The sequence below is a fragment of the Myxocyprinus asiaticus genome, chromosome 49 (assembly GCF_019703515.2).
Source record: "Myxocyprinus asiaticus isolate MX2 ecotype Aquarium Trade chromosome 49, UBuf_Myxa_2, whole genome shotgun sequence".
Classification (NCBI taxonomy): Eukaryota; Metazoa; Chordata; class Actinopteri; order Cypriniformes; family Catostomidae; genus Myxocyprinus; species Myxocyprinus asiaticus.
The window spans coordinates 12,816,385-13,079,439 of NC_059392.1; the positions used below are offsets into that span (position 1 = coordinate 12,816,385).

General features: G+C 38.9%; 4 protein-coding genes and 1 non-coding gene across 15 annotated transcripts; 3 read left to right on the plus strand and 2 right to left on the minus strand.

Annotated features, from left to right (window-relative positions):
* Positions 1 to 1,106: 1,106 nt before the first annotated feature.
* Positions 1,107 to 27,413, plus strand: LOC127438428 (mesoderm induction early response protein 2-like). Its single transcript, XM_051694011.1, has 13 exons — positions 1,107 to 1,120; positions 6,612 to 6,784; positions 6,885 to 7,010; positions 11,531 to 11,651; positions 13,252 to 13,331; positions 13,635 to 13,704; positions 13,834 to 13,985; positions 15,545 to 15,626; positions 15,761 to 15,855; positions 17,349 to 17,479; positions 20,030 to 20,151; positions 20,449 to 20,569; positions 25,675 to 27,413. Exons 2-12 carry the CDS (start codon positions 6,620 to 6,622, stop codon positions 20,526 to 20,528), a joined length of 1,224 nt encoding a protein of 407 aa, XP_051549971.1. The 5' UTR covers positions 1,107 to 1,120; positions 6,612 to 6,619; the 3' UTR covers positions 20,529 to 20,569; positions 25,675 to 27,413.
* A 1,773-nt stretch (positions 27,414 to 29,186) lies between these two features.
* Positions 29,187 to 60,352, plus strand: LOC127438576 (phospholipid phosphatase 2-like). Its single transcript, XM_051694260.1, has 6 exons — positions 29,187 to 29,675; positions 53,648 to 53,799; positions 54,485 to 54,747; positions 54,848 to 54,905; positions 57,962 to 58,138; positions 58,463 to 60,352. Exons 1-6 carry the CDS (start codon positions 29,615 to 29,617, stop codon positions 58,613 to 58,615), a joined length of 864 nt encoding a protein of 287 aa, XP_051550220.1. The 5' UTR covers positions 29,187 to 29,614; the 3' UTR covers positions 58,616 to 60,352.
* A 20,943-nt stretch (positions 60,353 to 81,295) lies between these two features.
* Positions 81,296 to 81,367, minus strand: trnaq-uug (transfer RNA glutamine (anticodon UUG)). Its single transcript has one exon. It is a non-coding gene; the product is annotated as a tRNA-Gln (tRNA).
* A 5,474-nt stretch (positions 81,368 to 86,841) lies between these two features.
* Positions 86,842 to 147,313, plus strand: LOC127438570 (transducin-like enhancer protein 1). Of its 5 annotated transcripts, none has more exons than XM_051694241.1 (20): positions 86,842 to 87,298; positions 100,301 to 100,455; positions 126,356 to 126,419; positions 127,771 to 127,815; positions 131,361 to 131,423; positions 131,960 to 132,034; positions 135,695 to 135,914; positions 137,351 to 137,367; positions 137,648 to 137,743; positions 137,887 to 137,931; positions 139,178 to 139,339; positions 140,928 to 141,054; positions 141,416 to 141,624; positions 141,709 to 141,788; positions 144,024 to 144,273; positions 144,384 to 144,631; positions 144,709 to 144,856; positions 145,202 to 145,352; positions 145,452 to 145,528; positions 146,492 to 147,313. In XM_051694241.1, exons 1-20 carry the CDS (start codon positions 87,275 to 87,277, stop codon positions 146,597 to 146,599), a joined length of 2,364 nt encoding a protein of 787 aa, XP_051550201.1. In that variant the 5' UTR covers positions 86,842 to 87,274; the 3' UTR covers positions 146,600 to 147,313. The 5 variants fall into 5 exon arrangements, with proteins under 5 accessions (XP_051550201.1, XP_051550198.1, XP_051550199.1 ...); XM_051694238.1 differs by having other exon boundaries at positions 135,695 to 135,913; positions 137,305 to 137,367; XM_051694239.1 differs by having other exon boundaries at positions 131,960 to 132,001; positions 135,695 to 135,913; positions 137,305 to 137,367.
* A 1,008-nt stretch (positions 147,314 to 148,321) lies between these two features.
* LOC127438571 (transducin-like enhancer protein 4) lies at positions 148,322 to 231,065 on the minus strand. Of its 7 annotated transcripts, none has more exons than XM_051694244.1 (20): positions 230,439 to 231,065; positions 219,148 to 219,245; positions 215,302 to 215,365; positions 191,075 to 191,119; positions 181,479 to 181,541; positions 178,317 to 178,391; positions 167,363 to 167,537; positions 166,977 to 166,993; positions 160,577 to 160,711; positions 156,094 to 156,147; positions 155,111 to 155,269; positions 154,292 to 154,433; positions 154,030 to 154,199; positions 153,745 to 153,821; positions 152,161 to 152,410; positions 151,823 to 152,070; positions 151,576 to 151,723; positions 151,333 to 151,483; positions 151,117 to 151,193; positions 148,322 to 150,750 (listed from the first exon to the last, which is right to left on the minus strand). In XM_051694244.1, exons 1-20 carry the CDS (start codon positions 230,460 to 230,462, stop codon positions 150,643 to 150,645), a joined length of 2,280 nt encoding a protein of 759 aa, XP_051550204.1. In that variant the 5' UTR covers positions 230,463 to 231,065; the 3' UTR covers positions 148,322 to 150,642. The 7 variants fall into 7 exon arrangements, with proteins under 7 accessions (XP_051550204.1, XP_051550203.1, XP_051550205.1 ...); XM_051694243.1 differs by having other exon boundaries at positions 167,363 to 167,540; XM_051694245.1 differs by lacking the exon at positions 215,302 to 215,365 and having other exon boundaries at positions 167,363 to 167,540; positions 230,439 to 230,454.
* Positions 231,066 to 263,055: the final 31,990 nt, after the last annotated feature.

Genomic DNA, 263,055 nt, shown 5'->3' on the forward strand with positions numbered 1-263,055 from the left:
TCACACGTCCGACCCCTGCATGGTGCCACGTGACTCTCCTGGAAAAGGTATTAATAATTCTGTGGAGGCAAGGCATAGATCTAGTGGGTTCGGAGACAAATAATAAAATATTATCAGTGTAAAGCAAAAGCTTATGCGCCACACCTCCCGCCACCACCCCTGGAAAATCGACTGTTTAAATCAACTGGCAAGCAGTGAAACTATGCAAGCTCATTAATTATTCAAGCCTGCTACATACTGGGAACACCAGCTTCAAAAGTTAAGTAAAATTTACTAATTTAATTTACCTGTAAAATTTACTCAAATTAGCAAATAAATGTGACAAGGTTTTCTTCTTTAACACTGTTGACACATTGTGAAGATAACAAACAATCATACATTTTTACATGTTTGAATTAAGTATAAATGTAGAATTGACTTAATATTTTCAAGTTCAAACTAAGTTATTCAGTGTAGAAAGTACTTCATCTTTTCTGCTATATTTATTTCACCACAAAATCCTTTTTTTTTTTCTTTTTTTTTTTTTTCAGTGGTGAATTATGCTCAGAAATATTACATTTTTTAATTAAATTTTTTTTTCTTTTAATCCTTTGTTATATGAGTGAAAGAGAAGATGTTCGGCAGAATGTTAGCATCATTCACAATTGCATTTCATTGTATCTTTTTCCAAAGAATGAAAGTGGATGGTGACTGAGATTGCCATTCTGTAAAATGTCTCCTTTTTTGTTCCACAGAACCATTTTTGAATATTTGGTTACATCCTAATGCATAATAAAGGGAGTTTAAATATTCAATGGCAAATATAAATTTGTATAATAATATATAGAAAGTATAATTATAAACAATGGGCACCTGGTTTGATTATCAGGAGACTTTGTAACATTTTCATCAGTTATGAAAATACTTTTAAACCCGACCTAATTAAATTTACAATTTCTATTTAGTACAGATATATACATTGCACATGTAAAACCTACATGTTTACTTGACTAGCCGATATTACATGGTTTAGTCACTATTATCAATGTTAGTTTATTAGAATGTAAGTTCAGTAGGAGTTCGAATCGTCCTACACAACATCCGGGCATTCCTCCGCTTGCGCAGAATCGGAATGGCGGAGGTAAGTAAGCTGCGGGGCTCGAGGGGAAGAACAACACAACGATTAAATTATCCGACCGTTCCGTAACACTTTAACTGCGAGTCGCGTGTTAACGGGCACCTTAAGACCCCCGCCGTCTTATAGACCGACACAGAAAACGGCAAAGATGAACGGTCCTTAATAAGGAGGAAGTTAAAAATGGGTGCGCTTCTCACCTCGCGCTATCTTTCTAGACGCGTTCACGAGCGTTGCGTTTAATTCGCCAGCTCGTGCGCCACACGAAACAATAGGGGACCGGCGTGAACGGTGGTGCTGAACTGCGTCCCAGGTGTACTCGGAGCGGGACGGGTGGCAGGTCTAAAGTTTCAAAAGTGACTAAATACTTGAGAGACTGTCATTGCCTCCTCGACTTCCCTAAAACTGTTTCCTTCTCGCATCGCTTCAGAGTCACTGTGCAAATGTTCAGCACCGACTTGCAGGAAAGCGCCCTGTGCGAGTAAACGCTGCGGCTTTATTCAATATAAACTTAAGTAACGTCCTACACAGATGCGTTCTAACTGTAAGAAAAAACTTTGTGCATGTTTAAATACTTTTAATTGCCTTTGAGAACAGACTAAGGATGTTAAACGCGGAGCACATGGTTTTTCAAGCTCAAAAATATATTAAAAAGTCGTTTTTCCAAGATAAGTAAAATATAAGATTTATAGGTGTTGTTATATAATTTTAACAGTTATGAAGAAGTGGAACATCTAGAGAAAGCATATCTAGAACAAGTTTCCTAGTAATGGTATAACAATAATGTACCATGGTAAACAGTTTTAACTGCAAACTTCAGTAAAGCTCAGAATAGTACTATACAGATGCGTTTTAACTGATATAAAGAAGTAAAAAATAAACTTTATGCATGCTTAAATGCTCTTGATTGCATTTTAGACCACAATTAGAAATGTTTATTATGGTGAACATGGTGGATTACACTCAAAAATATGTTATAAAGCCATTTTTTTTAAGTCAAAAGAGATAAAAGAGAAGATTTATATGTGTTATTATAGCATTTCAACAGTTATGAAGAAGTGAAACATCTAGAGAAAGCATATCTAGACCTTTCCTAGTAATAGTATTGCTATAAATCTAGTAACTTTCATAGATTACTCCATACAAACTGGTAAGCTTAGTTTCACCTGCAAACTTAAGTAAAGCTCTGTATAGTCCTATACAAACTGTTATAAATAAGTAGAAATACACGTTTGTGGTGTTTACATAATCTTGAGTGCCTTTTATACCAGATTTAGAAATGTTTAAGATAGTGAACGTGGTATGTTATGCTCAACATTTGTTATGAAGTCATTTTTTTCCAAGAGACCCTTGTTATGAGTGAAAGAGAACATGTCTAGATGTTACTAGAACATATTTCATATTATTGGTATTGTCATAATTCTAGTAACTTTCAGCATAACACCCCATACAGAAATGTACAAGGTAACATTGGTTTCAACTGCAAACTTCAGTAAAGCTCTATAAAGTCCTATGTAGATGTGTTTTAGCAGTTATGACAAAGAAAAAAGAAACCTTATGCATGTTTGTTGTGTTTAAATAATCTTGACTGGCATTTAGACCAGATTTAGATATGTTTCATATGGTGAACGGGGTGAATTCTATTAAATATGTTAAATATAAGTCATTATAAGTCAGACTTGTTGTATAAGTGAAATAAGAGATATGTAGATAAACATTTCTAATTGTAATGGTTAGAGGTCGACCATTAGTGGATTTTGCCGATACCGATAACTTATGTAGTGGAAAAAGCCGATAACCGATTAAATAGCCGATAATTTTAAAAATGTTACAACATATTCTAAGTCGGCACAGACATAGAGGCCAGAGTCTAAAATGAATAAAATCCCAGATTTAGTACCATTTTTCAACCAAAATCCCAATAATAATCAGAAATTTTTTTTTTTATTGGGTGCATAATGTGGGACTTTTAACACTAAGACTGAAACACACCAGGGACTCTTATTTTTAAAAGAATGACTTAGATTTGGCTCCGTTACAATGCTCTATATTTAATATTTACCAAATTAAGCTTTTTATAGCCTATATTATTATTATTATTATTCACAATATGAAGTTGGAGACACGATTTATGTGCTGACAAGGAACGTTTCTATATAGTCGCTTTTTTCTTTGCATGCCCTCGCTTCAATTATAAAAAACTTAATTTTCAGAGGAACACAGAGGAATAATATTAGCAAACTATAGTTTTGGCAAGTCATTTAGGACATCTACTTTGTGAATGACATGAGTAAATATTCAAACAATTGTTTACAGACAGACTGTTACACTTTTAATTGACTATATCACAATTCCAGTGGGTCAGAAGTTTACATACACTAAGTTAACTGTGCCTTTAAGCATCTTGGAAAATTTCAGAAATGATGTCAAGCCTTTAGACAGTTAGCCAATTATCTTCTGATTGGAGGTGTACTGAATTGAATGTGTACCTGTGGATGTATTTTAAGGCCTACCTTCAAACTCAGTGCCTCTTTACTTGACATCATGGAAAAATCTAAAGAAATCAGCCAAGACCTCAGAAAACAAATTATGGACCTCCACAAGTCTGGTTTGTCCTTGGGAGCAATTTCCAAATGCTTGAAGGTACCATGTTCATCTGTACAAAGAATAGTATGCAAGCATAAACACAATGGGACCACGCAGCCAACATACCCTTTAGGAAGGAGACGTATTTTGTCTCCTAGAGATGAACGTAGTTTGGTGCGAAAAGTGCAAATCAATCCCAGAACAACAGCCAAGAACCTTGTGAAGATGCTGGAGGAAACAGGTAGACAAGTATCTATATCCACAGTAAAACTAATTCTATATCAACAGCAAGGAAGAAGCCACTGCTCCAAAACCACCATAAAAAGCCAGACTACAGTTTGCAAGTGCACATGGGGACAAAGATCTTACTTTTTGGAGAAATGTTCTCTGGTTGTTCTCCGTTTGTACAAATACAAATCTGTTACATACAGATAGTGCAAGGGAATGTAATGGCAGAAGAGGTAGGATGTGTTGGATAAATATAAATAGACTAAGCTGTGTATTTCACATAATTATTGCTCAATGGGGCAGTTTTAACTGTTATGAGATGGATAGCCTGAGGGAAAAAACTGTTCTTGTGCCTGACGGCACTTGTGCTCAGTGCTCTGTAATGTCAGCCAGAAGTCAACAGTTCAAAAAGGTAGTGGGCTGGGTGAGTGGGGTCCAGAGTGATTTTTCCAGCCCTTTTCCTCACTCTGGAAGTGTACAGTTCTTGAAGGAAGGGCAGGGGGCAACCAGTAATCTGCTCAGCAGTCCGAACTGTCCTTTGTAGTCTTCTGATGTCCAGTTACATAGCTGAACCAAACCAGACTTATAGAAGTGCAGAGGACAGACTCAGTGACTGCTGAGTAGAACTATATCAGGGACGTCAGAGCGATGGGTCTGTAGTCATTAAGTCCTGTGATTTTGGGTTTCTTTGGGACAGGGATGATGGTGGAGCATTTGAAGCAGCAGGGAATTTCACACTGCTCCAGTAATCTGTTGAAGATCTGTGTGAAGATGGGGGCCAGCTGGTCAGCACATGATTTTATACAAGTGGGTGAAACGTCATCTGGGCCCTGTGCTTTCCTTGTCTTTTGTTTCCGGAAGACCTGCACACATCCTCTTCACAGATCTTAAGTGCAGGTTGAGTAGCAGGAGTGGGGATGAGGGTGGTTGCAGGAGGTGTTGATGTTTATGTGAAGTGAAGGTCAGAGCGGGTGTGGGGTGTGAGACTGGGCTTTTCAAATCTACAGTAAAACACATTCAGGTCTTCAGCCAGTTGTTGATTCCCTGTGGTGTTGGGGGATGGTGTCTTGTAGTTAGTAATGTCTTTCAGGCCTCTCCACACTGATGCAGGGTCGTTAGCTGAAAACTTGTTTTTCAGCTTCTCAGAGTAGCTTTTTTTAGCCACACTAATCTCTTTTCACAGCATGTTTCTGGCCTGATTGTACAAGATTTTAAACCCACTTCGGTAAGCATCCTCTTTGGCCTAATGAAGCTGCCTGAGTTTTGCTGTAAACCATGGTTTGCCATTGTTGAACATTAAATAAGTCCTAGTAGGAATGCACATATCCTCACAGAAACTGATATATGATGTTACAGTATTTGTGAGCTCATCCACAGAAACACTCCAATCAGTGCAGTCAAAGCAGGCTTGTAGTTCCATCTCTGCTTCATTTGTCCATCTTTTTACAGTTTTTACTACAGGTTTAGCTGATTTAAGTTTCTGCCTGTAGGTCGGAAAAAGATGAACCAGACAGTGATCAGAGAGTCCCAAAGCTGCTCTAGGGACAGAGCGATATGCATCCTTTAATGTTGTGTAGCAGTGATCCAGTATATTTCTGTCTCTGGTGGGGCACGTAATGTGCTGTCTATATTTTGGCAGTTCACGGGTGAGATTGGCTTTGTTAAAATTGCAGAGAATAATAATAAGTGAGTCTGGGTATTTTTGTTCTGTGTCTGTGATCTGATCAGCTAGCTGTTGCAGCGCTGCGCTCACACACGCTTGTGGAGAAATATAAACACTCACCAGAATAAACGAGGAAAACACCCGCGGTGAGTAGAAAGGCTTACAGTTCATAAAGAGCTCTTCCAAATTAGGACAGCACATCTTCTTTAACATTGTTACATCTGTACACCAACTTTCATTGATGTAAAAGCATGTTCCACCACCTTTTGTTTTCCCTGTTAACTCTGCAATAAAAACTACTCTGAACAGCTGAAATCCCGGGCAGATGTAACGCGTTGTCCAGAATGGCTTCACTCAGCCAGGTTTCTGTGAAGCACAAGGTAGCTGTAAGCATCCTTGAAAAGTCCTTATTTGTACGGGTGAGGAGATGTAGTCCGTTTGTTTTGTTAGGAAGAGAGCGTAGATTCGCTAGATGAATACTCGGCAGCGCTGTTCGAAAGCCGCGCTGACGAAGCTTGACCAGCGAGCCGGCTCACTTCCCTCGCTTACATCTCATAGCGCGCTTCAACAACACAGCTGCGCCTCCAACTAAAATGTCCAGCAAAATGTCAGAATAGTCCAAAACTGGGAAGTATCTAGAGAGCAGGTTTGGCGATATAATGCACAGATACATAATACAATTTAAAGACAGCAAATGAGATATACACAAAATTGTTGAAATGGAATGAACACGTATGTTACACAGTATTTACTCAAAATGTACTGAGAAAATCAATTTACAAACACATGATTGTAAACCAATTGCAAAATATCGGCTGCAAAATAGTCACCTGTCCACTTTACCACTATTTGTCACCACTACATCCAAACTCAAGTGATTTAATCAATGTAATTAAATTTTTTAAGAAGCATATCAAATGCCACTGTTTGATTTCATTCTTGAATGTCATCAGACATTACTATCTATTTTGATTGCAAATTCCAATTGAGAATTCCCGATTCTCATCGTCTTCCATGTAGGTGTTCGAATGGGCTCCAAGGGCCAACGCCACAGTCGTGTAGACATTTTCCACCAGGGCTATGCAGCGCCACTGGAGGCCTTTCCCCGGCCAACCACGTTCCTAGAGCAGCAGGACAGGAGCCTTGTGTCCCTGCGGAGGCAGCCGGCAAAGATGGCAACCCAGTCCCACACAGTGAGTGTTGCCTCATTATGAAGACTTGATGGGTCAAAATGTTGTGTCTGTATAAGTTTTCCATTTATAATAAAGAGGTGTTTTGATGACCTGTTCACAGGGTGGTGAGATATCAGTTGAGCAACTGCTGGCACTTTATGGGTACAAGATGCCTGATCCTGTCCTGCAGCAACAACGGGAGCCTAATGAGCTGGCAGCCAGTCTGCCTGAAACAACACTAGATGAGGTGACTCACCTTATTTATAATAAAAAATACACTGAAAAAAATGACTAGTAAGATTGACCTAATTTTTATTTAGCAAGTTTTTGCACACAGTTTCTCTAAGTAAATTTTAATGGTATAAGTAATTATGTCATGAAGTTTTATTTACTTAACTTCATGACATAATATTGATTATAATAGTGAATACATTTTACTGAAACATTTTAGTAAATACAGTAAATATTACTTACAAATGTAATATACATGGTACTTAAGTAAACTTTAAATAAAATTGAAATTCATATATTATTAGTAAATGTCATCTGTTAAACTTTCCTAAAACACGTTTAATCATGTACCATATGGACATATGGAAGTCTCCCACAGGGCAGTTTAATGCATGTTCTGTAGTCTGTTAGACAACATCACCTTGCATAACGGGCAATAGAAACAAGATCCAGAGCTATGCACACAGGTGATGGTAACAATCAACAGATAATTTTATGATCATGAATGGGTAATTTTGTGTACAAAACTACAGACTGCACAAATCAGGAAGTTACCAAACCAAACAACAAAATAAGTATATAAAATGTGTAAATAAACTAGCAAACAGTGAAACCATGCAAGCTCATTTATATTCAAGCCCAGTGCATCCTGGGAACACCAGCTTTGAAAAGTTAAGTAACATTTATATATCTTACTTACCAGTAACATTTTTCTCAAATTAGCTTATAAATATGACAAGATTTTCCACTTTAGGATTGATGCATGATGACACAGTGTAAAAATAACAAACAGTCATTAATAATATTTACTTACAAGCTAGAGCATTAATTTTTACTTGTTTGAATGTAGAATTTACTTAATATTTTCAAGTTCATATTTAAACTAACTTATTCAATGTAGAAAGTACTTAATCCTTTCTTCTGTATTAACATCAACACATAATTTTTTTCATTGTACACTGAAAAAAATGACTAGTAAGATTTACTTATTTACACATTTTTGTAAATTTACAAAGTACATTTTAATGGTATAAAATTAAGGTAAAACTATTTAACTTCATTACATAATATTGATTAAAGTGAGTTAATTTAACTTAAAGGGGTCATGACATACTCTTTTTTTTTTTTTTTTTCAAATAATTGTATTATCTTCCCTGAGGTCCACTTATAATGTTAGTAAAGTTTTTTTTTTTGCACCTAAACAGTCATAATTTACTCATATATAATAATTTTCCACTCTGCCTCTGGCCCTCTGTCTGAAATGCTCAGTTTTAAGCTGTCTGGCCCTGTAAGACTTCAGTGAAAACACCCACTGTTGTGACTGGATAACCATGTGCAGTCCTTCTAATACAGCCATTCTTGAAACACAATCCGAAGAAAATGAACAAACTACACACAACATAATCAAACCACATTTCAGGGTTAAAACATAACGTACACCCAACACATTTCATCTGAATGTATCAAACTGTTCACTCAAGCACAGCATAACCTATCAAACAGTCTTGACATTTCAAACATTTGTGAATGTAATTGTTTACTTATGTTTTTTTGTCCAATAGTCCAATTTAACTGCCCCATCTTTTCAACAGTCCCTTTGTAAAGCTTGAATCAGATTGTGACTGGTTCACAAGCAATACACGCTGACATGAGCTGAAAACACACACAATCCATGCTGAAATGTTCTGAATACACAAGCGTAATACAATTCACGATGATGTTGGGTGCTTCAACAGGCCAAAGCAGAGACGCTGGTCTTCACCAGAGCGACATCTCACATTTTCCCTGTTTGTTTACACAGGGCTGCATGCATTTCTACCAGTCAGTGGCAGCAGCAGAAGTTGTGCTTGTACCGCTCTTAAAACGCGGCGCACATCACCGGTGTTGTGCGGAAACGCATCAGTACGATCAAAGACGTCCATCTAGTCCATGTTTACAAAAGACCAACAATTAAAAATAGCACAGATGGGTGCAAAAACGGCCCAGGACGCCTTTAAAACAGCACAACAGCAAGACAGAAAACAGCAACATGAAACAGAATGAGGGTCTCCTTTTTTGAGTTATAACTTGACATTGCGTCTTTTAAAAGCGGTGCAAGAGGCATGATAACAGTCGAAGCTGGGCACGTTTATATAGAAAAACATTTAAATCCAGAAAGGCACATGAAGGTTTCCTGTATAAGTCTACTTTGGATGAATCTCCCATGATGGGCCCATCTCTCTCCTCTTCACCTGTGTGACTGACTGAGTGCCAGTGGGTGGGGCCAAGGGTGCAATGAAGAAAAATAGGTGTTGAGGTCTTGCTGAAGAGGCAGTCATATGCAGATGTATTTGGTCCTTGTGACATCACAAGTTCCACAAATTCCAAATGAGCCATTTTTCAGGGACTTTTTAGGGGGCCTGGGTAGCCCAGTGGTAAAATACGCTGGCTACCACCCCTGGAGTTCGCTAGCTCGCTAGTTCGAATCCCAGGGCATGCTGAGTGACTCCAGCCAGGTCTCCTAAGCAACCAAATTGGCCCGGTTGCTAGGGAGGGTAGAGTCACATGGGGTAAACTCCTCGTGGTCACTATAATGTGGTTAATTCTCGGTGGGGCACGTGATGAGTTGAGCGTGGATGCCGCGGTGGATGGCATGAAGCCTCCACATGCGCTATGTCTCTCGCTCAACAAGCCATGTGATAAGATGCGTGGGTTGACGGTCTCAGACGCGGAGGCAACTGGGATTCCTCCTCCGCCACCCGGACTGAGGCGAATCACTACGCGACCACAAGGCATTGAGAAAAAAAAAAAGATGGAGTTTTCAGTTTTGAAACTTACAGTATGTTTTTTTATAGTGCAGTGACCCCTTATATGTCAAAAGATCAACGAAAATTTGATTCCTCATGTCATGGCTCCTTTAAACATATCAGTTAATACAATACCTCTTACAAATCTGAAATACATTTAGTAAAATTTAAATGAACATTTTATTGGAACATTTCACACTTTCCTTATAAACATAAGTTTAATAATGAACCACATAATATACAGAAGTCATCCACGGGAAAGCTTAATGCATGCTATGTAGCCTATTGGACAATATCACCTTGCATTACTGGTAATAGAAACAACATTCAGGACTGCGCACGCAGACATCAACACTTGATGTGCAAAATACGATGACTGTAACAACATATCATTTATTTTTTTTATCATGAACAGCTCATTTTGAGAAGAAAATTAACTTCAGGGGCCCTGGGTAGCTCAGCGAGTAAAGACGCTGACTACCACCCTTGGAGTCGTGAGTTCGAATCCAGGGCGTGCTGAATGACTTCAGCCAGGTCTCCTAAGCAACCAAATTGGCCCGGTTGCTAGGGAGGGTTGAGTCACATGGGGTAACCTCCTCGTGGTCGCTATAATGTGGTTGTCGCTCTCGGTGGGCCGTGTGGTTAGTTGTGCGTGGATGCTGTGGAGAATAGCGTGAAGCCTCCACACGTGCGATGCCTCCGCGGTAACGCACTCGACAAGCCATGTGATAAGATGCGTGGATTGACGGTCTCAGACATGGAGGCAACTGAGATTCGTCCTCCGCCACCCGGATTGAGGCGAGTCACTATGCCACCACAATGACCTAAAGCACATTGGGAATTGAGCATTCCAAATTGGGGAGAAAAGAAAATGAACTTCAGACTTCACAAAACAAGAAGTTACCAAATGTAACAACAAAATCAACAATAAAATTGGTGCAAACAGTGAAACCATGCAACCTCACTAATTATTCAAGCCCGGTGCATGCTAGGAACACCATCTTCGAAAAGTAAAATTAAATATTCTTATTTTATTTACCTGTGAAATTTACTCAGATTAGCAAATACATATGACATGGTTTACTTTGAGATTGATACAAGATCACGCATTGTAAAGATAACAAACCATCATAAATAATATTTACTTAAAAGCTAAAGCATTAATTTTTACATTTTGAATTTAAGTACCAATGTAGAATTTACTTAATATTTTCAAGTTCACACTTTAACCTATTCAATGTAGAAAGTACTTAATCTTTCATGCTATTTTACTTAATCGAAAAAAGAAAAAAAAGAAAAAAAAAAATCAGTGTAGACCACGCTTGGATTAAGAAATTAACCACTTTAGAATGAATGTTATAAGGAAAGTTGCATGAAAGTAAATACACTTTATTCTAAGAACTAAATTAGACATGACATGAAGAAAAGTCTCTTACAAAGAAACTAAACATCATTTTAGAAACACATTTCAGAAAAATGAAAAACAGTTGGAACAACATCATGTGTTTCTGGTACTATTCCCAACCTCTGCATTTGAAACAGCTTTCCTTTGCCCCCTTGAAATCCCTTAAATTTCAGAATGACTAAACACATACAGACTCAGTTTGCACTTTAAAATATCTATGGAAATTCTTGCATCATAGATGTTCTTTTTAGCCTTTGTTTTTAAGAGCTCTCAGTAGAAGCAAGTCACTAATTCTATATGTACTTCAGAGTCTCCATTGGGTAATGAAATCGAAGTCTTTTGTAGGTTCAGATAGGCAAAGACCTCTTCTCAGATGAGGTGGATAAAAGCAACCGTTCCTCTGCTGATGACATCGCACTGTCTGTCACGTCTCACACATCTGACCTCTTACAATGTCACTTACGAGGTATGACATCACACACAAATTACAATTATTGTGCTCTCATGTGGATATTCTTGTAAACGTCAGTGCTGGTTGCCTTCTTTTTTTTTTTTGCTTCATGGTTAATTGATATATTTTAAGCAATTAAGACTTCGTTTACACAGCACACAATTCCAAATAGATTCTAATCTGATCTTTAGGATTGACTGTCTACACGGTTAATTGAATCCTTTTGTTCAGGCAGTGTTATATTAATGACATATAATATTACCTGTGTAGTGTCCTAAATAGTGAACGTAGTAAATAGTGAAATAGTAAAGTTACTTGAATTCTGATCTGACAGTTCAGACTAACTCCAAAAATCTTAATATAATTTTAAACCACATAGGAGTGTCTTTCTTTCTTTCTTTCTTTCTTTCTTTTTTTTTTTTTGCTGATCAAACTACAAAAACGAACTTGCGTTGGAAATACTTAAAATTGGATTTGGTGCCAGTGTGCACTAAGTGCTTTAAATTCAGAGTTGGGTTTCACTTTCATGTCCCAGGGATTTTTTTAATGAACAGATTTCAACTTTTTCCTTTTTGTTATATGAAGGTCATTAAAATGACCTGGAAACTTTTTACCAGACCTTCATAATTTATTTTTGGTACTTTTCAAATGCCTTTTTATTTGTAGATTTTACTGTTTTAGCTTTGTGCCCGACCCAGACGTTCAGTATGAAACTATGAAAATCCAATACAAATTATTGAATGTTTAAAACTTTAATAATCTAAACAGAGTGAAATAAACATAAGCTATTTTAATATTCATTGTATGAAAATGATTTTTATCAATTTATCAAAAATTATGACTGAACCACAGTTATGGTTTATTTTGACCAAACAAAACTATTTTGCCCCTAATAATTCTTTCTTCAAAAGTTAGTGTACTCGTTAACCAAGTTGATAAAAGTGTCACTGAAGAGCATGCTTGTGATGAAAAATTAGACAAGTAATATTCTAAGAAAACAAATAAAAATCAATTGTGTGCAGAATAATTTTATTTGTCCTCATTTCCAATCAAGCCTTAATTTTGCCAAATTACACAAAAAATGTGAAAATATTTATTTGTATATTTAGGATACATAAACTGTTATAAAATGCTATGAAATTAGTCTTAGCAAAACAAAGGAGTTGACCATTTTATACGTTAAAAATGTCATTTCTATCAGCGTCATTTCCACCACAGATTTCTTTTAAACACAATACAGAATTTGAGATGTGCTGGAAATTACACTGTGGTGGGAATTTTCATGATTTACAGAAAAAAAAAAAAAAAGACAAAAATCTCCTGTGATGCATGTACCTACACTGTTGGACATTGTTAGTAGACAAATTAAATAAACTAGAGCAAGTGTTACAAATGTTTTAATGGTACTTTACTGTCTAGACATCCAGAGTGCTAAAAGTGTCAGAAGTTGAAGAAACAACCAGTTATATTTGTGGTTTTATCTGGAGCTTAATCGCAATTATTAGTGAATTATTAGTAATTTCACGGTCACCACAATAAAAGATTGTGTTTTGTATTTTGTTTTCAAGTTGTATATTCTTGTATGTTTGTCCAAAATGCTTGGCCTGGCTCTCAGGTGATGACAAAGACACTTCAGTCAGCTCATCAGAAGACGACTCAGAAAGCACCTCGATCCCCTCCAGCGATGGACGCAAGGTAAAACATGAGTCATGTAATGAGCTGCCAATAATTTAAAGGAAAAAAGAGTGTGGTAAACCACACACACTCCAGTACAAAAAAAGAAAGAAATTTATGATGTAATTGAAAAATAATGCTTCTCTAATTAAGCAAAGGTATGAGAGCCTGTGCTACAGAATATAGTGTGGAGAAAGGCACAGCATAAAAGAGATCAATCAGCATCCAAGGCCAGAACTATACATTTTCTTATGTGATTGATTAATGACAGATTCATGAAAATAGATAGTTAAAAATGCTTTTATGCCATGTTTTGGTTATCAGGACATCATGGTGGGCTCTCAATATCAGGCTACAATTCCTTCTCTCTCCTCAAACACTTTTAATGAAAGAGGTGAGTGTATTCTCATGTTGACATCATTTACACTGGCTGCAGTCTTTTGTGGTTTTGCTGATCTGTTTTGCATAACCGAACTACTAAGTCCCCTGCGACCCAAACCTGTTCTCTTACTGTTATCTACAGCCTATGAGAATGAGGACCAGTTGTTGTGGACCCCCGGTGTGCTGTCCATTCCAGCTGTGGAGGAATTTTTGCTTGAGGTCCAGAGAAGAGGGAGTGAAAATGGAGCTATAAACACTTTGACCACAGGAGACACAGTCAAAGATAATGAGCAGGTTAGGCTAAACATTACACATTTAGGACTGTGCTTTCAGCACTAACATAAACCGATGAGCCAAAACATTATGACCACTCACAGGTGAAGAGAACAACGTTGATCTGCTAACAAGGCCACATGTCAAGGTCTGGGTAGATTAGATGGTGTGAACAATCAGTTCTTGTAGTCATTGTTTTGAATTCAGGAGAAATGGGCAGAAGTAAAGACCTGAGTGACTTTGACAAGGACAAAATTGTTATGGCCAGAAGACTGGGTCAGAGCATCTCTGAAACAGCAAGCCTTGTGGGGTGCTCCCGGTCAGCAGTGGTGAGTACCTACCGACAGTGGTCCGAGGAGGGACAAACCACAAACCGGCGATAGGGTGTTGGGCAACTAAGGCTCATCGATGAGCGAGGGCAACGAAGGCTATCCCGTACAGAAAGTCACAGATAATTTTAATGATGGTTACGGGAGGAATATGTTACAAAACACAGTGCATCGCACCCTGCTGCGGATGGGACTGCGTAGCCACAGACCGGTCAGTGTGCCCATGATGACCCGTCCACCGTCAAAAGGGCCTAAAATGAGCATGCGAGCATCAGAACTGGACCTTGGAGCAGTGGAAGGTCGCCTGGTCTGATGAGTCCCGTTTTCTTTTACATCACGTGGACAGCAGTTTACCTGGGGAACAGGATGTACAGTGGGAAGACGACAAGCCGGTGGAGGGAGTGTGATGTTCTGGGCAATGTTCTGCTTGGAAACCCTGGGTCCGGCCATTCATGAAGACGTCAATTTGACACGTGCCACCTACCTAAATATTGTTGCAGACCATGTACACCCCTTCACGGCAATGGTATTCCCTGGTGGCAATGGCCTCTTTCAGCAGAATAATGTGCCCAGCCACACTGCACACATTGTTCAGGAATGGTTTGAGGAACATGTTGAAGAGTTCAAGGTGTTGCCCTGGCATCCAAATTTCCTAGATCTCAATCCAATTGAGCATCTGTGGGATGTGCCAGACCAACAAGTCCAATCCACGGCAGCTCCACCTCGCAACTTACAGGATTTGAAGGATCTGCTGTTAATGTTTTGGTGCCAGGTACCACAGGATGTCTCAGCGGGTTGGCACTGCGTTGGCGGCACGTGGAGGACCAACAGCATATTAGGTTGGTGGTCATAATGTTTTGGCTCATCTGTGTATATTACTTTCTGCGTGAGCCGGAAGTGGCTTACACTTGCTTTAATGTTTGCAATTCCATTTAGTGATGCTGGTGGCACAGAAACTGCACACTTTACCTTACAAATCTCAAACATTTTTCATAATTTGTATGACAATTTACAGTTTAGGATGTGTTTTACAAGCTGCAACTCCTCAAATGTTAATGGTCCTAGAACAGAGCCTTGTGGGACTTCATAGATAACAGGTATCAGAAGACAGTCATGTGCAAATAAAACATGTCAGATGGTTTTTCAAAGACTTTATTATGAAATTACACTTGTTTTTATGGTCTTCTGTGGTTCATGTTTTCATCTTAATTGATCACATTTATTCATTAATTCCCTCTTTGTCTTTTACAGGCTCTTTATGAACTGGTGAAATGCAACTTCAATGCAGAAGAGGCACTTAGAAGATATCGCTTCAATGTGAAAGTTTTCAATGGTAAGGCCTTGGTAATTTTTGTGTATTGTCTCTCTACTTTACTTTTTCTAATCTTCTTTAGGAGGCAGGCATAAAAATATGCATCCATCTCCCAGTTTGTGTAATATGTGTATGTATTTTTTTTAATGTTCCAGAAGAGCTTTGTGCCTGGAGCCAGGAGGAGTGTCGAAACTTTGAGCATGGTTACCGTGTCCATGGGAAGAACTTTCACCTTATACAGGCCAACAAGGTGAGTGACCATTCTGATCCTGAATCAGCACAGATTTTCTCAAAATAAGGTAAAATGTTTACTTTTGGTTACATTTTTCACAGTAATATTTTTTGGGAAAAGAGATCCACCATTTTGTGAAGTGATTAAAAGTTCTGTAGCAATATGTCAACGAACACTCAATTATCGAACTCAGAACGGGCAAAAAATATAATTGTGCAATGCCCCGTTCAGTGCAGATGAATGAGAAACAAGTGTGTAAATAACTATACACTTAAAGAAATGCAATATTATCATTTCGTGATCTATGTGGTTGAGAACCGAGAACTGGTTCTTATTCAGAGCCGGTTCCGTTTTTTTAGAAAACTGAATGAATTTCGTGATGTTTGGTTTTGTTAATGGTTCTCAAAAATGCATTCTTCCACCAATGCGAATTGAACACCGTACTGACTGTGTTTCCTGCACTGCTGTTCAATGAAACAATGCAAAACATACAGCGCAACCAGTGTAGTCTGATTCCTGAACAAATGAGTCAAATGTGCTGGTTCTTTTTAATGTAAAAGTCTTTTGAATCAGTTGAAAATCTTACTGAATTAACTTAGGCTACCAAATATTTTTTTGTTTAGTATTTTTATTTAATACTTAGTTGGGACCAATTTTTGGATTGCATTTATGCCGCATCTAATGGCATAAATAACACAAGTAATGGCAGTTTCCCAAAGCAGCATGAAGATCGTAGAACTTAAGTGCGAAGAGCTTAACTCCTTTTTTTAACAATATTTTAATTATTTATTTAGGCATATTTATTTTTAAACTATTGCAGGGTTACGTATGTCTTCTTTTGAAATCAGTATGATTAATAAGAACATATAATTTCTCTATTGCCATTAGTTGCACTTATCAAAAATGCTAACATAAAGTTACAGTATACTGCATCATCTTTTCAAATTTAGGCCTTTCACGTTGTTTTAAATGCGTTTTTTTCACCCCACTTTTTTTTACCCACGGAAAATAGATTTCCAATGATCAAAATACGTTCATTTAAAGTCCCGTTGTCTCTGATAGACTGAAAGATGCAAGAAAGATACGTTTAAGTTACACGTAAATTACTTAATTTACGAATGGTTTTATGTGCTACTTACTGTAGATAACAATGCTTTTGGGAAATGTGCCGTAAAAGATTAAGTACAACTTACATTAGAGTAACTTTCTAGATAGTGCTTCAGGAATACCAAGCCCTTATCATTTGGCAACAGACTGCTGAGGGCAGTAAATACAAGAATCTTTTTTTCAAATATTTCTTCCTCAGAAATACTAAAAGAATCATTGGAATTGTTGAGGAATCGGAACCAGAATAGTTTCCCATCCCTTGTGATCCAGAAATCAAAATAATACTATATCACCAAGTCCTTGCTTATTCCCACATCTAACATATAGCATTTAACAAATGTTGCTCCTAATTTTTTGACCTCCTATTTGAGACTCAAGTGTGGCTTGTATTTGTCCTTTCTCAGGTCCGCACGCGCTCAGTGGGTGAGTGTGTAGAGTACTACTACATGTGGAAGAAATCTGAACAGCATGAGTATTTCACACAGCAGGCCACCAGGCTGGGGCGGAAAAAGTGCAATTTGCCATCTGGAAACATGTGAGTAAATCTAGTGTTTTTTTGGTTTTGTTTTTTTACTGTAAGGACTCAATAAAGATTGAGAAAGTAATAACTACCCTGTTTAAACCTGGTATTAAGATGCGTTTTGGGTGATCTGATCACAAGTGGACAAGCAAGACACATCACTGTTTACACCTGGTCATAATATGCCTCTCTTTTGACCACTTGTGTTCGAATATTGAGGGGAGGGTCTCAGATTTCATCACAACATTACTGCATGTTAATAAAGCACAAAAAAGTAAGAGAACAAAAATTTCTCCCAATTATACTTGTATTTAATTTAAGCACAAACATGATGTTTAGAGTATATTTTGGTCACATGCGTTTTAACCACATTCGAACACCTCCAAAGGTGGTTGAAGTGGACATTTTTCAAAACATTTTGGACCGTTTACACCTATCTTTAGCATTGTCCCGTTTCAAATTGATCGCCTAAAACGCTTTTTAAAGGAATATTCTGGGTTCAATACAATTTAAGCTCAATCGACAACATTTGTGGCATAATTTTTTTTTTTAAATCAAAAACTCGAGGTTACAGTGAGGCACTTACAGTGGAAGTGAATGGGGCCAATTTTTGGAGGGTTTGAAAGTAGACGTGAAGTTTACAATTTTATAAAAGCACTTACATTAATTCTTCTGTTAAAACTTGTATTTTATTTGAGCTGTAAAGTTGTTTAAATCATAATTTTTACAGTCGTGTTAGAGTTTGTTGACATTACATCGTCATGGCAATGAAGTTGTATAATTGGCTATAACATTACACAGAAAAGATTAGTAAGCAATTTTATCACACTAAAATCATGTTAACACGCATATTGTTTATGTCTTGTGGCTATACTTTTGAAACAGTGAGTATTTTAACGTTTACGAATTTGCCCCATTCACTTCCATTGTAAGTGCCATACTGTAACCCTTTTTTGAGGGGGGGGATTTTCTCCCCCTTTTTTCCCCAATTTGGTATGCCTAATCCCCAATGCGCGCTAAGTCCTCGCGGTGGCGTTGTGACTCGCCTCAGTCCGGGTGGCGGAGCACAAATCTCAGTTGCCTCCGACCGTCAATCCGCGCATCTTATCACGTGGCTTGTTGAGCGCGTTACCACAGAGACATAGCGTGTGTGGAGGCTTCACGCTATTCTCCGCTGGCATCCACACACAACTCACCACGCACCCCACCGAGAGCGAGAACCACATTATAGCGACCACGAGGAGGTTACCCCATGTGACTCTACCCTCCCTAGCAACCGGGCCAATTTGGAAGCTTAGGAGACCTGGCTGGGATCACTCAGCACGCGATTTTTGCCTTTTTTTAAAGAAAAAGGGGCAAGTCAGAATAATTTTTTGTGGTAATCAATATTATGCCACAAATGCTGTTGAATAAGCTTAACTTGTATTGAATATTCCTTTAATAGCAGGTGGAAACCGAGCCAATGAAATGATAAATTAAGGTTGTAAATTAAGAGGTTTACAGAACTTGGATTCTGTTTCTTGACTAAAAAGGATAAGGGTGTATTTGCATTTTGAAGATACCAAAGATTTGATTTTGGGATAGGAGAATACCAGATTTTGGGATGGGAGGATGCCATTCTATAGTGACATCATGTAAAAATATAGGCTTGGCACCACTAGAGGCACTAGACTAGTGGGCAGATTGGGTTGTGTTTGGAGCACATGAAATAAGGCTGCTGGCGCTGCTTGAGCACAATAAAACTCAGGCAATGTTATTGCTGGGAGGGGAGTAGGTACTGCTTTAGTACCAGAAATGGTTCTGGCTTTTAAGCTGTTTTTGTTATAAAGTAACCTTGGTTTTTATTTGCTTTTAAACACTATTTGCACATTTTGCACCTCTGCTATGAAATTAAAAATATTTTTAGAATGCAATTCCTGCTTACTGGTGTGATTCTCCTTGCGACTGTCTTGGTGTCTGTCACACTTGGAAAAGCTCAAACATCACACAACATGAAGTGACACATTGTATGTACAGTAGGGATGCAAGTAATTCAATAAAGAGGGGACTTGATACCAGAAATGGATGAGGCATCTAATGATGCTACATCACTGTTTATTTTCATCATGATAAAAATATGGCCATCTGCTTTATAGAACCAAAGTGAACCTGGAACATATATGAAAGTAGACCTGTGATTTAACACCTTTTACTAGGGCAAGGACAATTCTACGGACAACCCGTGGTTTTCACAGTATCTCCTTAATGTACATGTTTCCAACCTTGTCCTGTTTGGCAATGGACTCTTTAGAGAAAACAAAACCCAACCACTGGTCCAAATAAATGGATGATACCATTTTGAAGAGCAAGTAAAAGTAGAAGCTTATCAATTCTTGTTTTTCTTAGTAAATGTCAGTCAAATGGCCCCATCCTGCCTAAATGGGTGGTTGTTGGAAAGAATAAGCTGCAAATTGTGACTATGCTTTTTTTAACTTCAAGAAAGTAATTTTTCAGGTTAAACAAAAGTTTCTACATTACTTTGATAAAGCTCTGTTGACACCTCATTGATTTCCATTTGTATCTTAGAGAGGATGCTGAGCCAGATGGAGATATTGGTGAGGTGAAAGGTGCCACTCGAGGTTTGCTTAGTAGGTCGTCCATTCAACAAACTCCATTACCTTCTCCAGTCATGCAGCTGAATAAACAAGGTATGTTTGGATTTTGGATATGCTAGTTTGGATATGCCACCTTTCCATTTGCTTCATGGAACCATTCATGGTGGCAAAGTTTCTTAATTTTTGTTTGTGTATTTTGCAACAGCTTCTTAATTTATGTTAATTTGTTCATGTCCTACACAAATGCATTTTTCTTTGTTTTGGTCTGAATGGTCATTTGATTTATTATGGTTTGTTTCATTGTTCTATTCCATCTGCCAGCTTTTATCCCATTGTGTTTGTCCCATTTCTTTTATGTTTCATGATCTTTCATTTGGTTGCGTGATCCAGAGGAGAACCTGAATTGTGCAGCTCAGTTTCAGGGTCGTCCACGACGGAAACGCACGCCACGCTTCCTCTTAAAGCCCTGAGCTTGCTGCGCTTTGACAGCCTAAAACTGACAGGCACACAGGTAAAAATCAGAGATTTAGATAAAAGTCTCAAGAATAAGAGCCGTTCAGTCATGACGTCAATTTGTAGGCCAACCTGCAAGGCTAATTTGCCAAGGGAATGGGATTGAGTTATTTATTTTTTTTTTTTCTCCCCTTTTTCTCCCCAATTTGGAATGCCCAATTCCCAATGCGCTCTAAGTCCTCGTGGTGGCGATTCTCAGTTGCCTCCGTGTCTGAGACCGTAAATCCACGCATCTTATCACGTGGCTTGTTGAGCGCGTTACCGGGGAGACATAGCGCGTGTGGAGGCTTCACGCTATTCTCCGCGGCATCCACGCACAACTCACCACACGCCCCACAGAGAGCGAGAACCACACATTATAGCGACCACAAGGAAGTTACCCCATGTGACTCTACCCTCCCTAGCAACCGGGCCAGTTTGGTTGCTTAGGAGACCTGGCTGGAGTCACTCAGCACGCCCTGGATGCGACTCCAGGGGTGGTAGTCAGCATCTTTACTTGCTGTGCTACCCAGGCCCCCCTAGTGATTGAGTTTTTAGAGTAGAGTGCAACAGTGCCTGCCCACTTTTTCAGCTGTTTTGGTTCTGGAAGTGTTTTTCTCATTCATTTTATCCATAGGGGTTTCATAAAATCAAACAAGTCATGAATCAAATCAACAAGCTCCGAGGTAAATCACCACATTACTTTGATTTGATGACAAAAAGACAAAGGACTGTGTACTTAAAATCTCTCATGAGGGAATGTACTACAGTCCCATGAAAGATTGCAATAAATTAAAAACAATGAAGAAATATAAAACCATTGATTTTAAGTTGTTGATTATAAGTATATAAACAGTATATTTAAAGTATACTGCAAAATATTCACATACAAATAAATATATACCTAGTTTAAGAGTTTTGGGAGGCTGACTAAATTGTGTCATTAACAGTGCGTCATTAACAGCTTAGCAGCTGTTGCAGAGCTCGTTTTGCACAATTTGTTTGCTGTGATTCTCTGATTGGTGGATTTTCCCCCTCAGGATCATGGGTAGTATTTCCTCACCAGAAATTCTGCTATTAAACACAATATTAATTTTTTTTTGTTGAAATATTGTGGACTGATGGCTTTAGCAGAAGCAAATACCATTACATTAATAACCTCGGAGCTTACGGTAGGTCTATCTTTAAGTAGTAAAATGCTCTGTGGTTAAACTTAATGAGACATTGACATTATGTTCTACAGCGTAAATTGCACAGTAATAACTTAAAGGGGTCATGAAATGATCTCTTCTTTTTTTTTTTTAATTATCTTCCCTTAGGTCCACTGATAATGTTAGTAAATAAAATTGCTTTAAAACAGTCCTAATTTAGTAATATATGATCATTTTCCACCCTGTCTCTGGCCTTCTGTCTGAAACGTTCGGTTTTGGCCTAAGCGCCTCCTTAAAACTTCAGTGTAAACGGCCACTGTTTTGATTAGCTAATATTGTGCAGCCATATTTGAAACTTAATCAGAAAAGAATGATCCACAACATTATAAAACTAAATTTCAGGGTTTACACATAATGCACATCCACCACATTGCATCTGAATATATTAAACTGTTCATCTCAAGCACAATTGATCACACTCCAGCACCATAAACTATTAAACAGTCATGACATTTGAAATATTCATGAATGAAACTGTTTACTCACTTTTGCAATCGGGTCCAATAGTGTTTTTAACTGCCTCATCCTCCAATAACAGTTCCTTTGCAAAGCTTGAATCGTATTATGACTGGTTCACAAGCAATCCACTCTGATATGAGCCAGAAAAACATACAATCCACACTGATGTGAGGCGAAAAACTTCGGATTCATAATCCAAAGCACGATGAAGATGCACATATCCAGTATCATCGTGCACTGAAGCCGGGAACGCATCAAAACAGTCAAAGAAGTCCACCCAGTGCAAGTTTACATACACCAACAATTATAATAGCGCAGATGAGCTCGAGAAAGTGTCCAAGGTGCGGTTGTGCTCAAAACAACAAGAGGCAGAAGCTGAATGAAACCGAATGGCTTCTCCTCTTCAGAGTTGTAACTTGACACTGCGTCTTTTAAAAGTGGCCTAAGAGATGTATGAAGCGGTCAAAGACGTCTGTGTAGCACATGTTTTGTTACAAAAATAATTCAAAATAGTCCAGATGGGTCCCCTTTGGTGTTCAGGAATAGTGAGGCCACACTAGGCCTGTTTGTCCTTCTCTCTCTCTGCTTACGAACTGAAGCACCAGTGGCCAGGCCAAGGTGGTCATGATTAAATGTACCCCTAGTGACGTAGGGTAGTCGTGGAAGTAGAGAATGAGGCGTTTTTGCAGCTTGGTTTCAATAAATACTTTTATGGCATTGGGGGTTAAGTTTTGAGTTCTGACATTTACAGTATGTTTGTATAGTAGAAAGACCTCTTATATGTCAAAATATTAAGGAAAATTTGATTCCTCATGACATGACCCCTTTAAGCATGATTTTGGAAGCTGTGCTTTTAAAACGCAAGTCGCTAACATGTTGATACATAAGGACTACAACAGTTGTAAACTCACATGCTTGTAGTAGTTGAAGTCATCATTTAACAACTTGTTGGCAAAAATCACAATGTCTTCAAAATGTACGTTTAAGGTGTATAATTAATAAGGCTGTCAATTTAACTCGTTAATTTAGTACAATTATATTTAAAAAATTCAGATGTACAGGTAACAAACCAACATCTGTTTAAAAAACAGCTGGATGGTGTACTCAAGAATGTAGGGGTCTTGAGATGCATTTTTAAAGTTTCAAACTACATTTAGCTTGACACGGTGTCCTAAAAGATGCTGAAAACCAATGAAACCCAATGCAGCCACAGTGTGATGCTCCAAAAAGCATCCGGCATAAACAAACAAAAATAGCACAGACACAGAAAAACAAACAAAAACAACTTGCAAGACTGCATCCTGTAGAAAAACAGCCATGGCCATGTCCACACTTATAAGTTTTAGTTTGAAAATGCATACATTTTGGGGCCTGGGTAGCTCAGCGAGTATTGACGCTGACTACCACCCCTGGAGTCGCGAGTTCAAATGCAGGGCGTGCTGAGTGACTCCAGCCAGGTCTCCCAAGCAACCAAATTGGCCAGTTTCTAGGGAGGGTAGAGTCACATGGGGTAACCTCCTTGTGGTCGCTATAATGTGGTTCTCGCTCTGTGGGGCGCGTGGCGAGTTGTGCTTGGATGCCGCGGAGAATAGTGTGAAGCCTCCACATGTGCTATGTCTCCCCGGTAACGCCCTCAACAAGCCACGTGATAAGATGCGCGTATTGACGGTGTCAGACACGGAGGCAACTGAGATTCGTTTGCTGCAACCCAGATTGAGACGAGTCACTACACCACCACGAGGACTTAGAGCACATTGGGAATTGGGCATTCCAAATTGGGGAGAAAGAAAAAGAAAATGCATACCTTCTGTCCACACTGAGACAGCGTTTTTGTCCAGCGAAAACTTAACTTCTCGAAAACCCTCTCCCAAGACAGCGGCCCATGTTGTAGCAGCATTGTTGTGCCTGCAATCCACTTTGATAGCATTGTTAAAAATAAATGTTACTTTGTACAACCTTCACATTGCATTCCTTAAAAGGTGACGGGAAGTTTACTCGGAATTGCTGTCCGACGGTGGAACACGAGGACAGTTGCGTTTCAGACTGTACATAGAAATGATGCAGGACCACGGTTCTTACATTTTTTCCACATGCGCAGTAAGGGTATTTATGCATTTTCAGACGTTTCAGTATGGACGAGCAACTTTTGAAAAGGCAATGTGGACCACACTGCAGTCTTGATTGTTTTAGATTGAATGGATCACATGACTAGGTCATATGACAACAAATAGATCATCATTTTCAGATATCTCCGCTTTCCCTGCAACGTAAAGACAGTATTTTCGAATTTGTTCACTTGGGAGAGCGTTTTCAAAAAGCTGTTTTTTTGCTGTCGAAAATGCCATCTCAGTGTGGATGGAAGGCCAAAACGTAGACAAAAAGATGTGTTTTCAAACTAAAACGTATTACTGTGGACGTGGCATGTCTACCTCAGGGACGGATTGACAAACTCAATTGCTAAATGGGTTGCTGTGGACTGTAGGCATATGTTCAATGATATGGGAATAAGACAAACAATATATAGACTTCTAAAGCCACTTTTTGTATTGCCTAATCAATGCTTAACTCATCTGTCACAATAATGTCATATTTTTGAATTATCAGAATTATTAAAAGGTAACACTATACAATAAATGTCTATTTGTTAACACTAATAAATGCATTAGGTATCATGAACTAACAATGAACAATATTTTATTACAGAATGTTTTGATCTTGGTTAATGTTAATTTATGAAAATACAATTTTTTGTGTTAGTTCATATACAAATACAAAGTTTATTATTGGTTCATGTTAGTTCCAGTGCATTAACTAATGTAAACATATACAACTTTTCATTTTAAAAATGTATTAGTATAAATAGATATTAACATTAACCAAGATTAATAAATGCTGTAAATGCTTGTTCATTGTTAGTTCATGTTAATTAATGTAGTGGACTAATGCTTACAAATAGAACCTTATTATCTGATGACCGCGTTATTACATTTAGAATATATTATATTCAAAATAATTTTGATTATTATATATTGAATTCGGGGGCCTTTTTAGCCAGTACTGATTTATGAAATCGTATTAATTGCGATGAATTCAATTTATAAAACATCATATCATCGGTTGACAGCCCTAGTCATTTATGTTCTACAGTAGATAGAACAAAACGTGAAAGTCTTTTTAAGGAATGTTTACGACCTTGTTTTTTTATTCATAAATTGAAAACTGTTCTGAAAGCCCATTGGAAATGGCAAACCCAGGGATGGTTGAAAGTGCTAATTATCTGGGTTTTGGACTACAATATGAACAGCTCTAGAATAAAAGAAAAAATGAATAAATTTATTGCAAAAGTTATTTTCAAAGTTTATTTTGTTCCAGAGGGCATAAGAAACCATGTGGTTTTCATTTGAATACTTTACCACATTCTGTTGATAAATCTTTTTCCTGATTTTACAACCAGGTTCTAAGCGAGACATTGGGGAGATGGAACTATGTGCAGATTCTTGCTCTAGCCCACAGGGGGAGCAAATGTTCAGCCAATTTTCACCACTCCCACCAGCTCTCCAGACTCCTGTCACAGATTGTTCAGACCTGGCCTCCCTGTCCACTCAGCTTTACTTCTCCCCACTGTCCTGTAACCACACCATCCCTTCCTCCCAGCCAGACTCAGGGCTCCCGGAAGCAGGTCTTTATCAGCTGCAGCTGGGCTCTTTTCCTGGTGACGTTGTACCTACCAAGTATGTTGCCTCGAGAAGGCTTCAGCTTGACTTTTCGTTACCTTCCTCACCTGTCCGGTCCCCTGTTACCCCATCCATTGCCGTCCCAGATTTTGGGGTTATCAGCAGCCTCTTCTGCCCATCCTCCACCATCTGCTCCACGCCCATCCAACACTCTCAGTCCCTCGCATAGTGACTCAACAATGGACAACATTCCAGATCTAAACAAATGACTCTACCACATGCAATGAGAGTGTTTTTTAATTTAATAAATCAAATTCATTCTGTTAAACAGGATATTTCAACCACTCATTATTTAATCACCCTGATTTCGTTCCAAACCTGTATGACTTTCTTTCTTCATTGGAACACAAATGAAGGCAGAATCTTTGCCTTAGTCACCCTTCTCTTTCATAGGATCCTTTTTCCATACTATGAAAGTGAATAATGACTGAGGCTAACATCCTGGCTAACAGCACCTTTTGTGTTTTTCCCAGAAGAAAGTAAGTCATATGAGTTTGGAACAGCATGAGGGTGAATCAGTTATGGCAATATTTTAATTTTTAGGTGAACTATCCCCCAAAAGTTTATTTGGAAAGTTGAGAGATTTTGAATCCCTTCAAGTTTGATGGTGGACTTTCAGTAACTGTCATTGCTTTCAGGATTTGTTCATTTCATTGACCCTTTGTGGGATTCTGGCTTTTCTGTTGTAGGTTCTTTTTGTGCAATACAATCTTGAGTTCCTCAGGGGCTTTGATCATTTCCCTCTCGGTCTGGTCCGTCAGTTCATAAGTATGTAGTGTTGAAGAGGGTTTTTGAATGGTTTAAGATTATATGCTCCACAAATGCTTTGCCAACAAATATAATCCTGATTTGCCAGTGTAGTAACACCTAAAGGGATAGTTCACCTAAAAATTTAGATTCAGTCATCATGGCTGACTTTCATACGGGTTTGGAACAACATGAGGGTGAATAAATGATGACAACATTTTCAATTTTAGGTGAACTATCTTTTTAAGTCAAACTCTACTGTGGCTTATTCACTGTATTAAGTTTCTCAGGTTTTGCAGCCAACCTTATTCCCCAGAATTCTTCACTACAGAGAGACTGGGACCATCACATCCACTGTAGTACCTCATTTGTGACTTGTCATTTGCTCAAAGTGCCACCAACCAGGACTTTTGTTATTCACGATAGATAACTGCTTATGTTATCATCCGCATCTCTTTGCATACATCTAGTTTCAGTGTGTATTTTTATATATATATATATATATATATATATATATATATATATATATATATATATATGTGTGTGTATATTCAGGTTCAGAAGATATGAAAAGGAGACAAACACTGTCTTGGCTCATTTGACCTTATGTTTTTTTTTTTTTTTTTTTTTTAGCAATTTATCTATTAATGCTCCTGTTGATTTATTGTCCCTGTTATTATATTTTGTAAATATTAATAATAATAAAAAAGATTCTGCATTCTGTCTACTGTTTTAGCGACAGCCTAATATTGTACAGAAATAGCAACTTTTTTTTCTTTTTTTCTAGTGTCTGTGTGAATATAAAAGAGGTCTTACTCTGCCCTGTGGCACAGGTGATGCAGTTGACAATATAGTACAATGTTCAGTACTCATTCATACAATAAGCACAAATGAATATCACCTATAGGTTACCTATTCTGTGTTTACATCCTCAGTTCAGTGCCTTCAAAATGTAGTTCAGAGGAGTGTAAAAAAAAAAAAAAAACGGTTAATTTTTAATTTAGGTTGTGGATGTGAGTAGACCTGCAATTATAAGCTTGTTTATTAGCATTTATTATATTGTTTGTGTTGACCTCGAGGGTGTGAGAACTAATGTGAGCTATTCTGTTACTGTGGGAATATGGGCCAGAGCTGGAACTGGTTTTCCTCCTAAAACAGACAAACAGGTACAGTAAAGCACTGTGTCCAACGTGTTTTACTAGTGTATTTTTACCTTTTAGGTTCACTGAGATGTAGCTTCATTGTATTTATTAGTAACTTTATTTTTAAATATATAAGTTTCCCATACAGGTCCTAAAATTGTTACATTCTTAAAAAAAAAAAAAAAAAAAAAAAAACATATATATATATATATATATATATATATATATATATATATATATATATATATATATATATATATATATATATATATATACATATTAATATTAAGAAAATGATAAAGTTATAATTCACCTAAAAATAAAGTTTCTCATAATTTACTCGCCCTCATGCCATTCCAGATGTGCATGACTTTCTTAAGCAGAACACATATTTTTAGAAGAGTATCTCAGCTCTGGAGGTCCATACAATGCAACTGAATGGTGACCAGAACTTTGAAGCTCCAAAAAAGCACATAAAAGTAGCATAAAAGTAACTTATAAGATGCCAGTGGTTTAATCCATGTCTTCTAAAGTGATCTTAATTGATTCTAATCTAAGCTTTTTTTTACAGTACATCTTGCCATTGCAGTCTAGGCACGATCATGATTTCAAGCTCGATTACACTTCCTAGGGCTTGATGCATACGCAGAGCGCTAGATGGCGCTAGGAAGTGTTATATAGTTAAGAATTAAAATCAATCTTGAATAAAGAGATACGCTCTTAAATGATCATTTAAAGAGAGCATTTCCATGTGTGTGCAAAATATTATAATAAATACGGTAGTATCAATAGGTGGCGTATATGTAGAAAGTTTAATTGGTTATTTAGTATATTCAGTTATTAATCAAAATTATATGTTTCTGAATTCATATTAATTGTGATTAATGCCTTACATATGCATAATTTTGTTCAATTAATTAAAGATGATTGTTTTGTAAATACTCCTTACACTGTTTACACATGTAATGAGCTGCATTTGTCCACTAGGGGGAAGATTTGCATACTAATGGAAAGAAAGAACGAACGAAAGAAAGAAAATAAATTATCTATCTATCTATCTATCTATCTATGAATATGGTATAGATATATTTATAAATGTAGACATTTTTATTTATTATAGCCTTTATATTTAATAGTTCAATTCACATGGTCACTTTTTTGACTGATTTGTCAGACTATTAAATATATGTAGCAATAAATAATCTTAATCAAAACTATTGAATGATATGCCATAAAAGTGCGAGCTCTCGTGTCCCGTCCCACTTTCATCTGTTGAAGTTATTAATGGTTCAACAGCGTATTGCCCTTCAGTTCAATGCGCAGCCTGTGATTTCGCCACGCAGCGCGTTTGCGCAGAAGCGTCCCGAACTGTCAACTCTCAACGTGTGGAGGTGTTGAGGAAAGGGAGCGGGACATTGTGGAGTGTTTTTTCTTTTTTAAGGAAAAGAGTGGAATCGCCCTCGAAATATCAACGGGAGGGATAAAAACCAGTCCGTTTTCACCCGGGGACACAACAGCAGTATGTGCGCCAATGGGTGATTGTCGTCACTCTTTCAAGTTGTAGATATATGAAGTCGTAAATGTTTCGCGTTCATGTGCTCAAGTTGAAGTTTGCATGCATACAACCAGGGCAGGTAGGAAAAGCGGAGCCGGAAGAACTCGCAATACTTGTTGCGTTGAGTTTGTCTTTGTTCATTTCCAAGTGGATTATCGTTGACGTTGTCAAATAAATGAAGTGACTTTCTAGCTTTGCGTCAGAGTTCAAGAAATTATGACGGATTTGAGGAAAAAGAAGCTTTTCGTCTTGGTGGACGTGCTGTGTGTTGTTGTAGGTAAGCGAGTGCGCATTCAAAACGTTTATATTTAATGTTATGAAATATACACTTATTATTGTTTTCTAAAAGTTCAGTTGTAAACGTATCCCACCCACCACAGTATTTAGTATGTTACTGGGTATTTGACAAATTGACATTAATTAAGAGATTTTAGGTTAAGTATTTGTAACTTTATTAACCATTTGCATTTTTATAAACAGTCCTGCATTGTGTGTGTATGTATGTATGTATGTGTGTATATATATATATATATAGCTCAATTAAAGTAAGATAAAAATTGAATGCATAATAATTGTACAACAGTTTGAATTATAAACTGTTTATAGTAGTTTTCTATTAAGTATAGAATGTTATACTGCAGGACACAACTATCATTGTTTGGCATGTCATATCAACAACCCAGCCACAAATATAAAAGAGACCAAGGAGCTGGTAAATTAGTACTGAAATCAAACCTTTTACTCTCTCTTTTTGTTTTCAGAAATAAGAGAAGGTCTGCAGTCTGAAAATGTCTCTTGAAAAGTCTTTTATTGTTTAGCAGCAGGGGAAAGTAGGATTTTAAATCAGTTTGTTTTCTCCACAATCTTGCAAAACTGTTTTGGCGTTGCACCAAACTTAAATAAATTATTTGGACATGCTTTCTCCAATAATATGTCTGAAGATATTTAGATTTTCAAGACTATATTTTACCATTTTGTGTTTACATTTCTTGCATGTTGTCTTTATATATATGTATATATAAACATACATCACAAAAACAACCCTTCTAAAGGGCACAATCTTGCAAAACAGCTTTGGGTTTACAACAAACTGCAATTAATTTGGACATGCTCTCTCCACAAATATTTCTGAAGATATTTAGATTTTCAAGAGTGTGTTTGACCATGTTGCATTTACATTTCTTGTATATTGTCTTACATATAACAAAAAAAAAGGTTATCACAAAATCAACCCTTCTAAAGGGCACAATCTTTCAAAACTGCTTTGGTTTGTACCAAACTGCAATAAATAATTTGAACATGCTCTCTCCAAAAATATGTCTTAAGATACTTAGATTTTCAAGACTATATTTTACCATTTTGCAATTACATTTCTTGCATATTGTCTTGCATATCACAACAACAAAACAAAAAAACGCTGTGGTCAATAGTGGCCGGGATCAAAGTGTTTGTACTTGCATTGAGTGTGTTTGTGTAATGGTAGGGGTCCTTGGAAGGCTTTCGTGTTTAGTTAATTTATTTAGAGGTGTGTTCATGTGTTTACTCATGTGAAAAAGTGGAAAGGTTTGCATTCATCCTGGCTTCTGTTCCTGTTGCGCTCCCTTATTCGTGCGCACATTCAGGAAGTTGAATATTTGTTTATGGAAATGTGATCCAAGCCTGTCAGTATTTCCCACAGTGTTTGGCAGACTCAGAAATGTTCCTTTTCCTGAATTTATTCGTGGTTTTTGATCCCATGCTTGCAGACCAACTCAATGACTGTAAACATAATAACATAGTCACATCTTGTCATTTACCCATTATGGAAAGATTGGAAATGCCTCGTTGCTAAAGTGATTACAAACCATCTTGACCATTACTTCCTTTGGAAACATTGTGTTTGTGCCTGTTTTTCGTAACAGCATAGGAAACCCCGCAATGACGTTAGATGAGAAGAGGTTTCTTGCTAACTACACCTGCCGTTTGGTTGTCTCTATTTTCTCAAACCTTTGAGCACTGAGTTTAATGAGTGCTAGGACATGCTCTAGGCAAGACCCTTTACCTTCTCAGATTACTTAAATTGTGGTGCAAGGGTCTCCATCTGGAAGCAATGGCTGTCTTGAAGTGCCATGTTGTGGACAGGGACAATTTTGTCTTGCCTAGTAACCAAATGTTCATTCATCAATGGAAACATAATTTGTGGGCATCAATAGGGGATGTATATGACAAATATATATACCTGTGTGTGTGTGTGTGTGTGTGTGTGTGTGTGTATATATATATATATATATATATATATATAATACACACACACAAATATATTTCTAGTTTGACCCCTGGATGTAGGCCTGAGCATAATGGACATTCTCTGATGTACTCCATATGTAGTCTCCTACAAGGAAGTATTTATTGCCTGAATGAATGTTGCTGTGGGAGTGAATTTAGTTTGGACAGATACTGAGGAGGATCTAAAGAGTTTACACACTTTTTATTTCAAGTTCATTTTGTCAGGTAACCTAAAAATGTGCTTTATGTGGTATAAGCTGTAGGCCTAGCTAAGATATATAATAGTAAAAATATATAATACAGTTGATCAACTTCACAACATAGCAGAGAAAGATGGTCAATTACTTCTACAAAATAGCCTATTGTTTTGCCTCACCCATAACCACATTTGTCTGAGTAATAATCTTTCTGATTGGTCTACAAGGAAATTAAAGCAAGGTCAAAGTCTTTGGAGTTTATTGAGGTAACACCAGAAACGTGCAATCACGTTGAGTTATTCATTCAATGTCAAATAAATATCAGCCTCTCAGATTACTTTAGTAACAACGAAAAGGTAAGAAATCCAGTTGAGTTCAGCTACTGTAGAAATTCCGTAAGTGTTTCTGGGCAGTTTTATCCTTTTTCTAGCCCTGTATTTTATATTCAATCCAGGCCCCCACCCTCTCCTCTAATTTTCCTCTGTATAAGTAAACTTTCCCTCCATGCAAACACAGTCTGGCTGTTAGTTTAGCTCACAAGCTAAGAGTTTGTATTTGTATTATTCAGCTACAAGACAAAGTTGCAGTATCAGTGAAATAAGTGAAAATGGTGAGATCTATCCAAGCTTAGGCCTACTCTATGTATTTAATATAAGGCCAAGTATTTATTGGCCAAGGACTGAAGGACTTTTCAGGCCCTTGTACCTCTGATCTCTCTAATGAGTCAGGCATTCTCATGGGTGCCTTGCGGGAAAAGGGCTGTATTTCCATCAGTTTAGCAACCCTCATCATCATGAGATTGCATGTGATTTGTGCCAGACAAAGAAAACGGGATGACCCAAAGTCAGTGTTTCAATGAAGCTTTTTGTTCTGTAAATAACAATAGACAATATTTTTCAATGCATTGAAGGTCAAGCAGTAAGCAACAAAAGGCTGTGCGTTACAGTAATTTTACCACGGATAAAAGACATTTGTTGGCACACCGCAAACGTAACTAACCATAATAAAATGAATGTAACACATCCAAAAGAGTTTACTTTGAAAGGCTAAAGAGCTCGACCATGCAGATAAACTGATCTCAAAAAAGTGATCTCACTTTGAATTTGGCAACAGTTTGTCAGAAGTTTTGCTGTTGAAATCAATCGCTGTTTACCGAAATCTGAACAACTGCTCCCAGTGGCCAAAGCTGGAAGTGTTGTTGAATATATGGGCACATGTGAGTACCATTTTTCAGGTGAAATGTCCACAGAGTGGTGCCAAAAGCGAGTTTTATTTTTAGTTGTAAATGATATTATACATTCAACAGGAATGCATATTATATTAACCCTACTCTCTAACCGAAACCCCAACCCTAAACGTAACTTTCAGTGGGGTAAAAGTGTAATTTTAGAGCAAAAATGCAATATCTTAATCACGCTCCTCTTTAATGGGAGATGGGGCTTTTCAGTAATTCAGCAAAATGGGGTCACTTTTTGGGGTGCCAGAACATTCAGTAGCAACATGTTGATTTCCTGTGTGATCATTTTTGCAAATTTGCACAGCATAGGTTAAGAATTTGTGGAACTATATTACTAAATAATGGTAATTGTGTTAATGAGGATATTCAGTAATTTCGGTCATGACAAAATTGTTGTTTGGCAACATTTTAGCATCATAGCATTGTGCAATTATGCTAAGCTACAAAGACATATTGCCACACATTTTAGGTTCAATCCCTAAAGCTTGTGGCGAAATGTGTGAGGACAGCAAATTCCAGGCTGTAGAAACCAACATTCATTATATTGCAAATCTCAAGTTTAACTTGTTCAGAAACATGTATGTGCGATAGCAGTTGCAACATCTGCAAAATAGTTCACAAATTGTTCACATCATGAGACTATTAAGGTAATGATGCTGTTACCATTACTCACAATTTAAAAAAAAATTTTTTTATGAAAAAACATTTGCTAAAAATGTACTTGAAGAAATCTAGTAGGCATGTTTCTCACACAAAGTTAAATATGTTTATATTTTCTAAAAGTGTAATTCACGTACTAGTATTAGCATGAGGAGGTAGAGGGCTGGGATGTGGAGACTATGGAGCGTGTTGAAAGAAAAGAGGAGGAGAAAGGGTGTTCCTGCATAAAGTAGGATTCCAGACTCTCCTGTCAAGGTTGTAGCTCAGCACAATGCTTTCAAATGAGTCAGGCGGCCTCGTCAAACTCCAACACAGGCAACCAGCAGACAGACTGTCCTCAAAACTCTCACTTACGGGGTGACAGGGTTGGATTTTGCAACACTTATGATGGGCCTTCTACAAAAACCTCAAAGAATCAAGAACATCTAATTTCATGTACACAGTAGGAATGCAGAACTTGAGCATTATGGGTGCTGTCAATATGAATTGCGCTTTAGATGTTTTTGAAATGAAGCCAGTGTGGACTAATCTGGTGTTGAAAGCATAATACATTTGCTGATTTTCCCACAAACAAGTTAGAATGTGGCGAGTACAAGTTGTCAATAAAAACGAAGGGCGTGTTGGATAAGGCGACGAACCACTGAAAAGATAAAGGTCAGTGTTGGCACTAAAGAAACGGGCTACTCCCTTTTAGGCTGTGGTGTAGTTAAAATCAAAAACAAGATAAAAAATCACCAGTGTTGCGTTTTTAAGTAGTCTGTTCTGGGCAGGCTCATGATAGGGTGGGCCCAATAATCTTTTGGTAACTGTACATCATTTGAAGTTAAATAAAGTAGTGCTCCATTCCTGCCCTCTGTGTTTATTGTGTTTGTGATAGAGGGAGAGGATGTGCCAAACATAGAGTAAAAAGTAATGAATGAGATCAAAAGTAGTGAATGAGATCAAGACTATGGGACTGGCAAGCTCATTTTTTGTTTGTGGATGTGGCAAAAGGACAACAAAAGGCTGTTAACATTCCTTCAAAACTTCACTGGAACATTTCATTTGCTATGTTTGCTATGTTTTGGAAAATTTAGTAGATTATCCAAGTAGCTACTCTATGCATAACTTTGCATTCTGTGCATAGTATACATATACTATATACAGCAGAAGTAGTAAGAGCAGTGCGTTAGTATGGTGTTCCGAACATAGTTTAGTCACCAAGCTACCCTGTCGCGATTGTTAAATAATAGTCTGATTGCGGTTATTTGATTTAACCGCGGTTATTTGAGAACTGCTATTATTGTGCACTTTAAATTCCTGTCACATTTTGCTGTCCAAATAAGTGAATTTTAAGTGAATATATAAATGCCATGAGCGTGTGGTGAACCGATTCTGAAGCGATTCATGTCAAACCCCTACAAAAATATGAAGGATTTTGATAGTGAAAGCTAAGCATTCCGGTTTCACTTTAATTTAAAGTTTGTGTAATGTCAAATGTTCTTGTACATGCGCGCTACGACTGCTATGAGACACCGAACTACTTCTCTTCAGAAGTTTAGACCCATAAAGATGTCTTTATATTAATTCAGAATCGAGCTATACAAATGCAGTTATATCCAGACCTCCTCACACACAGGCTCTTTACTTGCACATCCACTGTTGTTGTTTTTATCTTCATGTCCTGTTGTTTAGTGGCGATGACATCTTTTAGCGTTTCTTCGTCAGCAACGGCTCAAATGTGAGTGTTGCAACCTTGTGGACCCACTAATTAGTGTAAATAATTCCAGGCACATGTGCATTCTGCACGTTCAAAGACGCATGGTTTGAAAAATCAGGCTGTGCGCATTCAGTGCTCTAGCACCCTGCTAATGACTAGGTTTGCGTCACGCATCCTGTATGAGGACACTCAGCGTTCACGTCTGACCGAAGTATACTTTGGGCTTATCACAGAGGAGATGCCCGCTCACTCTATTTCTGTGGAGATGATAGAATAAAGAAACAGAATTTTAAAGAACTTGTGAAATAAGGGCTCATGGGTTAAGAGAGAGCATTAAAATAACGTGAAAGTGAAAAAAATTCAGACAGAAATATTTTACAATTGCAAAATACAATGTGATGTGATTATAATTAGAGCTGTCAGAATTAACACGTTAACGTATGCGATTAAAGTTTAACTCTAGTGTTAATTTTTCTTAATCGCGATTAACATATTTACCGCTAATACAGCATAAACCAGCATAAACTCTTGTTGGAAGGGCGGAACCTTTGTAATGTGTCCGCCCTGGCCGCCTGGAGTCATTACACTGACAGACACACCACAAACAAATGCACACGCACACCAGAGCCCTTCGGCCAAGGTGAGCCTATAAGCTTAGCATAACTCGGCGTTACCATAGACATTCTATTGCGGAAGGCTACTCTTGTAACACACATGCTGACCGTTACGCTCTGTCCTATGACAGGGCCGCAGAGGTTGTTATCTCAGTAAATAAAAGCATCTCTGCACACACACACAACAGCGCTACCGTGATAAAATTATGGAGAAAGGATCTCTTAACGCTTTTTAATGTACAACACAAGCCCAGATGGGACTTGTGACAGAAATCATATAAAGCACATTTTAATTAACACAGAAACACTTAAAGTCTTAACTGTCACTAGAACGCAGAATGAGACGTTTTTGTTTGCAAGCACTCTTTATGCCAAGTTCAAAGCGGCTCTGATGCCTTGATATGAATCATGAACGCAGCTTCACTATTGCTGTAGGAACTTCCCACTGAGACTTTGGGAATGTTAGTGCATTTCTATCTCTATACTGTGGAAGGCTTTGTTTGAAAAATGTAAATAAAGCATTTTATTGTTAAATTTTGTTTTGTTTTCTTTCCCAAGATGGAAATAAATGCATTTTGACAGGAAAAGAAGTATTTATAGTGTCAAATTCTTTCAAAATCTGTGATTAATTGCGATTAACTACATAAAATTATGCAATTAATTGTGATTAAAAAAAAAATTGAATCGACTGACAGCACTAAATATAATATAATTAGATCTGTCAGAATTAACGCGTTAATGCATGCGATTAATTAAAGTTTAATGCGTTAATTTTTCTTAATCACGATTAACACATTTACCATTAATACAGCATAAACGTGTGAAGGGAGTCATTACACTGATGCACACTTCACAAACATAGATGCAGCGCCAGAGCCCTTCTGCCAAGATGACCCTACAAGTTTAGCATAAAAATAGCATATTGCGGCGGTCCCTTTGACATTCTATGGGCGATACTGTCATAATACTCTCCTCTGATAGAGCTGCAGAGGTTGTTATCTCGAAAAATAAACAAATCTCTGACAGTACTTCCCTGTGAGTGATAAAATGATGGAGAAAGGAGCTCTTAGCGCTCTATGATGAAACAAATCCAGATGGGACTTGTAATGCGCATTTTAATCACCACAGAAGCAATTCAAGTTTTAACTCTCACCAAAACGCAGAATGAGATGTTTTTGTCTGAAAGCACTTTTAATGGAGAGTCCAAAGATTGACACCTCCGTTGACGTTCTGACACAAATCATGAACGCAGCTTCACGATTGCTGTTACAAAGCAGATAGCCACAGTCTACCGGCAGATTAATATTGTGGTGAGTTTAAGAGATATAATGCGCATTGCAATGAATATGCAACCTATGTGGGGACTAGTTCTTTCAATTAGTTAAACTCACACTTAGACTTTGGGAAACGTTTAATAACTTGAATTGGTGCTATTTTAGTGCATTTCTTGTGGAAGGCTTTGTTTGGAAAATTTTAATAAAGCATTATATTGTCACATATTGTTTTGTTTTCTTTCCTAAGTTGGAAATAAATGCATTTTGACAAGAACATAAGTATATATATATATATATATATATATATATATATATATATATATATATATATATATATATATATATATAGTGTCAAATATTATATGATTCCATGTTAAATATGTGTTAATGATTTAAGCTGTATGAAGCACACACATACCTTAAGACAATTTGTAAGGCAATTAATCATCACAATCGCAATTATTTGTCTGACAATTAATCACCAGCCAAATTCCATAATCGGGACAGCCCTATTTGTAGCTGTTTTCTTGTGTTACAATGACTTTCCATTTGGTTTTCTCCAAAAGGAGTTCGTAGATGGTTAGTCTCTTGACAGCTACAGTACATTGCTTTTACTCACATAGCATGAAGAAAGAAACAGTCCATGGACCCATAAAAAGAACCATACCAAAACAGGGTACCTTAATCTTTTACAGGAAATTTCACTTCCTGTGCTTTCAAATGGAACTAATTTGTTTCAGGGAATGGTTGAAGGGTGACTGCTGGCTGCAGTTGAGACAAGAGTCGTTTTTCCTTAAGAGCAGCCTCAATATTGTGTTGGGTGTGTATTGTGACTTTTATTAAATAAAGTTCCAATCTCAGAGCAAAAGCCCAGTTCATGCTCGAGCCCCTTCGTTATGGACAGCACGCCAAATCAATTTACCTTAATGCACTCCAGAATTATATGAACCAGTGAACTTGTGAAAGGTGTAGTATAATTTCTGTGCCACTAGCATCACTAAACAGAATAGCAAAAATAAAAACAGCTTTCCAGAGCACTCCCCCTGTCTTCCATTAGTTGAAAAACATATAGTCCCACCCCCATTGGTTAAGCCAATGTTGCTTTGTTGGGCTGTTCGAGATTGTCAATTAAAAAGCACCACAAAGACATATTGTTCACACTTTTCAGGGGAATTAACCTACTAATGGCTCTAAATATTGAGTTGGGATAGGACAACGTATTTAAACTTCACCTTTAAAGCATGTCTCGCCTCTGACGCTCTGCATCTCTCCCTACAGTTCTGTTTGTTTGTGCAATTAAATGACAGCTGAGCTTGCACCTGCCAAATGAGGCTTTGAACTCAAGCTGTTTGAAGCTCTTCCACATTGACCATTTTAATGTACAACCCCAATTCTGAAAAAGTTGGGACAGTATGAAAAATGCTAATAAAAACAAAAAGGAGTGATTTGTAAATTATATTCACCCTTTGCTTATACAGAAAGCACTACAACTACACATTATATGATGTTTTTCCTTGTGAATTTCATTGTTTTTTAAAAAAGTACAGTAATTTCAAATAAGATAATTGCAACATGCACCAAAACAGTTGAGACAGAGGCAATTTAAGACTAATAACAATTTGACAAGTTGAAATAGCAAGGCTATGTGAAACAGGAGATGTTAAACAGGCGAGGCAATCGTGTCAGTATATAGGGAGCCTCCAAAAAACAGCCTAGACTTTCAAAAGCAAGGATCTTTCGAGGCTTGTCAATTTGCCAACAGATGCTTCAGCAAATAATCCAGCACTCTGAGAACAATGTTCCACAAAGACAAAATGGAAGGATTTGGGGCATTTCACTCTCTACCATGCACAGTATATTTAAAAGATTCAAGGAATCTGGTCAAATCTCGGGGAGCGCGGGGCACAAACTAACGCAGGGCTAGTTGTAACACGCGTGGTTTAAATGTTTCCAAACACGCTGATAAGATGAAAACTTCATTTGTTTACCTTTTGCCATATCAACACTGTGTAGATAAAAAAAAAATTTGCGGAAAAATTCTAAAAACTTAGAACTTGGAAGATATCACCAAAAGTTCATTTTAAAGTAGCAAAAGTACAAATTCACATGAAAGTACATTTTCATCTCTGTTTTTACTGTTTATTTAAAATGAGGCAAACTTGGTATCATTTTAATCTCCAAGCTAGCATTTAATAATTTAGCTAGCATTTTACATAGTCGTTTAATTCTCAGATAGCCAGCAGAAGTGACCAGCCATATTTAAATCCCAGTTGCGCCAATGACAATGTGCCCCAGTTACAAAAAACGATATGCAATTCCATGCAGTCAGATATGTCATTTACATAATTCCCCTTAATGCGTGCGTGCGTGCTTGTGTGTGTGTTTTGTCATCAGTCCTTGCATTATTTCGGTCAGTGCTGTGGCTTTGTTGTGTATTTATTGTCAAGTGTCAAAATTATTGCTATATAATATATGTCAGGTAATAAAGGGCTTTTATTGACATGAAAATTTAGTTTATCTTCTAGGCTTTTTATTTAGATCAGATACAGTTGTTAGAGGGGGATTTTAAGATGTTATATGGTCTTGTTACAACGTGCCCCGCCAATGGGGCACATTGTAACGTTTCACTTTCTTTTTTTTCGAGGTAGACTGCAAAAAAAAGTATACGCTGTATTCATGAAACAAGACCACATATGTGTAATAGACAAGTGTGAAATTAATGTAAAAAAAGGAAAATACATTGAACCCCAAGTACATTGACACAAACTTAAGAAAACCAAAAAGTGTTAGTTTGTGCCCCACTCTCCCCTAAAGGACAAGACAAAAAACATTTTTGAATGTGTATGATCTCTGATCCCTCAGACATCACTGTCTTAAAAAACATCATTCATCTGTAATGGATATCATGAACATGGGCTTGGGATTACTTTAGCATACTTTTTTTTTGGACTCAAGATGGCGCCGAGTATGGCTGCTGCGTTGCGAGCTCCGACACAACATAGCAATGGTTTGTCTGTTTTGTTTACAATTCTTATGTTTTTTGTCTTGGATGTTGTCTGCCTTATTGTCTACGACAGACAAACACTTTTGGACATTGGCTCAGCGATCTCACACCGTAAACCGGACTTCACATTCCTCAATGCCGACCCGCTGTTTACAAACACGCAAGCGGAGCCCTTTGTCTGGGCAGCACGGCCGCGGAAACGCAGGAGGAAAAGGGGAAACAGAGCCGGCGTTCTCATCAGAGTAAGACGCCGCGCAAATCGACCCCCGCTACCCACTATTCTACTGGCAAATGTTCAGTCTCTGGATAACAAGCTCTGCGAGCTGAAAGCGCGGATCTCTTTCCAACGAGAGACGAGGGACTGCTGCGTTATCTGCCTTACGGAAACTTGGATGTCTGCGGAGATTCCAGACTCAGCCATTGAACCCGCGGGGTTCTCCATGCTCCGAGCGGACAGAGCGAAAGACCTCTCAGGTAAAACTAGAGGAGGTGGTGTATGTTTTATGATCAACAAATCCTGGTGTGATCAGAGGAACGTACATTCCATCAAGTCTTTCTGTTCTCCTGATCTGGAATTTCTTATGCTTCTGTGTCGACCATTCTGGCTACCGAGGGAATTCACAGCGGTCATTATCACTGCTGTGTACATCCCACCACAAGCCGACACAGACCGGGCACTCAAGGAACTGTATGGGAGTATAAGTGAGCAGGAAACCGCGCACCCTGAGGCCGCGTTCATTGTGACCGGGGACTTTAATAAAGCCAGTTTAAAATCAGTCGCACCAAAATATCACCAGCACATTAGTTTCAACACACGAGGGGACCGGGTTTTGGACCATTGCTACTCTCCCTTCCGGGATGGCTACAAATCCCTCCCCCGCCCACCATTTGGCAAATCGGACCACTCTTCCATTCTGCTTCTGCCCGCTTACAGGCAGAAACTGAAACAGGAAGCACCCACCCTCAGAACGATCCAGTGCTGGTCGGACCAATCAGACTCTACGCTACAGGATTGTTTTGATCGCACGGACTGGGAGATGTTCCGGTCCGCCTCTGATGACGACATCGAGCTTTACGCTGATAGCGTAATGTGCTTCATCAGAACGTGTGTAGAGGAAGTGATTCCGACCAGAACTGTGCGAATCTATCCGAATCAGAAGCCGTGGATCAACAGCGATGTTCGCGCGGCACTTAATGTGCGGACCTCCGCTTTTAATTCCGGGAACGCGGAGGAGCATAAACAAGCCAGTTATGCCCTCCGAAAAACTATCAAAACAGCAAAACGCCAGTACAGGAGTAAGATTGAAGGACAGTTTAACACCACCAACTCTAGAAGCATGTGGCAGGGAATTAACATCATCACGGACTTTAAAGGGAATAAAAACTCCGCCATGAACACCGCTGCCTCTCTACCGGATGAGCTAAATACTTTTTATGCTCGTTTCGAGGGAAATAACACCGCCCTCGCGGAGAGAGCTCTCGCGGCCGAAGCTACAGAGGTTAGTTCACTCTCCGTCTCTGTAGCGGATGTAACCCGATCCTTCCGACGGGTGAATATCCGCAAAGCCGCGGGTCCAGACGGCATTCCGGGCCGCGTCATCAGAGCGTGCGCGAACCAGCTGGCTGGTGTTTTTACGGACATTTTCAACCTTTCCCTCTCTTTGTCTGTAGTCCCCACATGCTTTAAAACATCCACCATTGTGCCTGTTCCAAAACAATCGAAAATAACTTGTTTAAATGACTGGCGTCCTGTTGCTCTGACCCCCATCATCAGCAAATGTTTTGAGAGACTAATCAGAGATTACATCTGCTCTGTATTACCACTCAATCTTGACCCGCTGCAGTTTGCTTACCGCAACAACCGCTCCACTGATGATGCCATTGCATCTACAATACACACTGCTCTCTCCCACCTGGAAAAAAAGAACACTTATGTGAGAATGCTGTTTGTAGACTACAGCTCAGCATTCAACACCATAGTGCCCTCCAAGCTAGATGAGAAACTCCGGGCTCTGGGCTTAAACAGCTCGCTGTGCAGCTGGATCCTGGACTTCCTGTCAAGCAGACGCCAGGTGGTTAGAATAGGCAGCAACATCTCCTCATCACTGACCCTCAACACTGGAGCCCCGCAGGGCTGTGTTCTCAGCCCACTACTGTATTCCCTGTACACACATGACTGTGTGGCAACACATAACTCCAATGCCATCATTAAGTTTGCTGATGACACGACGGTGGTAGGTCTGATCACTGACAATGATGAAACAGCCTACAGAGAGGAGGTGCACACTCTGACACACTGGTGTCAGGAGCACAACCTCTCCCTCAACGTCAGTAAGACAAAGGAGCTTGTGTTGGACTTCAGGAGAAAAGACAGAGAACACAGTCCAATCATCATCAATGGAGCACCAGTGGAGAGAGTCAGCAGCTTCAAGTTCCTGGGTGTCCACATCACTGAGGAACTCACATGGTCCGTCCACACTGAAGTCGTTGTGAAGAAGGCTCATCAGCGCCTTTTCTTCCTGAGACGGCTGAGGAAGTTTGGAATGAACCGCCACATCCTCACACGGATCTACACCTGCACTGTGGAGAGCATCCTGACTGGCTGTATCTCCGCCTGGTACGGCAATAGCACTGCCCACAACCGCAAAGCACTGCAAAGGGTGGTGCGAACTGCCAAACACATCATCGGAGGTGAGCTTCCCTCCCTCCAGGAAATATATACAAGGCGGTGTGTGAAAAAAGCTCGGAGGATCATCAGAGACTCCAGCCACCCGAGCCATGGGCTGTTCTCACTGCTACCATCAGGTAGGCGGTATCGCAGCATCAGGACCCGCACCAGCCGACTCCATGATAGCTTCTTCCCCCAAGCAATCAGACTTCTGAACTCTTGATCTCCCACGATCAAAATACATCAGCCCTGCACTTTATTACTCTTTTATCTCACACCGGACTGTCATAAATTATATTACTGTCATTATATTATGTCTCTCTTAACAACTGACTATCAACCGACAGCCTGAATGTCAATACAGTACAATACTGTACATTCTATATATATATACTTTTTTCATATATATTTTAATTTTTATTGAATAATGTGTATCTATATAGTATCTATATAGTAAAAAAAAAAAAAAAAAAAAAAAAAACAGCATATTGTATACTGTACAATGTATGTTATTATTGTATATTGTTGAGTGTAATTGTGTATAACAGATGTTTAAATTGTGTTGTGTTAATCTGATGTTTTAAGTTGTGTAATTATGTATAACAGATGTTTAAATTGTGTTGTGTTAATTTGATGTTTTAAGTTGAGTGTAATTATGTATAACAGATGTTTAAATTGCGTTGTGTTAATTTGATGTTATTGTAAATTGGTATATGTCTCATCACTGTCACGACTGCTATGTTGATCGGAACTGCACCCAAGAATTTCACACACCATTGCACTTGTGTATATGGCTGTGTGACAATAAAGTGATTTGATTTGATTTGATTTGATTTGATTTGTTAGTTAACACCACTCGCCGCTGCATCCACAGATGCAAGTTAAGTTTACTATGCAAAGCAGAAGCCATACATCAACACTGTCCAGAAACGCTGCTGACTTCTCTGGGCTCGGTCTCATCTTAGATGGAAAGTAGAACAGTGGAACTGTGCTTTTTGGTCCAAAGAGTCCACATTTCAAAACATTTTTGAAAAACAAAGCTGTGTGTTATCCAGGCCAAAGAGAAAAGGGGCTATCCAAGCTGTTATCAGCGTCAGGTCCAAAAGCCAATGTCTGTGTGGGCCAGGGGTGTGTCAGTGCCCATGGCATGGGTAACTCACCCATCTGTGAGAACAGCATGAATGCAGACAGATATGTACAAATTTTGGAGCAACATATTCTGCCATCCAGCACCGTCTTTTCCAGGGACGTTCCTGCATTTTCCAGCAGGAAAATTCAAACCACATACTGCCCGGATTTCAAGTGCATGGCTGTGTGAGCAGAGAGTGTGGGAGCTAGATTGGCCTGCCTGCAGTCCTGATCTGTCTCCAATTGAGAATGTGTGGTGCATTATGAAGCACACCATATGGCAACGAAGACCCCATACAGTTGTGCAGCTAAAGACCTACATAATGGATGTTTGGGGGAAAATTCCACTTTCTAAACTTAACAAACTTGTGTCTTCAGTGCCCAAATGCTTAAGTGTTATTAGAAGAAATGGTGATGTTTCACAGTGGTAAACACTCGACTGTCCCAACTTTTTTGGAGCGTGTTGCAATCATCTGATTTGAAATTACTGTACTTTTTTTTTTTTTTTTAAACGATGAAATTCACAAGGAAAAACATCATATGATGTGTAGTTGTAGTGCTTTCAATATAGCAAAGGGTGAATATACAGTAATTTACAAATAAAATTTTTATTAGCATTTTTCATACTGTCCCAAGTTTTTTGGAATTGGGGTTGTAGCTTACACTGCTATTCCTGACTGAATTTCCTGAAAATAGTCTGGAAAGTAATTCAGGAGTAATTTAATACATTTTGATGATGAGTACCAGAATACACTGTTTAACCTTTTTAAATGTAAAGTCTGTGACACATTTTGGATTTGGATTTCTTGTTATTGTTTTTTTGTTTTTATTGTTTTTGTTTTTGTTTCAGTTTAAAATGAAAAGTACTCCCCAGGGGTGGATTATTATCCATTTTCCATTGACTATATAATTGTTTAGTGGTCTCTGTAGCAAAAGACATTTTTCAGTCTTATCTGTCTTTTTGTTTCATTGTAATGTGACTCAAGAGCTCAAAAGTCTGGAGAGGGAAAAGGAAAAATTAGGTACAGTTTTATTTGTTACATTTGTATGGAGTGTATTTAGCTGGAGATCTTACAGAAAATTTCATCGAGTTCCAGATACGCAGTGTGTCTGAAACTCAACTGAGTGCCAAAACTGTAGCTGTTGTTTTGGGGTCTTTCTCAACAGAATGGTCTGTGAAGCCTGAAGGAGAGTTGAGGAGAGCATTTTTCTCAAAAAAATTAATTCCTTAATGGCAAGAAAACTAAGGTTTTCCATTAAGTAAACATTTCTCATCTGGTGGGTCATGAGGCTAGTTAGTTAGTATGCGAAAGACTCAAGGCCATGTTAAAAATGTGTATCTTGTGGGTCACATCTTTTTTAGCTTTGAGGCCTAAGATGCCAGAGTTAATATAAGTTGGTTAGTTATTTAGTTAGTCTGTGACCTAGTTAGTTAGTGACCTAGTTTGTGAAAGGCCATGTATCATGTACCTAGAAAAAATGGAGAAAAAAAATCTGCAGATATTTGAGCCTTGAGGCCTGAGGCGCCAGAGTTAAAGACCCCGTGAAATCCAAATTAAAGTTTTGCAGCTTTTGGTCCATATCTATTAGTTTTAAGGTCATCTGTATGCTAGCATACTTCTAAACGTTGACAAAATTTGTTTTCAGAAGCATTTAAAATCTGAAGTCTCTCTCTTCCAGCTAAAAAAAAGACATCCATGATGTCACATAGAGGTTGAGAAACCCTGTCCAATCAAATGCTTTCTAGAACAAGAACGTACCCTCCCCCTACAACTGTTCAACACGTTTGGCTGTGTGCTAACTGGTGCTGATCATGCCTTCGCAGGGCACTTCAAAGGGATCACAAGCCATGCTGTAAGGTGGTTCCAAACCAATACTTTTCCAATAAGATAAAAAAAACTGACCGACGGTCTGACTGACCGTTATCACCTTTCAGCGTGGAGGATAAGTGTCTTCGAAGGGAATAGGGATAAGGGTTGGTCACTTGTGAATGGGATACGCCAAGGCGGGAGCTGGACACAAGGAAAGTTGCTGGAGATTATTTGTATTTATTGTGCAGCTGGATGTTTCTTTGGATGTACAGCTCGAGTTAGTTTGTCTTAATTCTTTATGCTCAGTGCTTTGTGATTCAAAACATAGATATATTATCTTTTACTCACTTGTTTCCCATCCATCTGCATTGGACTTGCACAACAGCTCCAGCCTTGTCCTAAGGAAAGACAGCAATGTGCTGTGTGTGTTTGTGGGCTGGATATGGATTGATGTTGTCAGTTAGATCATCATTTGGTTGTAAAGTCTTTGGAAAAGCTGGCCGGTATTGAAATCGCTTCAAGTTTTCCCAATAAGCGGCTCTGATATGAGCAGCATGGTGGAAAGGGGTATGTGTGTGTTTGGCTTTAAACTAAAGCCTATTGGCTATTTTAAAAAATGGGAAGAGTTGTTCGACATCCTGCCTCCACTTCCTGTTTCAGAAGGAAATACTATATGTCAAAACACCAAATTGAACTGCACTCGTCAAAGCACTTTAATAGAATTTAGTTAGTTTAGTTAGTTAGTGATACTAATTAGATAGTGAGGTCTAATAAGATCCCTGAATTTTCCACTTCTTAATAAGTGATTGAACAGTACTGACTGGCATTTTCAAGGCTTTGGATATCTTTTTATATCCTTTTCCATCTTTATAAAGTTCCATTACCTTGTTACGCAGGTCTTTTGACAGTTCTTTTCTGCTCCCCATGGCTCAGTATCTAGCCTGCTCAGTGCATCCACATGAGAGCTAACAAACTCATTGACTATTTATACACAGACACTAATTGCAATTTAAAAAGCCACAGGTGTGGGAAATTAACCTTTAATTGCCATTTAAACCTGTGTGTGTCACCTTGTGTGTCTGTAACAAGGCCAAACATTCAAGGGAATGTAAACTTTTGATCAGGGCCATTTGGGTGATTTCTGTTATCATTATGATTTAAAAAGGAGCCAAACAACTGTGTGATAATACATGTCTTCATATGATCACTATCCTTAAATAAAAGATTTTGCATGATCAGTCATGTTTTCAAAATCAGTGCCAAAATTTCACAATTTCTGCCAGAGTATGCAAACTTTTGAGCACAACTGTAGTTAGAGAGGTGGTTTGTGAAAGGCCATGTACCTAGTAAAAAAATTCTGCAGATGGGTCATATTTGTTAGTGAGCTAGTTTGCAACAGGCCATGTACCATGTAGTAAAATATTTCTGCAGATGAGTCATGTCTGATTAAGCCTGATTAGTGAGCAGGGCCTAGGGTGGGGCCTAAAGCGATTTTGAAAGCGCGGGTCCTCTTTCCGTCCATCAGTTGTGCATTGCTGTCCCCGTCGGTAGTGATCCCCTTCCTGGGTCTCTCGTGATAGCGATTGCCTTCCTTTTTGCACTGTAGTGATCGCTCCGTGCTGGGTCTGGTTGCGACCGCACCGGTCACTGCCCTAAGGACTGCCCTGAGTGAGCTAGTTTGAGAAAGGCTATATACCATTAATAAGAGTTAATGTTTCTTAGTGTATGAGTGAGCTTTTTAGTTATTTAGTTAGTTAGTGAGGTAGTTTGTGAAAGGCCATGTACCTAGTAAAACATTTCTGCAGATGGGTCATATCTGTTAGTTAATTTGTTAGTGAGCTAGATTGTGAGCTAGTGTGCGGCAGGCCATTTACCATGTAGTAAAATATTTCTGCAGATGGGTCATGTCTGATTAAGCCTTGAGGCTAGTCACAAGATTGTTAATAGAAGTTAGTTAGTTAATGAGCAGGGCCTAGGGTGGGGCCTATATTGATGTCAGAAGCACGGGTCCTCTTGCCGTCCGACGGTTGTGCTTTGTCCCTGTCAGTAGTGATCGCATTCCGGGGTCTCCCGCGATAGCGATCGCCTTCCTTGGGGCGTTGTAGCGATCACTCCGAAGCACGGGGTCTGGTGCGACCGCACCGGTTGCACCACCTAAGGATGCCCTGAGTGAGCTACTTTGCGAAAGGCTATGTACCATGTACCTAAAGTAAAATTTGTCTGCAGATAGGTCATACCTGTTTCAGCCTTGATGCCTAAGTCACACAGAGTTGATAAAAGTTAGTCAGTTCGTTAGTTAGATTCACTGCCATGAACCATGATCTATTACACATCCACATGCTTCATTGACAATCGTTTTGTAGTTGTTGTTGGTCATGTGTCTGGCCATACTGTAGATAAGTAGATACCCTCCTAAGCAGTGAAATTCATATAGCACTAACAGAAAATGTTTAAATAAAATGAAAAGTGTTCCCTGGTTTAGATTTTGTTTTATAAAAAAAAAGAAAAAAAAAAAGAAAGTTAAAATTTGCCTACCATTGCCAAAATACATGATGCTGATTCTGTGATTGGCATAATATTCTCAGTGGGGACTTGGTTTCTTTGAATCTCACAGCCAAACCGTTGTAAATAATATAAAGCATAACAATTACTGTTTAAATGTCAATGTTACATGAGAACTATGGATTTTGACTGTACCACTGTGGGTGTCTTCTACAAAGTTATCAATGTATGATGTGCTTTAATGCATTGTCACTGTCCAGACCACAGTGTCATGTCAAACACCATTGTTATTTTATTTGGAATATAAATGTCTTTATTAATCTTTGTCACTGTCGTGACAACATAAAACTACATACTCAATTTCTTAGAATACACTGAAACTCAAAATTACTTGGTTTGAGTGTGTGTGATATTGTTTTGTGTGTGTGTGTGTGACTGCATTTCAGGTTCCCTCACAAGGATGCAAAGGTGTAAATATGTAGTGTAAAGGGGTTAAAACAACAACAAAAACCCTGCCTCTAAAACAACAAAAATGAGTGCCAAGTGAAACGTAATTACAGTTATATAATCAGTTACTTTACATAACCGTATGACTTCATTCATCAATTAGCCTGCTGGACTATTCACTAAAAAACTTTGGAACCCATTACTGTGGTTAATTAGACAGTCGAACTCTGTTCACATATTCAAAAACATTTACACCCCTACATTTTCAGTTCAGCTTTCAAAGAACTAAGATAAGTTTCTAATTAAGTTAACTAATTAAGCACTTATTTTTTTATTTTATTTTTTACTTGTTATACTATATGCAACTTTGCAAACATACATATCTTGTATGAAAGGTGCTCAATAAAAAAAATAGTTTTTGCATTCTATTATTATGAACTCGCTGTGACACATTTAGCTCTCTATTATGGAAATATAGATGACCTTGTTGTTTGTACAATTCAATAACCCTTGTAGAATAATATTGAAGAACAAACCACATGCAAACATGAAATCTCCCTTGGTGAGCCCAAAGTTAAATTTGTGATCGACCTGCCTGTTGGTCTCAGAGATCCGTGTCCTCATTTACATTTTAATACCACATTGGTATAACTAAATAGCAATTGAGCAATTCTGGACTTGTGTGAGATGCTGGGCATCCATATTTAGCATTTAGCTTCTTGAGTTGTCCAGATGAGCCCAGTATATTTCACCCTCATGTGTTGCTTGGATCATTTTTTTTACCCATTTTCATATTTTTTCTTTAATAAAAACGGTATCCTTCATCTGAGTGGTCCAAGACTTGGTTACTTTTCCCACATTTGCTATCTGAACACTGACAAAAAAAATAAAAAATTGGACTGGATTCGATGAGTTGAGGATTTGTGACAAAATAAGTAACACTTGTGTTGCTCCAGTCAAAATTGACCCGCCATAGGAAATGAATGGGAAAGACTACAACACAGAGCAATTTTTTTTATTTTATTTTTTGTAAAAAAATATATATATATATATATTTAAATCAATAAACAGACAATGCAGAAAGCAACTGTACATAAATGAAGGCGTGATACTATAAAACATCCACAATGCAGAAAACACACGCACGCACGTGCACGCACACACAACACAGACACACAAACAGGTTTGTTTGACTATATTAATTACATTTTCATGTAATTGTTATTTTTATTCCAGCAGATGTCATCAGAGACCCCCAATGCATGATAAACCGTATTTTGATGTTTTGACACTTTCAAATTACTGAAATGAAGGTTTTTATTGAAGTGAAGATAACATAAAATGTTCATATTTTATATGAAAAGGAATGGTGGAATTTAGTAATTAAGAGCTAAATTAGGTTTAATTCCATAAAATCCATCCCAAATCCCACTAAAAATGCACAACTTTAGTGTTTTTACTTTAGTAAAATTTGTGTTATTACATATCTTTAAGAAAAAAATTAAAATTGTATGTTCAGGTCATTTTTGACCCTCAAACAATTTAAGTGTGACTCACAACCGAACAATGCACAAGGTTTAACATTTTGGCTCGTATGCATGTTATCCTTTGGTTTGCCAGTGTAGCATCTTAGCATCATGTTGCACCCACAATGCCTCAAGTTATGTCACAGGGATACATTTGGAAAAGAGGAGGTACTTAACAGTGTTCATAAAGTATCCACAAAAATGCTACAGATTCCATTCAAGAACTGTGCTGCAAAATTGTGCCTTGATAAGCAGGAAAGAAATACTAACTTTCTAGAACACAATGCTATTATTCGTCCACCTTATCAGCAAAAAGTGGTATTACAGGAAGTAGAAATGCTCTTACAGGTTTCCTATCTTACTGTGGCCTTGGATCACATGGTTGCAATGTGATTTTGTAACGTTTCCGAATGTCCCAAGGAAATTTTCCATTCATTAAAGGATCACACTGTGGCTACATTCAGACATGTGCATTTTTAGCCACATCATTCCATCTACCAAAGCGTTGTGGTGAGGATGTCTGGGCTGGGGGTGTATTACTATGTTTACAATATGGGTTGCAACATGTTTTGGGTTAAAGTAATAGTTTACCCAAAAATGAAAATTCTCTCATCATTTACTGACCCTCATGCCATCCCAGATGTGTATGACTTTCTTCTGCAGAACAAAAACAAAGATTTTTAGAAATATATCTCAGCTTTGAAGGTCCATAAGTGAATGGTGGCCAGAACTTTGAAGCTCCAAAAAGGAGATAACGGTAAGCATAAAAGTAATCCATAAGACTCCAGTGGTTTAATCAATGTCTTCTGAAACAATCCAATCGGTGTAAGGCCCAAATATACTTCATACGAAATTGAAAGAACGAACGGGTGTGACGTCATTTAGAACAAAATCTGGCCAAATATACTGTGTTTTTGAGTTCCTTTCGGTGGTTCATAACAGCTCGCCTGGGCAAACATCTATCCTGCAGCTAAACACCTTCCTGCCATTGGTCCACATCATCTGTAGGTGTGACCTGGAACTCCACCTGCTTTGACGCCGACAGCTTATTCGGTATATCTTGTTCAGGCAGTCAATATCTGTCAATATCAAGAACACACCGGCGTGTAGAGTTATTAGCGAGCCTGTGCAGATTTACCTACATTTGTACGATTGTTCATGTAGAGAAATTTTCCAAGACCATGTCATGCGAATTGTGTTTTTTTATTTATTTATTTATTTATTTTTTTATTAGTCTACAAAAGGAATCAAATCTACTCAAACACTTTCAAGTGCCCATTCACTCATGTGCCATCTGCAGTGAAAGCCATTTACACATCTGCCCATAGTAAGCCTATGATCATTATTTTGTCTTTATTCTGCACATTAAAACTTTTATACACTGATCTTTGCAGCAGAATCAGTGTCATCATAAATTACAATAACAGAGTGTGATCGGCGCATATTATGGCCACGTAGCATGTTAGCGCATTAGCACCATGAATTAAAAATTTTAAGACAAATTAAACATTTTCTACTGCAAAAAAAAGAAACGTCCTCTCACTTTCAACTGCTTTTATTTTCAGCAAACTTAACATGTGTAAATATTTATATGAGCATAAAAAAAAATCAACAAGACATAAACTAAACAGGTTTCACAGACATGTGACTAACAGGAATGGAATAATGTGTCCCTAAACAAAGGGGGGGTCAAAATCAAAAGTAACAGTCAGTATCTGGTGTGGCCACCAGCTGCATTAAGTACTGCAGTGCATCTCCTCCTCATGGACTGCACCAGATTTGCCAGTTCTTGCTGCGAGATGTTACCCCACTCTTCCACCAAGGCACTTGCAAGTTCCCGGACATTTCTGGGGGGGAATGGCCCTAGCCCTCACCCTCCGATCCAACAGGTCCTAGATTGGCTCAATGGGATTGATTTCCGGACTCTTGGCTGGCCATGGCAGAACACTGACATTCCTATCTTGCAGGAAATCAAGTACAGAATGAGCAGTATGGCTGGTGGCATTGTCATGCTGGAGGGTCATATCAGGATGAGCCTGCAGGAAGGGCACCACATGGGGGAGAAGGATGTATTCCCTGTAACGCACAGCGTTGAGATTGCCAGCAATGACAACAAGCTCAGTCCGATGATGCTGTGACACACCAGACCATAACAGACCCTCCACCTCCAAATCAATCCCACTCCAGAGTACAGGCCTCGGTGTAACGCTTATTCCTTCGACGATAAATGCGAGTCCGACCATCACCCCTGGTGAGACAAAACCACGACTCGTCAGTGAAGAGCACTTTTTGCCAGTCCTGTCTGGTCCAGTGAAGGTGGGTTTGTGCCCATAGGTGACGTTGTTGGTGGTGATGTCTGGTAAGGACCTGCCTTACAACAGGCCTACAAGCCCTCAGTCCAGCCTCTCTCAGCCTATTGTGGACAGTCTGAGCACTGATGGAGGGATTGTGCATTCCTGGTGTAACTCGTGCAGTTGTTGTTGCCATTATTCGGATATTCGGATGTACCAGGTGTTGTTACACGTGGTCTGCCACTGCGAGGATGATAAGCTGTCCTTCCTGTCTTCCTGTAGCGGTGTCTTAGGGGTCTCACAGTACGGACATTGCAGTTTATTGCCCTGGCCACATCTGCAGTCCTCATGCCTCCATGCAGCATGCCTAAGGCACATTCATGCAGATGAGCAGGGACCCTGGGCATTTAAGAACTTAAGAAACAGATATTATCACTTTTGTTGTTTTTTTTTTTGTTTTTTTGCTTTTGTTTTTTGTTTTGTTTTTTGGTTTGGTTTGTTTTGTCATTCCAAGTATTTTTAAAGGTGATACTCATTAGATTCTTATTACTGTAATAATGAGTAATACAATTATTATTATTTTTTTATTTATTTAAATCTGTGTAGATTAAAGGGAGTACTACCATTATGTATAAATACTTTACAAATGTATATATTTCACATTGCACAGATTTTTTTGTATTATGATAATAAAATGGGCTTGGAATATTCTTAATTGTCATGAAAATAATGCCAAATAATAGGCTTCATTTTCTTAAACCAAAATGTAATTTTTCTTTAATTTATTTTTGGTTGAAATATTGAATATGTTCTTGATAGGTTCCATGAGATTCACCCAGGTATCCTCAACATTTAACATTACGTCATCATTCAGGCAGCAGATATACCTTTTATTTATTTTTGTTGTCTCTTCCTCTTTCCTGTAGCTTCTCTGCCCTTTGTGATCATGAATATTGCATCCCAGCCATATGAGCGAGGCATCTACTGCCAGGACGAGAGCATTGGTTACCCCATTAGACCAGAAACCATCACACATGTAACACTGGCTGTAGTCACTATCACCTGCACGGTCATCATTGTGAGAGTCTCCTCCATTCATTTCTCTATCTATCCCTCTATCATCCCTCCCATGATCTCATCTCCAGAGTCACGCACAGAACAAAACAAAGTGTTCATTCATGACTTTGCACAGCAGAGGGTTTCATTATGCACAACAACACAGCTGGAGATTGAGGGTCATGTGGTCATGGGCTTGTTTTACATCGTGTTTTTGGTATTTTTAAGGATAATCTAAGACATTTATTAAAGTTCCATGAAACTGTTGTGGCTCTAAAATCTAATTCAATTAATCATTGTCTAAGCTATTGTATAGTAAGCTCTATAAACTGTTGCATGCCTGTGACCGCACATCAATTGAACTCTGTAACTTATTTGTTAAGTAAATGTAATTATTCATCAAACATTGCTGTCCATTAGCATATGCATACATTTATATCAATACTCTCAAGCATACATTAAACAAAAATGTCTTTTTGTCTTGTTTCCAGTAGAAATTTCTCAATGTTATTAAAATTGACTTGAGAAGCAAAGTTGCATGTCATGTTTTAAGCATAAACCTTGCTTACTTTTGTTACATTTATTTATTTACTATATTGTTTAAGGTTATAGTTTTGCATCTCAATCAATAGTTCTTTTCACTCAGTTTGATCTTAGTTGCAAGCTTGTGAAATGTACTAAACAATCAACCTTTTTTTCCCGTTTAGATATCGTCGGGTGAGGCATACCTCGTGTACAGTAAAAAAATTCGCTCCAACTCTACCTTTAATCAGTACGTGTCAACAATATATAAGGTGCTGGGCACCTTCCTATTTGGGGGAGCTGTCAGCCAATCACTGACAGACTTGGCCAAGTACACCATTGGGCGACCACGCCCACATTTCTTAGCAGTGTGTGCTCCCAAAGTCTGCAAAGGTTATATGGCCACAATCAACTGCACTGGCGACCCACGTGATGTCACTGAAGCCAGGTGTGTCTCTGACGAGAAAGGTTAATGCAAGTCTTTCTTTCTTTGTTTTGTGGGAACATCTTTTTAATCTTTGAAATTATATCTGATTTGTATGTTCTAGGTTGTCCTTCTACTCGGGGCACTCCTCCTTTGGGATGTACTGCATGCTGTTCTTAGCGGTGAGTGATATAGTAATCACAGGCTCTATTATTTAACTCTATTAAGGGGCCTTATCATGAGGAATCAAATTCCTTAATTTTTATTGATACTTTGAAATAAGAGTTTATTGTACTATTAAAACTAACTTTTAGAACTAAAAACTTCCTCCTAGTCCACAAAGAGCATTTACTCAAACCAAGCTGAAAAAACAACACTTCTAAAATCTTTGGATTTCTAATGTCAGAAACCCAATTCCATTCATACGAGACCACCCACATTTATTATCAACGATGCCCATTGGGTGTTTAGAAACTTGGCCTGCCCAGTCATGGGGAAGTAAAGAGAAAGCAGGTTAGGATTAATACTATTATTCCTGAATCAGAAATACTGACAAAAAGAATGGGGGAAATCTACCTAACCTTGTGCTGTTCCTAGCTGTGTCATGAGTTTTCAAAATTTTTGATGCCAAGGACCAAATTAAAACCATCAGTTTTAACCATCGATATAAACCGCCAATATCAACCATCGTTTTATAATATTGACGCTTTCATTGCTTTTGATTGCATAAGCATGAAAACGGCAATATAAAAAGCTGATGGTTTAAAATAAAGAAATACCTACCAAAATAATTTAAATCCAAAAAAGTAAAACATAAAACAAATATAAAAATAATAATAATATAAATGTGTAATGTTCTTTTGTTAAAAACTGCAAAAAGTGCTAAATTTTCCCCACAAAAATCATCATGTTATATATATATATCTTTTTATCTTTGATTGTGGCTCTCTAAAAGTTCAAAAAAAGTTAATGTGTTCAATAGATCCAATCCATGTTCAATGGAAATTAATTAATTACTGTTAGAACAATAAGATAGCTTTTGTACCTCTTTGTACATTTTTAAACCATAATTCATAAGCAAAACAGTGATTTGATAAGGTGATAAGGTAAGTGGCAAAATATCTGTATCGGCCTGTAGTTGTTTGTTAAAATCGATATTGCATCGGCCAAAGATCTTCATATCAGTGCCTACATTATTATCTGGAAAATATTTAGCCTAATTTGTAGTATGTTGACATTGTATATTTTGTTCTATCCAATAATTGAGTAATGTTAAATGTATATATTTGAAGAGAAACATTTTGATTAAACTATCAAATTCTGTAAATATAGTTTTTTTTTTGTTGTTGTTTTTTTACTTTTATGAACACTTTCTTTGTCTGGAATTTTCCTTAACAGTTTAAGTGTCACACTTGTCTTAATGTAATGCAGACTTATGAAGAAGACATTTAGTCTTAAGGTCTTGAACACACAGCAGCAAAAACATACCGTTTAATTCTGAGGGTCAAATACAGTTCATCCGGAAAGTATTCACAGCGCTTCACTTTTTCCACATTTTGTTATGTTACAGCCTTATTCCAAAATGGATTAAATTCATTATTTTCCTCAAAATTCTACAAACAATACCCCATAATGACAACGTGAAAGAAGTTTTTTTGCTAACATTTTTAGTGGACCACAGAGGGGGAAACAATTAAAAAAAATTATCACATGACCCTTTTAAAGCATTTGAAGCACATGGATCATTAAATTTCATACAATCAGAAAAGAATGAAGAATAATGAGGGATAGATGATAGATGTACAATTTAATGTAATTTTTTTGTGTGTGTCCTTCATTTCAGGGGTTTGCAAAGCCTGGAACTAATTTTATGAAACTATCAGAGTAAAACAAAACAATGAAAACAACAGGGCACAACTGAATTATATAAAACTCTAAAGAACAGTCAAGATGGGATTTTCATTATTCCTAATACAAAATGATTTCCCGATGAACTAAAAAGAAAGCTTTAATTGTTTAATAATGGACTTAAATTAACATAAACTTAAAAACATACACAAATACAGCCAAAGGCCATTCAAAGAGCCCTCTGATATTGTTATTTTGTTATTTCTCAGAGATGTCGGCAACAGTTTTTTCGAGACAAATATTCAACTCTCTGATCTCCTCAATGTATGAAGTTTCATTAAGATTCATCTAGTAAAAAAATCTGCTTTTCCTTGGCACTCTAAGCAGTTTGTTTTGCAGGCTGTTTCAATGGAGCCCTGATATTCTTTAATGTCCATTAAACTGACTCAACATTGAATACAGTCCAGCATGAATGGGTAGGCATGCATGTATGTACACTCACTGAGCACTTTATTAGGAACACTATGGTCCTAATAAAGTGCCAGACATGGTCTTCTGCTGTTGTAGCCCATCCGCCTCAAGGTTCAACATGTTGTGAGATGCATTCTGAGATGCTATTCTGCTCACTACAATTGTACAGAGTGGTTATCTGAGTTACCATAGCCTTTCTGTCAGCTCGAACCAGTCTGGCCATTCTCCGTCGACCTCTCTCATCAACAAGGCGTTTCTATCCATAGAACTGCCGCTCACTGGATGTTTTTTGTATTTAGAACCATTCTGAGTAAACTCTTGAGACTGTTGTGTGTGAAAATCCCAGGAGATCAGCAGTTACAGGAATACTTAAACCAGCCCGTCTGGCACCAACAATCATGCCATGGTCAAATCACAGAGATCAAATTTTTTTTCTCCATCCTGATGGTTGGTGTGAACATTAACTGAAGCACCTGACCCGCATCTGAATGATTTTATGCATTACACTGCTGCCACACAATTGGCTGATTAGATAATCGCATGAATATGTAGGTGTACAGGTGTTCCTAATAAAGTGCTCAGTGAGTGTATGTATACTTATTAACACGCACTGCCCTCATTGAGACCCTGTAGTGATTCCCAGGTCAGATCAGGTCATTACACTAGTACATCTTTTCCAAAATGGGATGATGGTCCATAAAAGACCAAACTTAATGTAAAAGTCAACTCTTTTTATTCCAACAACAATGTTGTTAGGGACTAAGTATTACATTTTTTGCTTGCAAGCCAATTTTTATCCTAAGCATTTTTTTTCCTTCATGAAATTACACTATAAACCTGCCGCTATTCTCTTCCTAAAAGTTGCATAAAATTCCTATATCATAAGCCTTTAATCTCCCCACTTTCTTTCTCTCCACAGTTCTATGTCCAGGCTAGACTGAATGAGAAATGGGCTCGTCTCCTGAGGCCCACCATCCAGTTTTTCCTGGTGGCCTTTGCCGTGTATGTAGGTTACACTCGCGTGTCCGATTATAAACATCACTGGAGCGACGTGCTGGTAGGACTCCTCCAAGGGGCACTCATTGCAATTCTCACTGTAAGTTACAGTTAATCATGTTGGGGAAGGGTGAATGGAAAGGTTTGGTTTGTTGTGAGGTTTCATGAGTTTGGTAATTGTATATGATATACTGTACATTTTAGAAGCATCAAATCCCCAAAGTTAAAGTGCCAGCAAATATTAGCTGCTTCTTGGCTCTCTTGCTTTTTGTCCTAAACATTACATTAACATTTAGATCTAACCATCTAATATAAGTATTATGGAAGGCTGGAAATTTTCTGCCTCTGTTGCTCCAAAAATAATAGGCCCCTTGGTTTGGTTTTATATGAAGCATTGGAAAGTAATTTGCACTGTCTCTTGCAGGTGCGATACGTGTCGGATTTCTTCAAGGTCCGTCCTTCACATCAATGCTCGATTCCAGAGATGGTGGAAAGTGATGATGCAGAGCGGAAACCAAGCCTACACTTGGGAGAGTCTGAGCACAATAACCATTACAGCTATTCTGGACCTGTGTGAGAAGAATGGAGCCAAATACTCACACTACATCTCCCACAAACCACTGGACTGACGGCAGGGGGCGGGACAATACTACACATGCTCACAATGCTAATGTACCACCAGCCTCCTTGAGAAAAAGCTTTGGTGTCTCTTTCTGTCCTTCGCATGAGAGAGAACTCTATAAATATTTAATGCATTTAATCACAATGATTTGCCGAGGACCTCAAGATATTGAGGGACTGAATCTGTTTTATAAGTCTAAGTTGGTATATTGGACCAGATTTTATCTGAAGTCGTGTATGGCATGTATATTCTATTTCTGAACTGTAAATCTTACCAATCTATAGCTTAAAATGGCACTTTGCTCTGGAGCTGTCACGTTTAAATGTGTTTTTGTTCATGTTTTGTTTTCATGCATTTTATTTTGAAATTAATTTACTTCCTGTCCCTGTTTCTGGTCATGTGTCCTTGTCATGTGATTTCCTGTTCCCCTCATTTGTTCCTTTAATGTGAGTGTCTGGTTTAATGTGTCTTATCTTATTATCAGTTCTGTTTTATTATTGGTTCCCATTTATTAGTCTTATCATGTTTATTAGTTTTGTTTTGTCATTGGTTGTCTGTCATGTGGTTACCCATGTTCATGTATTTTAGCCCTCATGTTTGCCATGGTCTTTTGTCAAGTTTTGTGTTGGTGTAATGTTGTGTCAGACTTCATGCTGTCAAGTCATTGTTTATAGTGCAGTTTATTCAAGTTTAGTTTATATTCTGTTTTCACTTTGGACTCACGTCTTTGGATTTGTAAATAAACTGCACATGGGTTCTCACATCATCGTCCTCATCCGTTCCTGTCTTCACCGTGTCCTGCCTGCTCTGTAACATTACAATGATTTTGTGAGAACCCAAGTGCAGTTTATTTACAAATCCAAAGTCGTGAGTCCAAAGTGAAAACAGAATATACAGTAAACCAGAACATAAACTAAACTTGAATAAATGTCACTATAAACAATGACTTGACAGCATGAAGACTGTCACAACATTACACCAACACAATACTTGACAAAAGACAGTGACAAACATGAGGGTTAAAATACATGGACATGGGTAACCACATGACATAGACAACCAGTGACGAGACTAAACTAACGAACATGATAGCAAGACTAATAAACAGGAACCAGTAATATAACAGAACTAATAAGATAACAAGACACATGAAACCAGACACTCAGATGAAAGGAACAAATGAGGGGAACAGGAAATCACATGACATGACCAGAAACAGGGATAGGAAGTAAACTAATTTCAAAATAAAAGGCATGAAAACAAAACAAGAACAAAAACACATTTAAACGTGATAGAAGCTAAGCTTGCACTTCCAATATAATTTAGAAATGTCTGAAATAATTCAATGCTGCATGAGCAAGCTCTATCCTTTTCATAGTAGTGTCGTTTGAATTTTTCCAATATTTCGCGCCTTAGTCGTTAGTAATCTGGCCTTTTTTCCAAACAGGGTGTCGACACTCGATGTGGACTGCAAATAATAGATAATGTAAAGAAATTGTGATATTATTTTGTTCCCCTATGTTTAAAATTTAAACGTGAGCTACCACTACAGCATCTGCAAGCCTGTTAGCCTGTTATGCTCCAACTGTTTTTTTGTTGTTTTTTTTGCATTTGAAAAAAAGCTGTCTTTATTGAACGTTTTCCTTTGTGAATTGTTGTGTCCCAAATTCTTATTAAATGTTTGTAAGAACAGTTTGATTGTTGGTCACTGACAACAAAACAGACTTTGTTTTAATTAAACAGGAGCAATTTTAAATTTCACTCATTTAAAATTTGACCATTTCAGGTGTTCTATGTTGAGAGTTATAAACATGATCACACGAGAAATTGACATTTCTTCCGAATGTTCAGGTACCCTGAAATCGACGGCATTTTACAGATTTACTGACAAGCGGCATCCCCCTATCAGGCCTTTTTTCATCAATTCAGACGTGATCACCTTTCCAAATACAAATACAACTTGCTTTTGGCACCACTCTGTGGACATTTCACCTGGAAACTTGAGCTCACATGTGCTCTTATGATCCAACAATACTTCCAGCTTCAGCAACTGGAGGTAGTGGTTCTAATTTTGGTATGCACACACTGTTTTTCAGCTGAAGAACTTTCGACCTACTGTCACCAAATTTTCACCCATGATTGCTACAAGAAATTCTAGAATCTCTTTTGATACTATTTGCATTCTGGTAAAAAACATCAGCACAGATTTTTGCATATCCAGTTAGCAAAATTTGTTTGAGTACTATGTCAACAATGTATGACCTTTTGCAGGCATGAACAAACAGTAACTCTGTAACGGGTAAGGATGGGCAAGGAGGAGGCGGGAACCGGCTGAGCAGTCAATGAAACTTTTAATGACATAAATTAACTTAAATTAACACATAGATACACATACATACACAGCGGCCACGTGTGTCTCTCTCTCTCTTGAACTGGCGCCTCCAGCTCATCTTTATCCCCCTCCCGGCTGATTAGGACAATTCAGCGCCGGGCGTGCATCCTAACGGCCCGGCCACGCCCTCCTACTCGTTACACCGCCTGATTCAGGCCGGGAAACCTCTGGCGTGACATCCTATCCTGGAGGGGAGGTGTTGCCCTTCCGGCCGTCCTTTTGCTGGCAGGTCTTCCCTGCCTCTCTGAAGCCCTGGGAGAGATGAGAGGAGGGAGAAGGAAGAAAGAAAGAGCGAGGGGGAGGGACAGATAGAGAGAGAGAAAAACTTGCTCCCTGGACACGCTGTCGCCTGGTCCTCAGCCACTCCTCCGCTCTCTGGCGGACGACAGCCGCTCCTCCCCAGGTGGACGGCAGCGAGTCCTCCGACCACTGGCAGACGGAACAGCTCCTCTGACTCCCAGTGGCTGGCAGCGACTCCTCCATCCCCTGGCGGACGGCAGTGGCGTGGACTCTACGACAGCACACCCCTCCTCCTTCCCGGGTTTCAGCACCAATGTAACGGGTAAGGATGGGCAAGGAGGAGGCGGGAACCGGCTAAGCAGTCAACGAAACTTTTAATGACATAAATCAACTGAACTTAAACACACAGACACACACACACAGCAGCCATGTGTGTGTCTCTCTCTCTCTCTCTAACTGGTGCCTCTGGCTCGTCTTTATCCCCCTCCCAGCTGATTAGGACAATTCAGCTTGAGCCCACATGGCCCAGCCACACCCTCCTCCTCGTCACAAACTCATTCCACATGTAAACTTTACTCAAATAGTTTCATGTACTGAAAATAACATATCGCCAGAAGTGGTTTTCAAACACGTTTGATCTTATTAGGTTTGCAAACTTTGTTTACTTTTGTCATGTTCAATTGGGTGCTTTCCATTCAGACAAGCACTGCAGAAGCCAAGCCTCAAAGGCTGTTAAATTATTCAGTCAAAGCTATGACTTCAAAATGATTTAGTCTTAAGTTTTTGCACTCCAAAATAATTCAGACCCCTTTATAACCTTCCATACTATGAGTATGGTTTGCTTTTAACTTGCAAACAATTTTAAACTACACCCAGAAACTTATCCTTTAGTTTTCTGTCAAAATGAAGGCTGAATACATTCATCATTCTCCACTAAATTACAATAGGAATACATTATACCATCTGACTGTATATTATCGTGCTTACTACACAGCTACTTATTTCACCCAAAAATTAAAGCTCTCATCATTTACTCACACTCATGCCATCCCATATATGTATGACTTTTTGTCTTCTGCTGAACACAAAGATTTTTAGAAGAATATTTTATGCTCTGTGGGTCCATAGGTCAACAGGGTCCAAAACTTTGAAGCTCTAAAAGCATATAAAGGCAGCAAGTCAACAGGGTCCAAAACTTTGAAGCTCTAAAAGCATATAAAGGCAGCACAAAAGTAATCTATATGACTCCAGTGGTTAAATCCATGTCTTCAGAATCTATATGATAAGTTTGGGTGAGAAACACATCAATATTTATGTCCTTCAAGAATCAAGTTTTCCAGAGAGCTTTATGATAATATTTTAATTTTAAATTAGTAATAGTAATAAGATAATAATAAGGAAAAATATTATAGGCCAATTATTGGAAAACAAAATGAATGTAAAGTGGACTAAAATGAGATATGAGCCCACTTTTAGGGCCAGGGAAAGTGGAAATGCAAAGAGAACTGCATGGGTTCTTTTTCACTTGTTTTTTTTAAAAAGAGAACCTGACTGTGAAAACACTAATTTGCTCCTGTACTGTTTAACAGCACTAGAAATGCCCAGCAGCTGCCACATATTTTGTGTCGTCTTTCAAGTTCTTATTGACTCTTTAAAGAAGCAACCTTGTCACTACAAGCTAGAAAATTCAAGTTTGCATAATAATGTCAAAGTTGGGACATTTTCTTATCTTATTTGTGTTTTTCAGAGGCAGGATTTGCTTTTTGGATGGGCTTCCAAAAATGGATGTCTTCACGCAAATTTTAAGTCGGCTTCTCATTTATATTTACATATACAAATGAATGACATTTACAAATTTGTGCTTTGTAATTGGGTGGGTGTGTGTCGACAGGGCGTATCTAGGCAAACCTTGGCCCACCCGTGTTTAAGTGAATGTGCCCAATTCTTTAAATTCTTTAGTAGTCAAAGAGCACATGCTAGTAGGCACTATAACCACTGGCCTTGGTGGTAACAACAGACTGATCACACTGTAAATTCATCAACAGTAGGTAAAACATTTTGCTGCTGAAATCAGTCTGTGCTTACCGAAATTCAAATCAAATTCAAAATGGCCAAAGCTGAAAATGTTGTTGAACGTAGGCACGTGTGAGCTCCAGTTTCCGGGTGAAATGTCCACATAGTGGTGCAAAAAGCAAGTTTGTATTTTTAGTTGTTAATTATGTTATACAGTCAACAGAAATGCATATTGTGTTAACTCTACCTCATAACCCAAACCCCAACCCAAAACCTAACCGTAAATGGAGTAAAAATGTAATTATAGTGCGAATAATGCAATCTTAAAATTTTGCTCACCATTGTTTATGTGAACACGATTACTTCCTGGTTCCTCTAGGGGAAATATGTTCACATTTGAACTGATGCAAAAATGTCTGATGGGGGGTGGTGCATGCCAGTAATTTGACTGAAAAAGGTCAATTTCAGGGAGCATGAACTTTCGAAAGCGACTTGTAGATTCTCGTGTGATCATGTTGGTTAACAAAGCCTCCATCCTACCCTTGTTTTTCCGTCCTTTCTACTCTGCATGGTATTGCATTCTTTTTAACTCAAATGTAAGTTCTTATTTTGTGGGTGAGATGTCTGTCTGTCTATGCAAGGTTGTGCTTTGGTATTTAGATTTCCACTATCTAAATCTAGCAGTATTGTTGGTATTTCACAATAGCTCTCTTTGGGATAATCTTGGGTGATAATCCTTTGGGTTTTAGCCTTGTCGTTTCTTCTTTTTTTTTTCTTTTTTTTTTTTTTTTTAGCTTGTCGCATTCCACAGAATCCCTCCTTCAGTTGTTTTCTACTGTCAATGACAGTAATTTAAACTTCTCACACCCTTAAAATAGGTGCAGAACAAGAATGGATCTTTAAGTCTGGTGCAGAAACTGCATTTCCTCCCTGTTATGCCGGTCACATGTACTTTTGATTTGACAAGGCACATACTGTTTGTCAATGCCAATTTAATCTTTTTTTTTCCTTTTTTTAAAAAATTTTTTATGCAACATATTTGTTCTCCGAACCTGCTTGGTGTTCTCTGAAAGGAATAGTTGTTTTACAGAAGTGTTTTAACTCTATTTTTTTATATTAATTAATTCATAATCAGTCGTGACAACAACATGCCGTTTAAATGCATTAATACTCAAGATGTGATTGATATCTGAACCCTGGTCATGACATTTACACTCACTGAGCACTTTATTAGAAACACCTGTACACCTAATTATTCATGTGATTGTCTAATCAGTCAATTATGTGGCAGCAGTGCAATGCATAAAATCATGCAGATACGGGTCTGGAGCTTGAGTTAATGTTCACATCAACCATCAGAATGGTTACAAAAATGTGATCTCAGTGATTTCGACCGTGGCATGTTTGTTGGTGCCAGACAGGCTGTTTTGAATATTTCTGTAACTGCTGATCTCCTGGGACTTTCACGCACAACAGTCTCTAGAGTGTATAGAGAATGGTGCTAAAAACAACCAGTGAGCGGCAGTTCTGCAGACGGAAACGTCTTGTTGATGAGAGAGGTCAACGGAGAATGGCCAGACTGGTTCAAGCTACAGAAAGGCTACGGTAACTCAGATAACCATTCTGTACAATTGTAATGAGTAGAATAGCGTCCCAGAATGCACAACATGTCGAACCTTGAGGCGGATGACCACGTTGGGCACTTAATGAGGACCATAGTGTTCCTAATAAAGTGCCCAGTGAGTATATATAGCAATAGTATTATTCAACTATTTTTTACCTTATATGAAGAAAACATAGTTGTTGTGGGTGGTTGCCTGGGCTTTGCTTTACAGTTGCTAATGTGTAAGGTGTTCTGAGTGGCTTTTAGCATGTTCATATGTTGTTGCTAGGGTGTTCTGGGTGGTTGCTAGATCGTTGCTTACTGGGCCAACTTAAAAGAGCTAATTCGCAAGTCCCTATGTTATTCTGGTCCCTATGGCTCAGGTCCTTACTTCAATGCAAATAAATGCCTTTTTTTAATCGCCAGGTGAAAATCTTAAAATGTGATGTATCATTTATGTCCTGAACACTAACAGTGCACAATAACTTATACACTGTAAAATCTAATTAGCTGACTTTACGTAGATTTTTAAGGCAATCGGTTTGCATGATTTTTTTAAGTAAACATACTAATTTGGCTCAAGTAAGTTTGGCTGAACTTACATTTTCAAGTAACATTTACTAGTAACAAGTAAATTTAATTAATCTGTGATTAAAGTATTGTTGCTTTTATTTAATTATTTACATTTATTTATAGCATGTCTATACAATATAAGGTAAATTACAACTGGACACTTGGTTAGCCATATGGATTCTCCTCACTTCTTCTTAGTACACATAAATCTGCACTTTTGTAAAGTACAATTGAGTAGAGAAAAATGACTAAAATTTAACAGGCTCCAAGTTCACCAGAGGTAACACTAATCACCCTCATGGTGACTTCACACAAATCACAACTATCAACCAGCTACAACAAATGTAATGAGCGATAGTGAGACAAACAGACTCGAGCAGGGGAACAGTTCATAGGATTTATTAACAACAATACCCGTGACAGTACACCTTGAAAAATAGTGCCCAGCGAGCCTGTCTAGAGTTGAGGTGTTTGGCACTACGAATATACTCTAGGTTCTTATGATCTGTCCAGACCACGAAGGTACCCCCGAACCCTCTAACCAATGACGCCACTCGCCCAAGGCTAACCGGACAGCCAATAGTTCTCAGTTGACGACGTCATAATTCCGTTCAGCCAACACCAAGCTCAGATGCACCCACCTCCACCACAAACTGACTTGCAGGATCGAGAGTAACGGGGAAGGGTGCGGTAGAAATCCTCTCCTTTAATTTAGAAAACGCAGCCTCAGCTTGCGGAGACCAACAAAATTCAGTGCATGTGGAGGTGAGGTCCATCAGAGGTGCAGCGAGCTGACTGTAGTTCCTTATAAATCTCAGATAAAAATTAGCGAACCCCAGAAACCTCTGCAATACCTTGTGAGAATCTGGGGTTGGCCAATCAGAGATGGCTCTAACCTTAGTCGAGTCCATGTGCACTCCCTCAGACGAAACGATGAACCCCAGGTACGGAAACGACTGTGCATGAAAAGTGCACTTCTCCACCTTGACGAAGAACCGATTCTCTAGCAGTCAAAGAAGCACCTGCCTGATGTGCTGCACATGGTCCTAGATATTCTGGGAGAAGATCAGAATATCATCAAGATCGACAAACACAAAACGATCAACCATGTCTCTAAACACGTCATTCACAAGCCCCTGGAAGACGGCAGGGGCACTGACCAATCCAAAAGGCATAACAAAGTATTCAAAGTGAACCCTATGGGTGTTAAAAGCCATTTCTACTCATCCCCCTTCCTAATCTGGACAAGTCAAGGTGATGAGCGTTGCATAAATTCAACTTTGTAGGCTGAGGACATCAATTGCAAAGGATAGCGATTCTTCACCGTGATGTCATTCAGCCCCCGATAATCTATACAGGGTCTAAGCGAGCCATCCTTCTTCTCCATGAAGAAGAACCGCGCCCCTGCCGGCAAAGAGGAAGGGCGGATGAGACCAGCTGCCAGAGAATCATTGATATACCTGTTCATGGCTTCCCTCTCGGGAGCCAAGAGCGAATAGCGAGTGCCCGGAAGCAGTTCAATCGCACAGTCGTATGTGCGATGAGGAGGAAGGGTCGCGCCACGGGACCGGCTGAACACTGCCCTCAAGTCATGGTATGTCAACGGTACTCCGGATAAGTCCGCCAGTTCATCCTGCAATGAAACACAAGACTGGACAGGGGAAACAGCAGAGTTAAGACAGTGCGACAAACAATAAGGACTCCAAGCAAGAACAGTGTTGGTTGACCAGTCTATGTGTGGGTTGTGTGTTACCAACCAAGGATGCCCCAACACTACCGGTGCTGATGGAGATTGGATAAGGTAGAAACACAACTGCTCTGTATGATTCCCAGAGATGAAGGTGACTGGCTTTGTGGATTGAGTGATGACGGACAGCGGCGTGCCACTTAGGGTGTGGGCGGTGATGGGTTTATCCAACTGAACCATAGGAAGTCGCCATTTTGAAGCCAATTTGAAATCCATAAAGTTCCTTTCAGATCTGGAATCAACCAAGGCAGAAACCGCGTGACAGGCAGATCCATACTGCAGCTGGGCCAGGAGAAGTGTCCGAAGTCCAGGGGTTTTGTCCAAAGGTGTTGTGCTCGCCAGTAACCCCTTTCCTACCGACGAGCGATGTCTTGTACCGGACAGGAAGCAGAGAGATAATCAGAACGAGCACAGTAAAAACACAGTCCATTCACGACTCACGAGACGTCACTGTTTCTCCCTGCGTGAGTCTTGAGTTCTAACGACTTGCATCGGCTAAGTGTCAGGCCGTGATACTGGTGAGTTCGCTGAAGAGGCAGAACGGGTAGGAGGATCAGTCGCCAGTGTAGGTGGAAAGCAACGTCGATGGCATAGGGTCAGGTGTTGATCGACTCGGATAGCCAAATCCACCAAGTCATCAAAGCGCGGAGGCAAATCCAAAGAGAAATTCTCATCCAGAATGTCATCGGAAAGACCATGCAGAAATCGATCCCACATAGCATGGTCATTCCACTCACAAGAAGCAGCTAGGGTGCGAAATTCAATCACAAAATCTGAGACTTGTCAATCTCCTTGAGACAGTCAAGATAAGACCCTCGCCGCCTCCCGACCTTGAGCCGAGCAATCAAACACTCGGTGGAGCTCCATAATAAAGGCATAATAGGAAGCGCAGCAGGGATGTCTGTTATCCCACATGGCAGTACTCCATTCTCCAGCCCTTCTAGTGAGAAGCGTAATTACACAAGCCACATTCATAGTATCCGATGCAAAAGTGGAGGGCTGTAATGTGAAGAACAGGGATTATTGTGAAAGGAATGCGCTGCAGGATTTAGCCTGACCTGAATACGGGCTGGAGGGGGAATACGGGCTGGAGGGGGAATACTGGCTTCAAAGCGTCCATGAGCCAGGGGAACCACCGGAGCCGGTAAAGAAGCTTCCTGAGAGGGGCCAGCATCAGGAGATAGGCAGAGCTGCTGAAGAAAAGAGGTGAGCTTGTGAGCTGCAAAGCCATCATCTCTAGAGCCCGTTTCGAAGCAGAGATTTGATCCTACTGACGTCCCAGCAAGACTCCCTGCTGAGAGAGGGCGGAGCGAAGAGTGGATTCCTCCGCTGGGTACATACTTGGCTAGATTGTTCTGTAATGAGCGATAGTGAGACAAACAGACCCAAGAGCAGAGGAACAGTTCAAAGGATTTATTAACAACAAATATGGGCAGTCACTGGGTTGTGGAATGTCGAAGATCCCGGCACCGACTGCAGCAGCGGGAAGTGATCTCTGATAGCGTGCGTGCCATGGCTGTGCAAGGAGCAATCTGTGAAGAGTGTGTTTGTAGGATGAGTGTGTGCTTTGTGGAAGTCAGGAACAGATTCGTAGAATCCTCCGTTGAAGCTTAGTGAAGTGCAGAACAATGCCCAGCAGAGATGGGCGATCTTAACTCCCAACACGAGGGCAGAGACGAGGTATCCTCCGTGGAAGACCAACTGACACGCACCAAAACTGGAAGGCAACCACACACCCGACACGCGGGCATCCAACAGATACACGAGACAGGACCAACTAGGCAGTGAGGTTAGTACTCAACATCAAACAACAATCTAGCAAAGATACTGAGAACATGATGGGCTTAAGAAGGGAGTGAAATAGAGGAGAACAGGTGTTGCTTGGCACGCTAATCAGTGGCATGATCAATGTTCCCCAAGGAACAATCAATGCTCCCATGGAAACGCCGATCATGCATGCCGGCCGTGCCTGTGAGACATGACAAAACAAACAAAATAAACCGGCGAACTCACCAGAGCCATGACAGTAAAACAACAACAATAGTCATTAGAATTATATAAATTTTTAACTAACGATTACAATTTTTCTACATAAATTCCCTTGTTTTGACCAAATATACATAATTTATTCAAACACAATGGCTTATAGGTATCCACACAGCTGCAATTTTGCACTTGATAATTTTGAGTCCAAAGTTTAAAGAACATTTGAGTTATAACAAAATACGACATTTCAAGTACTGTTTAATTAGGACCACTTAAATGTTTTTATTAATTACAACTTTAGGGTTAAGAGAGTAATGTTAACTTAATTAAAACTAGTAAGAACAGTAAAAAATTAAGCTTAAGTTGAGTAAACAATTTGTTTTTTTTTTACAATTTGAGATAACTATTTACAGTGTGTGTGAAATATTTCAAGGTTCGAGGTTTGTTCCTTAACTAAAAATGTAGGTATGGAATTTTTAGCCTTTTACTCTTGGTTTATTGATGTGAAATATTTCTGATTTTCTTCATATAAAAACAAACACCAGTGCTTTAAAAAAGTAATTCTGATTCATATGTGGCATAGACTGGCAAAAATGAATAATCCAGAAGGGATCTGCCCTCTTGCTTGCATTCATTCTGAGTCTGAAGCCCTGAGAGACAATGCTACACTTCTTTAAGTACAGAGGTCAGTGTTGACAGGATCCTGGCTATACCCACCACCAGCTTTATATATTTATACTTGCTCACTGTTGCTGCTGTTCTCTGCGGTGTTATTACACAACAGGCAAAACACATTGATTGGTTGTAAATTTTTCGTGAGTAGTTAGAGAGTGACTTTGCAGGACATGGAGAATTTCTGTTTCTAATGCAGAGGTACAGTCAATTTCAACACCTTGGTCCTGGAATGAGAGGCATTCGTAAAGTGATGATGGACAGTTTCAGATGAGTGGTGATCAAGAATGTAATAGAGGAAGCCGGTGACACCATGCAAGGAGCAGACGTGTGGGCGACGAGCTCTGCGCACTTTGCTGAATTTTCGATTATTCTCGTGTTATAATCTGGTGAAATTTGATACACCCAGTTACACATTTGCCCTTTGCTGCAAAACATGGCAAAGAAGTCAAAATCCTCGGGCTCTGGAGATATTAAAAGACACTTACATGTTCAGGATGAAAGCCCCGACAGGCCTACAGACCGGGGACTCGATTTGGATGGCGCGGCAGGAGAGGTGATCCAGTGTCAGTTGTCCAACATGTCGGTGATGTTGACGAAGGTTGTTGCTGACTTGGAGGGTCTCGCTGTAATACGTTGATCGATTACGGCAATGGAAATAAAATTCTCTGAGTTAGGTACAAGAGTGACTGATGTTGAAAAACAAATCGATTTTCTGGAATCTTTGGAGAGGAAATTAACCGCTTATCCACCCGCGACCAAAGTTGATTTGGAACATCTCCTTGAAAAGCTTGAAGATCTTGAGAATAGAAGCCGCAGAAATAACGTTCGAATTGTTGGAATTCCTAGATAGAGGGGGCAGAGATATGGTGAAATTCCTAGATGAGCTTTTCCCGAGTCTGCTCGACATAACAGACTACAAGCTGGAAATTGAGCGAGCTCACAGAGTCCCAGCTCACAGATTTGCTGAGGGAGACAGGCCCCGACCGATTCTGGCCAGATTTCTGAGATCATCCGATAAAGATCTTGTGTTGTGCCAGGCGAGGAGCAAAGGGAAGCTTTCTTGGAAGAACCATAATGTTTTCTTGTTCCCGGACTTTGCGAGTTCGACAAGAGAGAAACGCGATCGGTTCAAGGAATGTAAGAAACTCTTACATCAGAAAAAGATCTCGTTCGCTCTGATGTTTCCGGCCAAACTGAGAATAGAAATGAAGGTCGGTCACAAAGTATTCACATGTCCAAATCAGGCAATATCTTATATAGAATCAATGTCTGAGTAAACCATTGGATGTTTCTCATGTGAGTGGGCCTGACTCGCTGTATTTACTCTTGAGGAAGCTGGGCGACATTTTAGGTTTTTTGCGTTGGCTCTGCCGAGCGGCTGGAGCTTGTTTTGTGAATAACACTTTTCCTTAAAGAAACTTTTGTATTGATGAAAGATTACTTTTGCATTGAAGATCCCGGACAGATTGATAGTGGACACTAAGGATGACCACAAAATATCTACATGCTTACACAACGGATGTCTTTTATAAAGTTGACGGATTGTGTAAGTCATGGTATATACTTTTATGCAGCCTCCGAGTGAATTGACTCGATCATCCGGGGAACCGGGATGCCGGTTTTGTTTCTTTTTGTATTGGTTCCGCCTAGCGGCTGGAGCTTGTTCTGTTGAATAACACCCTTTGGAACAGCTGTGGATTAATCTGTTCTTTCTTTGTGCTTATTACTTCTGTTGGCTGCAGTTTGTTTTGTTGAGTATTTTTTACGGGACATTGGAATGATTACGTCATCCGCTGAACTCATAACAGCTGGCTCACTGAACATTCGTCTCTCTGTCCGAGGAATCTGAACGGTTTTATATCAGCTGGAATTTGTTTTGTGGAAGATCACATCCTTGAGACAGAGACACATTCTTTGTGTTCATTCTTCCTATTGACAGGGTTTATTTCACAAAGTATTTTCTGTTATGTAATTTTGCCTCAGAAATTTGTGAGGCAAAATTGAGCATTCCAATGGCAAAGTTGTCGTGGGGGCTCGTGGGTGTTCATGGACCTTTTGAGTTTAGAGGGATTGACGGCGGTTGGCGCTTTCGTGTGCGGGGTTAATGCACACGTTTTTCTTTTTTCTGTTTGTTTTGTTCCGGGGGATGTTCAGGGTTTGATTGTTTCACTAATGGGGAATGTGGTCTGTATAATTTTTTTGATTTTTTATTATTATATCAATATGTCAGATGTTAATATAAGTGTACTATCTCTCTCCACATGGAATGTGAATGGGTTGGGGCACCCCGTAAAAAGAAGGAAGGTTATTTCTTTTCTTAAACGTAAGAAATATGATATAGTGTTTCTTCAAGAAACACATCTCTCCCCGCAGGAAGCTGAAAAATTTGGGAAGATATGGGGTGGACATGTTTTCTATAGTGCTGGCTCAAGTAAGAGCAAGGGAGACATTATATTGGTAAATAAACATCTACAATTCAAATGTCTCAAACAGACTAAAAATAAATTAGGAAGAGTAATTATTGTTTTAGCTGAAATTCAAGGGCAAAGTCTGATTTTGGCTAATATTTACGCACCTAACGCTGATGATCAGGGCTTTTTTATAGATCTTGAAGGGATGTTGCAAGCCGCTGGCACCCCTCGTGATATAATATTGGGAGGAGACTTTAATCTTTTGATGGACTCAGTCCTTGATCATAGTGAAGCAAAAGTGTGTAAACCCCCTAGAGCAACACTGACGCTTCACAGGATTTGTAAAAATCTTGGTCTTTCGGATATTTGGAGACTTTTGAACCCATCCGGTAGGGACTATACATTTTTTTCATCAGTCCATAAGATTTATTCTAGAATAGATTTTTTTTATATCCAAATCCCTTATTTCATCTGTTGTTGATTGCTCAATTGGAAACATTTTAGTCTTAGATCACGCCCTGGTGACTTTAGAGGTGATGCCACATATAGAGAAAAATAAATTATATAGTTGGCGCCTTAATGTATCCCTTCTGCAAAATCCTGATTTCCAACAAATGTTAAAGACTGAAATCAATGTTTATATGGAGACCAACTGGTCCTCAGTATCCTCTGTGGGCGTGGCTTGGGAGGCACTTAAGGCGTTTCTTAGGGGCCGGATCATACAGTATGCCGCATTCATCAAAAAATCCAAAGCACGAGAACTTGTGGAGATGAAAGGAAATATTAAAAGTGCCGAGGCAGAGCTGAAGTGCCGTATGTCAGCTGATGGCCTCAGAGAATTGACCCGATTGAAATATACAGTGGTGTGAAAAAGTGTTTGCCCCCTTCCTGATTTCTTATTTTTTTGCATGTTTGTCACACTTAAATGTTTCAGATCATCAAACAAGTTTAAATATTAGTCAGAGATAACACAAGTTAACACAAAATGAGGTTTTTAAATGAAGGTTGTTATTATTAAGGGAAAACAAAATCCAAACCTACATGGCCCTGTGTGAAAAAGTGATTGCCCCCTAAACCTAATAACTGGTTGGGCCACCCTTAGCAGCAACAACTGCAATCAAGCATTTGCGATAACTTGCAATGAGTCATTTACAGCGCTGTGGAGGAATTTTGGCCCACTCATCTTTGCAGAATTGTTGTAATTCAGCCACATTGGAGGGTTTTCGTGCATGAACTGCCTTTTTAAGGTCATCCCACAGCATCTCAATAGGATTCAGGTCAGGACTTTGACTAGGCCACTCCAAAGTCTTCATTTTGTTTTTCTTCAGCCATTCAGAGGTGGACTTGCTGGTGTGTTTTGGATCATTGTCCTGCTGCAGAACCCAAGTTCGCTTCAGCTTGAGGTCACGAACAGATGGCTGGACATTCTCCTTCAGGATTTTTTGGTAGACAGCAGAATTCATGGTTCCATTTATCACAGCAAGTCTTCCAGGTCCTGAAGCAGCAAAACAGCCCCAGACCATCACACTACCACCACCATATTTTACTGTTGGTATGATGTTCTTTTTCTGAAATGCGGTGTTACTTTTACGCCAGATGTAATGGGACACACACCTTCTAAAAAGTTCAACTTTTGTCTCATCAGTCCACAGAGTATTTTCCCAAAAGTCTTGGGGATCATCAAGATGTTTTCTGGCAAAAATGAGACGAGCCTTAATGTTCTTTTTGCTCAGCAGTGGTTTTTGTCTTGGAACTCTGCCATGCAGGCCATTTTTGCCCAGTCTCTTTCTTATGGTGGAGTCATGAACACTGACCTTAACTGAGGCAAGTGAGGCCTGCAGTTCTTTGGATGTTGTTGTGGGGTCTTTTATGACCTCTTGGATGAGTCGTCACTGCGCTCTTTTTGTGGTTCTCTGGAGCCCCAAAGCTTTAGAAATGGCTTTATAACCTTTTCCAGACTGATAGATCTCAATTACTTTCTCATTTGTTCCTGAATTTCTTTGGATCTCGGCATGATGTCTAGCTTTTGAAGATCTTTTGGACTACTTCACTTTGTCAGGCAGGTCCTATTTAAGTGATTTCTTGATTGAGAACAGGTGTGGCAGTAATCAGGCCTGGGTGTGGCTAGAGAAATTGAACTCAGGTGTGATAAACCACAGTTATGTTTTAACAGGTGGGGCAATCACTTTTTCACACAGGGCCATATAGGTTTGGATTTTGTTTTCCCTTAATAATAACAACCTTCATTTAAAAACCTCATTTTGTGTTTACTTGTGTTATCTCTGACTAATATTTAAACTTGTTTGATGATCTGAAACATTTAAGTGTGACAAACATGCAAAAAAATAAGAAATCAGGAAGGGGGCAAACACTTTTTCACACCACTGTAGATATAATACTATTTTGTCGCGGAAAGTGGAGTTTTGGTTATTCAGGGCAAGACAGTCATACTTTGAGTCGGGTGACAAAGCAGGGAAACTTTTGGCTAGATATATAAAGCAGAGAGAGTCTTTTTCTACTATTCCCTCAGTGAAATCTGCTGGTGGTGAAATTTTTACCTCAGCCATTGATATTAATAATGCCTTTAAAGAATTCTATATTGATCTTTATAGTTCCACGCCTTCGTCTACTGATGAAGATATTAGAAACTTTGTTGAACCATTAGATCTTCCTAAACTGATGATTGAGCAAAAAAAAACTCTCTTGATTCTGAGATAACCTTGGAGGAGCTTGACGAGGTAATTAAGTCCCTACCTACTGGCAAGGCTCTGGGGCCAGATGGTTTTACTGCAGAATTTTTTTAGATCCTATGCTACAGAACTGGCTCCACTTTTGTTAGAAGTTTATACTGAATCATTAAAGAAGGGAAAACTTCCTCCAGCCATGACACAAGCCCGGATCAGTCTGATTCTTAAAAAGGACAAAGATCCAAGCAAGTGTAAAAGTTACTGTCCATTTTTCCTGATCCAATTAGATGTAAAAATATTGTCAAAAATTTTGGCTAACCGATTAAGTAAAGTTATGACATCTCTTATACATATAGATCAGGTGGGGTTTATTTGGGGCCGCAGCTCTTCTGATAACATCAGGCGTCTCATCAATATCATGTGGTCAGTGGCGAATGAACAATCTCCAGTCGCTGCCATCTCACTTGACGCCGAAAAGGCTTTAATATGGTAGAATGGGATTATCTTTTTAAGATTTTGGAAAAGTATGGGTTCGAGAGTATATTTATTGGTTGGATTAAGTTACTTTATAGACACCCAGTAGCAGCGGTACAAACAAATGGATTAATTTCAGATTATTTTACTCTGAATAGGGGCACTCGACAGGGTTGCCCACTTTCCCCATTATTGTTCTGTCTTGCCCTGGAACCATTAGCAGCCGCGATAAGAAAGGAGGTGTGGCGCATAAGCTTCTGCTTTACGCAGATGATATTTTATTATTTGTCTCTGAACCTACTAGATCTATGCCTTGCCTCCACAGAATTATTAATTCCTTTTCCAAGTTCTCAGGATACAAAGTCAATTGGTCTAAATCCGAAGCTTTGGCACTGACAGCGTACTGCCCAGAAACGGCTTTCCAGCCGGGCACCTTCCAGTGGCCCAAACAGGACATTAAGTGTTTGGGGATTTTATTCCCAGGAGATTTGTCTGAGTTAATTTTGACCCTTTAATAAAAAGGTTTTCGAGCGATGTGGGCAGGTGGGCTTCATTACATTTATCGATGATTGGGAAGGTTAATGTTATTAAAATGAATTGTATTCCAAAATTCAACTACCTGCTTCAGTCTCTCCCTGTAGATGTCCCCCTCTCTTATTTCAAGCAATTTGATAGCATAGCGAAGTCCTTAATTTGGAATGGTAAGCGCCCCAGGTTAAATTTCAGTAAGTTACATAGGCCAGTTGACAAAGGTGGGCTAGGCCTACCCAAGATTTTGTTTTATTATTATGCGTTCGGTCTTAGACATTTGGCTCATTGGTCGCTTCCACCTGAAAGAGCCCCTCCCTGGTTTTGTATTGAAAAAGAAGTTCTTGCCCCTATCTCGCCACTGCAAAGCCTTTCGATCAAACTAGCCGGAGAGGTTAATTCGCACCCCGTTATTTTGCATTTCCACTTAGACAAATATGGACAAAAGTGTCTAGAGTGTTTAATTCGGATATGTATTTAAACGCAGGCTCGAGCATATGGCTGAACCCTAAACTATGTATTAATAATTCCCCTTTTTGTTGGTCAGATTGGATTGTGAGGGGGGTTAATGCACTTGGTGACCTATATGAGGGTGGAGTATTGAGACCTTTTGAAAATTTGGTTCAACATTTTGGCATTCCCAGATCTCAGTTTTATAAGTATTTACAGCTTCACCACCTACTCTACACCATTTTTGGGAGTGGCACGCACCCCCCTAAAGCGGCAGGTGCTTTGGGAGAGGTGATTACTGCTTTTGGAAAAGGCCATGAAGCATCAGTGTATTACTCCCTACTAATTCAGAGTCTGGGGGATGGAGCCTTGACTTCTCTCAAGAGAGTATGGGAAAAAGATTTGAATTTGGTATTGGAGGATGGAGTGTGGACTAAGATTCTTAAAAATGTCAAGTCTGTATCTAGAGATGCAAGGGTTCGCCTTATGCAATGAAAGATTTTACCTAGATTTTATTGGACCCCCTCTAGATTATATAGGCTTGGTCTTAAAGACTCACCCACTTGCTGGTGATGCCAGTCAGAAGTTGGAGACACTACCCATGTCTTTTGGGGGTGTGTTAAGATCCAGGAGTTTTGGTTGAGGGTTCAGAGGTATTTGTGTGACGTTTTGAACACTCAGGTTTTGCTTTGTCCCAGACTCTGTATTTTGGGTGATGGGGCGGTCATGCATTTAGGGGATAATTATATAAAAAATTGGGTTATGACCAGTCTCATGATTGGCAGGCAAGTAATTTTAAGGGGTTGGAAGTCAAGTGGAGCACCCTCTTTTTCGGAGTGGTGTGTGGAAATGGGGAGGGTAGCTGCATTTGAAGAGGCGGTAAGTAGAAGGCTGGGGTTTAGGGACTTATTTGCTAAAAAATGGGGCAAATATTTAGTTTTTTTGGGGGACTCTCGGGGAGGGAATGTGGTGAGTGTAGTTTAGTTTAATCATGTATGTTTATTATTATTTTATTTATTTATTTGTGTATATATATGTATATATAATATATATATATATATATATATATATATATATATATATATATATATATATATATATATATATATATTATTTTATGTATGTATGTATGTATGTATGTGTGTGTGTGTGTGTGTGTGTGTGTGTGTGTATATATATATATATATATATATATATATATATATATATATATATATATATATATTTGTTTTTATTTATTTTTTATTTTTATTTTTTTATTAATTTTTTTGGATTGTGTGTGTGTTATGTGGGACCACAGGGGTGTTCATTAGGGGTCAGGGTGGGATTGTATTAGTAGGGTTTAAATGTAAAATGTTGATTCTTTATATATGTGTTGAGTTTTTTCCACTGTCATATGCACATGAATCAATAAAAATGTTAATTACAAAAAAAAAAAAAGAAAAAAAAGAAAAGCAGCAGCGGAGATCGGGGTTGCAGTGGGGCACTTGCAGTGGAGGTGAATGGAAGCCAATTTTTGAACATTAAAATATTGATTGTAGTGTGATTATAATCACTTACTAACCTTTTCTGTGTAAATTTATAGCCAATTTTACAATTTAGTTACCATGACGATGTAATGTCAACAAACCCTAAATTATGATTTAAACAGCTTTACAGCTCAAATAATAGACAGGTTTTCACAGAAGAATTAATGCATGTGCTTTTATAAAATTATAAGCTTCACATTTCTGTGTTTAAACCCTCCAAGGGTTGGCTGCGTTCGCTTCCATTGTGGGTGCCTCACTGTGGCCCAGATTTTTGCTTTTTTTTTTTTTTTTTTTAAGAAAGAGGAACGAGCCGGAAAAATAAATAAATAAAAATAAAAGAATGTAATAGAAGCAACAACGTCAACACAACATTACTTGGTGTTTTAAAATGCCGAAATATGTGAACACCTGGCCTACACACTTCAGCCATTTAAAGCTAATTTAAGAAAATTTCACTCATATATATAAAACTGCTTTTATTTTCAGCAAACTTAATGTGTAAATATTTGTATGAACATAAAAAGATTCAACAACTAAGACATAAACTGAACAAGTTTCAAAGACATGTGACTAACAGAAAGGGAATAATGTGTCCCTGAACGGGGGGCGGGGGCCGTTCTTGCTGTGAGATGTTACCCCACTCTTCCACCAAGGCAATTGCAAGTTCCCGGACATTTCTGGGGGAATGGCCCTAGCCCTCACCCTCCGATCCAACAGGTCCCAGACGTGCTCAATGGGATTGAGATCCGGGCTCTTCGCTGGCCATGGCAGAACACTGACATTCCTGTCTTGCAGGAAATCATGCACAGAACGAGCAGTATGGCTGGTGGCATTGACAGGCTGGAGGGTCATTTCAGGATGAGCCTGCAGGAAGGGTACCACATGAGGGAGGAGGATGTCTTCCCTGTAACGCACAGTGTTGAGAATGCCTGCAATGACAACAAGCTCAGTCCGATGATGCTGTGACACACCGCCCCAGACCATAACGGATCACCCCTGGTGAGACAAAACCGTGACTCGTCAGTGAAGAGCACTTTTTGCCAGTCCTGTCTGGTCCAGCGAAGGTGGGTTTATGCCCATAGGTGACGTTGTTGCCAGTGATGTCTGGTAAGGACCTGCCTTTCAACAGGCCTACAAGCCCTCAGTCCAGCCTCTCTCAGCCTATTGTGGACAGTCTGAAAACTGATGGAGGGATTGTGTGTTCCTAGTGTAACTCGGGCAGTTGTTGTTGCCATCCTGTACCTGTCCCGCAGGTGTGATATTCAAATGTACCGATCCTGTGCAGGTGTTGTTACACATGGTCTGCCACTGCGAGGACTATCAGCTGTCCTTCCTGTCTTCCTGTAGCGCTGTCTTAGTGGTCTCACAGTACGAACATTGCAATTTATTGCCCTGGCCACATCTGCAGTCCTCATACCTCCATGCAGCATGCCTAAGGCACGTTCATGCAGATGAGCAGGGACCCTGGGCATCTTTCTTTTGGTGTTTTTCAGAGTCAGTAGAAAGGTCTCTTTAGTGTCCTAAGTTTTTATAACTGTGACCTTAATTGCCTACCGTCTGTAAGCTGTTAGTTTCTTAATGACCGTTCCACAGGTGCATGTTCATTAATTGTTTATGGTTCATTGAACAAGCATGGAAAACATTGTGTAAACCCTTTACAATAAAGATCTGTAAAGTTCTTTGGATTTTTACAAAATTATCTTTAAAATACAGTGTCCTGAAAAAGGGACGTTTCTTTTTTTGCTGAGTTTACAAGAACAACAACAACCCATTGACTATTCATTGAGTTACTCCTATATACAGAAGATGAAGTGCTAGGTGATGAGGTAAAGTGGACCTGTATCCTTAATAAAAAGTAGAGAAGGTATATGCGGATATGTTTTTATCAAGCGGACATCTAGGTTCGATTCCCTCCTTTGTCCCACTTTTTCCCATCCTGTCTCCTCTCTTAGTATTTCCTATAATACTATTTATAATAATAAATATAAATGAATATAAAGGTTTATTTATTTTGGTGGGGAGTTGGACATGGTGGGGAGTTGAGAGAAAGGTTTGATCCGGGTTAAGTTAACCATGCTTTTACTATAGTAATATGGTGATAATAAAGTAACCGTGTTTAATTTTGTAGTTTACTATGCTTTTACTACAAAATATTATGGTAATAATATGGTTCCTGTAGTAAAACCATGATTCATTTTTGAATAGAGTTAAGCTGGTGTAGGGTGTCTGTAGGACTCTAAATAAACACAATAAACATACTGCAGTTATACTGTATGTTATTATTTAATTAGGAGTGCAAATACAGTAGCATCTAACACTTTTTGCAGATGCCTTTTGTTGCTATCTACACTTTTGTTGCTATTTGTCACTTAGTGCAAATAGCAGCTTCCATAAAAATACAGACTTTTACGCCATCAAACAACATTTTCTTAAGTTTTAAAGTGTGACTCACAGTGTGACTGACTCACAGAGGCTGTGTGATTGAATGAGTCATGTTTACAAAATGCTTCTTTGACAAGTCTTGCATTTCTTAATATGTATCACGTCTCCATAATTTAAAAGCAGTAAAATGATTCAGCTTTGTTAAAACTTGCTTTTTCTTTCTTCCTTTCCTTCTTTCTTTTTTATTTATGTAGTATGCGATACTGACTCCTACTGGACATTTGAAGGAAAACACATTTATTGTCACATGACTTAATTCTGATAACTCCAGTTTGGTGAGAGTTTCTGAACCACGTTTCTAATTATGAGCACAACTTTACCTGTGTGCCCACCAAAAGGAACCTGTAAAGCTTTTCAAAAACGAGAAGCTCGTTCAAGAAAAGCTTTCTACCACTAGTACTACTCGCACTATTTTTGTAGTATATAGTATGTACTTTTTCCATGCATACCGATTTTCTGTATGCATGGAATACTCGGACGACTTGCCAAAATGTGCAGTATTCAACAGAGCACACTGTATGAAATACTATCCTACAGCATCCCATGCAGCAACCCTTTTTATTTCTGTTATGATAACTGGATGCAAGAATTATGTATGCGACATAATGAGGTCGTGTGACAATAGTAATAATACTGTTCGAAACGTTTATTGTTATATATGTATACTGTTTCAAATTATATTTTAAGGCAACAAAGTATATTCTGTGTAGTATGTAGTTGGCAGTGTTTTAGTTCCGTTCTGAACATATCAATCAAATTGTCTACCATAAATGCTCTGTTGTCTTGGTCAAGTTCGCATAGAAATTTTGCATGGCACTGACTCTAACTGTTTTCTTTCTATTATAATATTTGCAATAAGACGTCATTTATTACGAAAATAAAATAAGGTTCTACCGAGATTTGAACTCGGATCGCTGGATTCAAAGTCCAGAGTGCTAACCATTACACCATAGAACCACGTGCTCAACTTATGAAATCGTGAGGTTTTACTTTAAGAAACTTAAGAAATCTATGTCATATGATACCAGATAAATATATATATACATCGCACTTTATATAGAGAAAATATTAGTTATTCAACAGAAAACATATGAATACTATGCAGGTGGTATGATAAAATGGCTCCTTGGCTCCTTTCTTGCTGAGTATGAGGAACAATAGTGCAGTTCTTCAAATAAAGATATTCAACATATCTCCAGATAAATGTTTTGTATTACTTTGAACGTTAAACTACATTAATTATGTCGCGAGCAAAGACGCGACACCAGTAAGCTAAGCTAACATAATTAAATATTCTCTTTTTTCTTTCATTTTTTCTCTTCTTCCTTCCTCCCCATTTTCCCCTTCTTTTTCCTTTCTTCCCCCCATCAAACAGACTATTGTTCCCCAGCTCAAACACAAACCAAACTGTGAGGACTGCAATTACTCCCACAGTCTACATGTTTACCGCATTTAACGCCTGTGCGATTCACAGCGATTCAATTGCAATATTTAAGTTGAACTGTAGGGGGCAGTCGGAGCTTGTAACACATATCGTATGTTGTCATTAAAGTGATTGCAGTCTGTATTACTGTAAGAACTAATTAAGACCATTGCACTAATTAAGACATTTTTGATCACATATATATAGATCTTTCTTTAATTGTTTAACAGATTATAGTAAGAATAACTAAATTAAAAATCTATTTAATGAGTCAGCACTATATTGTAAACAACTGGTACTTATGCAATGCAAAATGTATAATTAGACAATTTTAGGGAGGGGGAATTATCATACAGTTGGTACAAAATACAATGGTTAGAAATAGAAATATAATAAGGAATCTGTCTTATCAGCAACCATTTTGTGAATACTTTGCACACAATTCTTTTTAAAGGGCCGATGATGCAGCCCATATTATATATATATATATATATATATATATATATATATATATATATATATATATATATATATATATATATATATACAGGGTTGGGAGTAACGAAATACAAGTAACGGGATTACGTATTTAAAATACAAAATATAAGTAACTGTATTCCACTACAGTTACAATTTAAATCATTGGTATTTAGAATACAGTTACATTCAAAAAGTATTTTGATTACTGAAGAGATTACTTTGCATTTTATTGTCATTTGTTTCATTTAATATTTAGTCCTTTCAGATGGAAAACATTTATACATATAAATGATGCGATCCAAAGTGCATCTGAACAGCGGTGAAACACTTTCTTATGATGTGTTACATTTATACGAGCAGACAGAGAAGTAAGTTTGAAGTAAGTTTGGAGCAGAAGAAATAGAAATAAACCTTGTGTAAATTGTCAGCTTTACGCTAAGCTAAAATGCTATTTCTAGCCATTTTACATGCACGTTACCAGGCACGATCATATTTTTTATCAAGAAAATTCACATTGGATCATAATTTCTTTTTTCTAATAAGATCTTTGATATTAGGGCAAAAATTGTATTCTTGATAATCATTTTTGTACTGTTTTCCTGTAAAAAATATCTAAAAATCCTTAATACAAGATCAGTTTGATTGATCTTGTTTTAGAAACAACACTGCAAAAGATATTTAAGAGTTTTTATAGTCAAAACAAGTGATATATATATATGCAAATAGGCTGACTTGGCTCCAGCTCATTTGAATGAGGTTTTCATTATATTTTTGTATGTGTGAGAATGTAGCATAATTTTTGTCTGTATGACTCATAAACTTTGGGTTGCTATTAATTACGCCCAGAATCAGTTACCCTGTCCTGCCGCCCCAGAGAGCGTTGCCGCCCAAGGCGCCTGCCTATAACACCTATGCCAGGATTCGCTACTGGCTATGTGTTTAAATGTGTGTGTGTGTGTGTGTGTGTGTGTGTGTGTGTGTGTGTGTGTGTGTGTGTGTGTGTGTGTGTGTGTGTGTGTGTGTGTGTGTGTGTGTGTGTGTGTGTGTGTGTGTGTGTGTGTGTGTGTGTGTGGCTGCTGATGTGGGTCATTACCCCTTCTTTTCCCCCTTGGGGAAAGCAGAAAAGAGGAGGAGGGATGGATGGGGGGAGAGGTGGAGGACGGGAGGAGGGGTTCCTAAGGGAGGAGAATCCAATATATCAGCCTGCCGTCTCCGTGCTGACATGGAGCTTGTCTGTGAGGGGTGTGTGTTTGTATGTGTGTGTGTGTGTGTGTGTGTGTGTGTGTGTGTGTGTGTGTGTGTGTGTGTGTGTCGAGAGGTATCACAACAACAGAATAGCCTTGTCTAACTGTCTGTCACCACCGTACTGGCCAAGCAACATGCTCACATGCCTCCATTGGGAGACCACAGATCCTTATTAGCATTCATCCATTATATTTCTATGCAAAATTCTGGCAGGCTGATACAGCAGGCTTGCCTGTAAATGGATGTGCTTTGGATTGTTACTTTGTTGTATCATATTGTTTCGCACAAGCAGAGATATTCCAACACTTTCCTCTAGTCTTTGGGCTGCCGACCATGTCATTAAGTGGACATAAGTTTATTCCACTTATATTTATTCTATTAACAGGTGCTTTCCTAGCAAGGCCATAAATATGACTTTGCTGGGTCATTCATGTCCTTGGAACTCGTAATTATGATATTTCCGATTCCACTTTAAGGGTGCTGTAAGCCGTTCTGGAATCTCCAGAGGATGAGCTGTTGGATTAGCCACGCCAACAAAACGCTGCTCTCCAAAGATACCAAATTAGCTTTATTGAGACCAACACAAGCAGAAACGTTTGTCAAAAACAACAGTAGCATAATAGTGCCCTCAACTGACAACTGTTATGAACAACATGGCATAAAAATGGCATCAAGCCTTAATAATTCACTGCAACTACAAAACTATGAGAACACGTCATTTTTGTTTACTGTTTACAGAGTCTAGATCTGTCACAGAGATCAGTGAGATATCTCACAACACTTAAAAATACTTAATATCTTTCAGGGAGTAGTAAAATTTTTTGCATACATTTCCATGAAAAAATCAGTTACAACACATTTAAGGGCACACGAATAAGGCAACTGGGTCAGTCCCCTACACACTCAAACTACTAATATTGTTGTGTATATCAGAATGTTTTGGAATAAAATTAAAATATATTGTTTCTATACTCATAATCCACAAATTAAAATCAATAGTCATATGTTTTCATCATTTGATTACATCATTCACAATGCTTCATGGGATTGTAGTTAATTTCCTCAAAGACGTTATGTACACAGTATTGTACATTCATCTTTTTTGTCTTATTTAAAGTTTGTAACCTTGTGATTCTCTTCAGAGCTGGTTGGTTTGTTTCATCCCTTAGAACACTTTTATGAAATCCTTATGGAAGAAATGAATGGGAAAAATACTTCCGGAACCAAGACGGCTAAAAAACATTCAGATTGCGCTCATAGTTTCACTGTATGGAAAAGAGCAGTGTGAACATTTTTTGAAATATCTCATTTTGTGTAATTATTTGAGTAAATTAGAGAATTTTCATTTTTGGGTGAACTATTCTTTTAAATGTTGGTTTGTGTAGGGTGTAACGTACTGGTGCATGTGCTGGTCACTTTCTGTTGATTTCAAAATGCATGGTCATCTTTGCTGATGCAATATTGTGTGGGCTGCATTCAGTCGACCATCCGAAAGTGAATTACAAGGGAGGATCTTTGATCAAATGTATTTGCTACTTATAGGGGATAAAAACATCTTTTGTTCTGTTTTCTTGGCTCAAGTGCTCATAGCCTCCAAAGGAACCTTATTTTATAGGCTTCTCTCTTGCCTGATCTGAGAAATTAAGATAAATGGAGAAATTGACAGTTGCTGTAAACTTTAGCGCAATCTGAAACGAAAAAGCCATACTTCCATTTCTCTCTCTTCTCACACACACACACACACACACACACACACACACACACACACACACACACACACACACACACACACACACACACACACACCAAATGTTATACATCAGACATCCTGCAGCATAACACTGTAATATGTGGCTTGCTTATGACTTTTTCCAATACAGTGACTAGAAGGGAGACCTGCTCTGTGCATTAATATTCATGGGAAAAATGGCAATAGTGCCCCCCATCCGCCTACAAACCCCATACATCCTTTAAATCTCTGTCTCTCTTTTAACCAGATCCCTTTACACTCCACCTTCCTTCTATTTTCTCTCCTCCTCCGCATCCCTTCTTTCTATTTCTCAGCCACATTGCTGGTCGGTAGTGATTTCTACAGTGGGAAAATTGCTTTTTCAATATCAGCCCCCCTAATTATGAGCCCAGCTAAAGGGGTAGTGCCACCGGAATACTAATTAATGTCTCCAGCATTTTTGCATTTCTTTACACCAAAATGTTGTTTACATATTATATTTTGCATGTCACATTGATGCTTGAAAATCAGCCACACTGTCTTTCCTGCAATTGTTTTGACTCAAATTCAGCTGATCCCTTGAAATACCTTAGTGCCTTTGTAGGCATATTAAGCTGTATTCCCTGACAGAGTGCAACAGACACTCACTAGAGACTTGATTTAGGTCACACACTGCGCTTATTGTCCCCTGGAGCATGTCATCTTTGTATCAAAGTGATGTTACACGTGAGATCAAAAATCAGAGATAAAAAAAATTATGTATGAATTTTAAGAATCTTCAAAATCAAGACATAAACAGATTGAGAGAATGGGGGTCTAAACACAAAGTAATTTACATAAGAAAAAATACCCCAACCAATAGCCATGGCATTTGATTGTAGGCGTTCAGAAACAATGCAAAGCGCTTTAAAGTAACAACAAAAAAAAGAAGCTATTTTGCATCACAAAGGGAATTTGAATTCAAATGTTCTCGCAGCGCGCACCGAAACAGTTAAATTATTTTCTTGGTCGTTCCATGAGCGCCTGATTGACGTTTGGGGTTCTATTTTTGTGACGCGCACCAATCAGGGAGCGGTCAGCGTGCACCACGTGGGGCGCTCTTGGCGCTGATTGGCTACCTCCGCCAGTGTTGATTGTGGCTGGGTCAAACCCCACGTGGAGATTTCATTCAATCAATGTACAGTTAGCTGCACCTTTATTTTTCAATCGAAATTCTCGACGGCTTATGCATAAAATTAGACACCGTGAAGGTAGTGAGTGTGAACAGCCTACGGAGACTGAGTGGTATATTTAAGGCACATAATTAAATATTTAGCAGTGCACAACAAAACGCCTATTAGCTCTGATTGTCTATTTTTATGAATATATTAGTAAAAGTTTTCGAATTTTGGGGTTGTTTTGCACATGCATAATGAAACACAGCACTGAACACATCAATCCATGTGTCTTGAGCACTATGGATCCATGGTCCCAACAACCTAAAAAGAGAGTAACATGAGAATTTAACTCTTGGTTGCCACAAGCCAAACCCCTTCCCTTTGCACAACTCGAATGTCCCATTGAAAAACAGCTGAGGATCCGAAAGGAAGGGGTTGTGTGAAAGAAGTGGGACAGTGAAGCAGACAAAAGAAGCTGCGGCTGCGTGAATGTCGCACTATTGCTGGCCATCCACTTCGTTTCTTTATTATTTTCATCAGCAAAACACATCCAGAGTGCGGGAGCACTGAAGGCCGAGCGCCTGCATTCTGATATTTCGCGGTGCGTCTTACCGAAGGACTCGATACAACACCGGACTGGGCGCATCGTAATATTGCGCGATAAAGCAGAACAAAGGGAGTCTCGAGCGAGGAATGAGCGAGCCGAGTCTGGCGCCGCTGAAGCAGGACCAAATGTTCTTGTGAGAGCCGTAAAAGGCACAAAAACTCCTCTGAAACAACATTTAACAACACTGGAAGACCTTCGAACCGCAGCAAACTCGCTATTCACAATGTTTCCACAGAATCGACCCCCGGTAAGTTCCTTCAGTACTTCATATGTTTTGTGAGCAATGCGTTTAAATGTGTTTCATCTTTACATTAAAGCGTGTTTGCACCCTTTGTCTTTTAATTTAGGGTAAACAGTCACGTGCAGTGTGAAATTGTAATTGATAGTGCGGCTTATCAAAGCATGATTGCATCAAAACAATAATCACTTTAATGTGTTTGGGTCCGTAATGTTGAAAGTAATGGATTAGTTGATGCAGCTGATCAATCGGTGTGCCGCCCTTTTAAATTGCTTTGAGAAAAGTTCTTATTTATACTGCAGCAAATGTTAGTATTTCCCTTGATGTTGACCCCCTTTCATCAAAGAGCTTGAAGCGATATCTGCATTTCGAGGACTTGCTACAGTATATTGCTTTCTTGCTAATTGCACTCTTTGGAGTTTTAGCCTTTCATCTTTCATATACCTAATTTCATACATTTTCAGATTTAAGTACTGTATGGTCAAACCCACAATGTGAGCACCATTTGATGCAGAATATGCCAACCTTTCCTAAGAATGCTTTGACATTCATTTCCTTAGGGATGGAAATTAGATTCCACCATGGTGTGCAATGTTATCATCTGGATGAGGTGCAGGATACATAGGTGAAGTCAGTGGCATAGCCAAGGGTGGCAGGCCCACCCAAATTAGACCCTGTCCCACCCAGAATATTAGTGGTTTTTCTTTCAATTCAAATATATATTTATAAAATAGTGTAAAAAATGCATAAATTCTGATTTCTGAAAGTGTGAAAGAACTTTTTGAATGCGCCGCTTCTCTGTTAAGTAAAATGTGGTTAAAAATAATTGGGGCGAAAACTTGGCCCATCCATTTTTATTGAGGCCCACCTAAAAGTAATTTCCTGGCTACGCCCTTGGGTGAAGTATTAAGGCATTTACCACTTTTAGTCGAGCACTATAGTGACCATGTTGCTTGGTTCTTTTTTTATTTAGAATGAGCTATTTGTCCAACTTGTTTTCCCAGGACGCTCATTTTAGCTAGTTCGGAACAAGGTCTTGTAATGGTTCTGTTTCCACTTGCACGGAACATCCCGAGACATTAAGAGGTGGATGGGCTACGATGTGAAAGGGCTAAACCACCACAGGTCAGCTGATTTGGAAAAGAGATCTTCATTACAGTCTAAATCACAGTTTTATGTTTGTAGATGTTACCTGTACATCCCAGGATTTTTAAGGTGAAGCGTTATGTACCCATGGTGGTATACTGTATAAGCACCTTATAATTCTATGGGTAATTGGGTATGTAATCCATTTATAGTGTTAAACTTGAAGTGTGATTTGAACTGAGATTTACTATGACCTAGGTTTTTTACTTTGGTGAAATATGAGCAAATATCTCTGGAAATGGCAATAAAACAGCATGCATCAACCCACACATTCCTGTGAAAAAGGTTATTACATCAGACTGTCATGTTGTTTAAAGCAAGCAATTTAATACAAATACCATCCTTTGACTTATGTTGATGGCTTAATAAAAAAAATATCGTTATTTGCCATCTTAACAAAGACGATCATTTTATTATATATAAAAATGCTAATTAGTCCATCAGTTGTAAAAACACTTTTAACTTTGAGAAGAAAGTAAAGGCTCCTTCATTTTTCGTTCCAGCTGGAAAGAAGGTTGAAGCAGCTGAGCAACAGTATACTGTTTGCAAACATTTGGACACCACCCCACGTGCCAGTGTTGCCAACTATTTCTCATGGGAAGTCGCCAAAGGCTCGCTGAAATGTCGCTAAAAGTAGCTAAATCACGTGATGTCATTTATTATGTTAGACGGCAAATTTAGTCCTACATACGTAAATTAATTGTCGTAAAGGCTATGGAAATTCCTTAAATGTGTAGTGTTGAAGAACCATCATATGTTTTTTTTTCTTTTATTGAACTAATCATTTAACAATTAGTATTTATTTACTAATCATTTAGCTATCACTATTTAAACTTGTCAAACATTAAGCAAGTTGTGGTAGGCAGTGGGATAGATGCATTTTTTATTTGTTTGTGTGTTCTTTTTTTTTTTTGCGCATGTTTGTTATAAAACTATTTTAATGAACATTCATGAACAAGCTGGCCAAAATTAACCTATCAAACTCTGCATAGCATGCAGGGGAAGACAGTGGGGGATTTCTATGTATTATTATTATTAATATTATTATTTATGTATTTGTTTATTTTCTTTTGTAATTGAGCTGCATTATTGAACCACGGCAAGGCCAAAATGATCCTAGCAATATCAACCAGGGGTAGGCACGTTGTGGTGTTGGATGTTTTTTTAATTATTTATTTTCAAACATAGATGCCTAAAAATGTCTGGCATGAAGCGTTTTTTTTTTTTTTTTTTTTTTGGGGGGGATTTTTCCCCTTTTTCTCCCAATTTGGAATGCCCAATTCCCAGTGCGCTCTAAGTCCTGGTGGTCGCATAGTGATTTGCCTCAGTCTGGGTGGCGGAGGACGAATCCCAGTTGCGTCTGAGACAGTCAACCCGCGCGTCTTATCACGTGGCTTGTTGAGCGCGTTGCCACGGAGACTTGGCGCGTGTGGAGGCTTCACGCCATCCACCGCGGCATCCGCGCTCAATTCACCATGCGCCCCACCAAGAACAAACCACATTATAGTGATCACGAGGAGGTTACCCCATGTGACCCTAACCTCCTTAGCAACCGGGCCAATTTGGTTGCTTAGGAGACCTGGCTGGAGTCACTCAGCACGCCCTGGGATTCGAACTAGCGAACTCCAGGGATGGTAACCAGCGTAATTTACCACTGAGCTACCCAGGCCCCCCCACATGAAGCGGTTTATTACTTGTGCCAGTGTTACTGTTTCACAATGATTTTTGACAGTGACACCTCATCTGTTCATATCACTTATCTCTATACTTTATTATAGATCAGGGGTTCATTTCCATTCTATCTCTCGCCCCCCTAGATAATTTCTCAATGCTCTTCTATCGCTGTAGGCTGACTTTTCTTTTCTAAATGGAGAGCATGCATGTGAACTGAGGTTGAGATTCTCGCAACAAATACTAACAACACAAAAGCTTGTCAGTCTTTCTATTTATAGAACATCCGTTTGCACATAGGTCCAATTGCTGCTGGCATGCAAGTCAATCATATTACTTGAAATGTAGGGCGAGCGTTAGAACACCCATAAACATGAGACGACATTCCCATTAGAGCTGATGTTTATTTTTTCTGTCACCAGATGTGGAAGAATGTTTCTAAAGCAGACTACAAAATTCGCTAAAATTGTCGCTAGTCGCTAGATGGCTTTTTTACTCGCTAAGGAGGGCAAAAATTTGCTAAATCTAATGACAAAGTTGCTAAATTGGCAACAGTGCCCACGCCCCTCGGAAAGAGATTTTGGTGTAAAAGTGGGTGGAGCACTGGATCACACCCACCTATGACTTGAATCAATGGCAGTTAGAAGGTGTTCAGCCGGTACAAAGTTTTCCTGAAGTTTGTACTGGCATGCTGTTTCAAACCTCCGCAACAAACTAAAAAAAAACAAAATAAAAACACTTTCTTCTAGATTTTGTTCAAAATTACGTCACACCTATTCTTTCTTCGATTTTGCTAGAATCATGGGTGGATTAACCAGCCTGATCTCACAGTGAAATCGGAAAGAGTAGACCGACTTTTCTTTCGGCAAAATAGGTATACGGAGACCGAAATTTCGAAACACTGCCCCCAATGGCCAAAACGGTAAGTGTTGTAGTGCATATGGGCATGTGTGAGCTCCATTTATGTCCAGGAGAGGTCGCCAAAAGCTAGTTTTGAAGCAAGTTATTTTCAGTTTACAGGACGCTATACAATAAAGAGAAAAGCATATATTTATAGATTCTATCCCCAAACCCAAGTCTTATCTTAACCATTAGTGGAGTAAAAAAGTAATGTTAGAGGGAAAAGTGAAACCTCCGAATCATGCTTTTCACTGATTATTCAAATGTGGTTACTGCCTGGCTTTGAACCCTAGTCTCCCACGCAGCTGTTGCAACGTGCTACCAGTTACACCAGGTGGAAAGGTAAACACAGTGAAACCACAGCAAGCATGTCTGATAACAATGCTGCATGTAAGCGCGTCGACATACAGTCGCCGATCCTAGGGTACCAAAACTATTGGAAACATCATGCCAACGTGTGATCACGTGTGATCATGTTGGATTAACCATATGGGCAATCGGGTGAGTGCCCTGAGGCACTCAGGGCTGACTTAAATAGAAATGTTAACTCATAAGTTTAGTTTCTAGCACTTGGAATATCCACAATTGATGCCTATTAAGAGCATTGCAACAAAGAACATGAGTATGATGTTTACTTTGCTATTCTCGAGTGCTCAAACTTTAGCGCATTGCCATGAACATGTTTTCAGGGTCGAGGTAATATTCCACGCTCGAGCCTCGAACCACAATTTTATGCACTGCATACAAAAACACAAGAATAGCTGAAACTGAGAGGCGATCAAATAAAATATTGGATGTTAGTCTGTTTACACACAAGTCTGAGAATATTTGAAACTTTACTTATAGAACAAGCTTAAATATGGTGAACTTTGACTCAGAAACACTGAATTCACTCAATTAATTGTGTGGTTGTGTCCAGGAACACCGTAAAGCCTTAGTACGCCACTGGCTAGAAGTATAATGGCTCATTAAGTGGTTGTTATCCTGTTTGACTTTGGGCGAAAAGGGAGAGTCATACCAAGATTTTATATGATTTACATAAGGTTATTGTATTCAGTTAAAAAGAGAACACACAATTTGCAGCTTTATTTATATTAAAGCTTGAGTAATGCAAACTACAAAGTGGACAGTTGTTCATATTTGTGACCATGATGGTTGTACAATGTCTGAAACCAAGTGAAAAATTTTAATCACCAGACTGAAGCAGTGGGCAGTTTCTCTACAGCTTGCCAACTGATACTTGCTGATTGGTTTTAATACTGGCTTCTGGAGGGATCTGCACCAGCTAAGATGTCTCCCACAGAGGAGCTCAATCATCTTTCCTGTGTGCGGCTTTTCCCAGCATCCCTCCTGTATGGCCTTCCTAACTCAAAGGAGAATCCAAGTGCAGTCAGGGCATGGCCCAATCCGACCATTGCATATGCCTTGGCACCCTCAGCTGTGAACATAACCATTCAGGTTTACAAAAGTCATTGGAGGAAGCATGGAATTCCTTGAAAGCAAGAACAAACAGGCCGTGTGTTACCTAATAAAAGAAGCACCTAGAGCAATTACCACAGCTGACAAGCCAGCGTCGCGCCGCCACTAATGTATCCTGACAGCAGGGAAATTTGAATAACGAGCTTGCGGAGAGGCTAGAGAAAAGATGTGTGATAGTAATAAAACAGGTGCCGGGCACCGTACTACCCTCCCCCCTCTATGTAAGTGATTATTGGGGCATTCTTTAAAGCTCTGTGCTGCCGGAGAGTACAGAATCAATGAAACAAGGATGTGCCAAGGTCAGATTCCTGTGGAGGTTCTTAAAAATGCAAATGGCTGATGGTTGTTGACACTGTAGTCGAAAGATTTCATATTCAATGCCTGAACTTCAAACGTTTATGTAGAAAGCATAGCCTGGTTCTTTGGATTTATGTGTATATCTAAATAGAGGTTCTTCATATGGTTTGGAGATACAGAAAGTCCCATTCTGTTTATTTTTAGCCTCAGTCCTTTTCCTTTTCCATGGCTGGATGTACACATGTGTTGTTTTTAAAGGAAAACATTGCTAGTTCTACAAGGCATCACTTATTAAGGCTACCACAAAAATACACTAATCCAAATATGGTGAAGTAAAGCAAACTGTTTATAAACCCCCAAATTTACACAATGACCATAGCAGAGTAAAAATGTTTGTGTAATTCCAAATTAGGCTCTGTAGTTATTCTCTGTGAATAAAATCATCAAGTGTGTGGTCAGTTATTTCAGAAAGATTTGTGTGTGAAAGGAGAAGCTGCTTTGTCAAAGGTTATGCCACCGTGTTGACAGGTCTTGGGATGTCGGTCATCATGGCTGGCCGCAGAATTTCACAGGCTGTGTAGCATTTCTTGGATGTAGGCCAGGTGGGAGTCATCCACACGTCCCTAGCCAGACCTCTGACAGAATGATAGAAGCTGTGGTTTGGACAACTAAATGGGCATAGAAGCAGTAATTCTGTGTATGATTGTTTGTGGTGTTTACCAGTGCCTTCCTTGTTTTGAGTCTTAGCAAGTGGGTGGGCAGGAGGGTTTGGGAGGTTTGATACAACACAACATGCATTTAGAGAAAAATAAATGAAAACATTGCATGCACACACACACACTTTACAAGACTCGTTGAGTGTGTCAAAAAGATGGATTTGGACATGCCTATAATGTACGCAAACTGGTCTTTTTAATGGCAGCGAGACTGTTCAAGCTGTAATTAATTTTCAACTCCCAACTTTTACCCCAGGCTGTTCCTTACCAAGTATCACATTACGGCTTCTTCTCTGTTTGAAGTCCAGAGGGACATTCTTGCCTGACCAATCAGCTTTGCACAATCATGGATATTTAATCAGTTCAATTGACTAGGGTGTTCCATGCTTTGCTATAATACAGATTAGTGTGACCTTGACTCTTAGACAAGAGTGGCCCACAATGCTGATGGTGCCCTGACAAATCTGTGCCAGGTTAAAATCGTGTTGTGAAATTGTTGTGGTAAAAGTGATCCATTTAATGTGACAAACGTCAAGGAAAGATGCATGGAGGCTTTGCAAATCGATTTAGCCAATAAGCAAATAATAAGAGCATTAAATAAAAATGGCTGCAATCCACAGTTTTCCTGAGCAACCACTGGGTGGCGCCATGATGATTCTAATTGCCTGTTTTTTTGTTTTGTTTTGTTTCTGGCCTCGAGACGCAATCTAAAACTAACCAAAATGAGCGATCCAGACGGAGAACAACAGCCATTTAAGTGTTATTTGGAGTAAAAATGTTTTTCACACTCATCTTGTGCAGTTGTTGGCTGTCATAACTCTGATATCAACGTTACTAATCTCGGACCATCGCTTCATGTCATCGCTTCCTATTCAGCTGAGGCTCTGTCAAAAAAAAAAAAAAAAAAAAAAAAATCATCTTGACTTTGTGAAATATAGGCACTATAGAGCCACATATTTTTTGACAATTTCTACAAGTGTAATACTTTACCGGCTAAGAATAAACGCAGATGCGTGTGAAAACACTGGAAAGCAGAAATGGGAAAACAGGTGAATTATGGAACACTTCCGTGTTCAGAAAAAAGGTGGATACTGTGCTCTGGACTAAAGCCAAGCGCACTACACAACTTGTAGTCTGCGCCCTGTGCACACTTAACGACTCAGTCTTTTGTTTCCAGTCGTGGTGGTGCGCACACTACACGACTGGGTGTACCAACTACATGACCATTCGTCCCTGACTTCTCATCTGTGTCACTACATGTTGATATCAGGCATACGGTCAGATCTGTGAAGTTCTTGTGCATGTAAATGTATTCTCTTTTTTTTATTTTCCAATCGAACAGTTATTTCCTTTAAGTCGGCACGTAACTGGCAACGGACCAAACGAATAGACCAAAACGCATCTTAAAGATACGATCACGAAATTAATTAACACACTCGCGCACATAGCTACGGATGAGTTTATTAGTGATGACGTCAACAAACAACATTAAAAAGGGGCTTGTGCTAGTTTATTGCAATGATTTGCACAGAATGAAAAGAAAAAAACAGCTGAAAATAATGATGAGAACAGGGTAGGGAGATGTTGGTGTTGTATTTTATTTTCTTATTATTTTTTTGTCTACTGCTTCTCAATGCATTTGTTTTCCTCTTGCTCTCTCAATGTATTTCATTGGCTTTTGCTCATTGTCAGTCTCTCATCGGGACAGTGTGCACACCTGACAAGACATCTAGATCGGGGCGGATTAATGCACAGGCTAACCTAGATTGTAGTGTAGGGGCACAAAATTAGCCTATTAATGCTAAAAAAAATATGATGTTATTAAAAGCAAATTCATTTATATATGTTAACGTTTGCCAGCTGTTTCTGATAGTCGCAGGACAATCAATCAGTTTTGTCATATATGTGATGCTTTCTGTTTGACCCTTCACTGTTCATTTCCAGTGGGCCTGAAATGCATCCATTTAACAAGATTTGCCCTCTTTTTCACATTTGCCACACATTTTGTGAAAATATGAAGTCGGTTTTTGTTTTTTTAAATGCAGAGTTACTTTAATTCTTGATTGACTTGGGATAATACACATCTGTTAAACTCATCATGAAAGTCATCTTTCTTTAAAGCTTCAGGTTAGAAGGCACGGACAGCGATTTCAAAATGAATGTATTCTTTAGTGCAAAGAGTGCATGAAAGTAACAAAGAACCCTTAATAATTGATGTTGAAGACATAGCCTAAAAGAAAATAATTTCATGCAGAAATTAATGCAATGAACAAGATAAGTTCTATTTTAAAAACAAATATGAAATACATTTTAGAATGTTATTGAAATACATTTTAAAGACTTTGAAATTCATGGATTTGTTCTATTTATGATCTAAGAAATATTTCTGTTCAAATTATTACACTTTGAATGCTCCCCTTAACAGTTCTAAAAACTTCGATACATTAAGTATTATCCTTTACTCTGCACTTGATGCTTGTATCGTAGGCCTATTGTTTGGTCACAAGTTGGGAGTTTCTGATTGACAACACTTGGCCGTGTAGTTAACTAATACATTGGCAGGCCCAATGTAAATGTATTCTTGTTGATATTATGCATCAGGGCCCTTTGATAAAATCGTGATATTAGCTTGCAATTTCTAAATTGCAGCAATTCTAAGAATTCTGTGATGTTTAATTCGCCTTTCTGATTGGTGCACATCATTTGTACACTGACAAGATCTCGCCAATCAGAATACAATGCACAAAGTAGGTAACAGTGAGAGAACAGAAATTGGGAATTTATGCAAATTGATCTATAATTTATGCAAATACATTTTATTTCCTTCCTGAAATGTGTTTTTGAACACTGAATTGCATTTTTGTTTTAAAATGTTTGAAAAAGGAACAATATTTGTCAAAAATTGCATTTAAACCCACATTCACAATATCTATCAAAAAATTACTAATATTATTGCAGAGCCCTACACTTTGGTGATCTCTGCTGTCGGTTACTTGTGATATTTCATATAAAAAAGCAAGTGTGCACAACAGCATTTTTCCCCTGATAGTCTGCAGTAGTGGTTATGTGCACGTGTTCTTGTGTAAAGATGTGCGAAGGGGGGAGGGGAAGCCTCTGGAAACCTTCAAGCCTAGTGGCCTGTGCAGACCTTAATCCAGCCCTGGTCTAGATATCAAGCTTGTTTAAAATTGTTGCCAAGTCTGCAACTAGTCTGGGCATGTCACAGAAGTGCATATCGACCATCGGTCATGGGATTTCAGGCCTCTCGTTGCGGACCAGTCGCCGGCTCAAAACATCAAAGGAGACGAGGTTGTGATGTGTGTGCTAGATTTAATAGGCTAAATTTGGAATAGCATACTAAAATACTACTCTTCCTATTTTACAGTATGTAGTATGTAAGCTTATTGCTCGGCTTTCTGAATACTCATTTCTTACCTGTCAGTCATGCCATCCAGCAGTCTGATATTTCTGAACAATGACAACACATCCAGGGATAAAGTGAAATCAGACTGGTCATCGGGGCATTGCAAGTCATCTCTCCTACTTTGCATATCACTCTGCGATCTCTACAAGTGAGGTAATAAAATAATTTAAACTCAAATCAATATTTCATGTCCATTTATTTATGTATTTGACCAGTCATGTTATAAGTCAGATAATGAGCTGTCAGATGATCATTTTCACAATATAAACACCTTACAGAACTCTGACGTGAACCAGAAGTTGAATTCGGCTGTTTCTGGAGACTCCAGTCTCTTCTCCCAAAATAACATAATTTCTCCGCTCCACTTCGGGGTCCTGACCATCGTCTGGGTTTATTTTGCAATAATGACCAGCTGACTGTACATTACATTTTTTGCATCGATCATGGTTTGCGACTTGATGCAAGAAATAGCCATATGATCTACTACATTTGCCAAAATGTGCAGTATACAACAGAGCACCCTGTATGGAAAACTGTTTCCCAGTGTGATGCACTTGACCTGACTTTCCATTTCCAGTGTGAGGAATGAGCTGAAAATAATTACAAACACTATTTTTATTTGATCAGACTGCCAAATGTTAAAGACAATTTAATGCAAAATTGATTTACAAATGCAACAACCGTATATTATATCCAGGATGATCATTGGACGCCACTCTCATGCAACGTGATGAGGTCAAATGACAGCACTGTTTGAAACAATTATTTTTGCATAATGGCTACTGTTTCACTAATAGTAGGCAGTATATGGTGTAAAGTAAGTGGTAAGGTAGCATTTCATTCTAAACATAGCCCATAAAAAAAAAGAACATAGACATAGCCCATGGCCCATAATGGAGAGGTGAGAATCAGAGGTGGTTTTGGAAACCAGAATGCCTAGGCTAATTAATGAACATTCAGTCTCCAAGAAGCTCCATGCAACTGGCTCTTTGCTCTTACTCTTTCAGCAAAGGGCCTGCTCTTCTTTGTTGTCTTTTTCCTTTATTCCGGAAGTCTCTTTGCACCTGCACGCAAAATTAAATAAAAAGAGGTAAATATCAGCGTGAGAGGCTGGGTGGGGTTGAGAAAGAGAAGATAAAGAGAAAGAAGGGAATAGAGCCAAGTGTCATTCCCCCTGCTTTCGCCTTCCCCTGTCAAATGGCCTTCCTCCTCTTGTTCTCCAAACTCTTTTCTTTTGGCCTGCGAGGAGAAATTGTGGTGTGTGTGTGTGTGTGTGTGTGTGTGTGTGTGTGTGTGTGTGTGTGTGTGTGTGTGTGTGTGTGTGTGTGTGTGTGTGTGTGTGTGTGTGTGTGTGTGTGTGTGTGTGTGTGTGTGTGTGTGTGTGTGTGTGTGTGTGTGTGTGTGTGTGTGTGTGTGTGTGTGCGCGCTCCCAGCTAGGCTGGAGCTGTGAGAGTCTGGGGATCTGGACAGCAGATTGAAATGCAGGGCTGCAGAGTGGAGCTCGTTAGAGACTCTAACAATGCGCTGTGTCTGCCGTTATTTGATGGCCGAGGGGCTCCATTCTTCCCATGTAGTTGGGTCCAACCCCCCTACTAACATCCCCCGCTGCTCCAACACAGGATGACCCCTTTTGGCCACAGACACCCCCTACCCCCCAGTTGATACTTGAAGCTACATCTGTCCCCATCCCTCCAAGACAAGCTTTAAGCTCCATGTACTATATTTTTATTTTCTCAGTAATTCTTGGTCGGGTCAAGGCTTTTCCTGTGTTAATACAGGTCACACATGCGTATAACACCCTTTGACATTTTGCCAATGGTAAGTCATAAATATTTGGCAGTAAATGTGACTACCGTCAAAACCACATGCTCCATGCTAATTGAAGTAATGGGGTATTATGCAGTTTAACATTTGATCAATCATGCCCTTTTGGCAGGGTTTTCCCTCCTTTTGGCTCATTAAAAGCAGAGATTCCCACGAGAATTGCAAGAACCCCTGCAAGGTGCATTTGCTAACTATAGGACCTTCGTCGGCAGAGGTATATGGAGACAGACAGACAGACAGACAGACAGACAGGCCCTACTGTATGGCACATAGGCTTTTGTCTGTCTGTCTGTCTACATTAACCTGAGGCCAAGCTCCTAATTGGAGGAGCCGACGGGATTCAGTTAGCTTGATGGGGTCTCACTCTAATGGGGTCATCTTTCTTGTAACCTCCTCTAATCCATGCATAATTTAAACAAATGTCTTAATTCTAGCAGTGAGCATGGTCCCCACCCCAGTCCCCCATCATTAGCACACAGTGATATAGACACACATCTGTCTGTAATGCTGTATCCCTTTACAATGGAGCCTATGTCATGGAACTACCCCAACCCCCATCCTCATCTCATTCTTTCATTGCTTTCTCTCATACAGGGGAGCTTGTCTTTCATCAGTGTCCTTCATTTCTGCCTTGTGCACAGTACTCTCTGTCTTGCACACAGACGTAGCCCTCAATTCAATGAACTCCTCATCATGTTCGTGCTAATCATCCCATCAGCTCTTGGAAATGATTTTTGAAGAATGCATAACTTCACAATTTTATGCTGAGATTCACTACATGCATTCACTGAAATTATTGTCATCTCCAGGTTCTTGTGTCAGAAATGTGCTTTACAGGGATAGTTTACCCAAAAATGAAAATGTATCATTTACTCACCCTTGTCATGCCATTCCAAATCTGTATGACTCCTGACTTTTATCTCAGTGACATACTAAAGGAGATGTTTAGCCAAATGTTCATGCTTCCTTCTTCCATTCAGTGAAAGCATACAGTGCTCAAAATGGATGACAGAGCACCATAAATGTTTAAAAAGTGGTCCATCTGACTCAAGCAATATATTCCAAGTTGTGATGAGGAGGAGGGTGGGGCCGGGCCGTGAGTGTGCACGGCCGGTCCCCAATCGGGCTAATCAGCCGAGGAGAGGGTAAAGCCGAGCCGGATGTGGCAGTTCGAGACAGAGAGAGAGAGAGACGCACGCAGCTGCCGTGTGTGTTTGTTTATATCTTTTTACATTTTCATTAAACATTATTTTGACTGTTCAGCCGGTTCCCACCTCCTCCTTGCCCATTTTAAACCCTGTTACATTGGTTCCGAAACCCGGGAGGGAGGAGGGATGCGCTGTCGTGGAGTCCTCACCACTGCCGCATCTGGCTCCGCTTTATCCCTCTCCTCAGCTGATTAGCCTGATTGGGGGCTGGCCATGTGCACTCACAGCCCCGCCCACCTCCTCGTCACACAAGTCTTCTGAAGTCATGACAGAATTTTGATTCTTAGGTTTTCGTCATGCTTTAGAAAAGTTATCTGATGCTAATACTACTCCCTTTTTCCTGCAGGCACCTCTGCAGCCACCACCCGGGGCCTCGGCTTCAGCTGCAGCAGCTGCCGCAGCAGCAGCATCGGGGTCATCCCAATCTCTGAAACTCACCTACCCTGAGACCCTTGACCGCATAAAGGAGGAGTTCCAGTTCCTACAGACCCAGTATCACAGGTACAACCCTTGTGGAAATGCAATCATTCACTAAGATCTAAGATGCCCAATGTCAGTTTTATCGAAATGCATTTTTCTCTAGTCTGTTATTCAGTCGATCCATGGGAGGACTTCGCAGAATTCCTGATGCAGTGTATTTGTATGAAGAGGGCTAAGAAGAAAGGTTCAAAAGTCCGTGTTTATAACTCAGTTGGATCCCTGCTGGAAAAACCAGGTTATATTAGCTTAATGTGGTCAGTTTGGTTTTTGGAACATGGTATCTAATTTCTCGCTGGTCCAAGGTAGTCCAGCTGATCAGACATTAGCACCAGCCAGAAGCCATCTAAAATCAGCTATCATCAGAAGCTGGTTTCAACTGGATTTTCTATTAGGAAGGGCATACAAATTTGTTAGTGTTCAATAGAAATACCTTGCTATAGTTTCAGAGCAGGGAGGGCCACCACTTTTTCAAAACACACACACACACATGCACCTTTGATTCAGTGGGTTTGTTTTTGAGTCCCAGGAATGTGGCCAGACCAGACATGACCCATGTGAGATTTCTGGTAGGTGCTGGCATCCTCTCTGGCAATCTGTGCCCCCTCTGCACACCCGCGCACCCCTCCTTATTCCTGGCATGACTTCACACGGCTCCAGCTTTGATTCCTTGAGCCAGATTTGACAAATCCACCCAGTCCCCACATTCCTATTGTTAGGTCTCTTCTGTTCCCGCCTACAGAGTTCAGTCGCATAAGCTCAGAAATCCTCTGTCCAAACAGTGTTCAGCCATTCTGAAAACTGCTGGCTTTACACTTCTATCTACCTCTAGAGTAATCACATCATTTGCTCAAAATAATTCCCAGAAGCCAGCAGTGAACAGTTATTATGTGTACCTTTCCAAATACATTTCATTGTTAATGCTAAACTCTCATGTGGCTCTTTATCGATCTGCCAGTCAGATTTTAAGTGTGCTTGACGATCTAATGAATCTGACTGAAGCCTGCTGCAAAGGGCAAAACTTGTTTTCATTAGAACAAAAGCCTTTTCTTAGTTTTTGATTTGTTGGATGCATTGTCATTATAGCATTTCAACAAGTTAAAGCACAGTCTCTTAAAGGCAAATCAGGTCACAAGCTAAAGCCATGTTCGAAATGATTCCTGGCAGCCTGCTGGATGCTGTTTTCTATGGATACAAGTAAAGCTCATATATACTTCAATGGGGAAAGACTGAAATCTCAAATGGTTGGTCAATATTATGAGCAAATAAAATATTTCCATCAGCAATAAAATTTGACAACAATTGTATCCTAAATTGTGCTTCTGTAGCTCAGATCGCCTTAAAATACTCTTATTTTTCAGGCTGGTCCAGCTAATGTGTATGCATGTTCTCAATGAAAACTGACGGGTGATGTCTCTATCTAAAAGGTGATTTTAACTGTAAGTCAGGACTTTCATTCCGAGAGCCGCCATATTCGGCGTTATTAATTATCCCATTCTTAAATATACCAGTGACCCATCTTATTCTTTACAGTCTCTGGTTGAAGTTTACTTAGCTACATTTACGATTCCTGACACAATGTGTGATCCAATCACAATTTAGTATGCAAATATTACAATGACATCATCGCTGACAGTTATGATGCCTTCAAGTCCTTCCTTTTTTATGAGTTAGGAAGCCATAATGATGTCCTTTTGTGATTTTGGTTTAAATAAAATTGATGCGGGCATCAGCATTTTTCTTTTTTTACTTCCCAACAAACACAAGCTTTTTAAGCAATATGAAGAACAAACTGTGTGCATCTGTCTATTTGATCAGTCTTGTGCTGACACAGACAATAATGAAAAATAGTTTGGTTGCATAAACCTGTCACCTGTCAAATCGGCTAAATGAGTAGAATTGTATGGCAAGTTTATTGCTATTCTACATCAGCAGTACACAAACAATACAACTTGTTTCACAATTGCAACACAAACAATACAACTTGGCTTCCTCAATGATTCTTTAACTGAATTGTCTTGAGTTTTTCCTTGGTGTTTACAACATTGTGGTAAGTTTAAGTAAATGTGTGGTTTTACACTCTCTCTTTTTTTAATTTTAAATTTGTTTTTACATATTACAAGAACCGTATTAAGGCCGTGTATGGCACTTTTTGTGGCCCTGTGTAAAGCATCACAAAGTGAAGTTTGAAATCTTAAATCTCCTTTTGATCAGACAATCAATTTACCATCGACCTTTGTGAACTTTCAATAACAGCATTTCCCATAAGCATGCTTCTGCCACAGAGCTGGTCATGCTCCAGGTAGAACAACACAGGCAAACACAGGGCACACCAGACAGGCACAGACCGCTCTGAACTATACATGGTGGGGCTGAGATTTTAATTTTAGTTCTCGTAATTTGTGTCTGGATTCTGATTGGTGTTGGATTAAAGGACAGTGAAGAGTCAGAGCTAAAGAGATTTGGCAAGATGAGCCTCGGAGAGGTGTGTTTGGGTGTGTGTGGCCGTTGGCTGCTGGTCTGTGTGAGAAACACACTAAGGTCAAGGTCAAGTTACAGGGCAAGTTCCAGCTGGAAATACGAACTTGGCTGAAACTGTATAACAAATACGATTTTTCATGTGGCGTTGGCATGCTGTGTTGCTCGTAGGGTTCGTAAGGTGATCAGTACTACAAAACTGTACGATGCCAGTCATTCTGCAGTATTGCTAATATGAAATACTGACAACTTTTGGTACATGCACACTGTCTGACTGACTGGTGGCTGCTATGGAGTCAAATTGATGCCTTTATATATTTGCAAAAAAATTAAGTATTGCAAAAGACAGGGGGGCCTGGGTAGCTCAGTGGTAAAAGACGCTGGCTACCACCCCTAGAGTTCGCTAGTTCAAATCCCAGGGCATGCTGAGTGACTCCAGTCAGGTCTCCTAAGCAACCAAATTGGCCCAGTTGTTAGGGAGGGTAGAGTCACATGGGGTAACCTCCTCGTGGTCGCTATAATGTGGTTAGTTTTCGGTGGGGCACGTGGTGAGGTGAGTGTGGATGCCACGGTGGATGACGCTATGTCTCAATGGCAACATGCTCAACAAGCCACGTGATAAGATGCGCGGGTTGACTGTCTCAGACGCAGAGACAGCTGGGATTCGTCCTCTGCCACCCGGATTGAGGCGAATCACTGTGCGACCACGAGGATTTAAAAAGCGCATTGGGAATTGGGCATTCCAATTGGGTGAAAAAAAAAAAAAAAGTATTGCAAAAGACCCGGTTGCTAGGGAGGGTAGAGTCACATGGGGTCACCACCTTGTGGTCATGGTTAGGGGTTCTCGCTCTCAATGGGGCGCGTGGAAAGTTGTGCGTGGATTGTGGTAATGTGTAACATAAGATAACATGAGCCTCCACGTGCTGTGAGTCTCTGCGGTGTCATGCACAGCGAAGCACGTGATAAGATGCGTGGATAGATGTTCTCAGAAGCGGAGGCAACGGAGACTTGTCCTCTGCCACCCGGATTGAGGTGAGTAACCGCCACCACAAGGACCTACTAAGTAGTGGGAATTGGGCATTCCAAATTGGGAGGAAAGGGGAGAAAATTAAGTATTGCAAAAGACAAAGCTGTGTTTAATTGCAAAAAACAATGTATGTTGTAAACGAAACCCAAGAATTGAGATCATTTTTTTAATCTGCAAAAGTCTTTTGGCATAATTTTTTTTGCAACACTTTTCTTTGAGCTTCACTTTGCGGAAAGTATTTTTTCTTTGCGATGCTTCTTTTAATGTTTGCGGTATCTTTTTCCCTTTGCACTTCATTTCTCTTTGTGCTTCACTATGTGGCACTGTTTTGACATGAGGCGGAGTTTAGAGTCTGACAACATCTCCTGGGGTGTGGCTTATTCACGAGGTCAAGCAGCATGCGCAGTTTACATGCACCATGATGCCTGCTAACTTCAAAACAAGTGGACACGATCAGCAGAAAAATTTCACTGTGATTTTAAGGTTTGTCTCATTTTCTATTATTTCTAACCAAGAATAAAATCACTTAATGTTAAAAGCGGAAAAAAGCTAATTTTTAGGGTGAAAGTCCTGGTTACAGTGTGTTTGTGCTTCATGTAGCTTTTTAGCTAATATCACTGGCCTGTGTCGTTTGATGTTACAGTTTGCTATTTTCTCCTTAACTAGGTTTTTAAAAACTCCCATTTACATAATGGGAAGTATGTGTTTGTGTCTTGTTTTTAAATGTTATTAATAAAAAAATAAGGCATTAATGCAGAAGAACAGTGGTATAGCTATAGAAGTGCCTTTATGAAATATCAATCACAATTCCTGAAGAACATATACCATAAATGAATACTCTAAATTATTGTTTGTGCAAGACTTGGGTTTCACATTTGTTAAAGTATTTAATAAAACACATTATCTTTAGATTATATTTATATTTATTATTCTTTTGTTTTTTATGGCAGACCAGTCTTCTATTTCTCTCATAAAATACTATTTCTTGTTCCGTGATGATTGACTTATTGGTTCTTGCTATCTTTTTAAGATGTTTCCACTGTGAACTGCCCATCAACTTTGAGCTACTTTGATGTTTCCATCTCCACTACAGGATACATTTTTTAAATGTGTAACATAAGATCAGTTATTCTTCTCTGTGGTGGTTGTCAGAATTTTTAGTAATATTTCCATGTCTTCAAATGAAAGTGTAATAAAACTTGACAAAATTAGCAACACTGTCTTCTTTTGGCTAAATTAAAGGATTAGTGCACTCAAAACAAACAATTCTGTCATTGTTTACTCACCCTCATGTATGACTTCTGTGGAACATGAAATAATTGTGAATATTGGCGTCGCTGTTTTTCCCATACAATAAAAGTAAATGTTGACTGAGGCTGCCAGTCCCTGACATTCTGCCTAACATCTTTTGGGTTCCACAGAAGAGTGTCATATGGGTTTGAAACTACATAAGGGTGAGTAAATGACAGAATTAAATTTTTTGTTGAACTAATCCCTTTAAAATCATACATCTCTTATTCTGTGTTTTACCAAGGCATTTGAGGTTAGTTTTTAAACAACACAGGTTTGTTTTAAACAAAAGTCTCTTTTGTGAATTATTAAAAACATTCATTATTTTGTAAAATATTATAAATTGTTGTGCATGTTACTACAAAAGACAACAAATTTCGGTACACTTTACACACTGGTATACAACATGACATCTGTAGCTCTGGCATTTTGTGTGTGGTCGTGTCAGTTGTCTGGGACTGATGGCTCTAGTCAGCACGAGCATTCTGGTCAAATACAATTTTTTTTTAAATTATACAAAGTCCACTCTTATATTGAAAGGAAAATATTATACAGAGAAACAAGATTGTGGCCATGAAGCGTTGTAACTCCTCACCAGTAACACAGAAGCCCCACAACTGTTTTCATCATCTTGTGATAAGGAGCAGGGAGCACCATTTCTCCAGTAAACTCTAAATTCTTTGGTGGTCTTGTACCTCACAGCCATATACTTCCTCAGTAAATAACTGGAATACACATTGTTTACAGGGTTCATATACATTAGTATTCCTGATGAGTAACATTGGATTGGCCTGCCACTAAAACAAGTGCTAAAGAAAACAAAATAATGCTGTAAAATTATCCTGCTGTTCTTCTGCATTAGTGCCTTGTTTTTTTTTTATTAATAACATTTAAAAATAAGACAAAGATTATGTTGTGTTATGTTGCACTTAAAGTAACAGCTTCTTACACTGAATCATACGTTTTTGTCAGACAGGTAACAGTAAGAACTATAATCAAGGCTTTGATGACACCAGCACATAACTTCCCATTATGTAAATAGGAGTTTTTAAAAACATAGTTAAGGTGAAAATAGCAGACAGTAACATCAAACGACACAGAAGCTACATGAAGCACAAATGGACTGTAACCAGGACTATCACCCTGAAAATTAGCTTTTTTTTTCTTTCCAGCTTTTAACATTGTGATATTATTCTTGGTTAGAAATTAGAGAAAATGAGACAAACCTTAAATCACAGTGACATTTTTCTGCTGATCGCATCCGCTTGTTTTGAAGTTAGCAAGCATCATGGTGCATGTAAACTGCGCATGCTCCTTGATCTCATGAATAAGCCACACCCCACGTGATGTTATCAGACTCAACTCCTCCCCATGTCAAAACAGTGCCACATAGTGAGGCGCAAAAACAAATGAAGCGCAAAGGGAAAGGGATACCGCGAACATTAAAAGGAGTATCGCAAAGAAAAAATACTTTACACAAAGTGAAGCTCAAAGAAAAAGAAGTGTTGCAAAAAAAATTGATGCCAAAAGTCTGTTGCAGATTAAAAAAAGATCTCAAAACATACATTGTTTTTTACAATTAAACACAGCTTTCTCTTTTGCAATACTTTAAATGCAAATATATAAAGCATCATATTGACTCCATAGGCTGCTTTCTAATTCTCTCACATATTTATGCGTATGATCTGTTAGGATCTTGGTAACGTGCCAGCCTGCAAAATGGTCAAATTAACTTATTGATCACTTATTGATCAAAATGCTTGTCTTGGTGAGATATTAATGTTAACACTGTCGGTTATGTCTATGGTGAATGTAAGGACAAAAACAATCGAATGTGCCAAAATTAGATCTGCGCATTAGGCCGTACAGTATAAATACTGTTTACTTAGGCCATGTCCACACCAATCACGGTACTAGAGTGCGTTTTCGAAAGGCCACGTCCATGCTAATCGCTTTTCGTTTCCTAGCGTGATCTTTTTCCAAAGTATGTGTTAATTGAGAGCATTTTCTAAATGCTCCGTTTTTGGTGGAGAAAAACGCGTTCCAGTGTGGATGCGAGGCATAAAGGTAGAAAAATATGTTTTCAAATAAAATTGTGTTACCGTAGTGTGGATATGGCCTTAGTTCTCAGTAGAGAAAATGTTGTTCCAGTGTGGAAGATTGAAAATGGATTAGTGTTGATGTGGCCTTAATTTGTATCTTATTTTTTTATTATTGTACCTATTGTGTTTTATTTTATTGCTTTTCATTTTTTTCTTTACTTTATTATTGACTGTGTACTTGAAAAATTACTTTAGACTTGAAGTAATATTTACTTTTAGAAATATTTAGACTACAAGCCATTTTTTATGTATTAGTATTTATATTAACTTTTTAAATCAAGTCTCCAGTAGCATGTTAGGTTTTGCTGTGGTATTTAAATTGCTATTGAGAAACATCAGATTTAACTGGTATTGCTGAAATTTTGTATAGTGACAACCCTAGTTGCTCACATTGACGCACGTTTTGTGTATGTCTCGGTGTGTTGTGAGTGTTTAGGTTTGGGGTTTTGTGTGTAAAAGGCCTCTAATAAGCACACAGGATGTCTTTAGACTGGAGGTTCTCATTATAGTGGTTCTTGTTTTGCCCAACCCATTCCAAATACAAACACACGCGCGCACACAGACACACACACACACACACACACACACACAAGCTTGCCTACTTTGCTAATGTTTCCTCTGGGTTTGCAATGGCTTCGACATAAAGAAAGCCAAACCACAGGCAGCCACACACATGCAAACATTGCAGTCGTACCCAGGATGCCTTCTGTGTGTCGTTACATAGTGGACTTTTTAGTGGATTCTAGGCATCTTTATGATGAAGCCTGGGGTTTGTGGTTTAGGTTTAGTGTGGTGGATACACGTCTCTGAATGTGTGTGGTCCGGCATTCCCCCATTTGAGCGTGTATGTTTAAGCGCATGTGTTGGCGGTAGGTGGTTTGATTTGTAATTGTGCTTTAATATTGGTGTGTGTGTCTGACTGTGTGTTTGTCAGTAATGTTGGCTGTGTGTGTTGACTCAGGACTTTTTTTGGTTTGCAACATGTGGAGTGGCCTTGTTTTATGGTGATGTACTTTGTCGAAGACAAAAAACAATTTTGTGTGTGGCAATGTTCGGAATAGCATGCTACCTCCATACTAGTATTTCTGCTGTGTATATAGTATGTATACTGTGCATTGGAGGCAAATTATCTGTATGAACGGAATACCTGGATAACCTACTACATTTTCCAAAATGTAAAACATCAAGACTGTTACGATTATGAAATTTGGATGCCTATTAATTGTCAAACAAATAATTGCGATTATTACGATTAATTGTCTGTTTAGGGCTCAAGATTATGATAATTATTTTGTCTGTTTTAGGGCTTTCACGATTATGATGATTAATTGTCATACAAATTGTCATGCTTTTGTCTTTGGTGTAAGTGTGCTTCATAAACCTTAAGTCATTTATTCATATTAAACATTTACATTATTTCCTTTAACCTTAACTTATGAATGACTTTAAAAACAATATTTTAAATATCAAAATATTTCAAAATACTTAAAATATCTGTTCTCTTTTTGGTCAATTTTAGTCTTGGTCCATTTTGCATTTAGACTTGTTGGTGTTGTTGGAACCCAGCGAACCTGAATAGCTATTATATTATACAAGTATGCGAAAGTAAAATATTTCTTCACTTTCACATGTTACTTTTAAGGCTCTCCTACCCATGAGCCCTTATTTCACATGTAGAAAGGCCTTTGAGAGTCTGTGTTTCTTCATTCTATAATCTCGGTTATGACACAGAGCTCCTCTGTGTCACTGCTTGTCATTTACACTGCCTGTATGAACCCGCAACGACAAAGGGTTCCCACGCATCCTGGACAACCTGGAATTTTGCAGTGCAGTTTTCCAGTCATGGAAAAGTCATGGAAAATTTGAAAAATACCTAAATGTTCTAGAAAATAATTATTTGTCCTGGAAAATATTTTAGTATAATAAGACGGTTTGACTGTGTTGCTAGCAAGGTTTTTGTTCCATGTACAAAAACATGGTAATGACTGGGATTCAGAATAGGAGTCAAATATCTATGATATCTATCATGATGACGCCACGGATGGCTGCCTCAGTGTGGAGTGCTCCTATTGTTTTGTTGTTTTTGTTTGTTTGTCCTGTGTTTAGTAATTTTTTTCCAGTCAGAGACGAACTGCTGAACATTCAACAGCATATACCAGACAATCTTTTCCCGGTTTTTGAATATTCGGACGTTTTGCTGGACATTTTAGTTGGAGGCGCAGCTGTGTTGTTTAGGAGACGCAGGCGAGGGAGATGAGCAGGCGCGCTTGTCAAGCTCCGTCGGCGTGGCTTTCGAACAGTGCTGCCAAGCATTCATCTAGCGAATCTCCGCCTAATAAAATGGATGAACTACATCTCCTCACCCGCACAAACAAGGACTTTTCGACCTCTGCTGCCTTGTGCTTCACAGAAACCTGGCTGAGTGAAGACATTCTGGACAGCACGTTACATTTGCCGGGAATTTTGTACATTTCGGAAACAAAAGATAAGGAAAGCTTCAGGCCCAGATGGTGTTTCACCTGCATGTCTTAGATTCTGTGCTAACAAGCTGGCCCATGTTCACACTGATTTTCAATAGATCACTGGAGCAGTGTGAAGTCCCTTGGTGCTTCAAATGCTCAATCATCATTCCTGTCCCAAAGAAACCCAAAATCACTGGACTTAATGACTACAGACTTGTCGCCCTGACATCTGTGGTCATGAAGTCATTTGAGAGACTGGTGTTGACCCCCCCTGAAGGACATCACTGGACCCTTTCTAGATCCCCTTTCAGGTCTGTGGATGATGCAGTCAACTTGGGATTGCATCATATCCTGCAACATCTGGACAGACCAGGGACATATGTAAGGATCCTTTTTGTTGACTTCAGTTCGGCTTTCAACACCATCATCCCAGCTGTTCTCTGGACTAAATTACACCAACTCTCTGTTGCCATGTCTATCTGTCAGAGGATTACCAGCTTTCTGACGGACAGGCAGCAGCTTGTGTGACAGGAAATTCACTTCCAGCACCTGTACAATCAGCACTGGTGCCCCCCAGGGATGCGTGCTCTCCCCACTACTCGTCTCCCTCTACACCAATGACTGCATCGCCAAGGATCCCTCTGCCAAGCTCCTGAAGTTTGCAGATGACACCACTGTCATCGGCCTCATCCGAGATGACGATGAGTCTGCATACAGAAGGGAGGTTAAACAGCTGGCTGTCTGGTGCAGTCAAAACAACCTTGAGCTGAACACGCTCAAAACGGTGGAGATGAGTGTGGACTTTAGGAGGAACCCCCCCAACACTGTCCCCCCTCACCATTCTAAACAGCACTGTGGCAGCAGTGGAGTCATTCAGGTTCCTGGGCACTACCATCTCACAGGACCTGAAGTGGGAGACCCACATTGACTCCACTGTGAAAAAGGCCCAGCAGAGGTTGTACTTCCTTTGCCAGTTGAGGAAGTTCAACCTGCCACAGTCGCTGCTGATACAGTTCTTCTCAGCAGTCATTGAGTCTGTCGTCTGCACTTCAATATCTGTCCGGTTTTGGTTCAGCTACGAAATCAGATATCAGAAGACTACAAAGGACAGTTCAGACTGCTGAGAGAATTATTGGTTGCCCCCTGCCCTCCCTTCAAGAACTATACACTTCCAGAGTGAGGAAAAAGGCTGGAAAAATCACTCTGGAACCCACTCACTCAGCCCACTACCTTTTTGAACTGTTGCCTTCTGGCCGACGCTTCAGAGCTCTGAGCACCAGAACCGTCAGGCACAGGAACCGTTTTTTTCCCTCAGGCTATCCTTCTCATGAACAGTTAAAACTGCCCCATTGAGCAGTAATTAATGTGCAATACGCAGCTTAGTCTTTTTATATTTATCCAACACATCCTACCTCTTCTGCCATTACATTACATTGCACTGTATATAACTGATTTGTGTTTAGATTTGCACTACGTGTGTATGTGTATATGTGTGTATGTATGTGTGAGTGTGTATGTGTGTGTGTATATATATATATATATTATATATATATGCATGTATGTATGTATGTACAGTTGTGCTCAAAAGTTTGCATACCCTTGGAGAATTGGTAATATATGTACCATTTTTAAAGAAAACATGAGTGAGCAGGCAAAACACATTTCTTTTATTTCTTATGGGATTCATATTCAACTGTAGGTTATAACAGAATGGCACAATCTTAAAACAAAACATGGCAACAAAGAAAAAAATGAAATGACCCCTGTTCAAAAGTCTGCATACCCTTAGTTCTTAATACTGTGTATTGCCCCCTTTAGCATCAATGACAGCGTGCAGTCTTTTGTAATAGTTGTCTATGAGGCCCCAACTTCTTGCAGGTGGTATAGCTGCCCATTCGTCTTGGCAAAATGCCTCCAGGTCATGCAAAGTCTTTGATCGTCTTGCATGAACCGCACGTCTGAGATCTCCCCAGAGTGGCTCTATGATATTAAGGTCAGGAGACTGTGATGGCCACTCCAGATCCTTCACCTTTTTCTGCTGTAACCACTGGAGGGTCAACTTGGCCTTGTGCTTAGGGTCATTGTCGTGCTGGAAAGTCCAAGAGCGTCCCATGTGCAGCTTTCGTGCAGAAGAATGCAAATTGTCTGCCAGTATTTTCTGATAACATGCTGCATTCATCTTGCCATCTTTTATCACAAGATTCCCTGTGCCTTTAGAGCTCACACACCCCCAAAACATCAGTGAGCCACCACCATGCTTCACAGTGGGGATGGTATTCTTTTCACTATAGGCCTTGTTGACCCCTCTCCAAACATAGCGCTTATGGTTGTGACCATAAAGCTCTATTTTGGTCTCATCACTCCAAATTACAGTGTGCCAGAAGCTGTGAGGCATGTCAAGGTGTTGTCATTTGTGGCATTGGCACAGTAAAGGCTTCTTTCTGGCAACTCGACCATGCAGCTCATTTTTGTTCAAGTATCATCGTATTGTGCTCCTTGAAACAACCACACCGTGTTTTTCCAGAGCAGGCTGTATTTCTCCTGAGGTTACCTGTGGGTTTTTCTTTGTATCCCGAACAATTCTTCTGGCAGTTGTGGCTGAAATCTTTCTTGGTCTATCTGACCTTGGCTTGGTATCAAGAGATCCCCAAATTTTCCACTTTTTAATAAGTGATTTAACAGTACTGGCTGACATTTTCAAGGCTTTGGATATCTTTTTATATCCTTTACCATCTTTATAAAGTTCCATTACCTTGTTACGCAGGTCTTTTGACAGTTCTTTTCTGCTCCCCATGGTTCAGTATCTAGCCTGATCAGTGCATCCATGTGAGAGCTAACCAACTCATTGACTATTTATACACAGACACTAATTGCAATTTAAAAAGCCACAGGTGTGGGAAATTAACCTTTAATTGCCATTTAAACCTATGTGTGTCACCTTGTGTGTCTGTAACAAGGCCAAACATTCAAGGGTATGTAAACTTTTGATCAGGGCCATTTGGGTGATTTCTGTTATCATTATGATTTAAAAAGGAGCCAAACAACTATGTGATGATAAATGGCTTCATATGATCACTATCCTTAAATAGTGGATATTCAGTCATATTTTCAAAATCAGTGCCACAATTTCTGCCAGGGTATGCAACAACTGAGCACAACTGTGTGTATGTGTATATATACAGGTGCATCTCAATAAATTAGAATGTCGTGGAAAAGTTCATTTATTTCAGTAATTCAACTCAAATTGTGAAACTCGTGTATTAAATCAATTAAATGCACACAGACTGAAGTATGTTAAGTCTTTGGTTCTTTTAATTGTGATGATTTTGGCTCACATTTAACAAAAACCCACCAATTCACTATCTCAAAAAATTAGAATACATCATAAGACCAATAAAAAAACATTTTTAGTGAATTGTTGGCCTTCTGGAAAGTATGTTCATTTACTGTATATGTACTCAATACTTGGTAGGGGCTCCTTTTGCTTTAATTACTGCCTCAGTTCGGCGTGGCATGGAGGTGATCAGTTTGTGGCACTGCTGAGGTGGTATGGAAGCCCAGGTTTCTTTGACAGTGGCCTTCAGCTCATCTGCATTTTTTGGTCTCTTGTTTCTCATTTTCCTCTTGACAAGACCCCATAGATTCTCTATGGGGTTCAGGTCTGGTGAGTTTGCTGGCCGGTCAAGCACACCAACACCATGGTCATTTAACCAACTTTTGGTGCTTTTGGCAGTGTGGGCAGGTGCCAAATCCTGCTGGAAAATGAAATCAGCATCTTTAAAAAGCTGGACAGCAGAAGGAAGCATGAAGTGCTCAAATGTCTTGGTAAACGGGTGCAGTGACTTTGGTTTTCAAAAAACACAATGGGCCAACACCAGCAGATGACATTGCACCCCAAATCATCACAGACTGTGGAAACTTAACACTGGACTTCAAGCAACTTGGGCTATGAGCTTCTCCACCCTTCCTCCAGACTCTAGGACCTTGGTTTCCAAATGAAATACAAAACTTGCTCTCATCTGAAAAGAGGACTTTGGACCACTGGGCAACAGTCCAGTTCTTCTTCTCCTTAGCCCAGGTAAGACGCCTCTGACGTTGTCTGTGGTTCAGGAGTGGCTTAACAAGAGGAATATGACAACTGTAGCCAAATTCCTTGACACGTCTGTGTGTGGTGGCTCTTGATGCCTTGACCCCAGCCTCAGTCCATTCCTTGTGAAGTTCACCCAAATTCTTGAATTGATTTTGCTTGACAATCCTCATAAGGCTGCGGTTCTCTCGGTTGGTTGTGCATCTTTTTCTTCCACACTTTTTCCTTCCACTCAACTTTCTGTTAACATGCTTGGATACAGCACTCTGTGAACAGCCAGCTTGAATGTTTGTGGCTTACCCTCCTTGAAGGGTGTCAATGATTGTCTTCTGGACAACTGTCAGATCAGCAGTCTTCCCCATGATTGTGTAGCCTAGTGAACCAAACTGAGAGACCATTTTGAAGGCTTGGGAAACCTTTGCAGGTGTTTTGAGTTGATTATCTGATTGGCATGTCACCATATTCTAATTTTTTGAGATAGTGAATTGGTGGGTTTTTGTTAAATGTGAGCCAAAATCATCACAATTAAAAGAACCAAAGACTTAAACTACTTCAGTCTGTGTGCATTGAATTTATTTAATACACGAGTTTCACAATTTGAGTTGAATTACTGAAATAAATGAACTTTTCCATGACATTCTAATTTATTGAGATGCACCTGTATATGTATGTGTGTATATATATATATATATATATATATATATATATATATATATATATATATATATATATATATATATATATGTCTATTGTGTGTTCTGTATATACTTTCTTTTCAATATTTATTCAATTTCTATTAAATTTTTAATTATTTTTTTTAAAAGTCTTATTGTTGTGTACTGGAAGCTCCTGTCACCATGACAAATTCATTGTATGTGTAAGCATACTTGGCAATAAAGCTCATTCTGATTCTGAAATACACATTTGTATCATTTTGTCACTGCCTGCAGCTTCACATTGTGAAACAACGTCAACGGTTAAGGTCACTTACACCCTCGTGATTTATTTCAGCTGCATCCAATCGTGTGCTTTGCAATCGCGGTCCAATGGTTACAGCTACAGCCAGTCGCATGCTTGGTTACAGCAGCACGTGCACAGTGAGAAGCAGCATTCGTGAAACTTTTCATTCATAAACAAACTGAATGACCTGGTACATGTACCGACCGACAGAATGAGAGGGGCATGTTGCTCATTTACTTCAGCATTGGCACGTGAGTCGACCTTGTCCATCACAGAGAGAAAAGGGCGGAAGAGTTATTAATGTGTAAAAGTAACTGATGTTTATACATGTTGAGGGGCTTTCACATACAGTCATGGGAAAAAGAAAGTACACCCTCCTTGAATTCTATGGTTTTACGTATCAGGACATAATAAAAATCATCTGGTCCTTAGCAGGTCTAAAATTAGATAAATACAACCTCAGATGAACAACAACACATGACATATTACACTGTGTAATGATTTATTTAACAAAAATAAAGCCAAAATGGAGAAACTTTGTGAAAAACTAAGTACACCCTTACTGCTTCCATAAGATACTTTTGCAGCTAATTCTGCACAATTGCAGATACTTTTCTATACTTGAATCCTTCAAGTAGTTTAACTTGGTGCTTTTAGCTTATTCTTAAAAAAAAGAAAAAAAAAGAAAAGAAAATATGTTTGTGGATCAGTGATTGTCTCACCTTTTTCGCCCCTCATGAGTTTGCATGAATTATAAACTTTAGACAATGTTGACAGTAGGGATGGGCACGAGTACTCGGGTACTCAGACATGGCAGCAATGATCAATCATGAAAACGATGATCAATAGTGATCACGCATGATGTGACTTTTCACTTAATTTGAAATCCAGTGACAATTACCTGACACATAAACACACAAACAAAGAGGGAGCTTATTTTTAATTTTGAGATTGATTACATTGTGGTTTTGAGAGGTAAATTGATTGTCAGAAACGTCTCATAGCAACCAAACTGATACAAAACTGCAATGCTGGGGGGGCCTGGGTAGCTCAGTGGTAAAAGATGCTGGCTACCACTCCTGGAGTTCGCTAGTTCGAATCCCAGGGCATGCTGCGTGACTCCAGCCAGGTCTCCTAAGCAACCAAATTGGCCCGGTTGCTAGGGAGGGTACAGTCACATGGGGTAACCTCCTCGTGGTCGCTATAATGTGGTTCGTTCTCAGTGGGGCACGTGGTGAGTTGAGCACGGATGCCGTGGTGGATGGCGTGAAGCCTCTACACGTGCTATGTCTCCGTGGCAACGTGCTCAACAAGCAACGTGATAAGATGTGCGGGTTGATGGTCTCAGATGCGGAGGCAACTGGGATTCATCCTCCGCCACCTGGATTGAGGCGAATCACTACGCGACCACGAGGACTTAAAAAGAGCACTGGGAATTGGGCATTCCAAATTGGGTCAAAAAAAAAAAAAAAACACTGCAATGCTACTGTTACGATAATCAAAATAGAGTGTAATTAACTGTGTTTTGAGCACCTGTCTCTGCAAAACGTTTGCTAAACACATCATTTCATGTAAGAACTTTGACTCGTTAATAGATATTATTTAATAAAAGTAAATGTTTGTCACTGACCATAAACCTCCCTGCCCTGCGTGAAGTCACACACCTGCATCTTGACAAAATGGGAGTTGAAGATTTCTGCACGAGTTTCCAAGTTAGATGTCCAATATAAAGTGTCATTCCGTTGCACTTTCCTGTTGAAAGGTGGAAATTCAGACTCTCCGAGTTGAATGGAATGCTTCATGAATCACAGCAACAACAATACAGAGCATCGTGGCTTTCCTCACAAGAGCGAACATTTGGGGACACACACACACACACGCACGCACCAGGCGCGTGTGGCAGTGGACTCAACGCGCTGAAGCAATGCATATACAGCAGGTGAGTGTTTCAAACAGTTAGACAGAGAGCGCAGCTAAATGGAACACAATACAGCGTCTTCAAACTGAACTTCAATTTAACACGCATATTAAAAATGCAATGGTTATGGCGTCTCCTGTTATTTGAAAATAGACGGTTCAGACAGTCACTAAAAAAACTGGTGCATGCTTACTAAGATTACTATGGTAACCTGAAGACGTGCGTTGGGCATATTCTTTCAGAGTTGGACAGTAAATCTTCACATAATGATAAAATATGATGCATTATATTTGGAATCTTTTGTACATTTTGTAACATATTATTTTATAATAGCCTATAATAATGAATAGACGATACACTGGTACAAGGCACAATGCAGCAGCCATAGACGTTTGTCAGACGTTATTATATATATACAGTTATGAACATGTAATCGCCCTTCAAGTACTCGACAAGTACAAAAAAGTCTCTGATTTAATTGAATAAATAAATAATCTGCAAGTGATGCGTGCTTCAAAATGAATGTGTAGAGCCGGCCGCTCATACACTGAAAACACCTCATCATGATCGTCATGCGCACTCTTGTGTGTGTGAGATGACAGAGACATAGAGCGCTCTGAAGTGTGCAGCACATACAGACTTTGTATTTATTTAATTGAATCACAGCTTTACAGGGATTAATAATCACACTGGGCCATGGAGCAGGCTGCTTAATGGAGGTGAGAAACTACCTTCAAAATGAAATAAACACCAAAATAAAAGCTCGATTTAAATGGACACATGTTGTTGATTTAAATATAACACTTGTTGGGCGCATTAAATGTCCTGGAAAATTGCACCTTGAAAAGAGTGGGAACCCTGATAACATTTACCATTACATGGTCATTAAATGAAAGTGAAACCGGAGCGCTTTGCATTCACTAAAATCCTTGCTGATTGTACAGGTGCTGGAAGTGAGTTTCCCCTGTCTCGCAAGCTGTTGCCTGTCTGTCAGAAAGCTGGTAATCCACAGACAGATAGACGTGGGAACAGAGAGTTGGTGTAATTTAGTCCGGAGAATAGCTGGGATGATGGTGTTGAAAGCCGAACTGAAGTCCACAAAAAGGATCCTTGCATATGTCCCTGGTCTGTCCAGATGTTGCAGGATATGATGCAATCCCATGTTGACTGCATCATCCACAGACCTGTTTGCTTGATAAGCAAATTGAAGGGGATCTAGAAAGGGTCCAGTAATGTCCTTCAGGTGGGCCAACACCAGTCTCTCAAATGACTTCATGACCACAGACATCAGGGCGACAGGTCTGTAGTCATTAAATCCTGTGATTTTCGGTTGCTTTGGATGTGCCTTTTAATAAAAATGTCAAAACATATTATACAGTCATGAGGGTTTACTTGACGACAATGTAGCATTCTACAATTTGAAACCTCATTTGTCACATATTGCATACTATTTTACATATTTTTACAAAAATAGTAAGCACTTTAAAGAGTATACTGCGCATTATTTAATTCCAGTATTCTATTCCGAACATAGCAAATTTGCCACAAATGCAAATTTGCTGTGAAGGCAAAGTCTTCATCAATCCTTTCTCAGACAGTAATGGGGTTTAATTTAGCTCTGAGATGGACTATTTCGCTAACTAATCACTGTGTGTGTGTGTGTGTGTGTGTGTGTGTGTGTGTGTGTGTGTGTGTGTGTGTGTGTGTGTGTGTGTGTATACACATTCAGCAGAAAGATGAAAAAGCACTAGGAGAACATGGAGTACACAAGGGCTTTTACTAATGAGGCACAGGCATGGCAAATGAAGATCAGTCTAGTGTCCTTGCTTCTGCTAATTGGACTGATGCTCCTCACCGTCAGGGTGGATATTTGCTTTTTAGTCAAATTTTTCATTCAGACGCGTCCCTTTGAGTCGTCGTTATGAATTCAATGTGTAAGATGATTAAAAGTGCAGTTAGTCAGTGTGTACATATTGAAGTAATGGTGCTTTGCTGACAGAACTGTCATGCAGAATCAGTTGCCTGTTCCGATGATCATCTTATTGACTGTCAAAGGAAGGAGCATCTTTTTTTTTTTTTTTCCTTTCCTCTCATCTCTCTTTCTAATGCTCTCTGCAGTTTATTGAGCTATAGTCATTACAGGCAATTATTGTGATGTCAAATGCTTAATGCATCTCTCTCACTTCCTTCTCACATTTATTCACTGTGCTTTCTAGGCAGCTGGCAACACATATGTGGCCATACTGCACCAGTATACATGCTTAAAGAGACCTATACAAAGATGCATTTGAGTGAGGAAATTTAAAATGTATTATGGTAATCGTAGTTTCTGCCAAAATACAATTGTAACTACACTAAAAAAAGCTCCTAAAGGTACCATGGTAAACCATGATATTATTTGTTATCCTAAAGGACCCTGTAAATATCATGGTTTATAATATTGTAATCATTTAGTTCCATAGTATTACCATCTGATGCCATCCAGTGTACCATAATACCAACACAGTGCTTTTTTTGTAAGGGTACATGTATTCCTACTACTGTAAAATGATAAAGAATTATAAATTTGACGTTTTTTGAAAATGGTTTTATTGTCCACTAGTCATCAGTACATCAGATTGCTTAAAGTAATAGCACACGTCTCAATAATAATAATAGTTATGCTTGCCTTAGCAAATTATTAAAATGTCTCCTACTGACTGTGTTAAACTAGAAACATGCTTTACGCAAGTATGCAAACGCTGACCAGAGTAGGTCCTCGTGGTGGCGCATTGCCTCCGCTTCTGAGGTCGTCAATCCATGTATCTTATCACGTGGCTCGTCGTGCATGACACCGTGGAGACTCCGCATGTGGAGGCTCATTCTACTCTCCAATATCCAAGCACAACTAACCACGCACCCCATTGAGAGTGAGATCCACTAATTGTGAACACGAGGAGGTTACCCCGTGAGACTCTACCCTCCCTAGCAACCGGGCCAATTGGTTTGCTTAGAGGACCTGGCTGGAGTCACTCAGCACACCTTGGATTCGAACCTCCAGGGGTGGTAGTCAGCATTAATACTCGCTGAGCTACCCAGGCCCCCCCTGAGATGCATCTTTTAAAAGTTGAATTTACAGTATTTTAACTTGACTACATCTTACAAATGTGTTGCTTGTGCACTAGATGCTGAAAAATGCAGTTAGAAATGTCAAAAGTCAAAGATATGAATGGTCAAGTCGCAATGGTCAAAGACATCAGTCTGGTGCATGTTTACATTTAAAAACAACTACAAGATGGGTGCAAAAGCGCATTCGGTTAGAACGGCCCTTAAGAAGCTTTCAGGATTGTCGTCTTTTTAAGATCTTTTGTTGTTGGGGGTCTGGGTAGCTCAGCGAGTATTGACGCTGACTACCACCACTGGAGTCGCGAATTCGAAAGGTTCTCGCTCTCAGTGGGGCGCGTGGAAAGTTGTGCGTAGATTGTGGAGAGTAGCATGAGCCTCCACATGCTGGAAGTCTCCGCGGTATCATGCACAACGAGCCACGTGATAAGATGTGTGGATTGACTGTCACGGAAGCTGAGGCAACTGAGACTTGTCCTCCGCCACCCAGATTGAGGTGAGATCTTTTGTTGTTGACAGGGTGGTAACAATGGTTAACATGGTGAAGTTTTGTGAGGACTACAAAAATATGTGGTACAAATAAGTGGTTATTTGGACTTAAAGAACCTTCCAGTCACTGGTGTTCATTGCATGTAACTGAGGTCATGCTTGAATTTTATGGATTTTACATTTTGAAGTTTAATTCCACATTAGCCTTGATTTACCTTTTGTAAATCCACTCCAGCCTCTTAGCACACTGAACTCTGTGCCCTTTGCTGTGTGGGAGATTTAAGAGAATTTAAATTATGTATCATGTAAACGTAGCCAGAAAACTCTGCATCTTTATCCAATGAACAAAACAATTTTTGAAGCTGTCGCAATGTTTTCTACAAATTTCCTCAAAAGATTTTGCACAAGGCTGCACACCGCATCACACCACATCACATAATTGAGGCCAACGCATTCAGGCACGAAGAGAAATAAATAAATTAATCAGCAACAGTCTCAGCGAAATGCACACAGATAGATTTGTCAGTTCTCGGAAATCCTGCAACGGGGGTGACTTTTGCAGTGAGGCAATTCCAGCATAATAAATTCTACCCGGGGAATGAATTTAATCCTCCTCAGCTCCCTCTCTCACTTCCTGCAACACCCCGTGCCCATCATCTTTTTTTCGCCCCTCTGTGGTCTTCCTCACTCGTAGTGATAAATGAGTCAATTATCGACGGTTGTGCGCAGTCAGTGAAGGAGAGCGGATGTGCTGTTATTACCTGTTGCGGTGCCGTAATGTTGCAGTATTAATCATATTCTAATTTTCCCAGGCCTCCTGCGCGCTCACATAAATCTGACGCCTGCAATCAAGTCAGTGTATCGGAAGAGCTGAAATACAGCCAGGAGGTGTGTGTGTGTGTGTGTGTGTGTGTGTGTGTGCTCTTTAAACTATAGAGAACTGATCGTAGTGTAAAGGGATGGATGCAGTCTTGGTTTGTGTATCCTTCTTACTATATATCTGTTTCTTCTTTGTCTATCTTTCTGTCTGTCTTTCTATCTGTCTAGCTTTCTACATATCTTTCGGTCTGTCAAAAAAGTTGCTGTTTGGATTTAAATAAGCAGATACTTAAGAGCCTATGATTGGATCATTATTGCAGTGATTGTTTCAGCTGGCAACAGTTCTTTTAACCTTAACTGATGAAGTGTGTTGCTTCTAATTTTTTATACAACCATGTTGGAAGACGTATCCCGTGGTTGTGGAAAAGATGTTACTGTGGGTAAATTATTGTCCTGCATCGAGAAAAGAAAACAACTAAGGTGATTGCTGAAATCACTGGAATTGGGTTTAGAACTGTCCAGTGCATTATTAAAACCTTGAAGGATAGTGGTGAACCATCAGCTTTGTGGAAGAAATGTGGTCAGAAAAAAATCTTGAATGATCGTTTTCGGCAGGGGTTAAATTGGAATTTGGAAGGTGAGGGAACTCTTGACCTAAAACGGAGGCAGAGGGTCAGCAGCTTACCTCAAAACAGCTCCCAGAGCAGCGCATAGGAAGAGCTTTAGACAGAGTAACTCCTTTCTCTACATGCCAAATAATCAGCAGACTGTCTTTTCAGGATACGTTTTCTTAAAGTAATAATATTGAGAAATGCTCCAACAACCGGGCAAATCATTCTCTGTGGCTTTGGCTACTGTTCTGGACTGTGGCACTATTGCTGCTACTGTTCTGGGCTGTGGCACTGCTGCTGTGACCTGTGGCACTGTTGCTGTTCTGGGCTGTGGCACTGCTGCTCTGACCTGTGGCATTGTTGCTGTTCTGGGCTATGGCACGGCTTATCTGACCTGTGGCACTGCTGCTGTTCTGGGCTGTGGCGCAGCTGCTCTGACCTGTGGCACTGAAGCTGTTCTGGGCTGAAGAACTGCTGCTGCTGCTCTGACCTGTGGCACTGCCCTGACCCTTACTTATCTTTGATTTTGAGCAGCTGTTCATTCTAAAAGCAAATGCAAAGTTTATATTAGATATTAAACAGAACTACAGTAAAAAAAAATAAAAATAATTGCAGTACAGGCCTATACTGTATATTTGATATATTTCTTAAACATATTTTTACATTCTTGGTTTTTATTAATTTATTTAATTGGTGTACACTGTTGTTGTATAGTAAAAATCACAGTGAAATACCCTTGAAAATAATCAGTCAACAAATTCCGCTTGGCTCTTTATCTGTCCATCTGTGTAAGATACAGTAAGTTGGAATGATCAGTTAGTTGGTCTGAATTAGCTAGTGTGGTATTTACATTGTTTGCAAGTTAAAGATTGGATATCATATTTATTATTAAAATGTTCTGTTCAACTGTCTGAATTAAATTCACTAGCTTACGTAGGCTACAGCAATGGACTTAATCACCAAGACACAAGCTAATATTACGCCATGCAAACCAACTAGCCAGCTAGCTCCATTTGAACATAATTTGTAAAAAAAACTTGGAGATTTTTAGGGGGTAAATCGTACATAAGATTATCGCATTTATTATAAAAAGTTTGGTTAGGTGGACAGTTAATTCACCTTGCTAGCGTGGTTAAAATTAACTGAGTAGATTTTAAATTTGTGAGTTTGTGCATTCATTGATGCTCGCGTTTCACACTGAGCTTTCTCCCGGGACGCCCTCTAACAAAGCTGAAACATGATTGGCTCTTAAATATGGTTCAGGCTACAAGTAAAACTAAGCAAAAGATGAGTGGTCAAATCACGTTCTATTTTGTTTTTTTTTCCCTCCTCCGACCTAGATAGTGCCGGAACGCTATTCTGCCCCAGTTTAACCCCTGGTTATCGGAGATCACTAAAATGCTTGGTCACATTGTAAAACACTGCCATTAGAACTCGTGGCTATGTTTAATAGTGAAAGTAAGAGCATTTCCACATGCACAATGCGACGAGAACTTACAGGATTGGGACTAAACAGCTGTGTTTCCACAAGCAAGCCACTTCTTATTGAGGCTAATCGAAATAAACAATGGATCTTTCTACATTTCTTTGTCTATTTTTCTACGTATCTTTGTGTCTTTCAGCAAATCTTTGTCAATCTGTTTCTTTCTGCATATCTTTCTCTTTGTCTTTTTTTCCTTCCTATCTTTTCTGTTTCTTTGTCTTTCTGTCTGTCTTTCTCTCTTTCTGTCTTTCTACATATCTATCTTCATTCTTTCTGTCTATCTTTCTACATATCTTTCTGTCTGTCTGTCTATTTCTACATATCTTTGTCAATCTGTTTCATTCTGAATGTCTTTCTATTTCTTATCTTTCTGTCTATCTACAGCTTTCTGTCTGTCTGTCTTTCTACATTTCTTTCTGTCTGTCTTTCTACATATATTATTGTCTGTCTTTCTATCTTTCTACATTTCTTTCTGTCTGTCTTTCTATCTTTCTACATATCTTTCTGTCTGTCTTTCTATTTATCTTTCTACATTTCGTTCTGTCTGTCTTTCTGTCTCTTTCTTTCTTTCTGTCTGTCTTTCTACATATCTTTGTTTCTTTTTTCCTTCCTGTCTTTTCTGTTTCTTTGTCTGTCTGTCTTTCTGCGTCTCTTTCTTCATTCTTTCTGTCTATCTTTCTACATATCTTTCTCTGTCTTTCTATCTATCTTTTTACATATCATTGTCAATCTGTTTCTTTCTGTCTGTCTATCTACATATCTTTCTGTCTATCTATCTACATTTCTTTCTGTCTGTCTTTCTACATATATTAGTGTCTGTCTTTCTATCTTTCTACATTTCTTTCTGTCTGTCTTTCTTTCTGTCTTTCTTCATACATTTGTGCTCAAAAGTTTGCATACCCTTGGAGAATTGGTAATATATGTACCATTTTTAAAGAAAACATGAGTGAGCAGGCAAAACACATTTCTTTTATTTCTTATGGGATTCATATTCAACTGTAGGTTATAACAGAATGGCACAATCATAAAACAAAACATGGCAACAAAGAATTTGAAACAATGAAATGACCCCTGTTCAAAAGTCTGCATACCCTTAGTTCTTAATACTGTGTATTGCCTCCTTTAGCATCAATGACAGCGTGCAGTCTTTTGTAATAGTTGTCTATGAGGCCCCAAATTCTTGCAGGTGGTATAGCTGCCCATTCGTCTTGGCAAAATGCCTCCAGGTCATGCAAAGTCTTTGGTCGTCTTGCATGAACCGCACATTTGAGATCTCCCCAGAGTGGCTCTATGATATTAAGTTCAGGAGACTGTGATGGCCACTCCAGAACCTTCACCTTTTTCTGCTGTAACCACTGGAGGGTCAACTTGGCCTTGTGCTTAGGGTCATTGTCATGCTGGAAAGTCCAAGAACGTCCCATGCGCAGCTTTCGTGCAGAAGAATGCAAATTGTCTTTCAGTATTTTCTGATAACATGCTGCTTTCATCTTGCCATCAATTTTCACAAGATTCCCAGTGCCTTTAGAGCTCACACACCACCAAAACATCAGTGAGCCACCACCATGCTTCACAGTGGGGATGGTATTCTTTTCACTATAGGCTTTGTTGACCCCTCTCCAAACATAGCGCTTATGGTTGTGACCATAAAGCTCTTTTGGTCTCGTCACTCCAAATTACAGTGTGCCAGAAGCTGTGAGGCGTGTCAAGGTGTTATCGGGCATATTGTAACCGGGCTTTTTTGTGGCATTGGCGCAGTAAAGGCCTCTTTCTGGCAACTCAACCATGCAGCTCATTTTTGTTCAAGTATCGTAGTATTGTGCTCCTTAAAACAACCACACCGTCTTTTTCCAGAGCAGGCTGTATTTCTCCTGAGGTTACCTGTGGGTTTTTCTTTGTATCCCGAACAATTCTTCTGGCAGTTGTGACCGAAATCTTTCTTGGTCTACCTGACCTTGGCTTGGTATCAAGAGATCCCCGAATTTTCCACTTTTTAATAAGTGATTGAACAGCACTGACTGGCATTTTCAAGGCTTTGGATATCTTTTTATATCCTTTTCCATATTTATAAAGTTCCATTACCTTGTTACGCAGATCTTTTGACAGTTCTTTTCTGCTCTCCATGGCTCAGTATCTAGCCTGCTCAGTGCAACCACGTGAGAGCTAACCAACTCATTGACTATTTATACACAGACACTAATTGCAATTTAAAAAGCCACAGGTGTGGGAAATGTACCTTTAATTGCCATTTAAACCTGTGTGTGTCACCTTGTGTGTCTGTAACAAGGCCAAACATTCAAGGGTATGTAAACTTTTGATCAGGGCCATTTGGGTGATTTCTGTTATCATTATGATTTAAAAAGGAGCCAAACAACTATGTGATGATAAATGGCTTCATATGATCACTATCCTTAAATAAAAGACAGTTTTTTTGCATGATCAGTCATATTTTCAAAATCGATGCCAAAATTTCACAATTTCTGCCAGGGTATGCAAACTTTTGAGCACAACTGTATCTTTGTCTGTCTTTCTATTTATCTTTCAACATTTCTTTCTGTCTGTATTTCTGTCTCATTCTTTCTGACTGTCTTTCTACATATCTTTCTGTTTGTCTGTCTGTCCGTCTATCTGTCTATCTTTCTACATTTTTTTTCTTTCTAAATTTTTTCATTTCTTTCTACATTTTCTTTCTTTGTCTGTCTTTCAACATATCTGTCTCTCTGTCTATCTTTCTTTCTACATCTCTTTCTGTATTTCTGTCTGTCTTTCCACATTTATTTCTGTCCCTTTCTATATATGTCAATCTGTCTTTATATATCTGTCTTCACATCATTTTGCAGGGATGGCAGTTTGTCAAAGGCAGAGTGGAGGCAATACATATTATGTTTTAATGTTTGCTATGGAGCATCTAATACAATTTTTGAACAACTTCATTCACCTCTAATTATTTTAACGAAAGGTTTTTTTTTTCACCTTCATTAAAATTGGCTTCAGACAAATAAAACTTGATACAGCATGTTTGAGGAACACCATAGCAAACAACAAAATCTCTCTTCCAAAAAATCCAATAAAACCTCTCTCTCACTCTCTCCTTTGCAGTCTGAAGTTGGAGTGTGAAAAGCTGGCCACAGAGAAGACGGAAATACAGAGACATTATGTCATGGTAAGACAAACACGCACACACATCAACTGTGTTTTGCAGCAGATCCAACACACATCCAAACACTAGACATCTCCCTTCTCTGCTTAATCAGATGTCCTTCAAACGTGGCTCTTTCATCACAGAGTTGCTATCATGTGCCTTAGTGCCCACAGAAATGGCAGCTATGTGTGCCTAGCGTGCTATTTGCTCTTGGCAGACGGCTTAACCCCCTTTTCTCTGTCTGTTTTTTCTCTCTCTCTCTTTTTCTTCTTGGCTCATAATTTTTTTAGTGTGTGAGTTGCCTAGCAACACTGTGAGCTCTTGGCAAGGCGAGTGAATACAACAGGCAGCTGTCAGGATGACTTCTTTTAGTGCCAGGGTCTTTCTATCTCTTTGTCTCTTTCTATATGTTTTACTCTTCTATCTGCCTATCCTCTCATTTTTACTTCTCTCTATCCATTGAAATTACGTACTTTTTCCAGCTCTGTCAGATCAATAATTGGCATCCAGCTGACCAGACTGGTTTAAAACAGTAGTTCATTCAAAAAGCTCACACTCGTGTTGTGCCAATCATCTGTATGATTTTCTTTCCTCTCTGGAATACAAAAGGAGAATGTTTACACTGCACTTTTGCATAAAATGAAAGTGAATGGTGACCAGGGGCTGTTGAACTCCAAACCTGAAAAAAGCACCATAGGTTGTTCTGTACAACTTGTGTGCTATATTCCAATTTTTTTTTTTTTTTTTTAAAGCCTTTTGGTATTGTTGTGTGAGGAAAGGACTGAAGTATATGTAGTTAATCACCATTAATCTTCACTTCCACTGTAGCTCTCAAATATTTCACGTTCATGTATATGCAAATATGCTTTGTAAGGACTTGGCATGCCATTTGTGATGGCAATGGTACCAAATTTGAATATGCACATATTCAATATGGTGCAGATGAATAGATTATTGGTGATTAACAACATTCACTTCAGTCCTTTGCTCACACAACAATACCGATAAGCTTAAAAAAACTTGGAATAAGTCATATGGATTACTGCTATGGTACTTCTAACATTTCCTTTTGTATTACACAGAAGAAAGAAAGCCATACAGGTTTGGAATGTCATGCATGTGAGTAAATGACGGCAGAATTTTCATTTTCGGTGAACTATCCCTTTAAGTATTGAGCTCTTGATCCAAGATGCCCTTTGGTGTTGGATGAAAACTAGCTTTTCAAACCCCAGCCTGATCCTACTAGCACTGAGGGGCCATTTGCGGCAACAAATTCCCTGGCTAATAACATAAATAATTCAACTAATTACTTGATGCATTAATTGGTAGTTTCTGTATATCTAATGATCTCTCTCTCTTTTTTCTTTTTCAGTACTATGAAATGTCCTATGGCCTAAACATAGAGATGCACAAACAGGTAAGATTGCTGTTTGCCACCATTAGAAACCAATATCTTTCGATGAACATGAATCTTCATTGCTAAATCTTATACCAGTTATGCCTACCCTTACAAAAATCGAGAGTTCTGGCTAACTTGTCGCAATTTTGCTGCAAATTCGCCAATCAGTATTTTCAAATGCAAATGAGCTTTGCGGCAAACTTTTAATAATAATAATAGTAATAAAACATACATAATGAAATAATTGTAGAATAATAAAATATAGATTATCTACGATAAAATCTCCAGTGGGCCGCAAGATATTTAGTCTCCCAATCCGACCCTGGTGAGCTGTCAGTTTAAAAATTCATGTTCAGTGTTTTGCTGTAATATGTCCTTTTATTAGTCCCTTTATCTTTTGTATCATTTTGTGGAGTTCTAAATTTAGATTAAATTATGCAGTGATCTTGTTTTATTTTAACATGCTTTTATACTGTTATGTTGCAATCCTCTTAGGTCTGGCCCGTGGCACTTGTTTTAAAATTAATCTGCAAACAAACGAATTAGATCAACAAATAACGTGTCTGCGGCACAAACTCCTGCTCACACACACATACACACAATCATCTAAAAGTAGTTCGCCGTGACTTTCTCGCTCTTCTTCCTCATCAATTGTGTCTTATACTGCATCTGCATTTCTCGACCTTCCTCTCACAGTCTTTCTCTCTGTCTCTCATGCAGATGTCAGGTCAGTTTAAATTAGGTCAGTGCTCTCTGAGCATCTGTTCTCTTCCTCTGTTTCAATTGCACCTCTTTTTGACATGCTCCACAAATTCCCATCTCTAATGTAGCCCCTTGCCCCCTTCCTCTTTCTGCATCTGGGAGAGGGCAATGATGGATGGATGTAGGAGAGGAGGTGCAGGGGGAGGGATGGCGGGCGTCTTCACACAGACAGTAACTCACTTAAGGGAAATTTTATGGCGTGCGACCACGGCACAAATGGGACTCGTATATGCGTACCAGTGTTAGTCCGTACCTGCCGGTGAAATAAACAACCATGGAGGATTGCATGCATGCTAATAGCCAAAGGAGCTGTGGTTAGGGTGGCTGGTAAAAGATTACAATGGACCAGAAATAGATTGGTTGAGCATGGCAACCCTAGATTCAAAACTTTAGAGAAGCTTGATGGGGCAGGACCGCTGACCTCAACACTGGGAGCTCACAGGGGGAGGCGGCATTCCTCTCGCATGGACCAGAGCAGCAGATGCTGGGCATGAATATTTCAGGCACTCCCTCTCCTCAATGCACAACAGTTAGCATGAACCAGATGTGGGGGGCTAAAATATTTACTAGTTGTGTTCGTATGGGGAGGTAGCAGGTTACACTCATGCAGTGTTGTGGTTCAATGGATATGTTTTTAAAAGTATTGTTGTTTTATGGTTGTGGAACCATGTCTTTGACAAAAGAGCTGAATTGTACCTTTATCAAAAGATCACATCACTACAGCCACGTCCACACTAATACGTTTTTATTTGAAAACGCATTGACCTCGCTACGTTTACGCCTCTCATCCACACTTGAACACCGTTTTCCTCCCCTGAAAAACGTACGTTTGAAAAACTTTCTCCATTATCACACCCTTTGGAAAACTGGATGTTACAAAAATGAAAAAGAAAAGGTTTTCAAATGAAAACAGATTAGTGTGGATGTGGTCGATAACATATTAACAGCCTTAAACTACACTCACTGAGCACTTTATTAGGAACACTATGGCCCTAATAAAGTTCCCGACGCGGTCTTCTGCTGTTGTAGCCCATCCACCTCAAGATTCAACATGTTGTGCATTCTGAGATGCTATTCTGCTCACTACAATTGTACAGAGTGGTTATCTGAGGTACCGTAGCCTTTCTGTCAGCTCAAACCAGTCTGGCCATTCTCCTTTGACCTCTCTCATCAACAAGGCATTTCTGTCTGCAGAACTGGCACTAACTGGATGTTTTTTGTGATTGGCACCATTCTGAGTAAAGCCTAAAGTCTGTTGTGCGTGAAAGTCCCAGGAGATCAGCAGTTACAGAAATACTCGTCTGGCACAAACAATCATGCTGTGGTTGAAATCACTGAGATCAAATTTTTTTCCCCATTCTGATGGTTATTGTGAATATTAACTGAAGCTCCTGACCCATATCTGCATGATTTTATGTGTTGCACTGCTGCCACATGATTGGCTGATTAGATAATCGAATTAATAAATAGGTGTATAGGTGTTCCTAATACAGTGCTCGGTGAGTGTATACGTAATAAGCCTCAACATCAAAGCCGTTTATTGATCGTCTCAGTGCATATTGTAAGCAAAAATGACTATGTAATTTACGAGAGTCGGGGTACACAGGTTTTTAATCAGTCAGTTACAAAAAAAGTTGATTTCAAGGTTGCTACAGTGGACGATTCTGCAGAAGCAGTAGTTGATGGATTTTAGCAAATTTGAAAGGTTTATGGCATTGAATATTTGAAAGACAGTACCATTTTTTTGAGGCAGTTGGTAACAAACAAAATATCCTAAAGCATACCTAGTTTATTCCACTTTGTAGGGCTGGGTAAATATATAAATGTTCTGATTAATCGTGATCTTCATTTGAATGATCACAATATCATTTCTATGTACAAACCCTCTACAATGTGAGTAAATCATTCGCATGTGCAACGCTTATGCGCAACATTTTGAGCTATCTGACTAAAAACGTCTGTGATTTAACCACTGGCTGGTAAATTTTCAGATTTCACTTCATCAAAATGGAGAGCTTGTGAATTTCAATTAAAACGAGTCAGGAAATCTGTATCAATACCCAGCCCCAACTTTAAAGTTGACTTCAGTTTTGGTTGTTAAGTTATTGTATCTGTTAAATAGAGCTGTTCAGCCATGACTCCAATTTGTTGGCAAACCACAAAGTCTAATTCACCAGAGGTTCCCACGGGATTTTCCTATGGGTTTTTTTTAATGTTTTTGTTTTTTTACTTATGTGTAAAATAAGGTCTGTGGTAAATATTACTTGACGATATGAGGGAAACAATGGCAAATTCTCTTTTGGGTTTTTGGACTACATCCTGAACAACTCTATAAATGGCAATTGAACTGCATAGTTATTTCTATAATGTACCAAGTTTGAAAGTTCCGAGTATGATTAACCAAATTAGCAGAAAATGGCCTTCATATGTAAGAAAAATTGAAATATATCCAAATAAATCAGAATTCAATCATATCGTATCGAAATCAGTATCAAATCAAATCAGGAGCTATTGAATCAAATTGGAAAATGTGTATCGATACTCAGCCCTAGCACTTTGTTCCCCAATTTTAGATGTACTCGCCCCTAAATGTTACGTAAAAAATTAACTAGTTTGGTCGCTTTACATGTCAATCAGATGGCCCCATTATGGTCTAAGTTGGCGGTTCTTGTCCAGAACTTTTAATAAAAGTGTTTGGTGTTTGTCTTTTGAGTTGGTTACATAAAATGAAATTTATGCCTCTTTATTTCTCTTGCTTTCTTTTTGATTCTGTATCCCTCTCTGTTTCTCTCACTCTGCAGACTGAGATTGCCAAACGGCTAAACGTGATCTGTGCCCAGCTCATTCCATTCCTGTCACAGGAGGTGAGATGAGACCTACACACAAACACACACACTTAGTCCAACAGATACACATCATGAGACTCACACATGCCACATTGTGCTCAGACAGTCTGTGATTGATGTAATTCTCTCACATGTGCCCACACATACTCACAGTATCTCTCCCTTTCTTTTTCGATCTCTCTCTCACACACATACTCATGCAATCACTCATTTTTTTCCTCTCCCTCTCACGTTCTCACATTGTCTTTCGTTTGAATGCCTCTGGGAAACCTATTGTTATTCTTGTAAACCCACTTCCACAAAAACGCTTACAGTTTGCCCAAAGCTTTTCCTGACTGAAGAAAAAACAACTTCCCCCTCCTGTTTTAAGTGTCTATTCATACAAAATTCTGCTGTGTGTGCGCAAGAAGTGTACACACTACAGAAAACGCTATGCCATGAATAGAAATCGTACACTACACAAAGACACACTAGGGTGGCCATCTGCCTTGTTTTGTTGTTTGCTGTTTGTTTATTGTTGACGGCCATTTTTCCTCTTCAACCTCCGTTTGCAGCACCAGCAGCAGGTGGTCCAGGCCATGGAACGCGCCAAACAGGTGACTATGGGGGAGTTGAATGCTTCGATAGGGGTACGTGGACTCCCCCCTCTGCCTCTTCCATGTTTTCATCCTTTTTATTTAACACTTTCCTTTTGAGTTTTCATTGAAATTTTGTGGGCTTTTTTATGTTTGGGATAAATTGTGGATTAACAATCTCATATTGGGAATTCAAAAAAGTTGGAATAAAAATTGTGTCTTTAACTGCGTAATGCGAGTTAAGCATCAAATCGCATATTTTCAGAGTTTTTATCGTAATCTGTCCCACATACAATAAAAAAACTTTGGCGAAGAGCTGGTAAAACATTGTGTTTATCACGTTCAAGCAACTGCGTAAAAAGCAACAGCGTAAAAAGACTAGATTCATGTAGATTTATTGCAAACATGAAAATTTTCAAACATCAAACCGATTTCTGGACAGTGTATATGTGCTATCAAGGTTTTGTCAGTTGCTTCATTTCTATTTGTTATTATGCTGCCTCTCATTAGTCCAAAATCCTGTTTCACATATCTTGATAGCACATGTACATCCCCAAGATCTCTGTTTAAGAGCATTTCATCTGGAAAGCATCACATTCTAATTAACATCTGATAAACATCTTAAAAAGATAAAATTTACAAACCTAAACATCTCAAAGACATCTACTGAAAGAAAAATACGTCTTCCAGATGTAAACACATCAAATAGATGTCTGGGTGATGTACATGTTCTATCAGGGTACCTGTATATTAAACATCAACTATGTTTTGATTAACTCATTTTGTCGCTTCAAGTAGCATTTCACAATGCGAGAGATAGATAAATTGCGTAACACTCGAAAATACAACGTGTCGCTCCTAGTTGATGCGAGGTGCGAGTTAAGACCGAGCAGCTGGGTTTAGGTGTGTTCACAGTCAGTATGTTTACATGCACTTTAAAAGAATATTTCAGTACAATTCGTTTGGTCAAGTTCAAACAACAGCATTTGTGGCATGATGTTGATTTTACCACAAAAAAATATTTCAAATCATCCCTCCTTTAAAAAAACAAAAACAAAACAAATTGATGTTACAGTGAGGCACTTACAATAGAAGTGAATGGGGTCAATTTTTGGAGGGATTAAAGGCAGAATTGTGAAGCTTATAATTTCATAAAAGCACTTGCATAGTTTTTACAGTCGTTTCAGGGTTGAAGTGTTTACAGCATTACATTGTCATGGCAACAAAGTTGTAAAATTGCATATAACTTTAAACAAATCTGGTTAGTAAACAATTTTATCACACTGAAATCATGTGAACATGCATATTGTCTTAATAATAATAATAATTCCTTACATTTATATAGCGCTTTTCTAGGCACTCAGAGCGCTTTACATTGCATAGGAGGAATCTCCTCAACCACCGCTAGTGTGCAGCATCCACTTGACGGCAGCCATTGTGCACCAGTACGCTCACCACACACCAGCTATTGATGGAGAGGAGAGAGTAGAGTTATAGAGCCAAGTAATGGATGGGGATTATTAGGGGGCCATGATAGACAAGGGCCAATGTGGGGATTTTGGCCAGGACACCGGGGTTATACCTCTACTCTTTGATTTTCTCCCCAATTTGGAATGCCCAATTCCCATTACGCTCTAAGTCCTCGTGGTGGCGTAGTGACTCGCCTCAATCCGGGTGGCGGAGGACGAATCTCAGTTGCCTCCGCGTCTGAGACCGTCAATCCGTGCATCTTATCACGTGGCTTGTTGAGCATGTTACCACGGAGGCATAGCACGTGTGGAGGCCCACACTATTCTCCGTGGCATCCACGCACAACTCCCCACGCGCCCTACCGAGAGCGAGAACCACACATTATAGTGACCACGAGGAGGTTATCTCATGTGACTCTACCCTCCCTAGCAACCGGGCCAATTTGGTTGCTTAGGAGACCTGGCTGGAGTCACTTGGCATGCCCTGGATTCGAACCCACGACTCCAGGGGTGGTAGTCAGTGTCAATACTCTCTGAGCTACACAGGACCCCATACCCCTACTCTTTACGAGAAGAGCCCTGGGATTTTTAATGACCACAGATAGTCAGGACCTTGGTTTAACGTCTCATCCGAAGGATGGTGCCTTTTTACAGTATAGTGTCCCTGTCACTATACTGGGGCATTAGGACCCACACAGACCAGAGGATGAGCACCCCCTGCTGGCCTCCCTAATACCTCTTCCAGCAGCAACCTAAGGGTGCTTTCAAACTGGCAGTTTAGTTCGAAACAGAGCACATAGGAGATGACAGTGGCGATAACTTCACCTTGGACACGAGCGTAAGCGTGCAGTGTAAACAAAGATCCAAATGAATTCCTTGCAATTAGCTGTCTCCTCAAAAAATGCAGTTTGCGAGCAGCAGCAAGTCACCTTCCCCTGGACATCTGATGAGTTATTCCATGAAGCGCACATATACACAGTTGTCATTCACTCTGCTGTGCATAATGACACCAAAATAACAAAAAAACAAAAGTATGATGAGTCGCGTTGTGTTGACCATGTGTGTTTGTGATGACGTAAGATGAACGCAAATGGACCGGGGTTCGATAGAATCAAGTGGGTGTGAAACCAGACCAATGCTGCGGGGGGAACCGGGAACAATCGCACTCGGAATCGGACCGCAGCAAACGTGCCCAGTGTGAAAGCCCTTAGTTTTTCCCAGGAGGTCCCCCATCCAGGTACTGGCCAGGCAAGAGCTGCAGGGTGATATGGCTGCTAGATGCCTAGTCTTGTGGCTAGGAGTTACAGTTCATTTAAGGAAAACAGTCAATTGAAATAAATTCATTAGGCCCTAATCTAATCTAATCAATGCATATGGAAAATTTCTGGGATCTTTTATTTCAGCTCATGAAACATGGGACCAACACTTTACATGTTGCGTTTATATTTTTGTTCAGTGTACATTAATTGGACCACAAATGACCTCAGTGTTGTGGGCATGCTCAAAGCCAGAGTTGATGCACAATGTGTATTTAACACTTCTATGCAGAAACAAGCTGTAGCTCAATTTTAACTGTGCATGTAAGCATACTGACTGACAAAGTCATCTCTGTAGGTTGCTGGTAGATGTGTAGTGCAACAGATATCATTACAAGTGAGTGTGAATGTCCAGAATGTCTGTTGCTGTAGAGAGCCAATAGACGTATCTGATTTGCACTATCTTTACTTGCTTTGTTGTTTGAAAAAGTCATGTTTTTATTTCTCTCATTGATCACAGGCCTGTTTGTCATTAGCCTCAGTGTTTTTTATTATTTTTTTTATTGTTATTTTTATTTTATTTTTTGGAGGTGTGCTCATTAGTGAATGCTGCAGCATTGCTGTGCTCCAAACTCAGGCATTAGAGAGGTCGCGCCAGTGTGAAGGGCTCCCTCTCTCCTAGGACACTGGGAACGGGTCATGAATGCATTCCCTTTGTAATAGCCTCTCGGCTGTGGTGCAGATCCAAGTCTTAACAATGTTGGTGTTTTTTTTTTTCTTCTTTTTTCTCTCTCTCTATTTCCCCCTTTTCTCATCTCTCTCTCCCCCTCCTCATGCTCTTTTCATTTCCTCTGGCGATCTGTTTCTTCATTCCACTACCATCTCGGCTTCTGTGTCTCTTTTTAATCTCCCACACTCCCTTCATCTTGCTCTTCCTCTCTCATGACCCCCTTTCTCATTCATCCTCCTCTTCCTCTCCTTCCCTCTAGCAACAGCTGCAGGTTCAGCATCTTTCCCAGCATGCCGCCCAGGGGCTGCCCATGGCCCCTCACCCCTCCGGACTGCCTCACCCGGGCCTGGCTCTGGGGGGCGGCTCTGGGCTGCTGGCCCTTTCCGGGGCCCTTGGGGCCCAGCTGGCCTCTAAAGATGAGAGAGCCCATTTGGAGGCCGTGGCAGCGGCAGCGGCTGCCGCAACTGAGCACCACAGAGGTACAACAAATAAAATCACACTAAAGTTACAAGCTATGTACAGAAGTTCATAAATTACATGGGTGTATTAAGTGCTGAAAATGCGTTTACAATTCTAAATTATTGAAGTGGCTTCTATTTGCCTAAAGGAATAGTTCACCCAAAAATTTTAATTCTCTCACCATTTACTCACCCTCATGCCGTCTCAAACTTGTATGACATTCTTTCTTCTGTGGAACACATACAAAGAAGTTTTGAAGGATGTTTGAGGTGTTTTTGTCCATAAAATGTTAGTCAATGGGGTCCAAAACATTCAAGCTCCAGAAAGAACATAAAAGCAGCACTCTGCGCGTGCATAAAGCGCAAGGAAGTGTAATCAAGCTTCAAATCATGATTGTGCCTAGGAGACTGAAGATTGCAAGATTTATAATGAAAAAGGAGTTACTTTTTGGTCTGTTCTCACCCAGAACTGATCATATCGCTTCAGAAGACATGGATTAAACCAGTATAGTCATATAGATTACCTTTATGTGCTTTTTGGAGCTTGGAAGTGTTGGTCCCCATTGAATTGCATCGGATGGAATTTATTCATCTCATATCTCCATCAAAATATCTTCGTTTGTGTTCCGAAGAAGAAAGAAAGTCAAACGAGTTTGAGACCGTAAAAGGATGAGTAAATGATGAGAGAATTATAATTTTTGGGTGAACTATTTTTTTTTTTTAAGATAAGTGTCCAAACTATGCTGAAAATGCATTTATGATTGGTTCTGGAACAACATTACTATCTACCAAGATTTTAGGGAAAAAGTTAGGGGTATGATTGATTTGATAGGAATGATGTTTCTTGGACCAATGAAGAATGAAACTACCCAGATATTTTAATGTTCATTCTTTTTCCTCTCTTTATTTGTATGTACTAATTAGTGTAACAAGGTCAACCTATTACTTTACCTTATAACTTAGTTTAGGGATTTCAACAAACCCGTAACCCAAAAGTGTAGGGTATATAAATTATTTCCACATGCTATTACGTCTTGCACAAGCACATTAGCCTTTCACCGTGCGTGTAAAGTTGCATGCGGAAAACCGATCTATACTTTGGCCTTACAGTAAATATTAAAGTATTTCACATGTAACTCCCACAATGTTTGTGCTACAGACATGAATGATATGTCAAATCATGCGGCATGTTGAAGAGAGGTGTGCAGTTAATTTTTTAGGCAAACAGACATATGATTTTTGCCTGCCGAAAGCCATAAATAGGGATCAGAACATCATGAAAGGGTTAGAACTTGAGAAATGCATTTTTGTTATTATTAGTTGGTGGGCTAATTCAAAGGTTTGTTTTGACTAGTGGGGGTGAGTTTTGTCTGACAGTGATAGTCACATTGTTTGTTTTTTGGTTTGTTTTGACTGGCCGCGGGGACGTTTACCTGCCCTTTCCATGATCCCTACAGACCGTGAACCTGGACCAGTGAGTATCTGTCCATTTGTTAATTTCTCTCTCTTTTTTTTCAGTTCAGTTCTCTGTGTGCAGACTGCAATGCTTTAGGCGTCTCTGTTGCCTGTAGGTCCAGAAGTTATAGAGCTGATTTGAGTTAACCCTCGTCTCCTACATCATTATCTCCTTCTCTTCTTTCTCACTCATACACAAACATCCACACAATCCTCTCTGTCTCTCACTCCCCTGTTCTCCCTTTCACCCTGTTTGACTCTCATTTTCTCATCTCATTCTTCTCGTCTCGCTCTCCCAGAGTTCCCTCTCAAATGGAGACAAAGGCAGGCCTTCAGACTACCTCAGCAACGGCAAAAAGAGAAAAGCAGATGAGAAGGAGTTTATGACAGACTACGTAAGTGCTTTTTCAATATTAAAAAAACTTATTTTATTTTTATGTCATCTTTTATGAATCATTCATTTGATCTTATTTGATTTAAGCACATGTATGAAATAAATAAAGGATACGTTTACCTCTTAAGCATTTTCTCTTTTTAGGGCAGTGACGCGGAGAAGAGCGATGATAATTTGGTTGTTGATGAGGTTGGTTTCTTTTAAAGAACTGCGAATGAATAAAAACAAGGCTAGTCATCAGAGCATTTAAGAATTCTCATTCAATTCATGAGTTGGAATTTGAATGGAATTGGCCACACTCCACAGGATGTTGAATTGGAATTTAAATTTTAATGACAGGAAGAGGAATTTACTACAATTCAGTTCAAAGGAACGCAACAGTCACAACGTTTTTTGACAAAAATAATTACGTCCTTGATTTTGACTATGCCTATTTATTCCCTGATATGTAGAATATGTCTTTTCAGAACAGATTAGATATATTTCTCAAGTTCAAAATGGTCAAAACAATTAGCGTGCCATCAAAACGGATTCTACGTTTGCCATTCAAGACCACAAAATGTCCACCATGTTTTTTTTCCAGATACCTTTACAAAAATAAATATTCACATCAGAATTTTGGGTTAATTAGAACATTCCTGGAAAATTGTGTTCTTCCACCATGGTTCATAAAATTAATTTATTAAATCTACTGGTTGTTTTCATGTACGTAAGATTATATTCATTAACATTAGTTAAGTAGAACAAACAATGAACTACACTTTGACAGCATTTATTAATCTTGTTTAAAGGAATATTCTGGGTTCAATACAAGTTAGGCTCAATCGACAGCATTTGTGGCATTAAGTTGATTACCACAAAGAATAATTTTGACTCGTCCCTCCTTTTCTTTAAAAAAGGAAAAAAATAGAGGTTACAGTGAGGCACTTGCAATGGAAGTGAATGGGGGCCAATTTATTGGAGGGTATGAAGGCAGAAATGTGAAGCTTATAATTTTATAAAAGCACTTACATTAATTCTTCTGTTAAAACTCATGTATTATTTGAGCTGTAAAGTCAAAATAAATTTTTGTGGTAATCAATATTATTTAAAAAATGCTGTCGATTGAGCTTAACTTGTAACCCTCTTGACTTCTAGATATTCTAATGCAATTTAATGTAAATAATGTGCAAGCTAACATTGGTTAATGCAATATGAGTATTTATTTAGTCATGATGCCTAATACATTTATTAATGTTAACAAATAGAACCTTATGGTAAAGCGTTAACAATTTACTTAAATGTAAATAAATTAAAACTTTTCTATAGGCAATTAAAACTTATTATTAACATTTAATGTTTCTGGAAACACCCAAAATGTTGTCTGTATGATAACTCGGCATGTTGTTTCCCTGATTAATCCATCCCGTTTTGTGTATTTGTTTTAAATCCACAGGACCCTTCTTCTCCACGCAGCGTACAGTCATACTCCTCCAGAGAGAATGGATTGGATAAACTCCCAGCTTCCCGTAAGGAGCCTCTGCCCCAGGTCAGTCCGACCTCACTGGCTTCCTCCAGCAGCGCTGCTTCCCCCTCACGCAGCAAGGAGCCTCCACCGGTATATGTTTATATTTAACACACCCACAAACATGTACGTTTGATGTAATACAAATGTACAAATCTCATTTAAAAAAGAAACATGTTCTACATCCTCCCCCCAAATCAAAGACCTCGCAATGCTTTTCCAATGCGTAACTCGAACACACACACAAAAACGGACTTTTGAAGATATACAGTGTTGGGTAAGTTACTTAAAAATAGTAATCCACTACAAATTGCTAATTATTTTTCAAAATTATTAATCATATTACTAATTACTTTACTTTTATTTACTTTCTAAAACACTTTTTCACTCAACAAATTCAAAATAATGTCTGTTTCTTCCTTGTTCATTATTACACACAAGTCATACACTCAGCACCTCACATTTCTCTTTCATAATGACTCGTTACGGGGCCATAATTCATGCATTGTACATAAATAATATATTAGAAATAAGCACTTAAAAGTAATTAAATTAATTGAAAGTCAATAACTGTAATCTGATTACTAGAAATTAAAATGTAATGCATGCCCGCCTCCCATGCCGGAGACCCTGGTTCGAATCACGTGAACCGACCGTTGTGCATGACACCGCGGAGACTCCCAGCATGTCGAGGCTCATGCTACTCTCTGCGAACCACGCACAACTTCCCATGCACCCCATTGAGAGCGAGAACCACTAATCACGACCACGAGGAGGCTACCCCATGTGACTACCCTCCCTACCAACCGGGCCAATTTGGTTGCTTAGGAGACTTGGCTGGAGTCACTCAGCACACCCTGGATTCGAACTCGCGACTCCAGGGTTGGTAGCCAACGTCAATACTCGCTGAGGTACCCAGGCCCCATAGTCTATTGTTTATAATATACTCACTGAGCACTATTACTCACTTCCTTTATTAGGAACACTATGGTCCTAATAAAGTGTCCCACGTGGTCTTCTGCTGTTGTAGCCCATCCGCCTCAAGGTTTGACGTGTTGTGCTTTCTGAGAGACTGTTGTGTGTGAAAATCCCAGGAGATCAGCAATTATAGCAATACTCAAACCAGCCTGTCTGGCACCAACAATCATGCCACGGTCGAAATCACAGAGATCTCATTTTTTCCCCATTCTGATGGTTGATGTGAACATTTACTGAAGCTCCTGACCACATCTGCATGATTTTATGCATTGCACTACTGCCACACAATTGGCTGATTAGATAATCGCATGAATAAGTAGGTCTACAGGTGTTCCTAATAAAGTGTTAAGTGAGTATATAGCAAATTATAATTTGCCCTAAAAGAAACATTTTTGCATTTTTAGATAAAATATTTTATGTATGAATATTTTTTTCCAATTTAAAGATGTCCCTGAATGTCCCCAAAGGAAGGTTTTGGCAGATTTAGCTAAATTCTGTGGATAAATTCGGTCCCAAAGTATAACTTCTCTCTTCTGCGGTGAAGCACATCCCTCCACTCACTTTTGCTGTCAGTCACTTAAAAACACATTGACAGACAGTTCCCTCTTGAGTTTTACTAACACTGCATCTTTTTCTGCATTTTCCCACTTTTCCATCTTCCATGAATAATTAATGTGTGAAAATGTGTTTCCTAACCTCTCAGAGAGAGAAGTCCAGCACTCCAGGCATGAAGCCCGGCACGCCCATGTCCCAGGAGTCGTCCACACCAGGCCCCAGCGTTCCTCCACAGTTTCGCCCTGTCCCTGGTAAACCCGGGGTTGACCCTCTTGGTAAAATTCCCTAATCCCGATAATCTGAGTCTCTTCTGACTGACAGAATTTGTAGAGTGTTTAGTGCAGCCAGGTTTGAATATCTTTATTAAAGGTGTTGTGAGCTTGTCGGCCAGCAGAGTGCAGAAGTGGTCTTCCTCAATTTTAGCGGATGTCTTGTTTAATTGTTTCATCAAGCTGAGCTTTTCTAGCTGAGGATTCTAATTCTTAGAATGAAATTAATACAATTTACTGCTCAATGCAGTTTTACATCTATTACAATTTACCTGTATTGAGAATGCTAAAATATTAGGAAACAAACCCTCTAACTCTGTTTTGCCTGTCTATTTATGTTTCTGTCACTTGTTTCTGGCAATAAAAGCATTAGGTTTGAGGAATCCATTGGCAGTGCAGGGCGCGTACCCCCCAGGTGCATTCGGTCTGCCTCCTCCCGGAGTTAATGGGGAGTTGGCTGGAGCCGCAGGATATGGTGCTGGTTTCCACATTGTCTCACCTCAAATGAACGGGTCGGCCGCTGCTGCTGCCGCCGCCGCTGCAGCCGCCGCAGCTGGATACGGACGCTCACCTGTGGTAAGGGAAACGCAGATTAACATTTTACCATGTCACAGAAATTAAGGTATTTAGGATAAATAATCAATTCTCTTGCTTTCCAAGGTGGGCTACGAGTCTCCGCATCCCCATATGAGAGTCTCAGGGTTACCTGCGAGTCTGCAGTCTGCTGCTTCTGGAAAACCGTAAGTGTCTGTCACACTGTGGCTTATTTTTATGATTTTGTTCCTATGGTTTGACCACTTAAACGTAATGTGCACAGAACAGCACTTGTGTCTGTTTTGCAAGAAAGACATTTCTGTGGAAAGAAGCAGCTAATTAAATGAACAAATTATATATGAGCATTAGTGGAATGCTTCTGCAAATTAGGCTGAATTTCTTTGATACCAATTGCAAACTATACTGGAGTCCATGGGGCATTTACATGCTTGATGCTTAATGGCAATGTGCTTGGTCATGTAAACTGCTTTTCTTTATGGGGGTAAGTTAATGGTTTAAGCAAAAAGCAATCGGGCCACATATATATATATATATATATATATATTTGATTTGTAACTAGTAACCCCTAAGAAGCATGCCAAATTATTATTATTTTTTTTTAATTTATTTATTTATTTATTTTTTAGACCAAATAGTTTTCCTAAAAATTGATGTCCACATACCAAGAAAGTCAGATTTTTTTTTTTATATTTCCAGGAATGTTGGTTATTCATGTTTTTGAGACATTACAGACATTACATCAGAAGTTAGCATAATTAATTCCAAGTAATGGCCCGCATCATCCAATCACTGCCAACCATGTTAAAATAAAATTAAACATTATAAATTCTGAATCTATGTACTGATTACCATTGTCCAATGTCTGCCAAAAATGTTGAGTCATCCAAACATCATCTTTTGCCTGAAACTGAACTTGGTTCAGATTTTAGGAGTGAATGCACTTGGCTACATACACTGCCTGGCCAAAAAATTCGCCATTTGGATTTAAATAAGCAGATACTTAAGAGCCTATGATTGGATCATTATTGTAGTGATTAATATGTTTCAGCTGGCAACAATTCTTTTAACCCTAAATGATGCAGTGTGTAGCTTCTCATTTTTTAAACAACCATGTCCGAAGACGTATCCCGTGGTCGTGGAAAAGATGTTACTGTGTTTCAGAAGGGGAACATTATTGGCCTACATAAAGCAAAGAAAACAACTAAGGAGATTGCTGTCCAACACATTATTAAAACCTGAAAGGATACTGGTGAACCATTAGCTTCATGGAAGAAATGTGGTTGGAAAGAAATATTGAAAGTTTGTGATTGGAGATCACTAAAATGCTTGAAGTCACATTGTAAAAAATCAACAGTAGAACTCAAGAGTCCTGACCTTAACCCCACTGAAAGTCTTTGGGATGTGCTGGAGAAGACTTTATGGAGTGGTTCGACTCTCCTGTCATCAATACAAGATCACTGCAAAAAATGTGTGCAACTCTGGATGGAAATAAATGTTGTGACGTTGCATAAGGTTGTTGAAACAATGCCATGACGAATGAGTGCCGTAATCAAAGCTAAAGGCAGTCCAACAAAATATTAGAGTATGCAACTTTTTTTTTTTTTGGCCAGGCAGTGTAGGAAAGCTATAGGATGCTCCCTCGCTCCCTATTTAGTGAATGACTTAACCTATAGTGGGCTGTCTGTCTGCACTGGTCTCAGAACAGTTCGAAATGCACCCTATTTTTATCCTAACTCCATATAAAGTCTCTGAAAGCAACATTTTCCAGCTTTTGGATGCATCCATTGATTCTCAATGTAATAATGCACAGTAAATATTGGATATTTTAAGGAAAATGAGCCTATAGTCCACGTACGTGCTCATTGTGTTTAACAGCATGCTGTTTCGTGATAAATCAGTACAAAAATTTAAATGGCATATCGGATGAAACTACAGACTCCACTCTTTTGACTAAAACAGGTTTTAATGTAAAAACTTCATGAAATTATTTACCAGATGTAGTTTTGTTGCTGTTTCACACAAAGACAGTCTCAGCTGAGATCTGCGACCTGTTGTTTTGTCACATCATTTGGTGTGTCGAACGTTTAACCCTTTAATGACAGCATAGTGTCCTGAACTGGGATCAGTAGGTTTAAATGAAATTAAATAATGCATAGCCTATATCAAAGTCAAAACATAATGTCCATGCATGTGGAGGCAGGGTCTCAGGAGGTTAAAATAGAATGTGCGATCACAGGTGAGCGTTTATAGCCATTTTACAATGGCTTTGAATGCAACTCATCCAATTAGAATTTAGAGTCGGAAATATTCTTCTTATAAAACACACCACACCAACCAAACAGACCAAAGTCTGATGTCAGGCAGATTAAAGTGCCTCGACACTTCCCATTGAACTTGTTCTTTCACTTTCTCTCCCTCAGTGCATACTCATTCCATGTGAGTGCAGATGGTCAAATGCAGCCGGTGCCCTTCCCTCCTGATGCCCTCCTCGGCCCTGGCATCCCGCGGCACGCCCGTCAGATCCACACCCTCAGTCATGGAGAGGTGGTGTGTGCGGTCACCATCAGCACCTCCACACGTCATGTCTACACCGGTGGGAAAGGATGCGTCAAAGTTTGGGACATCAGCCAACCGGTCAGCAAGAGCCCCATGGCCCAACTCGACTGTTTGGTGAGAGAAGCATGCAAACAGAATCAATGAAGGCATGTTATGAATAATGAACTGTAGTTAATGAAAATATATGTAAATGAGAAAAATATTTTGTTTTTTACTCAAATCAGAATAGAGACAACTACATCCGCTCATGCAAGCTCCTCCCAGATGGGAGGACCTTGATAGTTGGAGGTGAAGCCAGCACGCTATCAATCTGGGATTTGGCCACGCCCACCCCTCGCATTAAGGCCGAATTAACGTCATCGGCTCCGGCCTGCTACGCTCTGGCCATCAGTCCAGACAACAAGGTCTGTTTCTCTTGCTGTAGTGACGGAAACATCGTGGTCTGGGATCTACACAACCAAACGCTTGTCAGGTATCTAAAGACTACTGTTGATGAGATACAGAATGTTAGAACTTGAGGTGATGTCCTTGTATCTTCGTCTTTTATAGGCAGTTCCAGGGCCATACAGATGGAGCCAGTTGTATCGACATCTCTAACGATGGGACCAAACTGTGGACGGGGGGTCTGGACAACACCGTGCGCTGCTGGGACCTGAGAGAGGGCCGACAGCTCCAGCAGCACGATTTCACCTCACAGGTACACCACACTGTAAATCTAGGCTTTCATTGGCCACTTTAGATAAACCTGGTCGTTCATATGGCAACAACTCAATGCATAAAAGCAGACATGGTTAAGAGGTTCAGTTGTTGTTGAAACCAAACATCAGAATGGAGAAGAAATGTGATTAAAGTGACTTGGACCATGGAATAATTGTTGGTGCCAGATAGGGTGGTTTGCCGAGTGTTAAAGAGGTGTTCCTAATGATGTGGCCATTGAGTGTTTATCTTGCATAGTGAAATTCTTATAGACTAAAAGGACTTGACCTCCATTTTCAGTATGAAACAATGTGTTAATATTTCATGTTTATTTGTGTGTTTGCAGATCTTTTCTCTGGGTTACTGTCCTACGGGAGAGTGGCTTGCAGTGGGGATGGAGAGCAGTAATGTGGAAGTGCTGCACGTGTCCAAACCAGACAAATACCAGCTGCATCTTCATGAGAGCTGCGTTCTTTCGCTCAAGTTCGCCTATTGCGGTACACCAAAGATTTTGAAAATTCAGCATGGAAATAAAGCAATTATTCTGACTATAATGAAAATAAATTTTTTAACCAGTATTACTTTTAACTTTGCAGGTAAATGGTTTGTGAGCACAGGCAAAGATAATCTACTGAATGCATGGCGAACTCCGTATGGATCAAGCATATTCCAGGTATAACACTGTGATGAATAAACGATATCAAATAAATACTTAACGCTGTTCACACCGAATGCGTCCTTGCACTAAAAAAGGACAGATGCAGCGTCACGAATAGATTTTAACAGTTGAAGTTCTTTTTAACTTGACACAGCATCTAAAAAATGCTCTGTTCCTGCTAGGGATGTGCACGAGTAATCGATTAATCGAATACTCATTCAACTTTAAATATTCGACTAGAAAAACATTACTGGAAACTGCTTCTCTCACCTAAATCTTGCTGTTACACTTAATAGTTTTATAGTTTTTTATTATTAACAGTGATAATATTGCTTCAGAAGACTTGGAATGTAATGTATCTAGGTGTGGGTGCAAATGCTGTTGTTGATTTTTTTGTCATTTTTGAATCTGTTTATGCATAGTGCAAATTTTTTCATAAGAAAAACAGGTTCAAAGGTTTAAGGATAAACTTAAATTCTACTCTTCAAGTAATCGATTGCTTTTTATGTGTTCGAGTACTCGACTACAGAGTTACACAAAATGCCCATCCCTAGTTCCTGCGTGAGACGCTGACAAAACAGCGAGTTGCAGCGCAGCCAGCAAAAATGTCTGTTTAGCGCATGTTTACATAGAAAAACAACTGAAAAACAGTGCTAACTAGCCCTAGCCCAAACTCGTGCCATTGGTTGATCCAATTTTTTTATGTCTGGCTTGTTGCGATTATTTAAAAAAGTCTCAATACTCAAATGTTTTGATAGTGGGACAGAGCCAGTGTTTTACATATTAAAGGTCATGCTTGTAATATTTTTCAATTTAAGTTCAATTACAATTTTATCTGTAATAGACTCTTATGACATGGTCCGATTGAATAATGTTTCAAAAAATAAAGTTGATCTTTGATTTTGTGCATTTTATCCTTATTAATTTGTATTTAAAATGTTTTTTTTTTTTTTAAACAACTTCTGTTTTTGTCTCTAGTCCAAGGAATCGTCCTCCGTTCTCAGCTGCGACATCTCCCCTGATGACCAGTTTATTGTCACTGGCTCAGGAGACAAGAAAGCTACTGTGTATGAAGTCATTTACTAAACTGAATGTGTTTGGATCGCTGTTCATTAAAAGAAAAACTGATTGACGGAGGAGAGAAGGTTCATCGTTATTTTGCCTCTGAATTGGGAGACAGAAGTTGTGACATGGACTTGAAAGACAGCTAAACTTTTTGTTTTATTCCGCTTGGAACGACAGACTCCAGGATCAGATGGTCGATCTCCAGATCTGACCTTGTTGTTTTTTTTATGCCGTGAGAAAGCTGGTAGTCTAGCTTCAAAAACATGGGATTTCTCCAAAGACCTCCTTTTTATCTTCTTGTCCTAATTTCTTTTCTTTTTTTAAACAAAATGAAACCTCTGTAGCGAATATAATAGTAAAAGAAATCTTATTTTTATAGCCTTCGGAATTTTCATGGAAATGGACAGTTATGGAGCCGCATTGTATGAATGCATTATGATGAGACTTAAAGGACTGGCCTAAGACTTCTTTATTGATAAAGCCCATACTGATTTTCTAAAAGCTACCCTCATCTTGATCTTTTTGTTATGACTGTATGGATGTTGTTTAAGATGATGGGATCTTGGACCACAAGGTTCTGGATTTTAGTGTTTCAGTGACATCAGGGAAATGGCTGTAAAGACGCTCAGTTAAGGTCCTGTCACATGTATACTGTATGTTGGAGCATGTTGAAAATTATTTTGACTGTTTGATCACAAACTCGGTATGTATGAATTGTAAATAAAGCTCTTTAAAAGCCAAAAGAAACTTGGTGTTTTCCTGAGCCTGTACAGAGCCATTTAACATCTGCTAAGAATAGAGAGATGTACTGCAATTCAGAAGAAATTAGATTTTGGAAGCCATCTCAACAGAGAAATCACTTTTATCTCAACTACATTACATCAATTTTCTAATTAAGAAAATAAAAATGTACATTTTAGTTACAATTTTAGTAGGCTACATGCCAATTTCACAAAAGAATCTCTAATGCTTTTTTTCAGCAGTCAAATTGGGCCCACTTTGCACATCCATTGCAACAAATCAATTCCTTCCCACTAATGTCAAACAATTTTGACATTAGGGCCGTAATAGTTATTTCTGCCATCAAATGTTTTAGGAGAAAATAATATCCAATAGCTTTTACCACTGGGGGGCCTTTAGCCCTATTATGCCTTATCATATAAAATCATGTTAATAAACATATTAACTAACATTACCTGTTAAAAAAAACATTCTCTCGTGTGTGTGGACATATGTGTGCACAAACACATGTACATTGTCAGATGCGGTATAGTAAGCATAATGGAAATGAAAAACTTGAGAGAGTGAACAGTCACATCACCTAAAATATACACTTTTCTTGAATATTTATTTAATTGTTAACCTAAAAAAATTCATGGACATGTTATTTGTCAACTACCTAACAGTTAACCAGCTCTTATTCTGTGAAACTGTCCATAAGTAATTAGGATAACCAATAACAAAGTTATTCTAATAAGCATAAAACTAGTTATTCTAATTGTAATCTGTTACACTGTATTTCACGTTAAATATATTTTTCTGTACAGCTACAAAAAGTGATGATACTGCTTTATATATAATTTCATTCCTTCCAGTAAAAATTTTTCCATCTGTTGTGGACAGAAATTCTCCAGTAATGGTCTAAAATGTTTGTTGAAAATGTAAGCATTGTTTTATCACTTTTGTGTTAGATCAACATAATACATATAAAACTCAAGAATACAAATCAAAAACTTCAAAAGATGACCACAAGTTTAATTTTATTCAATGTATACGTGTCTTTTACATCACACGGGAAGTGCTACAAAGGGATATCACAGCGATGCCTTCCAAAATTGTTCCTTGGCTTTCGAGAGTCTTTAACGAAAACTTAACAGTAGACATTGTTCTTTGTATAGAAACAATGCATTTTATAAGGGTAGATAGATAGATACAGATATTCTGATAGCATGATGTCAAAGACAGATCATGCAGTAAGACGGTCTATCTTAAAAAGACAAATGCCACAGTTTGCAGGCAGCCATATTTTCAGCTATTCATGAAATAGAAACAGAACACATTACACTTTCTGCATAATAACAGACTGATCAAAACACGACAGTAACACTGCTTACTATTGCCATAAAAAAAAAAGAAAAGAAGGAACCGAATGATTTCATACAATTCCTCCTGTTTGGAAAGCTCACAATCCAAACATCATTTGACTCATCCAACCTTCCTGCGATTTTCAGCGCTGAGAAAAGCATTATAGATCAAAAGAAGAAACAAAACAGTCATTTAAAAAAAAATCTGTTCCCAGCAGGATGTGATAGATGAATCCTGTTGTGTTGATTCTTGAACATTCCTGGTTAGGTTGGAAACCACAGCTCTTATTTATGGTGTGCAAAAAGGTTCTGTGTTAGGACCTCTCAGATTTCCAAGCAGAGCATTTCCCTTTGTCAAAACTAACCTGAGAAGAGTTTGCATGTTTTGTTTTTTTTTCTTGTACATTTTAATTTTTTTTTTTTTTATCAATTTCATTTAAACAAATTTTTCAGAAGTGTTTTCATAATAGTTCAACCAAACATGAAAATTCTGTCATCATTTACTTAGGTCACATCCACACTAATACAGAGTTTAAGCAAAAACAGACAAGTGTGAATGTAGCCTTCCCCTCAAGTATTTTAACGTGTTCAATGGAACACAAGGAGTCATTTATACCAGATGTCCAAGCTGCTCTTTTCCATACACTGAATGTGAATGGTGACCACAGCTGTCAGGCAAGGTTTTTAAGGTAAGATTTTTGGAATCTTCGACTTAAATTTCAGTCTGTTCCTTACACAAATCTGCTGTATGATTTCAGAAGACTTGGGATATAGCACACTTGTATGGACAACTTTTATGACATATTTATGGTGCTTTTTGTCCTTTTTGGCACTTGACAGCCCCAGGTCCCTATCCACTTTCATTGTATGTAACAGAGAAGCTCAGACATTCTTCCAAATTCTCCTTTTTTGTTCCTCGGAAGAAAGAAAGTCATACAGGTTTGGATCAACATTTGAGGGTGACAATATTGGAAGATTTTTCATTTTTGGGGTTAACTATCTCTTTAAATATAGGTCTGCGTTGCTTAATCTCAATACAATCAAGAAAAGGTTTCCTAACTCAAACCTAATAATGAATGACATGAAAATAAGTATTAAATTGCAAATGAGTGCAACATATGTGTTAATTCAAGGAAATTAAAAAGAAAAACGTCTGTGGTTTTGAATATTTGCAGCATGAATCCTGCATGATTTACCCATGCTCCTTATTAGACACCAGCTTGTGGGAGAAAGAAATTAAATGCAAGTTGGACAATTCGTCTGGGATTTGCCACATGAATGTCTAATTGGGTTGGATAGGAGAGTGGAGAATTGTTTGTATTCCCATATTGTGTTCAGACGGAGATGCCCCAATGTGAGCCAAGAGCCTCCAAACTCTCTGTTCTCATTGGGGAAAGATGTTGCACTCTTTTGCATATGCCCCGTTGGAGTTTGTAACTAATGAAATGATTGTCTGGTATTGGTGTTTCTGTAAGTAGCAGCTACCTTCTGTCTTATGGGGCTTTCGATAAAAGCATTAAACATTAGTATGCAACATTGTTGTCACATAAACATACTACCTTGATTGTATTTAATTCGAGTTGTGTTCAGTTATCATCTTAGTAATAAATAGTTATTTTCCACTTTGTCCAATTTTGTGAAAAAATGTCTTCGAAGGTGAAAGTTGTGCAGGTGATTTCTGCGCAACTAGCATCACCGAACCAAATTGCGAAAATGACTGTTTTCTCGAACACTATTCATTACTATTTCCATTGGTCACAAAAAATAGTGCTGCCCCAAACTCACGCCATTGATGTTGTTGTATTGGGCTGGTGTGATGCTCAAATGCTTGATATGGTTAATTGGTTAGAGCGAAAGGACCAGGATGTATACAGAAAACAGCAAATTGAAGAGCCATGGTTGCCCACCAAGCTTGCCATGATTGTTTCATGCTTGCCATTCTTTTTCTTCCATCCATTTACGTATTCCTCATTTCTGCATTCAGTACACCACCTCATACACCGTGGCTTTCTTATCCCCAGATCCTGTCACAATATACTTGTCATCTGGGGAGACGTCACAGCTCAGGACAGACGAGGATTCCTTTGACTAGAAAGAGAGCGAACAAGACAGAAAATGAGATGAATCTGCAAATAATGATAAGATCAAGGTAATTCTCAGTGTCACTAGATGTGTGAAATTATTTTCAAATTTAAATCAACAACTGCCGACAAAGTCAGTGAGCTAGATCCCACATCTTGTTTTGTTTTTGTTCTGTTGCCTTCAATGAACAGCGATTTCCTGTCATCATACAGCTGATCTATTATTCTAGTCTGTTAGTTGGGTAGCAACCTTTAAAAGGTGCATTCGGATATTAATAACTACAGTGAAGAGCCAAAAAGATTGAAATAGGAGGGTTAAAGATTGATTGCAAAAGTACAACATAAAATCTCTCATCCAGGCACATATACACACCTGGAAGATACTCGCTCCATATGGTGTCCTCCATGCATTCAGCAGATTGTCCTTTCCCGTGCTCACAAACCACTTCCCTGAAATACACAGAGAGAGTTTAGAAACCACAAGTTGCACTAAAGAAATCAAAGGGAGGCACAATACATCTTCATAGTGATTTATAACATGATAGGCTATGAGATGGCGTGATGGCATAGTCGGTTTGCTTTTTCGTACCGCAGTAGGCGAACTTGAGCGAGAGAACGCAGCTCTCGTGAAGATGCAGCTGGTATTTGTCTGGTTTGGAGACGTGCAGCACTTCCACATTGCTGCTCTCCATCCCCACTACAAGCCACTCTCCCGTAGGACAGTAACCCAGAGAAAAGATCTGTGTGCACGTAAAATACACAAATATAAATCGGCCTGCTCCAACACAAAATGAAATTAAAAATGGACTGTATTTAATTTTTGCTGCAGTACCTGTGAGTTGAAATCGTGCTGCTGGAGCTGTCGGCCCTCTCTCAGGTCCCAGCAACGCACGGTGTTGTCCAGACCCCCCGTCCACAGTTTGGTCCCATCTTTAGAGATGTCGATACAACTGGCTCCATCTGTATGGCCCTGGAACTGCCTATAAAACATGAAGATACAAGGACATCACCTTAAGTTCTTGATTTTAAAGCACATTTGAAGAACATTCTGTATCTCATCAACAGAAGTCTTTAGATACCTGACAAGCGTTTGGTTGTGCAGATCCCAGACCACAATGTTTCCGTCACTACAGCAAGAGAAACAGACCTTGTTATCTGGACTGATGGCCAGAGCGTAGCAGGCCGGAGCCGATGACGTTAATTCGGCCTTAATGCGTGGAGTGGGCGTGGCCAAGTCCCAGATTGATAGCGTGCTGGCTTCACCTCCAACTATCAAGGTCCGCCCATCTGGGAGTATCTTACATGAGCGGATGTAATTGTCTCTATTCTGATTGGAGAAGAAGACAAAATATTTTACTCATTGCAAAAAAAAATTGATGATTCATGTTTCCAAACAGTTTAGAAATGTTTCACTCACCAAACAGTCGAGTTGGGCCATGGGGCTCTTGTTGCCCGGTTGGCTGATGTCCCAAACTTTGACGCAGCCTTTCCCACCGGTGTAGACATGACGTGTGGAGGTGCTGATTGTGACCGCACACACCACCTCTCCATGACTGAGGGTGTGGATCTGACGGGCGTGCCGGGGGATGCCTGGGCCTAGAAGGGCATCAGGAGGGAAGGGCACCGGCTGCATTTGACCATCTGCACTCACGTGGAACGAGTATGCACTAGGAGAGTGGAAGACTTAGATGTTAAATTTTTTTTAATGATGGGAGCTATTTAGATTTATGTCTCGTAGCATAACGTAATGTTGTTTACTTGGTGTAACTGTAGATTCAACTGATGTGCGGTCACAGGTGTGCCTATATCGGCTATTTTACAACAGAATAAACGATTTATTAATGAACCAAGTTTCCATCCACTTTTTGCACTGTTCTCTTATCGACAAAGTGAAAATGCATAAAAATGTTTGAGAAATTTGTGGTCTCCTGATAAAATAGTGTGCATGATGACGTCATTCTTAAAAATAACATTTTGTCGCATAAGTTTTGGTTTAACGCAAAAAAATAAATAAATCTGCTACAGAATTTTGTGTATATCGCAAATTGTGTACCTTTTGTGTCCCAGATATTCCCACATTTTTGTAAAATGGAGAGAGTATTGAGACAATTTGTTTTAAATTTGCCAGCTTACTGTTATTTTATTTTCACATAATTGCAATTGTAAGAAATATCAGAAAATGACATTGAAATGGTCAAATGATTGTCTGTATTTGGAATTATTAAAAGAAATTGATTGGAACACATGGCAAAATACAACAGAACTGGTGGCATTGGCGAGCTTGTAATCCTATATTACACTCTAAAATTACAAATATGGACAATCTTTACCACCCCTGGAGTCACGAGTTCGAGTGACTCCAGCCAGGTCTCCTAATTGGCCTGGTTGCTAGGGAGGGTAGAGTCACAAGGAGTAACCTCCTCATGGTCACTATAATGTGGTTCTCACTCTCGATGGGGCATGTGGTGAGTTGTGCGTGGATGCCGCGGAGAATAGCGTGAAGCGTAGCGCGCTCAACAAGCCATGTGATAAGATGCATGGATTGACGGTCTCCGACGCGGAGGCAACTGAGTTTCATCCTCCGTAACCCAGATTGAGGCGAGTCACTGTGCCACCACAAGGACTTAGAGCGCATTGTGAATTGGGCATTCCAAATTGGGGAGAAAAGGGCTTTTTTTTTTACTTTTTTGAAAGTAAAAATTTTTTTTTTTTAAATACGCTTGTTAAATGGAAATAGAAGTACTTCAGCTAAAGTTTAACAATATAATTATGCAAAGTTTGTGTGTGTGTTGTTCAGTAGGTGCAGCAATAATTTGACATCTTAAGAATGTTTGCTTGAACTCAAGTGATTTTCTCACTGTAGCTGTTAGTGGGGTGCTTGAGAGGGGATTGGATTACAAGAGCGGTCAACAACAGCAACACTATATTTGACTTACAGTCAATACACTGACTAATGCTTTGTAACTCCATCCAAATACACAGGGAGCTGAAAGTAACTCACGGTTTGCCACCAGTGGAGCTAGGCAGTGAGGACGAAAGCCCTGAGGATCTAAGGTGTGAACGAGATTCGTACGCTACCTATGGGTTGGAGGAGAACATTCAATTATTTTACTTACAACTTATGTGCATATGTTAAAGGATATTTCATGTTAAATAATAATAATAAAAAAAAAAAAACATACTGAAATACATTTACAATGGAAGTCTACTGGCTTCTAAAGTCTAAATGAAGTGGATGCCATTGCTTCCCAATACAAAGTGTCTGTATGCGTTTGTGTGTTTTTACCATAGGGCTGCGTGTGTAGGCACTGGCTGCTGCACTGATTTGGGGAGAAATGGTCAGCGAGCCTCCAAACCCACCCGGGCTTGCCAGCTCTCCATTGAGCCCGGCGTGAGACACAACCCCAAAGTGAGTCGGGTAAGAACCGGGTGTCATAGTCAAAGGACTCCGCAAAGCTAAAGAACACCCAACAACACAATAAACTGCACTGAATTATAGCATGTTTAGTCTTACAACACATAAATAGACAAGGTCATGACCCTCTTACCCAGCGGGTCTGCTGAGGCGGCGGGTTTGTTGACGAGGCGTAAACAGGAAGTGCTGGGCCCGGGTGGACCAGGGGTAAGAGGATCATGGTGGGATGGAGAGGAATTGCCTGATTTAGAGGAGGGGGACTGAGATTTCTCTGTCTGCAAAAGAAAACAAGAGACAGATACAACTGTTGGTTATAAATTCATGTTGTATAGCATCACTTGATCCCCAAATAGGAAGCAAATATGTATGTCTTCTCAAAACTACAGTGGCCCCAAAAAGAAGTTTGACACTTAAAGGAATATTACGGGTTCAATACAAGTTAAGTTCAGTCGACAGAATTTGTAGTATAATGCTCATTACCCCAAAATATATTTGATTTGCCCCTCCTTTAAAAAAAACACCAATCTGGGTTACAGTGGGGCACTTACAATGGAAGTGAATGGGCCAATACGTAAATGTTAAAATACTCACTGTTTCAAAAGTATAGCCACAAAACATAAACAATATGCGTGTCAACATAACTTTAGTGTCATAAAATCACTTACTAACCTTTTCTGTGTTAAGTTATAACCAATTTTGCCATGATGATGTAATGTTAACAAACCTTAAAATGACTGTAAAAATGACAATTTAAATAACTTCACAGCCCAAATAATACACAAGTTTTAACAGAAAAATTAATGTAAATGCTTTTATAAAATTATAAGCTTCATATTTCTGCTCCATTCACTTCCATTGTAAGTGCCTCACTGTAACCTCGGTTTTTGCTTTTTTTTAAAGAAATAATTGAAATAATAGTAGTATAGTAGTCATCAAAGAATAGCTATCATACTTGTGAAGTGTCCTTATTCTTGTCAGGAGGGGGGCTGTGCGGTGGGGTGGCCGGTGGGGGACTTGGGGATCCTGGGAGCTCTTTCCTCACGGTGGGAGCTCGGTCTAAACCATTCCCATGAGGAGAAAGAGGGGCAATGTCTATGGGGGAGGAAGGCTCCTAGAAAGAGGAATATCATAATATATGTAATATATCAATATAATATGATATCATATTTTGTTCTTTTATGAAATCACTCCCACTCTTAAATCCATGGATTAACAAACATTTTAACTTCTACTGACACACTGCAAAACATTTGATGTTTATTCCATTTATTTCCACGTATGAAAGTGGCCCAGATCAGAATTGATAATGTCAGATTCAGTGTGATTTTGCTGTTCACATTGTCATCCAAAAAACAGATTTGTGTTTTATCTATCTGTTTACTCCCTCTCCCTCTCTCTCTCTCTCTCTCTCTTATTATGTCAGCCTCTGTTTACTTAACTGAGTGAGAAAAAGAGTGCTGATATTTTCTCGTTCAATGCTTGGTGTGGGGTATTGCATTCTTTCTGATATTTTTAAAATGCAGTAATTACGCATAATGTAATACACATAATAACACTGCAGTCCACACTGATATTATCGTGATATTATCAGCAATTACTGAATGAATAATGTTTAATAAATATGAGTGATGTTCAATATTTATCTAGTAATTGAGAAACAGAGCTGTGGCATTTCAGCATAAAATAGCTGATAATTAAATTATACAAATGGGAGTTTTTTTCATAATGAAATGCATTTATTGGCACTGTTCTGTATTTTAGAATCAAATACAAATATGTAATTTAGAACACTGGGTAATCAGCAACATAAAGCTAAGTGTTTAATTTCTGTGCCAAGATAATACTATATCATTTAAACTGTAAAGTATCTATAGACTTCAGAATGTTCTGTTCACTTAATGTGTTGTATTAATTTAATGGTGCATGTGAATTCACCTCATTTGAGACATCTACCACAAGATTGTCCTCACTCTTCTCTCCATCACTGTCCTAGAAGACAGCAAGCAAGATGATAAATACCCCTATGCGATATTTATCAGGTACATACATGTACAATATTGCAGTGTCCTTTTCCTGCTCTCTCTCCTGGCCAGTTTCACCAGTCACAACAGGGGAGACTCTTCCCTCTCTCTCTCTTCCCCCACGTTCTATCTTCTCTCTCTCACCTTGTCCATTGCTATCACACAGCTCACACTCAATTTCACTCTCCTCTTTCGTCCATCTCTGGGAATCGGGGGTGACAACGCACTTTGTTGCCATGGCAACTGGGCTTTGATGTGATCATGGCCTGATGTTCCTATTGACATCACCCTATAGTGACATCATCCATCTAATTATACCCTCCCAGATGGTCACATCATACTCTTTACTACTCGTGTGTTTTTGCGTGTTGGGTAAACATTACACATAATACGCTGTTGAGCACAGCGAACTTAAAATACATGCACAGAGACAATGTATAGACAATGTAATCTATATATGCTGATGATTTAAGTCGTCATTTGCTGAAAATCTTCCCCGCCACTGTAGCTCTCAAATCTCAAGTGCACTTTTGCATATTCAAAATGCTGTGTGGCGATAGGTAACAAGCGGGATACAAAATAAACTTTTTTTTTTTCCAACAGCCACAGTGGCTGGTGAATGCCCAATTTGATATATACAATACAGTACAGTATATAGTAGAAATGAACATATATAGTACCAATGTCACTGCATGCCCTTTGTGTTGTACAGTAATGTATACAGCAACAAATATCTGGAATTATAATGTAAAAATACAGTGAACCTTCAGAGTTGCACGTGAAAGGCACACCACCACTGAAGCTCTGAAAACAGCAAATCAGACATGCGCACTGTCTGCTTTTCTTTGTGTCTGTTTTTCAAAATATAATCAGGTTTGTTTGTTCAAGCACGAGTCTGTGTGTCTAAAGGCATTTCTTTTCAAATGTCACTCCGAGACATCTAACAAATGATAAAAATTACCCGCCACTGCACAAAAAGTACCTGCATTTGGCATGTGATGGGTGCTAATTTCATACCCTGCTTATAAGACACGTAAAAGCCGATGGCATTTGGTATTACTGACATTAAATCTGGCTTGGAATATACACTGATAAGCCCTAAACATTATGACCACCTACTTAATACGCTGTTGGTCCTCCGTGTGTCACCAAAACAGCGCCAACCTTCCAAGGCATGGACTCTATAAGACCCCTGAAGGTGTCCTGTGGTATCTGGCACCAAGACATTAGCAGCAGATTCTTGAAGTCCTGTAAGTTGCAAGGTGGAGCCACCATGGATCGGACTTGTTGGTCCAGCACATCCCACAGATGCTCAATCGGATTGAGATCTGGGGAATTTGGAGGCCAAGTCAACACCTTGAACCCTTCATCATGTTCCTCAAACCATTCCCGAACAACGTGTGCTGTGAGGCAGGGTGCATTATCCTGCTGAAAGAGGCCACTGCCATCAGGTAATACCATTGCCATGAAGGGGTATACCTGGTCTGCAATGATGTTTAGGTAGGTGGCACGTGTCAAACTGATGCCCACATGAATGGCCGAACACATGGTTTCCTAGCAGAACATTGCCCAGAGCATCACACTTCCTCCAACTGCTAAACATCTTCCCACAGTGCATCCTGGTGCCATTACCTCCCCAGGTAAATGGTGCACACGTACGTGACCGTCCAAGTGACGTAAAAGGAAATGTGATTCATCGGACCAGGCGACCTTCTTCCACTGCTCCAAGGTCCAGTTCTGATGCTTGCATACCCATTGTAGGCACTTTCAATGGTGGACAGGGTTCATCGTGGGCAATCTGACCGGTCTGCGGCTACGCAGCCCCATATGCAGCAGGGTGCGATGCACTGTATGTTGTGACACATTCCTCCTGTAACCATCATTAACATTTTCTGTGGCACAGACTTTCTGTCGGTTCGGACCAGATGGGATATCCTTCATTGCCCTCGCACATTAATGAGCCTTGGGCACCTAACACCCTCTCAAACCTGTTTGTGGTTTGTCCCTCCTCAGACCACTGTCGGTAGTTAGTCACCACTGCTGACCAGGAGCACTCCACAAGCCTTGCCGTTTCAGATATGCTCTGATCCATATCAGCTCCATTCCTGCTTGGTGTCGGACTCCACTGCTACGTGAGTGATGATGACTAAATGCAGCCTGTGTCAGCCAGACATCACTTCAGTCTAATACGATGGACTTCAGGGGATGAACTGATGCCAACTCCAACCATAACACATGGGATACTTTATATGCCACTGCCTGAACCTTGGACTTAGGACAGACCTCACCGAAATGACCTGCCGGTTGAACTGCGATGCACCTCACTGATCTCTGCCTGCATCACCTTGGTCTAATGATGGACTACACTCTTAAAATGGAATACATAGACTATCAATTAATTGCCAACAAAAGCCTTCATCAGCCAACTAACAAAGGACAATGCATCTATGTGAATTTCTGCAATTCCTGGATGAACTTCAAAGACATTAGTCATTTTGTGTTTTGTGTTCCTTGCCACAGTCGCCTTCGGCTTGCTCACTGGGGTTCTAAATACAATTATTATTTAATTATTTATTTTTATACACAATTTACAATCATATTTAATCAAACTACACAATGATGACTCTATTCATCATTGACTTTATAGATATTAGTTTAATTTTCTGTTAATGCGTGGTTTTCTGTAAAGCTGCTTTGAAACAATGTGTGTTGTAAAAAGAGCTATACAAATAAAAATGACTTGACTTGATCCAGTCGTCTGGCTATAACAATTTGGCCTTTAGGTCCTTACTTCTGCCCCTTTCTCCTGAATTCAACACGCTGACTACGAGAACTGGTTGTTCATTTACCATCTAATATACCCAGACCTTGACATGTGGCCTTGTTCGGAGATGATCAACGTTATTCGCTTTACCTGTGAGTGGTCATAATGTTTTGGCTCACCGGTGTAGCGGATGACTCGTATATACTCACTATACTTTTATTTTCCTTTTTTGTAAATTTTTGGACCCGACAGTATCCGTCCCCATTCACTGTCATAATATGAAAAAGAGCAGCTCGGACATTCAGCTAAACACCTGTTTTTGTATTTCACGGAAGAAAGGCATATGGGTTTCGAACGACATGAGGGCGAGTAAATGATGATGGAACTGTCATTTTTGGGTATGCAAACTCTTTAAGCTCCAACAAACAACAAGAATAAACATTGCATTTCCCTAAGAGTTAAACTAAATATAACTGTGTTCATGGAGCAAGCTCTGAAACCCTCCTCCCCAGTACCACATCTAAATGAGTAGTGATTCACATTTCAATAATTGTTCGTTGACGAAGGATTTTTGATTTTGTCAACAATAACAAAAACGAGACTAAAAAGATGCATCATGACAATAATCAAACAATTTTAATTAAAACATACTGTTGCTAAAAAAAAATAATGAGAAAAATAATATTGATATTAGCAATATCAATATCAAATCAAATTAACAAGTCAGTAAAGACGTTGACTACCACCCCTGGAGTCACGAGTTCAAATCCAGGGCGTGCTGAGTGACTCCAGGTCACCTAAGCAACCAATTGGCCTAGTTGCCAGGGAGGGTAGAGTCACATGGGATAACCTCCTCGTGGTCGCAATAATGTGGTTTGCTATCGGTGGGGCGCGTGGTGAGTTGTGCGTGGATGCCACGGAGAATAGCGCGAAGCCTTCACATGCGCTACGTCTCCGCGGTAAGGAGCTCAACAAGCCACGTGATAAAATGCGCGGATTGACGGTCTCAGACGCAAAGACAACTGAGATTCGTCCTCTGCCACCCGGATTGAGGCGAGTCACTATGCCACCATGAGGACTTGGAGCGCATTTGGAATTGGGCATGGGAGAAAATCAAAAAAAAAAAAAGAAGAAAAAAAAAAGAAATATCAAGAAAGAACTGATTCAAATAAACTTTTGAAAGATGAGGAATACAAAACAGAGTAACTTCTAAAAAGGAGCTAATACTTTAGTTTATTCATTATATACTATTTCAGGAGCTCTTTAGGGAAGTTTTCTCATGTTGTTTAATCTTACATACTTAAAATATTCATCTTTTATATATTTGATACATGAGTAGTTTATACATTTTTCAGAATATTTGGTTAAAATTTGGTTAAAGCACATTATCGTCAATTAAAATATGTTAGTTTTGTAGACTAAAATTATGTGCCATTTTAGTCAGTAAAATTGACTGAAATGAAAGAATGACATGATGAAATATTGATTAAATTTAAAGGACATTTTCGTCAAAAGACAAATTAGACTAAAATAAATCACTGTGTGAAAATTATCACTGTACACAGGTATTGTATGTATTGTTTGCATAGAGATCGAGACAACTGTGATGTCATTATTGTGGGACAAAACCTACATAGTGAGACGGGAGGACGTCTTTATCATCACACCGTCTCCGTTTGGCATCACTGCTGGTCTGTGAAGAATAAACCCCTGATGGACCCTGACGATCCTCTGCTGCCTGACTGTCTGTTGACGACACTGATTTACTCTACAGAGGCAGAGAGAACACAGTTTAAAGACACACACACAAACACACGGTCCTACAAAATGCTTAGATCAGAGGTCTTAAATGTGTGGTAATACAAAATAATCTTCAACTAAGCTAATATTACAATGCGAGCATTATAACAAAAGATGTAAATACATTAATATGGTACAATATGCATGTTAATATAGGCCATTCTTAAAATGCAACACCTAATTTCATACAATATGTTACAGGGCGCCCCCTGCTCTATCCCGGCCTTAAACTGTTCAAGACCTGTTGGCTTAGACTGTGCAAAGTTCGCCTTTCAAAATTAAATCCTCTTCTATGTACTCTCTTGCAATAATAAACATCCTTCCGAAAAGCGACAACTGAAGTGGCCAAAAACAGTTGGTCACCATCCAGTGTCAACTGTCTGTCTCCTAACATTCTTTGTTATTATGAGTAGAGCAAAACTGGTCTCAGATCAGTGACTTCAAACACTGGGTTTTTGCAACGATGCAGTTTTACGAGCCAAACAGGAAGTGCGTTGGACTGAGATGAGAAAAAATGGGACAAAGAAGCTGAGTTCTCTCAATAAACTTGTTTTCACTAAAATCTCTCTCTGTTCCTCCCTCTCTCTATCTCCTTTCACTCCTCCTCACTCAGTCCTTTCCTTGACTCCCTCGTTTTCTTCCTCTGAACTCAGCAACAAGAAATCATCTCAAAGACCCTGACTGTTGCGAATCCTTCCCTTATAAGTATTGTATTTGTATTGTATAACAGCAGAATCTTCTTATTAACATAAAAACTCAAGTAATAGTTCACCCAAAAATTTAAGTTTTGAAGGAAAAACATAAACAGTCATGCACACAACACTTGCACATACTGGATAATAGCCAGCAAGAATGCAGGTTTTTGTGGTGTTTGACATAACTTTAAACTTCACAAGTTGCAAAATTAATGATTCATGTTATATATGTTTTGTTGTTAAATGGAGGACAAAAAAAAAAAAAAAGATGATTAGAAACTGATGAAACGTGCTACCAATAAATAGACAGTTAAGATAAAAGATGTTTTAAATTCTTCAAACAGTTTCGTTTTTTTTTTTTTTTTTTTTTTTTAAAGAAAATGACAATATTCTGAATGACTATTAGCTGGCTAGGCTGAATGATGTAAATGCAGTTTAAAAAACGAAACGCTATCTATGCAATAGAGTGGAGTTCCATAAAACATCTTATAGTGTCAAGACTGAAATCCTAAAATTGTCCCTGCTTGCGTAGAGTATGTTTCAAGCCCATGCATAGCTAGATGTGTTTGTGAAACATACTTGCATAGTGTGTGTTCAAGGCCATTGCGTAGCTATAAGTGTTTGAGTAACATACTTGCTTCGAGCATGTTTCAGGCCCTTGCGTACTTAGATGTGTTTGCGAAACATACTTGCGTAGAGTGTGTTCGAGGCCATTGCGTAGCTATAAGTGTTTAAGTAACATACTTGCTTAGAGCATGTTTCAGGCCCTTGTGCAGCTAGAAGTGTTTCCGAAACATTCTCGAGTATGTTTCCAGCCTTTGTGTAGCTATAAGTATTTGCAAAACATACTTGCATAGAGTATGTTTCAGGCCTTTGTGTAGCTAGAAGTGTTCACGAAACATGCTTGCATAGAGTATGTTTCAGATCCTTGCAAATCTAGAATTATTTGTATTTCATACTTGAGAAGAATATGTTTCAGACCTTTGTGTAGCTATAAGTGTTTGTGAAACATACTTATGTAGAGTATGTTTCAGGTCCTTGCGAATCTAGAAGTGTTTGCATTACATGCTTGGTAGAGTATGTTTCATGCCCTTGCGTAGCTATACTAATTGTTTGTGAAACATACTTGCATAAAGCATGTTTCAGGCCCTTGCGTACTCAGATGTGTTTGTGAAACATACTTGCGTAGAGTATGTTTCAGGCCCTTGCATACCTAGAAGTGTTTGTGAAACATACTTGCGTAGAGTATTTTTCAAGCCCTTGTGTAGCTTAAAGGGTTTATGACACATTTGCGTCGAGTACATTTCAGGCCTTTGCGTAGCTAGAAGTGTTTGTGGAACATATTTGCGTAGAGTATGTTTCACGCCCTTGTGTAACTATAAATGTTCATAAACATACTTGCCTAGAGTGTTTCAGGTCTTTGCGTTACTATAAGAGTTTGCAAAACATACTTGAGTAGAATAAGTTTTAGACCCTTGCATAGCTAGAAGTCACTGTATAGAGCAGTGTTTCCCCAACCCTGGTCCTGGAGTACCCCCAACACTGCACATTTTAGATGTCACACTTATCTGACACACCCAATTCTGCTCCTGGAGCCTCTACTAACATGCAGAGGTGGGTAGAGTAGCCAAAGACTGTACTCAAGTAAAAGTACAATTACTTAAAAAAAAATTATTACTCAAGTAAAAGTACTAACATAAATGATTACTTGAGTAAGAGTAAGTAAGTACCCAATTAAAAGAGTACTCAAGTAGTGAGTAACTCGTTGCTTTCACAAATGACATAATAGACGTTTACTCCCCTATATTCCATTACATAATACACATTGAACATGTACTACAGAACTATTATTACTATTAATGGAAATAATCATCATTGTTATTAATGGAATTAATCATCATTCACCATCATGTTGTTCCAAACCCGTATGACTTTCTTTCTTCCATGCAACACAATAAGGAGATATTAGACAGAATGTTTGCCTGAGTCACTATTTACTTTCAATGAATGTTTTTTATTCCTCCATATTTTGAAAGTGAATGGTGACTGAGACTGTCAGTCCCTAACATTCTGTCTAACATATTTTGTGTTCCACATAATGCAAAGCGTCACACTGGTTTGGAACAACATGAGGGTAGGGAAATTATGACAGAATATTAAATTATGGCTGAGCTAACACTTTAAAGAGAGAGTTTACCCAAAAATGAAAATTCTCTCATAATTTACTCACCCTCATGCCATCCCAGATGTGTATGACTTCCTTTCTTCTGTAGAACACAAATTAAGATTTTTAAAAGAATATTTTAGCTCTGTAAGCCAATATTTTGATGCTCCAAAAAGCACATAAAGGCAGCATAAAAGTAATCCATAATACTCCAGTGGTTAAATCGATATCTTCAGAAGTGATATGATAGGTGTGGGTGAGAAACAGATCAATATTTGTCATTTTTTGCTAGACAACAGGGGGCGATATGCAGAAAAGAATGTGAATCACCAAAAACAAGAAGAATGTGAAGGTGATCTGTTCCTCTGATTCTCATCCACATTATCACATCGCTTCTGAAGATATTGATTTAACCACTGGAGTCTTATAGATTACTTTTATGCTGATTTATGTGATTAAAAATCTTAATTTGAGTTCAGCAGATGAAAGAAAGTCATACACATCTGTGATGTCATGAGGGTGAGTAAATAATGAGAACTGTAATTTTTGGGTGAACTATCCCTTTAAGGGCTCTTGTCAGATCTGGATGAATTTGTCAATAAGAAGAGAGGTTTGGAAACAGTTCTAGTAATTATTACAGTGAAAACGAGAAAATGTCCCACAAGGACATTATATATAATGCTGAAATATAAACCAAAGCAAGATCATTCTTTATTAATGCCTTCTTTTGCTATTTCATAGCTTTTAAAGTCCTGTGTGGATTCTTATTTCAGCGTAGTTACAGTTTTCAGTGTTGTAAGTATTTAGATCATTAGTTCTGTACAGCAATACCTCCACTCTCTAAATGCATATACGCTGCCTAGTGCGTAGGGCACCAACCCCTGTCGTGGAACACTCGCTGTCTGAAACCGCCCCCTATCCACTATATAGTGCACTATTTCGGGTGTCTGCCATTTTGTAGGAGTGTCTGAGTTCTGAGTGAGCCACTCATTCCTTACTTTTGTTCACTCATTCTTACCCACAATGCACTCTAATTTCGAGTGTACATTTGATATACACTCGACAATGGTTAATTGCCCACAATCCACCACAGGGAAGATGTACGAGCTGGGAGTTTACTTTTTCCTTCACTCCTGCAATGTTTTATTTTATGCTGAATGTAGTAAATTACTTTTTGACAAACCATTATTGATTAAAATAACATAATAACATATAGAGAGGCAAAACATACAGATACATTTTAAAATGTAATCTTTATTTTATAAAAAGTGTTTACTCTTTATATTAACACACAGTATATATTAAAAATGACAAACAGAATGAAGATTTATTGTATTAATATATTATTTAATAAGACTAACAAGTAAATACTGCTCATCACATGCAGGACGCGGGACAAAGCGCACTGCTGCACTGATTTAAAAATTTACTTTTAAAAACTGATGTCATAAGAGCCCAGTTACAGAATCACCCTGAAAATGACAATCTCATTATACAGAAAAGCCCACGTTAGGATTCGAGCCAAAACTTACCTCAGCGTGCTGCCTTAAATTGGAGCTGTGATTTTAATCTTGAAATATCAGCTTGTCTTGGTGTTAAATGAAGGCATTGCATGATGAAACTATTCTTTTTTTTCATTGTGCGGAGCGAAGAAAGTGTTTCACTCTGAAGAGTTTGATGCTGCAGCACTGATGACTTGAGTGACAGTCTGCGACAGCAGCTCAGTGCACGCCTCTGTGTGAACTTCCGCTGTCCCATTCAATAATCTCTCAATAAATTAAAAATTAAAATTAAACCCAAAGTAACGACAGGAACGCCACCCATTGTACAGAAGTAAAAGTAAAAACATTTCATTAGAAATTTACTTGAGAGTAAAAAGTACCCACTTTTAAACCTACTCTAAAAGTAATTTTTTTTCCAAAAAGTTACTCAAGTAAATGTAACTGAGTAAATGTAGTACGTTACTACCCACCTCTGCTAACAAGCTAATGAGTTGAATCAGATGTGTTAAATAAGGGAAACAAGCAAAATGTGCAGTGTTGGGGGTACGCCAGGACCATGGTTGGGAAACATTGGTCTAGAGTACATACTTGCATAGAGTACATTTCAGCAGCCAATTGCAAGAAACCCATTAAGTTAAGAAAATTGTGACAATACACTTACAATTAGAACTAAGGGTTTTCTTAACTTAAGGAGTTTCTTGCAACTGGACCCAGACCCTTGCGTAGCTAGATGTGTTTGTGGAACATACTTGAGTAGAGTATATTTCAGGCCTAATACTGGAAACAATGAACTCACTTTTTCTTCTTTATGCGAGCAAGTCTGATCTTTCGTACTGTTTGCCACAACATGACAAGGGTAACTATCAGGGGTTAAGTTGGGATTTCGGAGGTGGGGGAACCCTAAAATCGGGTGTTGTTGCAACCCCCATAAATAATTATAATAATAAAAAAACAATTATATTTGTTTCATTTTGTAAAGAATATAGTTTTAATAAAATACATGGGTGTCTAAATATGGATTTATTAATAGACATGTATGGTATGTAATTCATAGAAGTAGTTTGTTCTTTCAGATGAATACATTTTACTGGGATTCTGTTTTACTGGAATAATGATTTGTCTGTCATCATTTATGTATGTCATTATTCAACTGAACTGTGAAAATTCATAATTACATAAAATATTTGGTTTAGTGTTTTACATCAGATGACAGCTGGGACAAGTTACCTTTTTCTTGCCCTAGGTAAGGGATCATCTTAGAACATGCTAAACCTATATCTAATTATGTTACAATTTAATAGTAAATGCACATTGTTCTTAATGGAAACAAACATATTAAAAATAAATATTGAATCTACAAAAAAGGAGGACACGTTGTCTCATGCTGCTCTTGTATTCTGTCTCTACCAGCATCTGCAACTGACTAAAGCGAAGCACAATGAATTTGACATATTTTTGAACAAGTACACTCGCTAAATGGAGATGGAATGTGTCAAATGAATCAAACAAAAAAACGCATCCAAGAACACAATAAATGGAATTGCATTTTTTTCTTTTTGTAATCGGAGGTGCAGGAATGCCGTTTCCGACCGTACCGGCCCAATTTAACTCCTGGTAACTATGATGCAACAAATTGACAGATAATTATGGTTTGTTACATAAAAGGTACAGAGTGAATGCTTTTCATCACTGATAATGGCAGAGGGCAAGAACAGTGTTGTTAACGGAGTCATGGAAGGTCGTGTAGATTTCATAACCCATTCTTCTCTTTAAAGGCTCCATATTTGGAGTCATTTATCAAAGTCAGTACAGTGGAGGCATACATACACACACACACACACACACACACACACACACAAGTTTGATACTCACCCTGCTGGGTGCACCCTCTGGGAGCGGAGGAGAGAGAGAGCGAGAGAGAGAGAGAGAGAGAGGAGGTGAGGTTGAGGATTGACGTCAGTCTAGATAATCATAACAATTCCATAGCAAGCCAAGATCATGCTGACAAATTCAGTCAGGGAGCAGTCCTCCTCCTGGCCCCACTCTCTATCAGAGCCTCCAGACTTCTCAGAATTCTATTCAATCTGCTGCGCCAATTCAACACATCTACTGTACCCTCCTTCTCTCTCTTTTTAAACGTTCTATCTGTTTGAATCTGTTTTAAGTGATCTTACTGTAACTCATCTAACAAATAAGATAACTGGTCTTTGAGAGCTTATACATGAGTGAACAGTTTGAAAGGTCAGGCATTGTCTCACCTCGCAGGTGCTCGGGGTCAAGGTGATTGCGTTCGTCCTTGTTAGTGAGGTGGGTGGAGACTCCCAGAGCTCCGGTGAGGGCCAGCAGTCCAGACGTGCCACCCAAAGACAGGCCTGAAGGGTGAGGAGTGAGAGGGATACCTGGAGTGTGGTGAGACAGGTGCTGGAGCTGCTGCTGCTGAGATGGATAGAGTGATGGATGGATGGATGGAAAAGAAAAGAGAAAAGAGATCATAAACAGATAAAGTCTGTCTCTCTCCTGTGAGCAGAATTACAACTTGTTTTGTTGCTGGCTATTAGAGACACATTCTCTCAGCAATCCACTGTCTCTCTGAGCTCTGATCATATTACTGCACTGAAAGCCCAGTGATACAGCCCACACAGGACTTTAACAGCACAGAGACAGAGAAAGAAAGATACTGTTGACTCATTTTTAAAAGTGTCTAGATTTAAAACCAGAAGATTTTCTATGGTTTCTGTAAGTCATATTATTATCAGAATAGTTTAAAGCTGAAGTAAAACTTTTCTGTGTTAAAATGCTTTCTCCTATCCCAGCTTAATGCTGCCTTCACGACATCTGAAGTTTCCCCACTTGAAAGTTGCACATAAATGACGCCTTAGGTCACTGGGAAACTCTGAGATAATTTTAATACCCAAGTTTCTGACATGGAAGGAGTCGTAAACTTTCAACATGGTGGAGGAGAGTACTGTTTCTGTAGAGAATGACAGGTTTTATTTATTTTTCTAAATCTTTCTAAATAATTCCATTATCGTCATCAAGCTAACTGAGCAATATGTATTATGCTGTCATAATAAAAGTTCATTCAATTGACAGATCAGGCACAAGTTGGTGTGCCGCAGGGCTTAGTATTAGGATCTCTACTTTTTCCTTGTATATGCTTCCCTTGGGAGACATTATCAGGAACCATGGAATTAGTTTTCATTGTTATGCCGATGATACTCATCTTTTTATTTCCACGAGACCTGATGAAATTTCCCAATTTTCCAAGTTAGTAGAGTGTATTAATGATATAAAAAAGGGCTATCTATCTAATTTGAATGACTAGAAATTTCCTTCTACTCAATTCTGACAAAACCAAAATTATTGGACCAATAACCTCTAAAAACAAGATGCTAGAATACAGTTTGTCCCTCGATGCATGTACAGTTACATCGTCTTCTACAGTTAAGAACTGGGGTTTTATGTTTGATAGCAATCTGTTCATTGAAAATCACATTTCCAATGTTTGTAGATCAGCATGCTTCCACCTCAGAAATATCACTAAATTACGGCACATGCTCTTTGTTTCTGAAGCCGAAAACCTAATTCCACGGTTTTCAAACTGGAAGGCGCCAGAGCATGTCAGGGGAGGCGCAGAGATTGATGATAAATTTACCAAATGAAATCAAAAGATATATAAATACTATAATACCATGCGGATCTATAAGATATTTTTCAAAAGTGTCAATAAACCTTCTGTTCCGTACAATTCAAATTTGCTTTCGATTTATTTGCTCTGCAAACTCTTTGTAGGCTTTGGATTTTCTAGACACCGTTATTTCAGGATGATTGGATGATTGGACAGATGTGATGATTGGTCTACTGGTTAGTCCAGTAATGAAATGAGTTTCTCAGTCACATGACCTTTTTGATGCGCGTCTTTTATTCCTAACAAATTCAATAGGAGTTTATTCGGTAAATGTGTCCATCATAGTTTATGCATATTTCTTCTTATAGAATACAAAATGTATCCACCTCAAGCGAGCATATAATTTTTTAATGTGCATTATGGAGATTTATTCGCATCTTGGTGTTTCCAACCAGCAGTTTTTATGCGATATCCCAAAATGTGCATAAAAAAACATTGATGGAAACATAGCTACTTTCTGCTTCACTTCAGTCTACCACAATGAACTTCACAAAGGATTAATTGCAGCCAACTACAGCCATACAACAAGGGATACTTCAATGGCCACTTGCCTGCACCTCAGTCTTAGGATGGACTTCACCAAAAATTAACTGCCACAAGCTTCAAGCCGAACTGCAAAGAAAACCTCACTGACCACTGCCTGCATCATCTTGGTCTTAGGGTGAACTACACAGCGAATAAACTGCTATCAGTCGCAATCCAATCAAACAGCGAGTAATGCTCCTTTGACCACAGCTTGCATCACTTTCTTAAAATGGACCACATAGACAATAACAAATGTTTTTTTTTTTTAATTAACTAACATCTTATGGAGTTTTTTGTCCTTGCCACTTGTCACATATGGCTTGCACTCTGGTGACCAAAAGACAAATAATTTTAAGGCATGATTTTCATTTATGTTTTTCAATAAAATGGCTCAATGAGGACTCTAAGACATTTGAGACATTACAGACATTACATCATAATTTTCTGTATAACTGCTTTAAAACGATGTGTAATGAGAAGAGCGCTATCCAGATAAAAATGACTTGAGTTGACTTGACTAATCCTAAATTCTCAGAGTTGGGTCCCTAAAGGGCTATTCACAGTGAAAGTAATTTTCATCAACAAAGTGGCCAGAAGTTATTAATTTTTAAATAGAGTTGCCGATTTGAAATGTCATTAGCAACTATTAACAATGCAACAAGACTGGGGGCCTGGGCAGCTCAGCGAGTATTGACACTGACTACCATCCCTGGAGTCGCAAGTTCGAATTCAGGCTGCGCTGAGTGACTCCAGCCAGGTCTCCTAAGCAACCAAATGGCCTGGTTGCTAGGGAGGGTAGAGTCACATGGGGTAACATCCTTGTGATCATGATTATGTGGTTCTCACTCTCAATGGGGCACGTGTTAAGTTGTGCGTGGATCGTGGAGAGTAGCATGAGCCTCCACATGTTGTGAGTCTCCGCGATGTCATGCACAGCGAGCCACGCGATAAGATGCGCGGATTGACAGTCTCAGAAGCGGCGGCAACTGAGACTTGTCCTCTGCCACCCGGAATGAGGTGAGTAACTGCGCCACCACAAGGACCTACTAAGTAGTGGGAATTGGGCATTCCAAATTGGGAGAAAAGGGATAAAAAAAAAAAAATATGCAACAAGACTGAGCAGTGTTTAAGTTTATGCAAATAAGCAGAGATGCATCTATCTGTCTGTCTGTCTGTCTATTTTTAGCCAGAGTCTGTGTTTGTAGCCTGCTAGCTTTTTTAGCATCACTTATCTATCTGTTTTCAGCCTTCAATCCTTAACATCTGCCATTTTTCAGCACGCATCATTCTCTTATCGTGATTCAACTGCGTGCACTTTCCACGTGCATCCGCTTTCTATTTTTATCGCAATTAAACTGCATGCATTTTACAATGCGCACCCGTTTTTCTCCTCTGTGTTACACGGATTATTGCATCAATCTCAAAGCACCACTTATCAAGAACATCCATAACAACAAACAGTTGCGTGAGGGATTCACATCGATCTCAAACCCTCACCGCTCAGGAACAACCAACAACAACAAACAACTGCAGTAAGTCATGGCATCCACTCATGTTATTTCTTCCTGCATTGCATGTCACATGTTTACAATAGCCTCTTTCATCAGCAGTGAGGGATTCACATGTGATAAATGTAAGGAATTAGTCAGGCTGACGGAGAAGGTTAATGAGTTAGAGACACGCATCCGAACGCTAGAGGAGGTCAGTGAGAAAGAGAAGCCGGTAGATACTGTTTCAGATGTGGGCAGTACAAAGAGCAACACACACACTTTGGTTCTGGCTGTAGAGTCCCCGCAGCATGGCATTTGGGTGACGTCTCGGCGGCATATTCGCTCAGCAAAGCGACACCACTCTCCCGTTCCTGTTAGGGTTTCCAATAGATTCTCCACACTCAGTGATGCACCCACTGAGAATCATGTTGAAAGATCCCTTGTTATTGGTGATTCTATTGTAAGGAATGTGGAAATAGAGACTCCAGCCACTATTGTTAAATGCATTTCGAGTGCCAGAGCGTCTGACATCAGATCAAATTTACAAGTGCTGGCTAATGCTAAACGTAGATTTTCTAAAATTGTTATTCATGTCAGCACTAATGATGTCTGGCTTTGCCGGTCGGAAATCACTAGAGATAATGTTAAAGAGGTGTGTGAATTTTCAAAAACGACGTCAGACACTGTAATATGCTCTGGACCCCTCCCTGCTCGTCGTGGTGACGAGGTTTATAGTAGATTTGTGTCACTGAATGGCTGGATATCTGAGTGGTGTCTGGAGAATAGAATAGGATTTATAGATAATTGGAAGAGTTTTTGGGGTAGACCTGACCTGCTAAAGAGAGACGGACTCCATCCCTCCAGGGAAGGTGCCTCTCTCCTCTCTAGTAATTTGGCTCATAGTCTTAATAATGATAGTATTTGACTAACTGGGGCCCAGGTCAGGAAGCAGACAAACTGGTTAATCCGAACAGCTGCTAGCTGCCTTGAGACGTCAAACAGGTCACATAAACTACAACACATAGAGACTGTATCACCTAGATATCATATAGAGACTGTGTCTGTTCCCCGAACTACCAAACACAAAACCCTCACTAAATCATTTAGAAAAATTTTTATTAAGGTCAAACTTGAAAAAACAAAAAAATTAAAGATAAAGATAGGTCTACTAAACATTAGATCTCTTTCTACCAAAGCACAAATTGTAAATGAAATTATTACAGATCATAGTTTGGATGTGCTCTGTTTGACTGAAACCTGGCTTAAACCAGATGAATATATTAGTTTAAATGAATCTACTCCCCCAGGTTATTGTTATAAACATGAGCCTCGTCTGAAGGGTTGAGGAGGAGGTGTTGCTACAATTTACAGTTAAGTTTTTTTGTGTTACTCAGAGGACAGGATATACATTTAAGTCTTTTGAACTAATAATGCTTAATGTGACACTGTCAGATATAGATATAAATAAAAAAACTTTGTCGTCTTTTACCCTTGCTACAGTATATAGATCACCCGGGCCTTATTCTGATTTTTTTTATCAGATCTTGTAGTTATTGTAGATAGAGCTCTAATTGTTGGTGACTTCAACATTCACATAGATAATGAAAATGACACATTGGGATTAGCATTTATCGATATTCTCAACTCTCTTGGAGTCAGACAAAATGTAACAGAACCAACTCATCGCCATAATCACACGCTAGATTTAATTCTGTCATATGGAGTTGATGTTGATACTATTGAAATTCTGCCGCAAAGCGATGACATCTCAGATCATTACCTCGTCTCTTGTATGCTGCGATCAGCTAATGTTACTCAATCTACACCACGCTATCGTTCAGGTAGAACTATTCTTTCGACCACTAAAAATAGTTTCATTAATAATCTTCCAGATCTATCTCATACACTATGTAAACCCCAAAGCCAAGAACAACTTGATGAAATAACAGAAAATATATATACAGTCATCTCTAGCACTCTTGATAGTGTCGACCCCCTTTGATTAAAGAAAATTAAAGAAAAAAGCCCTGCAGCATGGTACAATAATCACACTCATGCTCTCAAGAGAGCAGCTCGGAAAATGGAGTGCAAGTGGAAGAATACAAAATTAGAGGTATTTCGCGGTGCATGGAAGGATATTGTCTGTAGCTACAGACAGGCACTAAAAGCTGCCAGGTCAGCATATTTTAGCAAACTCATAGAAAATATCCACAACAATCCTAGGTGTTTATTCATTACTGTGGCTAAATTGCTTAGGAATAAAGTCTCAACAGACCAGATATTCCATCACAGAGTAATGACTTCATTAATTTCTTTACTTATAAAATTGAAATAATCAGAAATAAAATTGGAATTATGCAATCATCTGTCACAGTACCTCAGAAAACAGTGTCTCATAATTTTCCTCACGTGCAACTTCAATCCTTCGCTGTCATAGGTCATGAAGAGCTAACAAAACTTATCGAAACATCAAAAGCCACAACATGTTTGTTAGAGCCAATACCAACCAAGCACTTAAAAGAGGTATTCACTGTAATCTCAGAATTTCTTCTTAATATTATTAACTCCTCGCTATCCTTAGGACATGTTGTCCCAAGAAACTTTAAAATGGCTGTTAACAAACTGCTTATTAAGAAGCCACAGCTTGATCCTGGTGAACTGGCTAATTATAGACCGATTTCAAATCTACCATTTATGTCGAAAATGCTAGAAAAGTTAGTATCCTCCCAAATATGTTCATTTCTACAGAGAAATAGTATATATGAACAATTTCAGTCAGGATTTAGGCCTCATCACAGTACAGAGACTGCATTTATCAGAGTTACAAATGACTTGCTCTTATCTGATCGCAGCTGCATTTCACTTCTAGTGCTTTTAGATCTTAGTGCTGCATTCGACACGACAGATCACAACATTCTCTTGAATAGGCTAGAGAATTATGTTGGCATCTGTGGAGTTGCATTAGCATGGTTTAGGTCCTATTTAGCAGACCGCTACTACTTTGTCTATGTAAATGAGGAATTGTCAAACCAAACAAAAGTAAGTATGGAGTGCCACAGGGATCAGTTTTAGGGCCTCTGCTTTTCTCCTTGTATATGCTTCCCCTGGGAGATGTGATCAGGAATCGTGGAATAAGTTTCCACTGTTATGCCGATGATGCCCAACTTTATATTTTCAGTGAGTGTTCCAATGAAATAAAAGATTGGATGGCCAGAAATTTCCTTCTACTCAATTCCGACAAAACAGAAGTACTAATTTTTGGACCAAAAACCTCTCAAAATAAGCCGCTAAAATATAATTTGACTCTCGATGGATGTACTGTTACATTGTCTTCAACAGCGAAGAAATTAGGTGTTATATTTGATACCAATCTGTCCTTTGAAAATCAAATTACCAATGTTTGTAGAACAGCGCATTCTTCCACCTAAGAAATATTGCTAAATTATGAAACATGCTCTCTGTTTCTAATGCCGAAAAACTAATTCATGTGTTCATGACCTCAAGACTAGATTATTGTAATGCATTACTGGGAGGATGTCCAGCAAGATCAATAAATAAACTTCAATTGGTTCAAAATGCAGCAGCCAGAGTGCTGACGAGAACCAAGAAATATGATCATATTAGCCCCATTTTATCATCGTTACATTGGCTACCTGTTAAATTTCGTATTAATTTTAAAATTCATGCAATTGCCTGAACCTTGGATTTAGGATAAACCTCACCGAAATTACTGGCCAGGTTGAACGCGATGCACCTAACTGATCTCTGCCTGCATCACCTCGGTCTAATGATGGAATACACTCTTGAAATGGAATACATAGACTATCAATTAATTGCCAACAAAACCCTTCATTAGCCAACTAACAAGGACAATTGCATCTATGTGAACTTCTGCAGTTAATCCAGGATGGACTTCAAAGACATTAGTCATTAATCTTACAGTTCATACAAAATCTTTGTTTAAACACTGACCCTTAGCACTTACTTAGTTTAATAATTTTAAACCATGACTTGCACTATATATAAGTAATATTGGCATTATATTCATGATGTTTGCCAGAGATGAACTGGCCCCCACAGTGAGTTTGGTTTCTCCCAAGGTTATTTTTCTCCACTAACCAACATCTTATGGAGTTTTGTGTTCCTTGCCACAGTCGCCTTCGGCTTGCTCACTGGGGTTATAAATATAATTATTATTTAATTACTTATTTTTAAACAATTCACAATCGTATTTTTTCAAACTACTGTAGGGCTTTACTGGTTGTTTAGATCAGTGTTACTATCATAAATAATTAATAATTATTTCTTAAGTTATTAATTAATATTTAAATTAATTAATTGAATCTAACTCATTAAAACCTCATATGGGGCTCCAGTAGGAGCGGGTTTGGTTATTAGAAATAATTAATAATTATCAAAGATAATTATTAATTATTAAAATCAATAGAACATTGATGAGAATCAATGTTAGCTTTTTATAATCCTTTAAATCAACAATTATCAAAGATAATCACCAATCATTAACATCTATGATACATTAATTAAAATTAACACTAGCTTATTGATCCTTCAAAATCAACAATCGTCAAAGATAATTATCAATTATCAAAAATCAACAGAATATTAATAAGGATTAACATTGATGGGGCACCACCCTGGAATCAGGGACTAATAACCAGATAGTATAACAGTCTCAATATTAGATTGTTTTCTTAGGAAAATCGACATCCGAAGAATATCGATTTTCAGAAAAAAAAAACAATGAATGAAGGCTTGAATCAGAGCACTGACATCCCGTCAGCATGACACAGGTGTATGCAAAACAAACCAAAACACTTCTCTTTGTAATATAACAAAGTTTATTTATGCAGTAATATCAATTAATAATTAATACAATGCAGTCAATAAACTTCCGACTTACAACTACAAACTAAACAGTGATATGATTAAATATGGAAACTAAAATAATCCTATAACACATAAGGTGTGTGTCTGAGAGTGTGTGTGTGTAAGGAGGGACGCGCACAAAATGACGGACGTGATTCTCGTGTAGAGTATGTCACACGAGACTTCCGGCCAGGGAATATGGCCGCGAATGTGGGCGGAGAGAAACCAGTCAATGGTAGCTTAGGGACAAAGCTGAGCTTTATCACGAAGATATCTACTTGCCAAAAATATGTGCCAGAATGTTTGTGAGGGGTCGCGTGTGTGTGTGTGTGTGTGGTTAGTACGAAAGAGAGGGAGAGAATTAAGTGACGGCCCCAAAGCCAATTTCGCGATCGTGGGAGAGAAAGCAGCTGTTAGTTTATCACTCAGAGACGCGGTGGAAGGCTCGTAAACCGTCCTGCGGTCTTTGATTCTTTAATGGATAAACTCAGTTTTCTGGTCTCACCTGCGATGGCGGAAATGCACAACAGCCCAATGTGGTTGGACTACAATACAGCAAATCAAATTCGTGATAATTAATACCCTTAGTATTAATAATGAGCGGACATGGCGGTCCGTAAACTGTACAAGCAATAACCTTGATACACAAGAATAACACACTATAATATTCTATCTCTGCCCAGACGTAAACCTCTTACTTGAATGTAAGAATGTGTGTTCATCCGTCCTTTAACTCAGACTCGGTTCCTCGAGGCTTGGGTGATGACGGGAGGCCGTTTCCTCGCTCTGTCGGCGGGTGGTACGGCTGCTGATTCTCGGCGGGCTCACGGAGAAATCAGCGACGTCGACTTGATTGAAGAGGGAAGAGAAATCTTTTCTCTTCACTTCTGCAGGCAAACGGATGAAGATGCAGATTGCTCGGCGGTCTCCTTCGGATCCGTTAGAGTGTTCGGTGGAACACAGAGTAATCTCAACTCGTCCAGCTAGATGGAGATTGTATGGCCACAGTTTCAAGTCGGACGTTACTTCCTTGTGCCACGAGGCTGCACCTGAGAGCAGCGATGAGCTGCGTCTACACACGGCGAGCAAAGTTGCTGGAAGCAAATCCCGGAAGCATTTCAGAGGTATTTCTACTCCTGATGATGTCATGGTTGAGGTGCGTTCTGTTGTGTGCCTCATCCAATAGGAGTTGAGAGTTCGATCCTTTAGTGAGCAAGGCTTCATGGGATTTGTAGTCTGTTTTGGACTCCCTTTGTTTGATTTTGGCGTGGTTTTTATCAGTAAGATTTATGAACTGGTATGTGGGGGCCTGAGTTAGGTTTTACGACTGTGTTAGGCCTGCCTTTGTCTTCTATCTCCAAAACTTCAATTCTGCTTCATTTGATCCATTCAGAAGTGGACTTACTCCTATTCTTTGGATCATTGTCTTGCTGCATAATCCAGTTGCGCTTCAGATTCAATTTACGGACTGATGACCGGACGTTCTCCTTTTGGATTTTCTGGTAGAGCAGGATTCATGTTTCCCTCAATTACTGCAAATCGTCCTGGCCCTGAAACAGCAAAGCATCTCCACACCATCACACTACCACCACCATGCTTGACCGTACGTATGATGTTCTTTTTGTGGAATTCTGTGTTTGATTTATGCCAGATGTAACGGGACCCCTGTCTTCCAAACAGATCCATTTTCGACTCATCAGTCCACAGAACATTCACCCAAAAGGTTTGAGGATCATCAAGATGAGTTTTGGCAAAATTCAGATGAGCCTTAATGTTCTTCTGGGTTAGCAGTGTTTTTCGCCTTGCCACACTTCCATGGATGGCATTTTTGACCAGTGTCTTTCTGATAGTGGAGTCATGAACAGTGACCTTTATTAATGCGAGAGAGGCCTGCAGTTCCTTGGATGTTGTCATTGTCTTTTTGTGACTTCCTGGATGAGTCGTTGCTGTGCTCTTGGTGGAATTTTGGAAGGTCGGCCACTTCTGGGAAGGTTCACTTCTGTGCCAAGTTTTCTCCATTTAGAGATAATGGCTCTCACTATGGTTCTTTGAAGTCTCCGAGCCTTTGAAATAGCTTTATAACCCTTCCCAGACTGATGTATTTCAATCATCTTTTTATTCATCATTTCTGGAATTTCTTTCGACCTTGGCATAGTGTGTTACTGGGTGAGATCTGAGTGTTGATTTGATTAAACGGGGCTGGCAGTAATCATGCCTGGGTGTGTGTAGTCCAGCTGAACCCCATTATGAATTCAGTTTCATAGATTTGGGGATTTAGTAACTAAGGGGCAAATACTTTTTCAAACAGGCCCAGTTGGTATTGGATAACTTTTTTGCTTCAATAAATAACATTATCATTTAAAAACTGTATTTTGTGTTTACTCAGATTGCCTTTGTATTATGTTAGATTTTGTTTGAATTTTTTAAACAATTTAGTATGAGAAATACACAAAAACAGAAGAAATCAGCATATGGCAACTACTTTTCCACAGCACTGTATATACCTGTCTGTCTATCATCTCTATTTATCTACCTGTTTGTCTGTCTGTCTCTCTATCTATCTACCTGTCTGTCTGTCTATCTATCTATTAATCTATTTAAGAAAGGTCGGAAGTCACTCACCCCTATGATCGCGTTGAGCTCTGCCATGGTGACCTGTTTGGCACGTTCCACTGCCTGAACAACCTGCTGCTGATGCTGTTTATAAACACATGCACAAGATACAGTTTAAGAAAGAGCATCAACACACACATTCAAGCACACAAAAAAAGTGACACACACACTACTACAAAATGCTCACAATCACATACATGAACTAAAAAAAAAAACACAAATTTTGAATTCCTCTTCTCTCCCCACCTTTTCCACACTCCTCCTTTCATTCCCTCTGTCCGACACACACACCCACAGTCAATATTGACAGACATCTCACTCTGTCCTTCTTCGTCAGCAGACACTAACTCAAGGTAATTCTAAAGGTGACCTCTTAATCAATACACTTCTGTCTGATCTTTTATTGCTCATCTGCACATAAATAAATCCTACTCATTTGAACTGAGGTCTGACATTACAGCCTTTTTTTTTTTTTTTGTGGAATACAAGTATCCTCACATGAAAGGAAAATTTAACAGTATACAACTTATAAAAGATCACAGACACAAGTGTCATTGAAACAGAATTTTTAACACAATCTGGCCTTGTAAGAGATAAGAATGGTTCTTGTTATTTGACTAAATTTATAATTTCATACAGAGAAGGTCAGAAAATTATTTTGCATAAAGAAAAGGAAGCCTATTTTTAAGACCATTAAGATTAAAAATGGGTTTTGGGATGACCTGGACATAATCGTGATTGTTTCTGAAGCTCATTCTCGTAAATTCAGAAATTCTTGTTAAGGTTTTATAACATAACAGACAGGGGTGTAAAGCAATTGAGTAAAAATACTTGTGTTATTTTTTTATACTCATTTAAGTACTCACTACATTTTTGTATATCATTTTCTTTCATCTTAGTGGACTGAAATCACCTTTTCACTGCATCTGACAAATGACAGATGTCATTTCAAAATCAGTGTCTCACAATGGTTGTGTGGAGTTACGACCATCTGCAGAGGCGGAATTTTGGATCTGATCTGAGCTTCGGATATGTTGAAATATTTGTCCAACTAGACCGTATGTGGCCACCTGACTGAATGTGATGTATTCATTCAAAATTATGAGCACGAAGTGAGAAACACTGGTGGTTTTTGTCCTAAACTTTATTCTAAATGCCTGCTACTTCTACAGATTGGACAGTTATGAAGTCAAAAATAATCATTCATGTTGCAAATATATATATATAAAAACAAAAAGCTTTTGTAATTTTGTAAATGTGTACATGTCATTTATTTCTACACTTGCCTTCATATTTAAATCATATCTATGAATTTCTACTCCCCATTTGCCGAATTTTTATTGTTGTTGTTAGGGAACTATTAATTGTAATAATAACTATAAAACCAGCAAGTATAATAATAATAAAAATAATGGAATCTGAGTAAATATTATTTATGAATTTTATCTGCTAAACAGCAAGGTTGGGTAGCAAACCTCAGAAAACAATTTAAAAAACCAACAACATTACTAACTTTCTTCAAAGATTCATTTGAATTTCTCTCTATGTCTCAAGGCGTTGGGTGCTCTGAGATCCCAATTCATGAGTGTTGTCTCCCATGCAACGAACACTGCATGACTGTGGCAATGTTTTTGCAAAATAAAATTGTGGTTCATTACACGTCTCAGGGCAGTCCCAAAGGGAAATGTCCACTGTGTGGTGCTAAAAGCGAGTGAAATGTTCTCCCAAACAGATGAGGCTTTTAAGGTTAATGTTCCATCGAGATTTAAATCAGTAAAACCGACCTCCCTACCCTAAACCTTAAACCTAAACCTAACCGATAGTATCATAAAAAGCAAATGTGAGATGAAAAACAATTTCTGAAGCAACTACGTCACGTTTGTGGTTCTTCTATGACATTTTCACTCATGTGTCGACTCGCGTGCTCTTCTTAACTCGTATCCTGGTCCTTTGTATCGCATATTCAGCACTTTGTCAGTTGAACTACTGGCAATTTGATCACACTTGAACAAGCTTGTAAATGTAGTTGGTTATGTAATGCAAACATTAAAATGAGTCATGCGCTATAGTAGAAGTGCTTATATGTCATAAGATAGCATTGTGTGAGGAACGCTGCAAAAAGTACCTGTTTATGAACTGATAATCTGCCATTTTACACGTGATTTGAGTGAAAGGGGATAAATGTCATTGTTGTTTTAGCGCCTCTTGTGTTTATTCCACCAGGAAATTGCCATGTTACGTACAACAGGCCACATAAAAATTATTTTGCAAAAATGTAGTTATTGTAACATGATTCTTTGACCAGGTTGTGAATGCCCTGGGGGAGAAATATGGCAGTCGAAGACAGTAAAAAGGCGACTTAACAAACCAATCAAATTTAACAACATCCTCTCTCACACAATCTCCTCTCTTGATTTAATTCTAACAATGAAAAAAGTTACTTTTTACTTTTTTAACACTTAAGTACAGTTTAATGTGAATACTTTTTTTTACTTTCACTTGGCTTGATACTTGGACTTTTAATAGTTCACTCAGTATCCATACTTTCACTTAAGTATAATTTCTGAGTACTTTTTACACCCCTGATAACAGATTAATTTAATTAATTCATAGTGTGCATTCACTCAACCCACTGTGGTCACATCGGAGCACTGCAGCTCCAAAGCTTTGAAGATGACAATGAATCTTTGGTTCCCTGACATGGGAATTGGAGCTTTTCAGTGTTTGGATGCAAAATGGGTCCAAAATGATTTTCTCCACTTACCCTTCATGCAAATGTGAAAGAAACAAGCAATGGGTTTAATTTGTTTGTTGTTCACAAGTTTGATTTTTATGTGAATGAGGGTGAATACATTTTTTATGGAATGTTCCTTTTTGGGTGAACTACCCATTGAATAGCTGCTAAAAGCAGACAGTAATGCTGGACTCAAGCTGAATTTGGACCGCCATACAACCTGAGCTCATCAATTTTAAAGCAGACGACTTTTGGGAACTGGACTCAGTAGGAGTGTTCTGCTTTGAAGAAAAATGCATGATATCAGCAGTCCTTATTTAGACGGAGATTCATTAAAACCTAAATGCTGCGTGCTGTACTAAATGTGTGTGTGTCTCTGTACACCAGTGGGAGAAGACCCCAGAACCTTGATGAGTTGTCAATCACTGTCAGTGTACCTCCTGAGAGAGGAAAGGGATGATTTGAGCACAGATAGCGCTGAGTCGCTTCACGATCTCTGCCTGAAAGAGAACACACATACACACTCACGATTAGAAGAGAAAACAGTGACAGTAATAAACCTATACAACCGGCTCTCAATTCCTATGCACACAAATGTTTTTAGCTTAGATTATGACAATGATATCTTAGCAGCAATGTCCATTTTTTTTATTCTTAAAAGGCTATGGGCTCTATTTTCGTGAGAGCGCAATGTAGCTCTACTTTGTAGAGCTAAGTAGTACTCTCTAAGTACTCTCTATGTAGCATAGTCGTAGCTCTACACACTACGACCATGCACAATGTCTTATCCAATTTTCGTGAGAGCGCTTATTCTAAGTGCAATTTTCATGTCAGCACAAAGCACAAGTGGGCATGGGTGGGAGTATTTGCGCTATCTGTGGGTGTATTGTATGTAAATGAATTGGCGCAAATGACATCTATCTGCCTCCCTTTTATGACATCTGTGAATGTCCTCATTAAAAAAAATTTAAAAAAAGATTCATAAAGTAAATAATGTTTTTTTTTTGTTTTTTGTTTTTATTATTATTCCAAAAATGCCAAAAGGTTTTTTTTAGGGGAAGTATGTGGGTTAATGTTAGTCTGTAGTAATTATAATTGGCTTTATATAAAAAAAAAGATAAGTTTATGATATATTCCCATATACAGTAGATTGCTATGTAAACATTTGGGTGTGTTTGTGTGTGTATGTGTGCTGAGTGCTATTCATTCAGCCATATCACTGTTCTCTGTGTGTGTATGTGTGTGTGTGTGTGTTTCAGAGAGAGAGAGAGAGAGAGAGAGAAAGAGAGAGCTCTTAAGGGGCTGAAAAGGTTGAATAGTCTCACTCTCCTTGCAACAGAGCAAACACACACACACACACACACACACACACAGAGACATGTTTAATTATAGTCTCACTAAGAACAACAACACAGAAAGGCAGACAAGTGTTTTACACACAATGCAACACATGAACAGTTAATTACTTTCTCACAACCAAACACGCACACGCACCACACAGTGCTAAGTCACCATCCACCTTCATACTCTACTATTATCTTATTTTTTCACTCTTTTCTTTCTGTCCTGTGATAAGGCTCTCTCTCTCATAAACACACACACACACGCACGCACACACACACACACACACACACACTAATGAAAGAGTATTTGCAGTGATGGAGGTACAGAAACACAAAGCAGACCTCTAAGTGCACTCTAATACACAAGGAGCAAAAGAAAACCTCCAACTCCTCTATATTAGAGTTCTGTGTCTGTAGAAAAGCTATTTTAATCTGAACACAGCCACACAATGACACTGAACACTATTCATATCTTTATATTTGTATTTTAATATAAACTGATTCCTGATTCTATCTATCTATCTATCTATAATTAAATACAGTTGTTTTAAACAGGATTATTTAGTAACTTATAGCTGAAATCAGTTTATGATAATGTCATAGAACAGTGATTGTAGAACCATGCTGTGCAGATGTTATAAATTGGAAATAACACAGACTACTTGTTACTCCTGCCATATTAGACTGCAGATAAGTGAACGAAACCATGTTCAGTTGTTTGCCTTTTTGTCGGGACACTGTGTAGCAGTGATGCTGAACATCTGCAGATTGTGTGAGTGTACATGTGAAACAGAGCTCATTTGTGTATAATGAGGTTGAGAAAGCGAGTGATGTAACCAGTTTGGAATGAAACGGAATGTGTTTGAGAGAGAGAGAGAGAGAGAGAGAGTTGGAGAAGAAATAGAGAAGGAAAACAAGACGTGTGTGTGTGCGTGTGTTTGTGTGGAAATCCCAGGGTGCCAACCTTTTAGCATAATGGCTTTGTCACTCGATCAAAAGGACCTGAGTAGGTGCAGATGCCCCACTGTGTGTGTATTTACCCAGACTTCACGTGAGTGTGTGTGAATATGTTTCCACATTTGCATAGATCTGCTTTGTAAAAGTGTGTGTGCATGTAGCTATGTGTGCATCCAGAGTTAATAACTTTATTCCATCCAAATGGAATGAACCATATAGATATTTTTCATAATGGACTGTATATTATTAACTATACAGTATCTACATAATGGTGTATGTGTGTGTATTTACTAGGGGTGCGAATCAGCAGGGAAGTTAATTAAACTGTGATTAAAAAAAACTCATATATATTGCATATATAAATTACATATATAAATTATATATGTATCTTTATCACTTGTTTCTCATTTATCTAGATTGAACTTCTGTGCTTTACAGTATTAAATTTTTTGCTCGTTATGAGTTGGATTTGGTCCAACAGAATCGAAAATGTGTTGACCTAATGGTCTCAGTTGATCACTTTTTCCCCAAAAAATTTACAAAAAAAATAAATAACTACAAAAATTCATTCTTCCCATGTGAATATCGACAAAGTATCGTGAGGTAATGTATCGCAATGTAGACTGATCACATCAAATTCATCAATAGTAAGTAGAACGTTTTTCTGCCGAAATTGGACCGTCCTTAAAGCTAGAGTTTGCAATTTATACCAGAAGCATTTTTTGTTATACTGGTTGAAAGTCTCTTAGTACTTGATTTATTGATTGCTGTCAGGATGCACTGATACAAAAAAAAAAAAAAAAAATCCATTATCTGTGGCAGTCACAGGCCTGTAAATGGCCCATCCAGTCATTTCATTTGGCCAGAATGCAATGATTGGATGGCCTAACTGCCTGTCTAACTAGGTACCTGCCTACCTCTGCGCACTCTGCCCGTGCACTCAATGGTGTGAGTTGGGGGTGGGACTATCTGACTGTTTGAACAACTGCAGGCAAGGGACATATTCAGAAAGCTGTTTTAAAAACAACATTTATTTTTGAAAATTCCGTTCGGTATTGGCTGGAGGTTGTTGGACATGAGATGACTGGTGGACTTCAGGGCACCCACTTGTTTGTGGGCTGCCCATGTCACCTATGCCTAAATCCACCCCTACATTACACCCCTAACATTAACCATATGCACTAACCCAAACCCCAACCCTAAACCTAATCGTCAGTGGAGTAAAAGCTAAATTTTTTAGCGAAAATTCAACCTCTGAATCAAGCTCACCATTGTTTATGTGAACACAATTACTTCCTGAGACCAGAAACAGTGTCTTGGAGGTTGCCCGTGAAACAAACTATCAGTAGCGCTACAGGGAAATATATTCACACTTGAAATTATGCAACAATGTCTGATGTTGCTTGTCAGTAATTCGGAAGTATAGGGTTGATTTCATGTTACATTAACTTACGGAAGCATCAAGTTGATTTCCGACACGTTAAAATACCTATTTTTTTTAACCAAAGTTGTCCCAGAAGTTAGCTAAATCTCACAAAACCTCCTTTGTGGGACATCCTCAATTGGATTAATTCTCAAATAAAAGAATTAATGTTTGTTTACTCTAAACATGCCAAAGGTTTTGAATTAGAGTTAGGGTCAGCCAGTGGCACTGTATGGTACTGTATGTGCATGTGAGGGGGACATTTTGTGTTTTGGGCCATCTGCTCTAGTTTAATGTGTTAATATAATATGCGAATCTATATGAGCTGGACCGATGTATTAAGTCTCTATGAGAGCAAAGAGATTTTGGTTGCAGGACATTTTCAAAGATGCCCCATTTATATTTGCCCCCCACCCTCTGTAAATGTTTTCACCTCATATTTAATTACCCTTGAGCCTATGCATGTGTATATATATGCATGTTTGTGTTTGTAAGTGTGCTCATGTTCTTAGTGTGTGTGTGTGATTTTTGGTGCTTTACTGCTCTCCTTTCCTCCCTCATTTTTTTCTTTTTCCGAATGAAAGGGCATCAATCACGGGGAGGGGGGGGGGGGGTTGGGAGAGTGAGGAAGGGAAGGAGATATTGGCAGAGTGCCAAGGGAAGAGAGGCTGGCACTCTGCACTGAGAAAAAGAGAGGAAAAGAGAGAGGGAGGGATATAAAAAAAGGAGAGAGAGAGCACTAGAGCGAAGAGGGAATTCAAGAGAGAACAAGCTCACAGAGACAGAGAGACAGGGGGCGAACAAGACCCAGCTACTGAGAGAAAAAGAGAGAGATAATGAAAGCAGTGTGACAGATGAGGGGAAGGCTAAATGAGGGCTTTATTGAATACCTCTGTGCCTGTGACCACAATCAGTGATTAGAGCATCATTGCTTAGTATTTGCCTTTAAATGTTTGGAGAGAGAGAGAGAAAGAGCTCCATTAGACATGAAGGGGGCACACTGATAAGACCAAACCTGCATCTGGATGCATCACTTTAAAAGCTTGTGTATGTGTGTGTGTGGCTTTACATCCCCCAGATTTTCTTTTTTCCCATTTTTTTCTTTTTTGTCTCTTATCCCACCACACACACACACACACACACACAGCTGGCTGTTCTCACACACACCTCAATGCATTGGCTGTGATCATAATACCAGAGCCATTAGACAGACAGACAGATACATAGATAATATACTGAGCTACTGGGATGATAATGATTCCTGTCACACTTCAAATTATGTGTTCATGTTACAGTGTTATTACATAACTACTAATTAATATTAGAGCTGTTGAAATTAATGCAAGTAATTAATTTAAAATGTTCATAGCATTAAAAGATTTTAAGATGGAAAAAGTATGACAGGAATTTTGTCAGGAAAAGTATATATAGAGAGTCAAATTTCAGAACTTTCAAAATCTGCGATCAATCGCGATTAACTAAAAATCATGCGAATAATCGCAATTAAGTATTTTTATTGACAACTAGAACTAATTAATATTAATGAACAACATGTAATTAAGATGTAATTATTTTGTGGAGCTATATATGTACAATTGTTATTTTTACTATAATTCATTAACTGATTTACATGTAATATGTGCAACATTGCTACTGTAAAGTGTTTCCATTGTACATGTCTTCTATTATACCATTTTATACCATTGTACAACTTTCAATCTCTCATGCATTTATGGTATGCAGTGAATTACACCAATGGTTGAGAAGGTAATCATGTGCAAACACATCACAGCACTGAAAATCATGTGGCAATTTTCTCTCTCTCTGATTCTCTCTGACCCATCTATATCCCTGACTAGCCCTCATTCATAGCCCGTCTTAACACACATACACATAGAGAGACATGGGAGATCGGGAGAAAGAAAAAAACCTGAAAGCACTATGATCAAACCAGGATTAGAGTAAGAGGTGGGAACAGAGAGAGATGGAATCCTATTAGGAGGTAAATCAGTTTGTTGAAAATGAAAGCATTAAGAAGCCGCACCCACTGGCACACACAAACATGCAAACGGTCTGGTCTGAATAATGCAGTCCCAGTCAGACTCAGATTGCACGCCCATGGATCACTAAGAGTCCATTTACTGACCGTCTAATGCATATTGTACACAAAACTTGAAAACACTTTCTCGATCTGACAAGCTTTAATCTGATTGGCTGACTTTACGCAACTTCCATGGTTAAGAACACACAGGGTTTGCTTAATTAGACAGCTCTTCCTTTCTAAGCGCTAAGTTCTTACCCAAAATAAGGTGTAACCAGATTTTATGCCGTTTAGTCAAAGGTCTGGCGACGTGAGATTGGAATCATGTGACATTATAATTTGACTGGCTGGCTTTAATTTCCAGAAGTCAGCATGCAAGAAAATACTTTTTTTTTATTATTTTTTTTTACATTTTATTAGTCTGTTGGGCAAAAAAGTTTCATTGACAATGTACCAGCTTGCTACCCTTACCTAAAAGAACTGTGGGGGAGGGGCTACCATGGCACTTTGATATAAACCATGGCACTAAATGAGAACCATATTCATACATTGTATTTACAAGATACTCCAAGGTACTTAAATATTACCATCTTTACCATCACTGAGTGCATTTAAATGCACGATCTTACACCGATTATGCTTTACAAGCCGACAATGTGTAAGGTCATGTAAACACCTTCAACAAATATTCTGGGTCATCTAATACAAGTTAAGCTCAATCGACAGCATTTGTGGCATAATGTTGATTACCACAAAAATGTATTTTGACTCATCCCTTTTTTTCTTTAAAAAAGCAAAAATCTAGGTTACAGTGGGGCACTTACAATGGAAGTGAATGGGACCAATTTTATTAGGGTTTAAAGACAGAAATGTGAAGCTTATCATTTTATAAAAGCACTTACATTAATTCTTCTGTTAAAACTTGTGTATTTTTTGAGCTGTAAAGTTGTTAAAACCATAATTTTTTTCAGTCTTTTTAGGGTTTTAGTGTTTGTTGACATTACATCACCATGGCATCTAAGTTATTAAATTGGATATAACTTTATACAGAAAAGATTAGTAAGGGACTTTATTACTCTAAAATCATGTTAACAGCATATTGTTTATGTCTTGTGGCTAGGGCTGCACGATATTGGAAAAAACTGACATTGCGATATTTTGTTTTTCTGCGATATATATTGCATTATGAAAAAATACAGGATGACTTCACCAGATGAATAGCTCTATTTGAGAAGAATTAATTATTCTAGAATGATTGGGGTGATTTTGTAGGGAACTGCATCTTCATGGAAAATAAAAATAAAAATGAAAAAAAGAAACTGAAAATGACTTTTTACTTTTTGACTTATTTTGGGTAGTTTATTTGATTATAATACTTAATACACTGTTTAATTCACCATGGTTCCATTGTATTCAAGTAATACTCTTCTCTATACTAATACTCTAATACTCTATCAATTCAGGCTAAAGTCAATGATCTAACATGTAATGATATTAATAATGCATGTTGCTTACCCTAAAATAAAGGGGCTCATTTGTGAATGAAGAAGTGTGGTGTCTAGAAGGGATCCAGGAGATTACAGAAGGCTTTATCTCTGTACTCCAACCAGGTTAAAACAGAGCATTACACTGAGGAAGTTCCATCATCACAATAGGGAATTAATGTGATTGACAAAATAAGTCATTTAACATTTTATTACATTACAAATAAAATTACAAACCTCTTTTTTTGAAAATAGAAAAGTAAACAATAAACATCTTTTAATTTAAACCATTTGAAAAATAGAGCAGCTATACACCAACCCTGAGTGGTTTACAAAAATAAAACATAAAATAAAATGTTTACAAATAACTTAAAAAATAGTTGCGTGATGGTATTACATACCGCTTGTCAAGCAACCGGATCATGTTTTTAAAACCCTCTTTGATAATCTTGTTAATTGGTAGCCTACCATGTCTTATGCGGTGAAATGTTATTGAATCTGTGATTTCTCTCTGCCGTTTGGAACCTTTCTCGTATGGTGTAACACTGGCAAAGGCATCCGAAATAGTTTTTTGCTTTGGACGGCATTCAGATCTGGCTTTGCACTCATCATACAAAGATTTGTGGTGCCGACTTAAATGATCAAACAAATTGGTCGTGTTGCCTCGTGTTGTGGCAACAATTGCAAAGTACCTGTTTTTGGTCAACATCATCCTGTCTGTAGCTGAAATATTTCCATATAACTGACGATGCATTTCTTTTTGCAACCAAATTCTCAATTTCTGTCTTTTTTGCCTGTCCCTCGCTCATCATTTCGTCACGCGCAAGCAGAGCCTGCACGTTAACAACGTGCAGCAATGAACTATGTGTTTTAAAAAAATAATAATAAACTCGGTGTATCCAAGAACTCATAAATCTGAGTAAATTTTTGAAAAAAATAAAATAATATTGTAGACTGATATATGTTTACCTTACTACATCGCACGTTCTGCGATGTGACTATTGCGGATGCGCACATCGCGATGTCGATGCTGAAACGATATATCGTGCAGCCCTACTTGTGGCTATACTTTAAAACAGTGAGTATTTTAATGTTTACGAATTGGCCCAATTCACTTCCATTGTAAGTGCCTCACTAGAACATACTGTAGATTTGTGCTTCTTTTTTTCTTTTTTTTTTTTTTAAAGAAAAGGAGATATGAGTCAAAATTAACTTTTAATCAACATTATGCCACAAATGCTTTCAATTGAGCTTAACTTGTATTGAACCCGGAATGTTCCTTTAAAAGGTTTTCCTTTATAGGGGTAAGGTCATAAACAGTTTAAGCAACAGGTAGATTTTGTCCATTACTCCAATTTCAGTCAGCATGAAAACACCTTTAATGGCGTTCTTACCAGTTTATCCAATGTGCACAGGTGTTGTGCGCGTGACTGTTAAAGGTGCCTTTAAGCGATTCTAGTTCTGAATCTTTCATGTGACTGAGCCGTTGATTTAGCCACGCCCCTTAATTCCAAAACCCCGCCCTCCAAATATAATTCTGGGACAAAAACCAAACAAAACAGCAGCATTGTTTGTTTCTGTGGCTGTCAAATTCAAAAGTGGCACAATAGCGCCCTCAACTGACAAATATTATGAATCACAGCCTCAATGATCTGCTTCAAACCAGAACGAGCAAAATGATTGACAGGTGAAAAGTGTCAATGTTGGCACATTTTTGTTTGCTGTTTAAAAAGTCTACAGCTGTCACAGAGACCAGTGAGATCTCAGAACACTCATTTCATTAATATCTAGTAGGAATTTATTTGCATACTTTTCCATGAAAAAAAAAAATCGCTTACAGCACATTTAACTAGGTTAAAAGGGTTTTCTTGTTTCTTTTTTCATCTGTCAAAATGGCAGACAGCATTTGGATTTATCCGTAAATTTTTGAAAAACAAAAAAACAAAAGGTAAATGACAGAATTTTCGGTAAACGCAACCTCTTGTTTCTTAATCCTATGATCTACAGTGGTGGACTGATCTGGAATCAGCAGCTGTCCACACCTTAATAATCTGAGTTACAGTGTGCTCAAAACAACACTGATCCTGGATCATCTGTGTGCTGTGGGAAGGGTCTGTTTGTGAGTATGACATAAGTGAGTTTGGCCTACATTAACCTTGAGTGAGCCATTAGCAGGCTGGATAATGTGACACAACACACACAGACGCGCACACACACACACACACACACACACACACTGTGCCTCTACTCCTGTAAATGAACTGGAAATGAGAAGGAAATGAGAGGGACTGTGGCATGTGTGTGAAATGAGGTATGAGCAGATATATGTGTGTGTGTGTGCGGATGAGGTTTTACCTACATTGCGGCAGGGTGGTAAACACCATATACAGAATATTAGGGCAACATACCCCCCAAATGTTCAGATAAGTGGTCGAGTAATATAGGTTTTCAATGACCATTCTTAAATGTTCCCACAAGGATATAGTTAAACCTGAAGTCACCTACATTGTGGAGACCTGCCAATGGTATAATGTAATAAATACCAATAAATACCAAAAAAAAAAAAAGTTTGTGTAAAGGTTAGGTTTAGGGGTAGGGTTAAAAATATCCAGAAAACATCAGCTCAGTTTAAAAACAATAAAGGCCCATGGAAAGCCGCTACATGATATAAAAGCGTGTATGCATATAGTTATGAATTTGTGTGTGATTGTCATGGAGGGATTTTGACTGTGCTTGTCTTTAAACCCCATTAAATCCATTTGATCACAAACAGATGGTTTCTTACCTGTTTGTGCATCTCGATGTTGAGTCCGTAGGACATCTCGTAGTACTGTGGGAACAGAGGTGCAAGAGCATCAATCAGCAACGTGATGAATTAAACAAGAGTGAATTATCATCAATCAAATTAAAACCATAGCAGCCTGACAGACACTAACCACTCTCTGAAACTAAAGTCAGAAGGAGAGAGTTTGAGTTCTTCTTGAATGTTTAGATTCTTCCACCGATGTGGAGGGAACATGCAACAACAAACATACAGCATGCCCAGTGAAGTCAGATTCCCGATGGAATTACTCTTATGAGCCAGTTATTGACTTATAATAAAAAAAACAGGAAATGGCATAATATAGTTGGGATCAATTAATCAGTGCTTCCTCAGAAGCACTAATAATTTTTATTAATGGAAACCAGCATTGTAAAGTGGAACTGTCAACTATGAGAATCCTTACGATTCTCATTCCTAGTCAGCATGTTTCTGTGCGCATCTATTTCAGCAGGCAGATGATGGAGATGAATCCTGACACAACTGCTTGCTTATTTTTGCTAGTCTCTTTCTCTCCATCTGTCTGTTGCGCTCACACACTCCGTAAATGCTCTGTTTGTAGTTCAATTCAGCAACCCTTTCTCTCTCTCATAATCTGTCTTTTCTGCTCGGCTTCCTTGTTACCAGCTTTCCTCCTTTTTTAAAATCCTGCTCTGCCCCCTGTCCTCTGTTATTCTGGAAACTTCATTTCCCATCCGTGATCTCTGTCTCTGACCTCCTCTCATCTATCAAACCTTCACCACAGTTTAATCTGAGGATTAAAGTCTCATCATATCTAATGTCAGCACTTGGAAACCAAAAGGTGTCGATATGAGGTTAAAGAGTGGAAAAATGTTTTTATGTTAACGCAAGTATATTGAATGAAACTTTTAAAGGGATAGATCACCCAAAAAAGAAAATTCTGAAATTGAAATGGCTTTCTTTTTTCTGCGGAATAGTGTCTGTTCAAGAATTTCACACACCATTGCACTTGTGTATATGGCTGTGTGACAATAAATGTGATTTGATTTTGATACAAAATGGGGAATTTTAAAGAATTTGTCTTGTTTGCTGATTTCCATACAATGGCAGTTGATAGTGACTCACTTTAAAGCTTAAAAAGGACCCAAAAGTGTCACAAAAGTCCATGTGACTTGTGTGGAAGCAAGCATTCTCGCATGAACATAATTTCTAGCGTTAACAAATAAACATGTGAAAAGCTAAAGAACATCCCAAATGCATAAACAGCGCTAGTTTGCATGTGAACAATGAAACTTCTAGCATCAACACATGAATGCATGAACAAGCTTCTCTCATGCACTCATGAACATGCAAAAGCATCACAATTTCTCATGTGAACAATGTAATTTTTATTTTTCATTTATAAATGTTTTTATCCCCTTTTCTCCCCAATTTGGAATGCCCAATTCCCACTACTAAGTAGGTCCTTATGGTGACGCGGTTACTCACCTCAATCCAGGTGGCGGAGGACAAGTCTCAGTTGCCTCCGCTTCTGAGACAGTCAATCCACGCATCTTATCACGTGGCTCACTGTGCATGACACTGCGGAGACTCCCAGCACGTGGAGGCTCATGCTACCCTCCAGAAACCATGCACAACTTACCACGCGCCCCATTGAGATCAAGAACCACTAATCGCGACCACGAGGAGGTTACCCCAAGTGACTTTACCCTCCCTAGTAACCGGGCCAATTTGGTTGCTTAGGAGACCTGGCTGGAGTCAATCAGCACACCTTGGATTCGAACTCGTGACTCCAGGGGTGGTAATCAGCGTCAATACTTGTTGAGCTACCCAGGCCCCCCAATGTGATTTTTTAACGTCAACAAATAAAAGCGTGAACAAGCTTCTCTCATGCACCTTTAAATGCGCAAAAGCAAAAACAGCGCAAATTCTCGTAAAAGCAAAAATAGCGCAAGAGCAAAAACAGCGCAAGTTTGGGGGGCCTGGGTAGCTCAGCAAGTAAAGACGCTGACTACCACACCTGGAGTCGCAAGTTCGATTCTAGGTCATACTGAGTGACTCCAGTCAGGCTTCCGAAGCAACCAATTGGCCCGGTTGCTAGGGAGGGCAGAATCACGTTGGGTTAACCTCCTCATGGTCACTATAATGTGGTTCTCACTCTTGGTGGGGCGTGTGGTGAGTTGTGCGCGGATGCCACGGAGAATATCGTGAAGCCTCCACACGTGCTAGGTCTCCGCAGTAACGCGCTCAACAAGCCACGTGATAAGATGCGCGGATTAATGTCTCAGACGTGGAGGCAACTGAGATTCGTCTTCCGCCACCCGGATTGAGGCGAGTCACTACGCCACCACAAGGACTTAGAGCGCATTGGGAATTGGGCATTCCAAATTGGGGAGAAAAGGGGAGAAAATCCAGCGCAAGTTTTTGCAAAAGCAAAAATAGTGCAACAGCAAAAACGGCAAATTCTCGCAAAAGCATTAATAAGGTAATTTCTAGCAGCAACACATGAACGTGTAAATAGGCTTCTCTCATGCACTTAAGAACACACAAAAGCAAAAATAGCCCAATTTCTCATATTGAACAACATCATTTTTTGTCAACATATGTGCTTCTCTCATGCACTCATGGCACAAACAGCACAAGTTCTCACAAAAACAAACAGCGCTACAGCAAAGACAGTGCATTCTTGTGTGAACAACATAATTTCTAGCATCAACACATGAACATGTGAATGAGCTTTTTTCATGCACTCATGAAACAACAAAAGCAAAAACAGCTCAAGTTCTCACGTGAACAACGTAGTTTCTAGTGTCAACAAATGAATGAGCTTCTCTTATGCACTCATGAATGTGCAAAAGCAAAAAAGGTACAAAAGCAAAAACAGCGCAAGTCTCTTGTGAACAATGTAGTTTCTAGTGTCAACACATGAACAAGCTTCTCTTATGCACTCATGAATGTACGAAAGCAATAACAGCACAAAAGCAAAAACAGCGCAAGTCTCACGTGAACAGCGTCATTTCTAGCTTCAACACATGAACACGTGACCGATCTCTCATGCACTCATTAATGCGCAAAAGCAAAAACAGTGCAAGCTCTCGTGTGAACAACATAGTTTCTAGAATCAACACATGAATGAGCTTCTCTTATGCACTCATGAATGTCCAAAAGCAATAACAGCACAAAAGCAAGAATAGCGCAAGTTCTTGCGTGAACAACATAATTTCTAGCATAAACACAAATATAAATAAAATAAAAAAATAACCCACCCCCCCCCCCCTCCAAAAAATAAAACAACAAAATCACAAAATATACAATAATCAAATATAATTAAAACTAAACCTCTCTCTCCACAGCCCCTCCCCAAGAGTCCCCCAAAAACACCAAATACCTGCCCCAATTCCTAGCAAACAAATCTCGAACCCCCGGCCCTCTGCTCGACATCCCCTCAAAAGCCGCCACCCTCCCCATCTCCGCACACCACTCCGGAAATGAGGGAGCCCCATCTGACTTCCATCCCCTTAAAATAATCTGCTTCCCAATCATAATACTGGTCAAGACCCAATTTTTTATGAGTTTGTCCCCCAAATTTATGACTGCCCCATCACCCAGAATACAGAGTCTGGGACAAAACTAAATTAGAGTGCCCAAAACTTCACATATGAAACTCTGAACCTTCAACCAAAACTCTTCGATCTTAACACTCCCCCAAAAAACATGGGTTGTGTCTCCATCTTCTAATTGCCATCGCCAGCAGGTGTGTGTGCCTTTAAGACCAAGCCTATACAATCTAGAGGGGGTCCAATAGAATCTATGTAAAATCTTCAATTGCATAAGGTGAACCCTTGCATCTCTAGATGCAGACTTGATGTTTTTTAGAATCCTATCCCACACTCCCTCCTCCAAAACCAAGTATAAATCCTTCTCCCATCATTTCTTGAGAAGTGGAAGTTCCATCCCCCAGACTCTGAATTAGCAGGGAGTAATACACTGATGCCTCATGACCTTTTCCAAAAGCAGTAATCAACTCTCCCAGAGTATCTGCCGCTTTAGGGGGGTGTATGCTCCACTCTCATATAGGTCACCGAGTCTAGTAACCCCCCTCACAATCCAGTCTGACCAGCAGAAAGGGGACTTATTAATACATAATTTAGGGTCCCCCTAAATTATGTATTAGGGGGATGCTTGAGGCATCATTTTAATAAATGTCTGAATTAAACACTCTGGACACTTCTGTCCATACCAAGTGCAAATGTGAGATAACGGGGTGTAACTTAACCTCTCCGGTTAGTTTGATAGAAAGGCTTTGCAATGGCTAAATAGGGGTAAGAACGTCCTGTTCAATACAAAACCAGGGAGGGACTCTCTCAGGTGGAAGTGACCAATGAGCCAAATGTCTGAGACCGAACGCATAATAATAAAACAAAATCTTGGGTAGCCCTAGCCCACCTTTGTCAATCGGCTTATGTAACTTACTGAAGTATAATCTGGGACATTTACCATTCCAAATGAAGGACTTCGCTATGCTATCAAATTGCTTGAAATAAGAGAGGGGGACATCTACAGGGAGAGATTGTAGCAGGTAGTTACATTTTGGAACACAATTCATTTTAATAACATTAACCTACCCAATCATAGATAAATGTAATGAAGCCCACCTGTCCACATCGCTCGAAAACCTTTTTATTAAGGGGTCAAAATTAACTAACTAAATCAGACAAATTTGCAGGGAATAAAATGCCCAAATACTTAATGCCCTGTTTGGACCACTGGAAGGCACCCGGCTGGAAAGGCGTTACTGGGCAGTATGCTGTCAGAGCCAAAGCTTCGGATTTACACCAATTGGCTTTGTATCCTGAGAACTTAGAAAAGGAATTAATAATTCTGTGGAGGCAAGGCATAGATCTAGTAGGGTCGGAGACAAATAATAAAAAATCATCTGCGTAAAGCAAAAGTTTATGCGCCATACCTCCCGCCACCATCCCTGGAAAATCATCCTCCTTTCTTATCGCAGCTGCTAATGGTTCCAGGGCAAGACAGAACAATAAGGGGGAAAGAGGGCAACCCTGCTGTGTGCCCCTATCCAGAGTAAAATAATATGAAATTAATCAATTTGTTTGTACCACCGTTACCGGGTGTCTATAAAGTAACTTAATACATCAAATAAAAGTTTTCCCAAACCCATATATTTCCAAAATTTTATAATCTACCCATTCCATAATCCCATTCTACCATAGCAAATGCCTTTTCCGCATCAAGTGAGATGGCAGCGACCAGAGTCTGATCATTCACCACTGACCACATGATATAGCGGCAAAGCCATCTGGCCCCGGAGTCTTGCCTGTAGGCAAGGCCTTAATTACCTCGCCAAGCACCTCCAAGTTTATCTCATAATCAAGATAATTTTTTTGCTCAGTCGTCAGTTTAGGGAGTTCTAATGGTTCCACAAAGTTCCTAATATCTTCATCAGTAGATGAAGAAGTGGAACTATAAAGATCAAGATAAAATTCTTTAAAAGCATTATTAATATCAATGGCCGAGGTAAATATTTCTCCACCAGCAGATTTCACTGAGGGAATGGTAGAAAAAGACTCTCTCTGCTTTATGTATCTAGCCAAAAGCTTCCCTGCTTTGTCCCCCGACTCAAAGTATGACTGTTTTGCCCTGAATAGCCAAAACTCCACCTTCCACTACAAAATAGTATTATATCTGTATTTCAATCGGGTCAGTTCTCTGAGGCCATCAGATGAGCTCTGCCTCTGCACTTTAATATTCCCTTCCAACTCCACAAGTTCTCGTGCTTTGGATTTTTTGATGAATGAGGCATACTGTATGATCCGACCCCTAAGAACCACCTTAAGTGCCTCCCAAGCCACGCCCACAGAGGATACTGAGGACCAGTTGGTCTCCATATAAACATTCATTTCAGCCTTTAACATTTGTTGAAATTCAGGATTTTGCAAAAGGGATATATTAAAGCGCCAACTATATGATTTCTTTTTCTCCGTATGTGGCAACACCTCTAAACTCACCAGGGCGTGATCTGAGACTAGGATGTTTCCAATTGAACGATCAACAACAGATGAAGAGGGACTTAAATATATATATATATATATATATATATATAGATAGATATATAGATAGATAGATAGATAGATAGATAGATAAATCTATTCTAGAATAAATCTTATGGACTGATGAAAAACTGTCCCTACCAGATGGGTTCAAAAGTCTCCAAATATCTGTAAGGCCAAGATTTTTACACATCCTGAAAAGCGTCAATGTTGCTCTAGGGTGCTTGCACACTTTTGCTTCACTATGATCAAGGACTGAGTCCATCAAAAGATTAAAGTCTCCTCCCAATATTATATCATGAGGGGTGCCAGCGGATTGCAACATCCCAACAGCCAAAATCAACCTTTGCCCCTGAATTTCTGCTAAAACAATAATGACTCTTCCTAATTTATCTTTAATCTGTTTGAAACATTTGAATTGTATATGTTTACTTATCAATGTAATGACTCCCCTGCTCTTACTCGAGCCAGCACTGAAGAAAACATGCCCACCCCATATCTTCCCAAATTTTTCAGCTTCCTGCGGGGTAAGATGCATTTCTTGAAGAAACACTATATCATATTTCTTACGTTTAAGAAAATAAATAACCTTCCTTCTTTTTATGGGGTGCCCCAGCCCATTCACATTCCACGTGGAGAGAGATAATCCACTCATATTAACATCTGACATTTGACATATTAGAAAAAAAAATTGTCAAAAACAATATTATAAAGTCCACATTCCAACATTAATGTAACAATCAAACCCCAAACTTCCCCCCAAACCAAACAAACAGAAAAAAGAAAAACGTGCACATTAACCCTGCGAATGACAGCGCCAACCGGCGTCCATCCCTCTAAACTCAAACAGTCCATGTACGCCTACGAGTGTCCCCGCGACAATTTTGCCATTGGATTGCTCAAATCTGGTGCTTCTATTCAAATTTTGTGAGACAGAATTACACAGCAAAAAATAGTCTATAAAACAAACTCCAGCCAATAAGTGGAATAAACACAAAAAACGTGTAGATTCATCCACATAACTGTCCCAAAGGTGTGTTCCTCCACAGAACAAGCTCCAGCCGCTAGCAGAACCAGCACAAAAAAAAGGGGCTGTTCAGTGCTTCAGGCAGTCAAACGAATGTTCAGTAAGCCGGCCCATTCGGCCGATACATGAGTGCAACAAAAGACCGAATCAGTCCAATATCCTGCAAGAGATATTCCACAAAACAAACTCCAGGCCACAGGAGGCATAAGCACCAAAAACATGCAGATTCATCCACAAGTTCTCCCGAAGAAATGATACTACACAAAACAAACTCCAGCCACTAGGTGGAACCAGCACAAAAAGAAACGAAGGCGCCCAGCTTCCTCGGGAGTGGATGTTCAGTGAGTCAGGTCCACTAGGCAGCAACATGAAAATCACCAAATGGCTTACTCACTCCAATGTCTTTATGAAGGACAATGCTTGCTGTGGGCATGTAAATTCTCTATGGCGATCCTTAGTATCTATTCTCAGTTTGGCCGGAAACATCAGTGCAAAAGCGACCTTCCGTTGATGTAAGAGATTTTTGCATTCCTTGAATTGATCACATTTCTCTCTTGTAAAATTCGCAAAGTCTGGGAACAAGAAAATGCTGTGGTTCTTCTAAGAAAGCTTTACTTTACTCCTCGCCTCGCATAACACAAGATATTTATCGGATGATCTTAGAAATTTGGACAGAATTGATCGGGGCCTGTCTCCCTCAGCGGATCTCCGAGCTGGAACTGTGAGCTCGCTCGATTTCCAGCTTATGGCCTGTTATGTTGAGCAGACTCGGAAAGAGCTTGTCTAGGAATTTTACCATATCTCGGCCTTCCTCATGCTCAGGAATTCCAACAATTTGGATGTTGTTTCGTCGATTACAATTCTCCAAATCCTCCAGTTTTTCCAAAATCTGTCTTGGTCGCTAGCGGGTTAGCAGCTAATTCCCTCTCCGATTCCCAACTCCAGATAATCGATCCATTTTTCGACGTCCCCATTCTTGTAACCAACTCTGAATTTCGTCTCCATGGAAGTGATCGATCGACATATTACAGCCAGATCCTCCAAGTCTGCGATGACCGTCGCCAGCACTGTAGACATACTCGACAGCTGACGCTGAATTTCTCCCGCCGCACCATCCAAACTGAGTCCCTGGTCTGCGGCCCTGTAAAGGGGTATCAGCTTGAGCACGTAAGTGTCTTTTAATATCTCCAGAGCCCGAGGATTTTGCACTCTTTGACATATTGTCTTCATAAAACATTTATGAATCAATTTGGCATGCCTCAATCCGGATGACGGAGGACGAATCTCAGTTGCCTCTGCGTCTGAGACAGTCAATCCATGCATTTTATCATGTGGCTTGTTGAGCACGTTACTCCAGAGACCGAGCATGTGTGAAGGCTCATGCTATTCTCCGCAGCATCCACGCACAACTCACCACGCGCCCCACTGAGAGAGAGAACCACATTATGGCAACCACGAGGAGGTTAACCCAACGTGACTCTACTCACCCTAGCAACCGGGCCAATTAGTTGCTTAGGAAGCCTGACTGGAGTCACTCAGCATGCCCTGGATTTGAACTTGCAACTCCAGGCGTGGTAGTCAGCGTCTTTACTTGCTGAGCTACCCAGGCCCCCCTATAAATTTACCCTTTTGTGTTCTAGAGAAGAAAGTAATATGGATTTAAGATGACATAAGAAGTTTAATTTTTGGGTGCACTATTCAAAAAAAGATACATGTTGTATTACAATTTATTGTGTTTTGAGTATCGATTACTTCAGTGGTTGATGAATTTCAGATAAAGAATGATATAACAGTAGAAATATGCTTTGGTGACAGTCAATCTGGAGAGGGAGGAGCTCGGGCCAGAGGTGAATTTTAAAATCACAAATCAAATCACCTCTGTCCCTTGTGGAGACCACCTCTCACCATCCCAAATCACGGAGGTTGCCAAGTTGCTAGCGGAATTCTCAGACGTGTTTTCGCCTCTCCCCGGTCACACAAATCTCATAGAACACCACTTTGAGACGACCCCGGTGGTAGTGGTATATCACTGTTTAAACGTCTATCTGGTTTTCTGGCATACACACACACACACACACATATAAATCACATTCACTGGCTCTGCATGCTGATAGTGCAGTGGGAATGCTGGGAATCGTTTTAAAAACCTTTGCAGCGGCTCAGGGGGCCATTCAACGCTGCTTGTATTACATTCACTATGGCCAAAAGGAGTGTTAGACCAACATTAATGCTCAATATGCTTTCATGTGGAATCAATGCTTGACATAGAGAGTCAGTGGAAATTTAAATGCAAAAAAACAAAAAATGGCCTATGCTGAAATCTAGAGAGGAGACTCGCAGATGGCTGACAAATTATATAATAATAATAATTAGTTTCATTTATATAGTGCCTTTCCAGAGCTCAAGGACACTTTACAATAGTAACACAATAATACACAAACAAAGAACAGTCACAAAAACAGATAGCACAGTCATTGAGAGTGAACACATAACACATTAAGATAAATAACACTGAGAAAACAAAAAAGTTTTAAGTTGAGATTTAAACTCAGAGATAGAAGAGTTGCTGCAAAGAGTCAGGGCAAGTGAATTCCATATATTGTGCTACTACACTGAATGACCTGCCACCCATAGTAGAGAAGCGAGATCTAGGGACAGAAAGGAGTCCCGACATTTCACCTAGAAACTGGAGCTCACACATGTCCATACATTTAATGACATCAAATGAGAAATTAGGCAATTGTCTAAATTGTAAATTTATGATTTTGAGCCTAACACAAAGCGGAACTAACACTTTTGTTCATCAGCAAAGTGGGCATGGTCATCTTTTGTTCATCAGCAAAGTGGGCATGGTCATCTGCTGATGCCCATAAACTCACACAGTGATCTCACTGTGAATTCTGCAATGGTTTGTCAAAAGTTTTGCTGCTAAAATTGGTCTGTGTTTACTGAAATTCCAACCACTACCCCCAGTGGCCGAAGCTGTATGGACATTTCCAGGCGAAATGTCCACACAGTGGTGCCAAAAGCAAGTTGTAAGACAAGTTTTTTGTTGTAAATTATTTAATAAAGTCTAGAGGCCAAATATCAGTTATTCAATTGATTTGTTTATCCATTGTAATGTATTGTTCTGTCAGTAGTGCCAACTGAATGAAAACAACTCCATTGGATGACCTAACTGTGGAGGCGGGGGCGTGGTCGAGTGCAGATTTGTGAATGTAGAACGAGTTCGGGAGAGGGGAATGGTATGGACTCACACCTGCTCATAATTTCTCTAACAACTGTTCTGTGTTCCAGTAAGTGGCTCGAGACAGATAAAGGGGAGACAAGAGTCTTAGAGGAGGAGAGATACCCAGCCATGTGTGTGTGTGTGTGTGTATGTGTATATGTTGTCTTGGAAAAGATCGTTGAAAAGCTTGAAGCTATAATAAATATCCGCTGTGCATGGTTTTGTTACGCTGTCTCCCACTTCCTCATTCCTGTGTTACCAGGGAAGTGCTACACACATTTGCTAAACCAATGGTGAGTGTTTTGTGGCAGGAATCCATGTTTGTCTGAACAATGTAAGAAAGGCGGAGTGTTTGAAAACAGTCATTATTTTTGTAATTCTGTTTGATGACGCTAGTGGCACTGAAATTTCACACTGCAGTGACAAGTAATCTGTTACTTCTACTACACATAGTCAATTGAACCCTTACCAGCACAACTAACAAGATGTTTAATTAAGTTGAAATTGTTTAAGCAGCAAGTTGTTTTTTCTAAAGTCTCCCTAAAGGAAATATTGAGTGACTGGGAGAAACACAGGCAATCTGGCAGAGGGACATTTAAATGAGGGACAGGACACCTGCAGCTAATTTTCACTTCAAAGCAATTCAGTCTGTATAATGTGTCTTTCAGCCTTCTCAGTTATATTTTATAAATGTAGAAGTATGGATTTCAGACACAGAGAGCATAGTATCAATATTGTCTTTTGCTCCTATAGCTCAACTGTAAAGGTCATGGGTTTGATTCCCAGGAAACATTATTACGAATAAATGTACTCCAAAAATGCACTGTAAGCTTTTAAAAATAAATAAATAAATAAATCTGCAAAACACATAAATGTAATTAAAATGCATGTTTAGGTAAACTGGTATGCCAACATTATCACATGGGATAGCAACACGTTGCTTTCAAAAGAGTACCCTAAAATCGACCCCATTCTGCCTACATTTTTGCACGAATTCAAGCATGTATACATTTCCCTCTAGCGCTACTAATCAACCACAGAGACATAGGTTCTGGTCCCATTGAAATCAAGAAGTAATCACGTTTGCATAAACAATGATGAGCACGATTCTGAGGTTGTATTTTCGCTCTAAAATGACCTTTTCTACTCCACTGGTGGTTAGGTTTAGGGTTGGGGTTTGGATTAGAGCTCAGAGTTCATAAAATACACATTTCCGTTGACTGTATTACATAATTTACAACTAAAAACGACTCGCTATTGGCGCCACTCTGTGGACATTTCACCCAGAAACTGGAGCTGACCCGGAAACATTCCTAAACATTCAACAACACTTCCAGCTTTGGCCACTGGAGGCAGTGATTCGAATTATGGTAAACACAGACCGATTTCAGCTGAAGAACTTTCGAACTACTATATCTGAATTCACAGAGTGATAAATCTGTATATGCTCCTAAAGTGGGTGGACAAGTTTCACTGTGACATGATAATGGTTATTGTGATTGCGTTATTCCAGATGTCATCAGGATTTTGATGTTTTTAATTTATAATAGCTTAATATTAGCACGGTTTTCCCTCGCCACGGCCCATTGTTATATAATCTCTCTCTCGTCAGTGTATTCTTATTCTACACCACGAATGTATGTGTGTGTAATCCCTCGAGTTGTGTCCCTCTGTGTGTTGTCTGGAGCAGATCGCGCACGGTATGTGGCGGATGTAGCAGGGCTCAGCACGGCAGAGGTTCAACAAAGCTTTTCCTCCTGCCAGTCACAGTGTGTGTGTGTGTGTGTGTGTCCGTGTGCATGTGTGTATTAGTCTTAGCCGGTCTAACGAGGGGCAAAATGTACTGGGTGTCCCCTGGTTCAACTCAGCAGCTGTTTGCCATCCGTCGCTTCTGCACATATCCTGCTGTATAGCTGGACACTTGGCTCTGAATGCTGAAATCTTTGTAGATATGCTGGCTGTGACTGAAACCGAGACAGCTGCCTTGCTACATTGATGTTCACAGTCAGTGGCTAAACAGACAGCGTTTTGTGTATTAAGGAACCTCAAATGCAAACATATTCAAGAGGGCTATAGAGATGACCACTGATAATGCATTATTACATTGCTTAGTTCTCAGTAGAAGTAGTCACAAATTGAAACATTTTATAGCTTTTTTGTGTGTTTGTGTGAATGTACACTGTATTAGATGCAGCTGTGGTCTTTTGAACCCAGACACATTGATTGGCTCTTCCTGTACATCTGATAAAGTAGTTTAGACGGACAACACTGATAAGATATAGTTTCCACTGGGCTGCCCTTTCTGACTCATCGCATCTGCCATGACCCCATTTACACAAAACAGGCCAATTTTTACAATTGAACTGATTGGTATAAATATAGCCACCCTCTGTACTGTCAGACAAAAATAAGCTCTTAAGAAAAGGGGATTTTTTACTAGATTTTCTAATAACATGCTAACAAATAGGGATATATAAATAGTTATATATCGATAACTGATTGGTATGTTATTTTATCAATATATTTTTGAGGGACCGATATATTAAAATTGGCTGATATTTAAATTAGAAGCCTAATTTTTGTGCTTTACAATTCACTCAATTGGCCTTCTGTTTAATAGTGTGGCGTAATAGCATTGGGAGACCACAAGGGGGTGATATAACATTTACTAAAACCGAGTGGCGGGTAGGAAAAGCACAGGGTCTCACACACGCGCAGGACAAGATGATGCGGCACAGCAGATGGCAGTCCAAAATTACGAAGGTTATTGTACTTCAAGAATGAACAAAGTGACGTTGATGAGTTTGCAGATTAGTGTATGAAACTGGTGTAACTGCGCAAACTGAACGATTAGAAATGGTGATGTTTATTATGCAATTTCTCTGTATGTAGCCTTGAATTTGTCTTTCATTCAAGCTGTCAAACCACAAAAGACATACTTGTAACTGAAAATACATTGTGCAGGATATGAAGATATATATGCACAATATATCATCCAGTGATGGCTAGAGTAAATAATCTTTGTCTTTTGATGATGATTTGGGTCAAATTTAATGGAAAACTATGCAAGTTGCGCTCCGTGGCACTGCAGAATTTTGACGTTGAGTGTTGGCAGTGCGTGTATCTTTGTAGAAAATAGTTTTTACGAATTTTAGAGTGCGCCATGTCATCCACCAGATGCGTCCGGTGTGCGACCCCCTTTAATTTACCCTGCCGCTCACACTTTACCAAAGTTGTGTTGAGAAATATATTTGAAAAGACAAAGACTATTGTGCAACGAGCAACCCTATTTATATCTAAATAAAATCCTGATATACACCGATCAGCCACAACATTAAAACCACCTGCCAAATACTGTGTAGGTTCCCCTCGTTCTGCCAAAACAGCGCCAACCTGCATCTCAGAATAGCATTCTGAGATGCTATTCTTCTCACCACAATACCAATACCAGCCTGTCTGGCACCAACAATCATCCATGCGATTATCTAATCAGCCAATCAGCCACTGCAGCAGTGCAGTGCATAAAATCATTCAGATATGGGTCAGGAGCATCAGTTAATGTTCACATCAACCATCAGAATGGGGAAAAAAATGTGATCTCAGTGATTTGGACCATGGCCTGATTGTTGGTGCCAGACAGGTTGGTTTGAGTATTTCTGTAACTGCTGATCTCCTGGGATTTTTACACACAACAGTCTCTAGAATTTATTCCGAAAGGTGCCAAAAAAGAAAAACATCCAGTGAGCGGCAGTTCTGTGGATGGAAACGCCTTGTTGATGAGAGAGGTCAACGGAGAACGGCCAGAATGGTTCGAACTGACAAAGTCTACGGTAACTCAGATAACCGCTCTGTACAAATGTCGTGAGAAGAATTGAATCTCAGAATGCTATTCTGAGATGCGAGTTGACGCTGTTTTGGCGGCACAATGGTGACCTACACAATATTAGGCAGGTGGTTTTAATGTTGAGGCTGATATCGACAATCATCGGGAAAGTCTTCTGATTATCGATGCGTGAAAAAGGCATCGATCCCAAGTCTACCAACAAGGCAATAAAAGAATGATGTTAAAGTTTTAGGTTTTAGGCTTTGGTTCTGCGCAAACGAAATGCCGCATCAGAGTGTAGGGGTATCAAGATTATTTTTTTTTAAGTTTCTACATTTTACTTGACACAGCATCCTAAAATGTACCATCTATGGCTAGAGAGTGAAAACCAGTGAAATGCGATACAACTACAGTGAGACGCTACAAAAACATATGTCTGATGCATGTGTACACTCTGAATGCAGAAAGAGTCCTGTGAAAACATCTCTTATATCTACAGTAATTGGGCAGATTGATGAACTCAATTGTAAAATGGCTCGCTGTAGACTGTAGGTCATTGATTTCCAAAACCAAACAACATATTGACTTCTAAAGGCACTTTTGTATGCTCTAATCAACGATTTTCTTTGAATGATCTGATTTTAATATAGAATTATTGTTTTAATGTAAATCAATATTATTATATTTATTTCATATTATATTGATTATTATTTTGATTATTTACTGAATTCTTTATTTAGGGGCATTTTTCAGCTAATTTTGTTTATATGTGATTAACTGGCGTATCATATAATTAATTCGATTCAAATTTACATTGATTGACAGCCCTAATAAAAATAGAATGTCTGAGGAATATAAATACGGTGCTGCCCTGCAAACACTGTAATTATAGGCCAAATCCAACTCTAATATTTATAATATTAACAAATATTTAGTAATTAAAAATGAATTACTAACATTTAAACCTAGAAAAATAAGGCTCAACCTGATTCCCTCAATTCTGCTATTTCTGAGTGACAATAAAAGTGGATAAACTATAGTGAAAAAGAGGGGTTAAAAGGATCAATAAACACAGATTCGAACCTTTGACTCACTTAAGCAATTAATATTTAACATGGAACATGTGTGCTAATCTACTAAGTCTGTTTGCTTAACTGTGTTTTGATGCTAATGGTTGCAGAGTTCCCTCCCTTATCAGAACACAATGTTAAAAAGACAAGGGAACATGCGACAATATGAACACACGCATTTCATGCCAGGCAAGCTGTTTCATATCAGTTTGGTACCTCATACATTGTATTTAGTGATTTGAAAATTCCATTGGTTTCCAATAGTTTCCAGTTATCTTTTTCAATCTAAAGTGTTTAAAGGTAATGCAAATTATTCTGTTAAAACAAAGTCAAGTCAGGTCACTCGGAGGCCATGTTTGTAAAGCCTCTGGGCAGCTATTTTATACTCCTATCTACAGTACTTGAATGGGAAAAAAAACAGTTGGTCATGATCACAATCAAATAACATATTTCAGAGAAGTCCAGCTAATGCACATACACATTCTCAATTAAACAGACAGGCGATATATACCAGAAACCTGCTTGACAACAGTCATTATTTTTTAATTTACTTTTGGAGAAGCTATTGGCACAGAAATTACACACTTTTCCTTTTAAAATACAGGCGAAAATTGACTCCTGTAGAGTAAATGTGATACTGGATATAATCCTTAACAAGATGGGAAGTTTCTTTAAAATATGGATGAAAATATGGATGAATTTTCTAAACTGCTGACATCTAATGAAGTTGAGTATTGAGACATTCATATTGTCTTATTACAGCAGTGACATACTTTCAATCAGCCATAAGCTGCAAAAAGAGCTGAATCATAATTTGCTTCTTTGTAGTTCTTCTTCTTTCAAGTGAGACATTAAAGTGACATTATAAGAAAGTCACGAAGGCTGTGATGTTGATGTTGACGGCTCTTCTCAAATCCGAGACTGAATTACGAGGTACCTGGCAAAACCAGAGCAATGATTTATAGACTGCCAATTCGTAAGAATGCAATTATAGGTGAAGCAAATTATCAAATTGAATTTCGAACTGAATAAAACCAAAAATAATGAGATAACAAGTATGATGAGTATGGGAAAGGAATACTATTAACTGAAATACTACAAACAAATAGATATAATATGTGAAACATCACTGTAATAATATATCTATATGTGCGGTAATAACTCAATTGTTTCTCCTAGCAGCAAGGATTAAATGGAAAGCAAATGGAGACTTTTGTTTTTTTCCTGTTTCTCATATTTATGTCTCCTGAACCTATTTCAGCAATATCTGTCAAAGCAATCCTAAAAATAAATAAATAAAAATCGCATGTAGCACCTTTAATGCACTGCAGTGACATTGCAGTGTCTTTTTTTGCCATTTGATTTATTTTTGGTTTGGAAATGTCTTTTTTTTCCCATTGCAGCTCAGAAATAAGTTTAAAACTCTCTTAAAACATGAGCAATCCATTAGTCCATCTGCCTGCGATTGTTTTTTTTCTTCGTTAAAAACCCACTGCTCTCTTTATTTCGTCAATCTCTCTATCTCGTCCCCTCTCTCACTATTTGTTTCACTCACACAGCACTCAAACATTTAGCTTACGGAGGAGTAATCATTTTCAAATGCATCTCATCCTTTTCCCCCCTTCCTCGTTTTTCCCTTCTCCCCTCTTTCTCTTCTATCCTTCACTTCTCTCTTTCTCCTCTATTTTTCTTTCTCTGGCCTCATCTTTTCATCATCGCACTGTCTCCTGCTGTCTTTTATACTGTCTCTCACTCACTCTGTTGCTTCTATTCCTCTTCATCTTCTCTATCAGCCTTTATCCTCCCTACTCTACTATTTCAACCACCCCCCTCTCTCCTTGTTCTTCTTTGCTGCTTATCTCTCCTTACGTTCTTTCTCTCTCTCTCTCTCTATGTATGAGCGAGGGCAATCTGTGACAGTAATGTTCTTGAGGAGAGCAGAAAGAGTCTGTCTAAATCAGATGGATGAGTTGGGGGTTTTTTGTGGTGGGGGGAGGGGGGTACAGCAAAAAGTAGTGGTCTCTCCTTCTCTTTATCTTTTGCTCTATCGCTCCATTCTTGGCATTCTAGACTGCACACATGGGAAACAGTGACCATGAAGAAGGATACTCATTAAAGGCCAGATCATGACCCTGGGTATAACACACCCACACTCAAAAACCCAATAAATAGTGCAAGACAGAAGTGAATCATACCGTGTAACTGCTCTGTTATGACAAAACAACCAATTAAAATATTGGTCTAGGTGTAATTAATGAAAATGGTCCATCTCTAAAATTCCACAAATATTTTGATATTTGCACAACAGTGCAGAGTGTATAGAAGCTGGACACCAGTCAGTTCACAACAAGGAATCAAAGAGACACTGATTTAATTGAAGATGACAGAGTAGAATTGACAGGAAGCTTCCATGAGACTATGGTTTTAACTTGAACAATATTTTTCAAATGGGATTGTAACACACTGCAGGCCAGATTCGAACCTGTATTTCAAGCATAAGCACCATGGCTCAATATCTCTGGAGCTTGTGTGCTAACCACTGCACCGACCTGAATTACACTGTTAAATGTTTTGCTTTATTGGATAGATAAAATCCATTGAAAAATGTACGAATGTGATAAGGACAGGTTCTAACTGGTTTTCAACCTGCATCTCCTACATGAGCACCCTGGCTCAATATCTAAGGAATATGCATACTAATCAGTGCACAACGGTTTTGACCTGAACTAAGCTTTAAAATGTTTTCGCTTAATTGGATAATAGAGATGGACATAGGTGGAATGTAATCGGTACATGTTGCAGGCTGGATTTGAACCTGCATCTCCCACATTAGCACCTCGACTCAATATATTAGGAGTATATGGCTTTATTTTTGCTTTATTGGGTAAATAAAATCTATTGAAAAAGGTACAAATGAGATTGGGACACTTTTCAGACTGGATTCAAACCTGCATCTCACACACGAGCACCCTGCCTCAATATCTAAGGAGTGTGCACACTAAACAGCGTATCATGGCTTTGACCTGAACTACAGTGTTAAATGTTTTGCTTTATTGGAGAGATCAAATCTACTGAAAAAGGTAGGAATGTGATTGGGACAGGTTCTGACTGGATTCAAACCTGCATCTCCTACATGAGCATCCTGGCTCAATATCTAAGGAGTATGCACACTAACCAGTGCACAAGGGCTTTGACCTGAACTACATTTTAAAAGGTTTTTCTTTTAATTGGATAGTGGAATTTGACAGGTGGAATGTATTCAGGACATATTACAGGCTGGTTTTGAACCTGAGTCTCCTACATTAGCACCTTGACTCAATATATTAGGAGTGTATGTCTTACCTCTGCACAATGGTTTTGTCCTGAACTACATTGTTAAATATTTTGCATTATTGGATAGATAAAATCTTTTGAAAAAGGTAGGAATGTGATTGGGACATGTTTCAGACTGGATTCAAACCTGTGTCTTATACAAAAGCACACTGGCTCAATATCTAAGGAGTATGCACACTAACCAGTGCACCATGGCTTTGACCTAAACTACATTTTAAAATGTTTTTCACTTAATTGGATAGTGGAGATTGACAGAAGTGGAATGTTTTGGGACATGTTGCAGGCTGGATTTGAAACTGCAACTCCCACCTTAGCACCTCGCTTTAATACTTTAGGAATATGTGCGCTAACTACTGCACTATGGCTTTGACCTAAACTACATTTCAAAATGTTTTTCACTTAATTGGATAGTGGAGATTAACAGAGTTGGAATGTATTAGGGACATGCTGAAGGCTGGATTCAAAACTGCAACTCCCACATTAGCACCTTGCCTTAATAATTTAGGAGTATGTGTGCTAACTACTGCACTATGGCTTTGACCTTAACTAAACTGTAAATTTTTTTGCTTTATTGGATAGATAAAATCTATTGAGAAAGGTAGGAATGTGATTGAGACACGTTCTGACTGGATTCGAACTTGCACTTCCCACAAGAGCACCCTGGCTCAATATCTAAGGAGTATGCACACTAACCAGTGCACCACGGCTTTGACCTGAACTATGTTTTAAAATGTTTTTCTCTTAATTGGATAGTGTAAACTGACATAGGTGGAATGTAATCAGTACACGTTGCAGGCTGGATTCGAACCTGCATCTCCCACATTAGCACCTTGGCTCAATATATTAGAAGTATCTAACCAGTATGGCTAACCAATGCAGCATGGCTTTGACATGAACTATATTGTTAAAAGAGTTTCTTTTATTGGATAGATAGTGGTAGGGCTGAATGATTTGGAAAAATGTAATAGCAATTATTTTTAAATTAGAGCTGTCAGAATTACCATGTGAACACATGCGATTAAAAAAGTTTAACGCATTAATTTTTCTTAATCGCGATTAACACATTTACCGTTAATACAGCATAAACACTGGTGTGAAGGGCAGAACCTCTGTAATGTGTCCACCCGGAGTCTTTGACACAAATCATGAACCCAGCTTCACGATTGCTGTAATAAAGCGGATAGCCACAGTCTACCAGCACATTAATATTGTGGAGGATGAGAGTTTAAGAGATTTAATGCCCATTGCAATAAATATGCAACTTATGTGGGTACTTCAATTAGTCAAACTCTCACTTAGACCTTGGGAAACATTTAACGTTACTTGAACTGGTGATATTTTAGTGCATTGTCTTTATATTGTGGAAGGCTTTTGTTTGGAACATGTTAATAAAACATTATATTGCTACATATTGTTTTGTTTTCTTTCCTAAGATGGAAATAATTGAATTTTGACAAGAAAATAAGTTAATATAGTGTCAAATTTTGACACTTTTCAAATCTGTGATTTATCGCGATTAACTACAAAAACATTATGCGATTGATCACGATTAAAAAAAATATATCAACTGACAGCACTATTTTAAATATATTGCGATTGCCATTTGAACTGCAATATGATTATTAATATATACATAATATATATATATATATATATGTATACACACTGGCAGCCAAAGATTTGGAATAATGTACAGATTTTGCTCTTATGGAAAGAAATTGGTACTTTTATTCACCAAAGTGGCATTCAACTGATCACAATGTATAGTCAGGACATTAATAATGTGAAAAATTACTAAACTACTTCAAAGAGTTCTCATCAAAAAATCCTCCACGTACAGCAATGACAGCTTTGCAGATCCTTGGCATTCAAGCTGTCAGTTTGTCCAGATACTCAGGTGACATTTCACCCCACGCTTCCTGTAGCACTTGCCATAGATGTGGCTGTCTTGTCGGGCACTTCTCACGCACCTTATAGTCTAGCTGATCCCACAAAAGCTCAATGGGGTTAAAATCCATAACACTCTTTTCCAATTATCTGTTTTCCAATGTCTGTGTTTCTTTGCCCACTCTAACCTTTTCTTTTTGTTTTTCTTTTTCTTTGCAATTCTTCCCATAAGGCCTGCACCCCTGAGTCTTCTCTTTACTGTTGTACATGAAACTGGTGTTGAGAGGGTAGAATTCAATGAAGCTGTCAGCTGAGGACATGTGAGGTGTCTATTTCTCAAACTAGAGACTCTGATGTACTTATCCTCTTGTTTAGTTGTACATCTGGCCTTCCACATCTCTTTCTGTCCTTGTTAGAGCCAGTTATCCTTTGTTTTTGAAGACTGTACTGTACACTTTTGTATGAAATCTTCAGTTTTTTGGCAATTTCAAGCATTGTATAGCCTTCATTCCTCAAAACAATGATTGACTGACGAGTTTTTAGAGAAAGCTTTTTCTTTTTTGCCATTTTTGACCTAATATTGACCTTAAGACATGCCAGTCTATTGCATACTGTTGCAACACAAAGACAATGTTAAGCTTCATTTAATGAACCAAATAGCTTTCAGCAGTGTTTGATATAATGACAAGTGATTTTCTAGTACCATACTTAGCATGATTACTCAAGGATAAGGTGTTGGAGTGATGGCTGCTAGAAATGGGGCCTGTGTAGATTTGATCAAAAATTACTTTTTTCAAATAGTGATGGTGCTATTTGTTTTTACATCAGTAATGTCCTGACTATACTTTGTGATCATTTGAATGCCACTTTGGTGAATTAAAGTACCAATCTCTTTCTGAAACAGCAAAATCTGTACATTATTCCAAACTTTTGGCCACTAGTATATATCTACTGTATATATATGTATATATACACCGATCAGCCACAACATTAAAACCACATGCCTAATATTGTGTAGGTCCCCCTTGTGCCGCAAAAACAGCGCCAACCCGCATCGCAGAACAGCATTCTGAGATGATATTCTTCTCACCACAATTGTACAGAGCGGTTATCTGAGTTACCGTAGACTTCGTTAGTTTAGTAAATTCTAGAGACTGTTGTGTGTGAAAATACCAGGAGATCAGCAGTTACAGAAATACTCAAACCAGACTGTCTGGCACCAACAATCATCTATGAGATTACCTAATCAGCCAATCGTGTGGCAGCAGTGCAGATATGGGTCAGGACCTTCAATTAATGTTCACATCAACCATCAGAATGGGGGAAAAAAAATTTGGAACGTGACATGATTGTTGGTGCCAGATGGGCTGGATTCAGTATTTCTGTAACTGCTGATCTCCTGGTATTTTCACGCACAACAGTCTCTAGAATTTACACAGAATGTGCCAAAAACAAATAACATCCAGTGAGCGGCAGTTCTGTGGACCAAAATGCCATGTTGATGAGAGAGGTCAACAGAGAATGGCCAGACTGGTTCGAACTGACAAAGTCTACAGTAACTCAGATAACCGCTCTGTACAATTGTGGTGAGAAGAATATAATCTCAGAATGCTATTCTGAGATGCTGTTTTTGCTGTTTTTAATGTTGTGGCTGATTGGTGTATATAAAAGTGTTTCCTTTTGATCAAAATTACAGTAAGTCGTGGGCAAACACACTCTACTGCCAATATAAATACTGTTCAAGAAAGGGTGTTTACACTTTAGTCCTTAATAAAAAATAAAAAAAAGACTAAATAATTAGATGGAGAGAATCCAAGAATTTTGGTTGAAGATTCAGAGTATTATGTGTAACTTTTTGGGCACTCAGATTTCATTTTGCCTCAGACTCGGTATTTTGGGCAATGGGGCAGTCATAAATTTGGGGGATAAACACATAAAAAATTGTGTTCTGACCAGCATTACAATTGGCAGGCAAATTATTTTAAGGGGATGGAAGTCGGATGGAGTGCCCTCATTTCCGGAGTGGTGTGTGGAGATGGGGAGGGTGGCTGCTTTCGAGGAGGGGTTAAGCAGAAGGCTTGGGGGGGGGGGGGGGGGGCGTCAGAATATGTTTGATAGGAAATGGGGCAAGTGCTTAGTGTTTCTGGGGGACTCTCGGGGAGGGGCTGTGGAGAGAGTAGTTTAGTTTTAATTATATATGATCATTATATTTTCTTTTTTTTTTCTGTTTTTTTTTTTTTTTGTGTGTGTATTCTTATTTGTGACCACAGGGGTGTTCGTTGGGGGTCAGGGTGGGGCTGGTGATTGGGGAGGGGGAGGGATAATAGTGGGGGTTAAATGTTAAATGTTGATTCAATGTTTATATGTTGTGTTTTTTCTTTGTTTTATGTCCATGAATCAATAAAAAATGATAATTGAAAAAAAAAAGAAAGAAAAAAATGACTTAATAATTACAAAAAAATACAGTGAAACAGAGAAACATAGAGGTGAAAAAACACCTTCACATTATATCTGTTTACTGTGTGGGTCTCAGCACATTTTTGATAATTATTTTAGGAACCCAATAATAAGTTATTATTAAATTAAGAAATTATTTCAGAAATATATTTTTGTATATTAATAATTATTATTTATTGTTATCAGTAGTATTTTTATTGTCATAAAACATTATGTAATTATTTCTTAACTTGCATACAGCATTGCTATGCTGTCCAGTTATACCCATAAGTCTTTATTTTGGCAGAACACTGCAGAAAGACTCTCTTCTCTCCACAAAAAAACCTGGTGTAGTGAGGTTACTTTAGATTTGGACCGTAACTTTTAGTGGTCAAGCATATTTTAAATTATGAAAATGTCCAATTAGTGAAAACAGAGTGCTGTAAATATACCGCTTATAGCTCATTAGCCTCATTCAGCTGCACAGATACAGTAGGCACATTCCAGAATATTTATTTAAATAAATCAATGTGCTTGAGGTTTGACAATCGCACTACGTGATATCACGATTTCGATTTTATTTCGATTAATCGCTCAGCCCTAGATTGTGCCGATTGATAGAGGAGGAATGTAATTAGGACATGTCACAGACCAGTTACGAACCTGCATATCTCACAGGAGCACCATGACTTAATATCTCAGGGGCACATGTACTAACAACTGCACAACAGATCTGATCCTAAAGGTCTATAACATTACTGAATAACGTCCTATCCACCATCTCAACTGCTTTCTTTAACAAGGAGGCTAATTCGGCATCACAAATTAGCTCTGTAAAATATTTCATGCCCATCAACAATAAATCATTCACTAAAGAGAGACAAAAAGAACATGCCCCGTCTAGTCTGTAAAGAAAGAAATGTGACTATAAATGCATGAAAATAAATGGGAAGGCCGTTGAAACAAGTCTTAAAGAACATAGCCGTTCTAGCCGGCTAAATATAGCCTCCTGGGTTATATTCTCTCTGCAAGGACTGAATCTCGGTTCCCTCTCATTATTTACATGTCTGTGCTTGCGTCCTCCTTTTCTCTTGATCTTTGTTTCTCTCTATTGCTGTCTCCATCCTCATCTCTATCTCTCCCTCTCTCACATTCCTCCCTTCTCTTCCCACTTTTTCATCTCCGCCAACCCCTATCGTAATCCAGCTGACGTGTCCTAAGGTTAACGAAACACCCTGAAACATGAAATCAAGCACAATCTCTCTCTTTTATAACACAGACGGGCTTTCATGCTAGGTGAGTGTTTACTGGAGCATACAGCGGATGTGGCAATCCGTAGGTTGATCGGACTTACCATGATGTAGTGTCTCTGCATCTCCGTCTTCTCGCTGGCCAGCTTCTCACAATCCAGTTTGAGACTGCGAAAAACACGGAAGAAACTTCACTAAGAAATTTGAGACTGCATTTGTCCATTTTTAGTTATGTACGTGAACGATGTTTTGCACAAAACCATTTTATTTGCATTAGCACTTCATATTAGTTAGTCGTTAAAATATGAGTTCTTGGCCAACGCACTGCCAACACGTGGTGATCCGGTTGACCATGCTTAATGTGTGTTCCTATATTACTGTGGTGTTAACAAACCTCAAAACTCAAGGGGGCAATAGAGCAGTGTTACTGACTCGTGATCAGTAATCAAATAAGCAAATTTGTGACATTAACTGTGTTAACTCATTTTGTACAAAAGGACAGGCTTTCTTTCATTAAAGCACTTTCACAAGACGCTCCGTGAAAATTCACATGCAGGATCATGATTATATCATAATCATCGAGTTTTGCACAAAATTTGCACTCAAACTGTTATGCTGATAACATCATTTGTAATAAAAAAAATAAACGATTACATTAGAAAAATTCAAAATAGAAACATTTTCAGAAGTGGACTCATACATTTGCATGGTTTTTTTTTTTTGGTTGTTTTTTTGTCAGCACAGCCATTGACCAGGAAAATAAAAAATGGTACTCCATGTCAAAAAGGTTTCCGACCCCTGAGCTAGAGACTGTTGTGCGTGAAAATCCCAGGAGATAAGCAGTTACAGAAATACTCAAACCAGCCCGTCTGGCACAAACAATCATGCCACAGTCAAAATCACTGAGATCACCTTTTTTTCCCCATTCCGATGGTTGATGTGAACATTAATTGAAGGTCCTGACCCTGATATCTGCATGATTTTATGCTTTGCACTGCTGCCACGATTGACTGATTAGATCATCGCATGAATAAGTAGGTGCACAGGTGTTTCTAATAAAGTGCTCATGTAAGTGTATATGTAATATTACAACTTACATCTGCATAGAAAATGAAACAAATGAACAGGTGAACTCGAACTAAGTTATGCGCTTAATATGAAAAACTTGCGTTGTGAAAACGCTGTTTCCGTAAAAAACACACTTCAAGCAATGCAATATCCTAAACTGACTAAACACAGAAAATTGTACAGCATTTTGTATTTACACTGTTATCTATTATGTTTCATACATGTTTAAATAAAAAATTTATAATTTTCAATTGAACATTTGACTACTGTTTGGCTTGAAAGAGAAAACTCTATATAGCGGAAAGTTCATACATCTTGCGGCAACACTGAGACTGCAATGTGTAATTGCGTTGTGTTATGAATTGCAGTCTGACACATTTTGAACCGCAAAAATGCACAAAATCGAACCTGCGTAGCTACAGAAGAAATGCCTGCATTTACCTACCTCCATAGAGCAGAGGTGGGTAGTATGCGCTACATTTACTCCGTTACATTTACTTGAGTAACTTCTTGGGGGAAACGTTTTTCTTTTAGAGTAGGTTTAAAAGTGGGTACTTTTTACTCTAACTCAAGTAAATTTCTAATAAAAAAAAAAGTACTTTACAATGGGCGGTGTTCCTGTCCTTACATTACTGGGTTTAATTTTAGTTAATGTGTAATTTATTGAGAGATTATTGAAGTTAGTGAATGGCAGTGAATGCACTATATCTCAGCAGTGAGTGAACGAAATGAGTGAGTGAATTCAGATGCTGACGTATACACCGAGCGTCGGAGCTCAGGTGCTGTCACAGAAACAATGTCACATATGAACTAATTAATGAACTACTAATTATTCTTATTAAATAATATATTAATACAATAAATCTTCATTCTGTTTATCATTTTTAATATACTGTATATGTTAATATAAAGAGTAAACACATTATTGTATTTATAAGTACATTATTGTATTTATTTGTTATACATTAGTATCTATAAACTCCAAAACAAGCTTGGTAGCGTTTCTGGGTGCACCGCGCCCTCATCCGACCAAATTATCATAACCTACATGTTATAACCAAATATTTAAATCATCCACAGAATTATCATTTCCACTGTGTGCAGTCTCCTGAGTTAAAATAATATCACCTCAGTGAATTATTTAGTAAATAAAGAAATCTTCAGCTTAATGGCAAAATTCTGTATAAATATAAATAATGAGCACATTTTAAAATGTATCTGTATGTTTTGCCTCTCTATATGTTATTATGTTAATCAAGTAATGATTTGTCAAAAAGTAATTTAATACATTCAGCATGAAATAAAACATTGCAGGAGTGAAGGAAGCAGTAAACTCCCAGCTCGTAAGTCTTCCCTGTGGTGGATTGTGGGCAATTAACCATTGTCGAGTGTACATCAAATGTACATTCGAAATTAGAGTGCATTGTGGGTAATAATGAGTGAACAAAAGTAAGGAACGAGTGGCTCACTCAGAATTCAGACACTCCTACAAAATAGCGGACACCCGAAATAGTGCACTATATAGTGGATAGGGGGCAGTTTCTGACACAGCGAGTGTTCCACGACCGGGGTTGGTGCCCTACGCAGGCTGTGTACTCTGCATTTAGAGAGCGGAGGTACTGCTGTACAGAACTAATGATCTAAATTCTATCGACACTGAAAACTGTAACTACACTGAAATAAGAATCCACGCAGGACTTTAAAAGCTATGAAATAGCGAAAGTAGGCATTAATAAAGCATGATCTTGCTTTGGTTTATATTTCAGCATTATATATAACGTCCCTGTGGGGCATTTTCTCGTTTTCACTGTAATAATTACTAGAAAGGTTTCCAAACCTCTCTTCTTAATGACAAATTCATCCAGATCTGACAAGAGCCCTTAAAGGGATAGTTCACCCAAAAATAAAAATTCTCTCATCATTTAATCACCCTTATGCCATCACAGATGTATATGACTTTCTTTCATCTGCTGAACACAAATTAAGATTTTTAGAAGAATTTCTCAGCTCTTTTGGTCCATACAATATTCTGTCTAACATCTGCTTATTGTGTTGCATGGAAAAAAAAGTCATATGGGTTTGGAACAACATGATGGTAAATGATGACAGAATTTCCATTAATAATAATAATAATAATAATATAGAATTTCCATTAATAATAATAATACAAATAATTCTGTAATACATGTTAAATGTGTATTATGTAGGGGAGTTAACATTCATTATGTCATTTGTGAAAGTAACGAGTTACTCACTACTTGAGTACTCTTTTAATTGGATACTTTCTTACTTTTACTCAAGTAATTATTTATGTTAGTACTTTTACTTCTACTTGAGTAATTTTTTTTTAAGTAATTGTACTTTTACTTGAGTACAGTTTTTGCCTACTCTACCCACCTCTGCCGTCTGACATCATGTTAACTTTACACTGACAGTGATTTGTGGTCACAAAGTGACCGAAAGTCATTCACTTTCATTGAGATTTTGCCATTTAAGATGACATGAGTGGCAGAGACCATTTGCGATACAATATCATTGAAGTTTAACTGTACAGCAACATGATGCAGTGACTACCAATGGGAGTGCAGACAGTAGAGCTCTCGTGATCTGCCTCATGATTCATTTATCCAAAGCTGATACAGTTGAGTTGAAACGCCTACAAGCAACCAACAGTACAGCGACTTGTTGACCTCCACTGGTTTAATGTGAACACATCTTTTAACAGATCACACATCACATTGTTTATGTCATATTGTCTTATGCCACATATTAACATTAATTCAACACACATCCAGCCTGTTATTAGACTGTGGGCAGAGATTCATGAATAATCCAAAGCTTTTCACATGCTGAGATGAGTGAATTAACACATAATAGCTTACCTGTGGTACTGAGCCTGCAGGAACTGGAACTCCTCTTTAATGCGGTCCAGAGTCTCCAGCACTGTGAACTTAAACGACTGTCCAGGCTGCAGAGGTACCTGAGGAACCAATAGAGAGAGGGATGAGGGGTGGGTTATTAAATCGTAAACAACCATCTCTCTGTGATTGACTGAGTTAATTAACATCAAAAGGTAAGATCAAAAGTGACTCATTCAGATGAAATTGAAAAAGTGCTCCTGCCGCATTATCTTTGACCTTGGCCTCACTACAAACATTACATGCCTTTTTGGAGAGGAAGAAGAGAAAATTTAAAAACACGTGTTGTTTTCCCAAGAGTCACCGGAGAGCTTGCTGCTTAAGAAAATGTATTTGCCTGTCCTTTCTAATTGGAACCAGAGCATAGTTTTATTTTGAATTAAAATTATACCTATTTCCATGTTGAAGAGAAGGAAGTTGTTCATTTTCCTTTGGGTCGTTTTCTCGCAAGAACCTAACCTTACACTCTGCCTTTCCCTTTGATAGCCGCAAATACATTCTTGCGAGAGTTTCCATGGAATGAGGGTTGCCATCTAAATGTCACAGTTTCGCAGGTGGTAACCAGCCTATAAAGAACTAACACTAACAATCGTTCATATTACACCAAATCCTTAACTTGAGCAAATATATTATATTTGGCTGATTTAAAAATGATTTCAGCTACCAATAAGTGTGTAGAACTCTCAGCTCTGTTTAACACATTTTACTATATTTAATATCCTCATGAAATGGCATGATGTGTGCAGTTTTCTATCTTGCATTTCTGTTGAAACAGGAAGTTGGGGCTGGACATATCTATAGGCTCGTACATTTTTATTTATAAAAATAGCCAATAATTTTTAGTTTATACCACCGCCATGATCTATGATTTGCCTCTTGCTATTGCTAGCCAGAAGTATTAGGGGGAGGGGCATTTTCATTCTGCAGAGCATTTTATTGGACAAAACTATGGATATGGCCATTTGTGCAAGGTGAGTCATCAATATTTTTGGTCCGTTTTCCCAGAAGAGAAAGGCCGAACATTTTAAATGCGTATATCTGTTAAAAGATAATTTCGTCATCTTTTAGGTAGTACACCAGAATTTAGATGGCCTCAAAGCTAACAGAACTTGGCTAAAAGCCACAAAACTACAATTTTGATTTTATGAAGTATTCAAATACGTCTTGCAGGATTTAGCAGACTTTCCTCCAAAATCTTTGCAAAAAATTTACAAAAAAGTGCAGATTCCAGGGCCTAGCTACGAGACCTACTCATTCTGAGCTAATTGTAATGTACCCTCATCTACCTCTCCTTCTCATTAAGAACCAAAGTCCTTTCCATAGCTATTTTTAAACACGTTTCCCATTCTGTCAGCTGCTTTCTAAAATGGCCGCCTTTGTCCTGCTCTCCTCCGGGCTTTCCATCATCCCAGGTTCTCTCTCTGAATCACGGTGTCCGGCAAGCAGCTGAAGATTGGTGGTTTCAGTAGGAGCTTAATTAGTCTACACAAGCAAAATTCAATTAAATTTCAATTAGGCTAACGGTGGAGGTCAGACACTCTGTGAGCTTTTGAGTAATTAAGCTGCAGGCACACAGCTGACTGGATGAGTTCAGTACACAACGCGTGTGTGTGTGGATGGGGAGGGGGATGTCATCATATCCCTGCTAACTCTCATTCATTCAAACATGCATGCGTGTGTGTGTGTGTGTGTGTGTGTGTGTGTGTGTGTGTGTGTGTGTGTGGAGTAACTATACTGAACACTGTGTAAACCTCGTGAGACTTACTGGAGCGCAGAAGATCAGGGCAGGGTTTCAACATCAACATGGCGATACAGTTTCATCATATTATATCACAAGAAATCAAACATTAGCAAACATCTAATATTGATGTAACCTTGGAAGAATTTAATTAACTAGGAAGCTAGGGTAATGTGGGTGGGAATGTGGTTGCTAAGGCGTTCTTATTGGTTTTGGGGGTTGCTAGGGTGTTCTGGAGGATTGCTAGTTGGTTGCTTACTGGCCCACGTCAAAAAATCTCTAAGATATTCTGGTTCCTAGATACACTATATTACCAAAAGTATTCGCTCACCCATCCAAATAATTAAATTCAGGTGTTCCAATCACTTCCATGGCCACAGGTGTATAAAATGAAGCACCTAGGCATGCAGACTGCTTCTACAAACATTTGTGAAAGAATGGGCCGCTCTCAGGAGCTCAGTGAATTCCAGCGTGGTACTGTGATAGGATGCCACCTGTGCAACAAGTCCAGTCGTGAAATTTCCTCACTACTAAATATTCCACAGTCAACTGTCAGTGGTAATATAACAAAGTGGAAGCGATTGGGAATGACAGCAACTCAGCCACGAAGTGGTAGGCCACGTAAAATGACAGAGTATGCTGAGGTGCATAGTGCGCAGAGGTCGCCAACTTTCTGCAGAGTCAATCGCTACAGACCTCCAAAGTTCATGTGGCCTTCAGATTAGCTCAAGAACAGTGTGTAGAGAGCTTCATGGAATGGGTTTCCATGGCCGAGCAGCTGCATCCAAGCCATACATCACCAAGTGCAATGCAAAGCGTCGGATGCAGTGGTGTAAAGCACGCCGCCACTGGACTCTAGAGCAGTGGAGACGCGTTCTCTGGAGTGACGAATCATGCTTCTCCATCTGGCAATCTGATGGATGAGTCTGGGTTTGGCAGTTGCCAGGAGAACGGTACTTGTCTGACTGCATTGTGCCAACTGTGAATTTTGGTGGAGGGGGATTATGGTGTGGGGTTGTTTTTCAGGAGCTGGGCTTGGCCCCTTAGTTCCAGTGAAAGGAACTCTGAATGCTTCAGCATACCAAGAGATTTTGGACAATTCCATGCTCCCAACTTTGTGGGAACAGTTTGGGGATGGCCCCTTCTTGTTCCAACATGACTGCGCACCAGTGCACAAAGCAAGGTCCATAAAGACATGGATGAGCGAGTTTGGTGTGGAAGAACTTGACTGGCCTGCACAGAGTCCTGACCTCAACCCGACAGAGCACCTTTGGGATGAATTAGAGCGAAGACTGTGAGCCAGGACTTCTCGTCCAACATCAGTGTCTGACCTCACAAATGCGCTTCTGGAAGAATGGTCAAAAATTCCCATAAACACACTCCTAAACCTTGTGGAAAGCCTTCCCAGAAGAGTTGAAGCTGTTATAGCTGCAAAGGGTGGGCCGACGTCATATTAAACCCTATGGATTAAGAATGGGATGTCACTTAAGTTCATATGCGTCTAAAGGCAGATGAGCGAATACTTTTGGCAATATAGTGTATGTCCCCAAGATGTTTTTGCTCATTTTATCATCCACCAGGTGAAAATCATAAATCCGACTGTTTAGAAAAGTAAAAGCACACCTCTCCACAACAAGCCACATACTTTGCGGTATCATCAAATTACACACTAAAGTTGAATACTTAAGGCTTGGGTTTTATCAGTCAGAGAAGTTTTGAATTAACAATTCGTTCAATCATTTGACATCCAAGGTTTTCCGTTCAACTGAAATGCGAAGCCAACACCATCCAGTGCACTATAAGGCTAGGGTTTTTCCTCGTGCCGTTCTGTCTCGTGCATGGCCTTTCAAAGTGTAATATTTTGGCTACAAGCCCATATAGATGCATTCGATGCATGCACAATGACTGCACAGTCGACGGCAAGTGCATGCACCAATGATGCGCATTCGTGGACTGTCCACGCGTACTGTGCTGATGACAGAATCTGCGTCATACGGAAAACCGAAGTATACTGGAGCCTTAAGATTTAAGGATTTATGCTTGTCTTAATAATAACTAGTTATGCTTGTCTTAATAACTGATAATATTTAATGATGGCATAAAACCTCTATCGTTGCATTAGTTCTGAATCAAAAAATCGATTATATAACATATTCATCATGACGAACAGATGGTTATTCAGACTGTATGAAATGGAGGGGAGTCAACAAAATATGCAAAACACACGCACAGATGAAAACGCATGTGTACACGTACAAACGCGCATCCGCAAACAAACACACGGAGGAAACCTGTGTTACAGCGTCTGTTTAGACACTGGGTGTCAGACAGAAGGAGGGGGAATCCTGAAATCCAAAACTGATCCAGTTAATCTGGGCGAAGTGGGCGAGGCCTGGTGGAAACACAGACAGCGAGCCATGTGGGACAGCGCCTAGTCAATCACAATTTAGACGAGCTGCAACAGGCTAGCCTAGAATTACTGGAGATTATCTTCTGAGAGAGGTCATGGGGGGAGAGACAGAGAGAGAGAGAGAGAGAGAGAGAGAGAGAGGCAACCAGATCCCATAACAATGGTGAGAAATGAAATCTCTCCCAATCGCCAGCTCTGATCATCTATCACTGCTGGAGTTGCTATTTTGGGCGCAGTGGAGGGAATTTACTAAGAATGAATCATGCAGCTGATTGCATGTACTGTGTTATTTTATCACCTGATTCACTAAAGCAAAGATTCTCAACCTTCGGGGTCACCAGAGTTGCAGATACACAGAAGTTTTCTCTGAACTATATGTTATTTATGGTATATTTAAAAAACTACTTTTTACCACAATATTTGTAGCAACTATTCTAGGCGTTTCTTTTACGATTAATAATGACATAAAATGAAAGCTACTACGGCCACAAAGGTGAACTCAATATAACGAGCAAGTTGATGTAAAAATGTGGATGCGCATATGTGTCACCTACTTCTGGTACAATATGCTTGCAAATATTTGTGCAAAACAAACACCTATCGAAGTTGTATATAACTGCAGAAATGGGATGCATGCTTTCATCAATAAGAGGGCTGTTCACACAGACATGTTCTTGCGATCAAAACAGCTTGATGAAGCGCAACAGAATGGAGCAAAATGCAGGGGTTTTGAGACACGTTTTTCCAAAGTTAAACTGCATTTAACTTGACACAGCATCTTTAAAGCAGGTCTCTCTGATGTAACACACTAAGATGAGGCAGTCAATAATAAGAAATTGATGAAAATGAAATTTATATTTAATGAAAACAGTAAATAATAAGAAGATTGTTACTCTTAAGAATGTAATTTACCAGGGCCTGGGTAGCTCAGCAAGTAAAGACACTGACTACCACACCTGGAATCGCACGTTCGAATCCATGGCGTGCTGAGTGACTCCAGTCAGGCTTCCTAAGCAACCAATTGGCCCGGTTGCTAGGGTGGGTAGAGTCACGTTGGGCTAACCTCCTCGTGGTCGCTATACTGTGGTTCTCGCTTTCGGTGGGGCGCGTGATGAGTTGCGCGTGGATGCTGTGGAGAATAGCGTGAAGACTCCACACACGCTACGTCTCCGCAGTAACGCGCTCAACAAGCCACGTGATAAAATGCGCGGAATGACAGTCTCAGACACAGAGGCAACTGAGATTCATCCTCCACCACCCGGATTGAGGCGAGTCACTACGCCACCACAAGGACTTAGAGCGCATTGGGAATTGGGCATTCCAAATTGGGGAGAAAAGGGGAGAAAAGAAAAAAAAAGGAAAAAAGAATATAATTTACCACCTGTGAGATCTTATCAAATATGAAATTTTTGTGTTGAAAGCAATATTTGTGGTGCAACAATGGTATTTGTGCAATATTAATTGTGTCAGGCAGACAGAATGTATAATTAACCTAATTTAAATAGAAACTAGGCATGTTTGCACTGCAATAAAGGCCAAAGTATACTTCGGGTGTCCACGTTGCGGATTTCGTCGCGTGCAAATCGCGTCATCTGCACAGCGCGGCTTGAACGTGCACCACCTAGATTTTCTTGACTTGCATATGCGACCCTCATCTGTGCGTGTTGTCTGTGCATGCACTGGCCATTGACTGTACTACAAGAGTGTCACAAAGCAGCTGCGTAGTGCGTATGCATTGAACGCATTCCTATTTGTTCGCGGTCAGAAAAGTATGCTAAGAAAGGCAACATGGTCGGCCAGTCACGATCCGTTCCAGAACGTGGAAAAACGAAGTATACCTGGGCCTTTAGCCGTGTTTCCGCTATTTCAGCAGATTTAGCACCTGGTTAAACTGTATTGCGGGTGGTTTTCACGCTGAAATACAGCACATAAAAGTGCCGCAACAGTTTTGTGAATTTGGCCTAGTGTTTTAAATTGATGGGAGAAAGAGATGTCGAGAAAGATGTGCTGGCAGGTTCCGAGGTGCCTACGGAACTGTTTTCCGCTGGCATCCTTGCAGACAGGCTGGGGATAGAGACATACATGAAATAATCATCCGCTGGTGAAATATTTAGTGCGAAAAGGCACATGAATAGATGAGGATCACCAGAGAGTGGGAGGAAGGGAAGTGTCATTGTGATCTCGAGGGGTGCTGGGCGAATGTGTGTGTATCTGTGTGTTCTCACTCTCTGAAAATCCATCTCTCCTTCCTGGCCAGTTCTGCAAGGCTGATCAAAGCCTTATCTCCACATAACTACAGCTAGAATTCCCAGGATGGATAGTTGCTCAGGTTTAGCAGGTTCACCTCCCAGCAAAGTTTTGGTCACAAAGGGATGAGTTTTGGATTAGTGCTGGTGCTTTCGTCACACCCTCATTAAACCACCTGAGAGAACATCCCTTTTTTTTCTTGCCCTTCATATCTGAGGCTTTCAACCAGTCTTAAACCCCAATGAATGCCGGGAAATCGGATGGCCACACAGAGTATCTCTGGGAGTTTTAGCACGACGGCTTCCATTGTGAGGCCAAGCAAAATCCATCGCTGTCCAATACTGGATTAGGAAGCGTGGATTGGAAGGCAGAGAAAACAGCTTTTAGACGTTACAGAGTACATCAGCAATGGTTTTGCCTGATGACAGAAAGAAAGAAAGAAAGAAAGAAAGAAAGAAAGAATGAATCTGGATTTCTCCTGACCTGTTTTTATACCAACAAAAAAAGAGTCACAATAAAACAGTGGGAAGATATGAAACTAGAAACCAAGAGGATTAATGTCAAAATGTGGCCAGAATGTAAGTTTTATTAAAACAACATGGCTGTAGGTAAAAGAATGAGCAAAAGTGAGAACACAAGCTCAAACTATCAGCTTGTTAAAGGAGCATATGCGAATTCTATGGCCAGGAATTTGGCTATGATCTCTCTCAAACATACACAATAGCATACAAAAAAGGCATGAATGAATCTGGTGCAAATTCAGGATTTTGTATAAGCAGTGGTTAGAACCAATAAGACTTTTTATGTTCCATTTATTAATACACAATGTGGGTTACGAACTTGCCATTTTATAGTGACTTTAAATGTTACGAATAGCGGCTGCACTGGTAAGCCTATCAGATATGTTTTGTACAACCAATGAGATTGTTCCTAACTCCATCTTCGTCATTAGATCATGAGTTTAGTATTCAAATAAAACCTCCAACATTGTCTCATGATAACTCGTAATAATTCATACAAGATGAAATCTTAAGATATTAGTACAACTGGGCTCTTGAGAAAAGGTATGACTTTTATTCCTATAGAGACCAACCAATCAACAAAGATATTTTGTTTAATCGATACAATAAAAAAAAAAAAATAATGATGTTTTCCTTATTCCGTGGTAAACAAAAGATATTTACTTATTAAAATCACGGTTTAGGGTTTGGGTAAGGGGTTAAACTTAAGGAAAATCATATTAACAAAGTTCAGTGGTTTGTTTATTTTTCTTTATGGGAATAGAAGTTGAACATTTTCGTAGGAGCCAACTCTACAATTTCTTCCGATTTCGTACTGCTGTATTATTACGACTTGTCATGAGACCAAGTTGAAAATCTCTTTCAACACTTCCTGACACAGTTCACACAAATACCTGACCCTACAAAAGACCCATAAATCCACAGGTGCTATTAGTGAGAGCACAAACACGCCGATATCTCTCACGCAAACATGTGCTACGTGCAGTATCACACACTCAGAATATTACAGCCTCTTATTTGTATCAGGTTTCTCTGTCTCCTGGTTATGTCAAACATATCCCCAGACCTCCTGCAGAGAAAAGGGATTACGTTTCTCACACCTTGCACATGACATTTACGAACTTCACAGCCTTTTCCTCCGATTAAGGACCAGCTTTACCATCCAGACACTCACTAGAACACAATCATCAGGACTGACCTGAGATCAGATGTAAAAGCAACTTTAAATCTCTGCTTTAAAGGGATAGTTCAGCCAAAAATTAAAATTCTGTAATCATTTACTCTTCATGAATTAAATTCAAAAAGTCAAACAGGTTTGAGGGTGAATATATGATGACATTTCATTTATTTTTATTTTGGGTGAACTAACCTTTTGTATCATTTAGAACTAACTAAGTGTTGGAAGTTTGCATTCTGTAACTGTTGGAAACTTAAGGTGTGGCTGCAGCGGATTATGAGCTTTCCCAGCTCGGGTTCTTTTTTTATTGTTATTGTTTTTGGCTCTTAAGCACAGAACACATTTACCCTACTCTCATTACACCCCCTCGCCCCCAATCCCACTGCTTCAGATAAATCTAACCACAAAAATCCAGTGGAACCAATTACCAATCCTCCTGATGCTGTTTGCCTTGCAAATCAGGTGTTAACCCTTTCACTAGACAGGTCCGTGCAGAGCTGATTCATGCATATGTGTGTAAAAATGGAAAAATAAGCAAACATGTTAAGGAGGGGTCATTACATTATAGTTACCATTTGATATTGATAGTTTCCATCTGATTGCACTGGATGGTGTCGGCTTCGCATTTCAATTGAACGGAAAACCTTGGATGTCAAATTATCGATTGAATAGTTAATTAAAATCTTCTCTGACTAACTATGTTTCCATCCAAGGTGCGAATTCAATTTATGCGAATAATCAGAATATCGCAAGAACAAAGTGCATATAAAGCAGCGTTTCCATCCCGTTTGTTCAAAAGAACAAAAGTGTCACATCCGGGGAAATATTATTATTTTTTTATAAAATACTTACGTTTTATAGCACCCAGAAAAATACTGTAAAAACTGTCTCTGGGAGCAACAGCGCGTCACACAGTTTGGGAGCACAATGTGTGTACGTTTCTTGGCTTTACCGTGTGGGTCTATTTTATATTTTTCAAAAGTGTCAATAAACCTGCTCTGTTGCACAGTTCAAGTTTGTATTCTATTTCTTTTTCTGTGCAAACTCTTTACAGGATTTGGATTTTTACAGGACATTGGTATGTCAGAATGACCAGAGGAACATTTCAGATGGGTTTTCTGAGAGTCCTCTGGTTAGTCCAGTTATGAACAATATATTCAGTCACATGACTTTTTTGATGTGCATCTTTAATTCCTAATAAATTCAATAGGAGTTTATTCGGTAAATGTGTTTCCATTACAGTTTATGCACATTTCTTTTTATATAATAAAAAATGCATCCACCTCAAGTGAGCGTATACATTTTTGATGCGCATTTTGGAGATTTTATTTGCATCTTAGTGTTTCTATCCAGCAGTTTTTATGCGATATCCCAAAATGCGCATTAAAATACATGGATGGAAACCCAGCTAATGATAAGACATTGACTGATCTCTTGGATTGTACATAAAGGGTAATAAGATTAAGAACCAGATTTTTACATTTTCTAAAGAAAATGTGAATGGTGCATGCCCATGCAAAACTCGTTGCCACCATGGGTTTTGTAAGAGATTGCCAGGGCGTTGCTATGCGAATGCTAGGGTGTTCTGAGTGGTTTTTAGAATCTTGCTGTGGAGTTGCTAGGGTGGTTGCTGACTGGCCCACTTCCAAGTCTCTATGATTTTCTTGTTCCCAGATTTGTCGCCCTTTTTATCATCTGCCAGGGTTAGCTAACCCTAACCCTGCCAGGCAAAAATCTTTAGTCCGATCACTTATAAAAGTGACAGCACAGAACACCTCTTTCAACAAGCTACATGAATGAGGTATATCTTTCATGTCTGTAGTAAAAAACCGTGCCGGACTGAAGTTTAAAACTTAGGGTTAGCGATATGAAATTACCTTTAGTATGAGCAAAAGTAAAAGTGATGCTTGCCTTGTTTAGAACCACTTTTTTTTTTTTTTTTTTTTTTTTAAGAAGTTTGTTAGAACCGTTTGTTTCCTGGGAACAGAAATTTCTATGTCTAAAAAAAGTTACAAAACAAGAAATGGTGTAAACACAAAAGCCTATATTTATGCTTGGTAAAACACAGCTGCACTCACAGACCATTTTCACACCTTTTGCTCTTGCTGATCATATTTCACAGGCCACAATGGTAAAAACAAAATCTGGCTGTGGATTTCACTGGTCCTTTAGTTTTGTTTGGTAGTTTGTTCAGTTTATCATTATGAGATGCATTACCTCTCTCAGACTGGGAACTCAGGACATTTTTGCATATCCCAGATATGTAAAAGATAGGTTCACCTCTCTCTGACAGCATGGTATTGATTGTCATAGAAAACAATTTTAAATCAACAGCTACATATTACTAAATGGACAGTTCTGTGACAGTTACACACTTACAACAGAAGTCTATGGGGCAAGCGGTTGCCCCACTGCCATCCATTGCAAGTGTATTTTTGTACATAGATTCTTTGCTTGTTTTTACAAACTGAGGTACAAGTCGAAATAATTTTTGTGGTATTTGTTGTCCATTGAGCTAAATTTGTTTTAACCCCGAATATTCCTTTACGAGAAGGGCATATTCTAACATTATCACTATTTATCATATAAACAGAAATATACACAAGTAGTGGTTCTGACTTATAAAAACACACACTAAAACAGTTTCAAGGGACCTTTCAGTCATTCATAAAGACATTTCATGGTTTAAGCTCTTATTTATGACAGGTTTAGACAGATATGCTGAACCATTTTTAAAACAGGCTGCAATCTGGATGGATTGTTTGGATTCTAGAGACACTTGAATCAATTCACTGGCCTATTTGCCCAAGACCGGTTACAGATAACAAATAAACTTTCCACGGTCAACCCTATCCAACCTAACCCACATACACCAACTAACCCACTCTAAATCTGCCCAAACACACTATGCACTATGACATTTATTAGAAGGGGTGTTAAAAAAGGTTTATTACACAAACTAACACACACACACACACACAGGGTGACTGATTCCTCCCACACAACTTTCTATCAAATGGCTCTTGAGAGCACCTGGGTGCAGCTGACAGTGTGTGTGTGAAAGTCTACATAGAGATCTCTATTACATCCAATTGCTTAATCTGTCTCATTTGTCTTCTACCAGCAAGAACGAAGGAGAACGAGAGAGTGTAGTATACTTACCGGGTGTCTACCCTGCGGGTACATGGTCACAGGAGAGATGCCGGCTTTTGGTTTGATGGCCAACTCACTCCCTTGACCCTCCGCACCCTTTCGTACTTCCTCCACCTGGGACAGAGCCCCAGATCGAGCTTCTCTGCTGGGAATCCAGCTATGTCTTTTCCGAGCCCGGATCCCACTAGGCTGTCAGTTCATCCAACGAGGGGTACTCATAAAACAGATCCCCTTACTTACACTTGGACAGGATTTCTAAAGTCCCACTCTTGATGTCCCTTTAGTGTCTGTCTCTCCCTGAATGACAGCTCACGAGACCAGGTAATTCTGAAGAACCACATCCAACTGTCCCCCGACTTGTCCTTCTGCAAATGTCCCCAACAAGCCACAAAAATAAACACGTACCTCCATCCGAATGTGCCACAGTCCAAACCTTGTTCCTCTTGTAACACTACCTTGAAACTAACAGTCCTTCTTTGCTGTTGTCTAAAAGACAAGGAAAAAGGAGGAACAAGCTTTGTTTTTAATTTAAATCTAGAGAGGACAAAAAAACACACAGGAAAGCAGGAAAGAACAGCAGGTCACTGGAAGATCCAGCAGGCTTTTCAGCAGCCAGCCCTAGACTGTAATATATTGTGCCTGTTGGCTTCAACACAAACACGACAGCCTGCTCAAGCTGCAATTAAGGTGGACTGGGTGAGATAGATAAGTATAGATACACGAGAAATTGAGCTATTCAGTCAGACAGAAACAGATAACTACAGTACACACATGTACAAGTAATGATACATAATTCCTTGTGGTTGTTGCTTTGAACTAGTGGTCGACTGATATTTAGCCGTGGCGATAAATTGGCCGATATTAAAATTTGTAATTATCGGCATCGGCCGATACATTTTCCCGTTTGGCCGATTTGTTTCTTGAGGGCGCTGAGAATCGCCTGCTTGCATGTGAAGCGACTGAGACATGTAAACGACCGGTCACAGTTTGTTTTGTTGTTACGTGCCATCGTGTTACTACAATAATAGACTGGTGTGCAACACAGTGTCATTTAAACGGTCTGCATATCAGAGCCGCGGCAGATGCTTTTGAGCTCATAATGTTAAAGTGCTCGCCTGTTTCATTCTCCCTCTCCTCAACAGTTCCCTATAACTTTTAACTGTCTTGTCTAATGATAAAAAGGCAATATTATCAATAAAACTAATATCACATACTGTCTGCAAATATGCGCATATCTCATTTAAACAAATATAATAAACCAACCTCACACAACTTGAGCAGATCCAGCATCCTGTGGAGCGCTCCTATATCTTCCTCTGAAGCACGTATTCTAACAGCCACTACTCAACAGTTCCCTGTAAATTTTAACATTCTTTTCTAATGATAAAAGGCAAATATCAATAAAACGTCTATTATATACGTCTGCAAATATGCATATATCTCATTTAAACAGATGTAATTCACGAACCTCACGAAAATTATGCATTTTCTTCCTGTCGAGCACTTATCTAATATCTTCCTCTAAAGCATGTATTCTATCAGCCAGAATCAAAAAGTACCTCTGATTCACAAATCATAACGGTCACTCCTTGACAATCCAAGCAGGCGATCCAGGCCGTTTAAACTGTAGGTAGATTGCTGCTGTTCGCACTGGATTCGCACAAGCGCGCAACTTCAAAGTAAAGGTGATTCACGTGCGCTATAAGTAAATGTCATATTCTCTATGCACTTTATGTGCAATTGGTTTGATTCAGTATTTTTTGAGAAAATGCGATTGTTAATGCGCACATGCCATCCATGGTTGCTGGACTACTGTGTGTGCTGTTATTTCCTTCTTCCTAATATATTATACATTTCTTCATGTGCAAATAAATTACAGAAATTTTATGACTAAAGAGAAATCAGAAGAAACTGCTATCTACCATTTAAAATACATTATTTTATATTATTATTATAAGTTAAAATGTAGTGTTAAATTGAGTAAATATAGTGCTAAATAATTTTTTGTTTATGTTATTTACTATATTAAATTGTGTGATATATCGGCATTGTATCGGCCTATCGGCCACCCTGCTCTCTGGATATCGGCATCGTGCATTAAAAAACCCATATCGGTCGATCACTACTTTGAAAAGTCTATAGATTCATATAATTCAAAAGATAGACCCAGAGACGGGTAACATACATAATGGTAAATGTAATATAAATTAAATTCAGTTATGTAAATTAGGTTTGTATATAATCTAGAGCTGTTACTTTACGTTACTGAAATTATCACGTTAACGCATGCGATTAATACAAAATATGTAAAGGAATATTCCGGGTTCAATACAAATTAAGCTCAATCGACAGCCTTTGTGGCACAAAGTTGATTACCATAAAAAATCATTTAGACTCGTCCCTCATTTCTTTAAAATAAGCAAAAATCTGGGTTACAGTGAGGCACTTACAATGGAAGAGAATTTGGGCCAATCTGTAAACATTAAAATACTCACTTTTCCAAAGTTTAGCCACAAAATGTAAACAATGTGTGTTAACAATTTTAGTGTGATAAAATCGCTTGCTAACCTTTTCTGTTTAAAGTTATATCCAATTTCACAACTTTGTTGCCATGATGTAACGCCATAAACACTAATACCTTAAAACGACCTTAAAAACGATGATTTAAACAACTTTACAGCACAAATAATACATGAGAGTTAATAATAAGACAAATTAATAATAAGCTTCACATTTCTGCATTTAAACAGAGATTCTGTGTATTTTTGTCAACAACAAATAAGTGATGGAGAAAGGACCTCTTACAAAACAAACCCAGATGGGACTTGGGACAATTATAAAGTACTTTGATTCCTTTGTAAGGTGGAATTTAATTACCACAGAAACACAACAAGTCTTAATTATAACCTAGCAGTTAAACACACGATACATGGCACTAATAAGGGACCACTGCGTAGCTTGTTGGAGTTCTCCAGTGGAAGGTCTGTCGAACCGCCGCTCAAAGTTTAACAATTGAAATTTTGACCCAGTTGCTGCTGATCTTTTGAAGCATCAGCAAATGCTTATCTGACAATTCGGATAAAGTATCATTACATGGTCAGTGCCAGCACTAAAAGCAGAACAAGGCGTTGGCCATATTCGAAATGGCATACCACCATACTCCTCTTACTATTTCTGCCATATGGCAGAAGAAGTAAGAGTAGGATGGGTGGCATGCCATTCCGAACTCGGATGTTCTCTGCAGCACTATTCATGTTCAAAACGGCAATTGTTGCTGGAGTTGAGTGGTGCACTGACGCCCTGACGCGATCATGTAAATGCAGCTTCACGATTGCTGTAGCAAAGTGGATAGCCACAGCCTGCCAGCCGAGTGTGGAGGATGAGAGTTTAAGAGATTTAATGTGCATTGCAATGAATTTGCAACCTATGGGGACTACTTCTTTCAATTAGTCAGCCTCCCACTTAAACTTTGGGAAATGTTTAATGTTACTTGAATTGATGCTATTTCAGTGCATTTCCATCTTTATACTGTGGAAAGATTTGTTTGGATATTATTACATATTGTTTTGTTTTCTTTCTAAAGAAGGAACAAAAATCTGTGATTAATCATGATTAACCAATGAAAAATCATGCGATTAATGCTGCCTTCATGTGCTGTTGGAATTATCCTACTTCCCACTTCTGAAGTGGTAATTATGAGTAGGTCACGTTCAAGTGCTTTGTTGTCAGAAAGAACAGGAAACATGGATGACTCCAGGTCCTATTTATCTATGAAGGTCATAGATTTCAAAGGTCATACATTTCACTATGATTTCTCATCAAATTCTTCCAAAACCAAAATTATCTCACCATATGTCAACGATCATCTTATTTGTTTCCATTTTTATTTCTCTGAAGAAATTTTAGAGGAAACATCTGAGATCTTCAATAAGTCTCCTGAGCTTTGGAAAAGCAACCTCTGAGCAATTAATTTTTCCTCTGGGGAGAAGAAAATGAGAAAACAACAGATACTGTATAGAAAAGAAAGATAAGGAGAGAGAGAGATGAGGAATGATTCAATTTGCTAACAATTTTGTGAAAACATTAGGTGCATCCAACCCCATATTTGCACATACACGCCACAGACAGATAAACATTTATCTGCCCTTTGAGGAAAAAAGTGGCAAATTTAGTAGTGATTGCAACACTTACAACCTTGATTTATCCAGAGCAAGTTCACTTTGCTTGTTCACGTCCCTGTAAAAACACAATAAAAAAAAATGTTCTGTCATTTTACAAACATAGTCCTCTATCTTCCTTCTTTTGTCCTCTAGCAGTCTATCGCTCTGATCTCTTCATCACTCTCTTGTTCTCCTCCATCTCCTTGACTTGATCTCAGAGGTGTTTCCCGGTTAGTCATCCCTCAGTCTGTGACACCTATCAGGTCAGGGATTGCTCTAATCGCCGTTATCTTATTGTGTGGATTAGGCAGGTAATTAATCACACGACTCTCCCTTCCACCTCTTATGCATGATAATGGTGATGGCTGAGAACAAATAGACATCACAGACATGACCGATAGAAAGGGTCTCGAAAATAATCTCTCGAGGGAGGTCAGAGTGTGAAAACGAGGAGCATAAACCTGAGAGGACAAAATACTGGTCACAAACACATACCAACTATTTGAATGTATCTATCTATCTATCTATGTATCAGTTTTAAGTTCTCTCTCTCTCTCTCTCCTGTTTCTTTACGTTTGGGAAAGTTTATCAGTTCAATTCACTTCCCAAACAGTTGATGAAAAATTCCTTATATAAAAATTCCTAAATACAATACAAATACATTTTCAAAAGTACAAATATTCCATGTAGTCTCTAAATTACCGTGAGAGACATGCATAATCATTAAATAATCAGAAAATGATTAACAAATAGTTTGTTATAAGTATTGTAAAATAAGTAAGGTCACACTGCATGACGCTGTAACTGTTCGACATGTGTTCGACATCGCATTGTATTTATTTATTTTAATTAATAAATTATTCGCGATATAAAACACGTTATTTAAATATTACCACTGTAAATTAATCGAAATAAAACGCACCTCAACTCAGCTCACATCTCCACAGTCCACCTTAAATCACCGCCGCTCTCGAGCACTCTCCAACGCTTCTCTGATTGGCTATAGCGACTCATTCCTTCCAGCCAATGAAACTGTCGAGGGCCCACGTTGGACCTTGACATCAGCCGGTAAACAGGACTTAATCGTGGTGTTTGCAGCCGCTGATTGGCTGTGGGCGCTGATGAGGGAGGGGTACAGTCTACAGAGATTGTGGGCATTGAAGTTCCAATTATTCCGCGCACGCGCATCCCCCTTCCCCCTTTTTCCCCCGCCACCACTGCCTCAAGGTGTCAATCACGCTTCATAAACGATGGGTAAATTCCACTGTTAATTTTAGCCTCACCTATGACTGCTAACAACAAATGAGCAGTGTGTAACACAGTGTTGACTGCCTTGAACAGTTAACCACAATAATAAACCAACACTCTTTATTTAGCAACTCCAAGTGTCTCTGTGATAACAATGTAAATAAATGAGCAGATAGCAGGAATAGTTAAGCCAAAATGAAATTTGTCATCATTTACTCACCCTTTCAGAAGCTGCACTTTTCCATACAACAAAAGTGGCTGGTGATTATACCACTGAGCTCCAAAAACATTAAAGACTTCTAAAGCCAAAAGATTCAACATATAATGATTCTAATGACTGTTCATCACACATAGCTATCATACAGCTTCAAGACTTGCGATATAGTGTACGTAAATAAAAAAATAAAATAAAAAAATAAATATATATATATATATATATATATATATATATTAGGGTTGTGGTTCTCACACTAGGATTTAAGACTGAGGTTAGTGGTATTACCATGTTTTTTTTTTTTGTTTTGTTTTTTTTAGCATATGTCATGGTAATAGCATGTAAATACCATGGTTTATGAGAGGGGAAATCATGTAGGATCATGATATTATCATATAGCCTACCATCTCAGTACCATATAGATAGCACACATACATCTCAGAGATGTCTGCTTTAGGTCTTTTCATCTGGAAAGCATCATAATCTAATTAACATCTGCTAAACATCTTAAAAAGATCAGATTTACAAACATTCTTAATCATAAACGTCACAAAGACATATATCTGCTGAATGTCTTATGGACATGCGAGAGGAAATGTCAAATAGATGTATTGCAGATGAGCAAACAACATAAAAAATACGTCTTCCACATGTAAACGCACATAAAATAGATTTCAAGGTAATGTTCGTGTGCTATCAGATATGGTACTACCTTTTTGTAGGCTAGAAATTTGGGTCACCTTTCGTCAGGCAGATTGTGTGTGTGTGTATGTGTATTAACCGACCAACCACACACATGCACACAGTGAAAGCAAAAGAGACTACCTTTGTCAGCGAGTATCGATTGCTCTGATAGATGGGGTCTATTCTTTAACTGAACTAAGCTCCAGTTGCTAGCGAGCACATCAGTGTGGCCAGGCCTCCCATCTCTCCAGTAATTAACTTCAGGCTTCACCTGTTGTGGCAGCTTGAATCTGTGCAGCGTCTTGCACCATCAAACACAACACAGTCTTTTCTTAGTCATCTGCCTGTAAGCATATTATGATCTAAAGATCTTTATACAAAGATACAGCTTTCATTTATAGTGCATGCTTTGCACTCTCTACAGCATTTCTGCAATTATTGACATTGCTATTGTCTGCAAGCTACACATATGGGGGAAACCGGAGCTACAGTAGTTGTCACACTGGGAAGTTGTCGAGGGCTATATCAGTAGCATTTTGAGTCAAATGTCCAGTTGCGCAAATGTGTGTTTGTGACGAGGAGGAGGGCGTGGCTGGGCCGTAAGAATGGATGCCTGGCGCTGAGTTACCCCAATCAGCTGGGAGGTATATAAGGAGGAGCCGGAGAAGACGGAGGTGTTCCAGCTGGCTGAGGATCGGGTAGGCGGCATGGGCGGGAAACAGAATTTTTTTCTTTCCTTTCTCTCTTTTCTCTCTCTCCTCTCTTGGTCTCTCTGGCTCTCCTGCTCTCTCTTTCTATCTCCCCTTTCCCTCCCTCATGTTCCCAGGCAGCAGGGAAGAGCAGCCGGTGGCGGAATGGCCGGAAGGGCAACACCTCACCTCCAGGAATGGGGGAGGGAGTAAGTCAGGCCGGATGGTTCCCCGCCCTGAATCGGGCATTGGGGGTATGTGACGAGGAGGAGGGCGTGGCCGGGCCGTAAGGATGGACGCCTGGCGCTGAGTTACCCCAGTCAGCCGAGAGGGGGATAAGGAGGAGCCAGACAAGCCAGTTCAAGAGAGAGAGATGCACTCGGAGCTGTGTGCGTCAATGTGTGTGTGTTGTGTCTGATTAAAAATCTTTGTGATTGTTCACCCGATTCCCACCTCCTGCTTTCCAATAAGCAAGAGACCTTTTTGCCACAGTGCTTTCTTTAGTAGAGGTTTTGCATGGTGAATTCAAACACCTCATTCAAAACTCTTTTAAACCTGAATAATTTGGGGGAATTCTATCCTCCAATACCACCATATTTTTGCTATAGCTGTGTGGTAAACAGGTAAATACAATAAAACCACACTGGCAGACATTAAAGGGTCATGAAACCTCAGAACACATTTTTTTAGATGTTAGCAGATATGTACAGGTTGCACATCATTGAAAGCAATGATAACATTCATTATGTTTATTCTTAAGGGGAAAGTTTTTTTTTTTTATGCGTAAACTCCGAGTTGTTATTGGTAGGGCAGCAAGGATAAACTATGAAGTTGGATTTTACCCTAAGTCCTTAGAAAAGCCTTTATAATAAATCTGTTCTGGACAGATTCAGATGCTGTGTACTGTAGGTCAATTATATGCTTATTCATCTTAACTCTTCTACCACAATAATGTGCATTTTAATTATCTGAATTATTATATTTATAATGTATATTATATAAATACTTATTTAAATATAACTTTATAATTTTTCAATCATTATATATTTAATTATTTTTATTTGAGGGCCTTCTCAGCAAATATTATAAGCGATTAAATAATTGGCATATTATGTAATTCATTTTGATTAAAATGTTTAATTGATTGACAGACCTAGTATTTTTTTATGTTGCAGTTTACAGTTTTGTGGTTTCATGAAGGTGACATTGGGACAACAATATCGCAAAAGGTCAACATGTTAAATTAACTGTATTATTTCTGTAACATGATCACATTGGAAAATCGGCGACAGCAGGTCGAATTTTTGGTCTGCTAAAATCACTTTCAAAATTTCCTAACTTCTCCCCAAGTGGCCGAAGCTGGAACAGCAGTCGTGCAAATGCACACCTTTCTTTAACTTACTTCTTTGAATGAATGTGACAAACATTTGAGTAGTAATTCCATTAATATACTTTTAACCCTAACCCAAAGCACATCAGGTCGGAATTTGTGTGGAAACAAATTTATGTTTAAAATGTTTAATAGCTATTTTGCAGCCAAGACTTTAAGGTATGTGCCTATACAGAAATCCCAGTCTCACCTACATTAAGCTATAGGTTGCAGGCGCATATCTAGACCGTCTGAAAACATATGGGTGTACTAATGACTATCAGTGGGAATGATTTGTGCCTGTATTGGCTATCATTTATTGATGCGGCTGTTCTTATTTCCTGTTGGATTAAGAGTTCGCCTCACTGGGGCAAGGTTATGGAAAACCATCATTCCACAAAATCAGCTCAACCAGTATGAGATCAATAACAGCCAAAATGTGTGTGTCCTGATAAATCCTGTTAACAGAATTCATAGGTCCTTACATGTGTGTGTGAGAGAGCTGGGGGAGTGTATCGGCAGCTATAAAACTCACTTTTCTACTCGCAAATGAAAAAGCACCAAAGGTTTGCATTTTCACTCTAAAATTAAGTTTTTACTCAACTGACAGTTAGGGTTGGGGTTTGGGTTAGGGAGTATGGTTAATAAAATATGTATTCCTTTTGAGTTTGTTACATTACTTAAAACTAAAAATCGCTTTTGGAGCCACTCTGTGGACATTGGAAACTGGCACTCACACGTACCCATATGTTCAACAACACTTCCAGCTTCGGCCAGTTGGGGCAGTGATTTTAATTTTGATAAACAGCAACCGATTGCAGCAGCAAAACTTTCGACATACTGTTGCCAAATTCATAGTGATCAGGGACAATCAAGCTCCTAAAATGACAAACAGCACCATGAAAGTAGTCCATATGACTCATGCACTAGTCTTTCAAGGCTATATGAGATTTGTGTTAGGAAATTTTAATATGCATGAGCACAAATTAGATTTAAGAGCTACTAAAGTCAGGTTTGCATACCAATTTAGAACAAAATGAGGGGAATAAATTGTGACAGAATTTTTTGGGGATGAACTATTACTTTAAGAGTGAGGGAACAGGGAAGTGGCTCTAAATTGCTGATCCAAGGTTAGCTCAATTTATTCTGAAGGTGATCTGAATGTATCCATGCCCTAAGATGGAACTGTTCCCAGGTCTGCAGGAAGAGCATGATGTACTGCATATTAAATACTGTGTATAAAAGATCCACTAGCTATAACCTTGCTGTTACAGGAAATAGAAGACGGTTGGAATTGAAGTTGACTGAGATCCTTTGCTGTCCTATAGTGTGACTGCTGTGAATTTTGACATTGTGAGCCACATTTGCATATTGCATCATGTCGGAAACTACAAATGTTAAGGACAGACATTGCAAGTCAAAATGTTCTCTGAATTCACATGAAATGGCATTCGCAGCCCATTTTACTGTAATTCTGTAAGTGATGTAATTACGAGTGAAATATTATAAAGTCACATGACTGCAGTGAACATACACTGGTATTGAATGAATGTGTCAATGGGAAGAAAGAATGGTATGTTGGAAAGCTGTTTTCTTTCTCTGTGGAAATCTGCACTGTAGTTCATCTTTCCCCATATCTCTTTACTCTGTCTCTTTCTCTCTGGCTTGCTCTGATGCATTATGTAAGCGTTAAATGTATTGGCTGAGATTCTGACCAGATGTAGTTTGTGTGTGTGTAAGTGTGAGTATGATTGAATGGAAAGAGCTCAACAAGGAAAACAGGGTTAAAAAAAATAACAGCAGAATAAGAGTGGGAAGAAGAAAGTGGAGGAGAAATAAAGAGAGAGAGAGAGAGAGAGAGAGAGAGAAAGTGTATGTGTGTGTGCCCTGCCTGAGGGCCAGACGGTGAGAGTAAACATTGAAAAATTCCAGATACCATGTTTTGAGGATCCAGAGGGAGTTTTTTTTTTTTTTTTGCTTTAAATAGCCTAAAAACAGCTCGGCTTTAACTCATAGTGGAAGTGAATTACCAGGCAGAGAGAGAAAGTAAGACAAAATTGACTTTTTACTATTACAACACGTTTCAGTTCATAGACACGTCAAACAAAGCAGCGATAAATATGCACATGTAATGGTCTCAACAAATCAAAATCAGGAATCTGCAATGGTGTATGGCCACTTTTTCAGCCATCTTGGTTCCAGAATAGTTTTTTCCCATCCATTTTATTTCCATAGGGATTTCCTAAAATCCTTCATAAAAGAGTCCTAAGCCATAAACTAAACCAACCAGCTCCAAATGGAATCACAACATTACAAACTTTGATTTGAAGCAAAAAATAAATAAAAATTGAAAATCGAACAAAAGGACAAAGGAACAAGACAATGTTTACGTAACATCTTTAATGAGGGCCTGGACTACAATCCCAAGAAGCATTGCGAATGACAGAATCAAATTTAAAATGATGGAAAAATATAAACAACTGACTTTAGAAACAACATACTTTATTAGAAACAACGTACTTTAATTTTATTGCGAAATATTCTGATATATGCAAATATACACTCACCGAGCACTTTATTAGGAACACCTGTACACCTACTTATTCATGTGATTATCTAATCAGCCAATCGTGTGGCAGCAGTGCAATGCATAAAATCATGCAGATACGGTCAGGAGCTTCAGTTAATGTTCACATCAACCATCAGGATGAGGAAAAACTGTGATCTCAGTGATTTGGACCGTGGCATAATTGTTGGTGCCAGATGGGCTGGTTTGAGTATTTCTGTAACTGCTGATCTCCTGGGATTTTCACGCACAACAGATTACTCCGAATGGTGCCAAAAACAAAAAACATGCAGTGAGCGGCAGTTCTGCAGATGAAATAATACAGATTGATGGCTTCAACAGAAGCATAGTGTCATAGGGTCATAAATGTCAGTCTGTTTCTCACACAAGGCTATTGTATGGCTGCGGAAGACTTGGAATAAAGTGCAACTTTTATTATACGATATATATGGTGCTTTTTTGTCATATTTGGATCTTTTGAAGCCATAGTACTCATTTATTTTCATAAAATGGAAAATAGCATTCCAGACATTCTGTTAAATATCTTCATTTCAAGGAGGAAATAAAATCATATGGGTTTGAGGGCAATTAAGGCCACATTCACTATGTTTTCAGTTGAAAAGCTTCCTAACGTCATTGTTTCCGAAGTATGCGGTCTCCATTTTTGGTGGAGGAAAACACTGTTCCTGTGTGAATGAGAGGCGTACACATCAAAATCCATGCGTGGCCTAAATGATAACAGAATTTTCATTTTTGGGTGAACTATTGGTGTTAAATTACTGTAAATATAATGTAGTGTTTTTGTTGTTGCTGCTTTTGTTTTGAAGCAACGGAAAAGGCATAATTGAACAAGTAAAGGATCTCTCTATCCGTACACAGCTGCAGAGAGATCTGGCCTGTTGGCACGCTGCCTGGCCCATGTCATGCCAATTAAGTTCATCAGCTAAAAGTCTTGCATCTGGGAATGCCGCCTGTTACAGGCAACATTAACCCTTCCCTGATGTACTCTGAAAACACACAGGACGGGAGGAAGTAAATAGTCTAATTTCCGCAAAGTTACATATTCTTTCTCTCGCTGTCTTTCTTACACATAATGATCTTTTCGATCTCCATTGCTTTTCCTCTCTCGAGCAATATGGTCTTCATTTGGTTTGATTCCAGCATTAACCTTTATTGTTTGTAACAGTGTTGGATTACAGGCTTCAAATAAAAATGGATGTGGGTAGACGCAATGGGCTATTACATATCACAATCCAGCTAAATATCTCCATCTGGTGGGAGCCAAGCATTAAAGAGGCAAATCAGTATTACAAGAGCATTCAACATCAAGCACATATTGTAATGAAACTAAAGCTTGAATGTACCAGCGCAGCGCAGCAGTAAGATGGATATTCGGATCATTACATTCACTCAGTTTAGGCTTTCAGTCGACGAACACATAAAATGGAGATATGGTGAGCGGTCAACATGATCACACAGGGAGGTCACATGATGCCATGCGAGAAGCAGACGTGTGAGCGACTACCTCTGCTTACTTTGCTAGTTTTTTAATTATTGTCATGTTATAATCCGGTGAGATTCGATACACCCAGTTACATATTTGCTCTTTGAGGTAAACATGGCAAAGAAGTCAAAATCCTCAGACTCTGGAGACATTAAAAGACACTTAAATGCTCAAGCTGACACCCCCGAGCAGGCCACGAGCCGGGGACTCGATTTGGAAGGCACGTTGGGAGAAGAAATTCAGCGTCAACTGTCCAAAATCTCGGTGATGCTGACGAAGGTTGTTGCTGACTTGGAGGATCTTGCTGTAATACATCGATCGATTACGGGAATGGAAACAAAATTCTCTGAGTTGGTCACAAGAGTGACAGATGTTGAGAAACGGATCGATTATCAGGAGTCATTGGAGAGGGAATTATTCACTAATCCGCCTGCTACCAAAACAGACTTAGAACACATTTTGGAAAAATTGGAAAATCTCGAAAATAGCCGAAGGAACAATATACGGATTGTTGGAATTCCTGAGCATGAAGAGGGCAGAGATGTGGTGAAATTCCCGGATGAGCTCTTCCCAGGTCTGCTCGACATAACAGGCCATAAACTGGAAATCGAGCGAGCTCACAGAGTCCCTGCTCGCAGATCTGCTGAGGGAGACAGGCCCCGATTAATTCTGGCCAAATTTCTGATATCATCCAATAAAGATCTTGTGTTGTGCCAGGCAAGGAGCAAAGGAAAGCTTTCTTTGAAGAATCACAATATTTTCTTGTTTCAGGACTTTGCGAATTCGACAAGAGGTAAACGCGATTGGTTCAAGGAATGTAAGAAACTCTTACATCAACGGAAGATCGTTTTTGCACTGATGTTTCTGGCCAAACTGAGAATAGACACCAAAGACGACCACAAAGTATTTTTATGCCCCAAACAGGCACTGGCTTTTATAGAAACTATGGATGAGTATACTATTGCTTGTTTCTCTTGTAAGTGGACTGACTCGCTGTTCAATGACTCGACTGTCTAAGGAAGCTGGGCACCAAGTTGGCTCCGCCTAGCGGCTGGCATTTGTTTTGTGTAATGACTCCTTCAAGAAACTTTTGCATTGACGGAAGATATCCACATCCCCACACAAAGGATGTCTTTTATAAAGAGGACGGACTGAGTAAGTCATGCAAGTTTTTTTTGTTTTGTTTTATCGTGGCCTCCGAATGAATTTGACTCTTGATCATCCGAGGAACCGGGATGCCTATTTTTTTTGTGTTTTTTTTTTGTGCTGGTTCCACCTAGCGGCTGGAGCTTGTTTTGTTGAATAACACTGCTTCGGTTCAGTTGTGGATGGATCTGTTCGTTCCTTGTGCTTAAGCCTCCTGTTGGCTGGAGTTTGTTATGTGGAGTATTTTTGCGGGACATTGGAATGAATACGTCATCTGCTGCACTCATAACAGCCGGCTCACTGAACAATTGTTTGTCTGTCCGAGGAAACTGAACAGCTTTATATCAGTTGGAATTTGTATTGTGGAGGAACACACCTTTGAGACAGTTCTGTGAATGAATCTACACGTTCTTTGTGTTTATTCTGCCTATTGGCTGGAGTTTGTCTCACAAAGTATTTTCTGTTATGTAATTTTACCTCACAAAATTTGTGCAGAAACACCGGACTTGAGCAATCCGATGGCAAAGTTGTCATGGGGGCTCTCGTAGGCGTACATGGACCTTTTGAGTTTAGAGGGATTGACGACAGTTGGCGCTGTCGTGCACGGGGTTAATGCGTATGTTTTTCTTTTTTCTGTCTGTTTTGTTCAGGGGGAAGTTCAGGGTTTGAGTGTTGCACTAATGTTGAAATGTGGTCTGTACAATCTTATTTTTGACACACTATTTATTTTTTATATTATATCAAAATGTCAAATGTTAATATGAGTGGACTATCTCTCTCCACATGGAATGTGAATGGGTTGGGGGACTCCATAAAAAAAGGAAGGTTATTTATTTTCTTAAACATAAGAAATGTGATATAGTGTTTCTTCAAGAAACACATCTTTCACAGCAGGAAGCTGAAAAATTTGGGAAGATATGGGGTGGGCATCTTTTCTTTAGTGCTGGCTCAAGTAAGAGTAGGGGGGTCATTATACTGGCTAATATTTACACACCTTACGTTGATGATCAGGGCTTTTTTATTGATCTTGAAGGGATGTTGCAGGCCGCTGGCACCCCTCATGATATAATATTGGGAGGAGACTTTAATCTTTTGATGGACTCAGTCCTTGATCATAGTGAAGCAAAAGTATGTGAGCCCCCTAGAGCAACATTGACGCTTCACAGGATGTGTAAAAATCTTGGTCTTGCAGATATTTGGTGACTTTTGAACCCATCTGGTAGGGACTATAAATTTTTTTCATCAGTCCATAAGATTTATTCTAGAATAGTTTTATATATATATATATATATATCTAAGTCCCTCATTTCATCTGTTGTTGATTGTTCAATTGGAAACATTTTAGTCTCAGATTATGCCCTGGTGAGTTTAGAGGTGTTGCCACATATGGAGAAAAAGAAATCATATAGTTGGTGCCTTAATGTATCCCTGTTGCAAAATCCTGATTTCCAACAAATGTTAAAGACTGAAATCAGTGTTTATATGGAGACCAAATGGTCTTCAGTATCTTCTGTGGGCGTGGCTTGGGAGGCACTTAAGGCAGATCATACAGTATGCCTCATTCATCAAAAAATCCAAAGCACAAGAACTCGTGGAATTGGAAGGGAATATTAAAAGTGCAGAGGCAGAGCTGAAGCACCGAATGTCGTCTGATGGCCTCAGAGAATTGACCCGATTGAAATACAGATATAATACTATTTTGTCGCAGAAATTGTAGTTTTGGCTATTCAGGGCAAGACAGCCATATTCTGAGTCAGGGGACAAAGCAGGGAAGCTTTTGGCTAGATATATAAAGCAGAGAGAGTCTTTTTCTACCATTCCCTCAGTGAAATCTGCTGGTGGTGAAATTTTTACCTCGGCCATTGATATCAATAATGCTTTTAAAGAGTTCTATCTTGATCTTTATAGTTCCACGTCTTTGTCTACTGATGAAGATATTAGAAATGTTGTGGAACCATTAGAACTCCATAAATTGACGACGGAGCAAAAAAAATTCTCTTGATTCTGAAATAACCTTGGAAGAGCTTGATGAGGTAATTAAGTCCTTACCTACAGGGAAGGCTCTTGGGCCAGATGGTTTTGCTGCTGAATTTTTTAGATCTTATGCTACAGAATTGGCTCCACTTTTGTTAGAAGTTTATACGGAATCACTAAAGAATGTAAAGCTTCCCCCAACCATGACACAAGCCAGGATCAGTCTGATTCTTAAAAAGGAAAAAGATCCAAGCGAGTGTAAATGTTACCGTCCAATTTCCCTGATCCAGCTAGATGTAAACATTTTGTCAAAAATTTTGGTTAACCAATTAAGTTATGACATCTCTTATACATATAGATCAGGTGGGGTTTATTTGGGCCGTAGCTCTTCTGATAACATTAGGCGTTTCATCAATATCATGTGGTCAGTGGCAAATGATCAGTCTCTGGCCACTGCCATCTTACTTGACACCGAAAAGGCATTTGATATGGAAGAATGGGATTATCTTTTTAAGATTTTGGTAATGTATGGGTTCGGGAGTACATTTATTGGTTGGATTAAGTTACTTTATAGACACCCTGTAGCAGCAGTACAAACAAATGGACTAATTTCAGATTATTTTACTCTGAATAGCAATAAGAAAGGAGGGGTGACGGCGGGAGGCGTGGCGCATAAGCTTCTGCTTTACGCAGATGATATTTTTATTATTTGTCTCTGACCCTACTAGATCTATGCCTTGCCTCCACAGAATTATTAATTATTTTTCCAAGTTCTCAGGATACAAAGTCAATTGGTCTAAATCCGAAGCTTTGGCTCTGACAGCATACTGTCCAGTAATGGCTTTCCAGCCGGGCGCCTTTCAGTGGCCCAAACAGGGCATTAGGTATTTTGGTGTTTTATTCCCAGCAAATTTGTCTGATTTAGTTAGAGTTAATTTTTACCCTTTAATAAAAAGGTTTTCGAGCGATGTGGGCTTCATTACATTTATCAATGATTGGGAAGGTTAATGTTAATAAAATGAATTGTATTCCAAAATTTAACTACCTGCTACAATCTCTCCCTGTAGATGTCCCCCTCTCTTATTTCAAGCAATTTGATAGCATAGCGAAGTCCTTCATTTGGAATGGTAAGCGTCCCAGATTGCATTTCAATAAGTTACATAGGCCGATTGACAAAGGTGGGCTAGGCCTACCCAAGATTTTGTTTTATTATTATGTGTTCAGTCTCAGACATTTGGCTCATTTGTCTCTTCCTCCTGAGAGTATTGAACCTCCCTGGTTTTGTATTGAACAGGAAGTTCTTGCCCCTATTTCACCATTGCAAAGCCTCTCTATCAAACTAATCTGAGAAGTTAAGTCACACCCCGTTATTTCGCATGTACATTCAGTATAGACAAAAGTGTCCAGAATGTTTAAATTGGACATTTATTTAAATGTTGCCTCGAGCATATGGCAGAACCCAAAATTATGTATCAGTAAGTCCCCTTTCTGCTGGTCAGAGTGGATTGGGAGGGGGGTTACTACACTCAGTGATCTATATGAGAGTGGAGTGTTGAGATCATTTGAAAACCTGGTTCAACATTTTGGGATCCCCAGATCTCAGTTTTATAGGTATTTACAACTGCGCCACCTGCTCTGTACTGTTTTTGGAAGTAGCACACACCCCCCTAAAGTGGCAGATGCTCTGGGAGTGGTGATTACCGCTTTTGGAAAAGGTCATGAGGCATCAGTGTATTACTCCCTGTTAATTTAGAGTTTGGGGGATGGAGCTTTAACCTCTCTTTAGAGAGAAAGATTTCAGCTTGGTATTGGAGGAGGGAGTGTGGGCTAGGATTCTTAAAAACAGTAAGTCTGCATCTAGAGATGCAAAGGTGCAATGCAATTAAAAATTTTGCATAGATTCTATTGGACCCCCCCTAGATTGTATAGGTTTGGTTTTAAAGATACACCCACCTGCTGGCGATGCCAATCGGAGGAGGGAGACATGGCCCAAATTTTTTGGTGGTGTGTTGAGATCCAGAATTTTGTGTCTGACATGGTAGGCACTCGGGTTTTGTTTTGCCCCAGACTTTGTGTTCTGGGCGATGGGGCGGTCATTGATGTGGGGGATAGTCATATAGAGAATTGGGTTCTGACCTGTGTGATGATCGCCAGGCAGGTTATTTTGAGGGGTTGGAAGGTCAGCTGGTGCGCCCCCATATCCGGATTGGTGCACGGAGATGGGAAGGGTGGCGGCTTATGAGGAGGTGTCATCGGGAAGACGGGGTGACTTGGTTTTGTTTATCCGGAAATAAATAACCTTCGGAAATAGAATTTTTGGAGGGCTCTCAGTGGGGCATGGAAAGAGAGTAGTGTATTATAGTTTTAAGTGAATATGATTATTATGTGTATGTATGTATGTATGTATGTGTGTGTATATATGTGTGTGTGTGTCTGTTTGTTTGTTCTTTTTTTAATATATATATTTACCTATGTTTGACCACAGGGTTGTTTTTTTTGGGGGGGGGGGCGGGGTTGGGGAGTTTAAATGTTGATTCTATATATATGTTTTGCATTTTTTTGTTATTGTATGATTTAATAACAAATTTTAATTAAAAAAAACAACAACAACAACAACAAAAAACGATCACACAGGAACTCGACAGGTTGCAAACAAATGTTTCAGTACCCGGACATCAACCCCATTCAGGCGAGTTTCTGACAAGCAGCATCCACCACACATTACATTTTTACACCATATTTTTACACCACTGAAAATTAAGTTTAGTGTTGGGCTTTGGGTTAGGGTGTATAGTTAATAAAATATGCATTCCTGTTGACTGTATTACATCATTTACAACTAAAAACAACTCGCTTTTGGCGCCCATATGTGGACATTTCAGCTTTTAACTGGAGCTCACGCGTGCCCATACATTTAATCATACTTCCAGCTTTGGCCACTGGGGGCTGTGGATAGTATTTTCAGTTAGCACAGTCATATTTTAGCTGAAGAACATTCGACCTACTTTCACCAAATTCAGAGTTTGAGATTTAATACAAAGTTTGCTCTACTTAAAGATGGGCCACAAAAAGGAATCAGGAAGCTTTTGGATTTGGATTTTGGACCAATGAGATTTCACTCTGATTAACATTGAAGAGATAGGATATATCACTTGCCACTATCATTTTACGCCTGGTTAGGACATGGTATGAGTCTTCCTGATGAATACTTACAGTCACTCTCTCTCACTGATTTATAAATGATCTTCTCTTTTTTCAACCCTCCCTCTTTTATCACCCCATTCTTGTGACTCAAACACCTTTTGATGCCAGTGACCTGTTCTCTCGTCCGCTTGAGGTCCTTCTGTTTACACATACAGCCTCTTAAATGCCTCATCCCCCCGTCTCCCGGAGCTCTGGCTGATACCCACACTAAATATTGTATGTGAGAAACTTTGAGTGTAGAATAAAATGTGATATTGTGACAGTTTGAATAACTAATTCAAACTAATTAATAAATTAATCAAATCGCGTGTAGCAAAAAAATCCTTCAGCTTTAACTTTATATAAAAATTATAACTGTACAGACTTGGTGTGCTAAACTACATCAGCAGAGTCCTTTTATTTGGCAAAGCTGTCTGTCCCCACACACACACATCAGGCCATCTGTGACTGAGACACAACCACTCTGGCAGTGTAAACAGACCGCACAATGACCACATGGCATTTACCCAGCCACCGCTGTTTGACAGCAGCCAAGAGTACAGCCTCGTGGGAAAAAATTTTTTAGATGTAAGGGTGGGACCTAGACGCCCCCCAGGGATTCTGTTCTGACCCTTAAGCCCCTCCCTCCATCACAAAGCACATGAGCCATTTTTGCATACAGTACCTGTACTGTCTATAATAGTGCCTTTTTACTGTATAGTTCATACTGTTACATACTGATTGCAGCTGCAGGGGACGATGTGTACTGAAGAGAGAGTAGGCAAGAAGGAAGGATGGAAAGTAAAGGAAGGAAGGAAGGAAGGAAGGAAGGTATGTAGGAAGGAAGAAAGGAGGAAGGAAAGAAGGAAAAAGCGAAGGTAGAATGGAAATAAGGGAAAAAAGGAAGGAAAGAAGGAAGAAAGGAAGGGAGGAATAAAGGAAGAAAGAAAAGAGAGTGGAAGAAAGGAGTAAAGGAAGGAAGGAAGGAAAAAAGGAAGGGAGGAAGGAAGGAAGGGAGGAAGAAAGAAAAGAAGGTAAGGAAGTAAGGAAGGGAGGAAAGAAAGGAATTAATGAAAAGGAAGGAAGGGAGGAAAGAAAGGAATGAATAACAAGGAAGAAAGAAAAGGAAGTAAGGAAGGGAGGAAAGAAAGGAATGAAAGAAAAGAAGGAAGGAAAGAAAGCAGCAAGGAAAGAAAGGAAGAAATGAAAGGAAGAAAGGAAGGAAGGAAGAAAGAAAGAAATGAATGAAGAAAGGATGAAAGGAAGGAAATGAAAGAAAGAAAGAAATAAAGAAAGAAAGAAAGGGAAGGGAAGGGAGGGGAAGGAAGGTAAAGAAAGAAAGTTAAGGAAGGGGGGTGTGCAGAGTGACAGAAAAGGTGTGTGAACAGGAACAGAGAGAGGTGAGAAAAAGTTGAAGTTGAAAAGGAGACAGGTTGAAAGGACAATATAGAAGAAGAGTGACAGATCAGGAGAGGAAGAGATGGAGAGATTGACATCAGGAGATGGAGGGAGAAGGGCAGGAGGGCAGTACTATACTGGTAGCCCAAGGTGTTTTCCTATTTCAGACGCCTGATGGATGGAGGAGGCGGTAAACGAATGCATAAAGAATGAGAATTCAGATGAAAGAGCTATGCAGGAACAACAGTTTCTTCTCCGTTGACACATCCAGACCAAGACTGAAAAAGATAGAGTTAACGTCTGATATGTGAAAGCTCATCCAATGCCAACTAAAGTTTCTTCTAGTAACTGATTTAGGACCATTTTGTCATTTTTAAAGGGAAAAAAATCATTTAATAACCCTCATGTCATTCCAAACCTGCATGACTTTGTTTCTTCCATTGAACAAAAAACGAGATTGAATAATGATTACCCTGCTCTTTTTCATACAATAAGAGAATATAGTGCCCAAGGTAAAAGTAGTGAAAAAGTACTATATAAGTAGTTCATATGACTTGTGTGCTATAGTCCAACTCTTCTGAAGCCATATTTGTGCCACACAGCTTTGTGTGAGCAACAGGTAGAAATGTAAGTTATTATTCACAAGAAATCTTTCAAATGTCATTAAAGAACCAATGGTATTTGAAGTCATTGACATCAAACCTAAAGAGACGTGTCTTTTATTGTATATTTTTGTCTTTTTGCCACTTTTTATTGGGAGTAGGTCAAGGACTAGGCCAGGACTCCAACAGTGACTGGTCACTTTATCGTAAATTGTAATCAACCTGAAGGAGCTCCACATAAATCAAAACAAAACCAAAAACACACACTCCACACCATGAAAGGGTCCATTAGGGTCTTTGAATGCTTTTGGAAAGGGTAAATCTCAGCCAGACTGGGTTTCAATTGGCAACCTAGTAGAAGAACAGTGCTTGATAAATTAATGAAACTGGCTGCCACAAGGGAGTGTATGGAGTCCACACTAAACTGGAGTGTAGTGGAGAAAACATTCTTACGAGAGCTGGAGACTGTTTGTAAGTAGCATTACTGGAGAACAGCCAAAAAAAAATTATAATCTGGGATCCTAAAGCCAGCTGTGTGCCAACCCCCCGCTGCAACAAAGCATCATTAGAATCAGATCAGGACCACATCACAGCTAAATAGTGCTAGCATTAGGTGGAAACATACTCTATGCGAGAACGTGAAAGCAAACGCTTCTTGCAACCGTACAAAAAGTCGATTTTGTGCATAGTTTCATTCTGATCTGTCTCATACCCAAATATAATACAATGCAAGAGCGCTTACAATTATAATGAGGCTGCTCTATGGAATACTCCATTCTGATTGATCAATGGCACCATCTAGAGGTCTGATATGTCTGAGTAGCAACCGCACATCTGGGGATTAAGTAAAATCAAACCGGTTATCCCGGAGTTATATTGGGAGTTATCTTTCCTAATTCTCATATCACTCTGCAATATCTACAAGTAAGCTTATTAAATAATTTCAGCTCATATCAATGTTTCATGTCCATTTATTTATTTGGAAAGTAGTGTTGTAATAAGCTGGATAATGAGCAGTCAGACAGTCATTTTCGCAACAGACCGTCGACGCAAACAGGAGGTGGAATTCAGCTGTTCAGCGATTTCTTCTCACATAGTAACAATTTCAATGCAAATCAATATTTCACATCCATTTACCTATTTATTTGGTAAATTGTCTTGTAATAAGCTGAATAGTGAGCAGTCAAGACAGTAATTTTCGCAAAATACCAACAGAACTCAGACGCAAACTGGAGGTGGAATTCAGCTGTTCAGTAATTTCTTTCTTCTTACATAATAACATAATTTCAACGCAAATCAATATTTCACATCCATTTACTTATTTATTTGGAAAGTAGTCTTGTAATAAGCTGGAGAATGAACAGTCAGACAGTCATTTCCGCAAAATATGGTAAAAGATGGTGGTTGTTGATGTAGAAAGCAGAGGCATGTGGATACAAAATTGGAGGGGGGTGGATACAGTGACACTTGAGACGGAGAGGTGCGGTGACCTTGGTGTGCACACGTTAAGTCTCCTGTGTGTTGCGGTTACACAGAGATGTGTCCACCACTAAAAACTAAATTGTGCCCAAGACAAAAAAAATGACCAAAACGGCAATTGCGAGTGGGGTGGCCATTGGGGTGCCCAGGCTTCGTTCCATGGTGGCCACGGCCACCCCTGGCCACCCCTTAGCTCCACCCCTGCCAGTAGCGTAACACTGCGCGTTTAGGCTACATTTGGAATAAAATACTAGCTTACTACTTATGGCATACTTCCTAGTACACACTGTATACTGCTTGCTATTTAAAAAAAAAATAGTGAGACAGTAGGCATTACTCTACGGTCAACATTAGCATGCTACACTGTTCTCACATGCCCTAATCATGAAAGTGGTGTCCAGTTAGTGGCGTCACGGAAATAAAAAAAGTGGTTATTTTATACTTTTAATGCAGTTTTGTGGAAACAAATTTAAAACATTTATCAGCTAGATCAAATGAGCCAGAAAAGAGATGATAAAGATGGCGACTACTTTTGGCTCATTTGTCACACTGGACCTTTTTTTTTATTTTTATTTCTGGCCTTGCTTTTAAAAGAAAAATCCTGATGTACATACACATAGGCATCTTAGTTAAAAGCTATTTTGGAGCTTTCTAGTGCATCGTAGGATAGATAAATGCAGTCAGGAAATAATTTGTTTATAGACCAGTGTATTTTAAGATCTGCTCTCTGCAGTCTGCTTCTATTGTTTTAGGGATTTTTTCCCCCAAAATTAATGCTCCCAAATCTCAGAGCTGTCTGTTGAGCAGTGTTTTCTATTTACAGGAGAAGTACATGGAAGGGAGGAATGGATGGATGAGAAAAGAGAAGGATTAGAAAAACAGACAGACAGTCCTTCTCCCATGGTTCATCTCTGAGAGCGCTGTGTCAACAGAGAGAGAGAGAGATCACAGGACAAGAGGGCTAAAAAAGAAATGAAGATTAAGATGAGTGCTGTGGTTATCGTTGAATGAAAAATGGGTTGAAAAAACAAGAGACAGAGTGGAAAAAAGAACAATAGAATGATGAGTCTGGTGTAAGCCTGAAGGGATAGAACAAAAAGAATGAGAGTGATGGAGAAAGACAGAGAGGGAATGACCGAATGAGTGAGAGAGAGAAAGCTGAAAGGATTGACAGCACACACTCTCAGTAGCACTGATAATGAATAAACCAGAATCGCACTGAACACAGAACGTGTCTCAATTATCAAGCTGCGAGACTTACAGAGAGAGACACAGAGAGAGGATGAGTCAATCATGATTAATCAATGGCCTCTCGTCTTTAAACGATCACCCTTCCGCCCATCTCTCTTGCCATTCTTGACAGGAAATTCTTTGGCATAAGCAGCAAATGTGTCTTGAGTTTTTTTTTTTTTTTGTGCATTGTGACATTATTTTAATGACAATTGAGCACATTTCCACTGAAACTCTCATTAAGGGTCCAAGCACTAAAGGTGCTGAAACCCTATTGTATTTGTACTGATTTTCTGCCCTAAAAGTGTCTGGGCATCAGAGACCGCAAGTCGTAAAGACCCCAAACTTGGCAGAGTGGTCCCAAATCCTAACCACTACTCAGGAGTATGCACACACCCATTCAACACTATGTGGCGTTGTAATGTGATCATTTTAGCTAAAAACTCCAGATGCACATGGGCCAGCTGCATCAAATTTCAGCAGGTAATAACTTGCATTGTGAAAGGGCAATCATTATGAAATTTGGCATCCACTTACAGGTTGCCAAAATTAGGCTGTATACCAAATTTTGTGAGAATCGGCAATAATAACTTCAGAAACGTAAAGGCTATTTTTTATATTTTTTTCTCTACATAAGTGCTTGGACCCCAATACTGCCACTTGCTGCTATATTTTATAAATAATGTGAACCCTTTGGAATGGTTTTCTGCATTAATTGGTCATAAAATATGATCTTACCTTCATCACAAGTCACAAGTATAGACTAACACAATGTGCTTAAACTAACAACACACAAAGAATTACAATATTTCATGTCTTTACTGAACACATACCTTTAAACATTCACATTGCTGTAGAAAAAGTAAGGGAACTCTTGGATTTAATAACTGGTCAATCCTCCTTTGGCAGCAATAACCTCAACCAAGTGTTTCTGGTAGCTGTGGATTAGATGAGCACAATGTTCAGAATGAATTTTGGACCATTCTTCCTTACAGAACTTCAACTCAGCCATATTCTTAGGATGTCTTGTGTGAATGGCTCTCTTCTGCTGAGCTTCAGCTGGCACACAGCCACCCTGACATTATCCTTGTAGGACAGTGGTTCTCAGTCCTGTTTCTGGAGCCCCCAAAATGTTTGAGTGCTTTTTATAAGTCAAAGTAGCTCTAACCCACACCTCCAATCTCGTTTAATTAATTGGATGCCAGGTTTGCCAACTCCTGACTCTAATTAGCTTTTGTTGATGTCTTTAGCCTAGAGGTTCACTTTCTCTTTCCAAAGCACTGTGAATGCTTAATGGGACGTGTTCAAAAAGACATGAAAGATTATAATTTGTTGTGTTTTTAGCTTAAGCACATTGTGCTTTGTATATACTTGTATACTTTTTCTTGCCACTGTAAATGCTCGACCAGTTTGGTTCACTGCCATAATGCAAAATAAATCAAATCTCATACTCACTATTGGAAAAACAACGATAAATTGTTTCAATTTTAAGGCATTTTTGGTTGTATCAATTATAATATTTTTTTCTTTGCTTTGGGATGAAATGTTTTGAAATTTCCAAAAGGTGCAATGATCTCATTTTGCTCAATAAATTGATCACAACAGCCTCCAAAGCATTCCAGCAATGTGCTGAACGGAAGAAAGTGAAGAGAAACAAAACCCTGCCTTTCCGACAGTATTCTGACAGAAAATAGGGCACTTTCATATTTATTTAAGCACTGGGCTCAGATCCAGAGAAATCCTGTGAGAGTTTTAGACAGAGAGAGAGAGAGAGAGAGAGAGAGATGCCAGCGCTCTGCGGCTTACCAGCACCAGCATGCACACAAAATGTGACAAGGGCAGACTGTCATTCAAATGAGTGTGTACTGGAGAGAGAAAGAGAGAGAAAAAACACACATATCACACTGTGACATTTAGACTTGACTGAGAGTTACTGTTCTCTGTGATTGACGGCAGCTTATGAAACCAAATCAGGTTGAGTATCTCCAATAGTGTGATTAAAACATCATGATGTCTGGATTTCTAAAATAAACAAGGAACATGATTCCTATTATGAAAATCCATTCAATAGTATTACAGCAAATGAAAAGAAAATTCCATTGAGAAACATAACCAAAGACCGTAATATTTCAATTACTGAATGGGAGTGTTGGCGTCAAATTCAAGTCAAATGCCGTAAATTATGTCACCTTCGTAAGACATCTGGTAAGTCAGCGATGAAGACTGTTTCTCTCTCAACACTTCTGATAAGTGCTATAAAACTCAGTTAGTTTAGTTTTTTAGTTTTTAGGTGCTTTATTGGCATGACAAACATTTTTACATTAGTATTGCCAAAGCATTTTCAGCTGAGCTGCATATACAAATAAGACTGCAAAACGAAGACAGTGCAAAACAATGTACATAATATAAGAAAAAGCTAAAAAGGATCATGTTAAATAATACAAATTTACACAAGTTTTAAGTCACATAAAGAAAAGAAAATATTACTGAAAAACTAGAAAGAGACAAAGTATGTTGGAGATGCAGACTCGGGTCAGTTCACTCACTGTCCCTCATTCTGTTGTTAAATGGTAAAATGTGCTGTGAACATGTTTAATTTTGTTTTAAATTCTCATATGTCTGTGTATTTTGTGCAATCTGTTAGAAAATGCAGCTCTGCCTCTATTTTGTTTTGATCACAGTGTGGACACTACCTTTCTTCCCGTGGCAGCCATGTTTTCCTATGTCTGCCTGTTTCTGTAGTGAGGTTGTGTCCACTGAGTCTGTACCTTGTCAACGTGGCTCTCAGTTTTTTTATCTGTCACTGTGTGCAGATAGACTGCCATGGTTTTTTAGGGCCAGATAGCATTGCATTGTACTCTGTTGTTGTGTTTGAGTTTCCCAATAGGTTGTGCTGTAATTGGTCTGTATCGAATTAGTTTGGCTGGGTTGTTCTGGTCCAGGTCTTTAGTGTGATGAGGGTTAGTAGATGTTAGTGAAGCATCAGGACTAAAGCTCCAGACCAACTGAGAGAGGGGATTGGTTTCTTTGCTCAACTCTTGGTATTGCAGGGTTTTATAATGGTATGACTGGAGATCACTGAGTTTTAAATGTTTCCAGAATTTGATTGCCCGTTTTTGTATTTTTATAATTAGTGGATATTTGCCTAATTCTGCCCTTCATGCATTATTTGTTGTGTGCCGGTGTACTTGTAGAATATTTTTACAGAATTCTGCATGTAGGGTCTCAATTGGATGTTTTTCCCATTTGGTGAATTCTTGATTTGGATTTGTCAGTGGACCCCACACTTCACTGCCATACAGGGTAATCGGCTCAATCACTCATTCAACATTTTTTAACCAAATTCTAACAGGTATCTCTACAGGACATTGTCTTTTTATGGCATAGAAGGCCCTGCGAGCTTTATCTCTCAGTTAATTCACTGCAGGGTTGAAGTTTCCAGTGGAAGTGATTTTTAGTCCTAGATAACTGTAGTGTGATGAGTGTGTTATTTGGTTAGTTCCTAATGTGAATATTTGTTTTGTTCCCTGGGATCTGGATCTTTTTTGGAAGGTCAAAATTTTAGTTTTATTGAGGTTTACTGTCAGGGCCCAGGTCTGACAGTACTGCTCTAACAGGTCCAGGTTCTGCTCTTGACCCCGTTCAGTGGGAGACAACAGAACCAGGTCATCTGCATATAGCAGGCATTTGATTTCTGAGTCGTGGAGAGTGAGAGTTTGTTGATGTAGATGTTAAACAATAGACCATTTTCACAGACTGTGATGACGCATTTCCGCCTTATTTAGCAGCGTAAATCTAGTAAACCTTTTATATGATCATGTTTTTAAATATTGAGTGTAGGTTTATAACATTATGCTTTGTGTTATATTACCCTGGAATTAGTAAAAAAAAAAAAAAAAAAGAATTATCACAGCTGCGAGGGGGTTTCGATTACAGCTGCTGAGAGAGTGACAGTAAATTTGGCATCTTCTCCCATCTGACTGTCTTTATCCACCGCTCTCTATTTTTCTTCTTCTTCTGGAAAGTCATTCAAATGTAATAGTGGAGTTTCCCTTTTGGTCTTGGAGGAAATGGGTAAGTGGAAATAAAATATCCTGTGGTCTCCCATTCACCGCTGTCGAAGTTTACCCTGCAAACGTTTACTTCCGCATTTCAAAACCCAGTGTGTGAAAAAGGTCTATGTTGGGCTTAAACAGCAACTCTGTCTCACTCCACGCTCCTGGGAAAGAAATCTTGTTCTTTTCTTAGCTAATTTTGACGCCACATTTACTTTCAGTGTACACTGATTAAATGAGATCATAGGTTTTACCTCATATGCCACTTTCAATAAGTTTGTAAAATAATCCATTGTGCCAGATTGAATCAAATGCTTTTTTAAAGTCAATAAAGCATGCAAAATGTTTTCCTTTATTTTAGACATGTTTTTTGATGCAGGTTTGTAATGTGTAAATATGGTCAGATGAACGGTAATTTGGTAAAAATCCAATCTGACTTCTGCTCAAGACATTTTTTGTTGTGATGAAGTCCAAAAGTCTCGAATTAATTATACTACAAAATATTTTTTCCAGGTTGCTACTCACACAAATGCCTCTGTAATTATTCGGGTCAAATTTATCTCCATTTTTAAAGATGGGTGTAACCAGTCCTTGATTCCAGATGTCAGGTAAGTAACCTACACTCAGAATCACATTGAATAATTCTAGAATGGCTGATTGGAACTGACTGCTGGTTTATTTTAACATTTCATTCAATATCCCATCAGGTCCAGATGCTTTTTGGGGATTTAGAGATTTAACTTTGTCTTCAAGTTCCTTTTCAGTAATAGGAAGGCCTAATGGGTTTGGATTATCTTTGATCGCCAATTCTAGTACTTCCAATTGTTTAGTTATTTGATTTTGCTTACAATTTGTACCAGTTTCTACTTTATTAAATAATGTTTGGAAATGGGTTTCCCATATTTATCCATTTTGGATGACCAGTTCTTCTTGGTTAGTTTTTTTCAGGTTGTTCCAATTGTCCCAAAATTGGTTTTGTATTGACTGACTTCTCAATTATTGGCTTTTGGGTGTATTGTGCTTTTTTGGTTCTGAGCTAACTAATTAATGGCTTGATTGAGTTAATTAACTGATTGTACGAAGCATAAAACCAATGCACATTTTAATTAAACCTGAGGAATGATACAATCATGCAGTTGAGAAAAATGTTAAATCGAGTGATATAATTCATAATTTGTTGGACACTAAATATTAAACACAACATGAAATCTTAATTTCTTAATACACTTTCGTGGTTGTACTGTGTATGATTTATCAAGTCTACATTATTCCAAAGAAACAAAATGTTTTCATTAATTTAATAACATGCTCCGCCTCCAAAACTACTTTACTTGTCGACTGACGTCAAAAAGACCTCAATTATTTCAACCCCTTCTCTTCAATCACCTGTCATTTAAAGTTTATCCCATCAAATCAATTCCCGATGGCTAAAATCAAATCTACATTTTTGTCTTGTTAAATGTTAATGTTAAATGTTTGGAAAAACATCACACTTCGAAAGTAAAATGTGTTGAGAATGCAGTTTCATGTTGACTTTAGGTTAAAAGAATATTCATGAGACTTAAATGATGTGGCAAAATTAGCAGTCGACCAATATGAGTTTTTCAAAGGCTGATGCTGATATCTATAGAGCAGGTGGACAGTAACAGATATATCGGCTAATAAATGTGATGTGAAAAATGGCTGGAATTCAATGAAAATGTACTCAAAATTCACATATAATATTTGAAAATAGAAAAATTATTCGTTGACAAGGCAAACTTTTAGTAGAAAAGCCGACATGGTTATCGTCCAATGGCGAAAATTTTCAAAAAGCCCAAATATCTGCCGATATATTGGTCTGTCATTAACTGAAATTAGGGACAGCTAACAATGGTCGAAATTACATGAACATTTACTCGAAATTCACTTAAAATATTAAAAAACTGAAAAATTCTTATTTGACAAGGCTTTTGGTAGAAAAGCTGACATGGTTATCGGCCAATGTCCATTAAAAAAAAAAAAAGCCCAAATATCGGCCGATATATTGATTTGTCTTTTACTGAAATTAGAGACAGCAAAAAAAAGTGTCGAAATTCACTTAAAATATTTCAAAACAGAAATATTATTGATTGACAAGGCTTTTAGTATAAAAACCGACATGATTATCAGCCAATGCCAAAATAAATAAATAAATAAATAAATAAAAAAGCAAATATCAGCCGATATATTTGCTGTCATCCCCCGAAATTAGAGATATATGTGAAAAATGGTTGGAATTAAAAGAACGTTTACTCAAAATTAACCTAAAATATTTAAAAACAGAAAAATTATTCGTTGACAAGGCTTTTGGTAGAAAAGTGGACATGGTTATCGGCCAGTGCCAAAAAATAAAAAATACTGGCCGATATATGTATATATATTTTCTGTCACTAACTTAAATTAGTTCAGAACTAAGCAATTTCAAATACGACAAACTCACCCTTTTCTAAGTTTCAGAAACATTTAATTAGACCTCTAAAATGCCAACAGGAATACACACAAACAACAACAACAACAAAAAATCTCTACATTGATTTATTTTATTTGTAAGGCACCAGAAGCATTTCCTTACTGCAGAAATTTCCATTTATGTATAGTAAATGTTTATGTACTTTTCCGTTTTAATATGGAATGAAGCTATTTTATAACACAATTACTTTTGCACTGTAGGTTGAACAATATACATAAAATGAATAGTTGAAAAACAAACAAAAGACTTTTATAAGCACAGAATGCTTACAATGCTTTCAACAAATGGCAAAAGGCAAGCAATGAATTCTAGGAGACAGATGTCAGGGATTCTGAAAGAAAAGTGGATGGGTGACAACCTGTTGTCAAGTGCCTCATGAGTTAAGAGTCCTCAAAAACTCAGACATGTCATTCAAGACTGACACAAAAGCATCCTTTGCACATAAAGCTTTAGGTCTATATATAACGTTTATATACAGTACGCCTGCTGCCCACCATTAAAACAAAACACTCTTTGCAATTGGCTAGATCGGATTCTTAACTTAACAATTACGCAGTGACCACTACTTTGCGTAATTTTTGCGAATAGATTAATTTGACCAAATGTTGTAATCCACAGTCATGCACATAGGTAAAGGTGTGCAATCAAGGGCGTAGATTTGGCTTGAACATTGGGGGGGGGTTACTGGAATCTACGCCCCTGTGTGCAGTAGAGGATGAAAACTGGCACTTTGTTTTGTAAATACAGTGGCAAAATTAAATGGAACATGCCGCCCTTTTCAAAGAAAAGTTGACGCAATTAAAAAATGTAAAGGACATTAAAAAGTTCTTACGTTGGCACTGACTTTTTGAAAGAATGTGTGCCATCACTAGGAAGCAGCTGTTATCAAATCATTTTGTGTGCAATTTATTGGATGATGTTCAGATATAGTTTGAATGTCTCTACATTATGGAGCTGGTGGATTGAATCACCATTTGGATGGACATTTACAAATTGATCTAAAGAATCAATAGCAAACAATCCGTAACCAAAAAGATATTAAAAAGGTCAGAATCCATTGAAATTATATTAGGAGTCACTGATACGATTTGAACCCCAGATAATAATAATAATAAAATAATAATAAAAAATAATAATATTTGCACAGAAATTCCTTCTGTTTCATGAATGACGGCTAATGATTTTTAGGGGTTTTGTTTGAAGTGAGAGTCTGGTTTTCTTTCACATATCTATAATTTCTTTCTTTACCAAAATTACAAAAAACAATGATGACCAGTTGTGTCAGACACAACAATTGTGACTTTGTCTAAAGAAAAAGTTCAAGTTGTACTTAAGCATGAAAATGCAAACAAATCTATGACTAGAATACTGATTTAGCTGCAGGTTAGCGATTCCTTCAGTATGACAAACACAAATCTTTCAGAGCTTTTATTGTTTGGATGCAAACTTGTGTGGCTTTTACTGAATCCATGTTAAATTATTTCTATATGGTGGGCATTTTGTATAATACGTTATCAAACAGACACAGAACTCTTATAAATAAAATAAAAAAAATAAAATATAAAAAATGCAACTCCAATTGAAACGGACCTTAGTTTAGACTTGCTATGAGCTTACTGCCCCCTCTTGGTAGAATGACATATTACACTATAGACGCCATATCTTGATGCTTAGAGAGAATGCATAATCAAATATTCTAATGTTTACATTATTTTCCATTTTTTGTTTTTACCTAAAGACCACTTAAGGTAATGCAATGTGCTATAATTTCTTTTTTCTTTGTTGGGGGTGTATATTCGAGCTTGTTATACATCATTACTATTTTCACATCCTGTAGTGCTACCAAAAGTAAAAAAAAAAATTAAAGAAGGTGCTTCTTAACAAATGCATGTTTTTGCCAAACTTCTTTTTTTTTCTACAACATACATTGTCAGGAAAACAATATGACAACATTGCTCACCATGAAAAGAATCGACAGGATTTTATATATATATATATATATATATATATATATATATATATATATATATATATATATATATATCTATCTATCTCTCACACACACACACACATACTTACTTTTTCATACTTTTTTAAACAGCATCCTTTTCACTTGGTGAGCAGGTTAGCTAGCATCTTCGTCTAATACTCTCTAAGACAGCAAAAGAGTCCAACACTTCCAAACACATTAGAAAGCAGGCAAACAGGTAGATATACAGTACAGTATGTCTTTTATAATGTTTTCTCTCTTTAGCAAGCTTTATTTTAATAGTACTCATTGGTAAATCTTACAAAACTATGTCCAGGTCATATTTAATCAAAAAAATAAATACAAAAAAAAATCAGATTTAAATTTTACGTGAAGAAAATGAAGCCTATTTTTAGGCCTCTTAAGGTTGCTTGCATTGTAAATTATTCACATATATTCACATATCATTACTGTAATATTACATCAGGATGTTTTACTTTGAGGGTTTTTTGTTGTTGTAATTCTATAAAATACAAATATAAAATAAAAATACTGTAATAAAATTATTTGTTTCAAATAGCATCAAAGGCAGTACAACAAATAATGCAGTGACGTATGAATTTACAAATTAATTTTTATTTTATGTTTCCCATTACAGTAATAAT

Coding starts and splice junctions, on each gene's coding strand:
- LOC127438428 (XM_051694011.1), top strand. CDS start 6,620: ATGGGCTCCAAGGGCCAACGCCACAGTCGTGTAGACATTTTCCACCAG. Junction 6,785..6,884: donor TGGCAACCCAGTCCCACACA/GTGAGTGTTGCC, acceptor ACCTGTTCACAG/GGTGGTGAGATATCAGTTGA. Junction 13,705..13,833: donor AAACACTTTTAATGAAAGAG/GTGAGTGTATTC, acceptor TGTTATCTACAG/CCTATGAGAATGAGGACCAG.
- LOC127438576 (XM_051694260.1), top strand. CDS start 29,615: ATGACGGATTTGAGGAAAAAGAAGCTTTTCGTCTTGGTGGACGTGCTG. Junction 53,800..54,484: donor TCACCTGCACGGTCATCATT/GTGAGAGTCTCC, acceptor TTTCCCGTTTAG/ATATCGTCGGGTGAGGCATA. Junction 54,906..57,961: donor ACTGCATGCTGTTCTTAGCG/GTGAGTGATATA, acceptor TTCTCTCCACAG/TTCTATGTCCAGGCTAGACT.
- LOC127438570 (XM_051694238.1), top strand. CDS start 87,275: ATGTTTCCACAGAATCGACCCCCG. Junction 139,340..140,927: donor GCAGCAAGGAGCCTCCACCG/GTATATGTTTAT, acceptor CTAACCTCTCAG/AGAGAGAAGTCCAGCACTCC. Junction 141,055..141,415: donor ACCCGGGGTTGACCCTCTTG/GTAAAATTCCCT, acceptor TGGCAATAAAAG/CATTAGGTTTGAGGAATCCA.
- LOC127438571 (XM_051694243.1), bottom strand. CDS start 230,462: ATGTACCCGCAGGGTAGACACCCG. Junction 215,366..219,147: donor CTGCAGGCTCAGTACCACAG/GTAAGCTATTAT, acceptor TGTTTTTCGCAG/TCTCAAACTGGATTGTGAGA. Junction 151,484..151,575: donor AGCACGATTTCAACTCACAG/GTACTGCAGCAA, acceptor ACGTGCACACAG/ATCTTTTCTCTGGGTTACTG.